This window comes from Anser anser, assembly GCF_964211835.1.
Source record: "Anser anser genome assembly, chromosome: 3".
Classification (NCBI taxonomy): Eukaryota; Metazoa; Chordata; class Aves; order Anseriformes; family Anatidae; genus Anser; species Anser anser.
Window position 1 is genome coordinate 71,016,360 of NC_139722.1, and position 288,358 is coordinate 71,304,717.

A 288,358-nucleotide genomic window follows, 5' to 3' on the forward strand; every position below is an offset into this window, starting at 1 on the left:
AGACCAGGAGAAGAAAGTCCAGTGAAGTATGTCAATACTAAAATAATAAAATCTAAAGAACGTCTATTTTTCCAGCTATTGCCCCTTTCGATGTTTATTAAGTTCTGCCCACTGAACTTAATGGCACTGCATAAATGTATCCGAGATGAGAATTTGGCTAACAGTGGTTAGAAAGTATGGCAGTAGGTCAATATTTAGACTTCCCTGCCAAGGGCAACAGTGTTGAATATTATAAACATTCTGCTGGGCTTCTTTGTCACTGAATGCCAAGTTGTTCTCTTCCCACACATGGGCCATAAACCTCTGGAAGCAGAGGCTGCAATCGGGGGCTTTAAAGCAGCTTATGATGGCTAGCCACTGAATGCCCCATTGACTGGGCATTTAATTTCTTTCCTCCCTCTAAAAAGCTCAGCTTTCTTGCACAGTCTCCTAACATAATGGATGCTATACATATAAAATAATGTTCCCATACATCAGATTTCTGAAGTTATTCATCTGTCTCAGTGCCTAATGGGATTTTTCAAAAGCACTGAGTAATTTAACATTTATTGATTTCAACGGAGGTAAGCAATAGTATGATTACCTGCATCTGTAAGTATACTAACATCTATAATTTAACTAGACTTATAAATGAGATCACCTAATTGGATACTCCAGTTTTGTCATTGCTAGTGGTGTGACTTCCAAAGACGCTGAGTCTTTGCAAACCCAAGTGACTCAGAGCTTTGTAGATGCTCAGCACTTCTGAAAAGGCAGGTTATCAGCACACCTGCCCTAATCAGAAGTGGAAGGCTACCTTTGATCAAGTATGCCTGACACAGCACATTTATTTAAAGTGCTGAAGTATCAGGCACCGTACACTGAGAGTCTGCCTGAACAGGAGACCAAGGGGGCCCTTCCACTTTCATTCAGAGTTGACAAGATGTGCCAGCAGTGCTCTCACAGCACTGCGCTTAGGTAGGCTTGAAGAACAAAAGGCTATTCATATTTCAAGGATCCTTACCCACATACATCAAAAAAAGAGTTTCAAACTAAATTCCCTTTAAAACCTGGTCTTTGCTAAGAACAGCGCAGCCTCCACAGTCCTACTCTGCAGCAACAGAACCAAAAGCTACAAAGCCATTTCTGTGACTACTACTTTGGCATTTATTTATACCAGCTCAGAAACTTGGCTGGCACATCACTCTAAGCCTTCAAAAGGATCTTGCTATTCACATAGCAAGAATCTACTACACTCAAGACCATCCAGATGAAGTAAAAAGTTTCTCTAAACATTACAAATAGCTAGTGTCAAAGGAATGAAATACAACAGGGCAGTGAGAAACAAAAGCACATAAAAGACATTGGCAGGGAGGAAGATCACTTCTTGAAATAATCTCACCTTTGAGGTATGCTTTTAACCTCTGCTCTTCAAGCAGTTCTCAGCCCTAGCCCAAAGTGGAGCTTATTGCAACAAGTTACCTATTTTGTACATCCTAGAAGGAAATTTGTCATTAGTTGTGGAGATCATAAACTATATTTCTTCAGCACTTTATATGGAGATCTATAATAGAGATTAGATAATAAACAACATGAGGAAAAGGTTCTTATTAGTGCTACTGTAAAATGCAGAATAATATAACAGTAATGATGTGATGTGTTTTTTTTTTTTCTGTAAGTAAGTTAAAGAGCCTGGAGTAAATATTATAAATACAACTCTGGTTAGGACACCAAAAGGGGAAATTAAGATGCCAATAAAGCCGAGACTCAAGATCTAGCATTTTGAATTCTCTGCTAGGGAATGCTTTCAAAGGCACAAAAAAATGTCATGATCCGAACAGTCTTATAAGAGCAGCAAAACTTGCACATGTAATTCTTAATTCTGCCTCCCAACACTAGATCCATGTTTCAGACAGCACTGGTTATCCTTGACTTTGGGTCTGTGAAAATGTTGAAACTGAGGTCGGATGGCAGGATTTCTCAAATACTTTCATATTGCGAACTCTCTTAACATAGTCTTAAATTTCTTTGACGTATATCCTTCCTCTCATAGGCGCAGACAACCTTCCTTTTCCATTCACAAGTCATACAATATCTTTTCAATGACTACCTAAATTGCTTATATTAGAGAGCAATAATGGCAATGTGGTTTTGTCTTTCTTTTAATGCAATTTTGAAATTGAAAATGAATAGGACAGTTGAAACCATATGATTAACTAGCTCTCGGAGGATCACATATTTGCCATGTACTTCCCAGACCATCAATAACTACTGAACCACAAAGCGAAAACCTATGACACAGTGGAAAGTCACGATAAAAGTAAGCAAAGAGCAAGTTTTGTTCATTTCAAATGATTCTTAGCAATGATGTCTGCAATCCATTGAACATACAAGAGCTAATACAATAAAAAGTGACTGGAAAATTTTAAAACTAGACAATGAATTCAGTTTAGAAAAGGGGGTGGGGGAAGAGAGAGCGAGGGAAAGAAACTGCTTTCCAGTTTCTGATTAGCCAGATTCCAAAGATTCTTTAGTGAGAAAAAATATTTAAGATGCAACTGTATGAAGATCTTCAGCAACGCTACCATTTGTTTTAGAGGTGGTTACTTTTTTTTTTTTGAGGAAAATCTTACATAATTTCATTTTTTTTTATCTGCTTAAACACATAGAAATACCTATTTCCAATAAGTAAACTAGATCAAAGAATCATATGTAACTTGGAAAAAAATCTCAAAATATCATTTGTTCAGCTGTCGCTGGGAGGTTTGCAATTAACGAGAGGTCAAATTTGTTTTTTCTCTCCTTAAGATCACAACAAATGAATTTAATATATAGGAATACTGAAAAACTTTAAAGATGAGCTTAATAAAGCTTTTGTCTTTGAAGCAGACTTGGGCTCTTCCTAATTCAGAGGAGTTTTATAGAGCTACGTTTCCTGTTTTCTTCCTTTAATAGATTCAGGATTTATTTCCTTGTCTGTTCAGCATTCTTTCTATTTTCCAGTGAGCCCTCTTTGCTTGGTTAGCCACAAGCAGACAGCTATTGATATAGTGCAACTGTAGGTTTCAGCACAACACAGCTCAGACAATAAACACTTACAGCTATCTCTAGCTCAGTCTATAGCTAGAGACAGAATTATACCGCCATTCAGCCCTCAGTTCCCAGAACTCGGCTGTAAACTGAGCCAACGTAATCTCAAAGTTCCCTAAAATATCTGCATTAACACTAAGTTAAATGGACAGCAGCTGAAGGAACCTGAACAAGATGTTTCCTCAGTAAAGCCAGCTTCACTCAGGCCTTCAAAGTTTCATTCAAAGGAGTTGTTTCTTGTTGCCAATAGTTTGCAAAATTTGAAGCCTGCTGGCAAAAACCCGGCCTGTCACCTCAGGAAAACCACCTTCCCAAACAGCACAAGCCTTCAGCAAAATGTCACCATGGACGAATGCCGATTGAGAACATATGCCCTCAGATCCTTTGACACTGTCCTTTCCCAGTGTAACACCTTTGTCAGCAAGGATGCTTGCCACCGGGAGAAGCGGCCAACTCTGCACATGTTCCAATAATACAGCAATACTGGCAGCTGCGGGCTGGCAGTTTTGGGAGTCTCATGGCTCACCAACATGGGAATATAAGTGGAATGGATTGCGTTCTAGGATTTCAAGTTAAATACAGTTTTCTTTTGGCTTAAACTTCTTATCTTCTTTCATACCTGATAAATTAAAAGGGAGGGTGTTCTAAGAGTAAAAAGTGAAAGGAGAAATAAAATAGGCCCTTGTCTCTGTGTGAAACAATGTGCTAGCAAAAACATAGCTATGGCAGCTTAGAATTTACCTTTTAGCCTGTTGTACGATAATTAGAGCTGACTGGGTAATTTATACCTTGGATTCTACCAAACAGGGAGGAAGGCATGATCACAGGGAGGAAAGCATGATCACCAGTTTCACTGCTTTTAGATGACTAATATTTCATTGCTGAATGGACCGAGAACTGTTTTAGTCATGAAAAAAAAAAGATTCTAAATACCAAGTAGTAATATTTAATTTTGAAACTCTACTGTCCCAAGAAATTACAAGCCAAACAGATCTGCACAAACACGCACAGTTCCCCATCTTTAGTACAATGAGCAATTTTTTATTATTTATTTATTTTTGGTAAAGCCTATGCACAAATATAACTTCACAAAATGCAAATTTAGATATGCATAGTGTGTGGTCACAGTACTTTCCATTTCTGTTGGATAAATAGTATCAATCAAGCTAAAGGACACTGTCTTTTACCAGGCTTGACCTAAACAGTAACCCATTTTCAAGCTGTCCTGCAAGGCAGCATGCCACCAATACAAAAAGCTCTTTAGGCTGTGCTATTACACAGGTTGGTTTACTGATGCATAAGACCAAGAAGAACAACTTTTGATACCTAGACGAAAGCAGACTTAACTTTCACAGTCCTTGCACACACTGAAAGGAGGAAGAGAGGGGGAGAGACAGCAGGCAGGTTGACCAGATCTTTGGCAATGGCATATTACCCAAATTTTGTACAAAGTAGTGACCTTGGGCTCAACACACAGGTGTGTTCCATTTATAAGAAAAATAACAAACATATCTGAGTAAATACCAGAGTTCAGCAGCAGCAGTACTGTAGTGAGATCTTGATTGACTCGCACAAGGTAAGTAGGTTTTTGAAACTGAAAACACTTAAGCTATTTATGTTTATGTTGTAATATTCACTTTTGAGAAAGCTTTGTCTGGGTCAATGGAAATGAGGCCATTTGAATAACATCTCAGATTTTAATCACACATTTACTATTCACAAATATGTCAGGTGGCTGAATGGAAAAGTAACCAATGATAATTAAAAATAGATTTTTACTCAGAGGAAAAGGTATAACTCATGTAATTCAATAAATTTAGCACCTGTTTACTACACAATCAAACAAATGAAAGATTCTAGTTCACAGTTTACAAAAATTTAACAACTAATGTTTCTGCTCAAGGGACAGTATCTCAGCAGACATCTGGAGAATCTACTGATTAATTAATAGATTCATTAATTAGACAGCTGTACTGTTAGAAGAGAATTTAATTGTTTGGATTAATAGCCCTACTAATTAGTCCTAATGAAAATCATCATCAACCCTTATAGCTGAGAAAATGTTGACTTCCTACATGCCCATCTGCACGACTATCTTCTTCCTAGAAGATGCTAGATAACTGCTGGCTGAGGGATGAGACCATATGTGCCATGGGAACATCCAGAACAACCCTGAAGCCACTGATATTTCCAGTCTCTAGCAAACATGCCAGTACAGACAGGCACTAAAATCATTTACCTGTTTCTTGACTCTGAAATGTCGCACCAGCACAGAAATCTGTGAAAAACAAATTATAAATAGCAAGCCTGTGAGGGGATACAATAAATCATGAGGCAGCTGATGAATATTACTTAATTTAAAATCATCAAGGTGTGCAAGCTATACACAATAGCAAAGAGAAGCCTTTCAAAACCATGACAGGGCTGCAGCATTCACAAATAACCTTATATAATTGTCTTGTCTCACCAAGAAGATAGTCATATCCCTTTCCACAAAGGAAAGATTGTAATTATGAGGTATTTCATATGAACTATGATCAACTACAATGTGTGACAGCCAGCTTAGAGTGCTGTTTAATAATGAGCTAAAGACCTCATTGGAGAATGTTCCTGTCATCATAGCTGAATCAAACAGTACATCTATACTATGTTAAATACACTAAGAATTCTGATACTAGTTTTCCTTCTATGTGTTTAAGTTACCCCAATGTATAATGGAGATAGTACATCAAGGGATATTGAGAGGATGTGAGGGGGAAATAAACAGATAATTAATGAATTTTATGAAGCACAGATAACTAAAATCCACCTTAAAAGCCCATGGAGAAATGAATAGTTTTGAATTAAATATAGTTTAATTAGCATACAAAAAGTGTACTGGGGGCATAGCAAGGAAAGAGTAATTTTGCACATCACATGTGGTAAAAAGGTTTGTGATCAGTTAAAAATAATTTAAAAAACAGAATACAGATGGAAGGAGAGGAGAAAGGGTAAAAAAGTTCAAATTGCACAGGTAGCCACAACCTGATACTTTCTCAGTTCTGAGTGCTTGTTTCTGACACTTTTCTTCCTGTATTCCTGAATTCTTTAGCTTAAGTCTGTGTATGCTATTTATTTTAGTAACATCAGGTGTATTGCCAAAGTCCAAGATTGAAAGCAACCGCTCCACTTCAGATTATAAAAGTGACTTGCCTAAATGAAAATTCACAGAAGCACCTGGTAGAATTTCAGTGGGAAAGAGACACCAAAGAATGTTTTGGAAATCCCACTACAACGTTTTGTGCCCAACTTCCACTGGCCCAACATATCTAAGAAAAGCCTTCATGAATGTGTCACGTTATTACACAGCAATAGACTACATGGTAACAGGGCAGACAGTTTATAATTTAGATGAAATCATCATTTAAACAAATACAGAAGATACCTGTCATTCTTAAGTTTTGCTGAGTGCGCTTAGTTGAGCTGTAATGTAGTGTTTGGGTATTACTATCAAAACTCCTGCTCAATAATGCCTATTAGCTCTACAGTTGTGTGACTAGAAGTTTCTAATATAATATTGACCAAGCACATTCAACTGGGTAGCCACACGCTGCCAGATGTAAGCCTAGTGGGAAGCATTGTGGGAAACCACCTTCTTACCTTCTGTAAGTATTGCAAAAGTTAACAGAAACATACTAGAAAAATAAACCAAATATTATAACCCATGCCAGGAAAAATAATTCTGTAAGTAGGTTTATTTCAGGTATATAATCCACAAATTTCTATTACAAGGTGTTAGGAAAAGAAATATCTAAATAGATTGCTGTGGCTGCAGTCAATAAATGTATTTCATCACTGCTGCTGCCAAAACAGTCTGTACAGAAATGTGTCTGACAAGCACAAAAAGAACTAAAAGGAATTGAATGACTTATTGTTTGTATTACATTGGTAACTCAAATGTTTGGAGAAGGATGTACCAAGGGGGCTAAAAGTAAATCACTGATACAGCATTTTTAATAATAATAATCTTTACCCACAGCTTCTATCCTGACTTTTCGTATTACTTTTTCCTCTGCATTTAACACCCTTTCCTCCTGATTCCTTTTTAAGAAAGCGTCACATACACTCAATGATTCTGTTCACCTGACACACCAAAAAAAGCACATCCTAACATAACAGCTACCAAGTCATATATTTAAATTGCAAAAATCAGATAATAGCACATTATCTTCTGGGCATGGAAGAGCACAACTGAACAGAAAAGTAATTTGAAGGAGAACATATTGAACCAGGCTAATGGATCTAAAGAAGCAGCACATTGGTGACCCCAGAAGTGCACCTACTGTCCTTTGGTTTTCCCCTTTTCTTTCTATTTTCTTAAGGCTTTAAAAAATAATAATTCAAGCTATGTAATTATTTAGGTTGGCATAGATTAAGTCAATCAAGACACACACCCAGCTGAAGTGTTGGGAGAGAAAACTTGAGCTTTAATTATGTTGAAACACAGCTGTATTCAATCTTTAGTAACTGATCAGCATCAGCAGCTGGTAGACTGTCAGCCAGTAAGTCAAGGTAAAGCTAAATGCCCTTGCTACTATCTAAAATACTTTGTAATAAATTTTTTTAAAACATATATAAAAACACTTACTGCTACAGCTGAAATTATTGGAATAACACTTGCAGCTGAACTAATTATTTATAAAACACTCCCTTCCTTAAATTGCTTGCATCCTTATTCTCAACTCTGCATAAAGTGCAGTAAGATCCAAATTTACCAACACAATAAACCTGCATTCGTTTTAAAAGACAAATTTTTATGATGACAATATACAGAAAAGGAAAGGCAATTTACACAGAAGGAAAGCAGTGGTCACATAAAATAACTTTAATAGACCAAACAATTTTGGAACACAAAACTGAAGGCTGGTATTTCACTATGTGTAAATAGGGAAAACTGAAAAGGTGAGTTTTTAATACCTGTACTTGACTATAAAAATCTTATGACTCCAACATAACTAAATGTAAGCCTCATTTCTTTCATTAGATACCAGTACTAGAAGAACTAGAGTTTTGTTGTTTTGTTTTATTTTTTCCTCTAAAACATGCACATCAACCAAATCATATAGTGTGTCAAAATATGAGTGTCAAAGTAGGCCTGCTTCCTCTGTCAAGAACATGGGAAAGATATGAGCATGTTGCCAACTTCTACAACACTGTCAGAAGTGCTATCAGCACTTTTCTTTCCCCTTGTGAGGCATATGGTTAAGTGACAATCCAATGAGCATCCGTTCTTAAATAATGCGTTCTTTGTAGTTGCGAAAAAAAATATCTTGAAAAGAACAAAAGTAAAAGCAACAGAAAATTTTCAGAAGAACCTGAAAGAACCAGAATTGATCTCATGATTTTAAATCAATTTACTTTTTTCTTCTGATAGATTATACTTGTGTAATACAGCTGTGGTGGTCTGGACAAGCAGAAAAAAAAGGGTTGCTGCACACTTAGTAAGGTCTGCAGATGACAGTGCCCTGAAACTCACCCAGGAAGGAGCCGAAATAATTAACAGTCACTGTCAAGAGGACGCGTACCAGCAAGGTGAACATGTCATTGAAGCCTGTGGTATGTGTCCCTTATGCAGACAAGAAGAGCACCACAGCACCTCACCACACCTAGGACAGAAGACATTCACTGCAGAATCCACCACTTCCCTCATAGTTAAGACTAAGGGTGATGAACTATGAACCAAGCCATGTTGTTGCGTAGATCTTTCAAGAGGCCTCTGCAGCAAGTACCTTCCTGCTGGGCACTGCAGGACCACAGAGCACCGCCATTCCTGAGAATGCTAATGAGCTTCTGGCACAGGTACATGATGGATCCATGGCATATTTTGTCACATGTGAGTACCTAACAATATTTCAGTACTGTTTACAACCATTTAGAGGCGGATCTATTGCACACACTCATGCATGAGATTCTCTCTCAACTCATCAACCGACATCTCACAGTTCCTGTTTCCCAACGGAGACCATGGAGAATAAATTAAAATAGTCCATAAGTCATGTGGATAGCATCCTTCCTCCCTCATTCACATTGTTCTCCTCATAGCATGAATTCTGACCATTCTGGGCAACAAGTCTGGCCTGGCCCCACTAAAGAACAATATACGTTTCAATATTTTCACTTCTCTATATGTACACTGTATCCTGGGCATTTAACAAGTACCTCATGGTTTTCAATAAATAAAGCTTTACGAAGAATCTCACTGCTCTACAATAGACTCTTATCTCAAAAGTCCCATATCTTCCTATGGAACGTTCTTTCAAAGTAAGTCAATAGAAAAATAAATCTCTGACATAAATGAGCACATCCCCATCTCCACAATACAGGTGCTTTGTTTAATGTGCACACCATATATAGCTACGCTTTCGTCATCTGTTCCACCTTCAAATCACAAACAAACAAAAAAAACTCACACACTAACACAAGAAGTAATAATTATGACTCCTTAATGCTTGTATGTTTCATTTTCAGTGGGGAGGGCAGTCTGCAATGGCACTTCCCAGAAGCAGAGAAGCATTTTTCACGGCTCTGCAGTACGCTGTGTTATGGAGTAGCTACACTGCATTCTGCAAGTCAAAACGACAAGCGGTATGCATCAGTGTAATGTCATTAATCCAAAAGGATTTGTATCCAGTTCCACCATGTAATATTCTGGCTCCCTAGGCATTTTCACTATGCACTACTTCAAGATCAACAGGCTGGCTGTTAGGAAAAGAGGGGATGTTCAAGTAATGGTCACAAATATCCAGCATTTACTTCCTGATTCCTTTTTTAGTGGTTTCAGTTATGTGATTCTTGATAAATAGGTAGTAATAAAAAATAAGGGGGAAGAAACACATTGGAGAAAAAAGGTATTGTAATAACATAATTTTGGAGCAACTATTATTTTTAAGTGCAATTATTCTGGATTTATTTCAATTCAGCTGAGGACAGTATTAAACCCATTGGATTCTTCTACTTCTTGCCACATTTGCAAATCAGCTTGCTGCCTGTAAGTACAAATAATGAGATTTATTGTACAAGGGAAAATAGCAACAACTATCTCAAAGGCTCCTGAATCATCAAAAAATGTACTTCTTTCAAGAACTACTAAATGACATAATAAAAGAGAATGGAAAACAGCTTTCAAAATATAATTCCAGCATTTACATTTTCACAGCTTAGAATTTAGCAGAACTTTTATTATCCACTACCAGAATGGGAATATGAAACTTCTGCAATGCTTGCACCAAAACATTATACTGCCCCAACGCTGTGACACTTACCCCATGATAATTTGCTTTACAATAACAGGTTTGGTGAGTGTTGCTATGTTAGGGCATTTTTCTGCCTTCCAGTAAAAGGATTGCTCTCCCATATCACCTCATACTTCCATAGGACAACACAACATTCTGGAAATAATAATCCAAGACAGCCCATGGATCTGTTCCACTCTCTCTGAGCCCTGAAGTGTTTTGCACACTCAAATGCAGTGGTGTTGCACCTCTGTACTGCCCATCACTACACCACATAAAGTCAAAAGGAACTCCTCAAATTGCATGTCCAAAAACTAAAAAACACAACTCAATCATTATTACAGCTTCATGTTTTAGTTTTATTTTGCTCTCAATTCTGCATTTTCTCCCCCTTATTTTATTATTATTATTTTTTACTTTATGCTTTAAATACTATTTTTTTCAGGAATTCTTAAATCCACTTTTTAAACTTTATCTTTCCCTCTTCCTTGTTCCCTGTCAATCCCTTTTCTCCTTGAACTCGGATGATGGCTGTTCTTGATATCTCAGCATGCAACAGTGAAAAAAAATAGCTCTGCAGAGAAACTGATCCATTTCTGTACTACAGAGATTACCATAGTATAAGTTAGTGCAATAATTTATTTTAGAATCAGTAACTCACAAATCCAGAGTGGATGCACAGAGTCAATCCAAGGTTAAGTATACCACAAAAATTTTGGTTCTGGAAATACTTAAAGCCTGGGGTGCTCTATACCCCTCCAAGCTGATTGGTAATAGCTCAAGAGAGCAGGTCCAAAACAGGAAGCAGGTCCAAAAATCAAAGCAATGTGACACTGTGTTAAGTGCTGCCAACAGTGGCTGCAAAAGCATTCTTGCAGCAATCATAGGATTTCTGTGTAAACAGCCAAGGCATGTGCCCTCTCTCAACTGAGCTGCCTCATAAGCATCTGACTGACAGCTTGCTGCTTTTAATGAACTGGAAAATCTGTATGTTTCCTGCCTCTGCAGATTTGGGCAAGTTCAGCTCTACAAGAAATCATGAGCTGCTTTCCTTACCTTTGCCCTCTCCATCATCCCACTCCCTTTAATTACTCAAAGCAGACTGCTAAAAAGACAAAGGCTTGTTCTGCATTTTGAAAGGTTTTCCTGACGCCTAAGACCCATCACTCCATCTTCTCCAGTAGCTTTGTGTCATTCAGACAGAAGACTCAGACGTGTTTGGAAGCCTCAAGGACTCACTGACAAAAGCTTTTATTCCCAAATGAAATGGGCTCTTCTTTTTAATTCTTAATATGTTTGTATTCATTAGCAAGATGACATTTTCCACAGAACTCTGCCTACAGAATGGGGCATATCACATTCATGCCACGACTACCCTACAAATAGCCATGCTGACTCAGGGCTGCTGGAGCCAGTGAATATTTACATAATGAGTAAATAAGGTCTTGCACACTGTGGAATAAAGATAAAATTAGAAGATAGACAAGTCAGTTAACTCCAATTTTTTATTTTTATTTTTTCACATCAGTGGTTATTAGAACTGGGAAAAGTGCTTTGATTAAAAAAATAGTGGGCAATGAAGAAATCTCTAGGAAAGCTATTTCCTTAGCAAGAGACTGCAAGGCAGGATGAGAATGTTGCTGAAATTCCTCCTTGCTGTGAAATTAAATTAATCTCCATTTAGAGCTGCCAAAATGCTGCAACCGACACCACTTAACTGTGTGGCAAGATTCTAGATCCTTCATCCCATTCTACTTTTAAAAGGTTGCTTATAGTTTCTATTCTTTACCCTTCCCTCGCTTCTGCAGTTGTCAGCAGCCCAAAAGACATGCTGGCAGACAGGCGTGCCTGATTTCCTTCTGGCAGCCCCTCTGCTAAGCGCATCTCCACAGCAGCCCAAGTACAGCTTTTGTCACCAGGCAGGCGGCCTCTGACGCCCCTCTTTGGGACAGAGCACTTTGCACAAGTGCTCACAGAGGGCCACTGGGATACTTACCAACCTCCTGCCAAAGGAGCAGAAGTAACTGTCTGTGATGGAGATTTCTAACTTTGTGCTCCGACGCCGGACTAAAAGTGGAAGCTGTCATTCTTACTAGCTGCAATCTCAAAGCTTGTCCAAGTTCTAGCTTCTTGGATCTCAGGCTGTGGGTGAAAAGACCAGCCATTCCCTCCAGAGGCCCGCATGACATCCATCGAAATTGCTGCTGCTTCAGTTCTGCTCTGTACAATATCGATAAAGAAGCACTCTAGCTTAAAATACTTTTTTTTTTTTCTTAAAATTAAAAAAAAAAAAGAACACAGCATTCTCAGACATTTTAACAACTTGTTCTCATTTTGAGAAACTTAGCCACGTTTTACAGGGCAAGGATGGTGTGCTTGAACACCAGTCCCCCCAGCATATCCTATGACATTTACTTTTCTCTATCGGTTCCAAAGAAAACATGTTATACACTACGCAACAGAAAGTGGAAAAACCTATATCTCATCATGAGCCTACACTTGCAACACTGCCAAACTAAACAATCCAGGGTAACTGAACACTACGTCTTTCATCACTACCCAACTTTCATCCCTCACTTGTCCTTATGCCTTAGCATATACAAGGACAAGAACTCGAGGATTTTTCAACAAAGGCCTGTAGCTTTCTGTGCTCTGCTTCATCCCTAGAAATAAGATTAAAGTGATTTGTGTGTAATAAACATACTGACTGGTTTAAAGTATATATATATATTTTTTCCCATTTGAGAAATTTTAGAAGTAATGCACCGTTGGGAAATCATTTTTACTGATGTATTTAAATATAAAAGTCATAAGCAAATTTCATTGCTGAGTGAAAAAACAGTTTGTCCTTATTTTTATACAAGTCTTTTATAATGAATTTAGTACTTGGAAGACATGGGCCTTACCATGTCTATTTTTCCAGAGAGAAGAGAAAACAGACAAATGATATATGTTTTTAAACTCAGTCCATCCCAGTGCAGAGGGAAATCAAGGTGGCTGGTTACAGTTTATCTGCTATTTTATTAGTTAGAGCCTCCAGCTCTTTTTACTCCCTAGCACTCCTTCAGGGGTCGTATTGAGCAGTGTCCCATTGAACAGCATCCCACTCTATAGGCCATTTAAACAACAGGAAAAGTAAGCAACATAGTCTGCTGGGAAACCTTGGTCTTTTCAAAATAGGAGCATTTGGGGCTGTTTTTAAAATGAAACCAATGTTATAGCCTCTTCTCCTGATTATGAAAATGAGATTTTAAACAGCCTCAGGAAGAGCAAGTTACAGTCACCATAAGGATATCAGTCAGAAACATGCCACTATACATGTTGCTATCCTCTTAAGTATACAGACATGCATATTTATCCACAAGTTTCCAATGAAACGCAGTTTCAAGTGCAAGCACTCATTCAAAACAGTATTTCCTACTGTGGGGCATATCGATTTTCAGCAATGGAGTTCAAGAAAAATAAGGGAGAAATGACATTTTTATTTTTCAAATTTTGTTAATAGAACATTTTTTCAAACAAGAACCTGAACTCAATTCTACTGTATATACCCTTATGAATCTGATGCTCAAGTGAAGTATCTGGTTTATTCCCAATGAACTGCTGATCAAGTAGATCATTGCATTACCCCACTAAATCATTTACCACAGACTTCCTTTTTCTTTTTTAAAAAATTGTTAACTTCACAAAAAAAAATAACTCTCCCCCACAAAGAAAGTTCAAAATTAATTATTCAGAAACATAATATGTAAAACATCATAATATAACATGAAATAAAACACTAATTATATTGCAAGCTTCCCTAATAATTGTCAACAAAACCTTAAATTAACTTGGCAAGATCCTGTAGTCTTTGACAAAGGCAAATGCCAGCTAATACATTTTGACAAGTAGTAGACTGGAAGAAGAACATCTTGAAATACTGCGAGAAATATGAGACCACACTGACTGTTGTGTAAATAGCCATTTTTCAGAATGCTTTACATAGTAAAGAGCTGTCATACACAGATTATCTCCTGAAATGCCAACAATTTAACAGATCTATTAGTCTGTTGTATTAAATTTTTGTAATAATTTACTTAATATTGCTGTACAGATCTCAAGGGTCACTGTTCTGGGCTATTTGTACACAGCACAAGAGAATTTTAAATTAGCTTCTGTTTTAAATATATCATTTTAAATATACATCTATGCACATTATATTCATTTTGTGCTGCAGCTTCACATGCCATTCCATTTGCTTTCCATCTTATTATATAAAAGACCCTTTTGATCAAAGTGGTGGCCTTGATTTTTTCCATAAATTATACAGTCCAAAAAGCAGTAAGATGTAGGATTTGCGAAGAGTCCAAGAGACTGCTCAACTAGATATTCTTCACTTGCAATATTTGTCTGTACACAAAGACGATGATTAAAGTAGGAGAGACTTTCTTGTTTTCATCAGTTTAAGTAGGGAATATTCAGCCACTGCTTTTAATATCATTCAGAACAATGCTGTAGGCAACTGCAGTTGTCGTGTTCAACTGCATTCTGCTTTTTGGATTGGATTTAAATTCAACCACAATTTTTTCCAATTTTCTATTAAATTTCCTGGCTCCCCTTCCCCCACCCTCTCTAAACAAACAGAAAACAAAGAACTATGATGAGCTTATTCAGGGCAGCACAGACACACACACACAAGCGTATTTCTGAATAGATTTGCATTATTACAGCCCAGTGGAAACATTTAGCAAAGTGGTTGTATTTTATATCCATTGAAGCAGACATGGCTCGGTATTAAAACTTATGATCCTGAATAAAGTCTTCAGAGACAGCAAATATAGAGAAGAATTCTGGATGAACTGCGGGGAAAAGATACAATTAACAAAATAATGAGGAGCTAAAAAGGGAAGGTAAAATGATGGGAGAGGAAAGTACACAGTATCCATGCCCCCAGAAATTGATCAGCGAGACAAGTATTATAACCCAAGACAGTCAATTTGACTGTTCTTAACATACACTAGGAATCTGAGAAAAATATGTATATTTAATTATATTGTATTCCTAAAGCTTGCTTGGAAGATCTTGGGTCTTTCACGCCAATCACTAGACACTAGTGTGGCTGAACCTCCAAGATACAAACGCTTCCTCTAAGAGAGGAGGCAAGCATCTTTGGGATGGTCAGATCCTGCAGAATACTTTCGTTGTTCAAAAAAAAAAAAATACGCACCACCAAACAACCAAAGCCAGATCAAGTTGCTTACTGTAAGAGGTGACACAGCACAGAAGAATGTAAATGGAAAGGCACAGGAGTACCCAAAGCTCCATCAGTCCCCGCCAGCAGCCCAGGATGGGTGGGCAGCAGAACCTGCTCTGCCCGACACTCATGGGTCCGAGTCTGCTGGCCCTGGGGCAGAGTTAGTCTCCGGACTGCATAATTCACACCTGGTTAATTGAGATCAGACAGGTACCGTTTTGTGCCGTTCAAAATATGAACAAAGTGATGGAAGGGTTTGGGGAAGAGGGGGAAGACTTTCAAGAGCAGAGCAACCACCATACAATGCTTAAGCTTTTTTTTTCTATCCTAACATATGAGCAAATGCAACATTTCCTTGTCCACAAAGCCAAAATTCAGTTCCCGAACACCACCTGAAATTGTTCTTTAATAACTACCATCTTTTACCTGATATTTAAAGACATCACAGCATTATACTGAAACTTTTTTGGTGAAATTAAATGCTTTTTCCATTGCCTCTAAATTTTTTTAATAGTTTCCCCATGAAAAACTCAATGCTACTGCAAATACCACAAGCAATGATTATTTGCTATTTGACTGATGCAATAACTTCATATATGTAGTCCAGTTCAAGTAAGAAACAACTTCACAAACACAACAGTAAGACATTGATATTTTTTTCTCCATACTTGTGGTTGGTTACATGCACACCCTTAATTACACAGATGCACACTGCCCGCAGGCAACCTGAAAAATGATTGATAATCACCTTCACAATTTTTCCAAGGCTGCTTCTTTATAATTAACATTCTAACAGGGAGTAGAATACACATTAGACATAGTAGCATGATATTTGACTACTTTTCAAAAATATGAGGACAGACCTAAAATTATACTACTGACAAGATTATGTAGACCTGTATATTCTGCAAAAACATTTCTCTGAAAAGATAAAAATAAAGAATTGCCAGTCTCTTTATCAAGAGAATATTTCCACAAAAAGAGCTAAACATTCAAAAAGTTGTTTTGATTTTATGCTAATTTATAAATACGAGTCAAAATTAGAAGAGCTCTTGACCAATGGATCAGAATTTGGTGTTTGTATAAACTGTTATTTGTTTTAGAAACCAAGTTTGTAGATAATAGAAAAACCTTGAGTTTCATCCCACTAGTAAAGGATGTACCTACTATTACTAGTAACAAACAAGCAAGGTTCCTCTAGGTTTTTGTTTATTTTTATTTAATAGCAGCAGCTACTGCAGTGGAAGGATTTTCAGAACAATATAAATATACAAACCATCACTTAAAGTACATTACCTAAGGTAAATCACATACTAATGCATGTGTTTTGACATTAACAACCTAAATTTCTGCAAACCCCACACGTGCTAAGCTTTAGATACGTTTTGTTTAATTTTCATCTCAGGGTAAATAACACATCCTCTTCACAATTTGCCGTGGAGTGTTTTGTTCTTTCTACAGGCATATTTTCTCTTGTCATCTGTTTTGCACACTGGAAGGGGATGGGAAAGGATGTAGCATGTGCTACTAATATATGAATGAAACTGAATTCATTTCCAAGTTGTTTTAATTTTCTACTCCAATTAACAGTAATTAGACCAGAGAGCAAAATAAATTCCTATATTCTTCAGCGTACTTTAATTTATTGAACACATAACTAAAGATTCTCCGAAAGGAGTGTATTAAGTAAGGGGAGAAAATAGCCAAGCTATTTTGCTTATTTGTTTTCTGTACTTCTCATTTCTGGAGCTTTTAGATGTAATCCTTCAAACTGTCCTCTCCTCAGTCTCTACCTCTTCCATTCTGAAGGAAGAGGGAATACACTGCTGCATGTCATGCTTTATTTGCCTGCCATTTTTTTTCCAAGGCACACAGACTCTTCGAGTTATTGAAAACATTTAGACTTTGGTTTCTAGATTTTGTTATTTGGTTTACAACCCCTAGTGAAGATTCTAGCACCAGACTGGAAAGGAAGGATCCACAGATGCATATGGTTGAATAAAACCTAACATGGAACCATGGAAATGAAAGCGTGGTAGTGTACCTCCTCATAACGGGCTTTGAAATAAAATTTTAAGTATTTAAGTGCATGCCAAAGTAGGTAAAACTACACCATGTTAAATAAAGTGAGCAAATCATTAAGGCAGGAGCTTGCCACACAATGTGTTCTGTCACTAGTTCTCCTTCTTCCTAATTATACAAATTAAGGATGGCTATAACAGGTGTTACAAGACTGACCATAGTTACAACTCAAATAGCAATATATTTTGTGTTGTTTTTTTTAGTTACCATTCCAGTTTAAAAAAATAGGTTTACCTAATTTAGTTTAGTTAAAACAAATAATTTATAAGCTTAGAATTCTTGGGATGCTCTTCAGTTTCAAGACTGGGAATTGTGTTTGTCCCTTATGTTACAGATGATTCATATGTCCCAGGTAACTCCATCCTTACACATGCAATCAAGTAGTTTAAAATCTTACATTTTTAATATTTTAGTTTCATAATGGGCTTAGGCCTCAATCATCTATATTTGGCTCTAGGACTTCTAGGTATGCCAAGTTAAACACATGCTAAAGGATCTTAGGAAATGGCATCTTTAATGTGGGTATGAAAACAAAGTTTGGGATAATCTGAAAAGTATGTGTAGTATCTTATTTAGAATTACTACTTATTTCAACACCAAAGAGTCTATCTTTAGCCTGTATTTTTATTCCAGCATATGATATTGCTAGATTTTCAAAGTTATAGCTTAAACTATGGTTAATTCAAATCTCACAGAGAAAAAGAAAAATGAAGGGAATTCTACACAAAAAAAAAGATGCTACAGCTAACTAAGCTTAACTTGAACTATACTTCAAGTTAGTTACAGCTTCCAAAATATCCATAACTTAACACTAATTTAAACCTTCTAATATACATAACATAAGTAATGTAAAGAAGAAAAAAGCTGATTGATGATCTGTGGCTAAGAGTCATTATACAGGAAGACAGCCTCCAAAGCAAAACAATTGCAACCTCAGTCTCAGGAGGGCAGGTTCAACAGAAAGGGAGAAAGACAGGAAAAACACAGAATGGACAAATCCATACTAAGACATACTTAATATTATCAAACATGCATTATTAGACTTGCTAGAGCCAGAAGATCTGCTGAAGAATATTTCATTTTGACCGTGCTTAGTCTAGCCAACGTGTTTTGAAATGCTAGGGGAACATTCAACATAGATTTAGCTGGTCAAGTCACAACCTAGAGAAAAAGCCTGTGGTTGACCTTTTCCAGTCAACACTTTGAATGTTAATTTCAATGTTCGGCACATGGAACCATTTTGTTAATAAACACAGGGCTTCCCCGTCACTGTTGGCTGGAGCCAAAACATATCTGCCAATCATTCCCACCAACCCATGTCCACTTTGTTCACAAACTTACTCACAAGCACGTTTTGCTTTCAATGGAAAGCCAATGAATATTCAAGAGAAACAAATATAATCAAAGATTTGTTTTCCCCCTTTCAGAATGTGCGCTCATCAAATCAAATTTCCAAGTTTCTATACACAGTTCTCCCTGTTTGTCGAATATACAGAAGATCTGACAGCCACACAAAGCATGCACATTCCCTCCAAGGAGCAGTAAGGAAGAACTGCTGCTGCCACAGGACTCATCTGTTGATCTTACAAAACCAAAAAAAAAAAAAGTGTTAGGTTATGGAATGGTGCAAGGCAAAGTGAAACTGAACAGTCACATGAGGACCCTTATCATGGATCACCTACAAATAGATGCTTATGCAAGGAATTTGGAAATACTTCAAGGATAAGGTATTATTCAGGGGAAATAATGACATCAAATACAGTTCTACTACAACTTAAAGTAAAAAGACAGAGGAAAAAGCATGTTTATGCTGGCTGTGAAGAATAAACATGCTACTTCAGCATTACAGGTCCCCCCTCCTCAAAGAATTTCCACCAGGAAAATACTTTTAGGACAATATTTAAATAAAAGTGAAGACCCCACACAATCTTATGTAAGCACTTGCATTGTTGAACAAGACTCAATGATTTTTCAGGGACTAGGCAGACTTCTGTATTCTTAGACAGTTTTACTGAATTAAGCCATTAGTATTGAAGAACTGCTAGGAATGGTAAACACAACCATTAGATTAAATACAGAAAACAGTGATGCCTGACGCTTTGTCCCAGTGATGTACTATTTTATCCTGTACATATTTTAAAGACTGTTTCAGTTCTGAAATAATTTCTTTTTTTTTTTTTTTTATAAAAGGCATGATACAAAATACATCCATAAAAGACTTTTCCGGTCCTAAATTATGTTTAAAAGTTTATTTCCTTCCTAATGTTCCACTGGAATGACTTTTTGGCAGAACTAGCTGGAAAGCAGAAACCAGATCTAAATGCAGCTTAACCCATTTGTCTCCCTTCAGAAATTAATACTAATATTTATTTTTAAAATTCAAAGTCTTCCCAAAACTACAAGCTACAGATATTTTTTTTTTTTTTTTTTTTTAAGTTTTCTCTTTGATATTTATTTCCCTGAGAAATTCAAGGGAAATGACTTGAAAAAACTAGCTGACAAGTCCAACCCCCCTCCCCCCTCCCATGCCAGCTGGTTGATTGGATTCTTTATACAACTTCCAATAGCAGTTTCCAGAGGGAAAGATTGCTAGAAGTCTGATTCTGTAGTACACTTTAATGTGCACTATCCAGCACAGTCCTGTACCTTTTTTTTTTTGTCTCAAGAGCTGCAGAAACAGAATTAAATATATAGAGCATATTTACAGGAGAGCTTGATAAATGTATATGTCGTAACTTGAGATGATCACCAGCTATGGTATTGGTTGCAGCTATTGGCCCAAGCCCAAAATATAAAAAAAAAAAATTAAAGTTGTCCAGTTTCCTATCATACTCCACAATAAAAGTGAAGATGCCTAAGGCTTGAGCGAAAAATAAGTGTCAGTACAAGACATGCAACACATTAAGCCAAGAGATGCTCATACAAGGAAAATTGGAAACCCAAACAAAAAAAGAAAACCACCCTTCCTTGCTCTTCAGAAAAGGTATTGCCTTTTCTGTGGGATACGCAAAATGTAATACTCTGTTTTATACCCACTCCCATTTGAGAAAACAACCTTCATGGGATTAACACTTCAAACATCTGACTGTTTCCTTAACTTTAGAAGTATGAGTAAGAAACACTTTCTATTCAAGTAGAACAGCTCACTTGTATAAAACTAACCTTACATCAGTGTTTATAGACCCTTATTCTACAAACCGGTTAATTGCTCAGCATAGCAGGTTCTATTAGAGCACAGCAGCTTTATCAATACCTTGCCCAGCTATATTCCTTACTAGAACTGTGTATTTCACAATAAGACTTGTTTGCAGATTTCTACAAGTTATTGCACTCCTCCTTCTAACTAACTGTACTTTTCACATAACAAAGGAGTAAATAACATACCATTTAAAAACCTCATTTTATATGCAAGTGAAACACACCCAGTATTTTGCAGAGTTTTACCCTTCTCTACAACTCAAAGCAGTGTCATGGAGGTTTGGTGACACTTAGAACTGTTCAACACAGGGACCTCAACTTCTAAGCACATAATTTGGCATTAATTAAAAAATTAGGCCAGAATCCTACCATACAGTTTTTATCATACAAAGTATTTATTTTGAAAAAATGCTTGTAGCTCACAAAAAAAAAAACTCAGGTGTCTTTTCTTTCTTAGAAATGGTATTAGAGAAAAATAGAAGTAGCAATGGTAAGTTCCCACAGAGAGGCTACAGGAACAGGTGGATCAGGTTGTTGTATTGTGTGTAACTATTTAGGGCACTATCACCTTTCTGTCTACTACCTGGGGGAGAAGGTTTGAGTAATTCCTCCAACAAAGATTTAGTTCGGACACTTCTGCTGTATCAAAAATTCAAAAGCAAAGATCTCTTCTGAATTGCACCTTCAATGAACTACATAAAATGGGTTGTCTTCAAAGCTGATGTGAATTCTCTCCAGCTTTACTTACTCTTTGTTATGTGTTCCCACAACACAGCAAGGTACCAGGAGCAACAGGAGCTCAGGGTTGACACGTGCTGATAAGGAATTCCAATTTGCCACCCTCTGTCAAAATCTGTGCTAGTATTTCAAGTCATAAGAGTAATACTAAATCTACAGCTTGAGTAAGGGCAAAAAGAACACCCCTCTGCAAGTAATGGAAAGTTGAGGATAACAGATAAGCCATCTAAATTTGACAGAAATTGTATCATCATATACTTCTGTAAATATTATGTCCATCTGTGGATGTATATGGACTGGCATTTGTAATAATTACTGAAGACTTCTAGAGCATCCATGTAATTTCTACAACAACAACAAAAATCGTACCTTATGACTGTAAATCCCTCCATTACATAGGCCATATAATTAAAGAGTTCAAGCCACTTAATTTGCAATATTCAAATAAAAGGGAAATCACACAGAATACACCATGGCTAGTGGCAGATGGGTCTTCAGACAATACATAATTCTACTTAGAGTCACATACACTGACAAAAATAATTTCTGTATGCATGATTCTCTGCAATTACTTCACACATTTCATGATCATTTCCCTATTTAATTACTTTTCTAGGGGATTACTTTATACTACAGTACTTTGTACTTTGTTTCATTTAAATGAGAGATTTTGAAAAACAGGCCTCTCATTAGATTTCCTGCACCAGAATCTTTTAGTCCTATCAAAGGCTCATTCCTCTTCCCAAAATAGGCAACTTACTTAAGTACAAAGACATTTTCTTTGCAATACTACTTTGTTTTTCTAAAATCATTACCAACTGATAATGACATTAATCTCTATGTTACACTTGACTAAAAGCAGCCAAGCTAGTGAGGAACTCAAAAATGTAAAGTATCCGCTTGTGTTACTGAAATCCACCAAGGGAACACTGAACTTCCACTGGAGAATGTGTATATATGGCATATAAGTTAGGTGCTGCTTTATCATAGCATATTTATTCATGGCAGTGTAATTAATAACCAGCTGTCAACATCCTGAAATGGTTTTGGAACACATTAACCACAGGATGTTTAAGTATTTGTAACTTTTTTTTGTTAATATGCTTCTCTGAACAAGCATATGTATATATATAAATTATAAACACACACAAACAAGCACTAACTATTGTTATGAAAGCCTGAGGAGGATTAAGAAGCTTCCTTGAAATGCAGAAACCCAGAGGATTTCATATGCTATGTGGGAAGCCAGCACTGCTCGTGGGCTTCTCAGGTTTATATTACATTCATTATCTTCAAGCACTGTGAGGTGTTGACAGTTTTAACTGCTTTCATTGGAACTACAGCCCCTGCGAAACTGACTGCAAGCATGAGTCTGTGATTTACTGCCCACCTGACAGAAGGCAGAGTCAGCCCTTCTGAAAGGTGTGCCACGGTGCATCCCCACCAGTGCTTCCGGAGGAACATGAGTGGGAAGTCAGGGTGAGGGGCAGGGGGAAAGGGGCTGGGGAAACAGCTTCCAGCCCTGCTCCCTGGGAGCTTCAGTGTGAACTGCTGTAGTCACCCCTCCTGGAGATCGCATAGCCTCCCAAGCACCAACAATGGTCTTACAAGGCTTACACAAAATTGAAGTTGAGCATAAGACCATGCCTCAACCTGCTGTTCTGGAGGAGTCACTGTGAGAATGTGCTAAGGTTTCCAAGAGCAGCGGGACAGAAGTGAAATTTAGAGAGATTCTGTAGCCCATGACATGAAGAAGCTTAGATAACTGTGTGCTTAGTCAGTCCTAAAACCCAGGAACACCTTCCCCTTATCTCACTGTTAAAAGTCATCCAACATATTCTGAAGTATTCTTGGATCTTCCATTTTCAATGTCAGTAGAGAACATAAGCTTTTGTCTGTAGACCACATGCATTTTTTTTCAAACCAGATACACAGAAAGCATATTTTTTGTCATATTACTTTCATTATACTATTATTGTAAACTTCATTAACAAACCCAACAATTCTGAAGGATGGAAAAAAAGAGAGAAGGTCACACTTAAAGTAATTGCCTGCTGATGCCAGTATGTTAACTATTAGACTGTTATTAATTGATTTGGTACCATACCAAATCATGCAGTGCAACCACAGAATGGTAGATGCATTCCACAGGATTTCATTCATGCATCTTTTTAAACTGCCATCTTTTTTTTCCCCATCCCCTAAAATTGCATTTACAAATACTGAACTAAGGGAAACAATGCAAAGGAAGATATCAATGTTTTAATATAACACGAAAATAGTAGCGTGCTGTTCCATATCAAAAAAAAACAAACTGCTGTCCATCTTTGCTACTGAAGTTCATTGACAAAGAGCAAACTGCAATATCTTACACCAAAATAAATAGACAGACTCTGAGAGACAAAACTGAAATGATGACATGGAATACCTTTAAAGAAATTACAGCAGATGTCTGTAGAATGCATTGTTTTAGTAAAAAAAAAAAAACCGAAGAAATAAAAGTCTGATGTTTGCTCTGTAAAATAACCCTTTGAAATGTCTTCCAGTCCTTTGGAACCTTTCCCTAGCCATTCTTGCTATGAGACTGACCTTAGAAGCAAACTCCTACATAAGTTTACACAAGGTAAGTAGCCTCGAATTCAAAGGAAAAAGTCATAGCTTAAGTTAAGCATTCAAGTAACTGATTAAGTGGCACCCAGAAACAATCCTGCAAAAGCTCATATGTATGCTTAACTTTCCACAACAAACATAGCCCTACTGCTGGGCTGCTCACAGCACGCTTGGGTTGAACATTTACAGAGGTCACCAAAATTTTGCTGTATCAAATCTGAAGCTAGGAGCTAAGAGCAATGTTTTACTGAAGAAGCCACAACGATAAAGTTACCTCAGTAACTTATTTTACCACATAAAAATTCATGAAAAGAGGGTCCTCATAACAATTAGACACTGCTAGAAATAGTACCAATGGGTTACACCCATCAGTCGAGAAAAAAAAAAAAAGAAGAAACACCATGTTGTTTCAGAAGGGTAATGTTTATATTTTAAATAATCAAGATATGGACCAAAACCCACTTTGGTTTATCTTTCAATAGCAGAGGATACACAACATGAGGGCAGATGTGGACAAGAGACAACCGAACTAAGACTACACGAGGCAAAGGTTTTAGCTTGAATTTGGAGAACCAGATGGTCTGCATTCCATAACTGCAAGCAGCAGTGAAAGTCAGAAGGTCAGTAGGAAGATTATATATATATATCTTTTTAAAACATAAATCACTTTTTCCACACCAAATGACTTGTGGAAGAGCATGAAAAAAGCCCAGTGGCTCAGCCCAGCAGCCCATTTATCCCTGCTTTCTGTCCCCAGCAGCAGCAGGGAGAGGAATCTGTGCTGAAGGAGCATGCATGGGAATGGCCACTTGCTGCATTTGGTTTCCCTCCATGTTGTGGAGATAGGCAGTTTTAGAGGTTCATTGTCTTTTTTTTTTTTAGTCCCTTTTACATCCATATGCTAAAAGTTTTGAGCAGCTTTCATGTCACAAGACTTGGTGAATTTGCAATCCACTCTGTGAAGTTGTGATCTTCCATAATGCTTTCCCCCAGCCCTCCAATCAGAGCCTTTCCTCACAGGACTGTTGCTCAGATCATTTTTGCCATCCTTCTTGATACCTGGCATAACTACATTGTACTCTATTTTGTGCTCAGTTCGTACGCAAGATACAGGAACAAAGTTTTATTCAGTAGCTAAACAATACTTTCCATTTCATTTTTGGTTCTTTCCCTGGAAGTTCCCAGTATTTTGTTGGCTTCTTTGGTTGCTGCTGCACAATGAATTTAACTTGAATATCAAGGATCCTAAGTTGTAATAAGTATTTCCAGGTTCAGAAACATTTAGTTCTGGTTTGGATTATTTTTCTCCTCAATGTACTACTTTCATGTCTGTCTACGCTGAAGCCATCTGTTGCCTTTTTGCCCACTCACTCTGCTTTATGAAGACCCTTCTGCAGTTCTCCACCATCACCACACCATTTGACTACCTGAACAAAAGCTCAGCATCATCCACCAGTCAGCCTGAGTGGTCTCTAGCTTCCAGGCTCCCTTTCCATACAGGCATACATGGGAGACATACAAGCAGTCCACCAGTCCTCCAGCACCATGACCATTGAAATGGGACCTTACTCAGTTCAGCCAGTGGCTCAGCAATCTTGCTTTTTGCAGTGAGTCTCTCCAGCACCCTGTGGTGAATGGCATCTGGTCCTGGTGAACTGTTAACACCAAATCTGTTTGGTCTCACATTTTTGAGATATTTACATCAAATTCATCTAGTTTCCTCAGGGGAGAGCAGGGTGATTAGTACATGACTTTGAAAGTAGTCAAAAATTTAGCTAGGTTGAGACTGATCTAGTGTAGTGTTTTCTCCTAACACTAAAAAAGGGAAAAAAGTAAAATTTGTGAATGTCACAGAGCAGGAGAGGTTCAACATCACACCAGAGAGTCTCTTTTTAAAGAACCAAGTGATCTTAAAGATGAATATATGGAAGAGAGACAGCTATAACACTTCACAAAGCCAGACCAGTTTATATCAAAACAGTAGAGGAGGAACATGAGTAGATATGTCAAACTGTAATTAACTGCAAGTGTCAGGAGGACAACACCGCCCATGGGAAAAGCAAATATAATCCTGTGATGGATCAACAAGGTATTTACAACAGAAATATTCAATTTCAGCTGAAATAAATCCAATTTATACATACCAGGCATTTAGTTTAAGGATAGAAATAACACTTAATCCCACTTTAGACTGACTCCCTTTGATCTTTGCTGGACTCCAAGTATAACCAGGTCTTACAGCCTTTTCAAAAAACAAAAAAAAGCAGTACTGAGACCTCTACTTTTTTTTTTTAAAAAAAAGCTTTGCAGAAAAAATTCTCACTTTATACAATAAACCACCCCTACATTTTTTCCTTCATTCTTTTATGCCATAAAGACTAATATTGTCACTGTAGAAACGACAGTTTTATCTGAATTTAAAAGTTATATTAACACTGCAGATAATTACTAATATTAATGATAATTAAGGTATAAGAAAATATGACCTTGCAGATAATTATATTAACCTTGCAGATAATTGTAAGTTAGTGTTTGCAAAGAGCCGTGAAGAGACAAGCTCTATATATAGCATTACATGCACACATACATGCTGCCCACCTACTGTTCTTAGCAACTGCCATATATTTTTTTCCTGAAATTTTAAGGGTGGCTGCACAAGGAAGTATTTTTTGTTGGAAAGTAAACAAAAGTGGCACAGGAAAATTGGGTTTCATTCCCACATCTTCAATTGATCTAACGTGCAATTTCAAGCAATTTATTTTACCCTACTATTCATAAAAGTTTCACCACCTGTCAAATGATATTTCCACTGTAAAGCACATAAAATCTACTGAAGACCACCTCTATACAAATGAGCACTTATTTTTCAGTTCATGTTGTAGGTTCTGTAATTTGTTGACCTAGACACCTACAGATTAAATGAAGAAAAAGTTACCATATGCAATAATAGAAAGTATTCCCACAGTCTTGAGGGGATCACTACTGAAATAACGGTTAATTCTAGTAGGATTTAGTTTTTGCTTTATTGTGCCCACTTTAAGAAAAGCACTGTTAGAAATTTATTTATTCCTAAATCACCTGTAACTTTCTTAGAAAAAAAAAATCTCAAGTCAGCCAAAGAAAATATTAATTTAGGCTTGTAAATATTTTTCTTCAGAAACAACTGCACTGGCTGGAAAAGCCAAGAAACTATGAACTGGCTCTTTCTCAACTCCAATGAAAGCCAAGCTGCTGGAACATTAAATGCTAGCTTGAAACCATTGATACCGATCAACAATGTTGTTTTTAAAAAACAAACAAAAAAACACACCATCACCATTTGTCAAAAACAAAAGCCAAGAGCAGAACTCAAAATAGCTTGTAATTATGTTTTCCAGAACTGCTATCTTCCTGTCTCTGGGGAGATATTACTGAAGCTTTGCTTACTTTAAAACATAAACATAAAGGCAGTTTTGTTGATCATACTATTTTATTTATACGTAGGTTACTTTATCACTGAAAAAATATTATGGATAATAACCCCAAACTTTACATTTGTTAAGTGAGTAAAACAGCTTTGCCTGTGAGAAGCAAGACAGTAATGTTTGCCAGGTTAAAAAAAAAAAAAGTATACAGGAGCAGGAGGCTCCCGGCCAGCTCATCAAGCCATCCTCACTTCCTGAATGGGAAAATTCTCATGTTGGTTCTGGGCGCTCCAAGCAAGATGGAAATTGTGTCACTTGGCATAACAGCAGCATCAGGTCACCAAATGCAGACTATCCCATGACAAACCATCGGGTTTTATGCATTAAGAAATGTCCAAAAAGAAGAACATCCAAAAAAAGAAGGAGTTGAACTTGATGATCCTTATGGGTCCCTTCCAACTCGGGATATTCTATGATTCTAAGATTTCCAGAGGAAAGCTTCAGGGCTGCTGAAACAGACAGGAATAGCTAGGAGAAAGGTCCCCATTTCTCTTCATCAAGAATTGGCATAGCTTTGAAGGCAGGCTATTAACCTGGAAAAGTGTAGTTCTGGTTCTGATATTTGTCAGTCCTACCTTTCAATTCCCCCAAACCTCCCATAGTTCATCTTGCCTCTTCAGATCACAAGGCCAAACAACAGTCATTTTAACGTGTTTGTAAAGCAATATAGCACCAGGCACTAGCTTGGTACAAAGATAATTCTCAGTAACACTAGCACAACACCCAGCACTAAACCAGACATTTTCAGCCTACCACTTCAGGTAAAAACCTGTAGGCTGAACTGAAGCCTGGATGATATTCCAGAACTGAATATTAACTTCAGCAATTTCCCATTAACTGTCAAGTCAGTTCCAGCTTCTCTTTCCTTCCATCCTCAAAAAAAAAAAAAACTGAAATCTCCTGCTCCTGGGAAAGCAGTAATTGGAACGCCAATATACATGACGTGCAAAACAATCTTGTGCAGAGGATGGTGCAAGCATTGTGTACTAATTAATTCTGAAATCCTGGGACCGCACTAGCTTAAAAATAAAAAATAAAAAATGCATATAACATATAAACCCACATTACACAATCAAGTGCATATTAAACATCACATTCAATTGCACTTCTGTATTTCCCTGACTCCAGCTCTAGTACTTCAATTGTTGTTATTTAATTGTTTAAACACACAAAAATACAGTGCCTTTTAATTCTCTAATAAAACTGGAACATTTAAGAGTTTGGAAAACAAAAGATAAAAACGCAATGTCCACTTCAGTAAACACTCCTAGTGTCTGTTTTTAAGGCTCAAAAAACAATCAATCGTCACTCCCGAAGTCCTTGTTTCTCACATGAATTGCAATGCTGAGTTCAACCAAGACTGATATTTAGAAAATTTTATTTTTTTAGTATAGAATTTAACTGCACCCATTTATCTCTGTTACAGCCCTCCTGCCACCTGTGACATATCATATTTCTCGACTTCATCAACAGAAGATGACTTGTTTCGTATGTTCCCTCTTTACACTTCTGTAAATGCATTCCAATCACTGACATTTTACCAGTGGGAAAAGAATCTTCTGATTTCAAGACACCGAAGGAGACTAATGACAGAGCCCTCAGCAGGACACTGCATCTCCTTGACACCAATCAGAGATTACATTTCCTGCCTTCCACTGTGGCAGGAAAGCACCGGCTGAGTAGTGCTGAGGAGACCCAAGTAGCTTAGAAAAAAAAAGAGCCAATCACAACCGCCTACTGGACACAGCGGTCACAAAGAGCTAGATTAGTATGCGGAGCAGGAAGAAGACGCAAGTTATTTATTAACTCAGTCATCTGCGTGCGTTATTAAGCAACTGGAGAGGAGGCTAAAGAGACAGAATGCTATGAAAAAGTGTTGGAAAGCAAGAAAAAAAAAAACAAACAAGAACACCTGCCCTCTGCTATTACAAAAACTATAACAATTGGTACAGCTATTCAAGTATCAGTGCTCCTAGACAAATGATATCTGCTCTGCTCTCATCTCCACCCAGATTTCCTAGAGGACTAGGAAGATCCAACAGTCAGCTTCTTTCCTAAGCATGCCACCCTACACAAGAAGGGCAAAGGCTGGGTGCCTGAGATCCTCAGCCTGAACAGGAAAACATCATCATCTTGTCTAGACGAATGGAAATCTTGAGAAAAAGGCACCACTTTGGTTGGGCTGCACTCCTTCATTGGTGTCAACGGCAAAAAAAATCATCAAGTTATAATTGGCACATGTAAATGGGAACATCTATTACTGAAACAATCTAAAGGAGGAAGAGCAACATGCAGAGATGCTCTGCACATCACTACAGAAATAAGCCAGTTTGAAGGTATGAAGAAAACCAAAATTAGCAGCGCTTCTTGAAATTTTGTTTGCTATAACTGGAGTAACTTGAGACTTCCATGCTAATCATCACTTGATATCCCATACAGAAGTTAAGGTCTGACTTAATTTCAGAGTTGTATGAACATACCAAAAAGAGTCCTACACAAGCTTTGTGTGATTGTTTGTGCTAATTGCTGTAGAGACCTGGTTTGGTGTGTACCAATGAAGAAAGACAATAGGACAAAAGATGCTATCATCTGTTACAGATTGGAAAAAGATGTAGACACAATCAGTTGCAACAGATCATGATCAAATGAGGTTTAGGTTGTCAGAGAGATAAAAGGTCATGTAACATCAAGACCCAAGTTTATTTTTTAATAAAAAGGTATGCAAACCTTAAGGGTTGAAATGAATACATGGAACATGTAGATGTGCTTTAGATGGCCAAAATTTTCTAAAATAATTCACTCCTATTTGACAAGATTTAACTACCACTGTTCAAACACAGAGCAAGGATAAAAGTGTTTGTGAGGCAGGCCACAACTTTATTTAATTCCCATAAATATGAGAAAAATCCCCCCAAATGCAACAACGTAACCATAATTAATCACATACTAGGTTGGGTACAGGATGACTATACTGTACTACACTTGTCTCAACATTTTTCTTATTCCTTTTTACTCAGCATCGTCTCCTTCTCAGTTTCCAAGAGAGAATAAACTCTTAATGACTCTCCCGGATGGTCTTCATATTCCTTCCTTCAATCTCCCAAATTCATTAGCTGGCAAATCCTGCATCAGCACCAGCTAATTTTCTATTTCAAAGTACAAAACTAAGACTTACGAGATTCTTTTCTGGAAAGTGGAAATCTCATTGCCATGGAGGGTAAAAAAGACAACAGAATTTAAATAAGTCTGTATATCGAAATGGAACAAGTACTGAAGATTGTCCACTTAAAAATATATATATATATTTTTTTTTACCCTAAGGAATGGTGCTGTTTCTTGTGAAAAAATAACATTCTGTTCTCAGAATTCTGCAGTATCAGATCCCTTATACTTAATCAAAAACACTGTTTCACTAAAATATTTTCAGAAAAAAAATCAACCAGCTCTGGTGTCCAATTAAGTATAACAACAGCTGTTTTAAAAATTTGGAAAAGTCAAGCCACACACTCCTGAGGTTTTAGGATTATGTCAGAGGCAGAAAATTATGTCTAAAGAACAAACAGGGAATCATAATCACAAAATGTAGAATCTGAAGAGCCCATTTATATATCAGGACAAATAAGACTTCCTAGCTCACAGCTCACAATATACATATTTCCAACACAAGAAAAAACACCCCCACAAAGACTTCGTTGGTCCTTGTGAGGCACGATATTCTGGTACCTTTCTCCTACACCTCATTTACATTTGGGTCAAAAGAATGTTAAAGTTGTGACCCGTTTTTTTCCCCCCACTCAGTTAATGCATTGCATCTCTGCTCACTCATGAGATGTCCTTGGCAACTAATGATTTACCTCACCTGTTCCAGGAACAAGCTGATTGTAATAAATTACTCTGGCTTTCAACACCACTTCTCCACCCATATGGCCCCTAGTATACACTTATCATTTATCTACAAGGTTTTCTGAAACAAGTAGTGCTGGTGAACCAAGTGCTCCCACAGTAAAATAACATTTCCGTTTATTTATGAAAGATGAGATTTTGAGTGAATAATAAATGTTCATGGTAAGCTTCAATACAGAATATGTCCTACGACTGATCAGTCACAAGTGTCTGTGGTTACAAATGAGTGTCTAAAATGGCATATTATTACTTTTAGGCCAATCACTGAAATAAAGCATCTATGACAATATTACATCACAGATAAATTACAGCACTACTTTGCAGGAACCAATACAGCAAACATTAATGACTTACTATTATCACAAGACAATTTTCATCTCACACTTGAAATTACGCAAGTACGTGCTAGCTGCTGCCATTTCACAGTCTTTATTGTTCAATATCACTGTTTTAATAAAAAAAAATTGCAAGTAAACAAAAGTGTAACTCTGCCACAATCCCTTACCTCTCTTCCATCAATTGGGCTGGATGGGATCCACTCGAGGGTACTGAGAGAACTGGCGGAGGAGCTGGCCAAGCTGCTTTCCATCATTTATCAGCAGTCCTGGCTATAAGGGGAGGTCCCAGTCAACCGGCGGCTAGCAAATGTGACGCCCATCTACAAGAAGGGTCGGAGGGTAGACCTGGGGAACTATAGGCCTGTTAGTTTGACCTCAGTGCCAGGGAAGCTCATGGAGCAGATTATCTTGAGTGTCATCACGTGGCACTTGCAGGGCAACCAGGCGATCAGGCCCAGTCAGCATGGGTTTATGAAAGGCAGGTCCTGCTTGACTAACCTGATCTCCTTCTATGACAAAGTGACACGCTTAGTGGATGAGGGAAAGGCTGTGGATGTGGTCTACCTTGACTTCAGTAAGGCTTTTGATACTGTTTCCCACAACATTCTCCTCAAGAAACTGGCTGCTCGTGGCTTGGACTGGTATACGCTTCGTTGGGTTAAAAACTGGCTGGATAGCCGGGCCCAAAAAGTTGTGGTGAATGGAGTCAAATCCAGTTGGAGGCCGGTCACTAGTGGAGTCCCCCAGGGCTCAGTACGGGGTGGGCCAGTCCTCTTTAATATCTTTATCGATGATCTGGATGAGGGGATCGAGTGCACCCTCAGTAAGTTTGCAGATGACACCAAGTTAGGTGCGTGTGTCAATCTGCTCGAGGGTAGGAAGGCTCTGCAGGAGGATCTGGATAGGCTGGACCGATGGGCTGAGGTCAACTGCATGAAGTTCAACAAGGCCAAGTGTGCCGGGTCCTGCACCTGGGGTGCAACAACCCCAAGCAGAGCTACAGGCTGGGAGATGAGTGGTTGGAAAGTTGCCTGGCAGAGAAGGGCCTTGGAGTACTGGTTGATAGTCGGCTGAATATGAGCCAGCAGTGTGCCCAGGTGGCCAAGAAGGCCAACAGCATCCTGGCTTGTATAAGAAGCAGTGTGGCCAGCAGGTCTAGGGAAGTGATTGTCCCCCTGTACTCGGCTCTGGTGAGGCCGCACCTCGAGTACTGTGTTCAGTTTTGGGCCCCTCGCTATAAGAAGGACATGGAGGTGCTCGAGCGAGTCCAGAGAAGGGCAACGAAGCTGGTGAGGGGTCTGGAGAACAAGTCTTACAAGGAGTGGCTGAGGGAGCTGGGATTGTTCAGCCTGGAAAAGAGGAGGCTCAGGGGTGACCTTATCGCACTCTATAGGTACCTTAAAGGAGGCTGTAGCGAGGTAGGGGTTGGTCTATTCTCCCATGTGCCTGGTGACAGGATGAGGGGGAATGGGCTAAAGTTGCACCAGGGGAGGTTTAGGTTGGATGTTAGGAAGAACTTCTTTACCGAAAGGGTTGTTAGGCATTGGAATGGGCTGCCCAGGGAAGTGGTGGAGTCACCATCCCTGGAAGTCTTTAAGAGACGTTTAGATATTGAACTTAGCGATATGGTTTAGTGGAGGGCTTGTTAGTGTTAGGTCAGAGGTTGGACTCGGTGATCTTGGAGGTCTCCTCCAACCTAGACGATTCTGTGATTCCAAAGCTTTGCCAAATAAAACTCAATATTTCGGTTGTTGTTCTAATGTGTCTGCATGCTTATTGAAAGTTTGTACATTGCACAAACAGAGCATTTACAATGCAGTAAGAAGAAAACCTGCAAGGGACTGGTGTGAGCCATCTTTTACTCAGACTTCTGCAGATTGCTACATAAATGAATATAAGAACTGATATGTTTTACACCATTTACCCAGTTACTCTAGGACAATGGAATGAAAATTCTGATTCAATAAGAAACAGAAGGTATGGCTGTGACTATGTAGAAAATAGTTAAAGAATTAACCCAAAAGTAATTTTCCTGAAGTCCCTGTAAATCTGCCTTGTGACAATACTATTTATAGAGTATCCTGCCTTAGACAGTATTGAAAGCATAAATTTAAATTTGTTTTACTGAATATTGCTCATCCTTCTACTACTGCTTTGGAAGATATAGAAGACAAAACACACCAGATTCAACTCCACAGTGGCTCCACAAGAGTTCTGTATGTTACATCAGGGATGAATTGTGTCCCCTCCCCCCCTCAGTTTTGTGAGCAAACAAAAACCCCAACCCTATATATTTTTAGATACATACACACACAGTCAAAGACACATGACAGAACACACGTACTTCTCTCCCTCCAGAAGAGCACCAACCTCGTGAAAAGCACCAATCCCTTGGACAGCCTGAGGTCAGCATCTACTCATGTGGTGATGGCAGTCCTCTCCTACCTGCCTGGCAAGGGTCCTTACAGCCACAGGGCACAGAGCATCACAGGGTACCACATCAGTCCAAAACCCTCAGGTGTGCTACTCACAGATATCAGAGAAAATGAATTCCTCCACCAGCAGCAAAATGAGTGTCCCCAAATATCTGAAACAGCAATGAATGTAGCAGCTTCCATTGCTGCTGCTCCTCAGTGCCCTGCCCATCATTCAACAATAGCTAACACATGTTCAAAACAAAAAAAAAAACAACTTTAAATGATACATTCCATATAAGTTACAACTTTTGTTGATAAGCTATGCTAACCTATCCCAAACAGCTGCACTCCCACCTCATATGCAGCCACTGTAACTTAATTGAAACTCACGTTTTGTTTTTGTCAAGAGAGCATCTGTGCAAATAAAGTTAATGCAATCTTAAGACTCTAGCAGACTTAAAGACCACCTTTAGATAGAGATCTAACCCAACAGCACATTCAATAAATTCCATGTCATGCTTTCTTACTTCTGCTATTAATAAGTAGTCAGCCCATCCCTGTCTATGTTAATTCAGCCCAGGTACTTCAAATACTCATTCTAAACTCAAACGCTTATCTAGAAGTCCAACTCTGCAGAGCAATGAAGCTTTAGCTAATTATGCTAATTAATTAAACTAATTAGGCAGCTCCAGCTAATGCATGTAGATGCGGCTGTTTTTAGAATATTTCATCTTAAGAGGCTAGCATAGTTCAGCATGACTGAAAGCACACAGTCACTTTTACAGCAAGGGTTAACAGCCAGCTGTAGTGAGTTGTTTTGCACAGGAAACTGTTGCTGTCTTATACTCCCACAGAGAGAAAAAAAACACTCGGGGTCTCAATAGTACTTAAATCAAAAACACTCAACTCAGCTTCGGGACAGTGGAAAAGTAACTTGCATATCTACCTGCCTTGCTGCCCAGGAACTTCTCAATAGGATTTTACAGTCAACACTCAAGTCCAGCCTGTCACAGGCTTGCTGCTATCATCTAAAGACATTTAATCTGACAAGTCTGATTTTGCCTTCACACAATCAGATGTCACGACTGTTACATGGCCAAGGGTCTTTCCTGCCCTACAGACCACAGATTCCTTATTGGAGTTTCACAAGCTGAATAATCAATAATGGAGTTAATGTGATATAATACACTTCTGGCTTAAACATTCAATCCCTTTTGGAGTAGAATATTACATCTACTTCAGTGTTAAAAATGTATTAACATGTCTTTGATTTTCCTAACATGATTACTAGTTGCTATGGATTACTACCATCCCTTGATGGACCAGAGGCCTCAAACAGTATCTGTTGTAAGGCTGAGCTCCAAGTAATATACTCATTTGAAGTCTGACCATTTTGCACTTTGGTAAGCCATTCAGAAGTGTAGAATATACCTCTTCCTCATCCTGCTGCATAAAAGCATTCATTAGGATGACATCCAAAAAATGTTAAAAGAAAATCAGTATTTGGTTGGATGAGCATAAGACCAGAGAAAATTAAAGAGTCAGAAAGAACATCCAAACTGAAATTGACCTATACTAACGTCCAGTAGTAATAGAAGGATGAAAGGCCAACATCTTTTAAAAGAAAACTTTGAGACCATATCCTTCAGTAGGAAAAAAGATACCAAGAAAAAAAATCAGCATGATAAATGACAGTTATGGTTAAATACAACTAAGAGCAGTAGCATTCTGGTGGTCTATTTCATTTTTGCTTGCAGTTTATCTTATTTCCTTGTCACTAAGGAAATACTTCTTTTCCCTACATGGAACTGTAGCGACATTTGACAAAGTAATTAAGAGAAGGATGCTCATGATCAGCTGCTTTCACCCTGTTACCAAACACAGTCAATACACAGTTCATGACTTCAGCAGATGTTCATGTTTTACAGACTTTGTGGGAACTTAAGGTCTTACTTTTTCTGTCCTTCCTGTATGACACAGAAAACTGAGTCTAAACAGAGAAACCACTCAATTATGAGCAGCAAGCATTAACCCATCCAGTGCTATCCACTACGCAAATCAGAGAATAAACTCTGCCCAACAACCTTATTTCAGCAAATTCACAGTTAGTTTGAAACTGGCAGGTCTGAACTCTTGGCAAATGGAAGAAAAGCTAGTCTGAACAGAGAAGCTAGTCTGAGCAGAGAACTCTGTCGGGGCTGTTCACTATTCACCCATCACCCACTACTCTTTCCAGTTTATACTTGGCTGAAGTAATCCTCCTTACAACACACGGATCTACAGCACACAAGGACAGAGGGTCACATCTTAAGGAGGCAGAGGAAAACTGACTCCGAAGAAGCACTCCTGAATTCCCCCCAGCCCTCATCTCCATCTCTCACCTCTGCTCCACCTCCTCACTTGGGCCACTTCTCTGCATGACCATGGACTTTCACATGACACAGGACTAAATAAAGTCAAAACCAATCCTCCTCACACAGAGAGGAGATTTTGCATCTGTGCTTTTGCAAGAGAGGGAGGTAGCACAGAGTTTAAAATTAAAAAAAAAAAAAAAGATTCCTCTCCCCCCTCCCCCCAAAAAAAAAAAACCACCCCCACACAAACAGTTTAAACTGCTTGTAAAATGAGGGCCTCCTTCTGCTTCAGACTCTTTACTTTCATTGCTGATTTGGCTAAAGGCATCTTCAATTATGCAAGCAAGTGATCTGACTGAGCAGTTGTGAGGGTGCACAGGGCACATGGACAAACTCCTCCTGGCCCTGATGATCAGTCCCCAGACTTCAAAAGCTGGCATGCTGGCTACACAGCAGAAACCCGCCTGGGTGTCACAGATAGCCCAGAGATCAGCAGAAACTGGGGCCAAATATTAGCGAGGGATTCAAGTTTCCCAGGGAGGAGCAAGAAGACAGGCATGGACACACAAGGCCGGCTCTATGGACTAGAGAGATTCAGCTGGAAGCCTGGGCTCAGTTTCATCAGAAACCAGAAGTTTGCTCAACCTGGAAGAGTCTGGATTAAACATTTTATAGTCTCAACAGAAAACACCCAACAGTCTCCAGTCCCGCATACACCACGGACAAGAAAAATCTCTTTTCAGTCAACGACTTGAGCTTTGTATCCCCTGCCTTGCATTTACAAATGCTCAAGCCATTTTCCACGATAGAGTGCTGCTATTCTAACTTGCCCACACTCTCCACCTCACACTATCACAATGACCAGAAATAAGGTACTCTGCTGAAAGAACATCACCTTGCCAACCCTACAGCAGCCAGCGGGGACACAGTCTCTGCTGCAGATTAAGAGTTTTAATGAGAAAAAATTCCAAAGGGCAGCAACTTAGTATGTTTTGCAAACTGTAAGATGAATACAACTATTAATGCACAACAGCAGTTAAAACTTCAGTCACCATATCCCAGAGTAATGAAACACAAGCTAAAATAGAGTACTTTCAATTTATTCTGGTGACACTGCAGGTCAAAAATAAGAGGGCCACTCTTTCCAGGAAAACTTGTAGAAGGAAACCACTCATCCAACATCGGGGAAACTTCCCTAGTTTCAAGTTTTTCAGTCAATATTTCCAACAAACAGGTATATAATCAGTAACTATGCCAGTATGTTTTGCATCGTGACTTGATTGCTAATGTACCTAGGCACTATCTTATCTCAGTTAAAATCCAGGTTTAATAAGAAGGGGAAATGCTATTTATGCTAATGCTTTTGAATGTTCTAGAGAAACATGTTTTTGTTAAAATAGTTTTAACTCTTATAATTCCCAAATGCAAAACCTAATCAGTAAATAACATGTCTTAAAGTTGGTAACCTGCTTCCTTGAGTTGTTGCATCAAGGTACTGGAAAAGAGGAAATATTTGCAAAAGGAAGAAAATGGACGGAAAGGAGAAATGTGAAAAAAATCCACCATATTCTTACCTTATTCCAGAAGTATTTAAAAATAAATTTGCAGGTAAAATGCCTTCCTTCCCTACATATGATTTTTAAATGCTTATGGTTTCAGTATATTAGCTACCTTTTTAATAATTCATATATATCTAAATATGTATTTGTGGTACGGGTAGAGGTGAGGAAGAAAATGACATTTACATTACTTGCTAGATGGAAATGAGTCTGGCAGCTAATCTTAAAATTCATGGACTGTAATAGAAACTATAACGGGAAATATACACACACACGGCTTTGGCAGCTTTAAGCCAGCTACTTTATTTTAGTTATAATTAATTTTCAACACCAAAAGATACAAAGGGCTACATACATATTCTTTAACGTACAAGATTCTAATTAATATAACCTCTGTTTTAAATTTACTGTTATCATCTATTAAAGAATAAATAATTGTACAGCTTTCTAATGTGTAGCTCAAGCTTTAAATCACTGACCATAACTAATAAGCAGTGTAATAGCATGAGTGTCTTAACTAAAACTATAGACTGCAATTTTGTTGATTGTAAATCATCATCATTTTTAATGCAAAAGCAACAGCAAATCTCTGTAATTACTGGGTGCATTTTGAATCACTTTTATGATTACTGCTCTATACCCATTAAAAATCCAAAACACTGAACTGCACAGGGTATAAAATTAGAATTATGATACACAACAAACTATAATTGAAATCCATAAATTTCTGTACTAATGTTCAAGAATTATTTTGTTCCAAGAATTGCAGCCCTGCAGAATTGACTTTAAAAACATTTACTTTATCTAACATAGCAGTAGTGGCAGCAATAGCAGTAGTTACTTTGGGGTACTTAAAAAAAAAAAAGTAAAATATTGAGGATTATATTTGACATTCCTGCTTGTTTATGTAACATGTGGCTATTGATGCAAGAAATGCAAGCATTACTTGGCTCCAATTCTCTCTTGCCTGTGCATTTAAACTCTCAGAGGCTTATTGAGAGCTTGCTCACTTTCAGCAGCACATCCATCCCCACAGTTACATAACAAAAGTTGTGTTTCTACCCACACCTGACCAAGCACTTCTTTTATGCTCAAAAAAAGATTTATTTCTGTTAGGCTTAAGGTGTGATAGTCAATTCCTCGCTTCTGCTTTTTGCAACACCACAGTATGGAGATGTTCACAACACATGGCCATCATGCAGTCTAATTAATAGAGTAAACAGCAATTTTTCATAGAGAATGGTATCTGTAGTTTCATTAGTGGTCCCCTGTTAATAACAGAGGAGACTTGCAACCTCCCTGCTGTCATGACTCTCCCATGTAGGGAACAGGTTAGGTAGGTTTAAAAAGTGAAGAAAGTTCTAGGGATTAGAAGTATGAATGCTGAATCCCTGGCAAAACAGCAGGAAGACACAACTGGGAGGAAAGAGAAAGTAACTTTTCACTGCACAAAGGCTGTGGTATGACCTGTAAATCTGCTCCCGTGTCAGTCATTCAATTGCTCATGCTCATACTCATACAGAAGGCCACCCCGAGGCCTCTGTCACTGACATTGTGTGTCAACTACAGCAAACTAATCAACCATGTTTTTTTACCCTCCTCAAATTAGCTATAATAAAGAAAAACGAAAACAAACACAGCCTGTGGAATATCTACCTGCTTCTTGCCAGACCTATAAGAAGTCCATGGAACTTTGAGGTCTTCGTGCAAGAAAAACTGAAGAGCATAGACAACTTCTTAAAAAGCAAAAAAAAAGCCAGTCCACCAGGTTACCCAGAGAGAAAGAAATCTTTGCAAGAATATGGTACAATTCCAAACTGTAATTAAAAAAATGCATTAGCCCTACCCCTAGTGACCCTGAGCTGGGTCAGTGTGTCTGCAGGGAGACACAGAACAGACATTTATTTTTACATGACATGCCCAGCAGGGAAAGCGTTTCCTACAGCTTACACTTTTGTAGACTTAACACAAAAGAGATATGTCTGAGGCTTGAGAAATTTAATCGTGATTCACCTGTGAGTTGCATCTGCACATTACTGTTTTTTTCAGCTGCGTTCTGAACTGTAGGATAGGTTCCACATAGTGTTCAATACACATCAGGCCAGATCCTTGGCTGTGGTCAAAATGTGCTCAGCACTCCCCAGGAGGGGATTTATGCAAGTGTCTCAAGGCTTTCTTTTGCAGGCCTCACTTCTGCACGCACACATCACTGTAGTGCCTATGAAGTCTGCAGCCCCCCGGGGCAGCACATTTACCCTCAGCTCCCATATCCAGTAGTCAACTAGCAGCAGAAACACAGAGCAGACCCAAGTGTCTGTGCCCTGCAGACATCAGACATGTAGGGACAGACAGGAGATGGGCTGCTGCGCATAAAGAAAGTGCGTTCTCCTCTCAAAATTGGTGCCGTAACAGTGATCAAGAGCAGGTACTTGTTTGATAAGGGAAGATGACTTGTCAAGAATAAGTTACACCAAATCAACCTAATCTCCTTACATACCAGACAGCAGAACTCCCAGCATAATGGAAATTAGCAGATGGCTTAAATCTTGACTTCGGGAAGTCTTTCGATACAGTTTCACTGGACATTTGTACTCACAAACTAGGGAAACATGATCAAACACAATTAACAAATAAAAAATATTTGCAAAATTATGCCTCCAAACCACATAAGACAAAAATTTGAAGAGTTCTAATGAGAAGCTTTACAGGAGCTGTCCTCAGTAGAGCAATAATTATTACTTTTAGTACCAATTTGGACGGTGAAAAGGAGAGTATTTTGGTATCAGTGGGATACATTCAACCAGTTGGAGCATTAATGCACAGGAGGCCAGGCTTAGAATTCACAGTGGTCTTAAACTGGAGAGAGCTTGGTTATACAAGTATGTTCTTCATCAGGGACAACAGCAAGAAAGTACAACCGAGAGTGGATCATTTTGTACATAAATAATGGGAAATAATTGGATAGCCCTGCTACCTAAAGGCCTAAGGCCTGCTGTAGATCCAAGGCACGAGCTAGCAATATCATAGCATTACAAAAAGGTTAACAGCCACACAGTGACAAACAAACCCAGTTATAAACTGCAAAGACAAAGTAACTAACGCTCTGCCCAACACCAGCAAGACCCCAGCTGGGACACCTCATCCAGACCACTTCAGACCCATGAGTGAAAGGTACAGAAGGGGCCAACTCCAAAAAATAAGAACAGGCCTAGAAGAGGGAGATTGATAATTAATGGTTTGTTAATAAATGAAGTAATGATTAATGGTTTATTAGAGACAGTTGGTTAGGACTTGCAGTACTCTCAATTAGCTAAACCTTGCCCCCAGCAGAAGAGAAAAAGGTATTCTCAATGTCCCAAGAAGACATAGCAAGAAGTAAACTAGAATTGTGGCATGGAAGATTTAGGTCAGATACTAAGGAAAAAAATAATCTTAATGCTAAAGACAACTTAACACTGGAAAAGGATTAATAACTAAGATTAAGATCATCAGTAACACAGCCTCTGTAAAGTTAGACAACAGCTTATCAATCAGTATTTTCAAAAGCCAGCTAATGCTTGAGAAAAAACCCGCATCACTATTTCACCTCTATTCAGAGGCTTAAAACCACTTGGACCAGTATTTTGACAACAAATTACTAAGGGTTGCTACTTCCAATTAGGCAAAGAGAAGGACATTTAACTCACAGCGTGGATCTGGTGTGATATGAGCAAAAAAAAGTTTTTTTTTTTTTTTTTTTTTCCTTCTTCATAATTTCAGCAACCTAAGTTTAGTCAAACCATAGAAATGTTGAAGGGGAACACATAGAAAACTGCTGCAATAATTTCACTGCTTTTTCTGCTCTTTAGAGATATACACTTGGTTCAGTTCCATGCAGCACTACCACTTTGTACAGTAGAAGAAAAAAGCTTGCAAAAAACTGCAGGAGTCTTTTTCTAAACATATTCTTCAGCTGCAAGCTGTCTAAACAGCATCCAGAGCTGTGATTTAAACATGAACCTCTAAAAAAAAAATATAGTGCTTTTCTCTTCCAACCTCTTGAATTTAAAAGACACTGACACTATTTGGAAACCAAAAGTCTAAGTATTCTTTATGCACAGTTTTGGGAATACAAAAAAAAAAACCACACACCCTTAGAGTGTTATTTCTAATATCTTTTTAGTCCCTACCCCCACTCCCACCCCCCCTTCAATTTCCAGGCAGACAAAGCTGTCTACATGGGCACAAGTAATGGGCTTACATGGTCTAGGGGCTCACGTGTTTGTCAGGAAAGGGAGCAGGAACCAGAGATTCCAAAGGAAAAGTAAAAGAGCATGTTGGCAGACAGCCAGTAACTCCTCTGATCACATTACTTTAAATGAAAAAAAAAAAGGAAAGGAAATTAATTACAACGCCTGCCAAATTTCCACCTTCAGGATTGACAGAACATGTAAATAAAGCAGTCTCCAAACAAATTCCACTATTTCACCCAAATCAGACATTTATCTCTGCCTTTGGGTACATAGCTCCATAATAACATGATAGAAATTCTGTCTGAAGACCTTTTTCTCAACCTGGCTGCTCTGACGTTTTCTTTACTCCAGCTTATATCTTCTTTCCAAGTTTAGCTTCTCCATGGCAGTTTAAGCCCAGTAAGACAACAATAATCAACATACAGGATTACTCTTCTTAAATGGGCTAAAAGTCCTTTTGAGAGGACTATCCAGCATCAGTAAATCATCACAGCACAATTATCAACTACTTCTATTTCCTACACTCTAAACATTTTCATATACCAAAAAGCTTCTTTTTTACTAATTATATTTTCTATGTCTTTACTTCTGGCCAAAGAAACGGAATGTCATCCAGGATTTCAGCACAGTGTTTGACAGGCTATGGCTTATTTCATACATTTCCAGACTGGAAGAATGGGGAAGGAAGAGAAAGAAAAAAAAAATGTAGAATGAGGTATGTATCAATTTAACGTTATATGGATAGTAAAAATACATTTGAAGAGCTACTTAGCTCAAGGTAAGGCAAAGACCAGAAACCATACTGATTATATTTTTGTATTTAGTACTTTGAAATCCAAACTACAGATCCTGTGCAAAAACCTTGCTCATTTCCCAACAGAAATCAACCCCAAAAGCTCCACTGGCTTTCACAGGACAGGGTCAGAACCCACATACCCAACTGAACCCACTGTACATGTACTTTTGAAAAATCCTACTGTAGAAAATGCAAAGCATGTGCAAGACAAACCCAGTGCTGCCGACTGTTTACAAAACATTACAAAAGATCTAAAACTAAAACCCAAACATCCTCTGACAAGCTCTGTTTTACTGAAGCATGCTTATTTGCATTTAATGGCTGCCATACTCTCTCATAGCAGTTATTAATCAAACATCCTGAAGCATCAATGATTAAGCACATGGCCGTCAGACAAAAGGGGACATTAGAAGCTCTTTAGATGAAGAAATCTCTCCCTGACAGTTATAACTTACTTATTAACACTTAATAGCATTGTTTCTTGTTTCTTTAACACTGGCTAAAGTGAGTAGTATTGCAGTGAAGCACTGACATCAAAACTAAAGTTCATTTGTCACTTAGAGCTTAAAAATTAACGTATATAAAACAAACAATACATTAAGGAATCCCTCACACAAACCACAAGCCCCTAAAGCCATGTAATATACACGCCATAAATATTGCTCTGTCTGCTTATTATTCGTCGTCTCTGTGTTGTAATGGTTAGCAACAGATAATCACTATTCAAGTACTTTATCTGAAATAGTCTACAGAAAGTTTGTTTTGTAAGTGCAGGTCTTTGCAAGCCAAACCAATACTAAGATAAAGAAGGATTGGTGAAGATCAATGTCCTTTACAGTCAAGATTTTTCTTTTATTGGCAGGAGCCAGGGAAGGAAAATAATATTAAAGGAAAAAAAAAAAAAAAGCTTTTACAACTAAAGAGCCAACTTAAGTTCTGGGAGTGACTTGTATAAAGAAGTGAACATTAGTGAAAACACCTGAATCACTCTGGAAGTTATTCTTAAAACACCACCTCTAGAAGTGTAGAACAAAATTTAAGTTTCCTTCAAATTAAAATTTGAAAAAACATAATATCACCACTTCAATTAAAAATAGCACATCTTGAAAGTTTAAAGTTAGAAACTTACAAACTGAAAACCAGCAAGAACATAAGTGTATACTCAAATTGTACTCCACAGAATATCAAGGAAAATGACAAAAAAGAAGATTATGATGTTAGGGCATGATAGGATGCTCTAGCTTCATAAAGGATGAAATTGTTTCTGTCCATTTGTACAGTAAATTAGAGAAAGAAATCTTTCTGTAGTAAACGCAACAAGAGAGGCAAGGGAAAAAAGAGAAAAATAAGCTCTTGAATTCCTTCACCACCTTTGCCTTGAATTTAGTTGATATTCATTGCAAGCATGAAGCTATTATTAAAAGGCTAGTGCTCATTTCCTTATCCACGTAGGAAGCAGTGTGCTCAGCACAAAGGAATTTCTGTCTTATTTTCCACATCTCGATCAATACTATTAACTATCACATCAGTTTCACCTACTTGAAGGTCTATAAAGACACATTCTATAAAAACAATTCATTCTCCTGGACAAATTTAGGCTGCTAGCAAAAACATCATACCCATAGACAGGAAGGATGTACCACAATCACTTATTTCCTGTTAGACACCATAGAAATTGATTTAATGAAGCTAGTGGTTGCATAGGCAGCTCTTTTTAATATATTTATGTTTAGAATATAAGTTCTCTTTTAAGTAAGTTTCCAGCTCTACGATGAAATAGCCCCTTGGGGCAACACCTGAAGCTTTTATGGCTTCCTGTGTAGGTGAAGCAATACCCCCTACTGAAGGCTCATAAGAAAACCACCCAGTTTTGTAAGAGACTTATTTTAAAAAAAAATGCACAGCACCCACACTATCACATACTTGCTACAGTATCAACGCAAGCCTGCTTCATCAGGAGAGTCAGGCTTCCTCTAGTTATAATAAACTCTCTCTGCTTTCATTGATAGAAGCTTTTCCAAACACATAAAACTTACTTACAGTAACTGGTACTACAGATGATGTAAACTCCTTTAGAAAAACATCCCCAAGTGATTAAGCCCTGCCCAGGGCACTACTCATACTTAAAGGCTTAAATGAGCTCGGGCCACCAGCCTGGCAGTGCCCAGCAGCAGGCCAAGCTCAGCTGATGTTCGTTAGCAGTTAAGGCAGTTCCCTTCCTTCCCCCATCCAGTACTCATGTGCTTTTCTGTCAAAAAGAATAAAATCATTTTCCCAGGAAATGACTGCATCAGGACTCAGAGAAATTATTCAGGATGAGAGTGGTGAGGCCAGGCTGGATGGGGCTTTGGGCAACCTGGTCTAGTGGGAGGTGTCCCTGCCCATGGCAGGGGGGTTGGAACGAGATGGTCTTTAAGGTCCCTTCCAACACAAGCCTTCTGTGATTCTAGTACTGAAAGGGTAAACAGTATTTTTCCAACATCACTTCAAACGCTGAGCTGTTAGACCACAAATATGGGGAACAAAGTCTGCTTTTTAGGAGAATTTTGCCTTAACCTTTGTTAGGGTTACTAATGTTACTTCTTAAAGAGGCGCAACATGATTAAATGCATGTGCATTGTTCTTCATGTTTGTTTTTGGTTTAGTTTGGACTTTATTGGCAGACTCACACACATTTTGTTCCTTCTAGTCACTGGCTGCATGAAGTATGTCCTTGCTGTATGCAATTTTTAGACGCGGAAAGAGAACAACTAGTGGTATCTTGTCAAACTTTCTCTTGCTCCTTCTATTCCAAAACTATAAAGCATTATTTTTACCACTGTGTAAATATCAAGTGTATGTGAAAGTCTTTCCTCTGAAGTATTCTTTTGGCAGTCTTGTTTAGAGGTTATCATAGCAAAAGCCTAGTAACTTCTTTCACATGAAAATAACAAAGCAGGTGAAAGTGACTTTTTTTCCAACTCGCTTGGTATAATTTCAGTCACATTTCCTTAGCTTCTGCTTTTCCCCTTTATTTGAATGTTAACACCTTTATAGGATAAAATTGAATGGACCGTCTTGCTTAGTAATTTCCATAGTTCTCTTTGTTAACCCATTAATTTAGTCAGAATGGCATTTTAAAATGAGAATTGCTTGTGAAGTTTGGTCTAAAATAAGAGTGAATGTAGTCTCAGAGGCAGAAATAGACACTCATTCTTATCTTAGGTTGAATTTTTTAGCCCAAGAACCAGCACATGAAGATGTAACAGGTCTTCTCAAGGACAAATTAGATTCTTGATGACTATTCTGGTACTTCCCACACCCTAGCTATGGAAAAGCCCTCACTAAACTAACAGCTGAATATTTAGAAGGAGACCTTCACTACGAGGTATACAGAAGATCAGAGGTGCGTTTGTATATAATTCTCTATGTAATACAACACAATCATTTTTTAGTAGAACAGGTTTAAACAAAATTGCAAGAAAAGCATTTTGGCAACCACTACACAATCGGACAGAATTAAGAAATGCTACAGTTTGGAGAGATTACTGTGATGACATGATAATCACCCAAAAACTATGCAAATAATTGTTTTCAACATTTTTGCAGTGAACTCATAACATTTGGTGAGACTACAGCTTTTTTTTTAAGCGATACATTCCAACTTTCTTCATAAAGACCAATTTGGTCTCATACCTATTTTCTAAAGCTGTAACACCTACTCCTTTTCCCAGATCTCTGGGAACTCTCCCAAGTGAGAGGAAGCCTTTCTTCTCAGCAGAGCATGGAGGAGGCAAGGGAAGGATCCAAATTACAGCCCAGCACTCTGGGGCAGCAGGAGAGGGAGGTGGAATAAAACTCATGCAGAGCTTGGGATGGGATGGATAACTAATACAGGGCTCAGAATGGGATGGAACAGGGACAAATTAAACGAGAAGACAGAGCATTGTCTCAAGCTGTACAAAAAGGCATTGCTGCCTCAATTCTCTCTCTCCACCCAAACAGATCGTTGGTAACATTCCTCAGCTTTGTTGAGTGAATCTAGACTGGGGTGAAAATGGTTAGGGAGACTTAGGAAAAAGATGTACATTCCTGGGTGGGAAAAACATTGATCTTAAGGAAGAAGATAGTGTCCCTTTAGGCAGATTTACGGGAGACGATTTAGGAGAAGTTGAGCAGTGGGCAGCTCTGGAATGAGCAGAGAGCTCTGGGGAAACTGAGCTGGGAGGTGTGGAGCCCAAAGGACAGGAGCTTCCTAGTGCAGAAGAGTCACTCCTGGCAAACATCTCTACCCCAATAACATGGGCATTGATGCAGAATTGGCACCCACTCCTAACTTTATTTAATTATTTGTTTGTTTGTTTGCTTTCTCTATGGACTATTGACTTATTGAGAGCATGGTAAGATGGCCACTTAGCTAACCCTGGAATAAAAACTGCTTAAGCTTTTCTTCATCCTGGATGGAAAGAAAAGGCTTTTATTTTTGTCTTTTTAACTTCTTCCTGAATGACACAAAATTTACTGCATGGTTTTTGAGGCACAGATATCAGAACTGGGCCTAATTTCCCCATCATGTTCCCACAGATGTCATATGCAGAGTGACACCACCGCATTCCTACTTCAGAGTGTGGATGCCCAAGACCAACGCAATTCTTGGAGAAGAAAGAACTTGTGGAAGAACTTTGTACCAAGTTGTAAGTCTTATTTGATACACACTATTTCTTTCTGATTTATAGTTGCTGACAGGACAACCGTAAACAACTGTTTACTTGATTGCAGCCAATATAGATGAGTGTAGATTTCAGAGAATATTTACCAAACATTTATTCTAGTGTGAACCTGTCAGATCTACATTCAGAAGTCTGCCTTGCTGCTGTTCAAGCTGCTAATGGTGATATTTAAAGCCCTGAAAAGTTCTGGTTTCTTTTTGCATGCTACTGCTATATTTATCGTTCTCATCTCACATCGTACTGTTCTCACCCATCACAACAATTACAGTTGGTAAGGGTGTGCTTGTTAGCTAATTTAAATTTGAACACTTCAAGCCAAACCCAGCATCAAATGAAATCCCTGGCAAAACCTTCACTGACTTCACTGGGAATGAGACCAACTGGAGGAGCAAGACTCCGGCGAGAGGCATGTATCACTGCAATTCACATACTGCTGAGCTCGTGAGAACAGGGACGAGGCATTATTTGAAGGCAGCTGCAGTTGTGTTTCATTTGACAAACCTCTTCTCTTTTGTTTTGCAAAATATTAAGAGACTCTGCAAGTAGCAAAGCTAGCAGCCTCGATGACTCAGTGCAGAGAGTTTTGGGCCAGCCTGGCTGCAGACTGGCAGTGTCGGGGAAGGTTCAGGCAATTCTCTGCTTCCTGATGCACAGTCTTTCCTAAAATAACGCGGTGGTGCTAAACATAGCTCTGCCATGTACGTTTAATAAATGACAATTCCTGCAGCATGTACAAGCCACTGCGTTTGTCAAGATAAGTACATCAATATGAGATGTCATGTTAGCCTAGACAAAGAGATTCAACCAGATAGCTTTGTCAAACACAAAGCAAAGGGGCTCATTCAAACTGACAAAGGAAGAAATGTAAAAGTTATACCTACCGATGCAGTCTGAACACACTCAGTCCTCCCCTGCTTTGGAGGAATCTCAAGCCAGAAAGTGACCTCCTGTACCTGATGTACTAAATTCCCTCCTAATCAGGAACAATACTCTTGTCACCTCAAACCCCTCTACCACATTTTTCAGAAGTTCAATGATACCTGTCAGTATGTATCAGATCATACGTACACGTACTTTTGCGGATAAGGACTTTTCATAAATGACATATGCACACAGGGTATGTCTAACAGGCAAAAATAACAGGCATAACTAATTGCCATATATCCAAGCTACTGTTTATTACTTGATCACTTTTCTTACTTACACATAGGGAAGTTTAAATTTAATTTTAAGGCAATGGCAAATGACCCTGCACACACACACGCACACAATTCAGAATTTTCCTGAGAAAATTCAGTTCAGCTTCTCACCACTGAGCCCTGACTGAATCATGTCCTTTGGGGGAAGAAAAAGCCTTCTGGAAACTACAATTGGCCAGGCATTTCTCTTTTGCCAGGGAGCTGTAAGTTTAGTTTCTCCTTCAAATGTAAAGCCATTTGAAGGCTGGCTGAAGCATCCCCTTCACACGCAGTTGATGCTGAGTGCAGGGGAAGGCAGCTCAGCCCAGCTTCCACCGAGCTCAGGACCACATGCTCCCCTTCTCCCCTCCAGCACCCACCATGACCAGACCTGAGAAGATACAGGGGGTAAGTGAAAACAACCCTAGAAAAAGAGAGAAAATACTGCAAAGTGGATACTAACCTCTCTCAGGACTCCACCTTTAATACATCCTAATGGGATTTTCCTTCCCCTCAAAACTGAGACATAATGAAACCCAGGAAAATTCACATTCAACACTTCCAGAGTAGAGCGAATACACATTAAAATATTCAGGAATTATTCAAATGTTAATACAGCAAAGCGCTCTATTATTCATACTCTGCAATATCTTGCCTTAATGCTCTTTTGGGAGAAGACCTTTTCCAGTTTTTTTTTTTTTCTGAGTTTAATAAATTGGGACTTTGAAACAACTGTCCAATATATGAGGTGCTATATTTTCTTTAAAAGAAAACAAAGGTACGAAGTCGAAGGCAAATTCATTGCTTCCTAATATAAAATACCTTTTCACTTCCTGAACATTGCCTGTAGCTTTGCTAATTTATTGCCATGAAAATATTGTTACTACTTAATGCACTAGTACTTTTGTCAATAGGCAGCTTTCCCCAAGGCATATTTGAGAATGCTCTGCTAATCAGGGTTGATGCAGTTATTCCAAAGCAGCCAGGTCTTTAGAAAAAGGTTCATGTTTAATTCCAGTACGGGTGAGTGTTGCCATTTCTTCAAAGCACAATATTTTTAATTCACTGAATTCGTTTCTGTAGCTATCTGAAGCACTAACTAAATTATCCAGCCCCAGACTCAGTTTGAATCAGTATGTTTCAAAGAGTATTGCTGGCAACTTTACCTCTTAACATATAACTTATGCGAGATATTCCTCATTTTGTGATGGCAAGGATTAAATAAAGATTTAATCAGAAACAGAAATCTGTGCTATACCATCAGCATGGAACATAAAAAAAAAAAAAGGGTGTTTAAGCAGATACTCACTTGGATCTAACTTCTTACTTTTCTACATCTGCTTAAGCTCTTGAGGTTATGACCTCAAGGGCAGCTGAATTTTCAGTGTTTGTTTTCCAAGCATGCTGATAATCATAAACAGCACAGTGAGTGACAATGAGGTCACATACACATACACGTCATACTACAGTTTTATTCTCTCTAGTAAATATGGAAATCTACATCAGTACAACTTTATTGAGGCTACGCAAATCATCTTAATTGGTGCAGGAGCTTTTAATGCATGTATATTTTCAGTCATTTTTAATGTATTTGCAGTTCTCTGCAGATGAAAAATTGAATAAAGTTCCTCAAGAACAGGTCAGGCCATTTATTTCAATTAGAAATAGTAATGAAATTCCAGTAAACTATTAAATGTCACTTAATCTGTATTCAAGATAAATAGAATACTTAATTTCTCTTGACATGTTCCATGACGAGGTACCATACTCGTCTTTGTATTGACTAAAGTGGTGCTCCTCTGCTTTCCATACCACAGTGACATTTAGTGACATTATTCCTGCTCGAACCGAGCATGGACATAATCTGGTTTGCAGCTAGCCCACCAAGGTAAGAAGTGTGTCTGCATGGGGGTGAAGGCTCCACTGCCTTTGTTCTGGCTGGCTCAGGTCAGTGCTGAGCTCCCCTTTGTTCATCTTAATGGGAAACTTGGCGTTTTGCTCATTTTGTTTTCCTTCTGCCATCGCAACCCCTACATTTCTACACATCAAAATAGCAATACTATTCCTACCTCAGGCATAACAGATTCCCTAACTAAAGGCAGAATTACAACAATCAATAAATATTTAAAAGTAGCTAGATGTTCTGGGATGACTCAGAGAAGTACCACAAGTTCTTCTTTGAAGCGCACTGCAGCCCATCACCTCCACAAGAAGTTCCTCAGATTCAAGAGACTTGTAAGGAGATCTGACACAGCAGGCTTGAAACTGAAACAGAAGGCTTGGAGTATTAAGGAACATTACCGACATGGAGAAAAAAACTGGACTCAGTAGAGATCTTCTCAGTTACAGTTATATTCCTTGGTTTACATTTGAAAAATATAAAAGATTCAATTTGAGGAAGTGAGGTCTTAGGTTCTAATTCTCCTGGAAATAATCAAGATGGCTTGCGATAATTCTCCATGTCTGAAGTCGCCCACACACATGGCTTGAATTCAAAGTCTGCACGTCTTTAAGAGATTTATATTAAGCTGCACTAAGTAGTTGTTACTCATTTCTTCTGAGTGCGATCAAGCTAAGTTAAACTAAAATTTACCTTGCCAATACATTTCTATCCCTCACACTCTGTGGTTTCCCCCTTCATCTGAGAAAACAATAACACTGAAAGGAGACAGCAAAAAGATGGTTTAACATCTCATCATCCACACCTAGTACTCATTTTTGGTCTTTTGACAAGCCTGCAGCTCAGGAAGCTAGCAAAAGGATATAAACAAGGCAGAGGATCAGCACTTCCAGTTCCCAGGGACATTTTCAAATAAAACTCCAAAATTGTCTGAGAACTACATAATTGAACATATTAAATATTCCTCAGGAAACAAGAAAAATATATACATACAAATACACACAGGCATGCTCCTCTTTGTAATGCTCCATTCATAGACATTGAAAGTCTGCATGAAAAGATGGCATGGTCCATGTAAGCCATGGAGGGAAGGAGAAGGCTGGTTAGGAGCTCAGCAGCAGAGATGCAAACAGATGTTCAATAGTTCAGTGTCTAGTGCCCTGCTCCACACCAGCCACATGACCATCTGTAGACAGGTGTGTCTTTTGATAAATATATACAAAAAACTTGGAATACACCTGAAGCTGATTCTTTAATCTTATGCGCAGAAGAGAATACATCCAGTTTCTTTTGACATGCAGAGGTCTGTACACTGCATATTCTATATAAAAACATAATACAGGTTGCTGAAATTACAGCCACAGTTTTCTAAAGGATCTTTTTTTTTTTTTTTTTTTTTTTTAGAGAAACAATTACAATACAGCTCTTTCCCAAATGAAAGAATACAGTATTTCATTTCTCGTGGTCTACACAACATCCAACGAATAAGGCACGGTGACGTGATCTTTTGGTATTCCCTTTAAGCCGTTTTTGAGATGGATTGCTACAGTGGGTGGCATTCACAAGAACACATGTTAAGCAACACACATTCAAATCTTGCCAGTTTTATGGTTTCTTACAACACGCTTCAATGTGAAGTGATTCACATGAAGGAGATGGAGAAAACTTTTCTATTACTGTAAAAAAATGATGTTATATGCATTTATCGTCCAAAATAAACATGTTGACACCACAAGCTGAAATAAAACGAGGAAATTAAGCTTAGTTCCTCTTTCTACCTCAAAATGTTGCATTTACATTTCAACCCATTAAAGCTGAGTGACACTTTCTGTGTAAGATGAGCTTGTCCTGACAGCTAACCCACATTACTATCAGACCCATCAAATTAAAACAAGGTGAGCTCAAAAAGAAATCAATGCCAAAGATTTTAATTTCCTTGATGTCACATGCTGGCATCTTAGGAATGTTATAATTCCTATAGAGAAGGTAGAAAAGAGAGAAGGTAATGAAGCGAGAAGGCAGAAAATTCCTTGGTAAGAAGGAATTGATGACTGTGAATACACACAATGCTGAAAGAGAGAAGTGAAACAGTTGTGAAGGTGGGAGATGCACTGCAGCAGCACTGATAAGCAAGAACTTTTATGGAATTTTGTTTTTATATAAGACATGTGATAGTAATTTCAGAACGACATCAGTCCAATGGCATATCGCTTTCAAGGAAAAAAAAATCTCTCTGAAATGACACAGTAGGTTTTGGAAGATGCTGTACTTAGACTTGATGTATATGTTCAGGGATGTCTTTGGCCACCACCCTATCGGATTTGGTACATTGTCTCTGATAGGTCTCTGATTGCCTCTTCTTGAAACATCTGTCATCGGTCCGACATTACAGGAAGAAGTGAACAAATAAATATCTCAAAGCAGTCAACTGTGTTGTACTTGGGAAGTGACTAGTGGTCCTCTATTAAAAACAGGAGTCCTGAAACTTATTATCCTCTTAGCCTTATCATGAGCACCTCCACATTGTTAACCAAGTTGAATTTCACCCATTATTCCCACATCCAGGTCCCCTGCTGATGATGGTAATTCTCAGTTTTAATTCATCACAACCATAACTAATTCTAGAGACCCAGACCTGCAGACTTCCCCATCACCTTGCTTACATATCTTCTGGAAGTTTTTCCAAGGCAGAAAGTGCCCACAATTTCAAGGTCAACTGACAACTGCTCAGGTTTCCTGAAAAACCATTATCGAAAATACGGGCAACCTGGGTCATCAAACAACTTTCTGAAGCACTTCATTCTCAACTCTGAAGCAAACATGCATTTTAATACCTTATTTTCTTTCACAAATCATTTTCCCCTCCATGGCACTGCCCATTTAATTCTATAGCTGTATTCAACCTGCATATCTTATTTGCAGCAGGAAATCTACAGAAAACTTCAGACAAAACAATTTCTACCTTCCGGACCACATTAACCTTATGCTTTAATCTTTCCAGAAGATAAGAATTAGGTGAATGTCGGGGTTTTATCAAACTGGAATACACTTTTCCGAGACCTGCACTTTTCCGGCCTTTCAGCAGAACGTGTGTCCTGAACACAGACCGACTCATGCCCGGGGCAGCTGACGCATGGTTTTGACATTCACTGCTCACTTCCATCCCCTAGTAAATAAACGCGGGCAACAGGAGCTGTTCCTCCAGCCACAAGGCTGCTTCCTTCGGGAGCCACTTCGCCAGCAGGACCTGACACTAGCCTGCTACCTGTAAGGGCAGGCGAGGGCAGCTATCACCCCCCAACACAATGGAAAAGTTGCAGAAGGCAAAATAAATAAATAAAGCAGAAAAAAAAAAAAAAAAAAAACACCCAAAGCATCTCGTAGGTGGTCCTGTCAATCCTTGCCTTCACACCCAAACTGGACCGGAGCCAAGGGCCCGGCCAAAACCCCGAAGAGCGGTCTTACCTTGTTGGAGTAGGGGGGCTTGCTGAGGTTGATGCCGTCGCGGACGAGCTTGTCGCGGATCATGATCTTCAGCTTGAGCCGGGGGTAAGCAACCAGCCCCCCCCGGCCGGGGCGGTGCCGGGGGGCCGCCAGCCCCGGCCCCGACGGGGGGCGGCCGGTGTCGGGGGGCGCAGGCGGCGGCTCCAGGGTGAAATAGAGCCCCGCCGCCGTCTCGGCCGCCTCCTTGAGCCGCCGCACGGCTTCGTGGATCCGGCGGCGGTGCTGGGGCACGGCCACGCCGATGGCATCCAGGTCCGGGTCCCCGATCTGCTTGCACACCTCCAGGTCGTCGTAGCCGTTGTCGACGAAGGACTCGGCGTACTGGGGGAGCTGCAGGGTCTTCAGCCACTCGTACACGATGTTGGTGCACATGCTGGCTCCGCGGGGACGGCGACCGCAACTTTCAGCACCGGAGCCAGCCTCCCCCCGGCCGGAGGAAACAGGGACACGGCCAGGAGCCGCGCCGCGAGTCGCGGGGCTCGGGAGCAAGGTCAAGAAATGAACACCCACCGGGGAAAAAAGAAAAAAAAAAAAAAAGAAGAAAAAAGCAAGCCACAAATCCCTAGAGCAGATCAGCGGGGCATCGACAGCGCTGCCGAGCGAAGCCCTCCCGCTTCTTCCTCCTCCTCTGCTGCTGCCACCAAGCGCCGCCGCCCGCTGCCACCGGAGAGGGGAGGCTCGGGCGAGAGCGAAGCCAAGTGCGAGGGTGCATCCCCTAAAATCCCCAGCCGCTGCCGCACAACATCCACCCACTTTCTCTGGAAGTAATTCGCCGGCGCTGTCCTTTTTTTTTTTTTTTTCCCTCTCCCCCCCCCCTTCCTTCCAGCGTTGGTTTCTGTTCCAGCTCCCGTCTCACCTTCCCGTGCTCTGTCGCATGATGAATCCGCTCCCTGCGTGGGGCCGGTCACGCCGGGCGAGCAGGATCCCGTTCCCTCGCCCAGCACAGCTCCCTTCTTTTCTTTTTTTATTACTTCATTTTTATTTTTACGTCCTTTCCCCTGTCACTGCCGGCAGCGGGTGCACACGGCTCCTTTCGGATTAGGATTAAAAAAAAAAAAAAAAAAAAAAAAAAGGGATAAGGAAGGATCCCGCTCACTTTCCCAAGTTACTTTCCCCGCTGCCCTTCATCCCTGCCCCGGGATGCCGGCATCAGGCGCCCGGCCGGCAGCGAGCCCCCCTCCTGTTCCCCCAGCCCCGGGCGGGCAGGCAGCCGGACACAACTTTTATCCCCTTTATCCCCCTTACCCTCTCACCCCCCTTATCCCCGTTATCCCCTGTTGTCCTCTGACCCCCCCCGGCCGCTGCCCCGTGCTGCTGGCGGTGCCGAGCGGGCGGCCGGGCTCCGCGCATCCCCCGGCGGCAGGGCCGGCCCCGGGGCTGCCGAGCCGCCCCCCGCAGGTCGCTGCCGCCTGCCCCGCTGCCTTGGCGGAGCCTCCCCGGCCCCCCCCGTCAGCGGGACCCCTCTGCGGAGCCCCCTCCCTGCCGGCTCCTCCTTCCCCCTACCCCTGGGGGCTTCGGGTGGCTCCTCCGGCTCCTCCCGGCGCGGCTTCTCCCCGCTCCTGCTCCTCCTCCTGTGCCGCCAGCCCCTGCCCCGCCGCCCTCACAACTTTACCCGCTGCCGGTGGTCGCGGGCTGACAGGCAGCCGCCGCCGGCCGCCCCCTCTGCACGGCACGGCACGGCTCGGCACGGCTCGGCACGGCTCGGGGCTAGGGCCAGGGGATGAGGCAGGGGCTGGGGATGGAGCTGGGGCAGCGGCAGGGGGTCTGCCCGCTCTCCGCACGCTCTCCCGCCGCCCCGTCCCCCTTGCGGGCTCGGCGCCGGCAGGACGGGCAGCGGCGGCTGGGCACCGCGTCCCGAGCGGGGCTGCTGGCGGGGACGAACCTCGCACCCCTCAGCCCCGTCCCCGCTACCCCCAGCCGGGGGCTGCCCGCTGCCGGCGGAGGCGCCTGAGGGCGGCCGCCGCTCTCCGGCCGCACCGCCGGGCTCGCGGCGCCCTCGCCAGGCCGCCGAGGGAAGCGCCACCGCCGGCTGCGGCCCCGCCGGGGCCAGGCGTCGCCCCGCCGCCCCGGGGGGACCCAAAGGGGCCGGGGGAGTCGCCTCGTCTCGGAGGGACCCGCGGCCGTGGCGCTACGGGGGGAGCGGGGCGGCGCCTGGAGCCCGCGGTCTCCTCACAGGAGGCTGTGGGCAGGGGGCATGGAGCTGGGGGCAGCCCGAATTAGGCTGCGGGGAGCTGCTGAGGGCACCCCTCGTGCCTCTTCCCTTTCATAACTCAGTTATTTTTAGTGGTAACAGGATTCCTGGGGGACCTCTGTAGCGGGTGGGCCCAGGTTTCTCCTGTGGACTTCGTAGCAATTCACCTCAGGATTGTTTAACACAGCAACTTTCTCAGCAAAAGCACTGTATTGCAGGGCGTATTTTAGAAGTTACATACTTACAAATGGTTATAATGCAGCCTCTGGGTACCGCTCACACATTCATACGCTAAAAGGGGAAAAAGAACAGCACTTTTTTCCTTTTAAAATCTCCTTCCACTCATCTTCTCATCCAGTATCTTTTTTTCTTTCCAGGCCACACAATATTTCAAACCCTCTCCTCAGCCCAGACACAGAGATTGCAGCAGAAATTATCTTCTTTTCACAGGCCTGGTGAACCACTGACAAGGCCGGAGAAATTAGCAAGGAGGTTCTGCGATTGGGAGCTGGAATTGATGGTGTCAGAGACAGATGGGGAAAACTGGCTGGTGCAGCCCCCATTCATCGGGCTTACTGACAGCACATACAGAATTATATCGGTTTCATCTGTGGATTTCAGAAGGGCCTGGGAGGGCTTTTAAGGTATTGCAAACATTGTGGTTCAGCTGTGGCTTGGTAAACCATGTGCCTCTCATCTGTAAAAGGGCAGGGTCCTGAGCTTCTCTCTGAACCTGTGCGTTGTTGCCTTGGGGCTGTGTTCAGCCTCAGGTTATAGAGCTATGAAACTGTCTCTGGTTTGGCATTGACCTTGATTTCACAAAAGGAGTTCACCTGGTAGCAGATACAGCAGAGTTTTAGGTGACATTGAAATAAAAAATAATAATAATAATAATAATAATAATAAAAAGTTATGTCCTTTAAAAAGACCATAAAAAAAACGATCGGAGGTCCATGGAGGAAAAGACCCATCCTCCTCACCTCAGCCCCTGGGAACACACCAGAGCAAGTCTTCATGAAGACTTGTGTAGAGGTTTGGTGGCTACTGAAAAGGGCATTCCTTGGGGTTGATTGTGGGGCTAGTACTGTACAGTATCTTTGCTCATGCCCTCAGTGGCAAGGTGGGCTGCATCCTCTGTGAGTTCCCAGATGACACCAGACTGGGAGGGGTAGGCAATAGCCTGGGATCCTAATTTGAGACTGAAGGAGGAAGGTCTCCAAGTGGAGGAGCAGGATATGGAGGCGTGTTTTGAGTGATAACAGCAGACTCAGTATGAAAACCTGTTACATGCAAAATGATTATTAAAAATTATTAAATGCAAAATTTGCTAATTCCTCAGATATCAAATTATAGTTTTGATCTAGCTGAAGCCTAAGAGCAGGCTTTCTGATTGTAAGGCTCCACTTGTCATTTGTATTGCATATGTAGAGCTACTAAATAAGATAGCAAGACATTAAACAATATTTCTTGCTGTATTTGCAGATTAATTTCAGTGGTGGAATAGAGATACTGTATTTCAGCTTACATTTAGCTTTTAGCTTATCTCTGCAGAGTACACTATTTATGCTCACATTATATACAGATACTAATTAAGTTGTTAATATATCACAAGATGGGAGAAGCTTTCCCTGAATACACAGGGTTTCCTGACATAAATTGGAAATAGGCTGTGCCTAAACAAAGAGCCAAAGCACAAGCAATTTGTAAGTGAAAGGCGCACAGGCTGACTAATAGTATGGGTGAGCTAAAACATGTACAGGTAAATCTGCCTTCAAGTTCCAGGATAAACAGCAGAAAGGAACTAGCACCACACATCCTGGCTTTCTTCATTAGGTATTGTACCCAGCTCTTCAGCATGCAAATACTCTTTCTCTTTTCTAGGCCCTGAAATGGTCTGTGGTCTCTGACCTTCCAATGGACCATGTGAGAAGGGATGAGCCTCCCAGGGAAAATCTGAAACACGTTGTTCTAGTAGAGATACACAGCAAGTATCTTCCTAACTGTATGTTATGTATAAATGTAATCACAGGTATATATGTAATCATGCAGGTGACAGACAAGTGAGAACAGGGCACTCCTCCTTGCTTCTCATACTTTGCCATTCAAATAAAGACCACTGCTTTCTGGGCAAAGTTAATCAAGCCACACTGCGACTGGAATTCATTAGAATTGTGTGGGCTGATGAAAGTTGACACAATGCATTTAACTTCTGTAGTGCTCCATGCGAATGGGTCATCTCCAACATTTCCAAAGTCAATCTCAACTTCGTTTTTCAATTTCAGCAGATAATAAAGAGAACACATATTACAAGTTGCACTGATCATACAGGATTGTAATGTTGCAGTCACTATCTACATAAACACATTATGGAGGGCAAGTCTGGAAATGTTTGCTACCAAGTTAGTAGAATTTTCCTTGTGAGCAGTTTGGTAGTGAAGGGTAAGGACCAAATTTTTTCTTTTCAGGTTAAGTTTGTAGCAGCTTTCAGCAAAATGGATAGAAGTTATTTCTAACTTGTATTCAGAAGAATCAAGTCCAGATGAGATCCGTGGCAGAAAAATACCATTCTTCCCTAGGATTTTTTTTTTCCAGCATCTTTTCAGGCACACTATGAGGAAAAAAAATGAGAGTCCTGGCAGGTTTCACCATGTCAGACTGTATTATTCATGTAACATGACATAAATGTGATACTTATTGCCAAAAAGGATACATCATAGCAATGGCAGGTTTGTTTAGCAAATGTAAAGGATATTTTAACCAGATCAGTTTAGGTATCCTTCAAACAGAGGGCACCCTGCATTCATTCAGGGCACCAATAAATGAAAAATATTTCATCCTTGAACTTCTGAAGTGTATGCTATTAAAATATATGCTTAGCTAATGGATTACATTGTCAGATAATGGTAGATTTTGCGAAGCTGTGGACACCCATTTTCTATACTGTGAGATGTTGTATAAAGTCATTTTGTGTGGAGTGAGATAAATCAGATTGTAGCTGAATGCTAACTTGCACCTAGATAAAAATATACTCAGGAATCTTTAAAGGTTGTTTTTGTTTGTTTATTTGTTGGTTTGTTTCCTACCTTTACCATTACTGACTCATTTTTGACACATTAAGGAAGCATTGCAGGCCTTTGCTCTGGATAGCTGAGTACTTACTGTTTTGAACCACACTGATATATCTGATGTTTGAAACAAAGCTAGACACAAACACAAATATTCTGAAGGATAATCACCTTGTGGATGAATTGGAGGAAGAGTCTGAAAATAATAAAATTCAATTAAGGTATTTGTGAAGCTCAGCTAGAAAAGGAAATTCAAATTCACATACAGCATGAGGGTATAGCACATGATTATATTGCTATAAATAACGTACTGAGTGCAAGCTAATACTTCTGTACTTTTCTAAAACACAGAAGCAAATTCTCAAATACTTTTCTAAGGTTTCCACCAGGGCAGAAGGTGAATAATTCACTAAAATGAATGTAACTGCTCATACACAAAGGTAAATATTTGCAGAATTAGGCTATTAGTTAAGGTAAACAGAGCTCTTTATACTTCCTTGTAAAATGTTGCAAATATGTGACCATACCTGGAGTACATTGGCAAAAAGTCCTGAGGAATTTAATGGTGATGAGACAAAGCTTGAAAATACTCTCTTATCTAAAGGTGAGTGTGAAGTGAAGAATATATAGATACAAAACTCAGCATCTAAAGGAAGATTAGCTCATGTAAACTCTGCAAATAAATAAACTTATGTATAAAGGTTAGAAATTCAGAAATTAGTACACATTATGTCAGCCCTCATGAACTGTACTAATGAATAGTACTGGCTGTTAAGTATTCTGGTGGTTGAATTTTCCTCATTAAAAAAAAAAAAAAAAAAAGAGGACCACTACTTTAAGTACCCTTTCACAGAAGAATGGAAAATTTAGATTGGAAACGACACCTGAAGGTCATCCAGTCCCACACCCTGCTGAGAGCAAAGTGAGCTTCAGAGCCAGATCAGGTTGCAGGTGGGTTTGCCCAGCTGACTTCTGAAAATCTGCAAGGATGGAAATTCCCCATCGTCTCTGGGCAACCTGTTCCAGCTTACTTCCTCTTTTACCAGGAAGAACATTTGCCTCCTGTTTAGTGAAAGCAACTGTGCCCTTTGTCTCATTTCCTTTTGCTGGGCACTTTTAAGAAAGGTTTGGCTTTATCTTCTGTATAGATTTCCCGTTAGGTTGTCAAAAGCTGCAGATTGGTTTCCTTTGCTTTCTCATCTCTAGGCTAAACAAGCCTTTACCCTCTCCTCATATTTTGTCAGTAGACAAAAATTTGAAAAGATAATATTTTTGAGGAATGAAGATGTATTTAAGCAAAAGCTCTATCACAGAAAAGAGAAACAGAAAAAGAAGACTGACGAAAACATGGCAATACGGAATTTCATATGAAATCTAAATGTAAAAAGAGTATTGTTTACAAAATGAAATGTATCAATGGTTTATAAAAACAAAGCAATGCTTTAATTTTAAAGGAAACTTTAAATATACAAAAACAACCTTCAGTCCCAAATATACTCATGATATTCATATTTATAATAATATAATGAGTCTATCTAAAGGGGAAAATAAAAGGACCTAGCTGATGAAGCATCTCTTTTTTTTTTTTTTTGTAGTCATGAAATTAAATTTTTTTTGGATTTGAAATCACATTTGAAACAGAGTAGCTACTTTATTTACTGTGGTACTCTTGCTTCCTTTCCCATAAAAATTTACAGGCACTAATTTAAGATCAGGACTATGATAACTAGATCACTTTCTGAATGTAACAGAGAAGCAAATTTAATAGAAATGGGAATAAATATCTACATCAAGGCTGTTGTTTTCCTCAGACCAAGTTCTGTAACCAGAATTCAGTCTAAACATTTAGCTTCTTTTTCCTCAGTAGCAGAATGAGAAGGTGTAAGAGCTAAACTTCTCCCACAGAGCAGCCCATTCTCTGTTAACCAGTAGACTCCTAACTTTTTATTTTATTTTATTTTATTTTATTTTATTTTATTTTATTTTATTTTATTTTATTTTATTTTATTTTATTTTATTTTATTTTTTGTATTCCACTTCCAGTGAAGAGCTAAAACCAGTCTGCACAAGTACTAGCTTCTTGGCCTTCCATGGCAAAACCTCTAAAACAAAAGAATACAAAAACACTTTGTCCTTAGAAATATATTGTGACTGCTGTTTCACTCACTGCTGGTGGACACCTGTTTTCACAATGCAATAGTTTCCTACAAGAATTCAGAACGGGCTTGTCTTTACAAACTTTAAACAGTGACCAGTATTGGCTCTGAGCCAGAAGGCAATGCTGATGTGGTGTGCACACAGGAATTTTACATTTACCCAAAATGTTTTATTTCACGCAGAACGGTATTTAAATGACCTACTTATAGCAGGCAAATGTAAAAAGAAATCCTATATTATTATTAATAGTAGTGTTCCTGGTACTACTTATGTTGTGGCAGTCCCTGGAAATACCAGCTGAACATCAGCACAGTGGGTAGAAACTTAATTAATATAAACACCCACATAACTTACAGTCTAGCACTTCCACATGACACTGCCTTGGAATCATAACGAACAAAAAGCCGAGAGCTTTGGTTTCTTGGGCGTTTACTGTGAGCTTCTGTCACCTTTTTTTCTACAAATGTCCACATACTCCTCTTCATCAAGAAGAGCTCCTTTATCACATGCTTGCACAAACCATGAAACAACAGTCTTTATGCAGCTTTGAAGTTTGTTATTGCTGTTGTTGTTGTTGTTTTTTCCAACGAGAAATTGAATTTAGAGCATACAGCTACTGCCTAATAAAATTGAACTCACTTACAGTCAGCATAGTCATATGTCTTACACAAAGACATTGTAAAAACCTGCAAACATCAGGCAGGCACCACATTTCCAGGACACAAAAGCATTTTGTGGAGAAAAAAATGATTTAGTAAAATGGGGGAAAATGGATCCATCATTTCTAACTAGCCTGTGCAGCTTGTCCTAAAAATTGTGGCACTAATTACCAGCTGTAATTACTGTGGGGCAGGAAGTGTCTGTCGGGGACAAGGGAAATGATCGACCCTTCAGAAATTATCCTCTTGGTTCCAGAAGATTCCTCCAATGTCCTAAGACCACAATGCAATATTTTGACCCCAGGGGACATTAGGGAAAACACCCTGCTTTTTGTTCAGCTGAGGTTTCCCTGTCATCTGGGAGCAGAGTCACCCATTCGTTTTACAGAGCAATCAGAAAAGCTGCCAACTGACAGTCAGCTCTTAGTTTCTCTCATGTTTGCTTTTACTCTGCCTCTCTTCAGAGGCATGCAGGTGAAATCCCAGATTTATAATGTATTTAGAGGGAGATAGATAAAAAATGATGAGACTTTTAAAATTTCTCAAAGCCACAGCTCTCTAAGTACATAAACATTAGAAGTGTGTTCTTAAACTCTCTTCTCTTATATGCACAGCCAATAATAGACTGGTTATTTTCATTACCCGCTGGCATATGCTCAGTTCCTTTGACCATGTGCTCTTTCTCTGACTGCTCCATTCATCCATCCTTCCTCCATGTCTATTATCCCTACCAATTTCCTGCAGCTCTGTCTGCCTCATGGACTGTGTTTTCCATCATCTCCCATTTCCACAATTCCTCCTCTTTCCTTCATGACTTCTGTGCTGAATGGCTTTTTTGTTAACACTCTCCACTTTCTGTTATTTTCTCCTTTTCTCACCACGTCCAGATCTGATTCCTGCCCCCCTCCAACAGAAATAGCCCAGTTGGAAAATTCCCTTGCAATGTTTGCCTTGTTCTTATACTGACTTTTTGCTTAGGCTCTTGCTACCTAGACAGTATATCGAACTCAAGGGACTTCTCATCTGATTCAGTTTGGCCATTGCTATGTGTGATCTTACTGAAGGGTGAAAGAACAGTCCCAGCTTTCCCTTTTTTTCTCTTGAGCTCAGCTGCTATAGACAGCATAAACACACAGAGCTTTCTGAACAGCACTTGAGATGCAGGACATAAAAGCTGGAGCCTTGTGAGGTAGAAATCATCAAGAGTAAAGCAGAGCGTACTTATTCTGTTTCTTGAGGCTCATCCAAAGTAAAGCGCTTCTTTGTAGGGAGAAGGCAAGATTGTTATCCAGGTGGCTATCAGGTAAAAACCCCTGGAGCCAAGCAGTGCTGCAGGGTAACAGTCATGATTTTTCCTCTTACAGGCCTATTCCCAGCACATCAGCAGGACCAGTAGGCACCAGAACACATGAGGAAAAGGAGGAGGAGGGGGAGAAGGAGAAGGAAGGAAAAGAGGAGGAGGAAGAATAAGGAGAAGGAAGTGGAGGAGAAAGAGGAAGTGGAAGAACTGGCTGTGTGAAAGGGTATAGCATGGCCCAAGTAATTAGACACTCTGAGGTGGCTAAGGATTTAGATCCTGGCTTTGAACTGTGGGGTCTTGATAGTGCTGATTCTGAAGAGTCTCCATCAGGAGATTAGAAAGCTCTTGCTGTGGCAGTTCAAAACTAAGATGGTAAAAATTGTTTGGATTTATGCAAAAGCTCCTCTCCAAATAATCAATGTTTGAAAGAATCAAATATTTCCCTGAATTCCCCTCAGACGCTCCCATTCTGGATGAGTAATGAGAAATTAATCATCCTGTCAGAATAAACGCCGTGAGACCTTTTAGTCATGCTCGCCCCTTCCTCTGTAATAGATTTTTGTCAGTCATCCAACTAGGTCTCCCAGAAGGCAGTGCCGCATCCCAGCTCACGCCTTTTATGTGGCCTCTTTTGCAGCTGGGGCCTGTTTCTGGCCCTGTGGTGTGTCGGGAGTCGATCAGGCATCACAGGAGCCCGGCCCATCACGCCCACCTTACCTCTGCCGACTGTCGCCCCGCAGCACCTCGCTGTCGCTTCCTTATTTCAGGTGGGTCCCGGTCTTCCTGCAGCTGGTACCCTGCATCTCTCTGACACAGGCGGTCGGGGAGGGTGCGTCTGTGGGTTTTTAACTGCTTGGTTGTAAAAACACAAGCCTAGCAGAATATTACAAGATCAGGGAATTAAAAAACAAACGGTTTTTTGAATTCATTTACACCATGCATATTTCTGATAAAGTGGATCTAACAGTCTAATTAAAAATAAATAGAAGAGAGAGGAAGAAGCAATATGTGCTTACCATCTGAGCAATTTTTCCTTGTTAATAAAGAATCATGCCAGCTGAAAGAACCCTGAGATTTTCCAAAGATACACAATCAGGATGAAGGGTTTTATCTCCAGAGAACACATCCAGTGTTATATCTCTGATGTATTATATTTTAGTGCCTTTTTCTACAAATGGTATCTCAACAGATTTTTTTTTTTAATCTATGCATTTTTGAGTTGTCATTTCTCTATATCATGCATGCAGTACCCGCACACTTATAAACGCTTTCACTTGAGTGAATTCTCATCCATCTTTCATTATCAGCTTATTTTGAAGTGAATTTGGGAAGACTCCTGAGGGGTTGTAGAGACATATGCAGATCTACCAGTTAACCTCTGCACCTCTGGTGGGAGAAGATGGAAGAAAGAAGACTTATAAAGCAAACAACTTTCAAAGATCAAAAATACCACGTGTGTAGATTTCTGCTGTTTGTTAACCTTGGAAGTGTCGGTAGAGAGACAGAAGAAATGTTTTCTTCCCTTCCAGTCTTCTATAAGCTTTCATATCACACCCACTTCAGTGGAACAGGCAAAGCAGGAGTGGGCTGTTATCTATTTGAAAGGGGCTGGCTATCTGAGATGATCCAAGCTGTGACACAAACTCCAGTGCTGAGACCTATTTCAGAAATGGCCTCACTGACAACTCCTTGGCATTTGTCAACATCCTCACTCTTATCATTATGTCAAGTCAGAAGATGCATTTTTGAGTATGGCTCTGCCTTTTAAGCATCAGAAAAAGGCTATCTCAGCTGGGTGAACCACGGACATTTCTGAGCTCCCAGGTGTCTAAGTCGAGGTGCATTCTTCAACTGTGTCATAACCTCTTACTAAAGTAAGTTTTCAGGGTCTATGTAGTTACCTCTGCATTGACTCATAACATAAGAGTAAGGGTCACACAGACTGTCAGACCCGTGTTGCTCACATCAGTGAAGACCTCGATTTGAATGGCTGAGAGACCCGGATATTGAAGCGTGCCACAAAGTACACCCATCTTTCCATCTAACTGCGGCCTTTGGGTTTCAGTCTTGCTAATGATTTGAGACAGGTTAAATCGTGTCAGCATGAAGTTCAAGACTCTAATTTGAAAGGAAGATCCAGGGCTTGATCTAAATCTAACATCAATAAAATAATGAAGTATTAACTTAATTTGGATTAGTCAAATATTAGGGCAATTCCTGTTTCATTCAGGACCAATTAAATACTCATATGGAAGAGTAATATATCTTTATCTCTGACCAGTCTTATCCTCATAAAATCAGCATTGGTTCAGACTGGTCAGATAAAGTGCAGAATTATTCTTCAGGGATGTGCTGTAATGATTTATTCCCTCTCTTCAGAGAATATAAAAAGCTACCTCTTTCTAGTGATTTCAGTCAGTAAATTGATGAGGCAATCTGTAGTTTACCTTTCCATTGGCAGGTATATAAGCTACAACCCCAGATGCTCCCTGTCTCTCTATAATAAAATCCCACCTTTCTTATGGCAGCAAAAATCAAACCAAAAAAGCCTGCATCAATTCCAACACGTGCAAAATGTTCCAACTCCAGTGCAGGGCTTGTGGGGTTACAAGCTTTTACCAAAACTCCATCTCACCCAAATGGGTTCTTTTATTTTGAGAAGAAGGCGCTGTCTTCTATGGATGCTTTTAATCAGAGCTTTAAATTCCTAAGTTCTCTGTTTGATAGATGTTTTCTACCCTGCACACTGCTATGCTGAACTATGCACTGCATGTCTACTGTAAGAGTAGATCCCAGGAAATGACACTTCGTTGAAGTTAAGTTAGATTGATGCCAAAGATCAATTTTTGTGAACTGGGTAAGGAACACAAAATGGGGGCACTATTAACGATATGAAAGAAAGCTATACATCTCTGTGGTCTGCCTAGAAATTCAACCTTAACAGACATGAATGTAATTTTTAATGAATAATGAAATTAATTAATATTTTTGATTAAAATTTAAGCGTGCTTTGTACAACACAGGTGCATAAAGCTTGGCTATGTTAGAAGCCCTCACTGAGCCTCTAGAACTGACCAAATTCAAACTCCAGCTTAGTCCTAATTGCAGAGTAAAGCATCGAACACTGTAGATGCCAAGCTGAAGAAGTTAGGGGGTTCAGAGCTCTGAAGAGTAATGACGGAATGCCACGTGGTCTTCACTTTGCCCCTGCCCAAAGTACAAATAGAAAACAGTGTCTGTTTCACTGGAAACCAAAGATGTTTAAGGCTGCTCTTTTAATATTGGCTGGTCTGACCTACACTCTAACATTCTCAGCAGCTCCCCTGAGATGTAACACTGCTAAAACCTTGCAGCAGTTATGAGTGAAACACCTGTTTTTCTAAAGTGTTAATTCTGACTGTTGCTTAAAAACACATTTATCTGTTCAAATACCACAACTGCTTCTAAGATATATAGATAGATTGAATTTTGGTATCCTATTGCTATATTCATTAGAAAGACTTAGATATTATTAGATTAACAACTGTTTCTACACAGCATTGATTCCCATTTAAATGCCAGAATAAGCACCCCGAGATCCAAAAAATCTGCAGGAGTGATGCTCTGTGGCCGCTTGATCCTGCTCATTGCAGTGGCAGGCTGTGTGGAGCCCGAGGCTTTTCCCTATTTGGCTCCGACCCCTCAACTGAGGTGCTCAGTATCAGCACAGGGCTTCAGTTGCCTTCCCCCCTTTGGCTCTGACCCCTCAGAGCCTTTCCTGAGAAAGAAATAAGCATTACTGCTCCCCTGCCTTCCCACTAATGCAAACAGCCCAGGAGCCCTCTGAGTAGCAAGGACTTGTCACGCCATCATTCATCAATAGTGAAATGGAAATCTTGATTGCCATTAAAGAACCTTTTTTATATTCTTGCGAGGCTGTAACAAGCATTTCAACTGTTCATTTGCGTTAACATTGCAAGATAGGGTGTAACCTGGAGACTAACTAATTAAATGCTCTTTGATTTTGAGTGAAGTGTTTGCTACAGTTTAGACAACAGAGTCTAATTAGCGCTGGATGTTTAATGGAACTAAAGACCCATGAAAAGCAAAAGGTGCTGAAATAAAAAGTCAGTGAGAGAGATGTGAAGATAAATGAGAGCAAAATAAGGAAAGTAAAATAACCCTTTGCTATATTAGAAATACCATTCCCTCAAACAAACCTATATTATGAGAAATTGATAAAATCTCACCAACTCAAATGTCCATCTGCTGAAGATAATATAATGGAAAGCTATCCAAAACACATTATGCCAGCAAGCAACATATTAAGGTATTTCTCACTATCTCAGGACATTTCATTTCTTCCAGGCAACAAATTCACCCCAGTACTTTTACAAAGGAATAAAAACTCAGTATGTATTGCTTTGTGCTTTATGATTCACAGCATCTCAGCAGGAAATCGAATGTTTGCCTTAGCAGCACCTTTTTCTGTCAGTAAATGCAGCCAATTTATGGTTTTCCTTGGCTGAGAAAAATGTGTATGCAACTTTCTACCCATATGCAGTTAAGTCCGTAAAGTTCAAAAAAAAAAAAAATTCTCAACAGATGAGTCTACAGTGTAGCTTTAAAACAATAAACTTTTATTCAATGCATGTGTCCTCTCTAAGAGGGGATTAAGCTGAAAGGCCTGGGAATAGCAAAATCGAGATTGCATCCCCAGCTCTGCCACTAATTCCTTGGTACTATCTTCAGCTGAAGACCTGGGAGCAAGATGTGCCAAATCAGCACTAAAAGCCATGGCCAATTTAATTTTTCAGCACCTCAGGTTCCTAGGCACCACAGATATAGCACTCATAACATTTTTTTTTTTTCAGTGGGGAGTTAGTTTTTAGTTTTAATTTTTGTTTTGTTTTGCTTTGGTGTGTTCTTCTGAAAAAAAAATCAACAATGAAGTCAGGAAGCTGGTAATACATCACATATTTACATAATCACTACTGGTCCCTAAATAAGAGTGATTAAAAAAAAAAAAAGCACGCAGGGTAATTGCAGTACAAACACAGATGCCTTGATCCCGCAGCAGCAGCATGCCAATAAGTGTGGAATCCCCCAACTGCTTTCTAAGAAATAACATTTGTGCAATGATGTGCAGCATCCCTATCTGGTGGCGTGTCATTCCCCATGGTTTACCTTCTCCTCAAGGCAGAGAAAAAAAAAAAAAAAAAAAAAGGACAAGACATCAACCAGGGCTGCACTTCTGTACACGGGGAGGCATGCCCTTTGGACAAGGCCCCAGAGAATTACAGCCAGGGTGGCCGGGCAGGACGGGCTCACAGCCGCATGAATGAGTTGCTCCAGTTGCTGAGGGACTTGCAGGGGAGTTTCAGAGCTTGACCTCACACAAGCTTGTATGAGCCAACCCCAGTGTGTCATGGCCCAGGCCCCAACCCCAATGGACTATGACCAGAACATAGCAGAAGTCTCCATGCCAACATAGGGTCAGTATGTTCTGCTGCACTGTGGCTGTGTTTTTCTTCATGGGCTGCAGGTAGGCTGCCTTTTTGAGTTTGGATTGGCATCTCACGCTGTTAGTGTGAAAGCCAACACTGAGCAGTTGCTGAGCTGCCTTCTTAGATTGCTGCTTGAAGTAAAGTCCGAGTACGACAGCTGCAAACTAGAGTCTTAAAGTCACCAAACCCCTGTGTCCTTTGGCCAGTGGTACAAAGAATGACTAGCTGCTTCACAGCCCACCACAGGCAACTTTTACAGGACGACTTCCAACTATGTCATATGGAGATTTGTGCTTGGCTTATGAGGGAAAGAGGCCACAGAAGTTGCCGAGATATTTTTGGAAGATTGTGTCAGTCTTAGAAAGCCAGTCTTGTTTACATCTGCACTTTGTCTACAGACCCACTTTTTTTTTGCCAAAAGGAGCCATTAGTTCAGCCCACTTCATAGCCAGGGCATGAACTAACAGTTTACAGTTTGGACATCTGCAGGGAAATGAAACAATTATTAGATCACATATGGGACATTGGTGCTACAGAGAAGCTTGGCATGCATAGGGCGTGCTTACATTTATGTTACAGTTTGGACTGGGATTTCACAGTCTGAAGCATGCCTCACAATTTTTTCAGCTTACAGTTTTGATAAACTTGGTAGAGTTCAGTTCTCTTCAGTTCAGTTTAGTAGAGTTCAGTTCTCTATTCTCGGCGAAGTCTTGGCAAAGTCAGGAAGGGGACCAGTAAAACCGCTGTATTGGACTTCCAGAGGGCTGACTTTGATCTGTTCAGGACACTGGTTGGCAGAGTCCCTTGGGAGGTGGTTCTGAAGGGCAGAGGAGTCCAGGAAGGCTGGGCACTCCTCAAGAAGGAAATCTTAGTGGCTCAGGAGCGGTCTGTCCCCACGTGCCCAAAGATGAGCCAGCGCAGAAGAAGACTGGCCTGGCTGAACAGAGAGTTTTGGCTCGAGCTTAGGAGAAAAAAGAGGGTTTATAATCTTTGGAAAAGAGGGCGGGCCACTCAGAAGGACTATAAGGATGTTGCGAGGCTGTGCAGGGACATAATTAGAAAGGCCAAAGCTCATCTGGAGCTCAATCTGGCTACAGCCGTTAAAGATAAAAAACGTTTTTACAAATACATCATCACAAAAAGGAGGACTAAGGGGAATCTCCATCCTTTACTGGAAGCGAGGGGAAACTTAGTTACAAAAGATGAGGAAAAGGCTGAGGTGCTTAATGCCGCCTTTGCCTCAGTCTTTAGCGACAAAACCGGTTGTTCTCTGGATACCCAGTGCCCTGAGCTGGTGGAAGGGGATGGGGAGCAGGATGTGGCCCTCACTATCCACGAGGAAATGGTTGGTGACCTGCTACAGCACTTGGATGTACGCAAGTTGATGGGGCTGGATGGGATCTACCCGAGGGTACTGAGAGAGCTGGTGGAGGAGCTGGCCAAGCCACTTTCCATCATTTATCGGTAGTCCTGGCTATCAGGGGAGGTCCCAGTCAACCGGTGGCTAGCAAACATCTAGCCCATCTACAAGAAGGGCCGGAGGGCAGACCCGGGGAACTATAGGCCTGTTAGTTTGACCTCAGTGCCAGGAAAGCTCATGGAGCAGATTATCTTGAGTGTCATCACGCAGCACTTGCAGGGCAAGCAGGCGATCAGGCCCAGTCAGCATGGGTTTATGAAAGGCAGGTCCTGCTTGACTAACCTGTTCTCCTTCTATGACAAAGTGACACGCTTAATGGATGAGGGAAAGGCTGTGGATGTGGTCTACCTTGACTTCAGTAAGGCTTTTGATACTGTTTCCCACAACATTCTCCTCAAGAAACTGGCTGCTCGTGGCTTGGACTGGTATACGCTTCGTTGGGTTAAAAACTGGCTGGATAGCCGGGCCCAAAAAGTTGTGGTGAATGGAGTCAAATCCAGTTGGAGGCCGGTCACTAGTGGAGTCCCCCAGGGCTCAGTACGGGGTGGGCCAGTCCTCTTTAATATCTTTATCGATGATCTGGATGAGGGGATCGAGTGCACCCTCAGTAAGTTTGCAGATGACACCAAGTTAGGTGCATGTGTCGATCTGCTCGAGGGTAGGAAGGCTCTGCAGGAGGATCTGGATAGGCTGGACCGGTGGGCTGAGGTCAACTGCATGAAGTTCAACAAGGCCAAGTGCCGGGTCCTGCACCTGGGGCGCAACAACCCCAAGCAGCGCTACAGGCTGGGAGATGAGTGGTTGGAAAGTTGCCTGGCAGAGAAGGACCTGGAAGTATTGGTTGATAGTTGGCTGAATATGAGCCAGCAGTGTGCTCAGGTGGCCAAGAAGGCCAACAGCATCCTGGCTTGCATAAGAAGCAGTGTGGCCAGCAGGTCTAGGGAAGTGATTGTCCCCCTGTACTCGGCTCTGGTGAGGCCGCACCTCGAGTACTGTGTTCAGTTTTGGGCCCCTCGCTATAAGGACGTGGAGGTGCTCGAGAGAGTCCAGAGAAGGGCAACGAAGCTGGTGAGGGGACTGGAGAACAAGTCTTATGAGGAGCGGCTGAGGGAGCTGGGATTGTTCAGCCTGGAAAAGAGAAGGCTCAGGGGTGACCTTATCACGCTCTACAGGTACCTTAAAGGAGGCTGTAGAGAGGTGGGGGTTGGTCTATTCTCCCACGTGCCTGGTGACAGGACGAGGGGGAATGGGCTAAAGTTGCACCAGGGGAGGTTTAGGTTGGATGTTAGGAAGAACTTCTTTTCTGAAAGGGTTGTTAGGCATTGGAATGGGCTGCCCAGGGAGGTGGTTGAGTCACCATCCCTGGAAGTCTTTAAGAGACGTTTAGATGTCGAACTTAGTGATATGGTTTAGTGGAGGACTTGTTAGTGTTATCTCAGAGGTTGGACTCGGTGATCTTGGAGGTCTCTTCCAACCTAGATGATTCTGTGATTCTGTAATGTGGCAGAAAATACTTGGTGGACATCACAACACACCCTTAGAGCGAAGGAACTGGTTTCCTCCTGGTCAAAGCTAAACCAAAATACATGCTCCAGGAACACACATAATGTGTTTCATCTGCTTACTGGGGTCCAGCCCAGGGGGCCAGAACAGTCCTAGTCCAAAGTAACCCTCCCGACTTGGTTATGGTCAGAAGAACAGCTCTTTACCATAAAGTGTTTCTGTCTACAGACATCTTTCTACCAGGCAATACTGTTCTCTAATGCAGCTGTAGCCACAGTGGTCTGTCTCTAGGACAATATTTTCATCTCTACTTGGCAGGCTTGGAGCTACTGCCATCTCAGAGGAAAGAGAACTGATTCAGCAGCTAGAGCAGCAGGGTTTTATACAGATCAGCACAGCACACAAGGTGGCACCATATGTTCCTGCCCTTCAGCATCTTACAAATATCAATTAATTCCAGCAGGCACCAACACAGAAGCAGGTAGTAATTAGAGATTTGGAGAAAGGGATGGCATTAGCAGTCTAAATATTGGGGGAAATTCATGCTACGCTTAGATGTACGTGAAGGAGGACAAACTGAAGGTCATTTGCATATTTCCATAAAAAAAGCTGTGATAGCAGTCAGCCCCCCCCCTTCCCTCCAACACGCTAAGCTAGAGCTTGCTTGGTCAGAGCTAAATCCCGGGAGATTTGGAAAAGAAGCTCATATTCAGTGCAATGAAGAACAGGAACTCAATGAAGACTCTCACGTGAGGGGATAAAATGAATGAAACATTGAGCTACAAGGAAGATACCTTCCCTCAGGAGTATTGTGAATGTCACAGAGCAGCTTCTTGGTGCTACTGAAATATAGCTAACACATTAACAAACAATAATTTCTCCAAAAGTGCAAATTTATATAATTTTAATTATTTGGGGTATTATATCACTCATTGTAATTACACTAAATTTTAACTTGGATTTACTGCCTTGTATTTAATGTATTCATTCACCGTAGCTGTGAAATTTAAGTGATCAAAGGGAAGAAAGATAAGATTTTAGGCCTGTCTTAGTGTTCTTATGTTATCTAAATAATGACAAAAAGCAAAGCTGTATCTTATTTTCTTTCTTTCAGGGAAAATTTGTTATATTTTCAAGTAAAGTTTCCTGATTTTCTTAAAGGCTTTGAAGTACAGTGACTTGATGACAGGACTCTGCTGCCAGCAGAGAGTGGAAGATGCAGCTACAGCCACTGTCTAAGTGAGTCTTAACCAGTGGGTGGAGACACTGTAAGGCCAAAGCACAGCTTTACAAAGTTGGGTAACCAAGCTCTTTCAAAGATCCCAGGCCAGAGAATTAGAGTAGCATCAACAATGACATCCTTTCAAATTTGTGCATTTGATTTTTAAAGCAAAACAAAACAAAAAAACAACCTCCACACATGTAAATGCAAGTCCGTAATTTGAAAGGCAAGAGGAAGAAGGATCTGAGTGCCTAAAGTCATAGAGGACTGATTTTGGTAACAGTAACCACATCTTATCAAAATTATTGTCTCTGAAGAACTTCCACCCTGTCACTTGCAATCTGTCAGACCACTTCTATTGAAACATACATTGGCAAACATAATTACTTACACAGAAAAAAATAGAGCAAGAAATAATTACTGAATTTCCAGGTCTATTTGCACAGAACTTAGTGGTTTTCTTTTTCTCCAGTGCCAGTGCCAATGAAGTCTCTAGAGACAGACAATACAAGTATTTCATTTGGAGCAGAGGAAAGTCATGCCACTGGTGGTATGTCCTTCTCCATCAGCTATCCTTTGTTTCCTGAGGTGGGTTAATATAGTCCTTTGTTTTTCTGTTTTCCTGTAGAATCTTTGTTGATGCTAGAGGGGAAATGTTGAAGAGCAAGTCCAAGCTGAGAAGATGAGAAATACTGAAAACTTAACTCCAAGGCTGGTTTTCATGAAAGATTAAATAGAAACAACTGGAACAACGAGACTACTGCTAGGTCTGCAACTCATCTGCTATTCACATGGATTAGTGCTGAGAATGAAGAAATTAAATGGATGAACCTCAGAAATGCAGACAGGACCCTGGAATGCTGCTCATATAATTAGTTCAAATGAAATTTGAGTTAATATCTGGTGCTGTGCGTTGTTTCTGAAGTCACAGCTGTTGCTTTATGAGGAGGGAAGGGAGACTTCGGTGTTGTTATTTGTGCTTAACTTGCTGCATTAATATCAGATTTCTGAAATTGAATCCCAGCCCCAAAGCATGGCCTTTTCACTGTCAATCAATTCGTATTGTTTTGAAGACTGGGAATGGTACAAGGTCACCAAATCTCAGAAGGCTTAGAAAAAAAGCCATTTAAGAACTTAAGCGAGAGAAAACACTGAGGTTTAGGAGGCAAACTTTTGCACCAAGAATGACATTCCCAAAAAGCACACCACCTCCTAATCCTAAAAAATTGAAAGGCACATGAGACTTGGCTTCAGGATAGTTTAGTGGTTAGACAAAAATGGAGGCAAACTATCAAAACAGACAGTCACCATAACCAAAATGGATTACAGTTTCTGTTTTTTGTTGTTGGTGGTGGTGGTGGTGGTGGTTGTTATTTGGTGTTTTTCTTTTTTGGCCTTTCTCAATCCAGTGGCTCCCTGAAGACTTCTTTACACCTCAAAACATCTAATTGAAAGGCAGGTCAGGCCTTAATGTGGCTCACTGTTGCCAACAGCAGTTTTGCTATTCACTCTAGAAATCCAGGACTGACTTTCTTCCTTCTAAGACCTTTCCTTTGATACAAAGAAAAAAATAATCCCTGCACTAAGATTTGTTGGTCTTTTGAAAGAGAAGATAATGTTCAGCATTTTACTGACCCTAGCCCTACAGTCCAGAAGAAAAATGAATAGTCACAGAATGTCCAGAGACCATTTCCCCTTCAGGAGACCATTTTATTCATGATCTAGTCAAGAAAAAGGTCTGAAACCTTCAGGTAAGATTAAGTAAATTAGGCTTATAGGTAGCTCTGTGCCCCGCACAAGATGAGTCTAGAAGAGAGTAATGGATGCAAACCAATACAAATGCTTACAGTCACACATTTTGGCATTCTGTGTTTTGTCTTCGGTGAAGACACTGGAGGCTCATGAACTGTGAGAAGGCTCTTAAGCAATGAATGCCAAAGAATTCATTTATGTGGATATTCTGCTCCCAGGAGGGTGAAATTCAATAGCAGAAAGTAAACGTTTTATACTCTTTTCTTCCTGAAAAGACTCATCATTTGTGATAGAAACTTATAAGTGTTTAATCCTAATTAAGACATGACTATCATATTTGGTCAACATGTGAAACGGAAAGAAATGGCGTTAGTGGATTACTTGTCCATCAAAATTCTTAAGGTACTCTTCAGCCTTCATAAGAGTCTCATGGGAGTGTTTGCTAGAAAGGAGAGAGATGCCCCTCTGACCTGACTGACAGCTGGAAAGGCGGCAGCAATTTTCCTGTTGAATTCAGACTGCTGCATGATAAACACTGTTTTAAAGTGAAAGCTTGAAATACGAATGTGGATCCTTTGCATCAAATTTGTGCTGACTAAAGAAAATGTGCTAGGCAACACAGGTTATCAAAACCATGCTGCCCCAGTCCTGCTGGTGTTTGCAATTCTATATGTAACAACAAATCAAAGGGAAAGTTTGATTCATCTCATTTCATGAACAAATTGTAATTTGTATTTTTGTGGTCCAGCAGACTACAGAATTGGGATTTGTAATTGGATCCAAACAAACAGAGCTGGCCTTTTTCCAGCAGTGGAGCTGGGGGAGTGCCCAAAGCTCACATCCCTTCCTCATGGGTCAGTTCAGGAGGATGAGGCTCTCTACGAAATGGTGCTGAGATGACCACAACACTGGCCATTTTTAGTGCTAAAAACACAAGCCACTCCTTTGACCTCCTGTCTGGAGGAAGAGGTAAATGCGTTTTTTCCACTCAGTAGTTCTGGAAGGTGCATAGGTATCACAGTGTTAATCATCTGTATAAGGACCGCAATCAATAAATTGTGAGACAAAGGCATGGAAAGCTCTGCTGAGGCTGCACTCAAGGTGCTTTTATAACATAAATAACAAAAGCAATTTTACGGCTTGGTGCCTGAAAGGACAGGGCTATATGGAGCACTGATTAAAGTGGACAAAAAGCAGATTTTCCCCCAGGGGCCAGCTTAGACCCATCCCTAGGGCAATGCAAAGCCATGGGGTGGAGGAAGGGACTGAGCGTTTCACACCTGGCAGATGGCTCTCTGCTGAGAGATTCATCAGAATCTGAAGAAGTTGTGTTGGCAGAAACTATACAAGTGACAAGGTAGGAGGAAAGGGAGGGAGCACAGCCCTAGCAAGCCTAGCAAGGATACAGATCCAAAGATGGGGAATAACCTCAGAAAGTGTGGCTAGCAGTGTCCTATCTGGACCTTCTGAAGTCTTTCTAGAATGAGGGCAGTAGAGACAAGGAAGTGGTTGCAGGGTGTGAGGCAGTGCAGAGGCAGATGGTGAGAAGAGCACCTGGGGCACTGGGGCAGGTTGGGGACAGGCACTGGTAGAAAACCAGCTGGTTGGGGACAGGAAAGGAGAAAATGTCTGCTTTACAACCAGAATTGCTCCAACAATGTACTCAAATCAAACCTATTTTGTCTCAAGTGGTCTAAATTTTCACTATCCAAAGTAAAAACTCAGTCTGCTCTCACCTATTTGCTGTGTTTCAGGTTAGCATGAAATTGTATAAATCTTTTACACAGAAAACAAAGGATTAGCATAATTTGACATCTGAAGTTAACTTTTCTTCATAGTTGTCTATATTTCCATTCTAGATTTGAAAGAAAAAATTGACTCTTTGTTTTAAGCCAGGTTGTTTTCCCTGAAAGGATTTCCTTCAGAATAAGCCTTGCTGACCCCTCTGCCCCAGATCTCCGTGGCCTGAAGTGGATTAACTTTCCACCTGACATGCCAGCATTTACTAAATTTCCTAGATTTTTTTAAGAGCAGAGAAAAAGGACTAGGACACCTCCAGCCTCTGATCATGGATAACAGATGCTGGGGGGAGTTTGATGGAGAATGGACATCAGGCATAACTTTGCTATCAACACGGGTTCTTGTTTCCTTGGACTTTAATTTGGTACAAATTTTGTTACACATTAGTTACCAACAGTTTAGACATTCACAAATGATAGTACACTTCTAGCAGCCCATTGAGCAATTCTCAGTAACACAACAAGTACACAAGCTTGGGCATGGTAGCCAGGACATGGCAACACACCCTGGTAAGAACTGTTTGATGGAGGGCTGCAAACTCACCTGTTATTCCGGCATAAAAGATGTGTGTGATGAGAACGGTAGTCTGCGAGGTGGATCGGATCCAGAAAGTCTGTCTCTGTCTTTCAGAAATTTGAAGTAGCTTGTCAGACAGAAAATATTATGAGACATAATGATCATAACACAGCTTTGAAGAACAACTCTAAGAAAAAAAAATCTCCTCAGACAACTAACACATTCAATTCTTGGGTTGTTGCTCATAAATATGAAGTGCAAAGCAGCTGTATGACAGCCCACACGCTGCCATGGGCTGAGGAACTAGGGAAAACTATTTTTCAGTGTTGGCCCTATCAAGGATGTATGCTCTAGCACAGAGTATAGCGTTTATACCACCATGCCACAGAGGTTTGGCTCCAAAACACCAGGAGAACTCCAATGAAAACATAAAAAGTCTGTACAGTCATTTTCTTGGGGTCACAAACAATTGCTTTGCTTGACATGAAGACTTAATGTAGAGCTTCAAATCCAGAGAAAGGAAAGAATTGGAGGCTACACAAGGTTATTGCTGTAATCTGCCTCTGAAAAAAAGTTCCTGATTCTGCTTTTGCTTTTCAGTAATGTATTTTGATTGAGTTATTGCATTTTATTTTATTTCTTTGCTTATGACAACAGTTTTTATAGCACAACAAGGAGGAAAACAAACCCCAGGTACCATGGGCTGTGCTGTCCTTGGTTGGTGGAGGAGGAGCAGGGCTGAGTCGATGGTTCTCACAGACACCAGAATGATGTATACATCTCCAAATGTTACATAGGCCACACTGGGATTGACTAGCGTGCTGTTCTTGTACTCATTTTGTTTTAGAATTTGAAAAATTTTTCTAAATATTCACCATCACATCTGCACTTGAAGAGAAACATCTAAAACTCTAAAAACACCTAAAAAGATCTTTTTCTAGTACACCAAATGAAGAATTGCAACTTACAAGTTACTTCACTGCTGGTGGTAATGAATCCACACCCTTTATGTCTTTTACCGGCTGAGAAGCTCCGCCAATAAGCACAAAACTATGGAAATGCGGTTGGGGTTGCAAAGGGACATTCTGAAATAAATCTACAAGCAGCACTGGGTCTGTTCTAGAGATACCACGTTAGCAAACAGGAGTGGCAGCCTAAGTAAAACGCCTGGGCAGAATGAGGCAGTGATGAAACATGGCATGAAATCCGCTGGGCTCCAGCCATCATGGGGACAAAACATAGTTAGTTAACACCCGCAGTAGCTGGGGGGGCAGAAATATGTCCATGAGCATTGCTTGTACAGAAAGTCCACAGAACTACTGTCTCAACAAAATCACTTGAGAATAAGCTTTATCATAAGCCACTGATGCTACACACTAACATATCAAGGCATTGAAAGCCATTACGTTTTTTCCTGAGAACAACTGCAGGAGATGTAGCTGATGGGTAGATAACCTCGCTATAAGGGGTGAGGGGGGATTCATGTGCCTCATTTGTCAGGAGCACTTAAGTAATTATTTGTAAATGTTCATTCTTGAAGATAGAAATTGTTTGCTTGTGAGCAATAATAAATTACACATTTTAAATATTTGATCGTCTGCTGTTGGAAAAAAGGTCATTACAAAAGCAGTTTCCACTAGCTAAGATTCATAATAGAAATTCAAGCCCTTTGTTGAAAAGTCCTTGGATTTAAGGATCTCATCTTTTTCTGTAGTGAAAAAATAAGTAAGAACATTGCCTATTTAGGTGAATCTATATGCTTGATAAAAACTTTATAGGTTTTTCAACTGGCTATTACATTTAGAATGAACCCATTTAGTCATTGTTATTCTTCCCTTATTCTTAGCTGAAATGCTGGATTTTGCTAATGCACATGGCTGTTTAATGGGGTCACCACAATATTGAAAGAATAATTGTCAGAAACAGGGTAAATTGTTTTCTCTGCGCTTTATTGTTACCATTACTGTTCTGAGATGTATATCAAACAAAGTTACCTAAATTGCCTCTGAGAACCTCATTGCAATGTGATGGATTCCTACAATTTAGCTGGCAGAACAGATTGCCTCGTGGTCCTAACACACTGCCGCGCTTCCTCCCCCCGCCACTCCATTCTATAGACATTGTGTTTTAATAAAAAGTTATAGTTATGCTGCCTCACCTTCATCACAGACTAGAAATGCAGACTTGAAACACGCTTGAAGCGATTTCTATTTTTTTTTCAATAATTTTCCAGAGCAAGAATAATAATTATGCAGGTTTAAATAATAGTTTCTACAAAATAGTTGATAGTAACCTTTCTGAAGAGGGTATCTGTGTGCTTTCTGAATGAAAATGCAAGTACATAAGAGTTAATTAAGTCCTGCAGTAAAAACTTAAAGACTGTTTCTTCTGAAATGCAGTCATGTAAAAACGATTTCTGATTTCTGACTGAATAGCTCCGTATAATATCCAGTCACATCCGCTTACTTGTTTGATATGACTTTTATTGCCTTTTCCCCTTGAGATACAGTACATACCAATGCTATTTTAAAAGTCTCCTTTCATTGCAGAACCACATCTCGTGGCCAGACAGGGGACAAAGACTTCAGCAAGCCTTTTCAGACCTGCACGGCCCTCCTCTCCCCACAGTCAGGCATACGTGCTGTACAGATAGGTTTTCTCTAAATTTGTTTTGTTGTTGTACGACTTCTAATTTATTGTAGGTATCCAGAGAGGTAAACTGACAGGCAGCTGAATGGTAGGGTGATATTTCTCTCCTGACAACACTAGATGGACCCAGGCACAGGAAACAATGTGGTATCATGAGATATTTCTGCGAATATGATGCCTTCAACTGAGCAGCTTCAAGACTGTTTTGGCTTTAAATCTGAATTTACCAGATATAACAGGGATTTGACATTGACCCTTCACCTGAGAGTAATACATTTTTTATCTTTTAATAACACAGAGTAGTGCTGCATTGTGATTTCAGGAAGCTCTTTGAGTAAACAAATCATATTCATTGCCTAGAGACTAACATGACTTCCCAGAGTCTATACAGATGAGAGATAAGGCTTGGAAAAGTTTTGAGGTAGCTAACAGCAGAATTTAAGGGTACATTTCTGCACTGGTTAGAACTAATGTTTAGAGTTATCTTTATTTATATATTTTTTTAAGGTACATTTGTTTATGGAAATGCTAGAAGTGATTTCTTAACACTATTTGATCCGAATGAAGGTTTTAAACTGGGTCTGTAGCCCAGTTTCTCAGGAGGTTATATGTGCTCTTAGAGACTGCCTGCCTATACTGAGCAAATTGGTTTTGTATTTAAACTCCAGTTTGCGATTTCACTTAAATCTCATGTCATACTGAAAATAATCCCTTCCAATTTCTGATACCTGTTCTGGCCATCAACTGTGGCAGACACATTGTGGTGGGGACAGCTGTGGGCCTGGGCCAGGCTGCCCTGTGGGCAGAAATGAGTGAGCCTGGGGAAGGTCAACATTACGGTGAAATAAAGTGGTGCCTTTAAACAGAAAATGAAGACTACATTGATAAAATTGAGGAATTTTGTTTAAAATGCATTGTTGCAACGGCTTTCCAGGGGAAATTTGCATTGCTGTGGGTAACTATCACAGCATGTCAGGCTCTGCACCTACTTTACAGCCCTCGCAGCAGAGAACTTTGCTCAAGATCCAGTTTTGGATGGCAGCTGCCCCGTATGGGGAACTTCAGCTGGTACATGGTGGTACGAATGAAACGTGCCCAGCACAGCAGGATGACAAAAATGTAATTAGCTGTGGGCTAGGCTTGGAAATTAGCTGGCTGGGTGGGAAGCAGCAAGATTTGCCTGAGGTTGGAGGAATAACCAAGTGAAATACTTTGGAACCTAGTGGGGTCCATAAACACACTGGCCAAGCGGGAAAGGTTTCCAACTATGTGGTTGGAAAACAACAGCAGAAGGACATACGCACCACTGGAAAGCTGAGGACCGAATATCACCCTCATTGCCTACATGCAAATCTTGAAGATACTAATGAGAGTTTTGAAACTGTGTTCAAACTGGAAGGGAATATTTTTGTGTAACACAGCAGAGAGTAATTGCCTACAGACTGAAATGAACAGAACGTGCATTGTACCATTTATTTTATCAATTGAATTCCATGATTTGTTCCTCATCTTACAGTCTCTTAATAGCATTAAGTGATGATTGTGTGCTACTGTGGGTAATCAGAATGAAAATTAGCCTTTTTCAGTCAAATTAATTGTCTCTATTTATTCTGCTTCCAATTCAGTTTTTAGCTATTATTTATAGTCTATTTAAGAAAGATTGCATCTCTTCTGCAAAACCACTGTCTTCAGCAAAACCACTGTCAGAAATAAGAGCAGTTTTACAAAAAACTGAAATAACGCAGCATTTCTCATTTCAGTTGGATGTGCCTTCCATACTTAGTTTTTTGGCTTGAAAAGAAAGCCATTATATTCAGATAATAGTTTTCCCAGCCAAAAGCATGCACTCATATGGAAAAGATTGACTGTTAAACTCTAACAAAATCTGTAATCTACGCACAATGACATTTTATAATAGAAGCCTGCTCTAAGGCATTTTGTTTTTATTTTTAAAAACTCCTGAGGAACCACAGAGTTGGAGTTATCTGAACACAGATCAGGATGTCTCTTTGTGCTATTGACAAAAGCTGATTTGTTCGGTGCTAGAAAAGGTTGGGAGGGGTGTGTCAGAGTTGTGGTGATTATGGCAAAGGTCACTAGCTCTGAAATCTTAATGTGGTAGAAGAGCTGGGTAACCTCAATTTGTGCCATCCTTATTATTGATCATCCATAATAATTGCTAAATGACCCAGGGCTCACTTCATTACAGTCAGACCTAGGTAAAAATAAAAATAAAAGCATGCTGCTGCCTTGGCTATGCATCTTGAAACAAAGCTTCACCCTGGCTCCAACAGTCGGCCCCTCAGATGGGTAGTAAGCACAGGCCTGTATAAATCATCCTCAGATAAACATGAATTTCCCAGAAAACATGAGTGAGTGATGAGCAGAATGACATGGTGTGCAGTGTTCCTGAGGGCTGGGTTAAGCCAGGTTTTGAACGTCCCCTACACTGGTGCTGCTGTTCCTGTCCCTGGGGGATTTCCGCAAAGCTCAGGAGGGGTGAGAAGCTGTGAGCAGATCTGCATCCTTGTATTATGCTCTGTTGCTTAGAGGACGAGCTTAAATTGAAAACTAATATCGTGAGCTGGAACAGTCAGAGAAACCAAGCTGCTTCTCATGGGTCTCCAGTGATGCCTTATGTTTGCAAAACAGCACTTCAGGCCTTGGCAAGCAAAGCTGGGTTTTGATGTGCCATCAAATCAGCAGCCCCTCAAACACAGACCTCGTCCCATTGCGCTTGTTTGGCGCAGCCACCTCCATCCCCACGGCCTCCAGCTGCCCACCCAGCACTAGTGACCCTCAGCCCAGTGTCCTGCTCCCCTTCCCTCACCTGCACAAACCCAGCAGGGCCCTGCCAGCCCACGCCCTGCTCCAGGGGCCACCACCACCGCCCAGCCCGGCTCCCCCCAGCTCTCCCCTCACCGCCATGTCAGTGCCCAGCCCTGCCTGAAGCCTGGCCCCGCACAAAGCGCCCCCATCCTGCACTGCAGCCCCTTGCCTCTCCTCCTCCTGGATTAACCACCGTGCTCTTCACCAACCTGATGGGAAGAGGGAGGCCATTCGTGAACACAGCATTTTGGAGTCTTCCTCTTCAAGGCAGGCCTGCCATGCCACTGCTCCTGTGGCCCAGCTGCAGATACTTGTCTGGCACCAAGAGGGAGGAAAGTGCTCCATGGTGAGCTACTGCCCTGCCCTCCTGGGGCACAGGCCTTGGTGACGCTTTACTTCTAGCTCATTTCAGTCATCCTGAATGCCCTATGATGTGACAGCACAGCTTTTAATTAGAACCACGGGGCAAGAGCAGGAGCTTATTTCACTCCAGAGTAGGAGAGGTGGTAAGGATGAGAAGGGGTGGCTCTTTACTTGTTAATTTGCCAGTTTTGCTCCCACAGACATCCAGCTGGTGCCCCACAGCTTGTTACCTACAAGCCTCGTTCGCTGCTGACAGCGACCTGGAAGCAGCAGCTCAGGACTCAGGCATGCCCACACAGCCCGGCCTCCTCAGCCAAAATTTCAAATTTCTCACTTCACCAGGCTCTGGGAATAAAAGACAAATCTGTTCCTGTGTCACCTGCATTTCTGACAGAGAGCAAGAGGCCTGGGGCAAGGCAGCCCTGCAGAACAGCGACCGTGAGGCCAAAGGCTACTCAAAGAGCTCTGTAACGAATTGTTTCTTCACGCAAAATGGTGGCTGCACTGCAACACCCCACGGACAGATGCGGTCACATCTTGGTGTACGGTAGGAAGCTACACGCATGTTGTTATGTTAAGTACCATTGCCAGTTCATTTGGCCCAGAGCAGCGTTTATTTTTCTCTTTTCTCTCCATAATAAGAAGATCTATAAAAAACAAAGGTTGATTAATTTTCACCTTCCCTGTTAAAGAAACCCTGGGCTATGTCTTGTCACGCTTGCTTCACAGCCACCTCACAAAAACACTTGGGGTAAAAACCCCAGTGTCAGTATGAGAGCAGCTTGCAGGACTGCGTGAAGGGGGTCCCTGCTTCCACTACTCTGCCAAATGTGAAGGGCACCTGTATCCCTTGGGGAAGGGCAGAGGCCCCAGTCTGGATGTCAGGGAGGAGGCAGCAATACCAGACCCTCACTCTCCATTTCCTCACACAACACAGCTGTGAGGATCACTTTGGAAGCCTGCTGCGTTGTGCTCGCTGCCTCCCCCTGTGTTGCGTTCCCTCTGCATCCCCCTTCACAGCAGCAGCAAGCACGAGCAGTTTGTCTCCATGTTTATTGCCTGCACAGCACCCTGTGCCCCGCCAGAGCTATCTTTGCTCATTTAGTGGGATGCCAGATCTCATGTGGTTAGAGATCTATGCCAAACACCATCAATTCTGGTTAATTTTTTTCAAGCAGGGCTGCTTCATTTTTTCCATGCTGCTGTTTATGTTAGGGAGCAGCTCCCTGCAAATACCAGAAGAGCCACACTTTATCTCCTTTTACATGCATTCCTACAAGCCCTCCTTTGCCACAATAGCTGCCAAAATGTCACAGGAATTCAACTGGCCCTATGCCAACTAGCTCAGCCAAACCTTTTCTCCCTGTTCTACCTCCTTGCCCATCTGACCTACATCAGTCATTCTTCTGCCAGGCTGAAGCCTATGGGGCCAGGCTCAGATCAATGTTTCTTTCCACATTTTTGTAGCTCTTGTAACAACAAGAACAGAGCAGATCACGACCAGGGATCTCAGAGATATCAGAGAGATAGCAATTCACACAGCTCATGATCTGGCCCAACCTTGTAGCTTAAGAAATTCCTTTCAGCAGGTACTGGAGAACTTTTAAATCATTGCTTGTCATCAGTTACATGTAGGACTATGGCAAACAGCCATTACTCGCATCAGCTTTGCCTTCTCTCCAGGTCAGGTCACAAGGAGCAGGGTCTTCAGACTTGAAATTGGCTTTCCAAAATGTGGTACATGGCCAAGCCCTGTCATTGCTTACATTTTGGAAGCCTACATGGATTCTTTGCTTGCTGTTCTGTTTCAAAGCTGATATGCACACACATACTCCATCTGAAGACAATAACTGTAATGAAGCGAAGCCTCACAAGGGGCCTGGCCCACTGCACTGTGCACTCCTTGATCCCAGAAAACCAAGAAGCACCATAACTGGTAGGTGACCTCCTGACATTCAGAGAACAGAATCTCAGCAAGTACCTTTTATAAGAAATTTGCAGGTGCCCCAGAGCATGAGGAGGTACCACCTCAAAATTGTTCTCTCTTCACTCCCACAGAGAAGGCTGCATTATTCTTCACAGGAGTCTTCTGCACCACAGAAATCACAGTTGTATACATTTCCTCATTATATCTGCTTAATTAGGCAGAGGCATTGGTAAACTTATCAAAACAGTATGCATAGTCTCACACTTTGATTGCAAACCCTTTCAAATCAGAAAGCCTCTCAAGCCCTGCCTACACTGCGGATGAAGCAAGATACAGAAATGCTGTTATCTGCTCTGAAACAGAACATAATTCTTTCCACTTTCCTTTTGACTGTGGATTTTCTACATTCCTCCGTTGCCCCTTCTGAGCGGTTTTGGGGTCAAACAGCTGCAAGCGAGCATTGGAGAAGTGCTCAGATCTCAGCCAGCCAGAGGGTGCAGCTCCCTCCTTCCCTCCCTCCCAGCCTGCACACTAGCCCCAGCCCAGTCTCCTTTGGCAGAGAAATACAGTGCTAAGGGAGCATTAATTACATACTGTGAAAATCAGCCAAACAACCTGGAATTATGCTCTGGTGCACTGATGTCGATTGCTACATCTGTACTCATCCCTCAGCACTGGGCCTCAGTTGCCTACTGCCAAGTTGTTAGAGGACTTCCCAAACCTCCCATATAACTCCCAGGCAGGGTTGGCCAGGAGCCGTTCCTAATAAAGAATCCGGATATGAGCACCTTTTGGAGGGTGGCACAGTTTAATACTAACACGCACACCCTCATGTGTCAGCAGGGCTCAGATGTATTTCATTTAGAGTAAGTTTGCAATGGAACTGCCATAACACACGATATGCAGAAGGACCACGTTTTATGTGGCTCTCATCAAATCCTGGCTTTTGCTACATTAAAGTGCTTCACTTTGCAGCCCTAGCTGGGCAATACCCTCCCTCCTTTTGTCAGTCCTTTGATGCCATATGCAGCCATGCAGTCCCACAGGGAGGAGGGAACTATTTTTGCCACAGTAATGAAGATGATGACCAGAGCCACTGAGTGGCTGGAGTCATTGTGACAGCTCAGAACACCCTCCATTTAACTGGACTGAAGTTAAAACAGTTTTTGATTCCAACGCATCATCCTATTTATAACTCCATGTTTAAGGTTCAGAATACTCAGCTTTCAGATATTAGAGTGGAATTAAAAAAGGGAGGCAGGAAGGTCTGGAACCGGCAGATTTTTGATACAGATGAAATTATATCCTCACTGCATTAACTGCATACTAAAACAACCAGCACTGAAGTATTTAACTACTTGAGGTGGCATGAGATTAAAAAAAATTTCACCAAGGTGCTGCAGTTTCACACATCTCAGAATTACTGCCCCAGCCTCTCTTCAGATTCAGCATTTATGCATCATTCAGAACATTTTTTATTTTTAACCCCCACAACAACAAAAGACAGGAAGTTTAATGGATTGAAAGCTATCCTTGCAAGATGTCCTTATTATAAAGGACATCTCAAAACTTTAAGCAAAATGAAGACGACTCTTTTGGCAAGAAGGGACTTACTGCACACTCCAAACAGCAGTAAAAGGATTGTTAGGGGAAGGAAAAAAAAGGGGGGGGAGGGGGAGAAGTAAATTAGACTCACTTCAGGAGAGATTTGAATAGTTTATTTTGCCCAATCAGAGCCCTTCAGCATAATGACACATTCATATACACATATATGAACATTTTTTTCTGAAACATTAATGTATAATACATTTTAAATTTAAAATACCAGCTGCACAGGTATTTTTATTTACAAAAATATTCCATACTTAATTTTTTTTTTTTACTTTGTTATGATGACATAGTTCAGTTCAAGTACATGTAAGTAAAATAACTCTATGCAATCTAACATAGTTGTTTGTAACAGTACAGTTTGCAGTTCATATGAAACTATATTTGTAGACAGATGGATTTGCAACCCTACCTAAAATGCATATTCCAGTAATCACCCTCAGAAGAGCTAGTGGGGCTCAGCAAGACTTAACTGAAAATAAGTTGCAATGAACAAAAAGAAAAAACACACATGTACACACTAAGTTATACATAAACAAGAACTGCTACACATCAAGCATGCTTACCCACAAGTGGGCAATGTTAGAAAAATTTACTGATTTCCCCCCCGGCCCATGGAGCTGGTACAATGAAACAGTAGCATAACTAGAAAGCAGCATGTTTTCCTAGTTCTAACCACTACAGATAGCAGAGCTCAGGTCTAAAATAACATATTACTGCTTATTTACAGTTCTTTTTTAAAAGGGAATATTTAAAACATGTTCCCACCCCACTCTCTTTGCATCACTGAATGGTAGTAGTAATCCACATACAACTCCTTACATGTTTTCAACTGAAACAGCTTAACTTCTAGTTATTATTTGCCTGTAATATGTAACTTAGGTACTAATAAAAACAAATGCAAGTGTCAAAGAAACCTACGGCTGTATGACAAACATTTTGAGGTGCTTACCACGAAAAAATAAAAGGAATGCCAATTGACAGCTTTCATTTGATTGTTCTATGTTTCCGTCTTGTTTCTTCTTTACCAACACCCACGTCTTTAAGCCTGAACTTTATAAAGAATAAAAGAACTCAGAAACGCAGTACGCTCATCTGGCTTGGAACAGTAATAAAATAGATGATAGACAGCACATTTTTATAACATACATGAGAGAGAGAAACTGGCCCAGCTTAAGTTAGCTTTTCAATGAAAACTGAAATTACACCAGTATACCTGATTCTCCTAAACTACGCATTTGTTGATTCACTTCCTCCCCTCAAACATCATTTGTTTTTGTCTACAAAGTGAAGATTTTGTGGTAGTAGCACAGCTATCAACATCTACCCAGAAAGAATCACGTTATACATGAAATTGGCCAGAATGAAGGAAGAAGTTCCACTGACAAGTTACCTTGCAACTTGTAGAGGGAGGCAAGTCCTTGCACTCCTTCCCCACCACATGCAGAACTTCAGCCACCATCAGTATCCACCAGTTATATGAAACCATGATGAGAAAAGGGAGGAGGGTACTTCTTCAGTCACAGGCTATAGGTTTTTCAACACACATTTGGTATACAAAAGAATTGATTTACATGTAAAGAGCTGATGTATAATGAAGACTTGTACATTAGTCAAAGAAAATCTGTATTGGACAAACCTCATTTCAATTTTTGGGAATTTTAAGAGTCCAAGGAATATAGCTGAAAATTCTTTCATGTGAATACTTAAAAAAATCATAGAAAGCAAGTCAGCCATTGACTGCAGCTATTGAGAAAACTTCTACGTTACATTAGTTTTTTGAATGCACTATCTTCCCTCTTCATACTTAGGGAATTTTTTTAAAGAATGTTCAAAATGGGAGGTAAAAGTATAATTATTTTCTGCAAAGCAAAATGGGCTGTTTGTTTTCATTGCTTAGTAATTGTATCATCTCGATATGAGATATGAATGTATTCATAAGCTTAAAACAACTTCTTCTATGGATAATATACATACTTTAAGTACTTTGACTTAAAAATTGAACATAAGTCTTTAAAATTAAAGGTAGAAGTGTACATATAAAAATTATTTAAAATTAAAAGTATATTCTTAAGCAGTATGTATAAATATAACAGTTTGTTGTATTATCTAGTAACAAATCTGAAAGTGTTGCAGAAATTTATAAACTGAATGCTGACACAGGATAAGTGCCTTTCATTAGACTCTACATTGTATATACTTGTATATACATATTTTGCTAAGAAAACACACATTCTGAATTATAGTCACATAATTAGCAAATGTGCCCCAAAGTAACCTGCTCTAAACTCTTCACTGAATGTGTGTGCTTATATACAAATAATGAACCTAAACTGCACAAATGTCCAAACAAAATTAAGGAATAAAGTATCATGACTGAATTAAAGTGCAGGAAAAATTCAAGTTTAAAAGTTCAGGTAGGATCAGTGCTATTAATTAAGGAAAAAAAAAAAGAAAAGAAGAAAAAAACAAAAAGGAAAAAAGGAAGTGAACTTGCTTCCAAAAGTCCTCCTTTGGATGTAGCTTTCTAACATCTCCTGCCGTGTAAGTACCACCTCAGGCAAAAATCTTTGTATAAAGACAGACAAAAAACACAGCTATATATTACTATATTTTATAACTTTTTTTTTTGCCAAAGAACAAATCACTGGAGATGCCTGTGGTGTAACACTTTCAGACTTATTTGGAATACACGCATATTTACACATATCAACATTCAGAAGTTACAATTTGGCAGGACTAAGGTGAAGAAAAGCTTCTTCAGTTTACAGTTCCTAATGAGACACACTACATATAAACAGATAGGTAGCAGCAGTTTCTTACACTTCCATCAAAAAAATAAAAAAAGTAATGCTCAATTGTATAATTTTCCAGACACTCTAAAAAAGTTTCACACAACTAAAATGCTAGCAAAAAAAAAAACAAAAACACAGGGGTGTTTTCCCCCAAGGATTTCAACGTAGTTTGCTGTACAAAAGGTGCACCACAAATAGCAGAAGATACATGTATATGATCAACTTCCTTCCACAGAGAAGGAATAAGGAACATCTTACACTGAGATTGTACATAGCCCCTGTTATTGACCAAGAACCATTTTTCATATTCATCTTCTGAGCAACTATTTCATTAGTTTTCAAATCTAGAAACATGCTCTGAACATGTGCAACAAAAGATTCAACTATGATACATTCTATAATACCAAATAAACCACTGCTCTCCTTGTACTGGCACATTGTCTCTCGTTGCCTCATTTTTTGCTTGCTGGTGGTCATCAAATGTTTCCCAATGGGAAAAAGTTTAATATGCTTTTCTTTCAAGCCAAGGTCATCTTCCATTGAACTGATACCACAATTTGCTGAAGAGTATTTTTGCCATCCTCTCTCCCAGAGACTAACCAGACTAATTTTCCAGGATGATTCTGTTGTTCTGAAACACAGTTCATCTTCAACAAGTTAAATAATAATCAGTCATCTCCATTTATGAACGTGAGAAAAGTATGGGCACGAATGTCAGGTAGGGTGTTATATTTTTGTAAATGGTATGACCAGAGTTTATCTAGTTCTCTTCTACCTGGACTTTAAACAAAATGGTATTGATTTAAATATGCATTAGTTGGACACTAAGAAAAAAAATAGATTAACAGGCAGAGACAAAATGTGTGGCAAGCTGAGTTAACGTTGCCTCAATAGATATGGTACAGAGACATCAAGAAAACAGTGCCACATGTTCAAATTGTGATGTTCATATAGCTGACACGGTATGGTATGCCTTCATACTGGCAACAAAAAATTACTTGTCTTTAAATGTAACTATAGATAAAATCAGAAAACTTATCGATTTGTGCTACAAATCTCAAGCACATTTACTGGGATGAGTGACTAATTAAAAAAAAGAATTAAGAACCATCATTAACTTTACTATTTGGCATCTTTTTATATGTATTTTAAGGTTCACATATCTATGTACCTGCAACATCACTTCACAATACAGATATAACCCAGGTTTTGCTTCAGAACATTTGGAAAGCGTGTGAAAAACACACACAGAATGCAGTGCTTGGACAAGCAGACCCAAATAATTAATTTCTGACAATATTGAAAGACATCACCTATCAGCTTCTAAGTATTCCCTTTTACAAAACAAAACCAGACAGTAACTATTCCTGCCTTTTTGAGGAAAACAAAGGCCAAATTCATTTTTGAAATGCAAACATTTATTTTAAAAGACCCCTGGTCATCCCCACTATTACAGCTTTAGCGCAGCAGCCATTAACAAGTAAGCTCAGCTAAATTATTTACCTTACCCAACTTGAATATCATTTCACTGAGTTTTAGTGGACATTTAACATTGCCCACAATATTGAAAACACTGCTTTACAGATTAAATCTGAACTTTAGGCAAGCTGCCTTTAACACTTTGTGGGGCTGAGATAGGTACTTGTAAAATAGCTCTACTAGCAGGGTTTAGAAATTTGCTAAATATCCTGACAATTATTAAATATCAGATGCTTGCCATTATTCATGCATCAGCACCTCCATGGAGTGTAAAACTGTTTGAAAACCTGAGTACGAGATTATCCGATTTCAGAGTAAATGACTAGAGGGGCATCTAGAACGTAAGTTTTAAGCGAAACTATCTCAGCTATTTTAATTAGTGGCTGTAAAGATACATTCTGTTAAACTTTTATAAAAATTCACAGCATGAATGGAACCCACAGCCAGTTCTAAACGTTATACAAACTGAACCAATAATTGTTTTTGGCAAAAAGTAATATTTAACTAAACAGAAGTTGAAGTATTCTTACCACAATGAAGATGTTACCACATTTCACATTGCACATCCATAACACAAATGAAAACTCCCAGCATGACACATTCCAGTCATATTATTCACTTGACTTCTTTTAATGCAAAAATTGTGTATTCTCTTGTTTTGCACTTCACAGAATATGATGTGAATACAAGAATACTAGATCGGGGTCCAAGGAAAGACTATGCACAGGTCAACTATGTATACAATTTTCAACATGAAATTTTCCAAGCTTAGAGATTTTCTGATGAAAGAAATGACAGCAAGCTTCCACTCTTCTTCAACAATAATGGTAAATATAGAGAGTCCTAGAGAGGGTAAGTGTAAGTCAGCTACTGTCCAGCAAGACAAACAACTTTATTCCAGCTCTCGGACCCCTGATTTATTGCCTCTCCTCACAGGAGGGTATAACACTGGCAGCAAGTACAACAGCACAAAAACTTTTGGCATATGAAATATTAACACAGGATTGACCCTGCATTGCCCCTGCCCATCACACTACTTCCTTTATCCCTTTTCCACATATTCCAGTTACCTGCTCTGTTCTCCAACTCTCAGCTAACCAACAGCTAAGAAACACTCAAGGTTTCTTTCTTTTTACGTTTCTCTTAAATATAAAGCTCCTCAGTTAAAGCCACGACTGAGGTAAAACAGTGTGTGATTTGTGCTAGGAAACAACAGTATCCAATGCTGAATACTTCTTTAAATTTCAATGTTCCTGCCAAAATTAATGAAAAACAAGATTTTCATCAGGACAAAATTAAACAGGTGTAATTGATGAGCATCATCAGAATTGGTACCACTTCTTGTCTTTGTACTTCAACATCATCTAAAAAACAAAGAAACAATTTTTAATTAATGTTTCTATAATGTACTACAGAGTGCTATAACACAAACAACGCATCATAGCTGAACAGTGAGGGTTTGGCATGATGAATTTTCTAATGGTGACATAATTGCTGATTTTCTGGTCTCTGATAGAAGATGACAATTTCGGAGAATGGGAAGGTTGCACAGAAGATTGGGGGATGAAAGGAGATCTGCAGGACACTCAAGAGAACAGCTATCCTTCGTACTGACTGAGGAAAAAATGAACTTGGAGTCACAGACTGTTGGATCTTTCTTAAGAATCACAGGAATCTCACACAGAGCATTAATTATCTAATTCAGTGACAAATTCTTTAAGTAATGGGAAATGAGCAGGCCTTTTGGAAATCTACATACCACTCAGACAGATGGCACACTCCAGACCGATGTGCCAAAAAACAAAAGGTGCTTACCTTAATATTTAACTATTAGGAGTAATGATTGCAAGATAGAAATGAAGTATGTTATAAATGACATTGCATTCCCTTTAGACCTCTCTAATATGCCTTTAAAGTGGAAGTCAGTTTCTTGCAAAGATTACATGTATTCAATAGACAATCAATTTGATGCTCTTAGTTTAACATGTAATGAACTCACCTCATGAGCATGTTTAGAGAAAGAATCGGCACTGTAAAGCATAGCTGCAGTTTTTTCTTCCAGTTCTCCTAGTTTCTGTCCTCGTTCATCTAGTGCCAGCCGGGCTCGTGCTAGTTCACCAACTACACCAGATGCTGCTCCTTTGACACCTTCAATACCCCCAGGCCCTGGAATATGCTGGGCAAGACTTCTTGATGCCTTTCCAGACGCTGATTCTCCAACTGGAGGCATTTGCAAAGCAGCAAAAAAAGAACAGTAGGGTTTTTTTTATCATTATGACATAAATATCAATATAACTGCTTTATAAAGAGGTGTTTTTTTTTTTTACATGGACAGCAAACACTTAATCATAAGCATGCCTATGAGCAATACTCACTACTCTGTTACTATTTAATCAAATTGAGATTTTGAAAACATATTTCAGAGTTTCCAGGCATTTTATAAAATTTTAACCTCGTCACAGTTCAAGCATGAAATTAAAACTCACAACAGTGTTGACATCACCATCATTAACAGAATTATGCAGTTTTTAACAATACAGCTTGCTTCACAAGGAGGGCGTTGGAAATTCAGTAAAGCAGGAGAACTTCAGTAATAGGAGCTGCGGTCAATACTGGAAGTGCTTTGCTGTTATAACCTACCAGCGTAAGTTTCCTACAGTGGAAATTTAGTTTTAGATTCAGACACCTAAAGACTAGTTATCAGTGATCCCATTAGTGTAAGCAAACACGTTTAAAAGAAAAGTAACATACATCTTGGAAAGACAGAGCACAGCTGTATGAACAAATCAGTTCATCCTAAAATAAACACCCACAAGTGGTGAGCTGAACAGCTCTGCTCCGGTGACCATACTGACTAGATCTCCTTTGCTCATACTGGGACATAAGCCACCTAGTTCAGTTTAGAAACTTAGACACTGATATCTCTCTCAAACTGACTTGTATACTCTACAAATATCGAAAGAAAGGACAAGAAAAGGCCTTTTTGGGTATTAAAGTCAAACCAAACAATCTTTTTATTTTTGTCTTTTAAAAATGAAATTATGGTTAACATTTTTCCCCCCACCTCTAACAAAGAATATTATTATTGTTAAATTAAAAAAATGCTGCAGTATTTCAGGATTTTCTGATCTGATTTTATGGTTCTAGGAAGAATGATTTTCATTTCAACCAATACTACATACATTTTGATTCTTGAGGAACATACAGAAAACCATTTCACTTATTGCAGACAGATTCTGCAGTGATCCTCATGTTAAGTATTACTATTCTGAAGATGTTTTCAGATGTCTTAGTTGTCATTGAACTCACTATCAGGCTACAATTCATTTGGATTTTTTCCCTATTCAGCATTTTTATTCTGATAATTTGAGCCAAAAAGGCATTTTCTATTGAAAACCACAAAGCCAGAGATAGTTATAAAAACCACTTGAGATCTCCTTAAAAATAGGTCAGAGGAGTCAGTGCAAAATTGTGGAAACTTCAAATGATGTAAAATGATACCTTCTAAAGTTATAAGTATGCTTTTCTGTTGCCATGAACTGGTAGTTTTCCCATGTTCCAGGCATGCTAATTAAATGTGTAATTTCTATGTGCGAGTTTCTCTAATAGAATACTTGACCAACCTTTCAAATTATTATGTGTACATAACTACAAATGACATTTTTAAATTGGAAAACACCTCTCAATATTTTTTATTTATAAATACACACGCATGTTCAAAATATATAGGCAAAGAAGTAAGCATTAATTTTTACTGGATAGATCAAAAGAACTTATAATAGAAAAGTTTGTCAGGGAGCCCTGTCTGATTTAACAGCAACATTTCACACTGAAAAGCAAACAGTTCTACTTACCAATAAACTTGCATAAAATGATGTTTCAACTAGCAAATCTATGACTAAGTAGATTTTATTTCCTTTAAATATATTAAAATGCTGCATACAACCACAATAAAGGACTAATAAATATGTAATCAAGAAGTAATGACAAAATGCAATAGAATTTTGGCCAAATGTGAACTTAATTCAGTCCTCTATTCATAGGACAATAAAGTACAATACAGTGGTGTCCTCTCTCTCATTTCTGAGGCACAAGCCGAATGAAGAAAAAAATCTAGTAGGTGAATTGAAGTAGAATAGTTTCAGTTTTCTTACTGTTCAAATGTAGTGCTCTCCAGAACCAGTCTCTTTCAGTTTACCAGCATTAAGAGAATTATGGACAGTGCTACAGACTTAAGATGAATAAATATGAGATCAGTTGTCCCTTTTACTGTCTTATCATCCAATCTTGAATAAATAAGGTAAAGCAGTCTGTGAGAAAACAGTAACATTTTCTGATCTTGTTGGTAAGGTGTGCAACATGTAAAGCTATGAAAATTTATTTCTTGTCGTTCCCTTTCTCAGTTTCCTCTTTGCAAATGTAGTGTCCTATTAACACAGTCAAAACATTTCTCAAGGATCACTGGCTTCCTTGGGTGGAAGTAACAGAAAAATAAAGAATATTAAAAACTTACACAGTTCTTCTCTGTCAAGTGACTGTGCCCCACCTCCGAACAGGCCTTTAAAGAAACCCCTATTTGGTGCTTCTGGTGTTTCTACAGGAGTGAAGAGCTCACCCAACATTTCCTTTTCAATAAAGAGATACAACAAGGCATACATCATTTCACACACAAATTAATGAAATATTCTGTCACTTCAGACATTTATTTCATCGATCTGAATTTCAAAACAAATATGTTTTAATAGACATCTGCCTTTGCAGTAGGTAGTCACTGCTACTTAGGAAATAAAAAATAAAAACATACTAGGAAATCTGTCCAGACCATCTGTTCAGATAGTTGCAAGCTTATAGCTCAAGAATATTTGCAAAGAAATGTATTTGAGTAAAGCTGTATTTTCTTCTCAACTTGGGCAATACTTCTGATCTTGTTCTGTTGAAACTGTATCTACAAATGCTCATATCCACAGGTTGCACAACAGAACTTGCATAATGTATTTCTGCTATATCTGTATTCTAAACAACTTTGAAGCTGAAGCATTGTAGTGAATCTGTTGAAATTGTTAATACCGCTGCAACATAATAATTTCCTTCAAGTATCTTAAGTTAGCAATCTCCACTTAAGTCTGCACGCACCTCCACCAGCATCATTTGACCAAGAGTTGTGCATATGTTAAACATGGACGAAACTGTTTCATGCAAGAGTATGGATGAAACAGTGCAATGTAAGAGTGGGGGAAATTCATCCTGAATTTGACTCTACAATGAGAAAAATCAGAGCATGATAGCTGAAGCATAGCTTTATGAGAAATTTAATTACTGTAAGCACTGTGAATTTAAAATAGAGACTCGGAGGATAGCCATGTTAGAAGACAGTAAATTTGGTTTTATTAATTACCTGGAGATTTTCACATGTTTCTTGACTGTAGGTGAGCCTCTGTATTTCAGTCGGTGAGACAAGATAGAGTGCTTGTCCATTATTGGTGAAGCAGAATGTCCTGGCTATTCGCATATTGGTGAGTGGCAGGTAATACACATCCAACAGTGGCCTTAAACTTGGCAAACTTAAAGAATAAAAAAAAGCAAATGTAGCAGGATTATCTATTATTGATCAAATGGCTCATTTTTAAAGCACATTATTTTCCTCCTCACTATCTGAATAAGTACAGCATATACAGGATATCATTTAATGCAGTGAAGAACAATTTCAAAACAGAACTATGCAATCTTCCAGTTAGCACCTCAAAAAGAGAAACAGACATCTGCAACAGCTGCATTTGAAAGCATCATTTAAATGATACTCTGAGTATATAAGTCAAAGGTACACTTAAAGTACTATTCAGTAATTACTAATGAAATATTTTAATACCTGCTTATTTTTTTTCTTTCATATACAATTAAATACCCTGCCTCTTCTTTCAGATGAAGATTTTCCTGAATAAAACCACAGGTCTGAAAGAATTGTTCACTTAACGCAGGAAAATATGCAGGGGGAGTGCTTTCAAAGAATAACAGAATTCAGTAATCTCAAACAATAATTTTGTGAATTTATGCCTGCCTTTTTTTCCCTGACTGTATATTTAAAAGGAAATCCTCTTAAATCAAAGTTTTGCTTAGCTTATATTTTCTGTTTCTGCATATGGAACTGCAGTACTTACTGTATCAGGCTACTGAAGAACAGATGCAATGCACTCATGCTGTAATAATGCTCAAGCTACCAAACATTCCTCTCCCTCAAAGAAACACTAAATGCACGGATGCCTTATGTCTTTATAAATATAACCCAAAATGAACCCCTACCTCAAAAATATTACTTGTGAAATTTCTGTACAAACAGAATTTACACAAAATGTTAACTAAAAATCCATCAACCACATATTAAGCAGCTTCTGCTGCAGATAATATCTGCGTAAGATTACTAGTTCTAAAGACTTAAGAAAGCAGGACAAAGTGAAGCTGAAACTAATGATAAAGAAAAAATATAGTGATAGCAACAAGTGTCGTTCCCCTCCCCTCCCCCCCCCCGCCTTTAGCATGATACTGAAATTTCTAAGTGTTAACCTTGCATTTTACAGACTATGTGTTGTCCAATAGCAGGAAACTGACAAACAAAAGGAAGGAGAGTAGATACCTGTAGAACTTTCCTCCATAGTCATATTAAGAATTAAAAAGAAATATTTTCTTTTAAGCACATCATCCAGCAATGACACATCTACCCTGCTTGTATGTAAAATAGGAATATTCCTAGATTGAGTTAGTAAGAGGGAACTGCTTTGCCTCAGACTGCTGGAAGCATCAAATAATCCTTACAGCTTTGAGAGAAATCATGACAATATTAGGTCACATAGGACAAGCATGACGTTAATGACAGCATTTTCAGAGTATTAAACAAACCTGTAGCAGAATGGTCTTATCTAAATTTATATCTGTAGATAGGCATTGGGCATCTTGGGCATGACGATACTCTGACAACTTTACGCAAATGGCAGCAATTTCATGCTTATGAAGTTTCCTCTTTGATAGGTCCGACTCCCTTGGCAAACAAGTGTAGCTGCCACCAGAAATAACTATTCCTGAAATAAATTCATGTTGTTCTAAATAAACTCATGACAAAAAGTCATGTCAGGGCAAGGTTGTCATAGGAGCTGATCCCTGGGAGTTCAACTTATCTACACATCATAACAATTCAGTATCTATAATTTAGCACCTACTTCTCAATGCAAAGTTCATTCGAAAATAAAGTTGATCATGAAAAAAACAGGATTTGTTTGAATATATGGAATGTGAACATTACCAAATTCAGCTTCAATTACGGAAAAAACAGTACTTGCCCTGCAGACAAGCAAGGTGAACAGCATTTTCTAGGGATGTTTAGAATGTATACTGGGGTATAGATCAACGGAGTTACCAACAGACTTAAAAATCAAGACAAACTTTTTAAATTATGATATGAAACAGCTTTAGTTTTATTCCTAGCAGCTCCCTGAAGAAGTGAACATCTTTTTATAGAATTTCCCAAGCTTAGTGCTTGATATTAGCAACTTCTAAAATGATCTTTTAGGAATTTTACTGGCAGAATTTTGAGTGCCATATTCCACATTCATCTTACCATCAGCCACGAATAAAATGTAGGTGCAAGGATATAGGTATATACAGTCTTTTTCCCCCCTACCCCTACTCAGAATAAAACAGCATTTGCAAATATTCAAGAGAAAAGACAGGTAAAGGTTACAAATGTGAAATAAGTACCTTCAAACATTACTTTTACATGTTTAAATTAATAACTTAAACCTCTTAATTTAGATTATTTTTCTATACTACAACTGTCATCAATTTCACCTTTATAGCCTGAGTTTAAGGCCTTTGAGACATGAGCAAGCTACACAACAAAATAGTAAGCTCAAGACATGACTGAGAAGCAAACAGAACTGTAACAACTGCACCAAAAATATGCAGAGCTATGATTAGCTAAAGGTCTAACTTAGAGCAGTTTCCCCCATCCAGGAGTAAGCTCACATTTGAGACAATCTTCATGAGTTCAAGGACTTACAATTATTTGTTGAATTGGTGTAACTTGAGTTAGTGATAAATAATAGGAATATATAATCAAAGGTATCCTGGCCCAGATGTTAGAGGTTCATCAACGCTGAAGTGAATGTACATTTATTTTATTGATATTCTTCTGAAAAAATAAACTATTGAGTTTTATCTAACTTAAGACTCATTTTTTATTTATATATATGTATGTATATCTTTCTATCAAGCAAGTCTTACCTAAAAGTCATAATATGTCCATTGGCACAGAAACATGCAAGGCAGATACTGTTACTCAATGACACTATATCTCCACGAAGAACAAAAGAAGTCTCTGTTATGTTTTGCTTATAAATACAGTTCTGGGATGGCAGTGAGATAACTTTTGCTTGCTTTTCAGAACATATCACTGCATATTGGTTTTCACTGATTTCCTGAGAGGAAGAGGGGGACACTGAAACAGGTCGTCGCTTTTTCAATTTATCTTTTTCATCTTTATCTTCAGGAACATTGTGTTCTCTCCAGGGTTCATGTGCTGGTGAGACTAAAGATCCTGTGGTATCCAGAAAAGCCATTCTCAAAATTGCCCCTTTTAGCCTCAGGATGGTTCCTAAGAAATAGAAGTTGAGAAGATTTCTAAAACAGTTCTAAGTTGAATTTTAAATACAAAATATTCCTTTATGAAGTTAGCAGAATGAAAGCTAAACAAGAACTTAGACTTGCCTAAACAAAACAGAAGTAAAACCTTTGGGCATTAATCTGAAAACCAATGAAGCACATGCAAGTTCACATACCTATTCAATAAAATGTTAAACCAGTTTTCAAAATTTAAGTGTCTGAATATACTCCATTAACATCAATGGTAATGTATTTATTTATTAAAAGAATGGAGCTGGAATGCATATTTGTAACAAACTTTACAAACATGCATCGTGTTCTGCAATGAAGTTGTAGTAGGAAAGCTAAATCTATGCCTAACAGTACATTATTCAGTGTTTATCTTTATTTAGGCAACATTCTGAAAACCATTATTAAGACATCATTACAACAAAATCAGTTGCTGTGTATCAGTAAAACAAGATCTCAGTAAATCACAAGAATACTTCATAATTAGTATTTAAACCATTAAAATAGACAGCCCTTAATTTTTATTTATTTTTTCCATGATTCAGTAGAACTGAGTTTCCTACCATAGCACCAAAAAAAAAACAAAAACAAAATACACATTCTCTACTATCTCTGTTTAACTGTTGCCATCCACTACATTAAAATGAGAAAGTCTACTTTTCTCAACAGATATACTTTGATTTTTTTCTTTTATTATTATGACATTATATATTCAACTTTGGAACATTAAAATTCTGGTAATAAAAGTAATCAATCTATATTGTTAACCTTATTATCTAGATCAATGAAGTATATATTTCCAATTACTCCATAACTGAGAAAAATAGTTTCTTAATATAATAAAATAAAAGCATGAGAAACAACAGCAATATTTATCCAAGTATCTTTAGGCTGTACTCTGCTTTCTACTCACCACTAGGAGAAACAATTACTGGCTGAAGAAGTCTTTGCTCTCCTCCTGGGGGTAGGTTCAGTACAATGACAAGCACTGTACCCAGGGTGGTCCCAACCCACAAGCACGGGGAAGGTGATGTATCGGCTTTTCTTGTGAAAGTCTCACAAAAATGAAGAGCTGAAATTGCCTCGCGTGACTCTTTATCAATGCTAGTTACACTAGAACTCCTGGATCGACTGAAAGAGTTGTCTTTGACATCTGAAAACAGATAGGTATTAATTAGAAAGAGCAAAATGCAGGAATTAAGAAAATTGAGATAATCTTTTAGTTTTGTTCTTTAGTATATGTATCATACTACTGCTTTTTATTACTACTTTATTCTTCCTTAATTATATTTCTACTGTGATTCTTCCTTAATCATATTTCTTTTTGATTCTATTTTGAACAAAGCACCCAATCTTTCTTTGCAGAGGTAGTGATTAAGTAATTGCCATGAATGACTTATCACAGAATGGTTTGGGTTGGGAGGGACTTTAAAGACCATCTTCTTCCAATCCCCCTGTCAGGGGCAGGGACACCTCCTTCTAGACCAGGTTGCTCAAAGCTCCGTCCAGCCTGGCCTTGAACATCTCTAGGGTTGGAACATCCACACCTTCTCTGGGCAACTTGCTCCCGTGTCTCACTACTTCTTTCTTACTAGTATCAAATCTAAACCTGCTCTTTTTTAGTTTGAAACTGTTACCCCTTGACCTGTCACTACACTCCCTGATAAAGCATATTGGACACTTCTGCCTTCTTGAGACAAAAAGTTATCATTAAACAACAGGAGTCCTTAAAAAAAATAAAAAAGTAAAATTAAAAAAAACCTGTCAATTAGCTCATTGATCAGATAAAAAATGGTTTCCATGACAAACAGCTTAATGATTTTTTTTTTTTTTTTTTTTTTAAGATTCAACTATTTTAGTTTAAGAAGGACAGGCACAACCAGACATCATGATTACACAACCTGTAATGACTTACAATATTGTCCCACTTCAGGAAACTGCATGAAGGAGTTTTCATAGGCCATTTGCACACACCTGAACTTTTAGTAAGAGAAACATCAAACGCTACCAAATGCCATTTGGCACTGCTATGAAAAGCTGAAGATCTCCTTTTTGAATAAAGTACAATATGGCAGTAACAGTTTTCATCAGGTTGTCTTAGTCTTTTTGCTTGGCAAATACGGTTCTTGTAACAGACGGTGAATTCTCATATTAACAAAAAAATTCAAAACAAACCATGCTGCTCTATTCTAGCTGTGTACTGTCTGTACCTGTGGTGATACTTAATACATCAGCATGTCTGAAGTTATCTGTGCACTCCAAATTAATGCTTTACTTTCTCAATGCATCGTTCCACAATTTTAGCATGAGACAACACTTATCAGTAAAGTCTGGTGCACTTTATTTATATCATGACTTCCTAAAACTAAGTTATTATTTTAGGTCTTCAGGTGGAGCACGGAACATTTCTTAAGCAGGATTATGAGCTAAAAAGCAACGTTTAACTGCATACTCACTAGAAGCATCAATATGCTAATTTCATTAAATAATTGCAACTTTTCTACAAAGAACATCCAACATGCATTTGAAAAATCTTACAAACTAGATTTCAGCTGACAAAATACAGGCATCTAGACAATATAAACAGTGAAACTCTCAGGAGACATTTGTCTCATTCCAACAAGGATAGAAAAATTATTGTCCTGCCTTGTTTTTATTTTATTTAATTCAAATGTAAAACATCAATCATAAAAAGAAACTAGGTCAACCACTCATATGCTGACATCTCAAGTTTTCACATTTAAAAACATTGCCTAGGAAAAACATCAAATCCAGTGTAAAATGATGAAAGTCGTTTTATATTTTTTTTAATGACCATAACCTCTTACAATGCTTGTGCCTTCAAGCTTAAATATTTATTGGCTTTTTGTTTTTTTGTTCCAACTCTAACAGATTAATCACTCTGAATATAATCATACATTCGAATTTTGCTGACATTAAAATACATATTTGCAAAAAAAAAGCATAAATATTCTGTAAACCAAATTAAGGCCAAAAAAAGCTGGAATATCTTGGTACATTCAGAATTTAAAAACGCAAACCAACTGTAAACCATCTGCATGAATAAAAGATAACTCAAATCCTGGCATCTCACTAGAACGTGGGACTACATGTGGTTTCATTAATTATACCCCTTTGACTAAAGATTTGAGAACATACTTTCTATACTCCTTATTTCAGGAAAGATCCTTCTCCTCTTCCTGAGAAAGATACAATTACTGCAACAGGCATAAAATGTACTTTTCTTCAGTTGCAGCTGGTTGAACATTTGAAAAGCATGTGTACAAATTCCAGAAGTATTGGAATGGACAGGGAAACACAAAGATTAACTAGCCAAACAATACAGACATTGTAGAGAGTGGACAACTCATTCAAAGAGAACTGGGAGTGAAAGATTTAACTGCATTAGTGCATATTCTTTATCCTGAAGTCAGGCAAGAATCTAATTTCTTAGTAGATTAGTTTTGAATGAAGAGGAAGTTACAATAGTGTGACTACAAAACCATTTCATCAGAAGGAAGGAAAGATGAGCCTCTTCTAAGCAACCAAACCACAGAGTAGGACCGAGTGGTAATGGTACCTTAATCATCTGGGTTACAACGTTGAAAAGCGATGGTATAATGCAGACTACAGTATGCTTAAGATGATTTCTATTTTAGGAATTGGAAGATAAATATAGAAGCACATTTTGTTTTGGCTACTTAGAGAGAAAGGGGAGTAAGTCAAAGATTTAGAGACAGAAAAGTATTTTGAAAGAGCACAACCATGAAAGAGTAAATGTGATCAAGGTTCAAGAAGCCATGGAAGAAAATGAAAGAAAATATGGATAATAAACTTGTGAGAAAGACATTTCAGAGGTGTCTCCTAGATCCAGTACATACGGTCACATAAGTGACAAAAAAATACAAGCAAGCTGAGAGTCACTGAAGAACCCTATGCAAAAACTATTCCACTAGAAGAAAAGATGGTAAGTCGAATAAAAACAGACATCTCATTGCCTAAGAAAGTTATTTACAGACCTGAAATTTTAAGACTTTTATACAGAACAAAATGAGGTGTATAGGTGCAGATAGCTACACATAGGGTAAAGTCAAGCAAAACCAAAGACCATTACAACTAAGTAGTAAAGAAATACACCAGAAGGGAGTTGACCAAAAAAGCTCCGTTATTTCATTAGAACAGCAAATATTAAATCACGTAGAAAATGCTGACAATTTTAGCATTAGAAAATACTGAGTTTTAGCATTCTTTTTTCTCCCTGCTTCAATTAAAAAAAAAAATCTATGTACTTACTGCTATTGAAGAATTTCAAGTAAAAACAACAGTAGGAATAGAATGAATTTGATAATATTTAAGTGTAAATGTGTTCCAGTTTGCAAAGTCTGATAAAGTAGTAAGGAAGAACAAACACACAATGAAAAGACAAACCAAATTTTTGTGTTCCTTACTGCCAACAATGCCATGGTTAAATCATTCTAGTTCTACACAGAAGAGCCTTAGAAAGATGAGGAAAAACTCATCCAGAGGCAATTAACAGAAGCCATCCTAGACTTAGACAACGCAACTTTAAAAACAAAAACAAACCTAAACCTATCTGCAAAAATGAAGATTAGCAATGTGACGACAGCTTTCAACAGCATAAAAAATGGCCTAGCAAAGAGAAACAGAACCATAGCTATCCATGTTCCTTGTGGAAAGGACAAGAAGAAAAACTAAGTTAATATGGAAGCAGGGAGTATCGTTTGAATATTGTTTGAATAACAGGAAATTTGTTTAACTGGCTATAAAACAAACTTTTTCTGGTATTTTTCTAGAAACTTATTTATTGGAGGCTCATGAATGAGAGGTTAAACTGCCAGACACCTGGATCCTTGCCATAGCAATGGATTAAAGGATTTCTGAGGGTTTCTTCCAGCTTCACATTTATCTGAGCAGAGCAAGCTGTAATGTAAATCAGGGTGGTCTAACTCTTGAGTTTCAGGATATTCCAGTGCCATCAATTCTTCCCTTGCTGATAGCAAGGGTTGTCAAATACACAGTTCTGCAGCTGACAGTCTGATCCTGATCTGTTTTCTGTTGGGGTTATACAAGGGATTCTGCTGCAAGAGGGGAAAAGAGCTGTAGCAGACAGAAGGCAGCTTTCCTATACAGGCTACATCTACTGCTGTAGGTCTACAGCTGTCCCCGATCATCTTTTTCTCTAAAAGGCTGGGGAGCTGGATCTGATCTACAAGCTGGCAGTCAACTTTTGATGAAAAAGCTCTTAAAAAAAAACCAAACTATTCATTTGTATGTTGTTTTAGTTATGCAAAACCTTCAGCATTACAAACTTCACAACTTAATTGCTTATTATGTAAAAAGGTATTGTACTTTTTCAAGAAAATTGAAATTCTCAGAGTGGCCATCTACCCAGCAAACAGCTGTATGTTATTTTCATTTATGGAGAGTGGTCACAAGACAATTACCATTTGTAAAAATGCATCCAACTATTTGTTGAGCAGACCTCAACATATCCTGTTGTTCCCAAGATACTGTATTTTTCAATTTAAAATATATCAGATGGTTTTAAACAGGCAAGCAATTTTCCTTACAATAAATTACCTGCTTATTCAACACTTGTTCTATCATAGCACTATTGTGGAAGTAGGAGTGACAGATGCCTAAAAATTATGACAAAAACGTGATAAGCCATGTACAAAATTTGCAGGCTTACCTTACGATGACAGCAATGACATTTTGTGCCTGAGATCCCCCAAAGAGAGTGGAATTAAAATTTTAGTTCTATACTTCAGATAATGCAACTCAGTCATGATAGTTTACATAAGTAAGGACTCTTTAATGTATGCACACTCTGCAAAACAGTTTCAATAAAAATAAAATCAACTATGTAAACTTACCTAAATCAGGCTTTAACTCAGTTGGCAAACTTAGCTTCCTGGACATCTTTGCTGAAAAGTGAAGTATATCTTTTTTTTAAAAAGAATAAACATGATTCTGCTGGCCTTTATTTGCCTCTTTCCAAACATTTAATAAATTATTGTTCATTACATTAACTGCAGTACTTAACAGGATTTCTATTAAAGCAGAGCCCGACTTTCACAAGTGAAGGGTGCAAAGTAGAACATGGAAGATACCGCGGTCTTCAAACGCAGCATTTTATTACTCTTGCCCAACTTCATTTCCCCTTAGATTTCTGAATGAACTTGATGGATTGGATGAATTTTGCTTTGGCTCAAACTCAAATTTTATCTCTTTGGGTAAGAGAAGATAATGTAAACTCAGTTACTGCAAGAATATACACTGAAATTTTCAAAAATTTAACAACCCCTCCACTCTTCTTCTGCCCTACTTCCTGATCACACCTGAGATACTTTAAAAAAGAAAACAGATGAAATTTTAATTACTCTAAAATGTAAGGGGTAAGAGTACATGTGTAAAATAAGCTAGTAATCTGAGATGTAATCAGCAATCTTAGAAGAAATACATTACAAAGAATAATTATATATGATCAGCAGCATACAAATGCAACATTCAAAAAAGTCAAATTTCAACAGTACTGGTCATGTGAAAAATAGAGCTTAAAATCATCACTGACTTAGAGAATTCTATTTGTAGGAACAGAAATCTTATGGCCTATTTAAAATACAGTATTATGCTAACAAACATTGATAAAGTAATAGTCACTAGTAGACTTGTAGCCATACATCCTTCATCCTTCTTTTAACAATTAGTAGAAAGAATAATTTTGATGTAGTTCAACTTCTAGACCAGGGCTAGAATTTGAATTTCTCAGCCACATGCCTGAATTTTGATATATCATTTAGTTCTTCATTGTCTTTTAAGGGTAACACTTCTCCACCTAAAGTAGATGTTGGATACCCATCATTAGGCAGATTGAATCTTGCAGCTTCTCTCTGTTAAACTCTCTGGAGTTCGCTTATTCTAATTATCCTTTTTTTAACAGAAATCATTGTTTGCTACATGTCCTGAAGAAGAGTGCATGATTTAAAGTTACTTCCACTCCTTCAAAAGGAGAAGTACTTCACTGTATCATCAATTATGCTCATCAATATTACAAATGCTAGTTATCTGAATGGATGAACAGTTTTATTCCTGTCATACATCATAAAAAATTGAGAGTAAGACTCCAGAAATAATCTTCTCATTTCCTTCACATGTCATTGTTACAAAGTATGTCCTGTTCAAATTAAATTGAACTCAGACCACAATGCTAGTTATTTTAACTTACTTTAGTGCAGGCTGAAATGGAAAAGGGTACTGCACCTAAATGTTTTCTATCCTCACAGCCTTGCATTGGCATCTGCCTGGCTTAATGATGAGGCCAGAGTTCATCTTCAAGAAGTTTCTGCCAGAGGTTGTTTTCAGTAAGACTGACTCTTGTTTCAGATCACTGCTCAGCTATACATATGGAAAACTGTGGTACACTGCGCTAGTGACCATGAGCCCTTTTTTCTGCTGTCAGTCTGAACTTGCATCAGCTTGGTGCAAGAACACGGAATCTCATCCGGAATTGGGAATTATAAGACAGGTGTTCCTCATCATAAGACTTGTCTTCTGTTTTGGACATGTAAATCATAAAAAGCTGAGATACTGAACAAAAGCTGAAGCATGCACACAGAAAAATTGAGCTGGTTTTGGCTTTTCACAGCTTTTACCATGTGTGAATATCAGTAATGATTAGTTTATTTAATCATATTGAAAACTAGAGTGGTCACTTTTGGCTTCTCAAATCGAAGTGTTTAACAACTCCGGAAAAATGGCAAAAACCAAGATATTAGGCAACAGGTCATACAAAATACAGGTTCGTATGTCAGATTCTATGAGTCAATCCCCACTTTTGGCTTTTTTGTTCACTAGTAAAAGGCCAGCCGCATGATCTAGGTTGACAGGGTAAAGCAAATCTGCCCAATGTCTTTTTCAGTACATACTAAAAAATGCCTCTCATTAATAGGACAACAGGATACAAGAGATAAGACTGTCATTACTAGAAATCATGAATTAATGTTATGAAGAAAACTTACAGTTCAAAATATACTTCAATGTGTCAAAAGCCTCAATAATTCCAATGTAAATAAACTAGAGCTTATTTAAATAGCGGTACTGCCATCTTGTGTTTAGAGAGATAGGTGCCTGAAGATGCAGTAAGAAAATAGGAATATTTCACCAGCTAAATCGTTTTTTAACAGTATTTGGTATAATAAACTGCCTGCATTCATATATGGCTTATAGTTTACAATAGTTTTAAGAAAATTCGGTTTTGCCATGACCCAGATGAAAAATAGCAATACTGCCAGACAGCTAGAGAACTACCACATAAAAGATAATGATCAGGGAAAAGGAAAGAAAACAGGATTGAGATCTCAGTGTCAGGCTTTTGACTTTATTTGTACAACAGGACAAAGGCGATGTCAACTGCCCCTTCTGAGTGTGACTGACCTCGAGTAGCAGCTGTGATGCCACTGCTGAATACCTCTCTTGGTGATTGCTGCCCCATTTACAGCCAAGGCTGCCTTTCTACAACCAGTGCAAGACAAGGAGACAGGCTAGGGAGTAATTCTGCTGCTCTTGCCTCTGCTTAGACCTACACTTTATACTTCTCTAAATTAGAAAACCTGAAGTTGTACATAGGCCACATACACACATTCTCTTGCTTATTTATATAACTAAATACATATCTCGTGAAAATATGAGATCAGAGAACTGTCCAAGAACAACATCCATGATTCTTGGAGATTTCTCATATGTCAGTCTTGAAGGGAACAGGTGGTAAATATGAAAGGTTACCTTGGCATACTGTGCTATTTTTCAGTATAGCAGGCTTGACCAATTCAATGAAGAAAACCTGAAGGATACCTGAGACACGTCTGAACTGTCAACAAGAAGATGTGGCTTAAAGTAATAGTTATATCTTATTTGCAGCATGTTACCCTGAGCTACGTTACAAAATGTTACATTGTATAGCACAGTAGTTTGAAAGCTGTAAACTGTTTTCTCATATATTCCTTATTCAAGGAAACAGTCAAAACCCTCTGCTAAAAAAAAATCCTCTAAACCTAAAATAAAGTGAGACAAGTATCTTGGTGTTTTGACAGACACGAGAATAGTTTACATGAAGCATAATTCATTTAACATTTAATGAGAAATATCTAACCAGCTTAGAGTTTTCTTTTAGTTCTTGCTAGTATTTTAGACATACTGAAGTCCCCACATGATTCAACGTTTGACAACTACATAGAAGAAAAAATTTAAATTACCAAATTTCATGATGCTTAAAGAATCAAATACTGTACTGGTGACAGTTAAAGAAAGAAATAGATTATCAATGCTGAGATGTCTAGATTTGATATAAGAATAATGAAGCCATTTTACAAGAGAATGCCTGAATCAGACAAAATATTAAACACTGGAAAAAAAACCCACTCTTACTCTGGCATTAGGGCATCTGAGAAGTTAACCTTTGATTCTGTGAAAACAGTATTAAAAGTCAATGACTTCAGCATTGTTTGGCAATTTTAGTTGTACACTTCATAATGTGAAAAGCCTTACGTTAATGGTAACAGCTAGGAGTACAGAAATTTTGAATTACAACTACTCTGGTTAGATCTGCCTAATGATATTATTTGCAATTGTTCTTAAATTTGCAGATTGAAGAAAAGAAAAACGATTTCACTGAAGAATGCAGTCTCCTGAAATAATTATAGAGGTATTAGAGTCTACAATATTTTGCATATAACTTTACTAAAGCTTCTTACAGAAATGGATGTTGTAATACCTCACGTTCTGACCAGATTCATATTGATATATTAAGTCACATACAAGTCATTGTATCAAATACTTAACTGACACAAACATGTAAAACAGCTAAAGATATTGCTTCAGCTGGAATCAGATCACAATGCCTTTCTACAAAAATTACATAGTCTTAGACATGAAATACTTCCTATCATTTTTTTTCCTTTATGTCTAACACACTTTTCAATAGTAATTCACAGAACATTATTTACGTTTTCAAATATTTGTCATTCCTAAGAGAAATGTTTGCATCACATAACGGCCAGAGTATTTTCTGTAAATTCCTAGTTGGTTAAACCAAGTATCTCTGTGTATCTAAGGTAATTGCAGCTATTCTGAAGTTCACCCCAATGCAAACAAAGGGGAAACGTGACCCTAGAGCCACATATTAACAATAGACCTTCGGATAGGTACATTCACAATTTCTTTTTTTTTTTTTTCCCCCTAAATACTCAGAAAGACAAAGCTGAAGTGTTGCTTCATGAAACATTTGCATTTTAACTTACTTATACTACTGTTGCAATCTTTGATGACCTTTGATCCTTTAATGAAGTAAGAACCCTTGCCTGATACTGTCACTAATGATACAAATCAATAGAAATTAAGATGTTTCTACATAAAAGTTTTAATAAAATGACTAAATTGACAATGGTTTCATATTTCTAAATGGATGCATTTTCTGTTACCACCTTACAGACCTATCACTGAAATGAAATTACTTCTCCCTTTGTCAGCAGTTTTCTCTTACTGTTCACATCGGACAAAAAACACAGGGGTGATATTAACAGTGACTGAAATAAACTATGTAAACTATTCTTTTTTTTGTAACCCATTTTGACAGGTTGTATTTCACACATGGATAAAGACCTGAAAGAACTTGAACTGACTGCATGATACGCCAGTGCAAAAAGCTACAACCATGCTACATACAAACTCATTCCTGTGAACACAGTTGATGGTAAATTGTGTTCTTTCATACCACAGTGTGAAGATAATGACAAAGTAGCACTCACATTTTACAAAACTCATTTTCCATTCACATTTAGCTGACAATTCCATTTGTCAGCTATTCAAAACAATGAAAATGCATTCAAACAATGAAAATGCAAAAACATGCAACTAGTGGCATAGCATTTTGCCTTATTTTACATATACCAAAGAGCATACAATGTAAGTTCAGAAAGTCATGCAGGGGAAAGATGCTGTATATAAGGTATAGAAAACATAGTAGTGGAGGAAAAAAAACCCAAGAACATTCCTTGCACAGCATCCAACTACTCGAAACTAACAGAATGCAGATGAAATAATTACATTTCTTCAGACTTCCATTACACTGTGCAAGGTACACAAATCAAAGTATGGGCTGACTGGGAAACAGTTATGAATTACACATCCAATGCATTCATTATGGCCTCAGCTTTGCATTTAACTTACACCCTGAAGAAGGCATTGCTTGTAAACGTTATGCTATTTTAGCTGTGAAAAACATTCACACTTTCATTTGAAAGGCTTCAAGCTGAAACAGATGTCAACAGTTCTATAGAATTATCATTAGCATGTTTTATTAATACCGTAATATTACTCTTTTTAAAAAAGGGAAAAATAAAGTAATGCTCAAACACATTATAAGACCTCATATCTTGTGCAAAAAAATAAGTTTAGAAGAGACTGCTTTGGGACAAAAGGAAAATACCTCATCAACAGGCATTGACATAACATGCACAAGATTAAGTGTTGTTTTTCTCATGAGAAAAACTGAACATAAGCTTCCAGTTAGCCGGAATCCTCTAGGAGGACATATCAATGAATATTCATGTAAACCATACTCAAGTTTTTCCAATTACATAATTTAATTGACATAATGATCTATTATTGAGAGACAGTTACTTTTTTGAATTGTGCTTAGGCTTCCACTGTCTCTGAGCTCATCTTCCCTAACCTGTTATCGCTGCAGTTGTGATAGTACTGAGCAAAGGGGACATTTCTTGCTCTTCCTCATGTTATGCTTCAGATTCCAAAAGGAACCTTCACCATAGTCATATTTTCATATTAACAGTTCTTCTCGATTACTGAATTGTGGATTTGTGGTTTAGGATTAAAAGTTAAGTTGTCAAACAGCAAATCAAACAGAATAGTGAAAAAGAAACATCCATCACCTGACCTTATGGTTCAACATAACCTATGAAGTAGTACTTCAGCAAGCAACTTCACTACACAAAATAGTTTCAGTTTTTTGACCTCACAAGAGAGATAAAATTAAGCCTTCTTGCAATGATATACTAATGTAACAACAGAAAACATAATGAAACATTAACAGAGATTCTGAAATGAAAGTAGCCATATCCCATGCAAGAAGAGCCCTTTCCCAAAATCAAATCACCCAGCCCCTGGACTTCATTTAATGACTCAAGTGTTACAAGCAGAGTTAATTTTCATTCCAATCACAAAAGGGTTCAATCTATAACCCACATACAACATATTCCAAGGCAGTTTGTTGCCAAATTTTTAAGCTAAGTCTGGATGGATTTGGAAGGATATTGTGTCACTGTTAGACGCAGAAAAAGTAAATACATTCTGGACCAGTAATGGGGTGTATATAATATATATATATATATTTATGATCAAATATTTGGTCATATATATATATATATATGACTAAAAGTCCTTTTCCATGTGATTAAATCAAAACATGATACTACCTCCACCTTGACCACTGTAATATGGAAATCTGACCACGTGGTTATGAATGTAATGCACAAAAAAATTTAATCAGCCACATGTTCTCAAAGGGAGCATACCTTTGCAAAAATAGTGGAATAATGTTGTGAATTGCATAGACTGAACTCTTAGTACAGATTAGAATTCCACCCATCCAGAAAACAGAGAAGTGCATTTGCAAGAGTCTAATTTAAGCCACCAGTATCCTTGATTTTTTTTAAATTGTGCCCAGTGTATTTAGTACAGAAGCAGCCCACAGAATTACCAATTAGAATAAAGAATGAAAAACAACTAAGTATGCATTTTTTAAAATTTTATTTATTTTTTGCTGCTGAGTTAGTGTTGCATAGAGTAAGGCACTGGATTAGGAAGAGAACATTTTCTTTCTAGTTCCTACCTATGTCATTGGCTACCATCCTGGAAAACATTCTGCTTTTGGTCTTCACTGTAAATAATATATTAATAAAAAAAGGTCAATCTATGTATCAAAGAATGAACCGGAAAAAAGACTTTAGAAAAGAAAAATACTGTACCCTTTTCTATAAAATTATTCATTTTTTGATCATCATCAGAATTTGGTGAACCAGAACCTATGAGTGAAGACAGAATGAAATTGATATACATTTAATTTTGACACAAAACCAATGTATTAATAAAATTTTCAGTTTAAGGTAGATAAAAAGATTTATTAAAATATAAAATACTGATAGTGGTATTCTCTGGTAGCTGGTAGCTGTACTAGATACTATGGATTGCAAATTATTTTGTTGGGACAGGAATTCTGCCATATTGACGTTAACGACAAAAATTATAATTCAGGTTTTATGTTGCACAGTGCCGCAAGTTTATTTGTTAGAAATATTTCTCTCACTGAATAAAGTGTTTAACACTGAATAACTGTATTGCTGTCCTAATCATGCTTCCAGACAAAAAATTAACCCAAATTACAATTCACAGAACACAGTAGTAACAATAAACTAAGAAGTTTTGAAAATCTGTTTTTTTCCGATGCAATATATCATTGTTTGGCCCCAGTTCCTCAATTATTCCACCAACAGCTCAAAGCCAATGTTGTCACCTAGGATTTTTCAGAATTCTTAATACTGAAAAAACAGTAGTGGTGTCTATAGGCCACTACTTGAAGCCTCCTATTGACGTAAGATTAAAACACAGTTCAACTGAAAATAGAAAATTTCACTGGATTTTATTTTGCGCAAGTGTAAAAATAAGAATGGAATGCAAACATTTTGACCTTTGTGAATACAAAATTATGAAGGTTTACAATGCTATACATTTATTTTATGGTCAGATGAATGCCCTCAGTCTATCACCTCCTAATTTCTGGGGGAAAAAAAAAAAGCAGGAGACAGAGTTACCATCTGTCTCCTTCCCCCCCCCCCCAGGTTTTCTATAGTTCTCTTATTAAAACTGTAGGATACACTCCTAACTTGCAGGTGGCCCCTTTCACAGTCCTCTAAACTGTATAATCACCCACTGGAGCAAATCAAATGGAAGTTAGCTTCCACATCTCTTCACTTGGGGACTGAAATGTGGAAGAGGTGGAAAATCTAGATCACTTGAGCAAATACAGACTTCAACCCAAACTGACTGGTTTGTTTTACAGGTCATATCGTTAACAGTCAAAGCCAGTAACATACTAAATTGTCAATCCACCCCTCCAAAATTAAAGGTAGTTAAACTTTTTGTGCTAGTGTATTTCCTTCTTCACTAGCCAGACTATTTTGGAAAAACTCCATTTAAATTTGGCCTCCGTCCTGCACCTCAAGTTCACCAATACTGTGCAACACTTTCTCCAAAATGTCCTCTCTTATCTCTCTGGAAACAGCATGTTATTTTCACATGACTAAAAGAGGACTACTTTCCAGTGTTGTGATCTTGCCCACAAAAGGTGTAAAACTTAGAAACCAAACCTAAAAAACTGCAGTTCTTCTCATATCCATAAGGGCTGGCCTTCCCCGGAACATACAAACATCACAAAAAGATTTCTTATCAGTGAGGTGACTGCCCATTTGCCTCCCTCCCTAGTTACAAGTACCCTTCTCAAAAGAAAACTGGAGAAGCCTGCCATGAACCTTCTCATTCACAAAAAACTGGGAGGAGAGGACAGAACAGAGGGAAGCAGGACAGCGTCTAAACTTACCACTTCAAGAATCTACTTTACAGGGCTTGCAGCTGTGGCTTCTCAGCTCCCTCTTTTCTCTATTCAGTATTTTTGGTATTTAGAATTATTTCTCTTTAGTACTGCATGTGTACCTAAGATATCATATACTCTTTTCACAGAATATTCAGCTCTCCAAAATTCTAGGTGTTATTCTGTTCATTTTATTGTAAGATAACTTCTAAAGTCTTCTCAGACAGTCAATTTATAAATTAAAAGTTACATCTATCACTCTATGGTTAAGATTTTCCCTCTAATTTTGTTTCCTTTCAGGACATTTAAATCTGTCTATTCTAAGTTGTCCCCTTATTTGATTCTCTTAAAATAATATATATATATGTATCCGAACTACGTTATATTTTAATCTACTCCAGCTAACACAACCCAGACATGAGGGAGGGAGGGTAGGCAGATTGTTAAATTTAAGATTTTTCCATATAAACCTTGATTCTTACCCTAGTACTTCCATTGCACTGTTAGTGGAAATGGTGATTTGAGTTTTATACCACTTCAACATCAACATTATGAAAAAAGCCTCTAATTCAACTTAGTGTTTTAAGCTTTAGCTATACAAGTTGGAAGTCATTTGGGCTGACATTTGAGTGATGCTGGAGCAAGAGAGAAAAAAGATTGCAGAGTTACAACTCATTATTTGTTCCCTGTAAACATTTTTGCAAAAATAGTAAGTTTTTCAATGGAGATGGGGCAGATGATAACAAGAGGTTTAATCTACTGCGTTTCAGTTCTAAACAGCTTCCTTCATGGCTCACTTCCTTCATTCCTCACATGGCTCACAGGCTACAGTAGAAAAGGAATCTATCCTTAGACCCATATATTGATTACCAGTTTGCATGACATTGTAAGTATACTAGCTACATTATATTAGCTATTTGTGTAAACCTGCAACTTTGACCTTTACTCTAATTTGGAGTAGAGCTTTCAATGAAATAGATGAAGTGACATTACTTCTTCAAAAGTTTTGTCAAGAGTAATGCTGAAGATGTGACTTCTTTTTTTTTTTACCTGTTACGTGAAATATTCATTTCTAATACTATATACTGACACATACTATTTAATATTTACATATCTACAGCCTCAGTGAGCCAACATTGAAAATTTTTAAGTTGTATAACATATTGCTGAAGCTTTCCTTTAGAATATTCAAATACAGTAATAGCAACTGAATATCTATCCCCCCCCCCCTTTTTTTTAGGCAAGGAAATCGTACTTCATAAGGATGACAGTTTCTGAAGACCTCTGATTCCAAAGGAAAATGATAATTTGTGGAAGCAGAAGTAAACTAGCTCCTTTTGCAAACTTTTTTTTTTAAACCACTTCTGAGAACTGAAACACCAGATACCTGAACTATTACAGGAATTCATACACCTCTTATCAGTGTTTCAGAATTCCATTGTGCAGTTTAGTAGGCTCCCTGAAACACAAATATTGCAGATTGTATCTCTCTTCACTCATCTTTATGACTTTTTTTATTGCATCTGTTAAACTTTGCTTTAAAAATACAGTGGAGCAACACAGCAAAATTTTTCAGAACTTCTCACAAGTTACACAGGTTTTATATAATTACTTAACAAGTATGTGTTGACTTAAAGCATGCCATCTTCTGTGGAAATAAGAAGCTGAAAGTTAGAGAAAGTGATGATTACCTGAAGTAGGTGATTTGCAGCGATCTTCTGGCACCATTGTACCTTCATTAATATCACAAAGACCTGCTGGAACACAAAAACAATGTATAGTGAACATGGCTGCTATTTCATCCTTTCTTCCATTACAGTTAGGAATTTTATATTAAATACAAACCAGCTGTTTGTGGTAGAATTTGTTACGTATTGCACTTTTTAAAATTTGGACATTAGCTGCAGTGATTGCAAAGCTATTTACTTCATCCTACTCATTAGATTTCAGTGCAAAGTACTATCTTTTAAGCACGACACTTATCTGAACACTTAATTACATGATATAGATATATATTAAGTACACATTTATATTTTGAAAAAAATCCTAAAAAATGTAATTGTTAAAGAAAGTCACACGAAAGAGGATCTCTAAGACTACAACCACATTCAGAGTATATGTGAAACCACTGAGTTCTTTCACTATTTGCTTTCCATCTGTTAAAGTGATGAGCTTTGTATTTACTTTTGTACTGTGAAGTTCAATATGGAGTTTTGCTGGAAGATTATGTCATTTACTGAATTTAAGGTATTAGGGTGCTTAAAAAAGCATTCTTCCTTTTATGAAGGGATTTCACTAAATTATATTGTCAACTCTGACCATTTGAATAACTAATATGTTAGCATCTAAAGCTCATTCCTTACATTCTAATGAAGGAAATAAAGCATAGGAGTTCATTATCAGATGCTAAAGATGGAAGCTACTGCATTAACGTCCTAAAGATTATTCCACAGCATTAACTAGGAATATACAAGGAATTTTGCCCTTTTCCTTTTTGATAATAAATTGCTAGCAACACTGCCCAGTTTTAAACACACTTGAGACTATAAATGTTTTGTACTACACAGGGTTGTGTAATAAGTTTTCTTAAAAATCCACAAGCTGCTCTCCCAAAAAAGCAAAGTAAGTTTTAGACAGTAGCATGGGTGGACAATATATATTTAATTTATGTATATTTAAAGAATGATGTCTGATACATTTACGGATAAATTTCAGCATGTTATCTCTCCAAGATGGCCTGAACAGACCACATGTTATAAATTCATAAATCAATAGCTCTGCTAATCACAAGTAAGAGTGATCAAAATCAGCTTACAATTAATGACCTTTCTCATTAAGATCTCTGAAAATTCAGAGCTCCCTTTTCACATATTAAAAGGATGTAGTTACCATTCTGAGAATATGGCCTTGGTAAGAGCAGATGTCCCTCAAAAATATAAAGACAGATCCTGATCAGGTTTCTTTAAGAAAGAAACATGAATTTTTGGTGCTGGGAACAGACAACCAAATAAACACTGCACTTGGTTACTATATGGGGAAGCTTTTAGATCAGAATGGGGGGGGACTGAAGTCTCCTTTTTGGGAAGAAAAGGATCTTTTAAGCCTAAGATGTGCTTATTAACAGCTGTACTAGCTAACACCCAGAAGGATTCTCTGACCCTACTCTTCCAGCTGGTGGAAAGCACATGCCTCACAGAATGCTTTCACTGGGCAGCCTATATCATCAATAGAGGAACAAAAAATATGTCAGGAGCAGCCAAGCATAGTTTATCAAACCAATTAACATCTATAAAGAAGTTTTAGGTGTCCTGAATCTTTGAGGTGGACTCTTCTGGTACTAACAGTTGAAAAGCCAGCTTCATGCACAAATACCATTTTAACATTTTAATTTTCTTTCATCACTGACTGTTTATTCTTGCCACTTCCCACTTTCTTTTTTGGTAATCCAGCAAAAACTTTGCCAGAGTTGCTGAGTGGGATTTGAAAATGAACACAGTCCTCAAGTATGAGGGGAAACAGTTCTTGCAAGCATGACAAAGAAATACCCAGGAGGTTTGCTGGCCTTCAGTCTGAATTGCAACACTTCACTTTAAAACACACTACCCAAGGCCTTCGGGTGTCTGCCATCTATAAACCTGTCAGCTTAGGCACAGTGCTGTGCTCACACTGTCACTCAGATGCTACATACCTGTTGTACATGAAGCTCTATTACAACACGCAGAAATATGAGCTCATTACTCCAGATCAAAGCACAGTTTCAATTCTGACATGTAACAACAACAGACAACACAGTATCATATTATGTAGACTGGTTCATCACTGGAAGCAGCACTCTTTGACCAAATATGAAGCAAATCCTCACAGCAGCAATACTGGGAGGACATACCCATCCTGTGCTTTTAGAAATAGTCATGTTTCTAAATCATGCTCCTTAGGGAGCCAAACTATATAAATCCAAAGATGCAGTTCAGGAATTTAACATCCTCTCTCCTCACAAATATTTTAATTCTTTATCTTCAGAGGATGAATTGAATTTCTCACACTAGTTTCCTCTGAAAAGTGAAATCCGACTGGAATAGCCTTTAGACAAGAATAAAGTCATATACCTACACACTTGCTTCCTCTGTAATAAGTATTTAAGTTAAATTTGATTAATATACATCTTAATGAATAACACATATCAATTGATCCAACAGAAGACCTCAAAATAGTCTCCTGTCATGAAGCTATAAGCCAATTTTATGTATTAGGTAAGATTTATCCCACTAAAGAGTAAGTGTGCATTATGACCATCATTATGGCACATAAACCTTGGAAGTCTAAGCATAGCCAACATTGTTATTATTTGACAGATAGGAGGAAGGGACAGGTACATAAAAATTAATTTTACGTATTAGTTGTTACAATGAACAGAGTAATGAAGATGAGCTGAGCCTATGAACTATGAATGTCTGTCTGCCTTATAACCCAAGGTACCCTGATATAACTCGTGCGCGCAGTAAATTCATGAAAATTTCTCTGGTTTCAGGCTTACAACATACGTGCAACTTGCTGTGAATTTCTAAACCAATTGATCCAAAGCCTTCTATTTCAGAACTGCAACCTGACTAAAACACAAATATATGGAAAAGTGACCTTCTTAACAAGCTCTTAGCTTCTTTCTGAAGTCTAGTAGCAGGAAATTTGAAATAAACTCCAAAATGAATCAAAGCCATATAACGTTACTAAAGATAGAAAAAACATTATGCTGTATCAAAAGCTCCCTTGAACTACAACCAAATTTAACTGATATATTATGCTTCATAAGATGTTGGATGATTTTGTGCATAAGCTTCAGGCAGATTTATCACAGAAGAAACAACAACTTTACTGAAAACCTGCCTAATTAAAAAATACAATTAAAATAATAAACATGACAATTAGAATTCAAAATAATTGACCTGAGACAGTGAAAAAAACCACTATAATCAAACTGTATGATTTCAGTTCTGTATTTGGCTTAGCCACAATTGATGTTGGTCTGGTTTAGTTTAAGCCTAGGTTTAAAAATTCAAAATAAGTTCAGGTCCAGATTCAGTTCAAGGAGAAAGAGGATGGGTAAATGACTAGAACAACCAACCCCTGTATTTTCTTCTGGTTTGATTCAACTCCAGTTCTGAAATCCTTGTTGGTTACATTAAAAAAAAAAGACTTTTTGATGTGTAATCAAAGACAAGATGTGTAGTCACATGCAAGCAAAAACTGCTTCTATTTCGTCTGAATAATCCTGAACTACCTCTGGTAAAACATATAAAAATGTTATAGAAATATATAAAACTTAAATATATTTCTAGTATATTGTACTGGAGTTGAAAAATCACAAACCCTTGCAACTCCCACCAATAATAAGCTTTGAAAGAGTTCAGGTTGGTGTCTTCTTTGAACTCAAAATTATGGAACTAAGCAAGCAACAACTGCTGTTTATAGATCTTTTGTGTAGTCATAAAATTTTGAAGTGTTTGGTATTTGGTACCAGTACTGGCTGTCTTCTTACTGGCTCTATTCTCCTGTCATATTTAGGAATATGTATATCAAGCAAAGATCTCAAAACAGTGTTAACAGCCACCATGAATAGATTTTTCATCACCCTGTAAAAATTTTTCTCACATACATTGTGCTTTTCAGCATACAGCCAAAGCTATTTTTTTTTCTTCCACAATCACGAGTTAAAAATGAAGGTTGACTTTGTTTTTATCCATGACAAGCACCTGTAGACGTTGTCTAGCAGGCCGTCACAAAACACATACTGCATGCTTCACAAACTATCAACTGTCACCTAAAACGTGAGTAAAATACCTGGTAAGATTCACTTAAATTCCAAAACATTCCCAACCATAGATACAGACTAGTTTGTACCTGTAGAACTAGTCTGAAATGTCGGTTCACAGTCAAACTAGCGTAGAGTACCTTGACTCTAAATAGATGTTGCTTTAAGATGCGACCCTGAAATTCTTTTCCGAGTAAAAAGATGACAAACATATATTCTTGCATCACAAGTGAAGGAAAAATCTTGCATTTCTACTCGTGTTTTAGAAAATACATAACTCTTAGTCTATGATTTTTTTTTAAGAAAGTCTTTTTGAATTTTCAACTGATTAACTCAGAACATGCAATTTAATAAGTTATAAATGTCTATTTAATATACCATCTGCTTACAATTTACACTGGAACATACAAAATAGCAGTGTTCTTAGTGAGGAAGGACCAACGCTTCTTGCTTTGGTCAAAATCTGTGGAAATGGCTGAATAACAGAATATTTTTTTCCACTCCCCTCTATCATGAAATCATTGAATCTTTGGTTTTGCTGATCTTGAATACTATGGACAGTAGCAATATGCTGCTTTGTCACATTGTCTGAACCTGAACTTCACGCAACTAGTTAAGAATTTGTCTGAATGCCTACATAGGTTAGTATGATTACTTTCTAATGCTGTTGTTGTCTCAAAGAATGAGAAATACACTCAAGTTTCTCTAAAACATCCACATTAAGCACGCAAACACTTTTACTAGGAAGATTTACAAACTCAGTACTAGTAATCTCTGAAGGTTATTAGAACTGTACAGCAGTTGAAAAAATCTTATGCATAAAAATCTTCAGATGTATTAAAACAGAAATGCTTTAAAGACAGAAATAAAAGAATTCAATGAATGCAGTCTTGAAATACAAACAAGTACATGTAAGTTCCTTGCATTTTTGAAGGCACTAAACACCGATATTAACATTCAAGAACTGGAGAATGCAAAACCCCAAAGACTAGTTCATATAGCTCCAATCCTATTAATACAGCAAATAATTATGCTTTAGCTTAACAGAGTTATGTAAACATATACAGCAATAATTATTTCTAAGCTACCAAAGTCTGGATAACAGAAAGAACTAGAAATAACTAGAAATCATTAGAAATGTTAAATAACTCTAAAGAAATTAATTTCAGTCTTTACAGAAAGTGAGCTTGTAGCTCTAGCTAATCAAGATTTGGAAAGGATGGTGAAGGAAGGCAGGATCAACTACCTGGTTAAGAAACCAACTCTTACAAAACCTATTCTAACCTATTAAACATTCCAGGTAAACTCAGCTTTTCAACTGCTGGCTTCAGAAGGTAGTTCTGGAACTTCCGCCCATCTTTTGTTTCCCTTCACAATGTCAAAGGAGCAGCAGATCCCAGCTTTCAGTTCTGTATCATCTCAAGGTGGAAACATTCCTTTCATGCCTAACTCTTCCTCGGCAGCAGATGATGGAAGACCATAAAGGAAGTAATATTTGGCTATTGAGCCTATCACCTCTGAAATGCATTTTTTTTTTTTCCTCTTTGGGAAAAATCACAGAGAAACTAACAAAACTAGACCACAGTCTCAAGTATGCCTTCACCCACCCCAGTCACTGTTCCTTGGGTTTTGTTTTATTCTACACTCCTGTTATAAGGTGGTCAGATCACACACCTCTGCCCAAGGGCTGGAGAAAACTGGCATACTAGGGAAATGAAAAACGTTATGCTTTTAAAATCTGCTTTATATTTTCTGAATTCTTGGATGCTGTGACTGCTGGAATAAGTCCTGAGAGTAACTCATGGTTTTGATGGGCTACCGTCAGCCCCCTAGAGGGCTGTGCAATGCACCAACACCTCAACTTTTAAACCCTACAAGCAACATCTTTGTAGTAGGAAGCTTTCACTTGTAATCCACAAATCACAGTTACAATGTTAATAAGTAAATAAGAATTGTCATCATCTTACACGAGTTCTGAAGCTTTTTGAGCCAGGATGGGGACCAAGCAAGGGAAGGTTCTAGCCTCAGAGGACCACTGGATTTAGTGAGCTAGATCTTTAATCTATAGACATCAGTAACTTATGAGACAGGTTCTTGCTTTCCTCCTCTCTCCTGCCAGTACATAGACTATCATGTTTGCTTTTTTCCTTCCAGTTTCTTTCAATGATGCCATGAACAAGAAATGATAGATGTATGATGGATTAAAATCAGTTTCTAAAACTAAAACAATTACTTAAAATGGAATAACAAAAAATATTTGTGGTGAGTAAACAGCAAGTAAAAAAAGCAGGTTCAGATGTTCAAAAATATTTTATTGCCATGAGATGACTTACTTATATAAGAGGTGCGAAGCTTTTTCACAGACTCTGAATATAAGTTAGAAAGGCCGCACATGCAAGAAGCCACAGTCAGCATACCTTTATGCAGCAATGAGAAAAGGAAAGACGGAGACACTAACAGTACATTTGAGATAGAAAAGCCAGCTGAACAACTTGTATAACCAGATTTAGAAAACGCTCTTGCCATGCAGATCATTAGTATTAAAATGTAAGATGAAAAATTATATGATTTCATGTAACAGTTATATTCATGAGCAAGAAAGACTCAATCCATGAACATCTTAGCCACAGTGTTAACTCAGAGTTATGCTGAACATTAAAATAATAAAAGGCAAGTAATTTTTAACACTAAAAATGCAGTTAATACATAAATGCATGAGGCAGAAGTTAAGCCCTTTACTACCAAGAGCAATTAACACAGTGAAGCAGCAAAGTTATTTCTTTCTCAAAAATATATATATATTTTTAAATTTATACTTAAAGTATAGCTTATCTGACACAGCCTAAGAACTGCTTATGTTCTGCTTTATGCTAATGCTTTTTAAAGCAGCTTCCTCAGTTGAAGTAAGCTGACTGGTGGTAACTACATCTTTCTCAAACCAATGATTTACTAAAATTTCCTGGAGCATCCATTTTCACTTGGATAGCATGTTACTTGAACGTTATTCTGGATCACTTAAAATAAACCAACCAACCCTAGAGCATGAAGAAGTTTTTTGAACATCAATAATTTCCCATCAAATGATAATCAATTGGGGGCAGCAGTGACTTTGTTGATAGCCCTGTCTTTAGCTGCTTTCCAAATTAGCTTAAAAGTATCCACTAAATAACAAGGAGGAGTAAATCTTAAAATTCTAACTTTTAATTTTGGCAATAAAAAGTTTGGAATTTTGACTGGAAGGTCATTTTCCTCCTCAGCTGCAAAGAAGCACCCTTCTTAGGTATACTTTTAAAACAAAGTTCATTTTTCAATAAAGCTTCTATTTTACTCATTTGGATTGGGAAGTTTAATTGGTTCATTTATATCAAAGGCTTCCTCTGAAACTAATATAAGAGCATGTACAATATTATAACATGCTTTAGATTATCATGGACCTTTTTAAACAAAGGTTAAAATAGGATGCAAAGTGATCTTCACAGATACAGTGACTATCTGCTAATATTAATAGGTTTATACATGCATGTGATGTGGATACTAGGCTTAGCAGAAGATACTAAGACTTCAAGCCATGCTATTAAGTTAAATGCATAAATTTACTGACTCTTTGTAACTTGTATCTATACACACAGAACATGCGTTTCCATCTGTTTTTTAAAAAATAACATTACACTAAAAACATGAGCAATGATATCAAGCATTACTGAGTATTGTTTTATTGAGTATTGTTTTTGAAGGAAAAAGTAACAAACCTGCAATAGTGACGATCAAGAAGAAAGGATGAAACCATAACGGCAAAAGCATACTTGTATTCAAAGAATAGACACTGTTAGCCCAGATAAACTCAGACGTAGCTGGTTAAAATAAGTGCTGGATAACTCACCCCCAGATGGCTGCCGAGTTTTTCGGGGAGATCGCGGCTCCCTACGATAAGGATCATTGGAGCCATACAGTTCAATAGTGCCAAGATTCAAGAGCACTGTCTTCTGCAGGTAATCAACCATGGCAATACCATTACAGTTTCCAAAAACTACTCTGGAAAAAGATAAGTGGAAGGGAAGATAATGGTAATCAAATATAGGTATAATTTTATTTTGGTATTTTTTGCTATTCAGAATTTTAAGACTTCCTAATTTTTTCTTATATTATTATTACTATTTTTTAAAAAATGCCCTAAATTAAGAATATGTATTAATTATAATTTTAGAATGCAGCATTGTTTGTGCTCTTTTGTATAAAGATGTGACAATGAGTAGAGTAGATCACTGTCATTGTATGTGCCAACCTATCTGACAGAGGCTTAACTGACATTTAGCTCTACAGTGCAAACACAAGGAAGAATGATACTGTTTTGTTTCTGATGTTAGCATCATCAGGAACTGCCATAACCCACAAAATTTAAGCACAGGAAACTGATTGCATCTAGTGTTGCTGTGCAAGTCATGTGAACACATTGACTTAATTTTTAATAACTGCCACATTAACAAAATAATGAAAAACAAAATTGCATAGAATATACTTACAGGCCGTATGCTGAATTGACTGCTAAGCTAGTTATCTGCTGAGGAGGTTCTCCACTCACCCACACTAGTTGGATAACTAGCTCAATTTGGTAACCTGGAGACTGCTTAAGAGGAGAATTTTTAACTCTGCAAAGTAAACAAAATATATCTTTTTGAGACTCTAAAATCTCATTTTTTTTCCTTATAGGCTCAGAATTCACTGAATTCTGTATTACACTGGACTTTTGAAAGTTTGGAAAGCTGCAAAGAAAATCAACAAAAAACAGAAAACTACATTAGAACTGGTCATTCAGTCTTTTAAAAGCCCTGTTGATTCATTATTGTGTTGAAAATGAATTGAGTAATGATCACATACACTTCATTTCTCTCTTCTTCAGAAAAAGAACAGCATTAGCATGCTGTATTGACTTGACCAGTGCCTAAAAGGAAGGTGGTACTAACTCTTTTCTGAGTTTCTAAAAGAACTCTGGTTTAGAGGATGGGAGAGTGTGGGAGAGTGAGGCATGTGGATAGAAGAAGCGTATGGAAAAGGAAAACAGAAGCACAAGGTATTAGACAAACACAAACAAGAAATTGACAATACAGAAAAAAATTCAAAGCCAGGTAAAATGACTGTGATGGTAGACACAGGAAAAGCTTGAGGGGTGGGGAGGCGTTGGGGAATTGACGCTCTTGGAAACATTGTCTGCATGCTGATGAACAAACTTAGCAATTTAAACATTTTTATTTAAAATGTTTGTTCTAAAGCATGAACATCTATAACTATACTAACACCTGTGCCAAAGTTTCCCAAAACAACCAGCAGAGTCACAAAATTATTTTCTGATTATTATTATTAATATCAACTGGAATTAGGACATTTAAAGAAATTAAGATTGGAATAAATTTATTGAAACGGAATTTAACTTTCAGATATTTGCAGAATGTTGCTGTAACAAATGAGTTTCACTGACAGTAACATTTCTGTAAGAATTTCCAAGTAGATATATTATCAGCATATAAATATTCTTGTTTCACACTCAAAAGCATAACAGAATACACTTACTTTAAACATGGGACATTATCGCGAAGTCCATCAGATGAACTACTACTAGTTGAAGGATGAGACTGGGGAACAATGGATTGAGGATTGGAACCTGTGCCAGGAGTTGGTAAAGGTGGCACCTGCTCACCATCTGGAGATTCAATATCATTTATTTCATACAACAGACGTACTTCCAGCATCTGCAACAAAGTTAAAAACAACAACAACAATCTGTAAATCCTGTCTTTCAAAAAAAATACATGAATTAAATGAAGTGCAACTGAAATTACTAGTACTAAAAGTGACATCCAGGACTTTTTCATCTTTTTAAAGGTAACAGTTGCTTATTAAATATCACAACATAAACACACGGTCTTCAGAAACAGAGTAATACTAGCTACTTGAGATTGAACATTTGATTACAAAAACCTGAAAATCTAACTTATTTCTCACCATTTACAAGTTTCCTGCTCAATAATGACAATAAAAGGAAATACTGAATACAAGACCCATTTAATTGTCATTCTGTGCATGTAATACTCTCAGTTATGATGAAAGTTTATTTTATGGAGTGTGGGAATGCTGAAACTAAAAAGAGCCAAAGGAAGGCGAACAGCTTGACTGACATACCCATTCAGTAGCACTATACATACAGAACTTAATTCAATGTTTAATGTTGTATCGATCTAGACTATACATTTTAAAGAACAGAAGCTCATCGTGATTTCAGATTTTCTTCTGTTGGGTCTGCAACAATATTAGTATTAATTGTAGCATAGTTTAAAGAAAGTTTTCCAATATCTTATTCTCATCTGCAAAGCAGAACTTAATTCAGACAAATAACTATACAGTAAACTTTAAAGCATTCCTAGTAAAGAATCAGCTTGCTACTTGCTTATTTCTAAAAATCCATTAGAAAATACTATTCCTTTAGAAGGGAATGTACTTGTACATGACTAAACACTAGAAGAAAAAAACAAACATGCCTCATCTCCTTTAATAAGACTTGTCTGAAGTGGAAAGAATAAGAACTGTATCACCACTAAAGCTTTATTCAGAACATTGATAACTCACCAGCTTCAAGTTCGCTTTCTGATCATACATCCAGATAAGCAAAGTTGCATGTGTCTAATTTAACAAAAAAGATTTCTCAATCTCTTGTACTAGCCTTCTCAAGTCTTCTACAACTTGTCATTGTATCGAATCAATAACAGCAAACTCCTTAACAGACCTTTGGGCATGTATGGCACAGTTCTTCCCTTCTAGTTCTGCATACGGCAGAATTTTTACCAAGAAAAATGGTAATTATTAGTAATCAAGCAAAAAAAAAAAGGTATCAACTAAAAGATTTGAAAATTCTTTGACTCCATATCTCATTCACTTCCGTTTAAAATATATCTCTGATTCAACCAAGTTTTGATCCACACTTTGGTTTGATAGAGCAAAGAACTATTATCGGTAGCAAAATCTGAAAAAGGCAATGAAAAACAAAATCTTGCTGTGTAATTTTTATTTCTGCTGAATTTCATAATTTATTACTTTTCTTCCATGAAAAAGCCCTCCCAGTTTTGAGGTGATCTTTTTTGTCCATTTTACTAACAAAATTAAAAACTGAATTGCTGCAAAAATCTTATTATAGCCATATCCTATAAAGTTATATGAATTACCGGAATGACTTCTGTTGTCACTTCCTGCTTGCTGAACCTGTAAATAATGACATGTGCAGAAACTCCAGCTATGCACAGCATTCTACTTTCTGGACACCATGAGATGATCTGAATAGCATACGGATCTTCATCTACTATATCCGTGTTTGGCCTATCATCCTTATTCCGCGATTTTTCAAATACTTTAGCTGTTTTGAGCTTATAGAGTACTTGCAGCGTTACTAGGAACAAACCAAGAGAAATAAAAATTAGTACCCATTTAAGCAAATATTTTTCTCGATATTTTTTCTAATTTAGAAACGCTTCTTGATAGAGACAGTCAATGTGTTCAGTAAAACACAGCAGAGCAGAAAAAATCAGTAACTGTGTTGATACCGCCCATGCAGTGCACCACTTGCCCAATGCAGGATCAGTTAGTATCAAAAACTTTTCCCATCTATAGATATATATGTTAAGCTTAAGTTACAAACTGCTGTCAGAGTTTCTCATGTTTAACAACACTTCGGGTTCTCTTTATATGGGTAAGAACTAGTTATATTTACCACACCACAACTTAAGCCTATGGCACACAAAGTGAAGTTCCTTCCCTTTCTCCTTACAGTATTTCAAATCCATGTCCTCTTACCTGTGTTCTCAAACTTAACAGCCTCAATTCCTTCAATTTTTCAAAAACACTGCCCTCTGATCTATCTGTATTTTTCTTGATAGTTGATACACCAGAACTGTTCTAGTGAAGTCTTACCACAGTTTAAAACTGTGAAAGAGTAACTTCATCTTGGTTTTACAGATATTGCCATTTATTCATTGTAATGTTTTTTTTTTTGTGCTGACACTGCACTCCCACAGAACTCCATTTTTTTTTCTAGACTAAGTTCTGAGTGTATAGCCTTGAACCTATATTCAAATAAATGGTCTCATGCTGTTCAACAATTAGTAATATTAACCTCAATTATAATTCTAATTCTTTCTTCCAATATTCTTGCAACTGTCCTAGTGTTGCTTTCAAACTTCATAGGAAGTCTCTGGTCAGTCATCCAAACCCTTGACGTCAGTACTAATCATATCCCTATGAAAACCTAACCTATCCTTTCTGCTCTTCTGTATTTCAGTAGCTTCACCCGACTCACATTGCCCTATTACATCTATAGGGCTGTGGTCTTGGAGAAATTTGGAAAAGGTTTAAAATTAAGACACAGGATATCTGTAGTTTCCACTTTAACAGGCTTATTAATCTGTTATTAAAATGAAACTAAATGGCTTTAACAGGAGCGACTTTTTACAGATCTATGCTGAATAATATTTTTAACCACAGAGAATCAATCGGTTTTTCTTTCTTCCAGGTTCCACCCCCACTCGAAACAAATTAAAGATCTATAATACTCCCAATACTCCTCCTCCCAGTTTTTAAACATATATATTGCATCTGTTCCAACCCACACACTCCTTAGCATTTTGGAGCCTCACCAGTCTTCCACAAGTTTTCAAAGACAACCGATAATGATTCCAAGATTATTTCAGACAGCTATAAAGCCCTAAGAGTAAGTTTAGTCAGAACTAGATGATTTAAAACATCTAACTCAATGTAGTCCATTCTAATTTGAATTCTTACTGCATTTCTCACTGTTAGCTGCGTAGACCATTGGAGGCAATTGACCCTTTAAAAATGTAAAATGGTTTGTTCAGTGCTACAAAGAATTTTACTACTCTCCTGCCTTTATTCACAAATGTGTAGATCATTTTACTAACACAAATTACTACTGGTTCCAATTCTCATTTTTAGATACTCTGAGTTCCAGGGTGCTGATATTATATAAAAACAACTCTAATTTTAGACTGAAATAATTTACTGAAATTCAATTACTAAAGTAAGTACTGAGTACTAAAAAGGGATGCATTTGCCTGGCATTCATCTGTATGGTCAATAAGCTACTTCTGAAATTTAAAAAACAATCAAAAAACTTATTTTCCAGCTAAACCTTGAACTACTAGGACAGATTGCTGTACCTGGGTTGGGGCAATCCCAGACATGAGTACAGACTGGGAGAAGAACTTACTGTGGGCAGCCACGTGGAAAAAGACTTGGGGGGTTCTGGTGGACAAAGAGCTTGACATGAGCATGAACAACCTGATCTAGCGGATGGCATCCCTGCCCAGGTCAGGGGCTTGAAACTAGATGATCTTTAAAGTCCTCCCGACCCAAGCCATATGATTCTATGATTTTCACTGAGGTGGTTAAAAAAAAAGTGAAAGCTTAACTAAAAAAAAATCATGTTAGTTTTATTTAATTTTAAATCAAAATTTCATATGGAGTTGATGACTGTACATAAAGCAGGAAATATAAGAATGACTAGTTTGTAATTGCATTCCTTTAGAGAAATCATTAAGTTTACAAAACTCCTGCTGAATAGAAGAAAGTTCTCTACTGAAAACACTTACTTGCTGAGGCATCCCAAAACTTGATTGACCCATCAGCATGCCTATGAAATATTAAAAATTAATAAGATCATAAAAAGGTTAGTTGGAGCATTAGACCTCTTTGCTACTAACTGATTAAAGATATGACTGACATCATTTTTATTAGTATTTGTAATGACATTTTGTTTTTTAACAACTTATGGTAAACCATTTACAAACGCATGCCCCACTTATTTAGACAAAAAGGATTAAAAAACATTTGGAGGTTAACTCACTGAAATTCCACTGTACTAATTTACCATTTTAAACTGTTTTGAGTTACCTACATTTCTCATAAGCAGTTTGGCATATCTTACCATGCGTTGTTTCTTAAAATGACAATCATTATTTAGAGTGACACTCGTAAAGTAAACGCCTAAATTAACTTCCAGAGTATTCAGTGTATTTCAGTATATTCCGTATTTCAGCATAAATGAGTTTTCTAGTCTGTTTTTATCCTTAAATCATAGTCAGAGGACTAGACTTTTCAGGACCATCTCTCAAAGTCTCTGTAGTATTTAGTATGAAGTGACAGTAATCCTCATCAGGGCTAATGAGCTGTTCTAAAAAAAATATTTTACTGGTACTCTCACTTTCAGTGATGCACTGCATGGTTATAAATTAAATTTCATTTATACTGCTTACAGTAGAGTTGGAAGGACCTGTTTAAAAAAAGATCAAAATGAACAGATTTAAGTATTTGGTTATTTATTTTTAAAAGAAAAACTTGGCTTCCCTTTGAGAACTGAAAATCAATAACAATTTAATGGACTTCCTATGCTTTAAAACACAGTTCAAGTATTTTCCAAAAGTTAAGAATAAAGGAAAAATTCCAGGATGTATAGATAGACAATCATAACAACACATAATAATAATCCCTGTAAAACACTTGCTTTCATACTATTCCTACCTTCTCTTCCACATTTTACTTTCTTGTCAAGATTATGCAAATATCTTGTCTAGTGAACATAATTTCTTAAATGATTAAACCACTCATGGAACATTTTTTTTTTCTATAAACGATCAAAATATTCTCAGTTCTACTCAACCAGCTAAGCAAGTTATTACTACACTGTGGTGTCACTTACCCCGTAATTATTATCTCTGGATAGCTCTGAGTAATCAAACCCCAGTTGCCTCCACTGATAGGCCATTCCTAGAAGATTAATCAATACAATACAGGATCAAATTTGGCAATATAGTAAATGAATTTGAATGCAGGAACAAATACACCAAGGAAGAAAATAAGATACAGCGCAGAGTTAAGCCACTGAAATTATTACAGGTAACGCAGATTCCAGTATTTCGCAAGTTCGAAAAGTTACTAGATTATGTCTACAGCAAAGAAAAGTCAACAAGGTCTATGGATGACACCCATGCTCCAAGAAGACCCTTAGCTTCCAGTGATGTGGCAATCAATTGAATCACATCAGGAAAGCGTAACTACAGGCATGACACATGCTATGTCCTCTCTAGACATCTGCTACTAGCCAAAGACAGAATAATCAGTCAGGTGGAGCTTTAGTCATAGCATGGCCATGCTTACACTGTTTAGAGCAGTTGATTTTCAGTATTTTCAAATAACACTTATGTACTACATGTTTTACCTTCTTACTGTAACCTTGACGTTTCTGTCGAGCACCAACTGAATAGAGTGCAGGTATGAGGTCCACAGGACAATCAGCAAAATATTCACAACAGGTAACTGGAGACTCATGTATTGTCAAAGGATAAGGATTCTCAAATATAGGGTACCTTTAAGGGATGAAAGTGGAAGACTTAATCTAGGCAAAAAATTTATTTTAAATCCAGAACAAGTGAAACACTGAAGACTGTTTGGGTTCTTTTTGTACAAAGGAAAATAAATGCATACAAAATTAGGTTATGAATGAATATATTATGAAACTTCACTTCTCATCGAGTACACTATCCAGATTCTGTAGATCTCTAGACAGAACCTGAAGTTTGTACTGTTCCTAGAATATTTTTACAACACTGCTGTTCTTTACAGTCTCATTTTCAAAATGTTAATGAGCCTTAATGTGGAAAAAAAGTCAATAATATTCAGGTATATGTATCTGTGCTCAAAGGACATTTCTCTTCAGTTAAATTAATACTATGCTTTTTTTGTGTGTGAATTGAAAACAGCTTTTCAACCCATTTAAAGGAAAAATTAGCAAAAACAGATGAAAACTTTATGCATACAAATAATTTTACATAAAGCTATCCGTGAAGCTAAAAATCTTCTAAAAACTGAATGAAAGAGGCTTAATTTTAACAAGATGTTCAACCCATATGACAGCATAGGGCAAAAGGAAAAATCCTGTAGCATCTATGCATGCATCTGTGCATTTTATTGCTTTTTCCAGGTGCAAAAGAATTAATACGCTGCAAGTGAAACAAAGACCATATAGGTCTTCTAAACAACATAGCTACTGAAGATTATTATTACTTTAACATGAAACGGAACAAGAATTATCTTTAGATTTCAGCCACTGCCAACTACTTCACTTAAGAAAAAAAGACTTGTAAAACGCATTTTATTTCAAGCCCATTAAACTTGTTTTATGAATCTATGAAGCTTAATGCCATGGGTTTAATCAGAAACAAATTTTGGCTTCAGCATATGGCAATGTAAAAAATGGCCACATAGAAAATCTAAATGAAACTGCTCAGTAGTTTCCATTCCCATTAAAGTTGTGAACTAAACCAATTTCAAATATTAGGATTAAACATGACCTTCTTCCAAATTTCACAGATCCTTTATTGTCTAAGGTATCACCACAGACTTTGAGGATACTTATTTACAAGCTTTTGTTCTGCCATAGATGGATGTTCTTCACATGGTTCATTACTTTTAATCAGGAACATCAAAGATCTTATCTGTCAAGTTCCCTTGCTACTAATCCATTAATAGTTGGTGATTGTTGCCTATAATGATTTTGAAACCTCTGACTGCAAGACCCACCACAGCGTACAGATTGTTCCATGGGCAAAGTAATACAAGTTTCAAGATGCATGGGGCAAGTTTTAGTTGTGAAAACTGTAATGAGATACTACTTTTAAGCAACCTCTTACCACACTAAGGAACGAGGGAATATGTTACCATTCTAATTTTGTGTATATACACAAATTTGTGTGTGTGTACATGGTAGTTATTACATCTGTACTGAGTTACTTCTAACCAATACTTAAAACTTTTCAATTCGGCAATAATATTAACAAATATTTGTTTTTATATGATGACAACCACACGCATTGTCAGCCAAAACTACCCAACCTCTCAGAACACCTGTTACACCTGCTCCCTTCCCTAAAATTTTGTGCAGTATTTCGCCAACTGAGCTCTAGTTGACTCTAAAATAAACTGATAATTAAAAAGCACAAGTGATCTGTTAGTAATTTCTGTCAGTCAACTTTGGAAAAAGTTGCATATACTGTACCCATCTACTACATGTTAACTTGAGAAAAGCTGCTTTCAAAAGGTATTATAGTCTACCAAATAAAACTTATACCAAATATTCAAAATGTTATGTTTTAGGCAGGGAGGCAGTATGGTGGATTAAGCAGCTAAAGATCAGAACAACATGCTGACTACTGCAAGCAACCATTAAAAAGACTATACAAGACTCTTACCCATTTTGTGCAAGGTCAATCAGCACTAAGTCCTTTTCTAAAAGAACGACTACAGCATACGGTTCCTGAAAGTCTAAAAGCAAAAAAAAAGTTAAGTTATAGGTAAACATCATACTCTGGATGCACAGCACTCAATCAGTCCTTGCACTTGATTAGTCAAGAGTAGAAAAGCAATTTAGATGTCACACAGTTTCTGAAGGTATTTATGCACTCACTCCTCTGAATACTTTAAGTTTGGAAAAGCCACACTCCTTTAGCTAAATGTCCTCAATTCTTTTTCAATTTGCTAGAACCATTTGAACAGCTCACATAACATGAAAAGGAACATGCAGATGAACTTGTATAAGCATGATTCTGAAAGTACCAATTACTGAACAATAACATTCCCCCAATCCCAAATTTTCCTCTTATTTATATAAAATAAATAAAACGGAAGTTTTCAAAGTTTAGCTTGCTGTCTTTCAGAATGACAAATTCTCAAATTCTGAGCTAAACAGTTCTATACGCTCTGATGGAAGTTGACAGCTAAAAACACCGGAATCAGAAAAAATAGCACTAATGTGGGACAACTACCTACTATATGATAAAGAAATCCCCTTCTGCAACAGAGAGATTACAAGTTAGTGAAGAATTTTGTGTGACTATTGGAATTAATAAGAAAGTCACTAAAGTTAAGAGTACTACACAAATGCTAATCAAGATTTAGCATTGACTGGAAAGGTCTCATGTGCACTAATAAATATTGATGAACACATCTGCTGCAATAACAGCTTAAAATTGTGATGCTACTTTTTGTCTGCACATGCTTTTGGGGTTAAAAAAAGGAAAACATGCAACCAGCAATCAGCATTCTTCTAGAAACAAAATAAGATTTTATTATGAACTCTTCTATTACGATGCTTTGGGAAAAAAACAGACCCCAGACAATAGGAATAACAGATGTTGCTGCTGCTGCAGTCTGATCCCCAGAGATAAAACAAAGACAATAGTAAGAAATATTCTGATGGGATAAAACTCCAGAGAAACGAGGTCAAAATACAGAGAAAAATCTTTACAAAGCCTACCATTAGGATATGGCGTTTCGCAGAGGGTTAGAAAATCAACGATAGAGTAATCCATTTCTAGCACAGCAGTACTTTTCCCATGCATAACTGTTAAACAGGGTCTTCTTCCTACAGTGTCATATGACAAGCCTCCTGAGAGAATGATGAAAGGTTCTCTGGAATAAAGCAGATGTATATAGGATCAAACCAAGGTAATAAGTAAAAAGACTGGTCAGTTTTTGTAACCTAGCAGAAAGGTTCAACAAGATATCATTAAGCAGACATATGTAAAGAATAACGCAAAGCAACTCAGCATGCAATAGGTAGTTTGGGTACGTTTCAAAATTTAGAAACAGACTGTTTCCCAAGATGAAGGTTTTTTTTTTTTTATTATTTTGTTGAATTTCAGAATTCTCTTCTATTGAACAGCAGATTCAGATTTGCCAACAGCTACATACATCCACAATATAAAATATTCCAGCAGGATTAGGAAGTAATAGTCCCAAGAATTTTGCTTTTTGTATAGAATCACCCTAAAGCTTGAAAGATTAAACATTTTGCAAAAAACGCAAAGTAATTTTGCAATCACAATAACTTGGCTGTCTTAGAAAAGCAACCAGGTGCTTGGCAAACTTCAAAGACCTTAAGAAACAAGTACATAAATAAATGCCAATATTTCTCAACACATATTTGCTCTAGATGTTTTTATCTATTTTCCCCTACCACCATGCATTAAATTGAAGGATTTTTTTTCTGTCATAGACTACACTCATGCTGTGTAATTAAATGACTGAGTAGAGCAAAACAAAGAGTCTTCTTGTCATGATAGAAGAGATTATGGACTTTGGAAAAAATTTAAGTCTCTACAGAAGTGTATTACAAAACTTATCCACATTTCCTCTAATATGCGCATAATATACAATTTACTGAAAGTAAGATGAAGTAAATATATTTTACTACATATTTTCTTCATTTCCTGATTATTAAAAGGCCACCACTCGTTTTAATACTGTTTATGTTTAAAATAGGGTCTTATACCTTTTAAAGAGCAGACTGACTGTTTATACAGCTGCTCAAGAAATCTCACCCACTACTTAGTGCTTCCTCAAATTTGAGGTTATATTTCTGAAGGAATAACAGGCACTAAGGGGATGCAATTCCTCATATTTACTTGTACACCCACTTTAGGATGGCAAGACACACCCTTTGCTTGTGTCTGTCTTCAACTGAAGTAGTTAACATGTCAGGATCTGGAGGAAATTTGTAGGAAAAAAGCTATTCTGAGAAAATGAGGCTGAAGAGACTTCTATGTTGTCTTTTCCCATATCACCATCTTTCCGACATCTAACTGGATTTCACTTGTGCTTCAAAGAAGCATGACGGATTAGGTACATCTTCTTGAGAAGTGCATGGAGAGTTTTGTTTATGCACATGCTGGCCCTCATAAGCTTGGCTAAAATAGACACTGTTTGCAGTACTGAAGGCAAAGCAGACTGGGACAGCTTCCAGTTTCTTGTTATTTTGCCATCTGCCTGATCCTTCAGAAAGCCCTTTAACTGAAGAGTTAACATGATCAAAGAGTTCTGAGGCTGAGAAACAGATCTCAAAGGAATGGACATAAGTTATACCATGAGCCCGCTGAGTTCATTCAGTACTCTGACTCCACCATAACAACAACTGAAAGCAGTAAGCAAAGTAGTAAGGACACTGCAAGCACTTTCCTTGAAACTTCTCCAAGTTCTCGCTTTGTTACACTTCTTCATATAGGAACTTCCTATAATCTTTTACAGTTGGGTCCATGAAGTGATTTCAGGAAAAGAATAAAATTTAATTTGATCTGATATTCTTCAGGATGTTAGTGAAGAGACATCACTTGTGTGATACACTTCCAGTTCCTCATTTTGCTGGAATGATTTACTGAAGTCTTGGCAAAAATGATAGGTTTTTTTTTTTTTTCTTAAGTAATGTTGCCAGAACAATTTACAGTTAACTATTAAGACTTCTGGATTCACCTAGATCATCTGGTAAAAACCAAAGGGATACATTTCAGTTTCCAAGTTTCTAACTTAGCAGTGAATATCACATACTGGTTTCTGCTAGTTTTATTTCTCAAGGTAATCAGGTTGCTTTTGGCAGGCTTACCAGAGTCTGTATCATTATGAAGCAAAGAATGGAAGAGCTGAGAATAGATTACACAGATCTGTCACATGGATATTTCACATATGAGTTAAAAATTAAAGTTAACTTTAGTCTAACAGAAAGACTAACAGGTTTGGATAGAAACTTTTCATATTTTCATGAAGTCAAGATTTAACTAGAAAATGTACATTTGCGTTTATGGTAAACACTGTTGTTCTTCAATTGTGATACATATTAGAAGGTTAGCGCACACTGATGTTTAATAAAAACGATTTAAAAAAAATAAAAATTGTAATTTACATAATAGGTGAGATGGATTTGGCTTCAATAGGTACATATTACCTACCTAAATCTATGGGAAAAATTTAACAAGATAGAAAATGTTCAACAAGTAGTGATGCTCAGCTCTTAGAGAACAGCTATATAGCATTTCTAGCTGCTGTGAACATTGATTCCTCATTGAAACAGTTCTTCAGCAGGAACGAAATCAATCTCTTCGCATTAATTTGCACATCACTTAAATTTGTAAAATTACTTGGGGGAACACTGGAAAATATCACTACATGGGCGGAAACATTTCATTGAAAAAAGTTTCAAAACCCACAGGATTAGATTTTGCTGTGTATCAATACACAATACAATCAAGATCAGTGGCTCACATTCCTGTAGGAATGTTTCTGCTCAGTTTTAGAGGTCAATTGTTAAACTTCAGTTTCAGCAATCAGAATCAGCAATTTGGGTGTGAGAAAACAGATATAGAAGTCACACCACTGGTACCAGCTGACTTCAGAACATGGGTGAACAATTTTCTTTCAAATCTACTATTACACATACTTCTGTAATTTGTGATGAAATTATTCTCTAATAATAAAGGTAGAAAAGGCTTCAAGAGTTATTTTAGTGCAAGAATGAAAGTCTTAAAGTAGTGGTCAATATAAATCATAAATTCACTTTGGGAGGTGTGTTTTTCAACCGACAAGCTCACAACACAAAATAATACTACTAAAACTAAATTCAGTAACTTTTACTTATCTGGATACCTTCTCATTATTCATGTAATCTGTGGATCCCAATAACATACATTTATCTTGCTCAGAGGTGCTGCTGTACTGTCAGTCACGACAGCTGCATTAGCTACCAATAGAATACCCTCTTTAATTATTAACAGGGAAACTTACAAGCTGTAATTTCCATTAAACAGAACTCAAGTAGCAGAAAATAAACTTGAGGAATTTTATATAATGCTGAAGTCAAACAGAGTGAATACCATCAGGGACTGAACCTGGGGGGTGGGAAATTAGCATTAGGAAATTCATGAGATTCTCTGGATACACTTTAGACAGGAAAATACATGTAAAGCCACCTCAGCATACTCAGATGGTAGCCCACCTTTGGAACAACCACTTCAAAGACAGAATGATCTGGATGAACTTAAATGGCTGGAGAACAATGATGTTATGCTCTGTGATTGGAATGTTTTTACCAGTTTGACTAAGGAACACATCAGGAACTTGCCTTTTTGACCTCCTAGACCAGATACAGGATTGTCAATAGTAACTTTTCTACAGATGTAATATGCTCCCATGAATAAAGCTATAGACACACTACTGTTGAAGGGTAAATGTAACTTTGGGGAAAAAAAAAAGGCAAAAAATGCAAAGACCCCCATAAACTTAAAGGACAAATATGTACTCTGTAAGCTCCCCATATCGTGCTCACTTCCTCCTGTTTTCCCCATTCCAACTTCATGATGCAGAGTAGGTAGTGGGGGGAAAAAAAAGAGAAGGTATTAATAAATGCTGCAACAACAGAAAGAATAGTGTCTCTAGCTTCTGTTACAGAACGCAGTCAGTTATGCTCCTTCCTTCTGTGTGGTTGTGGACATCTTTTCTCAGAAATAAAGTGTTTATTAGAATTAGAATTATGTTTTCACAATAAAGAAGTTAGGTAAAATAATTTATTACGCATTAACCTCTTTTTAACTTCTTCTAGTTTTTTGTTGTTGTTTTCTGAAGAACACCTAGAGCAGACAACTACAGAAGCAAAATTATTTCCTTTACTGGCTAGAAAAACAGATACATGTCCTGGACAAACCCAAAAGTGATTACTCTTCTTTACTACAAAAATTAAGCCATGAGCAATGTATGACAGTCAAAATTGTATCATGCTCCCACACCTAGTAAATTTACATCGGTAAAGAGAAAAACTATAAAAAACTTAGGCACTGAAAGTTAGTTAGTCATGCTTTAAAATTCTTGTTATAAGATTGCAAATAGAAATCCAACTGCACACGTGAACAGTTATTTCTAGTGCAATGCTTCCTTACCACAGGGCAAACTGTTTAGTATTTATTTTGATTAAAGTTCTGGAAGGGAAGAATATCACAACATAGACGTGTTATTATAGATTTAGATGTACACTGAGAACAGAGAAGAATATTAAAGAGAAATTAAAGAGAAATTCATCCAAACTGAATGTTTTGATGCACACTGGATAATAAGAGGTAACAGAAAAAAGCCTGCACTAGGAAACAGTCTCCCCAAAGAGCTACGTATTCTCAGAAATTGTAGTAGAACAAGCTCCTTTCTAAAAACTGTATGAAAGGTCAACCAGTTTTCGTATTGTAATATTGAAGCTTGTTCTATAAACTATTTTTTCAGAATTCATAGTAGAAGGCTTTTGACTGCAGAAATTGTAACCTAAAGTAGCTTCAACTTCAAGTTATCTGTACCTTTATTTAGATCTCAGTTTGACATTTCAGTTGCGAAAATATGCAGACAGATGTAGACTGCTGTAAAAAAATGAATTTTCAACTGCCTGTGGATGTTCAAACATCTGGGCACTAGCCCTAGGTTTCTACTTCACTTTTAGCAAACAAAATTTCACACAGCCACCGATATTATCTGCATAAATACTGATATATAGTAGAAATCAGTATTACATCATTAATAATATTCCATAGATTTGAATGCCTGGAAAGCAAACAAGATAATACATAATCACCTAGAAGTCAAAAAAAATTTTCAAATAGCTAAGCAGGTTTCCATGAATATTTTAACTTTATATTGCACCTTATACTCAACCATTTCAAAGCACTTTAGAACCATAAAGAAAAGAAATCCCATAAAGTTCATGAAATCCTTCAATCCTAATTGCAGTCTTGCTAACAAAACATGCTATTCAAGATACTGTAATTCCATCTCAGCCTCTTCTTGCAATTACTGCTTTGTTACTTTTTCAATGTGCATAATTAGGCACAATTCAATGCATAAATTACTGTACTCTACCAGAACAGCTTCCGTCAGTAACATTTTAGGGGAGTGCAGGGGGAGGAACATGTATTCAGAATTTAGAATATCTGCATCAGACCACTATTTTTCAAAGTTAAATTTTTCAGACCTCTACATTTCAGTGTCTTCTGTGCTGTCAGGCTTTTTTTTTTTTATTTAATAAGATATGTTCTCAGAAAATTGAGTAAAAATACACAAGGGTTGTTTTTGGTAGCATGGAATAAGCACGTAGATAGTGCATAAGTGATACCTTACCTAAGTTAAGGTTTGTGTATATAGCAATTTTTTCACATTTCTGTTTTTGCAGTTTATTCAGCAAATCTGATTTTTGAAAAACAATTTCAGCTTTTTTTACTGTAGCTCAGTGATACCAAAATATGTATCCGAACAACAGGAAATAAAGGACATTCTCAGAGAGCTGCATTTACTTTATGTATGCTATAACTTCACATGCAAAACAAGTCTTACCCAGCTCTAGTTGTTTTATATTCCACTTTAAGGATAGGTTTGCAGGGTTCTGGCTTCTTTCCATCCTTCAGCTGCTTTCCTAAAGTGAATTTTTTTTCTTATATTAATCTTACAACTCCATAACATGATGGCAAATTAAGAAATTCACTATGCAACTTACAAAGTAGAACATTTATGCAAACATATATTCAACACCTCTGACGATTACAAAGTATGCCTTGAAATACCATGAAAAGAATGTTAAAACTATCAGTACATCAATCCTGAGTATTTACAGTCATGTTGGTGGTGCCTTTTTTTGTGTGTGTTTGTTTCCAGTGTTGTGGAATTTTTATTTTCAAAAATATAATCTTCCCCTAAAAGTTATTTTAAGTAGCACTGGAGGATTTAAAACTTATCTCTACCATTTTGCAAACAAAATTTCTCAGCTTACAAGTAAAGTGAAGTTTATTCTAAGCGTTATCCTTAAGAGCTTGAATATGAAGGGCCACTCTTCCTCTACTTTGAAGTATTAGCAACTAAAGCTTCTATAGACACAATTTCTCCTGGCGTCAGTAGAGGTTAGAAGTACGATGTAAATATGCACCTGTCCTATCTGTACATTGATAACATTTGATAAAGCTATAAGGTTCTGCAGAAAATTTAGTTTGCAGCCCAATACAAAAATAAAAATGGTTATTAAGATGACAAAACATAAAACTGAAGTTAGTCTTGCCTTTGTTTTTTTAATCTTTGTCTGCTACAGGATCACAAGAAATTTATAGCTTCCTTTTTCCACTTTGGCCAACATCCATGATAATAAGCAGGGACTTGCTATAGTCTCAGATACGTAAACCAGAATGTTTAACTACAGCATCTTAAAACTTACAACTTACAGCATCTTACAACTAACCTCACAGATTATCCTCACCATTGCATTCACACTTGTCTGAGGTAAATAAGTTGCTAACACATAACTTAGATGTGTACAGATAATAATCTGTATACCGATATATATTTTTTTGAAATATGCAGCAGCATATTTCACAGAACAACATGTTAATTTCCCAGGCTTAAATTAATGCAGAATTATCTGAGAAGTGGGAACATCTTACCAGATGCTAATCTTATTCTTTTACAAATCTTTCCAAGAATTTATATGGTAATCTACACATTTATACATGAAACAGATGCTTGCTTATATGTATTTTAAACAACATATGGGACTGTAATGTCAAGCAAAAAGCAAGCTCTGCAAAACATGCATTAGTTAATCTTAAGATCAATGTCATTGTGTAAAAAACAGCCTAAAATTTAGAAATTTAGATACCATTGCATTGAGTTGGACTCTTATTTCATAAAAACTAGACTTTTTTAGACATTAAATCTATCAGAATTTGATATGACAAAATCTACTTGCACTGCAATAGATTTTTAATACTTAGTTTTATAAAACATATTTCCATTAAAAATAAGTTTCCTCTGGGTTTTAAGAGCTGTGGGCACACAGTGGGCATCTATTTTCAATCTTACCATGTGGAGTGATTGTCTGGAATGGCTTGGTAGGAGATTTTACATTCCATATGGTCAAGGTACCATCTGAGTGACTACAAATAAATTGTTTTCCTTCATGATGCCAAGCCACAGAGTGGATAGCCTATGCAAGAAAACAAACAAACAAAACAGAACAGTACAAGACTAATATCTTAGTATCATTTTATTGTTACCCCTTCCTTGATGACATTAGACAACAAAAGGAAATTACAGAAAGCACTACCTAAATCTTGTTGCTCTTAGTATGTCCTAAATTACCCATGTTAAGTTCTAAAGTACTTCTTTCAGACATAATTTATTCATCAAAAACATTGCCTTCATTTTACTGACATGTTTGGGGGGGGGGGGGGGACAGGGACACCTCCTTGGAATGTTGAATAAAAAACCATTTTCAACAGTTGGTACTATGCAGAAAATAACTACAAATCCTTATTTGAACTTTGCTAACCAAAGCTTAACATTGGGCAAAATACCTTGTCGATACTGAAGATCTACTTGAGATTATTAAGTCAAAAATTTACATGTCATTTTGAGATGCCAAGTGGATATGCACGAGAGGCAAACAAGGGCTGAGAACACCAGTGAAATGAGAATTGAAGTGATCAATAAGATTTTTTGGAAGAAATTAAACATTTCAGCTTTAGATGAGGAAAACAAAATATTAGCATTCTGATGTTGCAATAGCAGTGTTGAGTAGGAAACTACTAGTAAATCTTTTCACAAATAAAAGACATGTCTTCACATTCATAAAATTAGGAAGTGAGTAATCAGCCAAGCCACATGAAAACCTACTGCAGAAAAAAAAAATAAATGAAATCTAGTTGCTGCCTTTAGGTGAAAAAATAAGTGAACAATAAAGGAAAGAGTTCAGATAAAGCAAACAGATTAACTAGTAGGAATAGATGATCGTTGCCATTTCTGCTTCCAGTCTCTTGGTACGTGAAGACATTACGAAACCATTTGGTGATACTCAAGAAAATTTTAGTTATAGCATGAAAATACCAATAAACAATGAAAAGCCCTTTATTTATCTACTGCCCAGAAGGTGAGGAAGGAAGTATTACCTGCTATAAATATTGAGTTTTGGTCCTGCTGAGAAAGTAGATTTGCTTAATAATTATGGTGGAGACATTACTCTAGGCAAACTGAAAACAGAAACTGAATGTGTGAATGCTAATAGGCTGTCCAATACTATCTTTAGAAGGCATACTCTCGGTAGAGATTGTTTGTAAACAGGGCTCAGACTCACTCAATTTCCTATGTACCTATGGATTTCCTCTGCAAGGAACCCTCCCAACAGTGGACACTTAGGTAGTAAATACTTGGCGAAGAGCAAATCACAGAAGACAGATGTACGACAGCTTCATCTGAAGTGATTATACACAGATCTGATCTTCACATTTAATAAAGTTATACAGAAGAACAAGACAGCTTCCAGCAACACGAAGGCAGAATCCAGAGACAATGTGACAGACAGGAAAATGACTGCATTACATGAGTGTGGAGTCTTCAGTACAGACAGTTTCAATTGAAAATAGCAGATGTGGATATCTGCAAACCACTAATTAAATTTGACAAAGAAATGCTAAACTTTAAGTTAATCTTGCTCCCTCTTTCATGTGGAATCACTATAGATTTTGTTAGAAGACAGATTTAGTGTACCAACATCTCATCTATGCATTTGCAGCTTGGAAACCTAGACAACTCATATGAAGTTACCTAGAGACCAAGTAAAATAGTCTTGCTTAATCTGTCTGTGAGGTAAGATTTAATTATCAAATAAAAGCAGGAATTATAAAAGCAGTTTTGCATATAAAATTTTTTTCTAGATTATGTTATTTACCAACATAGTACCAAAGGTAGGGATCAGCAAGTTTGAAAGTATAGACTTTGCTAAAGCAAAAGCTGTATTTGAAGAAGTTCTCTTTACTTGAAAGCTATCTACACTATTAGTGATGCAACGTAATAAATGTTCCAAATACTGCCCCATATGGAGTCAACCATCTCATAGCATAAATTAAGCCATTTATATGTCTATGCAGAATAGGTCTTAAGATCCAATAAGAAAGCAAGTTGCACAGAAGGAAAGATAATTCTGAGTGATAAGGATAATTCTGAGTAATAGACAGACACTTTCTTTTTATTGAAAAAAGGTCAAGAGGGAGGACACAAAACAACCCAGTACTGTTGAAGTGCATTAATGCGTATGAACACAGAGATCTGATAAACTGAGCACAAAGGAGAAAGACAATTGCTATCACTTAATTTCTGCAAGGAACCTGATGAGATGGAAAGAACACTGAAAGAGAACAATGATGCCATGGTTTTATGACTTCATTGACTAATTTTATAGACCATCTGGTTAAATTTAATGACACAGTTAAATGTTATTTAATGCGTAACAGATATTTTATGTATTTTTCAAATAATTCAACTAAATTCTCTGGGCAGAGTATGAAAAACTTTGGTACTGAGCACTATCCTTTGCTATTACACAACTCAACCTTTTAAGTCTGAAAATCAAAAGACTTGTACGTAGTTGAACTCTCAAGGTATTAAATGGGCTGTCTAGGGCAAACCAGTTATAATGAAAAAACTACAGTAACTTTAGGTGGCACTAGCTAGTTAGTATCAACACCTTCAATTGCCAAAAAAAATTTTTTCCATGGTTACTATTAGTGCTAAAATTAGAAAGAAAGTATAACATCCAAGACAGAAAGTTCAGGCAGAATACACTGAGGCTGCAAAGATATACATAGCTTCTTAGACAAGAAAAAGCCCTTAAGAGTAATATATTTTTCCACTCATATTTTAAAACAAGACCTACCAATCCAGAATAAAACTACTTAAATTTTAATCATAATTCTTATCCTTGATTATTAAACATCATCTGGTATCCTTTTGGTACCAGAGCAACATGACTAAATCATCTGGTGCTGGTTCTGCTGCATCTCATATTTTTGTAGAATATCTCACTGGCCACTTGGATCCTGATCAGACAGTAACCTCTCATGAGAAGATCATGCACTAGTACCACAGAGGACTGTTGCTATATTTAAGGCAGAAGCTGTCCGCATCCTTAAGAAGAGTTGCCTGAACATGCAGCCTCCTCAGTGGCAGGGTAACACAGGAAGCAGAGAAGTCCTTGACTTAGTGCTTTGCAACAACATCAATGTGTTATCAGCATTATTCTCATCCTAAATCCAAAACGCAGCACCATACCAGGTACAAGGAGGAAAATTAACTATCTCAGCTGAAACCAGGAGAGCAGCCGAAGTTCTGACCTCAGACAAACACTCTGAACCCTCCCATTCACAAACACGCACCAAATACACAAAAACTGTACATGAGATTACAGATAGAATGCTCTATTAAGAAAGTAAATAAAGATTTATTTAGATGAAGTGAACTATTATAGCTAAAGGTTTCTTTATTTTAATAAGAAACCACCTCTTTCACTTTGATTCTAAGTTAAGGTAGCTGTTCCGGGCTATGTGAAAGTTTGTTTCAAAACTTTCTAGAAGATAACTAACTGCCTCAGAGGAAATAAATCCATACATTTTTGAATAACAAAACCATCAGGATTGAATTTGCTGTCTTACATGTAAAAACTTAACCAGAAATGTAGAAACTGACCATCCTAGTGTATTACGTGGAGATAGACAGTGCACATAGAAAGCCTTACTTTCACCAGCTGTTCCAGATGCATGATCCCATGTGAAAAAACGACTGCTGTACTGCCTGCTAAGAAGCTAATATGTTCCATATTCAGAAGGAAACATTTTTGCAATGTCTGCAACAGTTACCTGAGAGAAACGGTAGGACCTTAAAGTGAAAGAGTCTGAGAAAAATAATTAAAAGCATTTATCTTTCCATACAAGACTTACAGAAGTAAACCACTGATAATGAGATTGATGCATTTTAATATTTTATGAAACTCCATTTTTTTCTGCTACTACAGCTTGTCAATATCCCTAGAATCACCATTATTTCTTGGCTCTTTAGAGAGGTACAAAAAATGAGAAATTCTAAGACAACTTCTACTTACAATCTTAGAACTAAATTAATCAATAAAAACTCATGTTTTGATATGTTTTGATCTTATTTTTTCACCTACTGAGGGCATTTAACTGTTTCAGTTCAGAAAATCCTTCCAAAAAGGAAGGATTTCAATTCCAATAGATCTATTTTAGCCCTAGAGCTGATTACATGCATACTATTTTAGAACAGTTTGAGACTGCTCTTCATCTTATCTTCCCACAAGACAAGATACATGCAGAAACTGATACTTTGATCTGAATACAATACTATTAATCTTTTGCAATTTTCCCTATTGATAAAGACTTGTTTTAAACCATATTTCTAATATCAAGCTTATACTACTGCAAATACAATTGCTACCACTCAGAACAAATCTAAATAATCTACGCTTTTAATTTTTATTATTTTAATATGCACATGCTTGTATACCTTTCAAATATTAGAAATCTTTACTGGCTAAACTCCTCTGCACAATTTCCCAGAAGAACGAACCAAAATTGGGGAGAATTACATTCATAATTTGGTTTTGACCATGATTCTTAACACTTCTGTGCCATTAACATAACTTGAAATATACTGTGCATGACTAGGAAGATCCAAGTCTATTTAGATTTCCGTCTTATGATAGCCCTCCATCTCCCGTATGGAAGCATACAATGTTTTTTGGTAAACCTGAATGGATGACGCCACTCATTCCTTTTCTACTGGTTTACCAAAATATCCAAAACAAGCACCGTAATATCAGCATTCCTGTGTTAACTCTCTCCTGTGGCATTTTTTTTTCCCTTTTATTAGGCTATTGACAAGAAAAAAATAAAAACGTAGTTACTGAAACTTAAGCGAATATGTATCTCACTAAGTTCATTTTGATGCAATGGAACATGCAAGGCATAATGACTGCCTGATCGTGCTTTGGTTTCTGGCAAGTCATATTTCAGGGTTGTGGGTTTTTTTGTTTGTTTTAAATTAATTTATTTCAACTCCCCCAGGCTACTTTGACATGCCTTTAATGCTGTAAAATAATCCCTTACCCTCAGCCACGTACAAGAAGATTGAGCCTAAAAATAGTAAACTGTAATACATTCTTTGAGTTAATGCTATCAAAGCTGACTTTAAAGCAGAACAAAAAAACCACTACTTGAAGAATGGACTTTATTGAAAACTAAAATTGAAATGCATTTTCTAAAAATCTAGTTTATTTATTTAAGAAACAAACTAATATTAGAGACATTGTTTTACTTATTTCATGGCTGCAAATAAAGAAAGGGAAGCATCTGCAGTATAAACCGTATTCCATAGAAAAAAAGCATAACTTAAAAAGTATCACCAATATTTGAACATAAAAGGTTTAAAAATTATGCAAAGAAAAAAAAAGATGTAACTCTTATTTTCTCACTAAGCCTGTCGAAGACAAAAAAAGTTTGTTCTCCAAATTCTGTGAATAATACTAGATTTAGAAGAATTCATAAATGTAAACATACAACACATTGCTGTTATAATAAAAAGTATATACTTCTGAAAGTTCAGAACCTCTTTTGTGATACAGAAAAATAAAGAACAAATTCTAAATTCCCTGTCAGAAACTAGCATGCTGTAGAGGGAAGAACACTCCAGTAAACAGTACTAATACTAGTCATTATCTACAGCTGCCTCCCCCAACCATGGTTCAGCAGCAATATGGTTAAAAAGGTTTTATGCAGTGGTGGTGGTGTTGCCCGACCCCCCCCCTTTAAGCATTCCTGTCCTTGGGATGAGAGCTCTTAATTTTGTACTGCAATTATCAGAGTATGGTGCTGGGTGGGCACGCATGTTCAGACAAAGAAAACGGGGACAGTGTTCCACTGACTCAGCTTTCAGATAACAGATGAATCTGCCACACAACAACATTGGAATTTGCTTCAAGAGAGCCTCCTTGGTGGTCAGGAAGTTCTGAATGAAAACAAGCAGAAGTTTAAAAAGTTGTAATAGGATTCAGCTTTCTTCTTCAAGGAAGCTGCACAGCTATCTTGCCATAAACCTCTGATCATATAGAAAGGTTGATCTCCTTGTCCATGAGTAGAGGAAGACAGTAAAGTATAACATTTGGACCACTGGACACTTAGGAAGTTTTGACTCAGTTGCATCAAATGACGCCGGTAAAAAGCAACGAAGGTAGAAGAAACTTATCCAATAGCAAGGTTTACAAACAGTTTCTATAGTAATAAATGTCTCTGGCCATCCTGTCTGTGACACCTGCTGAAGCCTAGTCACCCATTAACAGCCAACATAACTCAAAATGTAGCAGCGTTGTGAAGCACACACATTTCTCTTGTAAAGAGTCTGCAGAGCTAGAGATTCAGCTCCAGGCTCCTGAGGCAATGCCTGGTGCTGCAGCACCAGGCTCTGCTGGTGTCAATCCTGTAACTCCCAGCAGCAAAGATCATGTCCCATGTAGAGCACTGCAATTTTTAAACAGGTGTAGACTCAGTCATCACCTTTGCAATGACTGGTGGTGGACTTTAATCAGACTGATGGGACTACTATCAGTATCAGAGTAATTATCTATTTTCAATAGGGTTAGAGCCAGAGAATGTCTTCCAGTGCTAATAAGCATGCTTGATTCACCAAACAGTATTCCTACCACCAATTTCTTAGGCTTCTGTATTATGAAGAAAGATGTCGTCTTAGTGTTCCAGTAAAAGTCACCGACCTTTCTACAATAACCTCACTCAGCATTAAGCAAATGGGATGGCTTTTCTCTTACCTGTTAAGGATGCTGCTCATAAAAACTAGATTTTTTTATTTTTTTTTTTAAATCAGGCAATTGGGCAAAATTTACTTTCCCCTAGCTGAAACTGGGCTAGCTGACAAACAGCAGGATCAGTATATTCATATAGGCCACTAGTTAGTCAGCACGGCTCAAAGCAGAATTAGGAAGTTAACATTATGGAGCTTAATATTTTTTTCACTGACAAATTCAGGGAGATTCTCAATTTTTGCAGCTGAACACAAAACTGAGGCACTGAAGAACAAAAATGAAGGATACACGAGAAGACACCTCACCTAGCCCGTGCTAAAAAACAGATCATATACATATGAACAAAAATCTAGTCATTGTTCACTTTCTGCAGCGTTACCTTTACTGCATCTGATACATCAGATCTCAAGGCCATATGGCCAGAGATAATTACAGTACTCTCTGCAATGGCACCTTTCAAGAAATATAACTTTTACATAATGTGTAACGAGATTAATCATTTTTATTTTTATGCCATTCAATACAGAATCCAGAAAAATACGATACTGTGCTAACTGTATCGAATCCAAAATCAAAAAACGGCCATTGTTCTATTTTTTCCCCTTAGAAATTTAGATTTAAATAACATGACAATAGATTTTTTTTAAAGGAACCTTATCATATGGTGATTCTCACTAATGAGAACAGTGAAACTTGTCAAGCTCACTCCATATATCTTCTTTATTTTTTAGGTCTCCTCCTTATCCATCCCCAACTTATGGCAACCATAAATGTTTTCTTTAGCAAAGCATCTTACCTCAGGTATTTCATTACCTCTTCTGCAGTCAAAAAAAAAAACAAAGGGAATAGCTGGATGTATTCACCTACACATCCTAAAGAAAATCAAAGATGAAATGACTGAACTATACACTGCTGTTTGTGACCTGTCAAAATCAGGTTGGTTCAGGAAAATTCATAGATGACAAGCATGAGGCCAACCTTTAAACAAGTGGGCCACAAAATCCAAAGAAAAACAAAATAAACAGCACAGTGACTATTCTGGGTAAGTTTCCAGAACCATTATTAAAACTTTAATGAAGAACTAACCAACATAAGAATTAGTTTAACATACCAGGTATGAGCAGTCAGCATGCTTTTTGTAATAGGAAATCACATCCAACAAACCTCTGAAAATGTAAGTAAGCATGTGGCTAACTGAAACACCAATTAAGCCGTCTACATAGATTTTTTTTCAAAGTCTTCAACAACATTTCTCAAAGGAAACCAAACAAACAGATCAGATATCCTTGAACAGATAAATAATTGGTTAAGGTATCAGGAAGTAAAGCAAGCTAAAGGAAAGACAGACTGGCAGTAATTAATCAGTTCACAGATGAAGGTAATTGGCAGAGAACCTCAGGGATCTGGGCTGCTTGGTTTATTCATAAATAACCTGGAAAATCAGAACGAGAATATTGAACTGAAAGTCCACTGACAATACTAAAGATTATTCAAGATAGAAATGAGCCCTTCCAGTGAAGAACTGCTGAAAGATTTTTTTTTTCTTCTTCTAAAGTCAGCCAGCACATGCAACTGTGAAGTGATGCAGACAAAGAAAAAAGATTCTAGTATTGTCCTGGTCTCAGCTAAGATAAGGTTAATTTTCTTCATTAGTGGCTGGTATAGGATGTTGTGGCTGGTATATAGGTTTTGGATTTAGGAGAAGAATAATGCTGATAACAATGATGTTTTAGTTATTGCTTTTACTTGTTGCAGAGCAGTGCTTACACAGAGACAAGAATTTTTCTGCTTCTCATGCTGCTCTGCCAGTGAGGAAGCTGAGGGTACACAAGAAACTGCGAGGGGACAGAACCAGGACACCTGATCCAGACCGTCCAAAGTGACATTCCACACCATGTGGCATCATGCTGAACAATAAAACTGGAGGGGCTGGCTGGGGGGCTGTCCCTGCTCGGTCGCAGGGACAGGCTGGAGATTGGTTGGTGTGTGATCAGTAATTGCATTGTGCATCACTTGCTTTGTATATTCTTTATTATTATTATTTTCCCTTCCTTTTCCATCCTATTAAACAGTCTTTATCTCAACCCTTAAGTTTTTACCTTTTTCTGATTCTCTCCTGTATCCCCCACTGCAGGGGAGTGAGTGAATGGCTGTGTGGTGCTTAGCTGCCTGTTGTGTTAAACCACAACAATTATACATTAAAACAAGGGGCACTGAGCTGACAATTGACACTAAAAAGTGATACAATACTTTTATAGCAGGTTGTTCCAAGGAAGTATTGTTTGATCCTTGCAAAGGCTAATCTAGTATTAAGATTGAGAGAAAGAAAATGAAACCAAACGTAAAATGATTCCCCAGTATAAATGTTACGTGCTTACATCCTGAATAAGCTATTTTGAAGGTACAATAAAACAGTTTAAAAAATAAAATCTGGGATGAGCAAGAACAGCAAGAAGCATAGAAAGAGCTTGAATATGAACAAAAGTAAGACTAGAAAGAGATGATGGAGATACGAAGTAGTTTACAAAATGAAGCAACACAGAGAGAGAATGAGTTAGATGCATGTAATGCAATTGGAAGGTAAGAATTTGTTCTTCATATAGCATACTTTGTGTTCAAAAACAACTGTACAAGCTTCAAAGAAATCTCATCCAGCTCTGATGATCTAAGGCTTATGCTGCTTCAGAGATCCATCCTTCAGAGAAACTCTCCATAGGCAGAGCTGACACATGCAAGTATAAGTACTAGGCCAGAACAACCACAAAAAACAAAACAAAACAAAAAAACAGAAAAACCTGTCTTGTGAAGACTTCAGCACAGAGCTAAGAAACAAACTCCCTTTGTGATATACAAAGCATACCTAGCTTAGCTAGCACTGAACAATGATAAAGACATTTTAGGATCTTTTAAATGTAACCAAGACTAGCTTTATGTTATTTAAAATAAAATGCATATACTCGCATAATGTGTTGCATGATTGTTTTAATCTGTCTTTCCAGCAGCCTAAATTCTCTTAAAAAATCAAGTTGTAAGAAATAAATTCCATTAAATGCTCCCCCCAACCTTTTTTAAAAACAAAACAACAACAAAAACTCTTTGGTTTTAACCTTGATCTTATCCCACAATGAAAAGGTACACTTATAGAACCATCTTACCGAGACTATTAATTGGTTTCTTTTTTTCACACTTTCCAGAATGTGAGAGATTCCAAGTTACAGAAATTGCTAAGCTATCTTATTTCAACTAAAGACTCAAGCTCTTAACACACTTCTCAACAGAACACTACTCAACAGAAAAACAGAGCTGAAACCTTAACCACAGAAATTGGCGAAGAAACCTAATCCATGACACCATTCATTGCAAAAAACTTCAACACAGCAAACACTTCTTCCGTCTAAAGTTTGTTATTCAAACACTGTATTTCTTTTACAGAAAGCGTCAAGTATTTGCAATTTCAAAGAGGCCTATTTGTCTCTATCCACTAGTGACAAGAGCAGATGAACTGAATAAAATAATCAAAATGGTATCTCTAGAACTGTGAATGATGTCCTCATAATATACAATGAAAATGAAAAATTGTTATTACCTCATCATGTGAGTATCTGTAATCTGCCTTCTTTGACTTCAGATCCCACAATACCACTGTTCCAGACTCAAAACCAATCAGGAGCTGCAATAATAAGCATAAATATTGTCTTTATAAGCAAATATAACACCATTTAAATGGCCTGCAGTTCTTGTCCCAAAGAACTGCAGCCTAATACTAGATGAAGCAATCGCAAGTGATTGAGAAGACAGAAGTTAGTGACAAGCTGAGAAGACCTCAGAATTGAAGACTTACTTTATACTGTGTTTCATTCTCTTCCAGCTAATACAATACTAATACATGCTGAAATTCATGCAAAGTTAGAAAGAATTTGTCTTCATCTTCAGAAGAGTCTTTGGAAATCCCTTTGACTTCCAGAAAGCCCAACATTAAACACTTTCCTAAATGTATTCCTTCCTGAGTAAAAATTATGGTTGTGGGGGAGCACTTTTTGTTCACTAATATGTGTTTTCCTCACTAGAATTTGTTCTGCTCAGATTTGTTAGAAAAAAAATGCACTGTCATTTCTGAAGTTCTGGGTATTGTTTCATTGTCTCTAAGAAAAAAAATGTAATAAGCTTTCCCCGATGTTAATCAAAATTGAGTTAATTGGCTAAAAGAACACAAAGAAAATTAGCTGTTCAAATGAAAGGTAGAGAGAAATTAAATGTAATGCTTTTTGAAATCATATTTTTCAAGAAGCAAAACTAAAACTATTTCTGCACGGAATGAAGATCCAAATTGCTCATAATAATTGCATTATCACATCGCTGAGTATCTAAGTGTTTTGTTTTCCTATCTTAAGTGATACTTCTCTTAACGAAAACAAAGCAAGGCCAACAGAAAACAGTAGTAACAGCCTTTGTACTTATTATATGATCAAAGAAGGTTCTTCTTATTAGCTTATTTTATAGTAGTTGGATCTACTCTGAGAGCCTTCCCTTCAGCAACACTGCTAAAGTGGTTCTAAGCATTATGTAGCAGGCCGTCAATTCTACTTCTTTTTCCCAGCACGGACATACAGAAAAGGAATACTTGGCTACAGATATTTATTCACTGCTGAAACAACCTATTTCATGTAAGCAGAGGCACCCCAAGTATGATCTTCATACTACAGGTTAGAAAACATTGCCTTCCCATACATGCCACTGCAGTCAGGGAGAGAGATCTACATGAGTCTATTGCTGTACCTAGAGGTTTTGCCTGAACAGTCTTTTCAAGGTCTGGAGTTCTTTCCAATATGTAAAAGAGGATCTCCATCCAGCATACAGACAATATATTCTATTTCATTGCTACACAGCACAAAAATGACCTAAAACACTAAGCGTGTTTGATCCAGTAAAAGTGAATGTTAGATTTTTTTTCCTCATTACAGTGTCATGTATACTATTATTTTAAACTACCCTGCTTACCATAAACCATTTTATAGGTTTTTTTATTATTATTATTTATTTTAAACTTTGAATTTAGCCTTCTCTTCATTGGGATTTTTCTAACAGCCTGAAAGTTTTAAGAAACAAGTACACAACAGGTTCTTGCAACTGCACAGGTCTTTGGTTTGTTTTGCTTGCTTTTATGGATGTATTTTTCATTTATTTTTTGTTAGAAAGAAGAGGACCATGAGGTCATTCTACAAGACTAAGGAACACCCAAACTGATAAAAACAATAAACCTTTCACTTTAGTTGACAATAATTAAATATAAAGTATGGGTAGAATACACCAGACTAAAGAGATTGCTTGTCTTTTCTCAAGTTACCATAGCTTCATTACATTCATAATCTAGTGTTCATGATTCTGGAGTGCGATTCAGACCTAATCCTACAGAAAAATTCAGTAGTTAAATGCTTACCTCAGTGACTTGCAACTGAATGGAAAAGCTCTACTTGTTAAATTCTTTTTGGATTGAATCCTCAGACATCTATGTTACAAGCTCACAACTAGCATGCTGTTAAAATATTCAAATCACTGCTGAGACAATACTATCATTGCCCAATCTTTTCAGTTTTATCCACCACTAACACATCAAACAGAAAACAAACAAAAATAGTATTTTTCCTGCACATGTAGAACAGTAGAAAGCAACATTATTTTCTTTCTCCTTGAAAGTTATTTACTCTTGGGAATTCAAAACTCTGTGATATTTCTGAGCCATTACACTGACAGAAATAAACATCTAGAACTTAATTCATCAATATATTCATTTACTTATACCTGAATATACTTTATATATACACTCTAGAGAGGAATCAATGAAAATCTGTTTAAAGAGACATCAAGCTTTCTCAAATGGTATTTGGCTAGACGTACCAGCTCTTCTGGTATACCTAGCCAAATTATAACATTTTTGAAAGTGGTCTACGCGCTTTTGGAAGAGATGCATATGTACTATAGTTTTAAAATCCCTCTTCTTTTACTTTTTTTTCTGTTGAGAAAATTAAGGAAAACCCTTCCTGCTTACTCTTCAACTGTGGACCAAAGCACCTGAACAAAAATTGCAGCAGACCAGTTAGATTTGCTAAGTAACGATGAGGCAACGCAAGCTAGGCAGGCTGAAGATCCTTCAAAGGGTTAGAGAGTCACATAATCTCATCCAAAGATTAGACAAGAGGTCGGGCAACTGAAGCAAAGGCTCAGTCTTGCAACCAGGACTGAAGTGCAGAATGAATTACGGCAAAGCCACAACATACATGTTGTCATTCTGTACACTCTTGATCATGTATAAGTGTTTCTATAGCATGTAACAATATAGAATAAAGCATTTAGGAAACAGATAAGAAATAGATACGACAAAAACATGTTCTAGCACAAATGGAAACATTTCTTTACACAGATTCCTGAGGGTTTCCAAGGATCCATTGTTTTCTAGCACAACTATCTTGTTCCAGTGTAAAGGAAGAAATCAAGTGGAGTAGGCATTAGCCACACAGCCAAAAAAGCACTGAATTAAACTGCCTAGCAGAAGGTCACTTCTCTATAAAACTGTACATTCTAGTATTACAGTCATTGCTGTCAGAGAAAAATGTTTTTAACTACTTGCCTTTTCTTTTAATTCATGAAATCTTCACTATGGACTTAAGTTATTCATTCTGTATCAGTTTCTACATGTGCCTTGTAAGAGGTCTCCCAAAACAAACAGTAATACTTGCAGATTTATTCTAGAACTAACAAAGTTCTAAGAAAGAACTTATGACCACTGATTTCACTGTTCAGGTTCTTCTTGCTGGCTGCTGTGTCACAGGACATTACAATGAATGTCCTGTGAGGGCCTCAAGAATGTGTACCATAAAAAATTTTAGTTAAGACGACCACATTGGTAATATCTCACAAGGAGAATACAAGTCTGATATGTAGCTTTTTCTTGCATGTTTTACTAAAGATGACTTTTCTGAAGCATTTAGTTGTACTACAAGCCAGTTAAGTTTTAACCACTAAATACTGCTAAGTGATAGTTCGTCAGTTAGATCTTTAACCTCATAAAAATTGCTGTCTTGGATTGGCCACAGATAAGGTACACAGTAATCTATATAAATACACTTCAGTGACCACAAAGCATTTTACAGTTGTAAAAGTAGCAACAGCCCCATGGTATTATAAAGCTTATTAATTTCCATCCCAAGTTTGTTTTTTTAATAAACTTTTTTTAACCACAAATAACGTTCCTCGCTTGTATCTTCAAGGATTTCTGCAATTCAGTGTTTTCAGCTGTATTTTCAAATGTTTGTGATTACGAGGTACGTTCAAGTACCCTATCAGTGTTTCCTATATTCATGTCTGTACTTTACTTCGTATTTTCAGAGCCTAAAGCCTTGATTTAGTCTTCCTTCATGCTTCCAACATTGTCCTCATCTACTTAATCCCTCCTTAAAAGCAGTGGGATTTACTTTTTTTTTTTTAAAGTCTCACTTGAAAAATAGTTCAGGGAAAAGCCTTCAACATATCCTACCTTGCCTTCATCCATTGGATTGTCACTGATGTGGACAATAGGTCCTGGGTGAGATTTGGATGACCTAAACAAGGAATAATTCCAATTAAGAGAAAAATTAGCCCTGCCCAAAATTGCATCTCATAAGATGATTACAAGTAATAGAAAAATTATATTTATGTACTCTCATAGTGAAACATTGAGACACCAATTAATCTTAAAACATCTCCTAAAGTTGATCAAGAAAAACAAAATATTATTTAAAAAAATCAGTAGCATTTCCTACAACACCTATTTCACATACCACTTTTCTTCAGAAGATTTCAGTAGACTACATACAGTAGACTTTTATCTTGTATTCCTGCATACACACAGTTTATCTGAATGCTAACTAACTCAGAGAACAATAGCTGCTACAGATAAGACAAAGCCCATGTTATTATTTCCATAAAGCTTTGCCTCCCTTAATTGCACAAACTGGAAAGCTATATTTTGCTATCTTCCTTCTTCCACATGCTCATTTGTAGACAAGAAGATATGATACACTCTCTAAACCATTAATTCTTCAGTGATGAAAAAAGAATTAAAGTAACTATTTTTTAAACATTATATAATTTAGATACTGCCCAAGATGGGTACTATTAAAATGGGTTTTATTAAAAACAACTCTGTTTTTATGTTGACTTCTTGCTATTAAAGAATTATTATCTTGATATTAAAGAAGATCGACAAATGAAGAGATGTGGTTTTTTTTTTTCCAAAAGCCTTTGGCAAGTGATGGACTTCATGTATGTTTTGAAGATATAACATTCTAGAAACAACAGCAGCACAGAAACAGCAGCATACAAGTATGTTTTCACCCACATACCACTGTATTTGCAGTCACAAATCTATTATTAAAAAAGGAAGGAGGAATGGAAATAGCTGTAAAAAATATATTTTGTTCTTGGAATAGGCTTATTTAAATTTACATTTTCAACCAGTATGCATCGGCCCTGTCACAATGCATATCTTTACACTCTGGAAGATATTCTACAAGGACTACTGAATCCAATTATCCCTGAAAACAGGCTGATGTTAAACAGAGTTCTGGGCATCACAGCCTTAAGTCAAGTCAGAAATAGTTTTAACAAGCTGAAAAAAAAAGTCCACCAAGTTAACGTTAACACTTCACTTTCATGAAAATAAGTTATTTACATGCCTGTGTACTTTGCCCGTATTATTTGGTGCAATGAGACTAATATGGAGGTTGTTCTAGATAAGAATGTCAATTCTGCAACTTATAACATCTTGGACACTTGGACATCTGTTCCCCCCCCTCAATAGAGGATACCAGACTGAACTCACAGTTCAATGGCTTTATTCCACATGATGACATAGCCTGAGAGAGTAAATGATTCCACATTGACAATGTGAATGTTTCCTCTTTCGGTGCCCACATATAGCCATTTACTTTGGAAAGGTAGATGACAAAATGTTATCCTGAAAAAGAATACCACCAGAAAAAGGGATTAAAGAGAAGTCTCTCATAAATCCAGTATTTCAATGTCTACGTTGCCAAAAAGTAGAAGAAATGCAGCAGGCAAACAGGAAAAAGTACAAGTTACAGGTAGATAAAAATAGCAAAACCAGTACATGATCAGAGATCCACAGACAACGTAAAATTTAGAATAAACATGGAATATAAACCAAAGTATTCTAAGACTATTAAGTCATTCAGATAAAAATCACACAGCCGCCACTGAAAATCATCACACAATGTTTTTTCCTTAAGTTAGCTGCCATTTTAAGCTTAAAACACAATACTCCTATGTTATAATCTATAAATCTCCCTTTGAAAACAATCTAATTTCAAGTTTTGAAGAACAAAAGATTTTTAGAAGCAACTTGTTGCAGTTTAAACTGGCTTCAAGTGAATAAGCAAAGGGAGAAAGACTAATCTATTAAACATAAATTTACATGTAACCCAATGTATCCCCCAAACAACAAGCCTATTAACAACCACAAGACCTATAAAATAATAAAATTCATTTTAAAAGTAGTTTAAAGTTGGTGTTACTATTTTACTTAAACAACATTTTAATTTCCAATCTTGCATTTTTCACCTCTGTTGCTAGTAATGGCTGGCAGAAATCCTCCGACTGTATCTCCAATGCAAGAATTAGTATTTTAAAATTTGCTTATTTCTGACCTCTTGAGTTCTGCTTATTGTTTAATTTGTTGACAAAAGTAATAATGTATGCATAGGAACTGGAGCTTCTGAAGTATTTGAGTTTTCTATATAACAGAAATACTAAGTTAAAGCCTAGAAAATTTCTATAAAATGTTTTTGAATTTACAGTTTCATCTGATAAGGTCCAATATGGTAGAAACCTGACAAACTCCTTGGACTATCAAACTAGGATTTTCAGAAAGGTTTCAGTGATAAGCTAAAATAATTATTAATTGGAAATTTGTTTTGTCAGTGCTAATCCTTAGCTTTACACATTTTTTCTTATTTTCTCCCAGTTGGGTTCCCTTCTTGCCAAATCCATGCATCATGTCACAAGCCTGTTAATAATTATTTACGCAAAGAACAGCTTTAGATCCTTTGCATTAGATGTTCTATGTATGCATTTAACAAGCACAAAAGCAAAGTCTAGTGGCAACAATGCAAAAAATTACTGATTGTTGAAAAGACATTAATTTGTATTACAGTTTTCAAAAGTTAAGGTGTCTGTTGTAACACTACCTGGATCCAAAGTGCACCACTTTTTATATTACTTATTTATTTCCAGCAAGGGAATGCTGATTGCTCAAGCAAATCTTTAATTTATCCATTTTCTGACTTTCTTGGTTTCTTTTGCTCTTCTACTTTAAGTGCAAAGGCTGCACTTTTTTTTCCATTGATGTTATATAGAAAAAAAGGACTATAGACAAGATTTAAAGTGCTCCAACTCAGTGAACTTGTAGAGGTTATAACATTTTTACTATACAGAGTAATCTGCAAACACTGCAGGTGAAGCGCTTGCATTTCACCAACTTCCTTAGAAGAAAGACAAGACAGATTTTATTGGAAGTTAGAAACATACATCTGCACATACACCATTGAGGCAGGTCCCCAAATACCACTACCCAGTAAGAGAGCTCTCCCAGCGTAAGTAGGCCAGGGGGTATGTGAAGAGAGGCAGCGTGAGGCAAGAGGTGAAGCAAACTCTCAGCACTCTGCAAGGCTATAGATTTCTTTCTGGCACTCCATGTGCCAGAAAAAAGCTGGCAGCCGCATCACCTGGATCTAAAACTATGGCCTAGCAGCCAGAAAGAATATTCAAGAGCAGGGTCACGGGTATATTTGTATCGATCTGTGAGTTAATATTGTCACCTACAGTTGCCCAACACTCATTCTAAAAATCAAAACAAGACAACCAAAAACTAAAATCTATTTCATGGTATTTAAAGGTGGACAGAAATATAACTTTGGGCTGCAACTTCAATTGCTATAGTGAAAGGGCAACACTTGAAGGTAAAAAAAAAAAAAGCGTTCAACTCCTCAATACTCTTGATGCCTTTCATGGAATACTTTTGCACTCTTCAGCCACACTCAATGTCTTCTCTGTGCAGCAGAGATTACTTTTGTCACCAGTTAGCAAGCAGTGAAATGCTTCCACACCAAGAGTAAGTTACATTTGATCTAGTATCTTTACTAAATCTCAAAGTCAGGAGGCAAATGACTTCAGAATTGTAAGTATAGGTAAGTTTAAAGCAGTGTTCCCAACCCAACCTTCAAAGTGTGCTTTTAGCAGTCTTCCACAATCAAAGTCTTGCATGACGTTTATGTAACCAAAAAATATTCTTTTGGAGCTTTCATGGTTCACAGAAATGATGACTATCTAAGTCCAAATGGAATTCATTGTGGTGAAGCTGCCATGATGAAAGAATCACTGCTATTACTTGCTATTTCTCCATTTTCTTTCTGGGATAAAAGTATACCTTCCAATTTTCAGAAATTCTATTATATTTTCATCTACTTGATTCATTTCAGATAACTGCATTTATTTTTGCATTCAATTTACAGAATAACATTTCTAACATTATGGTCCATGTACTGAGTTTCTCTTCTCTTCAGTGATTAAGGCTTCACCTAAGACACTAAGCAGATTTTAAACAATGGCTGGAAAATTTATAGCCCCTGTAGAAAATAAATTCAGTGAAGCTATGACCATCTTAACAACCAGAGAAATCACACTGACATGTCAGCATATAACTATATTCAGTCACCTAGCTTATTCCATTTTAAATTGGACTTGGGACTACAAGAGATTTAGACTTGCTTTGGGAGATGAAAACAAGTTTCAAGGTCTTCTTGGTAGTCAGGCAGCTCCCTTCAGGCCAAGAACAGCACATTTTTTTTCTTAAAAAAATGCAGACTTTCCTCCAGAAACCCTTCTTTCTGTCATGATACGATTAGAGTATGATATTAGATACTCTGTCCCTAACACACATACGATCCACAGAAGTAGAAACTGCCATATTATACCCTGCCCATTTCCAGAACTCAGGCATTATTCCCGTTCTCTCCTTACCCACAAAGGGATACATACACTAATGTAGAAAAGAACCAGTGGTTGGGCAGAGATTAAAAGCACTACAGATGCACTGAACCAAAGTAAAATTTCTTTGCAAGCCTTTCTTGAACACAAATTCCAACTGGCTAATAACAGTCAAGAGCAGTACACATTCTTTCCTGTATCAAACCATTCTGACCAAAAAATACCATGAGAAAGGCATCCATAAAAAAAATAGACCAGTTTTGGGCATCCAAAGGGACAGCTTAAAAATGGGACTGCATGAGCAAGTGATGACTGAAAGCACCCTTTTGCAAGCAGTTCGTTCATGGCACAACAAATTTATCATGCTACCCCTTAAGGAATATCTGCTACCTCATCTAACACATTCTGTGAAGCTGACGGAACTTTTGCCATAATGCAAGTATTGTGCACAGCACTTTATTCCAAATATTTTGAATCCCTTTACAGAAGAAAACAATGCTTTAAAGGGTTTTTTCCAATGTGAGATTTACAATGATTTTAATATATGCTAACATCACTGCCTAGATGAGGTACTGTTATGCAAGCCCAAAACAGTCAGCATAGTGCCAAATTCTAACATACCCGTACTTTTCCATAAGCATTAATTCTTCTTCCTCACTACATACACATTCACAAAGCTACTGCACATGCTCTCAACCTCCCTCCGCAACAAGCTAACAGCACCCAAGAAGAAGCTTTCCTGTGAAATGTATTTATCAGAGCTTAACCAGTAGTTCTCAAGAAAACAGTTATATACAGAATACAGTGTTACACTAACAGTAGAAAATATTGATAAAAGAAAAACCCCAACCCTCACAAAATGTTTTTTTATTTTTACTGCACTTAGAATGTAATTTGTGTTGTTGCTTATGGGAGAGCATTAGCAGTGACAGGAATCTTTACGCAGCCATTTGGAAACCCACTGAAAAGATTTTCTCGTAACTGCAGACCATGTCTTTTCTAACAATGTCAAAATTAGTTAAAATTTTGATTGTGGTTGTGTCACAACATATATAAATAATTATAGCAAATTACAGTATTCCCTAGAGGAATTTAATTATGGAAATCTCAAAGAATAGAGTTTATTAAATTAATATGCCAACAGCCTAATTCTTCGACTTAAGGGAACTAGTAAGTAAAAAAAAGACACTTGAGTGTATTATTATGACAACAAACATCCTTCTAAATTAATCGTTACCTTTCCTTAGTCTGCTGCATTATGAAGTATTATGTTCTTCAGAATTTTCCACTACTTTAACAAAGCACAGTGACAAATACTTTGATGAATGTCAAATGCTAATAACAGGTTTTATTTTTAAGACACAAACTATTTCTAGAACCTCACACTATCATTGTAAGTCTTCAGTTTGTGCAATTACATTAGCTGCTCAAATCAGTGTATATGCAAAATATTTTTTTCTAAGAAAAGCAGCAAGCTATCAAAGTTGCCTTCTGCATACATCTCTCTCCAAGCTTTCATACATGGGATAGTCAGCACAAAATTCCTAAACTGAAATGTTTAAGTTGTATACTAGACTAGACTCATGTCTGTGGTCCCTGTGACAAGTATTTAATGGGCACAAAATGAAGAGCCATTGTCACAGTGACATTCAGATGGAACCAAGCAGTAGCTGTGATTTTTCCCATACTTCTGCAAAGGGGTTATTTCCGGATTTGTTAAATGCAATAGGTTTTACATACTTACTTGTATGAAAAAGGCCTGAAGGGGCAGGAAGCACAGGCAGAGGAAGAATTGTTCTTCAATGCCCCCAAAATTTTCCCTAAAAAGGCCGTGTTGGTAAAGGTAGTACATCATAGAAACTGGCCCAAACATCCCATAAGAGTACTCTCAATGATTCTTCTCCAAATATGATCACTTGAACACCTGGCTCTGCTGTCAGCTGAGAACCTACACTCAGTATCTGACTTCTTCTGTACACTAGTGATGTCAAAATATGGTAATGGGGAAGCAAGATCCGAGAACAATAATAAAATGGGAGAATGCCATGACTGATGTGACCAACATTAAGGCCTTTTATACATCATTCCAGATAGAGGCTCACTTTTAGAGTTCCTATGTTACTCAAGGAATAACCACCACGTTTGGCATCAGAAGACAGTCAGGTAGCTTGCTATAACACAAGCAGTTCAGGCTAAACATTTATTCTTGGAAGTTACATATGAGGATTTATAAAACAGCCACATTGGAGATGTAAATTTCCCATTGGAGAAAGAAGAGCTATGCTCATCACTGATGAGGAAAAGTCTGCCAGGCAGGCAGGGCAGAAAGACTAGAGCTTGAATTCCACCCAGGAACGTGGCAGTTGGTCATTATGTGGCACACAGCACTGTAAAAAATCATTGGTGTACAGGGAAAAACGGTAATTGGACAGTGGAGACAGGTTTTAAAAACTGTCTCATAGAAACCTGAAGTCTCAGAGTAATAGGACTCACTATTTCAGTTCGGCCTCAATGCCAAAGGCAGCAGGAGAAAACACACAATTGTAGCTCCATCAACAGCACCTACACATGGGATAGAAAGTGCACTGCATGGCCTCCAGAAAACATTTTTCAAAGGAATCTGATCTTGCACGAATAAGACATTCAGACCTGCAGCAAACCCAGACAGCTGAAGAGCTCCTTTTCCCTTACTAATGTCTTGAAACAAGCTGGAGCTGCTAAGTATGTCCTCCAGTGGATCACCATTAAGTAACATTTTTTGAGCCCAACAGGAAAAAACGGTCTTATATGAAATCATAAAAACAGATGATCATTTCATTTTGATCTTGAAAAATAAGCCAGTTTTAGAAAAAGGGTGAAAAACTTAGCTATGTGTCATATGTCAGATCTGTACTCAGTATATTATTAACTCAGAAAGAGTCCAAATATTCAACTTCTCAGAAGCATTGTATGGATGTGTATCTTTCCATCAGTTATACTATAATCCTACCCCAAAGCATATAGGGCAAGGTGGGGGGAAAAAACAGCCCCCCAAATAAATGGTGGAAGTGCAACTGATATTAACACAGAGAAAAGGGGGAAAAAAATCTATCATCATCTCTTCTCAAAGGCAAAAAAAAAAATAATCCTGTATGTCCTCCTGCTATCCACAAAGTGGCAGAATTGGTCAGTTTATAAATTCAGTGAGGTGGAAGGAGAGAGAAATCCTTTCAACTAATGCATGGCCTGAGTACAAATTTACAGTTTCTAACAAGGTGAGGTATGTGTCATAATAAAAGTCCAAAATCCTATCTCTTAGTAAAGAGTAAATACAAGTGGGATTTTTCACACACACTGCAGAGTTTGTATTTAAAATACAAACGTGAAGTGGCTGTTTACAGCAGGGTACAAAGGCAGCAATACTTAAAACACTTTGCTAACTCCAAATTGTGCAGTTTCATGCCGAGAAAGACTACTTAAATCCTACAGCACAGAAGTTGACATATTAAAAATTAAACTGCTATCAATGCATTCAATGATCAATATGCAAAGCACTGGTACACTAAACATTTGGTTCTATTTTTATGCTATGATTTTGGTTCTTGTCTTTACGCTAAGCCACAAAGCAAGTAGAACATTTGTTTCTGCATTAAGGCATGGAATCACAGGCAGCTCAGGAAAGATGCAAGTCAGATTATAAAACAAATTTTTCATGTTCTACATTAAGCTGGCATATTTTCAAGTTTATACAGGTACGTAGATGACAAAAACTATTGCCATTCACTGAAAAAAATCTTAGCAATGCACCAAAATCTAGGATACTAGTAAGTTCACACTCTGAATCGTGTATTTCACGAGGAGATCCTAACGCAAGCAACCCACCACCCCCCCTCCACGTAAGCACCATTATGCATTTTCTTCTGGCCCCTACACACTGCCCCTCTTCCTCCTTCCCACAGTCAAGGAACAGTGGCCAAGCTCACCATTATATTGGTTTAATATCTTCTAACTTTTGTTTAGTAACTAGAATATGGAGCAGCTGTAAAACCCACACAAATGTGACAAGAACAAAAGGCTAGAAAACTTGCAAAACTAGCTTGTTTTGTACTGTATTTCTGACATCTGCCATTTTTTTAATTTGTTATACATTAACAAGTTCATCAGTCACCAGGTCAAAAAAGACTTGTTTCAAATTACTCACCACCACTGATACAATAGGCAGCTATGATTTTATTAAATGGCCAAATTCTTACTTACAGATACTCAACTCATTTACAGATTCAACAGAAAGCAGAGTCTTTAAAGACTCCTGGCCACTACTTTTAAAGATACATTTTGTTCAAAACTAAAAAGCTGCAAGTTACCCAATGAGGACATTTTCCACTGCTAAGAATCAAGTCTGTAATGGGTAACACTCACGTAAAACTCTTAATCTCCATTCTTAAAATTCATGAGCAGAAAAGCAAGGATCCAGAACACTTCCCAGTCACATAGTAGAGTCTGCATTCTGAATTGGTTTACAGGTAATTTAATACCTAAGGTGGTGGTGTGTTTTTTTTTTTTGGTATCAAAACTACTTAACACAAGAATTTATAAACAAGATGTGTCCGTTTTTGTTTCCTTGTTTGACTTCTGCTCAAAACAGGCCTGAAATAATGCTAGTCAAACTACATCACCAACAGGTGAGAAATACAAGTTCTGGAAATAACATCGTAAAGCTCTGAGCTCATTCATGTATACAGCTAAAACCAGGGAATTAACCAAAGCTGGTAAAAGGCTATACCAGGGGAATAAAGAATTCAACAATGCACTGCACCCCTACCTTTTTTCTCCCCCTCCTCCTTTTTTAAAAGGTTTAAGAATAGGTTTCAAATTGTATCTTTTAATCTGGGTAGCATGAACTGTTTCAGTTATTTTATGCTACAAACAACTTTATAATTCACATCAAATCCCTACATATCAAAATCCGATTTGAAAACAGAATCTGGAGAAAACCTGCCCCTTGACATACTGAGCTCAACTCTTAAGTAGGATACAAATACTGCTTTTCTGCAATGTCAACACACTTCCAGGTACTTCCAATCAGGCACATAATTTTAAGCCTTTGCATCTAGAGTTCTAAAACAAATACTGATATAACCAGAGGAATTGATTCAGTCATTTAGTAAGATTTGACTTGATTTCTCCTCCAAGGACATTTTTCCGTTCATTTATTTTCTTTTACCCAAACCAATTTCCAAGATACTGAAAAACCCTACAAAGTGCAAGCTGGCAAAGTGAAGCATCATTGGAAAACATTACTATAAGGCTCAGTTTTAATATTTAATATTTTAATAATTAATGGTTGAGAAGTTAATTATCCTTATGAGAAAATCTTAACCCCAAATCATAAATTATTTAAAAACGTTTTATTAATTAGGTACCTAACATCTTCGCACTTGCTAATTTGAGTGTTCAGTTTTTTTCATGAACGCTCCTCTTAATTAACTTTGTAGCTAATACACAACATAAAACTGACCCAAACAAAGTCACCTACTTCAAATTCACATAACATATCAAACCTATTAGGAGTTGTAATAACACTAACAGCTCTAAGTTACTAAAACCAACTAAATAGAATTATTCAGCAATGAATTTGCAATTTTCTAAAGTTCAGAATCAAAGTAATTCCCTTGTAATGAGATTGCACTTTATAAAATAAAGCTTTATCTTATGAATTAGCCAAAAGAAAGCTATTTGAAAACATACGTAACAGTCATCCAGCATGACTGTTAATAAATGGCGTGTGACAATGCCATTAGTGGCGCTGGGACCTTAAGTGTTCTGGCTACTTCTGTAAGTTATAATGATGGATACTTTAAGATTAAAATTACTACAAGAATAACCCTTGTCTCAGAAACTTTACCTTCACCTCTCTTGATAATTATGATGCTCTCACTACATATTTTTTTCTGATGCTCTCACTACATATTTCAGCAAGGCACAGCTTTTTTTTTTGGAAAATCAGTAGCCTGCCCAAAAATTAATAATTAGTACTACTACTGAAGAGATGTAAGTTACCTAGACTTTTCCCTGACCCCATTCTGGTAACACGAAGTTCAACTAACTATGACAGGTTTTGCTTGTGAGAATACCACATTTAGAACAAAACGACAGTTTAAAACTTCCACTGTTGAAACTAAACTATCTGTACACCTAAGACTCTAAACCAGCTTCCAATAGATTTACACACAATCGGAATCACCTCCTCCGACACGCATTTTAAAGCATTAGTTACAAGCTGATATCCAATGCTTTGTTTCAGACGGCAAAGCCAAATTTTATACTTACACTTAACTAGGTGCTACAGGTAGGAGAAAAGTCATTTAAGAACAAGGAGAAAGAGGACAGAGAAAATTTGGGTTGGATATTCCACTTTATCTCATAGCCAGACAACACTCCTTAAACTAGAGACAAATTTCATTCCTCCCTATTTGACTTTTATACTGCATAAAGGAACTGACACCTCCTTGGGGTGGAGAATTTTGCTCTGTAAACAGAGCTTTCCATTTTGTGCATAATATTTATGCATTGTGATCACAAAAACAACCTCAAAAGGGACTTGGGAATCACTTAATCCTCTATCCCAGAAAAACAATAATCTGCTTCTATGTCATTCCTGACAAATCTGTTTATCATCTGCTCTTTAAAACTACAAGGTTACTCCATAATCCACCCAACAGTCTACTGTAGCACTTCGTATGACATTACATCAAAAGGTTTCATACAAGTATTTAAATCTTCCTCTTTTGTTCTACCTATTACTTAAAGCCTGCCCTATTCAACAAAGCTTCCTGCCCTATTCAACAGAAGTACAGGTCACAGACTATTGTGTTCTTGCTAGGCTCCTCTCAGCTCTCCAAGAAGTCCAGTTCAGAAACACGTGGCTCAAAAGTACGCATAACATTCCAATTGAGACTGTACCTAATCTGGCAAGAGAAAAACTACTTCCTAAAAAGCTTGAAGAAAAAAAGATAGAAATATATCTCAGTAAGCCTTCAAAAATGGAGCTAGTTTTCCTGTTGCCTTGTTAGTACATACAAATACTTTTGTTCCAAAAATTCCTTTGGAGACAAACTAAAAGTCTTCTTTCCCTCCACTTTTTAATGACAGGAATATTGTTGTTCAGCAAAGCAATACTCAAAATAATAGAGAAGTCATCTCAGTTTAGCAGACATATGGTGTGTCTACTCATAAGCAATTTAGACCCTAACCACCTGCAAGTTAATTGCAAAGTAAATCCAGTTTCAATTTTTAACAATTTATTAGTTGTACTGCTTTAATAAATCCAATCTCCCATTTACACAGTGTGATGGTAATGTGCAAAGCAAAAATAATCCAATTCCTACCGTTCTCGGTTAAACTTGAGTGAATGAAGTATAGCAGGTCTCTTCTGACGTAAGTTCCACAAGTGTAAGGTATCATCAGCCAAGGCACTCACAAGAGCTCCCTATTAGAAATAAGTTGAGTAAAACTTTATTTCTAGAAACCTAGTATTAACAACATCATGGAGGAAATATGTAATATTTTCTATCAGTATTAAAAAAATATTTACAAGCATGCATGTCAGCATCATAGAGCAGGTAAGTTTCAAACAGTAGTAACAATGTAACTGATTTGATCATGACATTGAGCTCGCTCACATTGGGTTCAGTGCTATACTGAGGGGTAACGGGAAGAAACAGCTTTTTCTGGTGTGAGCACATCAGTTTCCTCATGCATACAATTTGCAGAGAAATTAAGCAATGAACTCAGTGGCTAATACCTATGCACCAACAAAGTTAGTGATACTTAATTTCAGCACTCCTCTGAGCTAGAAATCCCGCCATAGCTAGTTTGAGAACAGCGTCACTGTCGGGTCTCAGCTGCAATATCTCTAGAAAAAACATCCGAAATTACTGAGGGATCCGATTAGGGATCTTTGCTCAGCTCACATCTGAAATAGTAGCTATCAAAATAAAATTAACAACCCACTGAAACTGTTGGCACTATTAAAAGCATACTTTACTACTGTAAGGGATAACATGCAACATTCAATTACATGAATAAATATTCCCAGCAAAACAGTTCTTGCCTATAGCAGGAGCACTCTAGAGACAAAGCCAGTTTCAGCAGTTAGTCTAGCAATTTATGTGATTAAATAAAGGTACCTTAATTGTTATCACTGTTTAACAAAAATGATTCTAAGTGTGAATAGTATTTGTATTTTGATGTTTGCTTAATGAGAAGTTGAAGAAAACATACGTTGTATCTTCTCAAAATTATGGAATATAAAAATCATTTTACTAACCTCGTTAATCAGAAACTGAAGCTGGATTACTGCAGCTCCACTGTCATGCTGGCAGTAACATTCCACTCCTGGGCGACCGAAGCTGAAATTGGTACTGTTAAGGAATAATTGTTGTATGCAAATGTAGGAAAAAGAAAAACGTTATCAACATCACTAATATCGTGCTCAAGCAGGCTAATACCCTGCTTCTAGCAAGTGCACTCAAAATACTTAACCACATAGACCTTAATGATCACCAAAAAAAATTCACAAACAGAGTAACAACAGTTGAAAGGCCCATTTTATTTATCCCCATGAAGTAAGAAAATTATGTATAACTGCTAAACTTACCATATTTATTTAAAGGATCCCTTGTCAACAAGAACACACTGGAGGATGATGAAGCAGTTATTTTAGTAGTGTTAAATATCAGGACTAGTATAAAATAAAGTTTATTTAAATAAACATCACAATCAAATGATCTATTTTTTTTTTTAAGTGCTAAAGGAGGAGCTTTCTCTCATTTTTAGATGCTACTTACAGATGAAAGAAGAGCTGAATAATGCAAGGCATATTAAAAGAAAGTGTGCTATGACAGAGATAAAAAGATCAGTAGCCAAAATATGGAGGAGTCAATGGTAAATTATGTATAAATGTAAATTTCCAGGATCTCTGTATCAAGATTTCCTGGATGCATACCAACTATGAGATAACAAAAGTGTGCTCATTTTTACTCCTACACATAAATCAGTCCTCTACTTTTATAATGAATATCAAATTGAAGAGGTAACAACATAGATTCTTCCTTATCTCAAAACTAGGCTAATTTATTAGTTGCAAAGACTGTATTTCCAGTTTGGTTATCCTCTTTCTTCTGTCATGAAATTAAGGAAATTCTCCAACCTCTAGGAGAGGGAACAGAAATAACACAAGTCCAAATGAATTATGTGAAACAGTCAGTATACCATCATTACAGTACAAACAGGGTTCACAGAGAATAATTTGCCAAAGAGCTGAACACCTCCTGTTTTAAACAGGCATCTTGGAAAGAATGGAAACCATTTCGAAGACACATGCAAATCAGGGAAAATAACGTACAATTTGTTCTCTCAGTACACAGTAAAAGCTAATAAAACATTACAATTCTCACCCATTCTTCAAGCTTTCTGTTTACTGAAAAATTGTTGATCACAACAAAAGTGTATATATATACCCTTTAAAAAAGTATGTACTGCATATATCATTATATATATAATTGTATTGGGTTTACATGGCAAGATAAGGGCCATGTCAGATAAGGGCCAGCTCCAAAAGAGGACCCACTGCTGCCAGAGCCAAGCCAGTAAGTGATGCTGGTTGTGCCTCTGCGAAAACAGATTTGAGAAAGGGAATAAAACCTGCTGCACAACAGCATCTGGGAGAGAGGAGTGAGAACCAGCCCTGCAGACCCCAAGGCCAGAACAGAAGGAGGGCAGGAGGTGCTCCAGGCAGGCAGCAGCAGTTCCCCTGCGGCCTGTGGAGAGGCCCCTGGAGGAGCAGGCTGTCCCCCTGCAGCCCATGGGTCCCACACGGAGCAGATCTCCACGCTGCAGCCCGTGGAGGAGCCCCCGGTGGAGCAGGTGGATGTGGCCTGGAGGAGGCTGCGGCCCATGGAGAGCCCCCGCAGGAGCAGGCCCCGGGCCGGAGCTGCAGCCCGTGGAGAGGAGCCCACGCAGGAGCAGGGGGTCTGGGGGGAGCTGCTGCCCGTGGGGGACCCGTGCTGGAGCAGTTTGCTCCTGGGGGATGGACCCCGTGGTACGGAGCCGTGTGGGAGCAGTTCCTGAAGAGCTGCTGCCTGTGGGCAGCCCCCGCAGGCTCAGTTCGGGCAGGACGGCATCCCGTGGGAGGGACCCCACGGGGAGCAGGGGCAGGGAGGGACTGTGAGGGAGCAGCGGAGATGAAGCCTCAGGGACTGACCGCAGCCCCCATTCCTTGTTCCTCTGTGCCTCTCAAGGGAGGAGGCAGAAGAGGATGGAAGGTGTTTTTAGTTTGCTTTTAGTTTCTCAGTGTTCTAGTCCACTAGTGATAGGCACTACATTATATAAATCTCCCTATGCTGAGTCTGTTTTGCCCATGATGATAATTGTTGAGTGATCTCCCTATCCTTATCTCAACCTTTGAGCCCTTTCCACCGTATTTTTTCTGCTTTTTCCTTTGAGGAGCAGGATTGAGAGAGTGGCTGTGGTGCAGCTCAGCTGTGTAGCAGGGTAAAACCACCACAGTAATGTATAATTCAACACCCACACCCCACAAATATTTATATATATATATATATATATATATAAACTAAAATATACATTCACACCAGTGAAAGTGGAAAGGCTGAAGTAACTACTAAGTTTCATGCAAATTAAAACTCAAACACACATCTCCCACTCAGCTTCTAAACAACAAGATACAATGCAAGCAGAACTACAGTAGAAACAAGTCTGCTTCAACACACCTCTCAGTGTTTTACCTTTTCTACTTAAACCACTTTCTTCTCTTAGCTTAATGAATCTGTATAACATCCAGCCAAGTGATAAGAGATATACTAAACAGATGTTGAATAATCCAAACTTAATTCCAGCTTTCTTCCCTGAACAGAATTAGTAATTTAATTTTGTTCTGGAGTGGAAGGGCTTAAAGAGCCAGCTTGCTTCACCTGTTTTTTCCCCTTGTATTTTACATTCTTATCAGTATGTTTCCTGTACAAAGAAATCATCAGCCAGTTCTATACTCCACTACCATTTCATAGCTCTTAAAAAATGTAAATAAAAAGCTTAAAATCCATGTTCCCCACCCCCCCAATACCTTCCTTCACAAACTCAGAATACTTTTAATATAGCAGCAGTACTTTTACAGATTGCCAGGCAAGAAGAAAAATCCCCACAATAACAGAAATTTCAGAGTCGATTAGTTGATTTACTTCTGCCTTGCTCATGCTTCTGCATTCACTTGAATTGACAATTTCTTGTAGAAATAGTCAAAGCCATTTCTGAAAGTGAAATTCAGATGTTTACAGGAACTGAATTTTATGACTTGTCAATTATTTATTTGCACTGACACAGTTTTCTAACAAAAAAAAAGATTTCCCAACACCTCCATTGAACATCAGCTTCCAAATTAAATATGTAACACTTGTTCCAAATAAATTGTGGGTGGTGAAGGAATTGAGACTTTATAGCTACCTTGCCTCAAAACAAGAGTATGACCCAGAGTACAAGAGTATGATCCAGAGAAACCCACAGATTCTTCAAGTTACTCCAACCTTCACAAGCTCTATCCTTCAAATGTTCGCCTCAAGCAATTTCTGCTGCAAGTATTTTCTAGAAGCACTATTATAATATTGAAATTTGTATTCACTAGTTAAGAATACTTGAACTTTTGACCAACAATCCTTTAGCATTTTGCAGGACATCTCAACCAGTTCCCTCTCCAGAAATCAGTACATTTGCAGCATGTAAGTAAGTTTATGCAAATTTTAATCGTACAGAGGAAGTTTCTGCTTTTTGACAAGTTAGTGGAAGCCTCATGAACAGATCTGAAAACAGAGTTTGATCTCTTTTACCCTGCTTATGTTTATCAAAAAATAAAAGTGCAAACAGTGCTTGTAGCCCGTCCATTTAGTTCCTCTAACCAAGGATTATGTAGCCTTCACTTTTTCACCTGGGAGCTAAATTTATTCTTCTCATCTCAAATTATTATCATTCTCCTAATCAGCATTAATCTTCTTTTCTAAAGCAATGCAAAGCCTCCCAGTTTTGTGGGGTATTCTGAGTTGAAAAAGCACGTCACTTAAATACTGACTGTGGAAGGAGAACAGAATAGTTTAGCTAGAAGGGACCTTCAGGGATCATCTTGTCCAACTGCCTGACCACTTCAGGGCTAACCAAAAGTTAAAGCATAGTAAGGAGGGTGTTATCCAAATGCCTGTAAAAACACATGGCTGTTAAAATACCCTTTCCATGTTAAGCATTTCCCAACCAACCACACAAAACACACAGTATTCCAGGGAGTGCAGTTTGTCCAGTTCCTCTATAGCTGCTGCATATGAATGCTTAAGGCAAGAGAGCTCACTGTACTAAGCAGTGAGCGTCTACCACGTAGTAGTCCTTGAAACAGACAATGATTATAATGGATAATGACAAGACGGGCAAAGCATTTTCATGCTGCAGACAGGAAAAATTCTCTGCCAAAGAACTAGGGTTGCTCAGGAGGAAATAGTCTGCTCAGAGCAGTTTTTTTTTTTTTTTTTTAAATCAAATACCAATCCTTCCTCCTTCATTTCCACACATTTCTTCCTACTGTTCCTGTTTTGTCCCTAATTCCAAATAGGAGCAAGTAAGTTCGATTAAGAGCTTCTCAGCCGTAGCTGTGATTATTGGTTCTGTGCTCCTGAATGCCATTAGGAAGTTAACCCTGACAAACACTAGCATTTCTGTCTCCCAATGCATGTTTTATGAAAAAGCAAGCAAAAGACAAAAGCCATAGCTAAGAGAAGGAAGAGATAAGGTACTCATGTCCTAACATCAGTGTTCATTTTCCTGACTGCTGGAGGCACAGATCATACCTTAGAGAAGCACATTATCACACAAATATAACATTGTATAAGGACACCAACTTGACTTTGATTTGTAGCAAGAGTTCCAAAAGGTGTTTTTGCCTAACATGTTTCAGACCTAAACTTGCACGTTTTTATCTATATCTATATATATCTTTAATCCAGGCAAAACTAAAGCATCATTTTTCTAGTATGTGTGTTAATGCTGGAAAATATTCTGCTTGAAAAAAATATTTAGAATTTATCTGCATAGGAACAACTCAGTGCACATCTGCTTTTTGCAGTTATGTTCTGAGAATGAAAATTAATTCCTGAATACATATGAAAGCCTCAGAAGAGCAGTCCATTTACTTACTACTTTTTGGTTTTAATTCAACTTACTCTAAACCAGACTAGGGAATATCAGGGTGTTTCTTCACTTATGATAGACCCATCTGACCCTAGAGACAGTTGCAAAACCTGTACCTATATCACTTCAATCCTTAGCATAAGTCAGTTACAAATACAAAACTACATTTATAATATAAATTACCTTTCAAACTATCCCCACCTTCATGTTCATACATTGCAATAAAGTTTTGATAGTTCAGCACAAGATATAGACCATATTCCTGTATCAGATTTGCCACTGTTATGATAGTCTGGGATTTTCAAGGCAAATACAGAACTAACAGCTTTTAAAATTCATTACCAGATACCTCTTAAAGTTGTAGCTGTAACACAATATTTAAACATCAGGCAACTCTAATGGAAAAATAGATCTCCTAGTAGAGGAAGATACATACTACTGCTCTGAATTATGTACAAAACACTAAGGTTGCTTACAATATTCTTATATACACCAGTCTGTAGCATATAGCTCTACAGCACCACAGATTATACCTGCATGTTTACTATATAAACCCTCACAGAAACAACCTCCAAGAACAGTTTATCAGTATACACGGCCAGTCAGCAAGAGTTATGCCAGAAGTTGGGAAGTACCACAGTCAATACTGTCTACAAAACTAGCTTTGACCTTTCATGTCCATTTAATACCAATGAACAGGATAAAATTAAGTCACAGAACATTTTAGGGAGAGTTTTAGATTACATGTCAAGCCTAATATGGTAGCATATCACCATTTAAAAAAAAAATTATAGAATTTCTTTCTAAAACCTTAGGCCTGCATAGCATCTTGCTGTGTTCACACCCCTCACCTGAGCAGGTCTTTATTCTTTAGCACATCTCACTATTTATGCCTGCAAAAGTATAAAATAACATTCAGTAACATTTCACATCCACTTTCCTATATGGAAGTGACAACATCAGGAAAAAAAACAAACGAGGGCTTTTGTTATTTACATAAACAGTGCTACAGCTTAAAATGCAATTGAATGAGGAAAACAAACAGCCACATCTCTAAATGAAACAGCTCGCTCTTACATACCTAGAATCATTAAAACTATTTTATCCAGATTTACAGCACTTCTTGCACATATAGACTTAATTTTCTTCTCTGTTTTAAAAATCAGGTCCCTTAAGTTCTCCAACTCTGAGTTTTCCGACCCCTAACTTAAGTAGTGGCCCAGCAAGAGTTACACTCACCTTGCTCAAAGAGTGTGCTTAGGGAAGGTGCAGATGATGAAACATTATGAATAAATTAAACTATAATAAAAATGCACCTATGAAAGGCAGAGATCTTTTATAAATTTAAGTTCAGGTACGGCTCCAAAAGAAAGCTGTAAGACTTCTCAGATTTTTTCATTTAGCAAAATTGTAGTCTTCGTCCAATTTGCAGACTTACTGTGAAGACTGATGAGATTTCTCCTTTCCTGCGACCATCTACATGCCTCTGGATGAATTTGGTGCCATTAAGACCCCGCTTGAGTTTTATCTAATCCTTCCATTATCGAGAGGTACTAACAAAGTAACTCCAATCTTGATCTTTTTTGCCGTAGTAGTTAGGTTTTTTTCTTTGCAGTTCCCCCCAAAGCCTATCACGCTAACAGTAACTACAACCAACTGTGGAATAAAGAAAAATGCCACGAAATAAAACCATCTCCACCGAAAATAAGAGGTATTTTTATTTTAAAAATGCAGAGAATATACAACCAAGAGAAAACTTCATACCACATCAAAGGTACAACAAGGGATAACTGCTAATCTGAAGAAGCAAGCTTTTGTTAATCGGCAGGTCCCATTTTCTTCAGCCTTAAAGCATAAAGCTTACATTGCTGCCTTCCAAAAACCAATAAAGGGTTGCCTCATACACATGACTTACAAAAGTACAGAAATACGCAACATTACTAACACTCTTTCAACACTGAAGAGAAGCTGAACTCACATCTACAGACACTTTTTCCTCTCTCCTCTCCTCCAAGCGCAGCCAAGCACCAGCTCTCCCCAAGTTCTCCCCTGGCGACAGTGATGGCCCCTCAGCCTCTGCACCCTCCCGCGCATTTCCCCAGTACAAGCCAGAAGTTTCAAGGACAGGAGCTGCAGCCACAAGCAGGCCTGAGAAAAGGCAACAGGGCGAAGAGAAGCCAGGACAAGTGTCCGCACAATGCAGGCCCCACTAACTCCCACTATTTCTTCCGGAAAAGAGCAGCCACACCTCACAGCCACCACCCTCTACGGAAGTTGAATAGTTTACTGCTTTGTTACAAGGACCATGGTGCTGTCCTCTACATTTCCACACTAAGTACAATTAGCTTTAAAACTGAGATTAAAGGTTGCCAGGTGGGAATATTATCAAATTACCAGCAATAGCTGACTATGGGAATTCCAGCTGGACTGTTGCAATGCATTCTCCTTCTGCCAGCTAAGAAGTGGAGAAGGCAGGAAAACTGACCTCAAGGAAACAGGATAAGGAAAAGGAAGATGCCAGATACAGACAGAAGACACTGGCCGTAATGCCTGTGCATCAGATATAGCACTTGCTGAATTAGCTGATACAGTTTGACCTAGTTACTTGGACAGAAAAAACGTCAACATTATACATTGTATTTGGAAACCAACTCAGGCGTCCCTAGACAGTAAAGAAATAACTTCCAGGCAACGAAAAAAAATCTACATTTAGCTTCTTTCTATTAGTCATAAAGATGAAAGTAAAAGCAAGGCACCTCATGGTAGAAAAGACTAGGATCTCAGTGCTGGGAAAACCTTTTGCTAACCTTCCAAAGGTCTTCCCTTCCTTGAGAGAAGAGAGGGAAAAAAAAAAAAAAACAAAAAAAAAACAGAACTAACACTCAAAAAAAACCACAAACACCCAGGAAGGTAAGTTCCTTCCACTTATGGTCTCCAAAGAGACCATTTACACACCAAAATAAAACCATTATGTTTTTCTCATTTCCAAGGAACCTTAGCATTGTACAAAGTTTAGGTATTTTTGAGAGCAACTGTACTGAGTGCTGAGTGTTTTTCTTTTGTTGTTTGTTTTTTAAATACGGACACTGAAGGCTAAGAAGCCACATTCAGATGGGTTATGTTTGTCCAACAAAGTATTTGAGATGCACTGAGTTCAGTGTCCCAGAGGGTGGAAACCAACCAACTAAAAAAAAAAACACCACAAAAAAAACAATTTCCATTGTCCAATTACTACTGGGGAAAAAGGGTGACAGCAACCTGGGCAATCTGCTCCAGGTGGCCCTGTTTGAGCAGAGGGAGCTAGACCAGATGACCTCCAGAGGCCCCCTCAACCCCAGCCATTCTGATTCTGTGAACACGTGTGGTATTCGAACAGCTCATTTTAGATCTTAATCTTGTTATTTCAAATGCCATATTGGCTGAACTACTGCTGTTTGCTCCTGCAGCTGCAGAAATTCCACTGAACCGGTGACTAGGCAAGCCCCTGGAACAAGGCTTTCTCAACTTCCAAATCCGTCACCAATAACATCGGCTCCTGCGTAAATGCAAATCATCTTCCCCAAGCATTCACCTTGTTCATAAAACAGCCTCAGCTCCTCTAAACATCAGGAACCAAATGATTCAATGGCATCTTTAGAAAAAAAAAGTCTTAGATGGACAGGGTGAAAATAGGCAGGCAGTTGTAGCAATCTCAAAGCATAAAAAAAAAACTTTTTTTTTCCTTAGCTTGAGTTATGTCAAAATTGTATGTCAATTATTGAACTAGACTGCACAGAAACTGATCCATGGTGGATATTGAGCAGTTATATCAGATTTGTTTTCTAGCAAATAATAGCTAAGAGTCAAAATACTTAAACTTCAAAGCTACTTACAAAAACAGGCAAAAATACAGCATTTCCTAAACAGCTTTGAAAAGTACCAGTAAATTTTCTGTAACAGCTGTATTTGGTAGAATTTTCTCATGCCTGCCAGTAAGAGGCAATCTTTCTTGAGAATAAGATGTAAACTAGGTAGTACAAACAGGACAAAAGCCCAACCTAAAAAAAAAAAAGGAATTGTCATTAAAAACAATTTTACATACATGTAATTCAGAGATAACAATGCATGTCATTAATTCAAGGGGCAAAATCATCAATTTAGATTAAACAGAATTTTCAAAAACCCAACCAGGTTACTGGATTTCCTTGATTTTACTCATTTTATTTTCTGACAGAATCTCATCCAGGTCCTACTACTTGAGCCTAAAAGCTATATTTCAGCACTAACAACGCAAAAAAAAAAAAAAGGAGATTTATCTGGCATTTATTCACGTGGGATGGGAGGGAGGGAGAATGGCAGAACACAAGGGGAGAGAGAAGGAAATTGCTACAAATATATTTGCATAATGGTTCCTTTGACTACACAAGATGTACTGAAACGGGTTGTAACTGCTAACTCACTGAAGTTTTTTTTGGAAAGGCTATATACGGAAGAATAAAACTAGCAAATCATTACATACTTCGAAAAACCTTTATCAAAATTCAGAAGCAAGTCTTTTTATTCTGTTACACGCTTCCAAGTCCTGCTCATCTGTCATCCATTTAAAACTGTTTAATTTTAATTACAAATATCCTATCTCATCCATCCTTTTGGTAGCATATGCTATATCACAACATTAATAATTAACCAGGCTTTTTCTTCTTATGTTCACAGCTTCTTGGCCACGACTGAAGGCATGGCCATTTTATGCTTAGCTCTCTTCCCTGTGTCCAAATATTCCATACAGACATTGCCAAAAACAGCATTAACAAATGTAATGTGCTGAACTAGATGTTAAGTGAATTTTTATATACCTATTTAGTTTAACTTACAAAAGCATAAAGAACCACATATATTACCTTATAACAATAACTTAATGTTATCACAGAATATAGCCAACTCCTGCCCAATCAATTATTGTCAATTAATGCCAATTTCTGACAGTAAAGCAACTGTTAGGTCCAGAAACATGTCTCATCCCCTATTTTGGGGAAGACAGAATTATCTAAAATACTTCCCCTAGCGCTTGCCTGCCAAACAAATCTTATTCAGTTATTTTTCAGTCACAAAACACAAGATATTCATGGCAGAAGACACTAACCGTTAGAATTTCATCTCAACCTCATTCAAATCTAAGCCCATCCTTCAGTTCCCTCCCTCCAAACTGAGCAGCAGCTAGTCCAGCCTGCTGAGTCCCAGTTTCACTTCTACCTCATTAACCCTTTAAATATTTTTTCCCAGAATAAGAACAGATAATATTACAATTCCAACATTAGCATAATTTCTAATTTTGCACATCACATTTGCATTTCAGTGCTATCAAAGCAGTGGTGCCAGTTTTATGGAAGGCTAGCTCAGTATTACCACCACAAACGCAAAACTAAGATACAACGCAAGCAATTCAGTAGATGGCACTCTTTCACAAAAATCAAGAAAGGAAACTGTCCTCACAATAAACAAATGATTACCTTGAAGCTGCAAAGCTTATTTTTAATATGTAAAAACTGTAAATACTCATTGGAGTGTTTAATATTTTGTACTTTTCATAGGAAAATGTGTTTGGTTTTTTTCATGCAAAAATATTGAGGCATTATCACCTTTTTGTCAAAATGCAATTCTATATTGCTATTTTGTCCAGACGTGTGCTATTAGAGGTCCATTTCATATCACAAAAATAGCTGTATACCACTGTTACATGAAGTAATGTTTTTGTGGCTTTTGTTTACTAGAAGCCAGTCTGAGAAAGACTACAAGGTTGAAGTTGTTCCTAGAAGCTGCTTATGCAACCTTAATTCAGTATCTCCTGAAATGCAGAAGATCCAATGGTCTTCTATTAAAAAAAAAAAAAAGATTATGCAGTATTTCACTATCACTAGTAAACATTTTGCATGATTTAACTTAAGCTTTATTAATAGTGTCGAAAAGATAGACGGCCATTAGATCAATTTAAAACAACACAATTCTTTAATATTACTAAAACATGAGTATAGTACTAAATAGAAGGCTTCCCATTTCATCTCAGCTCTTCTTTTAAAAGTTTTTGTGGATGGCACCTTACATCCTGCTCCCTCTCACTGTACTTGTAGACTTCAGATAGTTCCTTTGGCCACAAGAAATGCATCACCCTATGCTAAACAGAATTCCCGTGAGAGCATGAACACAGCACTACTGCTTGGTATGGCTGTGCATGTCAAACATACCTTTTATTAAGATTAGGAAGGACAGAACTCATGGAAGTCTTGTAGCACTGCAAGTATCCACTGCCTAATTTAAGACTACAAAATGATGGAAAAAAGAACATGAACAGAACAGCCCAGTCCAAAGTAGTTTTCCAAAGCATGTTTCCTGAGGTTTTTCCAGGTGGCATTTGACTGCATGGAGGAATGCTACTACCTTGCACACCTCACTTCTTTAAATGAGGGTGGGTTTTTTTGTTTGGTTGGTTGTGAGGGTTGTTGTTTGTTTTTTTTTTTTATAGTTTAGAGAATCTGTTCATCTTTTAACCCTGTGCACTTCCAGTTCCCATCATATTCCATGTAATATCTGGTATTTAAAGCAGTGCTCATCTGCCCTGCTATCACAAGAATGTTTTACTTCTTTGTAATCTGCTAGTAATTTTTAAGGCTGAAGAATTATTTTGTTCAAGTTCGACAGAAAGGAAGAAGTCTTGCAGATCACGTTTTCCTGTAAGCTTTATGAAAATAGGAAGCTGAGAAGAGAGGAGAAACCCAGATTAGATGTACAGCCTACCAAAAGGGCCAGCATTACCTCAATATCCTAAAATAGAGGCTCTGCATAAAATGCTGCAGTCATGGAAAACTGTTACACACACTGTTAACAACAGTTACCACACACAGGGTAATTCTATTACAATAGAGAACCATATGATACCAAGTTTCACAGATCAAGTGTCTCAGCTTTTTTCCCCCAGATAAAGGTAAAGGAATACCCACATCCTTTAACTCTCTTCCTATAACTGAAGCTGTTCCAGTCCCAGGAAAGGGGAAACAGCACTCTTCATACGACAGCTTGAAGGAAAACATACATGACAACCTGCATCTCTGGCTAAAAACCACAGAAGTATACCTGTTTATGCTGCCCAGCTCTTCCAAGGTTCCTCCACAATCCTGCAGCTTAAATGAAGTTTCTAGCACAAATTCTACAAGAATGACATTGTCTTCAAAAAAGCCTGCACTGAAATTTAATAGTTTGAAATCTGATTTATGAGGATATGAGGAGCAAGGAAAGGGTCAACACTGGGGGGGGAAGCTGAGCATTTGTCTTGCTGCATAGTCTTAGAAAAGCTGCAGAAGCAAAGACTAGAGCTTTTCCTTTCTACGCAGAGTGCTGCTGTGTCCTTCACTACCAGTCTGCTCTCCAAATGCCAGAAGAGATCATTTCCACCCCTTCTCCCCTCACCTGTCCCCACTTTTTTTAAACGGTAAAGAGAAAGAAGGAAAGATAAATACCAAGGCTGTACAAAGATCTACTTGAAGAGAAATCCAGCTGGATTCTTCAAGAAATTGTTACCTTTAATTGTATTTTTACCTTTTTAACTTGTTAGAGTAAAAAACTAAGGAAGTTTGGATTGGCTTTTGAGCATTTTAGTTCCAACTGGAATCTTTTCAGCAACTCATTTGTTCCTGAGAACCACTCCAAGAGATGGAAACAACCACTGTTCTACCTATTACAAAAGTCAGTGATTCTAAAAAAGAATAGTTGCTATTATCATTACTAGTCCCAGTACTACTTCCCACCCCAGCCCCCCCCCCCAAAATTTAAACACTTGCTGTTTCTAGTAGACTATCAAACCAGTTCAGAGCTTTACTGAGGTTTTAATTTCAAAGCCTGAAGTTACAGATGCCAGAGGGTTTCTCACCTTTTGTAGGTAAATTTCCAGCTGTAGAAAACAGTGCTGCAGAAATGCCAAAACAGGAAAATATCCAGGGGCTCAGACAAGAGCAGAGGTCTCTGGAACAGGGCTCCCCACCCAAACTCAAAAAGGTTTCTAAGCAACAAATTCATCCCTTTAAACTGAATCCAGCCTAGGAAGTTAAGACCTGCTTCATGTCAGGAGAACCCGCATTGATACAGTGTAATTCACTGCTTTAAATGTTCCAATTAAAACTTTAAAAAACAAAACAAACAAAAAACACCGAATATTACATGGATTCTTATTACTCAGCAATAGTAAGAAAGTGAAATTACTTGTTAGGCTTCATTTCTGTAACGCCTTCCATCAAAAAATATTCCAGGAAACCACTGATGCAACTCTTAGCCAAATACTGAAATCACTAGAAGTTGCAACACGTAGTAGTTTTACATATGCTTTGCATGGTAAGGAATAAAAGCCATGGGACGCTCAGATATAAGATGATGCAATAAGCATTTAAGTTGGTATCTGTCATACTGGGATGATGTTCTTAAACATATGCTAGAAGGAAAAAAAATAGAAACAAGGAGGGAAACTTTTTTTCCCCAAGAATTAGGTAGAAAAGTTCAAAGAGAATAAATACCATCTTTACAAGATACCATTCAGAGTTTATTACTGCCTTCAAATGTGGGCATACTAGAATGGCAACCCTTTAGGCAGGAACAAGCAACCCTGTTGTACATGCACAGTTCTTAGCAGATCTGTGGGAACTGAAAAAAATGAAGAAAAGGATTAGCCTCCCTGCTAGTAAAGAATTCCACTTGAGCTAAACTCAAGTCAAACATGTATAAAGAAAAAAAGCTGTCTTCCCCTACAAAAAGAAACTTTATTGGGCAAACTGCCTGCAGACTCATTTTATTTCTTTCAAGTGCTACAAGTCTGGAAGTGTTTTGCCTGCAATCCCAACTAGTTTTGCATCCAAGGGCTACAAACAAAACCTGTTTGATACACTAGCACAACAAGTCTGATTACTACTCGGTTTTCCCATGAATGGCCAAGGTCCCAGCTCCAGCCTCCAGGACAGGCTGATTAATCAAGAATCACCAACAAATCCCCCCACACGTTCCAAGTCCGTGGGACTCTAAACCTGGGAGAGCAGGTCGTCTTCAAAGACACTCTGCCATCAACAGGGCTGCACAGCACAGACAAAGAAATGTCTCAATAGAATCAAGTGCCATCTCTTCCCACAGGCCACATACATAAGCAAATTTGATCCTCCCTGAATCAGAAAAGAAAGAAGAAAGTTTGATTATTAGGCCCAGACTACTTGAGATAGTTGCCAAGAGCACATCTGGGCTGGGTGCTGGAAAAGGCCACTCACCAACAAGTGCTATGATTAACTGACAAAAGCAGCACTGTACCAATGAACACTCAAAAACTGAAACAGTATTTTTGAAGTGACTCCATGAGAAAAAAAAAATCACCTACAGACACAGAAAACTGCAAACATTCATGATAAAGACAGACCAACTATTCTTTTTTGAAAGATAAACAGACTACTTCTATTAAGCAAAATTTCCCGACATACAAAACAGCAACACTCTTCTCAAGGGGAACAATTTCCTCAAATACAAGTGAGAAAGGAACACTATTTAAGACCCCCACATTGGGCTGACCCCCCACACTGCAGTCACACAGGGACAAAAATGACACAGAGAATGGCAGTTTTATAAAATGGCTACTAATAAAGACAACCACAGAAGTAACAAGGAGTAACAAATAGTCCAGCACTGAGCTATTAAGATACTTGAGGTTGCTTGGTGCTTCAAAAGTTATTAGTAGGAATTGAAAATATTTATAGAGATTCAGCATCCCTCACACAGACTGCATTTATACTGGTCATCTTAAGGTGTTTTAAAAAGACAAAGAAGTATCCCCAACTGAGTAATTTCATTAGGAGTAAACCTCCCCCCAAATTAAGTACATTTGTAACATTTACAATAACATGCTTTTTAATATAATAGATGAGAGATTTCAGAATACAGTTGTGTTGGTTTTTTTTAGAAAGTATTTTAGAAAGTATTTGTGTTTTTTTCTTTGTAGAACAAACCAAGTTTAGAACAGAAAACACATCTATCATCATTGATGTCAAATTTGAGTACAACTACTGTCATAAGATGCTATCATGTTTTAAGAGTGGCACAAAGTAGCTTTCCCCCCTCAAATCTTACAACACCACTAGCTTCTGACCTTGCTTAGCACTCTGTTCTAATTGCAATAAACTCAGCTACAGCCAAAAAAAAAAAAAGAGCAGGAACATTATCAGATCACAGTATGATTATCACATTCAAGTTTCCATACCAGCTTCTTTGACATCAAAACTCACCAGTACGCCACACCAACACCCTTGGCATTTTACATTACGCCAAACCACAGAAATTGTTTCATCAGCTCTTTAGACATCAGACAAATTTTGCTTAAGCGGCAAGGATTATCCCCTTGCCACTAGACAGTACAGGCTTAGAGAATTTTAATCTGCACGCTGTAAAAACAATCGCCATGCAAAATACTTGAAATGAAAGTTTGAAAGAGTTGAAATGAAGACGTGTGTGCAGCCACACAGCTAAGGATGTCTTTCCTCTGACAGGAGCCAGCCAAAGACCACAGAAACCACTGCACCGACTCAAACCAGAGGCCCACACAGTCTGGCACTGTCCCCTACACCATCACTATGTGCTATGTAAGAACAGCACACAAACATGGCCACTTTTTGCAGCCTATTCTTTTTCTACTTCCAAACCACCCACAGGACTGCTGAATCAGGTATGTTAGAGGGCAATCCCCACCTAGTCCTTGTAGCATGTGCTTATAGACCCAGTGGCTCCAAGTTTGTTCATTCCCCTCCTGGCTGCACTGGCACAACCTGCCTCCACCACCTCCTACAGCAGCAAATTCCACTACTCGTCATATTCAGATTGAAAAATGCTTTCTACCATCTCTTTTACATCAGTCTAGAACTATGTTAGTGAATGCTCCCTAGTTGTTGTACTGTGGAATTTGCTGAATGACAGCTCAGCATGCATTTTAACCACTCTCCTCTTGACTTTACAATCCTTGATCACATTTACCCCTTCTCCTCTTCTCTAAACTGAAGAAACCAAGCTTTTTTTTTTTTTTTTTTTAAATCTTCTTGTAAGGCAGCCTTTCTATTCTCAACCATTTTAGTCTCCCTCCTCTAAATCCATGCCACCTTTCCTAAAATGCAGAAACCAGAGAAACACGGGACTCAAAATGTGGGCACACCACTGTTTTATACAACAGCCAAGTGATGCTTCTTTTTGTTCACTATGCTCTTCCACATGTGTCTTGGGCAAATTTGGTAACAACAAACCAAAAAGCCAAGCTTCAGTAGCTGGTTCAGAAAAAATACACAGGCCACTCACTGATTTGGAGGTTTGTACTTCAACTTCTGCAACCAGTACGTGTCAAAGATCTAGTTTAAGCCAATCCTATTTTACTTTAGCGTATAATACACCTTACACTTATATAACACTTAGTGTATTACATATTTCTAAGCATATTTAATATATAATATTATATTCAAGTAAATATTCAGTTGAATTCAAAGAGGTGAATTGCTATGAAATTATACCCAAGACTTAAGAATTAAACATTTACGTAGCACTCTTGGAATTGAAGTAGAATCTCCCAAGTTTCTGCAGCCTCACTAGGAACTGACCTTTTTCCTCACATCAGTCTTGAAAATAGAGGAAGACTACGTTTGTAAAGGAAAACACAACTTTAACCTGAAAGCTTGAAGGTAGGCAACAAGCACTTGATTTTTTTTCTTGTTTTAGAAGCTATCCTTATTAGAAAGGGTTTCAGTAAAGTAACAGCTAAGTCTGTAAGTATTCTACCCAGGTCAGAGTCAACTAGACACAGAGAAGCTAAGGTCATTTTTGAGCACTTCAGGGATAAAAGCCTGCCCATAACCTCAACAAAGTTGTAAGGATTTCTACAACTTCTGTCAAATGAAATGAAATGCACCGGGTACTTCTCTTGCAGCCGGCTCCTGTTTGCCTGGAGGAACTGGAGAGTTGGACTCAGTGATCCTCGTGGGTCCCTTCCAACTCCGGATATTCTATGATTTTATGAAGTGGTGACACTGACCACCTGTAGTGCTTACTATGCCAAGACAGATGCCCTGACCCTCAGGTGCAATAGTACTAACAGCTTAATTTTTAGCTATTTTAGAACAGAGCAAACCTGTTAAGAATATAATTTTTAGTGACTACCAAATACTTGTGTTTAAACTACACAATACCACCACTGGCCCTTTTGGAATTCTAATCACTGGTATTATAATGGATCTAGCTTTAAATCAAAAGTCCACTCTAAATACAGCAGGGGACCAAACAGGTATCAATGCATTCAAATATTTAACATTAACCCTCAAATTGTAGTCTATGTACTTGCAGAGCAGTAAAGGTTAGTTTCTACTTTCTTAGCGCTGCAGAGCTGTGTTTGCAAACTGCAGTGACAGAAGCCTTTATGGCTGTTAGCACTAGTACTACATTGTATGTGTTGCAAGCAACTTCCCTGCATTAAATACATGTCTTCACTAAGTTTCAGTCACTTTTTCTGTAGAAAACTATACGAGGTAAAGAGGCTGCACAAATGCCCTCAAAAACCTGGGCAGGAAATGACAGAATTCACTGTTAGTTATGCACAACAAGACCATCATGAAATACTGGAACTGCTTCTGTTTATTTGCTAAAATGCAGAACTGCAGTTCTTCAGTATTTTCTAAGTGAACTTCACTGTTACTACCTTCTGGTGTGCTGCTCCTCCCACTGGGAATTGCCAGCAGAAAAAACGTACGATCAGAAGTTGGACAGCTTGCTGAGGAAAAGCCACCACCTCTCCACAATTTATCTCCACCCCCGCCCCAAGAACAGCATTTATTTGATCTAGAAGTTACTGACAGAATGTTCATACAGAAAACAAAACAAAACACACAGTTCTTTTAAACTGCCAAAGTTCTGAAGTTAAGTAGTTTTTGTCCTTTGCAACTGAAGTAAGAAAATAAGGTTATAAAAGTTAACTCCTGCTGCCTCTTCCTCACAGCATCCTCCTCAGCACGGATAAATTTCATTCTTCTATTCTGTCACTGTGCACCACTTTTTTTTTTTCTTTTTAAACAGTCCCTCTCACTACTCAAGCAATTGGGACTATATTCATAGTACTTTGATACTTTCACAGGCAGTGCCTGAAAGTAAATGGGTACAACAGTCAAGTACCCTATGTCAACAGCCACATACACCGTAGAGAACTGAAAAAAAAGTTTTGAACCTATATGCTTTTTGTTTGCTTTGTTGTTGTATTTATTTATTAACAGTTACAAGTATAAAACAAGTTTTAAAAACCAGAGTATTCTATGGGAATGGCTGCTATTTGAACACTATTTCCTTTGGCCAACAGCCTTTATGAAAACACAGAGACGCTATCTTAAAGAGGAAGGCTATTCAATCTCCTTTCTCCAAGCTCAGTAAACTCACCAGGATTTCTTCCAAAAATGTTGTGCTTGCCACCTAATTATTTTAACAAATGAAGGGATATTCACCTTGCCAGCAAGAGATCTCATTATGTTTAGTCACCTAAATGGGAATTTATTGGGCAGGGGTGTAGAGGGAAGAGTTGTATTTTGCTTTTTTGGGGGCTTTGCTTTTTATCTGACATCTAAAGGTGGCTGTGAAACTAATTTCACTGTGCCAGTTTACTGCACAAGTTTCATACTTGTACAAAAGGGAATGCTGTGCAAATTACTGTTATGCAGCTCACTCTGCATATTAATAAGCATCACTAAAGCTTTAATACCAACACTACAAAGTTCAGTCAAGAATGTTTTTCAACTGTGAAGAAGAACATCTGTTCTGTTTAACAAGGTACTAACACTGGATAGAGCATATGCTAAATAAAATACAAGCATGTTAATCCTATCAATTTAACATTAAGTGATCACAAAAATTCAGCATTCTATTCTTTTTCCCTAATGAGCAAGTAGAAAAATGCAAGTTGCTTTTGTCCATCTGCTGCTGAGCTGGTGTTACTAGGCCACAAAGAGGCAGAACCTTCAGCAGAAGAGGCAATGAAAAGCATTAGATACCAGGTGGATTACCTCTTTAGTTGGCTGTTCCCTAGGTGTTAAACATTTCATTTTAGCATGAACCAAAGATATAGTGTTAATAGAACACATACAGAGTACGTGCCTGGAAGCAGCTTCAAGAGGCTACACAATGCACCTCTCTGCTTGAAACAGCACCAATCACATGAACTAAAGCAGTAGCTCACCAAGCAGAGCTACAGAGGCCTTGCTTTGGACCTGCATCCTTTCCTTAGTTACTTGCTTTCCAAAGCTAAGGCAGCTCCTGTGGACGCTTTTCAGGAGAATACAGGAGCAGAATGAGACAATTACGTCTTGGGAGAAACCTCATGAAAGGGTGAGTCTGGTCTACAGTCTTCTTGGTGGAGAACCTGAGAGTCTCTCCCCCTCCCCTCTCCAACCATGCTGCTCTCGTGAGCACTGCGGTTTGAGCGAGACCTGCTAAGAATTATTCTGGACATGGAAGTAGTGGCCACTGCAATTTTCCTCATCTAATTATGAAAGGAAAATAAGATTTGAGTTGCCCAGACAGAAAACAGATTGTCACTACCTCGTTACGACATTTATTAAGCAAAAATCCAATGACATTCAGTAAAATTAACAAATAAAGAAGAGTAGCCTTAGTTATTCCTATCAAGGATGAACTTCTCTGTAGAACAGTGATCAGGTAGACAACTTTACAAACTGCAGTGCTTCATACTGCACAGCACTTGGTCAAGTATTTCAAGATCAGAGTCACTTACTACAAAAAAAAGTTTCATAGGCTTTAATTAGCTCAGTCAATATAACCTTACATTTCTCAAAACATTTCATCTTGCACTCTGTTTTCTGCACTAGCAGGAAACACACATTTCAAGTTTCATCTACCTTCACTATTCTTGACGTTTAAGATAAGGATTTTTCATTCACTCTGAATTTTAAGTACAGAAACACCAATGCAGAGTGGAATTACAGTGGACAGATGACTGGGGAAGCTGTATCCTGAATGCAAGTGAAAAAAATCACCTAATACAATTTAAGCTATATCAATTGCTGAGTTAAGATTGATTTTATCTCAATATAAGCACTATCGATATCTAGCATACTTTTTTTTTTTTTAAAAAAAAAGGAATCTTATGGATTTAAAATAGACTAGGTCTGTGCAGGAAGTGATTAAATTAGAACTATGCAGACCAGGGCTTTCATCAGGTTGTACAGATCTCAGACATAAAAGCAGGCATCTCTTACCAAGGAGAGATTTTAACTGCAAGACAAAATGGTTCTCGTTTGTGGCAGAGTCTCAAACAGAACATCAGTGTGTCAGATCAGACTAAATGATAGCCACGGAAGAAGTACTTTCATGAAACCACTGTAAAAATCAACATGAATCTGGATTCAGTATGAATCTCCAGAGGTTGACAGAATTGCTACATATTTTAGAAATCAACTAATAACGAATTTACCACTCCACCCCAATTTTCATTAGTGAATATTTCAGTTGTAGCTATTTCCAAGACTCATTTTACACTGTGCCTAAATTCAGTGATGCAAGTATCACTGCCAGTACTTTAAATTACGTTGTTAGACCTTTACGTGTATTTGCACTGGAAGTCAACACCAGTAGTAACTTAGTGTTCCCTTTGATAAACACAAGCTGTATTATTATTATCAAGTGCCTACAACAGAAGTGTTGACACAAAAGGTCACTTAAGTACCACCTGCTGAATACTAAGAGGCTATGCCAAGGCATAGCCCTGATTAGCGCTCAAGCATCAATTACAATACTACAACTCAAACTTAAGTTCAGTAAAATAAGATAACTTCAAAAGCCGATGGAAGCGTACTGGAAGCGGGTAAGCAATGCGCTCTCATACACGGTCTTGGTTCACAAGTACCATAAACTTTTTTCTCAGGTCAGCACACAAATAAACACTCTGTGTGTCAAAGAACTAGATCTCTGGAGAATTAGAGTCTTGTTTACTTAACCAGATGTACTTTGCAGGTCTAAGAATCAGCATTTTTCAAATGAATTAGCATGATCAGTTCAATGGTGCACTCCAGGGCGGGTCACATCAAGAACAGCAAAAAGAAAAGACAAGACCCAGGGGATTAAAGACTTACTGCAATGTTTACTCTCTCAGAACTGCTAAGGGCTTTTTTTTTTTCTTCCAAACGCAAAACCATTACCAGACATCTAACATTAAGGACAACGTTCCTAAAATTCAAGTTCTCCAGTATTGTTTAACTTCAAACAGGCATGTAACAATTTACAGGTTTGATTCTGTTTTTTTCACTGAAGTGCTACAAAGACAACCCTACAAAAACAAATGTTCTACAGGAACCCTGATAAAAAAATGTATTTTTTTTTTTTTTTTTACTGTTCCAAAAGCAGCAAACAACACAGGAAAAAATATCAAGAAACAGATGTTCTAGAAGAGCAAGAAGATATATATAAAGTAGTAACTGAGGGCACTTCTGGTCACTTCAATTGGCTGGACGGTCACAATCAAAGAGCAATGAGTGGTGCTCCTCAGGGGTCAGTATTGGAACCAGCACTGTTTAACATCTTTGTTGGTGACATGGACAGTGAAACTGAGCGCACCCTCAGCAAGTTTGCTGATGACACCAGGCTGTGAGGTGTGGTCAACACGCTGGAGGGAAGGGATGCCATCTAGACAGAGCTGGACAGGCTTGATAGGCGGGCCTGTGTGAACTTCATGAGGTTCAACAAGGTCAAGTGCAAGGTCCTGCACCCGGGTTAGGGCAATCCTGAGCACAAATACAGGCCGGGCAGAGAATGGATTGAGAGCATCCCTAAGGAGAAGGATCTGAGATCGCTGGTTGATGAGAAGCTCAAAGCAAGCAGGCAGTGTGCGCTTGCAGCCCAGAAAGCCAACCATATCCTGGGCTGCACCAAAAGCAGCATAGCAGCAGGGCAAGGGAGGTGGCTGCCTCCCTCTGCTCTTGTGAGACCCCACCTGGAGTCCTGTATTCAGCTCTGGGGCCCCCAGCACAAGAAGGACTTGAAAGTATTAGAACAAGTCCACAGCAGGGTCACAAAGACGATCAAGAGGCTGGAGCACCTCTCCCATGACAGGCTGAGGGAGCTGGGGTTGTTCAGCCTGGAGAAGAGAAGGCTCTGGGAAGAAATTATAGCAGCCTTCTGGTGCCTAAAGGGGGCCCACAAGAAAGCAGGAGAGAGACTCCTTATCAGGGAGCACAGTGATAAACCAAGGAATAACAGCTTTAAACTAAAAGAGGGGAGATTTAGATTAGATATAAAGAAGAAATTCTTCACTCAGAGGGTAGTGAGGCACTGAAACAGGTTACCCAAAGAAGCTGTGGTTGCCCCATCCTTGGAAGTGTTCAAGGCCAGGCTGGATAGGGCTTTGGGCAACCTGGTCTGGTGGGAGGCATCCCTGCCCACAGCAGTGGGGTTGGAATTGGATGGTCTAGCTAAAGATCATCCAACCCAAACCATTCTGTGGTTCTATGATAACGGCACTCCGTTAGAACGTTTGTGTGAAGAATGCCTTGTGAAATCTTTTTAAAAATACAGATGTGCTGGACACTTAAAAGAAATCTAATGCAGTTACAAATTTTTTGTCAAACAGGAAGTTTTGTTAGAAAGAGCTTACGATCTTAATTTGTGCTTTCAAGCTTTATCACATCTCAAATCATAAGCCACTTCTGTTTTTCCAGCCATGACTACCAAAACTGCTCATTTCTTCTCCTGCAGCAATAATGCTATTTCAGTTCCAAAAGCCCTTCCACAGCGACTGAGAAAGAACAAATCCAGTAAAATGTCGAATTAAGACTTGGGCACTGTACCAGAAACCTGAAAGCCTAAGCTAGGTCCCAGCTGTCTAATTCCCTGTTACATTTTACTCTAAAATTCTGGTTCAGTGCTGTGAGGACAAAAACCATCAGATCACAAAACCTGCATCACCTCAGCATTTCACAGACAGCTAGAAGGTCCGAGGAAACAGACCCTGCTGGTGCTATGGTAAAGCCTGCAGCCTTGAAAACTTCACTTGTTTTCCAGAAGATACTCCCTTCCCCAAGCTCACTATGACCCAGCAAGTTTCAGGTTGCAAGACTACATCCATTAGATTTCCACTTTGTCAGTAACATAGCTACAACAGGGATGAAAAGTTTTCATTCTAAAATTCATTTTCATAAACTATAGTATGAGATTTAATACAATTATACTTCAGGTATTTATGAACAACAGTGATCACTACGAGCTCTTGTGTAGAATTACAACACAAAAGACAATACTTCAAACAGATGATGCATTCAGTTTTCTTACTTTGATCAAGTATCACAGTCTCCTAGCATGAGTAATTATGAATTTTAAAAGTACACCATCCTATACATTATGAAGAATTCAGTCACAGCTTTCTCTCTGTAGGACTAACTCTCTATAATTCTTTGCATTTCTAAGAGTTACACATAATACCGTATCATCATTTTGACCATATCTCATTCCAGTGTATCCAAAGGTTGGTTGATTTTCTTCATTTAGGGGATGGGGACTTTTTCCCCCCCCATCTGTATGAGAGCTAATGATATTCATGTGAACTAAGTGCTGAAAGATATGATAAGAAATGTGGTAGCGTTTAAAGAAACGAAAATGTGATAAGATGAATGTATGCTACAACCAAAGTACTTTAAAAAAACTCCTCCTCTACATGAATTGGGTGATGAGGTATCCAAAAAACATTTTCTCATTAATAGGTAATCACAGAGTTGCTCTGGCATGACACTACTGCAATATTTTTTAGAAGCTTTGCTGATGTACTCTTCTTCAAACAAACATTTGTTCAAAGTCCAGAAGAATGTGGGCATGGATTGAAACCATTCTCTTCCAACATCCACATGCCAAAAGCCTGACATTCCAAAAAACGTTAGTTTAGTTTGAGTTTAGTAGAATCACAGAATCATTTAGGTTGGACACGACCTCTCCAATTCATCTGATCCAGTCTCTCACTTGAAGCACTGCCAACTTCACAGTTAGATGCCTGGTCTGAAAAACTGAAGTCTTCACTCTGAATACTGCAAAAAGAACTCCAGTCATCTCCCTACTGCCCTTTTGAAGGGAGAAAGAGCAGGTATTCAGCTACTTCAAAACAAACAAAACAACCCAAGTTGATATTTCAGTAAGAGGGGAAAAAAAAAACAGACTTCCTTCTGTAGTTTGAACAATACAAAGGAAAGGAAAGTATTGTTAATGGATATAATGTCACAAGTTTAACACAGAAATTAGTTAGAACTTTAGAGACTTCACTGATTTGCTTGGATTTTATGGGTATACATCCACTGTAAAACTATTCAGATGCTGTAACAAACATTTCATCAGAAACTGCAAGAAACCACACATCCAGGCTTTGAGCTATTTTGATCAAAGAATTACAGTTGCAAAATCTTCTCACAAAGCCCAGAGAATGGAAGTCACAGAAAATAAGTTTTATATGCCTCAGATATATGAAAACTTCAGCCATTTGCTTACGTAAGAGGCTTCTTTTACTGCTGAAAAGAATGGGGGGAAATGAACAGATGCTGACATTCAGAATGATTGGGATCTTCAGTTATTTAATGACGGAATGACAAACAACCTAATTTTTCTCCTTCCTGTGAACAGAGTTTGCAACAGGAAAAAACACTCTTTAAGTAAAGAACCTATTCTGCTTAGAGATAAAGACTCATGGCCAATTTGGTCTGTGTGGAAGGCATAACATTCACTCTACTGGTATCCCCTTCATTTTCAAGAACTTCCGGTGGAAAAGGTGTTCTTCTTCGGATTCTCTCCATCATGAGAAGCTGAGCTGCAAGCTGGAAACACATGTTTTTCAAAGGAATGAAGCACCAACAGAAATACCGTATTCATGTTGGCAGACAATCAAAATGTGACTTACTTGATCTACTGTCCTAGTTTTGCTACTGAGAAATTAAAGCACAGAAAACTGAACTACCTTGTTTAAGACTGAGCAGTTAAACAGCAGGCAGCAAGTTTCCTTCAAATTATCTGCTTTTGCTTCAAAGCTTATCCTACCTCCTATCACAGTCAGCTGAGCTTCTCCGTTTGTTTTCAAGGCCAGAGCCTTGTACAACTAATAATATAAAGTTTTCAGGAAACATCATTCCAAATACAGGAAGATCCTGAAAAAGTGTTTTCCATGTTTATCAAATCTCTTCACTACACAAATGCTGTTGCAGTCAGGTCACATTTGACTCCTAGAGGGACTTTCAAGTAGAAGAGTGAGAGTAAATGAGAGCACAGAAGCAGGCCCATTACCCGTGACACTGGAAGCCATCAGGATGTCACGGAACAGAGTCCACCCCATTGCACCATGCAGGTAAGTTAGACCTTAAGTACATACACCCAGCTCATTAGAAAGTTTTTGGTATGTGCTGGGAAAGCAAAACACAGATGGTTGTCATGCAGGAAACTTCCTTAAAATTCTGGACTACATGTCCTGTTGAAACACTTCAGGTACGCTCAGGAAAGAAACAAAACATAGATGAACATTCTACAGCTTTATATCCAACACATCTGGGACAGGAGACCAGAAGGTGATAGCAACACTTGTAACAACAGCTAAATGGCATTGCATATGGAGAAGCTGATGAAACTGGCCTGCAGTGACAGGTGAGGTCCCCAGAAGCTTACGCTGCTGTTGAAATTTAGTATGTATAAATAGTGAGAAAATTGTTCCTTGTGGGGAACACATTCACGAGTATCCAAAACTACAGCAAAGTAAGCCTGAGGTAGAAATTCCACACCTGAAGGCCAGGCCACCAGCCAAGACTCAAAACACCTCAACCAGCTAGAATGAGCATCCTTCGATCAACACAATGAATGCAGAGGAACAGCTGGATCACAGCAAGCAGGTAATTGTGAGGGTGGACAAGATAAGCAAATTCAAGTTTTTAATGTTGCTCCAAAGTGCACTTCTGCTCTTGTTCCTATCGCATCACTCAGTTTCTCCTGAAATACAGAACACAAAATTAAACTGTTCAATTATTTTCGACAGGTCCTAATGTCAGGGAGGATGTTCATGCCACCTGGCTGTTCTACGTCAAGTGCAGGAGGTCCAGGATCTGACACCTCTCCAGGTTTGTATAGAATAAGCTATACACATTTTGTAACTTCTCCCGATACACAGGAAGGGAACCAAGATTTTCTCCATAGCTAAAAACAGAAAAAAAAAAAAGGAAGAAGAGTCCTATTAACAGCTCAAAACGTTCCTTTTTATTAAGCAGTATCAGTCAGTCTCAGAAACACTTGCTACCTAAATCCCAGTCAGAAATATTTATAAGTAATGCTGGAAATGAAATCAATTTTGTTGTTGTTGATTTATTTGTTGTTTTCAAATGGGTGGGGGGAGGATACAAGCTATATGCAGCTCAAATTAAGCTAGTGAATACTCCTAAACTACCACTTTGGTGACTTCCGTAAAAAAATAAAAAAGTCTCTTTCTACTACTATATGGACTTCTCTCCCTCTTAAAACTGCAAGGTCTAGAACCAGCTGCTGGTCATGGGAATGAAATGGTGAATTTCTGTCTCTAGCATGCTAACTCACCAACTCCACAGTGCTCTTCTGATTTTAACTGGTCAAGCTTATGACAGGGACAAACAATATTAATGAAGTAGTAATTCTATTTCCAATCTGATTAGTGAAACATGCAAACTATACTTTAGTATTTCCATTTTCACAATTACATTGTGGACTCAGAGAGCTTAATACCATGTTGATGTTATTTTGTCTTTATTTACCTCTAATTGATAAATATACCAAATCAGTGAACTCCCATTTTATTTCTGTCCACAAATCCTGGTTCTTCAGAAAAAGCTTTAGTTCTACTCTGACATGTCACTGTACCAATAGTAGAGACAGCATTAAAATGCATTTTTTCTTTCACTGGCGCTTACAGAGTCCTCAAAATTAAGAATGAAATGGGAGCACGACTAAGAAAATTTCTGTTCACATTAACCTTTTCTAGACAATACTTTAGTTAAAATAACTGAATTGAAATCTGCTCAAATACAGAAAACACGTTCTATAAAGGGACTAGCTCATAAATTGCTGTAAGTAAATCAGGGCTGTAGTATTCACTAGTATGTACAGAAATTAAATCTAAACCAAGTTAGTACATTTCTTAAGAGCTTTTTAACTTTAATACCCTTTCAGAAAAAAAAAAAACCACAACACCCCGTTGCTTCGCAATTACTCAGATCGCCTAGTTGCAATAGAAAGGAACTGAAAGCCTGACAAGCTGCATCCATACCTGAAGATGCAAGAAAAACACTAATACCCAACTTGCATCCGCCAGTAGACAATGAAGGAAGCATTATCCTTCCTTTACTTCTATACCCTCACAACAGAAGAAGAAAATCAGGATTGACTTTCCTTACAGTTTTAGGGTTTAGTTCTCAATGAACACCTCTTTATTCGCTCTCAGTCTTCCTAGTTCACACCTCATTTCAATTAAGACACACTTCTACAGCTCTAAAGAGAGAGTGGCTCCCACTTCCTTAGATTACATGCAATGAATCCTTGCATGTAATTTATCATTAGTAAAAGCCTCAGCAGGTAAGACATCCTACAGGTTACCTATAACTTTGTGGTTCAGTTTTTGTCCATGAACAGTAAGGTGAAATAAACAGCTCTTGCAAGTTCCGCTCCTTCCCAGAGAGCCGTCTTCCTAGGTTTCACACAGCAGAAAGTGAGAGGCTGGTTTTACGTTTTGAGTGTATCTGAATCTATCCCCTCTGCCTGCACCTCTCCCTCCCCAAAAGCAAGTAATCACAGGAGATACAACTTCTGCAGTGCTGTTGGGTTACTGGGCTAACCCATCAGGCTAAACGGAGGGCTTTAAAACAGTTCTTCCACGACTCAGTCAGTACTGAGACGGATACTGACCTTCGCTAAGTTAGCGGAACACAAATGTTCCGGCCTCAGCATGAAACTTCTTCCCTTAGGAAACATTTTCTGTTCATGTTACTGCTTCCTCTCACAGCAACCGTTGCTTCCCTCACAATCCTGCTAGGCTCCTCCTGATTATTTAGAAAGCAATTCACACTCAGAAATCACAGGTGTAGTCACGACTAAGTGACAAGAAATATGTTTTTAATCAAGTCATCATAAGGCAACCTACATCATCATATTGCCGTAAACTGCAGGCAAGTAAGCTCTAAGTAAGTGCATGTTGTTCTCTCCCTCCAACCCCAATCCTTACTTTTAGGTCTCATTTTGTTCTCTCATCTATTGTACCAATATGAGAGTAATTAAAACCAACAGAGCCTCGCATACCCTTCACTTTTCATTTAAATCAAATGCATCACCTTTTTAAAAACTAAAATTTATTAAGTATAGTTTTGAATATTTTACTGAGAGCACTTCACAGTCATTACTGTTGACCACTGAGAGTCGAGAGATCTTGGGAGTTCATAACATTATAGACATCATACAAGTTACTTCAGTTCAGCCTCTTCTTTAATACTGAAGTTCTAACTTTTCAACTTGTAAAAGACAACCCTTTTAAGACAGTTAACCTTAGACAGAACACTGATGTTAAGGAAGGAAACAAAATGTCCACTTGCAGAGTAACGTAATTAACAAAGGAAAGAGAATGATGAGATTTACCTGCAGTTTAAAGAGAATTAACTCAATTTTTCTAGCAAGATGGCTAAGCCTTCTCCAAAAACGTCAGAATTTAGACAATTCCAGGACAATACAGAAATCAACTCATTCTACTCCGTTGAAAAGTAAGGTTTAGGCAATGTTAGTGTGGATTAAAGGATCTACAGGGCACGTTCTTTTAAAATAAAAGTTTAAACACGTATGTTATTATGTGCCTTGGGTGGTACAGTATGGATGTGGTACCATATGGCTACAAACATACAGACAGTTCACTTTTTTTTTTGAACAAGAAGTAGTAACATTACTGTTGGTTTATTCCATGAATTTAATCTGCTCATCTCTGTCAGTTACAAACTATTAGTGGAATACTGTTCCCACATCCTTTAACATCCCCACCTGAAACTACTTTTTGGCAATACAGAAGTAGTAAGAAGATCTACACTACTACAACATTTCTCTCAAGAGCAAGACAAAAAATAAATACAAGCAGCATGGAGTTTTATAATTCCAAAGGTTATAGCAGAAAATGAAACAGACCCTCAGACAGGTCTCTTTTTATAGCAGCTGACTGTGCTTCTAAATTGTCAGCGCATTGGTAATCCTCTACAAAACGTATATATTAACTGCAGATAAGGGGGACTAAGCAGCCATACCTCATAGCATTAACACAACCTGAACTGACACACAACAAGCAGAACAGCCAGGCCACCCGCCACCAGAAAACAGAGCTTTTCCCCCCTTCTGCATACCTGGTTCCCACCACACATCTGAATGGCTCCAGCAGCTGAATCAAAACATCATTTGTGTGAGGTACGCTAATTTCCTTTTCAGAACATAAAAGGATACAGCCTTAATGCTCCAGTCTGAGTCCCGATGGCCAGTATTTTCTGAACAGGATCAAATGCCAGGGCTGAAGGTTGATAGGGGAAACCATGGCGCACAGTCTAACAAGTCAGAGCATCGTAGTAATGACGGGACAAGCAGCAGACCAAAAATAAACAGAATCAATATCATATGTTAGGGAATAGGATTCAGCATTAATCACAATTAAGAGAGGAACCAACAGATTGAGAATAACAGCTGTCCTATATGCACCAATTATGAAAGATTTTTTTAAAGTTGGTCCAGTCATTCACCCTTGATCACCAAATGACAGTCATACTTACTGAAACTTAATGTGAATCTTGCATTATTTCTGTACAAAGACTATATCAACATAGCATTTTATTTTTCCATCCATGTCATTCTCCGACTACTCCTATTTTAACCCTAAGAATGGCACTAAACCATTAAAATCTGTGATGTTCCTAGGAAGTTTGGCAACAAAGCCAGACTTGTTGTCCGAACTGTTACAAATTGCTACACCTGCTTGTCAGAGCTACCTCAATTTCACTCCGACAGGCCCCACATGACAGTGCAAACTCACTCATCACCTTTACAAAAAAACAATAAAAAAAAGCAACCCAACCTCCACAGAACATCACTCTCAACCTCTGCTTCCCTTCAAAACAAACTAAAAAACACTCCTGAAAATAGGCAAACAAAAGACATGCCACAAGAACAAAACAAAGCCCCCTTAACCAAGGGATTCTTTCTTAATATAAGGCAGTTGGCACATTTTGGTTTCTGATTAGCCAACACTGATTTGGTAATCGACCAAGCAACAACCCCATTACGCTTCTCAGGCTGCAATTAATCGGAATCAAGAAGAACAAAAGCATTATCTATTCTGACTTCTACTATAGATGTATGCAATGTAAGCCATACAAACACTGGCTTTTCAACTGCAAAACCTCTAGTTTAACGCAGGGTTATTTTAGGACCTCATAAACGCATAGCAAACTTCTAACAGACTCCTTTTACTTCAGTCAAGTTGCAGGCATAGCTCACAACTCTCAGCGTTTCACAGTGAGTAAAATCTAAGTAGTAATAGCCCTGCTCTTTCCCGTGTCCTTCACGAGCAACTTGTAAAAGTGGCAGGAACGCCTGCAATACTAGACAAAACAAGGAGGCGAATCCACAAACAAGCTCAGCCATACCAAGCTAGGCCACGGGTGCATTGTAAAGATAAAAATGGGTATTGATATTCAAATCAGTTTTTATTCCTCTAGGTACAGCTGGCGGATTAATTCGCTGCATCATTTTCCAAAAGCGTGCGGGCACTAACTGCAGTTATCGTATCACACGCAAGCAAATGACAAAAAAAAAAAAAAGGGGGAACTTTTCCTCCGTCTCTGGAGAACCTTTGCAACAGCAGCCCCGGCGACTTGGCAACACACTGCAGCCGAAGCACCACAAACGTCTACAGCCCCCTCCAGGCGCAACGGGAGCGGCGAGCCGCGTTCCCCGGCACGCAGAGCCCCGGACCCCCGTCCTCGGGGCCCGCCAGCGGAGCCTGCCGCTGAAAGGCCGCGACAACGCCGGGCATCCCTCCCTCCTCCTTCCATCCCTACCTCCCTCCCTCCTCCATCCCGCTCTCCCCCGAAAGCCCGGGCGCACCCCGCCGGCATCGAGCCCTGCCAGTCTCCGGGCAAGCTGCTTGCGGACACGGCCACCGCTTCTCCCCTCCGTCCCCCCGACCGCCCCCGGGGCGCACCCCGAGGCCGCCGCGTTCACCTTGCAGAGCTGGAAGTGCTCGGACTGGAGCGTCTCCTGGATTTCGCTCTCCCGGTTGCCCGCCTGCTGCTGCTGCGCGGCGGACGACGCCGAGGCGGCGGACGAGACCGCCGTCAGGCCGTCCAGCACCTTCCTGATGTTAAATTTCCTCATGGCTCGCGGCGGCGCCGAGGCAGAGCCGAGCGGGGAGCGCCGCCGCCCGCCCCGCCGGCGGCAGACGAGCCCCCGCGGGAGGGCGACGCGCTAGTCCGGCAGCGCAGCGGCGCTCCTCATCGGGGCCCGGCGGCTGGAGCCAAGCAAACGGCGCCCGGTCAGCCCGCTCTGCCGCTGCCCGGCCCGGCCCCGCCCGCCGGGGGCTCACGGCTCGCCCCGGGCCCGCCCCGGCCCGTCCCACCCCGTCTCTCCCGGCCGCCGAGCCGCCCGCAGCCCCCGCGCCCGGCCGCGCAGCCGCCTCACATGGTGCCACCCGGCTCCCCGCCCGCCGCCGCCGCAGTCCCTGCTCCCCCCCCCCCCACCCGCCGCCTCGCAGCGCTCTCCCCTCCCTCCCTCCCTCCCTCCCTTCAGCCCCGGCACCCTCCGCCCCCTCGGAGCTGCGTGTGCCGCCAGCCAGTCACCGCCGGGGCTTCTCCCGGCTGCTGCCGCCGCCCGCCCCCGCAGCCACCAGCCTCCCCCCACCCCTCCTCCTCCTCCTCCTCCTCCTCCTCCTCCTCCTCCTCCTCGGGCCGCCTCGCGGTCGCTCCCCCTTGCCTGACAACGCGGAAGCGCAGCGCCCCGGGGGGGCGGCGGCGGCAGCAGAAGGAGGAGGAGGAGGAGGAGCGGTGCCAGGGCTCGCAGTAGCCGCGCATGCGCTTCCAAAGGGCCGGCACCCGGATGTGGCGGTGCCCGCTCCGCCCGCAGCGCCGCGACGAGGGGAGCGGGCAGCGGGGTCCGTGTGGGGATGGGGACGGGGCCGTCACGGCAGCGGGGACGGGAGCCCCGCGCCGCCTGTGGGCAGGGAGCAGGGGGCGGCGGTGTGCGGCTCCGCCGAGGAGCGCCGGCTGCCGGTGCGGCGGGGCTGTTAACGGCCGCGCTTCCTCACAGCCTCCCCCGACCGCCGCCGGCAGCGGCACGCAGCGTCAGGGGGCTTCAGGCTGCCGGCCTGTGCCCTGCTTTTGTTTCCCCGTCATTAGTAGAGCGTATTCCTGGATTGTGCCCTTAGTGGCTCAGGTGGTGGTTGGTATTCCCCCCTCAATCAGGCAACTACTATTCGTGACTCAGATCACTGAAGTAAAACAAACTGGACGATCAGTTACCACTTTTGGAGGAAACCTTGTATAGATGTGGCTCAGGACATGGGCCTGCATCCCCCAGCTGCAGCGGGAATGCCTGAGCAGGAGAAGGCTCAGCCTGCAGTAAAATGGCATTTACAAGTGGTGCTTTCAGCCCCAAAGCCAGGCGTGCACAATTAGCGCACTCAACGTGACAGTGCACAGACAAATAAGCACAATCAGAGTGCTGAAAAATAGTTATGATGCACCCATAATAATAACCTCAAAAGTAAAAGTTCCACAGGTTTCTTGGACCTCTAACCCCATGTCAGTTTAAAGCCATGTTCCCAGCAGGTGTATGATGTATAAAGATTCAGAAGAAACCAGGACAGCTTACATACTCCATTTATGAAGTGACTGCCTAGTGAACTTAGAGAGCTGTCCACCTGTGTAACCAGGACCGTTGGACGCTTCCTCAAATCATCTTGGTGAACATGTGAAAGAATGCTTCCAGAGACGACAAAAGTCCTAAAGTAAATAAAAGTAGACCTAAATAAGCCTCATTAAATATCTGATAATAATATTTCATTTTAAGAGAGAAGAGTGTGCATTGTCTTTAATTATCCATTATATATTTTATCTAACAGCCTGTACGTTACAGAAATAATGTCTGTTTTTTTCCAACTACTCACACATGCTTATTGTGGTACGCTAAACTGGGAAGAAAACTTCTGGAACTCAACTGTGCTTGACTGAATGGTAAACACTGATTGTGTTTACCACATGCGTTGTGTTGATAATGCATACCAGTATAACGTTAAGAATGTAAATAATAGTCCATCAGAATCCTGTTATCAGCATAGGTCAGGCCAGGCCCTGCAAGCATTCCTAGCTACAAGATTCATATCACATCTACTCTCATTATTTATATTAATTATTTATAGAAATTGTTAAGGAAAACAACCTCAAAACTTGCTGAAGAATTAAAGGCCTTTATAAGCCCTCCTTTTGCATACTGCAGTCACTTTTTTTTCCCTCCAATGCACTTGGCCCTTGACTCCATTCTTTACCTGTGTTATATATACTTAGAGATTGCATTTCATTTTCTGTTTAGATTAACACTGAAAGCAAGGAGGACCTCATTCATTATTGTAACGCTGTACCAATACTTGCAAACATTTATACAAGATATATATTGCAGTATATACAAGGTTGAGACAACAGCATTTCGCTTCTCTCACGCTTTGTAGTTAATGCCATTCAACAAGTCAATGCTTTCTGGTACAACTCCTGTAAAAAGTGAATGACAATCTTCTGTCATACTGGGACATCAGTGGGAACAGTAGTAGGACTTTCATTTTATGGTTTTATAGCAAGCATCCCCATTATCTCTCATGATTTAGCTGCTGTGTTTCAGAGCTTCTTTGAGGTCTTCTGCTGTTACCCAACAGCCACATCCTGTTTGCAAAACAGACTGATTCTGCCAAATTTCCTTAGTTCATGTTGCCTGCTCAGACCTTCCAGACACTGATATCTGAAATCTCTTGCCAATGTTTTACACCCCCGTCCAAAGCCTAAGTGACTTACACAGCTGAGGATGAAGCAATGAGACCCAACTAGATTGCAACCACTTTGTGTTCTGCTGTGACAGGATCCACCTGTGACAGAGCCACTGTTAAATGTTCGTGAGTCAGCCCCCAGCAGCGCATCTTCATGGGCTACGCAAATCCCTGCTACCAAACAAATCCGCTTGGCTTTAGTCTTCTTTGCCTGCCTTTTCTTACTGATCCTCTTATCTACCGCTTCTTGAAAAGGAGAGAAAAACTCACTTGCTCATTTCTTGATCCATATCCTACAGATACCACATTGGCAACCACTATTCCTTGTAGGTATTTAAGCATGGTGCACGTAGTGTTGGTATACGTACCAGTGCAGTCCCACAGACCACAGTTGTCATAGGTCAGACTTCAGTTGGTGGGTCTTTTGCCTCAAGATAATCACCATAACTTTATGGATAACTGGAGCGCAGCCATCGCTGTGCTTATGGTCTTTAATTTTTTTTCAGGGGCAGGCGGTGGTAAACCACCACAGCATTAGCATGAAGAGGGGATAGAATGATTGCAGTCCTGCACAAGCCAGAGCGAGTAAAATCTCACCCAGTTATAATGCATGCTAAGACTTGGTAGAATAATCCCAGAGCAGTGGGTAGGTAGTAAAGGGACAAGTCCTCTCAAGGTGTTTTTCATTAGTTCGTATGTACACCCAAAAATGTTACTGGTTGTATCCAGAGAAGTTCACGTACTTCATGTGAATTGGACACCATAATTATTGCATAGATAAGGAAAAGACCACCAGAAGGGGCCTCGAGATCTCTGCTTGGCATGTAACCTCACTAAAACTTTTGACAGTCAATCAACCCAGGCTTTGAAGACTAATGAAGAGACTTCGCTTTCCTGAGAACTTCTTAGTGGTGCTTAGTCACTCACACTGCAGAGTCAGAATTGACTGAGACCTATCCAAACATTTCCTTGCCATAAATAGAAAGAAGCTGGGATACATTTTTGAACTAATCTTATTCAGGTTGTTTTACTTAACTGCATTGGACAGGACAGTGTAACCACAGCTCCAAGTGAGTTTTGGAACCTTTCCTGGCTGCTGGGAAACTGCTCAGGTTCTTTAGACTGTGAGCTGTTGCCAGACAAACATCTGTGATTTTTTTTTTTTCCCCATTAATCTGTATTGGTGAAAAGTCCAAGGAGGACTTCCAGCTTCAGGTGAACTTTTTGATATTTCTGCAGCTTACTTGGAATACGCTGTAAGCAAGAAGGAAATGGAGAGCACGTGTTAATTAGTGGGTCAGTCCCTAGAAAAAGCTATGATAGGACTTGTCATAAACTCAGCTGGAAATAAACTGTCTAGTGTTTGTAAATTCATCCATTTCAGAAACAGCCCCATTGACCATGCCTGTAATGATATGATGAGTTCCTCCTGCATCTGGAAGCCAGCGTGGTCTTTGGCAGGCTCACAGATTATGGGCTTCTTTTATTAAAGACCTATGGAACAGCATGACTAACACCTCGTGTATGGATGCCACTAGGCAGAAAGAGGGCACATCCTGTTTCTGAAGGGACTGCACCAAAATTCCTGCATTTTGAGCTCCGGCCAGTATAGTGAGATGTGTATACGTTGGTTGTTGAAGTGTGAATTAGAAGGCTTCTCAGCATTTGTCTACACAACCAGCAGAGGCGCGTCCATGTAGCTGCTTTGAGTTGAGCTGGAGCATGGCAAAAGAAGCAGATACAGCTGTCTTAGAAAGCATTTAAGGATACTGTTAGCAGTTGACCAGCATAGATCTGACTGTTGGCTGATACCAGTGATATGCGACACAAGGCCAATATGCACTAGCAAGGAAGAGTACATAAGGCAGAAGGAAGGTATTAAAGCAGCACTATGCAATGGAAATTTGAGTCTTGTAAAGAGGTCGTGCACCGTCCTCCTTAGTGTCTCACATCCGCCTTTGTCCCACCACTGTCACCTTGGACCAGACAAAGACAGCGTCAGTTATTGAAATATACACAGAAATTTACCGTTTCTAGTGAAAGCACATTTATTGCTTATTTTCTATTGACCTATTTATGTATTATTCTCCTCTTCACTGAAGATACACAGTCCTTTCAAAAAATGTTATAAACATCCATCTATCACTCTTTACATAGAAAATTAATTATGCCAAAGAAATATTTAATGAGGATGTTAACACCACATTTTTTGTTTTCAAATTTACTTCCATTACTTTCAGCCACGTCTTCAGTACCTAAGGTTAGGTCGTCTTAGCAGCACAGTCTGACTGATTTGGCTTCAGCCAATACTTTCCTTTTATCACTGTCTTCTGAAGGAGTAATTTATTTTTCCACTCATCCAAATCTTCTATGTCCAGTGCAGGCACTTAATTAATTTTGTTCTTATGTTGTACTAAAATGCACAGTTCTTTTTTGTTCATGCAGTCTGTCATTTTCCTCTGCTTTCTATATCACATTTTACTTGAGCCTGGGCCAGTTCAGTGTTAAGAACAGAGGCATTTCACCTACTCTGCTCTCATTCTTTTAGTTACAGCAGCTTCCTCAGTTTTTTTGAACCCTTTAAATTAATCTCTCCTGCAATTAAAACAGGTAGTTTTGGTGGTAAAGTATTTCTTTTTTTTTTTTCATGATTTTTAGTGTAAGGAGCATAAACAGTCCTACGAGCAGGTTTCAGGACTCAGGATTCCTCCCTTCTCATTTTCTTTTCACAACTAAGCACCACCGTGGCTAGGCAGCCCCAGAATGAGCTGTTTCAAGCACAGTGTTGTGCTTTGGCTCCTAAAATCCACATCTGCCGTACTTCTGTTCAATTCTTTGTTGTATTCTTTTAGTCCTAATTTTATTTTTATGGATACTTTCTTGTGTAGGAATTCATCACAGTATTTATCTCCCACTTGAAATGGAGTGTTTTGGGGTTCTTGATCTCTGCATATTTATAATAAAATAATTACTTAGATATTTCTAGTGGACTGTGATTGTTTACAGGAGGAACATGTAATATATACAGTCAATATTTAAGTTTGCTTAGCATGTTGTATTTTTTTCCTTAGATGCCAAAGTGAAATTGCAAATGATACTGAGGAATTTCCAATTTTAACCTGACTTAGGCCATCACTTCAACATGTAATTAATCATATGTTCCCTTCAGTGCCATCTGTGCACCTTCTTTACATGATGTATAAGCTTAAGCTACATCAGAAGACATGGTTACTCAACCACGTACAAAACTTGCATTATTATTTGCATTAGGTCATATTTCTTCTGTAATTGGATCTATTTTGAGAAGTACTTGAAACATATTAGTGCAGAATTATATAAGCACAGAATAACTGAGGTTGAAAGGGACTTCTGGAGGTCATCTGGTCCAGCTGTCCACTCAGTCGTAAGCTAGATCCAACTTCAAAGTTAGATCATGTTTCTCGTGGTCGTGTCCACTTTTAGCATATATCCAAAGATGGAGATTCTTTTCTTTTGCATTATTACAAAATGAAAATACAATTTCACATCCCATGCTCTGCATTTTGCTGTTTTCGTATTTTTACACTGGCAGTAGGCCTGAGCCAGGATTAAAGCCTCAGGCGTACAATGCTAATACACCCAGAACAGGTTTTGAACAAGGCAAGGCTTTTATCTATATAGAAAAAAAGTATGGTTTAATACTTTACTGAATAATGAAAATTGTTTTGTATGTATTTATCATACACTTTATGGTCTTCAGTCAACTATAATACAAGTGCTTCTTATTACAATGCCACTTTGAGACCTGCATAACAGAGTGAAGCAAAATATGAAATACAATCTGTCTCCATTAAAAGGCAGCAAAATATTGCAAGTGAAATCAACACAAGCTTTATAAAATAGTTAAATTAAGATGAAGTATGAGTGTCTGCCAAGAGAAGAAGGGTTTTCTTGGACTAAATGAATTAAAGCTAAAATATTATGAACAAAACTAATTTATCCATTCTTAAACAGAATTATGGTGCTGCAATTTAAAAAAAAATGTCTTTCAAATTTAATGATCTGTTTATATACAGCATTTTGTACCAAGTGTAGCATTTCAGATAGGATCTTTCATCAATGAGTCATTTTAAGTGACTACCCACTACAATGAAAAAAAAAGTTCACATTTTATTATTGTCATTGTAATTACGGCCCGTTAGCTGGGAGGGGATTCCTATTGTACAGTAGTTTAGCAATCTAGACAAGTACTCATTTGGACTACAGAAACATTAGTCTTTGATTAAAAATGGCTAGTATTTCACTAGTATGTTTTCTTCTTTAAATTAAAAGTAATGAATTACATAAACTGCAAGGCTAAAAAAGCAAGCAGGCAGACTATTCCTTTAATGACATTGAAGCTAGAAGACCCAAAATGTGTGTATGCTTCATTTCATTATGGGTTTTTAATTTCTTGTATTTTCATCATGTTACCATTTTGTGGGAATATAAACACTTCTTTTAACACCATTGATATTCAGAAATAATAATGCCAGATATGTATTTAAATTTTTTGATTAGCTCAGTTGTGCAAGAAGGGTTCAGATGTCAAGACAATTGAAAGATTTCCCATAAAAACAAAAAAAAAGAAAAAAGAAAAAAAAGTATTCTATATGCTTTTAACTTCACTGCAAGCACGGTAGACAGAACCTCTTTATGTGTCTTCTCCTATCCCTCCCAATCGGTGAAACAGGAGGTGAAATGTAATGACAGCTGAGACTTTCTGAAGAAAACGCTAGTACCCTCAAATTAAAATGAACATCATAACTTGAGATTAACAGAGCAAATAATTGTTTAAGAGAAACTAAAACAGTAACAAGACAAATGGGTAGGAGAAACCTAGAGTATGTAGGACAGGTTGAAATGTATTAGTCATTGAGTCTGACAATTCTCATTTCTCCTATTTTTTACATTTTTTTTTAAATTCTGTCCCAACATGCTAGTCAGTAAGCTTCTTTGGAGGAGGCTTTAGGTCCCATTGGTAACCTAAGACTTTTTGAAAACCTAGCTGAAGGAATTGAAATTTGTCTTGTAGTAACTGATTGAATTAGAGCCTAGAGCTAATTATATGCTTTAAATATATCACTTTATCAAGTGTCGTCATGCATTGCATTGTCCTGACTAGAATTTACAACTATTTCTGGGATTAAGATAAGTATTTTGATGTACTGTCACAATTTTGAGCTTTACTTCAGGCAAGGTGTGGAAGGGCTCATTACTATCTGATCCTTCAAATCTCCTTGTGAGCAACCATCCCTTCTTCTATAGCATCACAGTACAGGCTGGATGCAGTGCCAATTAGGAATAGACAGCATTTATTAATTTTATGGATCATTTATGGTGTATTACCATGTAGATGCTCAGGACAAAAGGCCACTTTCTGAGACCAGTAGGAGAAAGATTATTACTGGCGTGGAGGCCTACCTCTTTAGGTATGACTGACAGGTTAATGGTAAAACAAATTATCTTCACTTCATCAACTGGAAATTGACACACCATGCTGTTTTAGATATGCTAGTGCCATGTGTGATTTTAACTGCTTCATACAGCTGTGCCTAAACTATGACCTGCACTGGAAGCTGTTTAATTTGGATTAAATGATACAGCTCTTTTCCCTCACCCGTAAAGAAAATACCTTTACTACAGCAACACTGAGGTGTGCACAGATGTATTGCGGCAGAGCTTGGGCACTGTTTGCTGGCACTGCCACAGGGCGCAAGCCTGCCCATCAGCCACGTCCTGGTCTCCGTGACCTGGGAGGCAGCTGGGCACCCACAGCTCTGGGTCCCCATCACGCTGATGGGATCTGTTTTCCCCTTCCCTCGCTCTGTTGTTTTCCCAAGAGAAGAAACTGTACTGCTCCTCACTGAAGCTGAGTAGCCCTTACCCATACTGTGAAATTTTGGGTGTCAGGACTGCTCTTGATTCTTTCAGGGCAAGGCCTGGTAGCCTGTCCAATGCCCCTTTCCCATCAGGAACAAGGCACTGGGGGCACTGGGGCAGCCCCAGCCCTGACACTGGGCACCTCCTTGGGAACGGGGACAGGCCAAAGCCAGGCTGGGATGTGGGCCTGGAGTGGGCCAGCTGTGCGGAGCTGTAGCCCGGCCCTGCTGTGGCCTCGCTGGGGCTGGGGCTGGTGACCCTGGGCTGACGTGGGGTCCTGGGCCTAGGGGTGAGCAGGGACAGGCAGTGCTGGCGGTGCCCTCAGGGCCCTGACATTTTCTTGCCAGCATCTAAAATAGCAATTCATATCTGAAGGGCAGTCTTAATTTATGTCACATGGAAATTCTTTGATATGACTATTTTTATCGAAAAGTTCAGCAATAGCAAAATTTTTAAAAGAAAAATGTATCTCATAAATAATCCTTATATCAAATTTAAGTGAGTTATTCTCATACTGCACGTACATGCATTCATATTGCTAGAAGGATTCCTTGGGAAAAAAAATGTATAAAGTTGCTCCATTCTCAAATTTAAAATTAGAAAATCTAGTCATGTTTATTACCAGTTACGTAACGTGTGTGATATTTTTTAAAACTATTTATTTTGTTTTACTTAATGTGAAAATAAGCTTTAAGATTTATATCATACAACATCAGTTACGTCTGGTTACAGAAGTAAATTTAAAGTTCTTTGGGTCTCAGTCATCTAACTCCCAACCAAGGGAGTCCATTGTTTTTCTGGAATCTGATTTAAGAAGAAATGAAACCTGTGTTTCTTTCATCTGTGTCAATCAGACTGTCTCACCGGTTACATGTTTTCATTTGACTGCATGTTTTTTGCCAATAAAACAGAGTACTCTCACTTATTCTATTGACTTAAAAAATGGCAATGAAAGAAAACAAAACTTGTAATGAGTTATCACAAATAAGTGCAATTTTCTTTTATTTACTATTTATTATGCATTGTATGTCTAACATGGATTGGGAGAAGTATCTGTGTGCATCTTAAGATGAAAGAAATGCTGCATGTCAGGCAGCAATTATGAAAGGTCTCCAAAATCCATTTTGCTTTTCTTGTTTCATTGTCTAGCTGATACCTGTGCTCCCTGATATTTTCAGAATAGTGTGTAGTCCCTTTCATTAACTTTTGGTATAGAATCATAGAATCATAGAATAACCCAAGTTGGAAGGGACCCACAAGGATCATCGAGTCCAACTCCTGGCTCCACACAGGTCTATCCAAAAATTCAGACCATGTGACTAAATGCACAGTCCAAACTCTTCTTAAACTCCAACACGCTTGGTGCTGTGACTACGTCCCTGGGGAGCCTGTTCCAGTGCGCAACAGCCCTCTCAGTGAAGAACCTCTTCCTATCCAGCCTCCCCTGCTGCAGCTTGACTCCATTCCCTCAGGTCCTATCACTGGTTACCAGAGAGAAGAGATCGGTGCCCGCCCCTCCACTCCGCCTCACGAGGAAGCTGTAGACCATGATGAGATATCCCCTCAGCCTTCTCTTTTCTAGGCTGAACAGGGCAAGTGACCTCAGCCGCTCCTCATATGTCTTCCCCTCTAGGCCCTTCACCATTTATTCCATCAGGAAATACTGATGGCTAGGCTAGGCTAGACACTGGATCACTTATATTTTCACCGCTTCCATGGTCCTCAATTCTTGAGCAGGTATTTAGGAATTCTCCATATACTGGATGCTATATCCCTGTCTACAGACTTGTTCGTGGTTACTCCAGTCAGGTCTGAAGGCACTCATAGACACAATGTGTTTCAGAAATCCCTTACAGCCACTACATACAAGAAGCCACCACATACTTAAAAGAGTCTCAAGGTTGCTCTATCTTTCTTTAAGTCCTTCGACATACCTTTGTCTACCTCACTGACTGCACTAAACACAGTTTTTTTGAACCAGGAGTTTAGGCCATTGAAGAGTATTTTCAAGGAATTAGCCTCATTTAAGCATAAATTCAGTAAGATAGATCTCTAATAGTTGGATACATAACACCTATGACTTCGGAGCTTTTAAGTGCGGACATCTCTCAAATGGAGTCTTACCAGAAAAAAAAAAAAAAAAAAAGGTTTATACTGTAACAAAACCTCAGCTTCATATGGGCATTAATAAACACTGCTCCCCAAAACCCTGTACATGAAACTGTTCACATAATGCTGAAGAATAGTATTTCTTTCTCACACCTTTTGAAAGCATGATCTAAGTAAATGATTAATAAAATAAATTTATCTTGTTTCCCTGTTTTGTTCTGCAGAGGTTCTTATATCACTATCACCGCTATAGCTGTTGAGTGAACTTCTCATCTGTTGTATGCTGACTCTTTTCTTTCAGTCTCTAAGGAGAATTATTTGAGTTGTGTAATGTTTTCCTTTTGTAGTCTTCTTTGAGCTGGAGAGTTGATTGCACATACATGCTATTGTGTTCTTATGTGAAAGAAAGTACGATCAAAGAAATGTGCCTTATACTTCAAGCAGAAAATGATGTTTGCGACAATCTGTATTCCATCAAAACTGTAAATAAAATTTGGTGGAAAAATAGAATTTTGTTTAAACAATAAGGAAAAAGCTTTCATAAAGGTGAAAGCAGAGAGAAATATTTCTTCTAAGAACATAAATAGAATAAATAGGTACTTTAAAAATGGAAAATATTTTTTAAACAGACTTTCCTCACAGAGCTCTTGCAAACCCAAAACCTGTAAGATAGTTCAGCCAGTGAAACAAATGCACAGTAGAAGTAACACATTCTAAAATGTAATAGGAGTAAAGTGGGTAAATTTATTTTCATGCTGGACAATAACAAAATTAAACAAATTAATGAAAGAGCAGAAATGAGAAAAGGCAAGATTCTCCTTTACTTTTCATATGTTTTGAAAAAGAGCATAATTTACCACTGCCTAATATTTAATTTTTGGAGTAATTATGTGCATTGTGTAGTGTTAGTAAAATAAACGGTGTTAAGATATCACATTCTCCCCAGTCAGAACAAGCTGAACATCTCTTTTTCATATTACAAAGTGCACAGTTGAGGAAAAAATACTGTGACCTGGAAAGTCAGTGACTAACTTCCAACTCCAGTGAATTAACAGAGAAACACATCCCAAGACTGAAGATCCTTTGGCAGAGATCTCTGCCTTCAGCTCCTGTCTGATTGAATAAGGAACTGTGAATTGAGTGCCTCAGCTGACCTCAACTGTTACAGCATTACATGAGTGAGAACTATGCAAAGGACCATGTAACCTTCCATCCCCATGCATTTCTCTCTTAGATTATTTTTTTTTCTAAATATTTGTGCCCCCCACTGATCCTTTTATTGCTATAGTGTAAAAGATATATGTGATACTTGGAAATCCTGGTGAAAGTATTAAAAACTCAAAGCTTTATGAAAACTTTTGAACCAGAAAAGATTTTAGTGAGAAAATTTACTGTGTAGATTTTAATAAAATCTGATTTCCAGTAACAGGGGTAACAAAAGATACAAAAATGTTTGCCTGCTGTACCACCAGATGTCAGGTAGTCATCAGGAGCATCAGTATTAGAAGTTATCCACTCTCAGCTAGTCTCCATTTTCTCTCTTCTCCATCTGTCCATTCTTTTTGTCTCTCCATGGGGTTTGTTGTCCTCCAAACTTTGTTCTGGTAGATCCTGTAGGAACTTTGAACTTAATATTCCTTGTGACCTACCTTATACCATCGTTATTATAGCTGCTGTCTCTTGGTGCTGATTTTTAAGCCTGTCACTCTTCATTAAAGACATGGACTATTTCTTAATTATGTTTTGGGTATCTCATTTTTTGCCTTCAGCTAACACACAGAGAATTAGACTCCTTGCTCTTCCTCCCAGGACATTACGCTATTCATACATCTGGCACAGCTCACACCAGCACTAAAAGTAGTAAATATGATTTTTCCTAATTCCCTCTCTATGGCAAGTCCAACTCCAGTTTTACTTCATCTTTCTCAAAGTCACTGTGGAGACTACAGGTTTACCTGTAGGTAGCTCAGCTCCAGCATACCGTTCTCACTCCAACTCCTCAGAAGGAGAAGCAGAGAAAATAGTGATGAAAAGCTTGTGAATTGAGATAGGACAGGAAGATCACTCAGAAATTACCTTCATGGGCAAAACAGACTCAGAGTAAAGGAGATTAACATAATTTATTGCCTATTGATAACAGACAAGACAGTGATAACTAAAAGCAAACTAAAAACACCTTCCCCCATACACCCTCTTCTACCTCCTCCCCCTGAGCAGCACAGGGGAACAGGGAATGGGGGCTGCGCTCAGTCCCTAACGCTGCTTCGACTCCGCTGCTCCTTCACGGTCCCTCTCTGCCCTGGCTCCCCGTGGGGTCCCTCCCACGGGATGCCGTCCTGCCCGAACTGAGCCTGCGGGGGCTGCCCACAGGCAGCAGCTCTTCAAGAACTGCTCCCACACGGCTCCGTACCACGGGGTCCATCCCCCAGGAGCAAACTGCTCCAGCACGGGTCCCCCACGGGCGGCAGCTCCCCCCAGACCCCCTGCTCCTGCGGGGGCTCCTCTCCACGGGCTGCAGCTCCGGCCCGGGGCCTGCTCCTGCGGGGGCTCTCCATGGGCCGCAGCCTCCTCCAGGCCACATCCACCTGCTCCACCGGGGGCTCCTCCACGGGCTGCAGCGTGGAGATCTGCTCCGTGTGGGACCCGTGGGCTGCAGGGGGACAGCCTGCTCCACCGGGGGCCTCTCCTCAGGCCGCAGGGGAACTGCTGCTGTGTGCCTGGAGCACCTCCTGCCCTCCTGCTGCACTGACCTGGGGGTCTGCAGGGCTGGTTCTCACTCCTCTCTCTCCCAGCTGCTGTTGTGCAGCAGGTTTTTTTCCTTCTTAACTATGTTCTCACAGAGGCTCAACCAGAGTTACTCAATGACATGGCCCTGGCCAGCAGCGGGTCCGTTTTGGAGCCGCCTGAAACTGGCCCTTATCTGACACAGGCCAGCTGCTGGGCTCTTCTCAGAGAGGCTACCCTGCAGCCTGCCTGCTGCCAGGCCTTTGCCATGTAAATCCAATACAGGCAGAGAGATTTCACTTCCCGGGTATGTGCTACTTTCTCAGGTCCTCAACCCATAATAACTAATGCAATGTCTGTCAGTTTTCTTTGAAAACATCCTTTCACACATATTTTTTTTTTTTCATGAAACACAGCAACATTATCATCTCTGCCCAAATTTCTATATCTTTTATCATTATACCACTTTCATTGGGCATAAACTTCTTTCCCTTCCCACCACGTAATAAACAATGCAGAAAAAAAGAAATATTAAAGTAATAGCTCTGAATTGATATACCTTATACACAGAAGTTTTTAAAAATCCCAGGAGATGATTCTGAAAGAAGAGATCAGTGTTTCTTTTCTGAAATATATTGTACATGTAAAAATTATTTTCAGAGTCTGAGGTTGCTCTAAGACTATTTACTTTCATGACATTATCAGGGATATTGAGAACAGCCTCAAGTTGGAGATGTTCTTACTTTACCTTTAACAGATAAAATAAAACAAAGTTAATAAAAGCCCAATTAAAAAAACAAACAAATAAACAAACAAAAAAACCCAAAAAAAACCCTCCTCACTATTATAAATATTTTAGTGAAACGAAACTACAGACAAAGGAAAATTTGATTTATCTTATTTACTCTTTAATGAAGTCGATCTGAACAGATATTATGTAAAAAAAAGTAAAAAATAAAAATCATTGACTAGAACTGGGCAAGAGACAAAAATATAAAGTAAAAAGAGGCTGAAATAAGCAATAAATTAAAAACAGTAATAATACAAACTACTACAAGATATACTTAATATATGTATTGATATATTCTATAGTTATTAATGATTTGGAAAAGACAGCTAATCACCTCTAGCTGAGGTAACTTGTGAGAAGACTTTGCAAAGCTAAGAAAAACATGTGACCAGCAAAATACAATATTGGTAAACTAATGTATAAAGTGGAAAAATTTCAAATATAAATCTGAATATTTATTTTCAGATTTAAAATTAATATCATATTGCCTATATAAAGCTGAAGCACAATCTGTGCTTGGCAATAACAAACAAGTCAATTGTTACTGTGCATAATTAATAGAATAAACTTCTAGAAGGATATTAACGGCATATTGAATTGATTTTCTCATTAAAAATATTGTAAAATGAAAGTAGATAAGGAGAGTAAATAGGTAAGGAGAGAAAATAGATAAGGAGAGTCTCACCTGTTCAGGAGAACTGTAAAAAGAAAACAGGTCTTAAAGAGGAATTAAAGAGTTATCCCTTATGTTCGAATAATAGTGAAAAAGAAGAATTTAAGGGGATAAGTCTACTTTCTACTTGGTCATATAAGGAAAAAAAACTACAAATATTTAACTAAATTTTGGCACATTAAAAATTGACAATAGGGACTATCTCTCATAGTACACAAAATGGGCTGTTGGAACTCAATGCAAAAATATTAGTGAGCCAAGAGCTTTGAAAGATTTTAAAAGAAGATATTTGGATGATTAATGAGAACATTCTCTGATAATTAGCTGACAACTTTAAAAAATATTGCATGTAGCTCTTCATGGCCAAATTAATCAGAATTTAGCTGGGGTAAGGAAGGAATCTGCTCTATTAAGAGGTCAGTTGCATTTCTTCATTTTGGAGGTTTTTCTAACTTTCTGTAGCTATCACGTATTTTCCACTATAATAGACAGGAGTAGATGGACCACTGATTTCCATTGATAAATTACTGTTCTCCCAACTAAGGCAGCAGTTATTTCTTTTGTGATAGCTTTATATTTATGACTGAGTTTCTATCATAGAATATTTATGACTATTTCATAATCTTTATTGTTAGCAGAGACTTAACCTCTGTGTAGGAACCTTTCTGTTCCTGAAATTCTTCTCTGAATTGTGAAATTTCCCTTCTTATCTGAGGGGAAGCATTTACCAACCTCTGAAGAATGATAGTGAGAAGAGTCACCACTTCATACGTAATATAAATAAGAAAAATTCCCTGTATAGTTTGTATGTATTTGAGGAACCATGTTAAACTTTATACATATTTGGCAAACACAGTATCTGACATTTAAAAAATGTATTAATATTTGGATGAAAATCCTGGAAGACACTTGAAATTCAAATGGCATATACACCTGGATACCTACAGGAAGTTTTTGCTGGGTACAAAGAATCTTCTGTGAAACATTTCCAGTGTTTCAGGATTGAATGGAGCTATAGAGGATGTGCACTTCTAACTCCAAGAGCCTTTTAAAAGAATGCTTCGCATACATAAAGTTTTTTTTTTTTAAAGTATCCTCTACCATATTATAGATTTAACGTGACTAATCAAATATATAAATTTAATACAGTGTGTCTGCTTTTCAGCTATGTTGAGCTTTCAGAGTGAATGCTGGACTTCTTTCTCATTTACTAGTTTTAATTTTATCACAGTGCTCTTTTAGCCTGAAACACTACAATGAAATTCACCCCTGAATTATTTATTTTTTCAAAGCATGAAAATTATCTTTATTTCTTTATATATTTATTTTTAAAATGTACTTCATGAGTATCAGGTTCGGTGAATTTTTTTAATGTGAAGATTAAAAACCAAAACAAGAAGGAAAAAAGTGAATCAAATACTAATCTGAAAAATCAGGGCATCATGCCCTGGAGGATATGAGATTCAGGCCTTCAAGGGCAACACATCCCAATGGTATGATCACTCAAGTGAGAAATTCCTGCCACTGGATATGACTGAATTCAACACTGAAATTAAGCAGGAGTAACTCCATAATTGCTCAAATACTAGAGTCATAGGAACTCTATAAATTCCCTAATTAGAGAAAGAGAAAGCTTAGCTGATGTGCATGTGTTGACTTAAGCCTGCAGCTGCCTCTGAACAATTCACCGGGAGTTGTGCTGGGGAGCCCTCTGGCTGCCCTGCAAGCAGCATTGTCCTAGGCTGCCCAGGACTTTGGTCATCCTCAACACCAACATCTTAAAAGCAACTCTTCTCTTACCCTGTAACTAAAACTTGGTGTGGGGGTAAAAGATAATATGCTGTCAAACAACAGGGCAGAAACAACTACCTGCTCCTCTAAATGCCTTTGTACCACCAAACTTCACTCCTGGACTGAGCTGTCCCTTGCTGTCAGAATTGGCAAAGGAATGAAAAATTAAGAATTTTTGTTTAATGACAAAGCACTGGAGGTTTTAAACTGACTATGACTGGAAGCGGGAATTCCCTTGAGTTTTTTGAATAACTCACCAAGCAAGAAAAAAGTCAAAACAGAGTACAGTCAGTTCTTCTGGAAAGAATGAATCAATTCTCTAGCAGTCTGGAAACCCCTATTAGAGTGAAAATCCTGAAATACATCTGTATAGGCCAGAAATACATTATGGTCAATGGCGAGAAGACGTAAAAAATCCAGACAAATACTTCTGGTTCTTGCTGCGAGGAGATCTTCCGTCAAGTTAGTCTGTACAGTCTAACTAAGATAAAATAAAATGAAGTCTCTATATGTGGCTATACTTAGCCACCTGACACCACCTCAGATAGCTCTCTTAAAAGGACAGGTGCCAGGCAGGACAATAATTTGTGGATCTGCTGGTATCCAAAGATAGCTGGGAAGAAGATATAGCCACTGCATGCTTGAGCATGGTCAGCAGCTTGTCCTTATAAAAGAAGGCATTAGCAATCCTCAGCAGTAATGTCTCCTTGATTATTAGTGTGTCTCTGCTAACTTTAGTCAGCCATGAAGAACATACTTAATGATAATATGATGACGAGAGGGTGCAAAATGATGTAGGACTGAAATTTTTAATAGAAATCTTTTGTATGACAAAGTATGTATTAACGTTAAGTTGGTCTGGGTCTTTAATTTTTGCCCAGTGGAAGAATCTCAGGAATCCTATGGGTAGGACCAATTTGTAGCCAAATTTCTCATAACATGAAAAAAAAATGACTTTGCCTTTAGAGCTTCCTCAGTTTGGTCTTGCCTTCGGTAAGGAAGTGAATTAATTTTGAGGCTGAACAGTGTACGAAATTTGTGTACATGTGTTTTAGTTTTCTAGATATACCAAGAAACCAGTGTAGTTGTTTCATTCTTTGCACTGTAAATTGTACTTCACAGTGCATACAGTTGAGAATAATATCAAAAATACCTTTGCTTAAGGAAACTCCATTTCCTTGCATTAAATATTAGGAGAAGGCACTTAAACAGACAACCTGAACTTTACAAAAGTGGTGCCTCATGATATTCGTGTGATAAATGACGTTTTTAAAATATGTCACTTGTGAGGCTGGTGTTCAGGTTTGTTGATTCTGTTCTGAAAATCAGAATTCCATGTTTATTGACTGTCTGTGTTTTTGTTTTCTAAAATTTGCCAAGTTTATAGATAAAAATATTTTTCTAGTTGACAGCAAAATATAGTGCTTTTGAGACATGGAAACCAAGACTTGAATTTTACTGGCTCATGTATCATGATAATAGGCTATCATTTTGTCACCCTCTGAATTCTAGAAATAGTTGTTTTGCCTTTGGTTACACTGATGTAATCGTATGGTACACAAGGAAGATTAATAAGTGGTTTGATTATTGGCAATATGGAATCTGGTTTACTTTCCCATTGTCTTGTTGGATCTCTGCCAAAACTCAGAAATAAAATATATATTGTGCAAACAGTGATGAAATATAGCTGACTATGAGCAGAGAGCACAGTTGAAGTGATGCCCCATGTTGTGTAGCAGAGTAGTGAAGAACTACACACTAAATGCAAAACCAAAATCTGAACCACAAAAATAAACATTAGTATTAGGCCGTTGCAAAAACTGAAAGCTTGAATGTAATTTACCTTTAAATTTACCTCTAAACCAGCAAAAGCTGATCCTTCCCAGTAATTATTTTTGACACTGCTGCATAGAAAATATTGTTTTTAAGGCATGAAATGCGAGAGCAGAGGTTATCTCAGTAAATGTAGGCATGATCATACCATTGTAGGCCATTACCAAGCCTAATAAGAATCCTAAAGCCATCAACCAGCATTATATGCCCATGGTACACAGATTACAGACACCAAGAACTCTCTTACTATATAACCACTAAATTCTTTGCCTTTTGCAGATTTTTAGATGCCATAATATTTTTTTTTAATACATATGTCTGTAATGAAAATAGTCTAAATGCCAATGGATATAGTGTTGTATTAGTGCTTTATCCTAAAACAAAAGCTCTAAGATGTGTTATTAGCTCCATTTATCCAAACTACAAATACCTTCATTTTAGAGTACCAACACTAACAATTTTATTAGTAGACTTCAACTCTTACCTAATGAGGTTTGCTACCATAGCAGTTAGGCAGCAGAAGCCAACAGATTAAAGGTGTTCAGCTGGCCAATTTGATGTTGTCCAACTCTTAATTTTACTTAGCAAGTGCTGCACTGTTCTTGTGGGAGATGTCGAGGCAGGAAAAGTGGGGAGAGTAGGCACAGGGGACATCTTACATGCACTGGACAGGCTGAACCACTTCTTGACTTTTGCCTGCTGTGAAAATACATTTCAAGTTCTCAAATATTACACTTCTGAGGGAATGGTGACTTTTGTTTGCAGTTGCCAGAAAAAAAGTGCCCTTTGTTTGCAGGCTGTCAATAGAATGACCTTTCCCTCTTGCCAATTTATGCTCAAGAAATACACGTGATTGTTTTCCCTTTGCTGAATGTTTCAAGAATCTTCCAAATTTGTTTGATCAATGGTTCAGAAGCTTTCAAACTGACATGAGAAAATACACATTTTTGCAGACTCATTTTCTGTTGGACCTGAAGCAGCTGAAGCTAGAGATCAGCTAGAATTAATCTCTGCTTAATGAAGGATACTTGCTGAATTTCTATAAATGCTTGCCTATGACACATATTCGGAGTTACATAAGAAGACTGCCATTTATGCAATCTGCTTTGGCAATATTTATATTTGTATTCAAATCTTCTCCCTTGTGAAAATGAATAAATCAAGACCCTGTAATTGCCTATCAGACAATTACCTGCATTTTGGAATGCATGTGGCTACCTCAAAGGTTAGACTACAAAAGCTGCTTTCAGAGTTGGTCTAGCCAGCAATGCTTTCTTCCTGCTAGCAGATGTGGGCTTTGTCTTTAATGAAACAACGCAGATGCAACATAGTTTATATATCTGCAGTGGAAATTTAAAAAGTAAATTCAGATGCATTCTCGTCTGCACGACAATGTGGCAGGTATAGATGAACTCAAATGTTTTTTGCCTGTACTCTAAGTTCTCCGGAAATCATGTAGCCATGTTAGCACCGCATTGTACCCGAGCTACAGTTTTCTGCTAAAAAAGAAGCATATATTACCCTGAGCACATGCTCCATGCTAACATTGTGGTTCTGCTTCTGATCTGCATCTGATCCACAGTCAGCCTTCTGGGAGCAGAGTGTAGGCCTCCTACTGATCTCATTTCCTTCTCTGGAGGTAAATGAGATGCACAAATGGCATCAGGTCCTCTTTTTAACTGTTCCATACTGACATTACATTTCATTTCAGCAGTATCCGTTAGTTGCTGTTGCATTGGGTAATGTCCAGGACTGTCTACAGTGGAAGCTCATGCATTCTCTTGCATAGAGGCAACCATTTATGCCCTGGTATGCCTTCCCTGATTGTTCTTTATGTCTTACATGTCTTTAAAATACAAGTTTTAGAAATGGCTGCCTGCACTACCACAAATGTTCTTTGAGGAGGCAGGAAATATGGGGACATATTTTTAGGAGATTTTGAGAAGACTGCTTGTCTATGTGGGGCAACACCTCTCTACTAAGCTGCCTGATTCTTGATGGGTCTTGGCAAGTAGCATGCTGGTTAGACTCCCATGCAGTTGCACAGGGCAGATTACTGCCTCGTGTGCCAAGTGTGGAGCCATGGTTGCATTACATGCACTGTACATGAATTAATCTGTTCTTCCCTGCCGATCTCAAATCTAAAAATCTCAACCGTTATGTAAATCTTACAAAAGCTAGGGCATGTGGAACTCATAAATCTCATTGACTCAGAGGGTATGTGTTATGCATTGAAGTCAGGGCAGTGACAAGCAATGATAAAGTCCCTCAGCCTAAGCGTCAAAGAATGAAGGTGAAGAGAATTTCAACCATACGGTAACACACATGAGGATCATATGCAGAAACAGCTACAACAGAGTAATTTGGCATGTTGTGGTAAATTTGGATGGTGTATCCAAGCCATGTGACCAGCAGTCGAATTCCTCTTGCTTTATATGTGATATCTCATATAGGTACACTGGGCTACCTGTGCTTCTCAGCTGTCTTTTGGTGAGTGCCACCCTGCCTTTATACCCACTGGCAGCTCCATCCAGACCTCTTCTAAAAGGATCTTAGAATATTATCAGCTTAGCTACCCATTTACAGAGAAGTCATGCAAGGGTTATTTAGAACCAAATATGTGTTTAGCGTACACTAAGGTAACCTGTGCTTTCAGACAGTGACAGCTTTGATGCAGTAGTATCCTAAACTCAGTTGTTCTAAACCATGCCAATAGTCTTTGTCTGTTGCTTGTGGCCAATGTATGCTCAAACAAATGGTATCTTTAGCTGCAGAAAGTGTTAGCTGAAATTGCTTCCTTACTCTTCCTTACTGCAAACACTTCATCATGTTGCTCCTCTGGTCTGTCTCTGTGTGAAGTGGGAAAAGCAGCGTTCACCCTAGAGCGGAAAGCAGCACAGCATACAGCCTGGCAGACAGGCAGTTTCCTTTCCTGGAAGGTGCAGGGACCACCCTTCAGGTGTTTGTTGCAGCCTCACAGGTGAGACCGCTGCCTGAACTGTGAATATTTCTCTTTCACTGTATTTCAGTGCAAAGTACCCATGATTTAAGGCAAGGCTTTGAGGGCACAGCCCTCAAACAAACATGGCCTGTTGCATTAGGAGGCAATTTAAGAGATTGCTCAACTGCTAGTTACTGGTTCCTTGGTGAGAACTGGTGAAAAACAATGAAAGTATTTCTAGTTGCTGAAGCTGACTGTGCCTTGAACAAACTGGGTTAGTCGAGCAGTTGCAAAGAAAGGAACAGTGAGCAGAGAGGCTGTACACACCACAATCCTAAACACCTCCCAGTTCCAGTTTTTGAGATTACATTTTTATCCCTCTCTTTCAGCATCTGCATGGCAAGACATGCATTCCTGGGGCAAGTGTTGGTACATATGCTTATTAATGGCATTTGCCCGTAGTCTCACTCAGAGCTACATAGCACAGAGTGCTGTCATGTTGGTACTAAGTGTCAGGCCTCAATGCCAAATGAGGCTTTGTGTGCCAAACTAGGAGGGTATGGAACATGCCACAGGTATCAGGTCTGATCTGAAAAATGCTCTAAGCCTGTCTTTCTACTGACTTAAAATCATTTGGCATCTTCAGGGCTGTGACTTAAGCTAATGCTCTGAGCAGCTTGCAAACTGGGAGATTGAAGCCACATTTAGGCTGCTAGCAGATGCCAGCAGATGGAGAAAAAGGATATGTCCGTAGTGCACAAAGGAGCACGGTCCACACGGTAGTCATATCAGCACAGTGCCATCCCAAGCTCATTAGGCTTGCTGAGCTGTAAAGCTTATTAGTTCGTTCACATTGGCTTCCTATCACAGCCAGACTGCTTCCTGAGGCTAAACTAGCATGCTGGCACATGTGCTACACCATATTGTCATCCCAGCTCATTTGACAGAAGTTCGGACAGCTATGCACTCCTCTCCTCGTGTACTACAGCTCTTACCTGGGAGGGTAAGTATTGACTGAGCTGTGGCTTTTGACATTAATACTTGCATGGTGCCTATAACCATCTATAAGCCTGGCCTTACTCTCTTTAAAAAACAAGTCCTATATATATGTAAGATTCCAGAGTTGATAGATAACTGATACTAGCCTGGTAAATGCAGGAATTGTCACTTTCATCAGTGCAAGACAGATTTTTGTCGGTCACTGTTATAGCTTCCTTTTCAAGACTTGAGTCATTCCTCGAGGTCAGATTAATGCTCTCAACAGAGCAAGGTGCAAGTGCATACATCTAGACAGTGTGATCTTCCATGGAAACCTCTCTTAATGGAAAGGACCCGCCTTACTGTCAGCCTCTAGACAAGGGATGCTTTTAGCACATTTCTGGAACTTTCCGTTCCTTTTCTTTATGTTTATTTTTAACCTTGTTTGAGGTCAATCTCAATTATGCTTCGTTTGTTAGATATCACTGTCTAGAAATCCATATCCCACCAGTAATGACTTCAGCAGTCAACTGCTGGACAACTTTCCTATTAGGGACTACATGGAATACCTGCCTGTTCAGCAAGAGTAGATTCTCTTTCTACCATTTTAAGTAGGCTACAAGTGTGTTATTTTTCAAAGACAGATAGTGAAGTAAATAAAATGCATAGAGTCAAAAAGACACATACTGAACCACTAGTTGCTTTCCCACATTTCTCAAAGGCTCTCCTTCCAGTTCTCCTTGCCACCCTTCAAGCCGCCTTACCCCAGACAGAAAGCTTGCACTCCTACTGCCCGTTTCCCCCATTCGCCTCCCACCAGCTCCAGCAGTAGCCCTGTGCGGCTCAGGAGATGCCATTTTGCCACCCCCAAACCTAGCATTATGATTTCAAAATTTTACTACTGGCTGCAAGTGAAAATCAAGAGATTTGGAGCACAAATATGGTCAGGTACATATTATCTTTACATTTGGATTATAACCACAAATACGACCATGTGAATCTTTTAATTTATTTTGTTACTTTTTTTATTTTTTTTTCTGTTCTCATTAGTTCATATTTTTTATCTTTCCTCCTTTAATGTGAAAGAAAAAAACATCACTTCAGAACTTTTAGAAAACTTTGTAAAAAAGTCTTCTGTACTGTTAATTTCACATCTGCAAAACCACATACCAAGAACCTTTTCCACCCACTTTTGGTCAATAAATATCGTTACTGCAAACAAGCATGAATTGTAGGAGCTGAACAAATCAAGATGCGCTTTTGACAGGTTCATTTGGCAGTGTAGGAGGATATTCTACAATTCTAAAAATATGTTCTATTTTCACAGACATTTTGAGATGTCTCTGTAAGTTCTCTTACAGGAGATGGCCCAGGGCCCATATGGTACAAGTCAATCTGACAGATGTTATATAATAATCTTCCTTGATTAAACTAGTACAAGACATTCTCTTCTCACAACCAAATAACAAGCAAGAAAAAAAAAATCACATCAATTTTGAAACAGAACACCACCGACTAGATAGGAATGATAGAGCTAGAGACCTTGTTATAAAGAATGCCCTGGTCTCATTTGAGAAACCCTCGTCCCTCTCTGTCACAGTCAGAATCCATTGCCAGCAGCTGAGGTAAGGTGACAAACAGGACTTAGTAGTTCTAGAGCTTATATCTGTGTTATTAATTTGAAAGCCACATTAGGGAACAGCAATATACACCAAAAAAATGTAAAAAGGAAAGCATTAGGAAGAGAGGGACATACTGTAGCACTGATAATAACTTAATGGCTTAAGAAAGAGAAACTAAAATAAACTCAGTTACAGAGAAAGCCGGTGTGACATTTTGTGCAAATATAAAGTCTATTCAAAGAGTTTGTATTGGACATTGCAGGAATAAGAGTCAAGTTTCTTTTAGAGTAGGAATGTGCTATTACTTTTTTGGACATATCCATGTATATAAAGGGCACATGAAGAGCTGAAGTAACTTTAGGTATGCAGCATCGTCTAGGAGCTGTTTACAAACACCACAAAATAAGAAAAGTCTTTAAGCTTTTTTTCAGGTTGCTTGAAATTGCATGAGAGTCTCCAAAGTTGTTGACGAGAGGGAAAAGAATGTAGTGAGACCAAGCCTATATTGCAAAAGACAACTTAGCTCTGCAACATCTGTACTGATCACCTAAATTTAACATGCAAGAAAAAAAAATAATCCAAACCTATAACTGTCTTTAATGACTTTGGCAGAAAAACCTTCAAGCTTTGGCACATAGACATTTGATTGTCTTACACCAAATATGTTCATGGAGGCTGCAGTTTCCCTTCTGATTTTCCCTCCTTTTTTGAGTTGTTACAAAGGCTTTAAGCATTTAATTGCATTTTATGTGTGTAGAGCCTCACCATACTACATATGATTTGGATCTAATTTTGCAAGCCTACTTTATTTGATTTGCTACTTGCATTTCTAGTCATGTGGGGATGATTATAATTAATTACTCATATGAATAAATCTCTAAAGAATTGGATCTTTAATCTAGATCAGTGAGACTGAAATCAAGGTGCACTTTACATCAGAACGCTTTTGTGGATCTAGATATTCATTACTTTTTAGGATTTCTTTCTCTCCTTCCCCCACTCAAAACTGTTGAGTTGTCAATAAATCACTCCTTTAATAAGCATAAAACCTCACACTATTATCCTATCTTGTTTAATTGCTGAAAGGTGTGTGTTTAGATTCACATGGCAATGTCAGAGACTCAATATACAAAAATAAAACACTGTGCTGCATCTTGTACAGGGCTGTGAATCTTCACTCTCAGTTTCACCCCATTTTCTTTGATGTAAAGGCATTTAAATGTGTAGGAACACTCGCATTCATGTTATTGGTCCTGACGTGCTTGTCTAAGTCTCAGCTAAAGCAACAATCTTCTGGTTGTCTTGTGTATGAAATTAAACTTCATCTTATTGTACCAAAACTCCGGGGAACTAATTACAAGTCTATTTTTATAGTAAAACAAGCATATTAAAAGTTTACAAATTGGGTGTGTGTTTACTTTCGCTAGCTCACATACTGTGCTCTGGAGTATTGTTCCCATATGTAAACAACATTGAAAATATAAATTGCCTAAGCGGCTTCCCTGTTGTCAGAAACAGCTGTTCAATGTGGTAGTTACTTCATTTTATTTATTTATTTTTACAGTATTAAACACCCTGAATACTATCTTTTAAGTGAGTAGCAAGGTGGAATACTCTAATCATTATTTTCCTCACTGAAAACATTTAGTCTTGAAGGTAAGTATCCATTTATAAAATGAATATGCTACCATTGGTTTAGCAAAATATAAAATCATGGGCCTCAAGGGGCTACACTCATGTGCTTAATGCTAAGCATGTGTTTTAGCATCTTAACAGATTTCTAACATAACAGCTTTCCCTGTCTAGAAGCAGCTCCTTATGAATGGATGAAGATAAATTTGATTTTGTACTCACTGACTATGTTTTGAACCTTGAGGAACATTTTTGTCATTCTTTGAGTTTTTGTTTTTGCTGTTGTTTAATACAAGGGCAAGGTATGTTTTCATTTATTAAAATAAGATGAAAGTTATTTGGTAATTCCAGGTGACTTGTTTTAGAAGAAAGACCAGATTCTATGAGACTCATGATAAAACTATGAATTTATAGAAGGAGGGAAAGAAGTCACTGCTACATTGCAGTTAAGAGGTCAAAGAGATCAGTTGTGTGCATGCTTACATCTGTACATGTGACCAAGGTACACAGAACACACCAGATACACAAATGCTAAGACGTACAGCTTCCCTGATATCTCTGTAGCTCTCTAGCAACACTCTAAGCCAGTAATTACATTAACCTCTAGTGTTCGAGGCTATAAAGACCATATACAGAAAACAACACCAGCAGTATGTTAAGATGAAAGAATTCTTACATGGTATTATTCATCTAAAAATTAACCTTGGCATTCTACAGAGTAATTCTGTGGTAAGAATGACTGTGTACAGAAATTTTGGCAGAAGTCTCAGCAGCTATGCTAGTAGTTTCTATCTAGGTGGGAGTTTCAGAGCTAAAAATGCTAAAAATGAAACACCTCACAAAGAGATGATTGAGTGGATGTTAATGGGTGCATGTGTGGTTATAGAGTAGTCCAGCATATATTGTAGGTACTAAGACATCTGTACATTGTTCTGAGCAATCTATCCTTGGAATAAGTAATATTATTATTATTAAAACAGCAGAAGGTTTAATCAGCACAAATGAGCAAAGCCTTACCCCTGATAGGGAGGGTGTGGTATATATATTTAAACAGGCACGCCTTAAAAACAGTCCCAGTTGTACCTGGAATGAACAAACAGGCTTGACACACCATGTTTGTCAAACTTTAAAACACTGTGTCAATAATAGCATGGATGCTGTACTTGATTTTCTCAGGAAAACTAATACCAGACATCAACATGAATTCCCTTAGTTATTGCCTACAGAAACATTCCATAGTCTTATAAAGATCAGATCAATTCTAGCAAGAAAAATACTTAATCAAAGTGCCTATATTTTCAAAAAGTTACAGTGAGAGGATGATCCAAGAAGTGACCAATGTCTGAATGTAATCCAGACTAAGTAAAGTTCCTGCCTGCTCTGGTATCTTTTCTGCTACAGGGTTAAGGCTAGTTTGGAAAACCCCATCATCCGCACACCTGTGACAGCTGTGTAGGTGCTGGGAGTGGCTTGGCTTGGCCAAGGGGGTTCCAGAAAAGGCCTCTGGCTTCCAGCCTGAAAAAGCCATCTGCTTCACCATGCTCCATGGATAGTGTTAGGAAGGGCTGGTAGCATGCTTCCTCCATGTCAGAGCTAAACACAGAAGGAGTCTGCCTCTCCAGGGAAGTAGATCTCTGAAAAAATACACAGAACATGCTGTCTGCCCTTTTTCACTGCTGTTGTTGCCAATTCTTTCCAATTTGCACAACATATATTTCAGGTTTTAAAGCCTTTGGTTTAGAGCATGGCCTCCTTTTCTGAGGAAGGGTCGTATATGTTCTGAAAGGCCCTAGAGTATTGGGACTTTCTTTATTTGGACTCTGTTTTGGACCCTAGTGTATGTCTGTGTATATAAATAAACTGAACAATGATAGATATATGCAAATAAAATCATACAGATGTAAATGTGTCAGTATATGTTATTTGTAACATTATTAACACTACGAACCAGATAAACCAGCAAATCTAACCATTGATATAATATTTAAAAGTTGTTATTATAAATAGAGTAAAATGTACGTCAGGAAAGACATATATGTTAATACACAGAAAACTGTAGAAGAACTGATGGAGCTCTACAGTGATCAGAATACATCATCTAAGAGATATGACTAGGAGAAAAACCTCGATGGATGTATCACTGCATCCAGAAATCCACAGGCCTCTTTAAAAATGCATTTTAATGCCATCTTGGGGGAGGAAGATGTAATATTACACAATAAAATAAACGCATATTTATATTGTTCATTGGTATTATTCCTAAAATTCGAGAGTATGTTCAAGAATTATCTTCCCCATAGCAGAGGTGACTCCACTGAAAATAAAGAAGTAACTTCAAGCGTCTCCTCATATAAATGGCAAAAATTGTTATCAGGCACTTCTGGAAACTGCGAAGAATAGCCTCAAGCACACATCACTTCACTGTTTTGCTCTTAAGCAACTTTATTTCATGCCATTTCTAAGCCCGTTGTCTATGTTGCTTCACATTCTTAAGTTGTGGAGATGTTTTCAATTCTTATAAAAATGTTACTGCTTACTGCTGTTGACACCATGTACAGTGCTGCCAGTGTAGATTGGTTGTACTCTGGATGCTGCTGAGTGGCAGTTGTGATTGAAGGGCCCTCCAAAGACTGTGCATATGCCTAAACAGACTCACAGACTCACCTTTTTCAGATTGGAAAACCTCACTCTATATAAACCATTTTCAGCAGCAGATCACTGAAAAGAAGCAGTGTACTCAGAATGATTTCTCAAGAAGAATTTTTTCCTCTCTAAATCATAACTACTTGTGACCTGTTACTTTAAGGTTGGATATCTTTAAGTATTAATCTGCTGTAAAATTTCAGACTGAAGATTTCAGGAAGCAAAAAGCAAATAAACACTTGAGGCGCAGTGGAAGCAAATGTTTACAGCACTGCGCTATCTGAACATACTGCAAGCAACAGGGAATGACAAAGCATCTCCTTTTGAAAGAGCACATGCTGCTACCCCCAAAGGAAGGAATGCACAGTTTAGCTGCAGTGATGTGCCTAGAGCATCTGAGGTAGAGGGAAGTTTGAAACAGACCTGCTGATGCTCCCTGCTTATAGCACAGCCATACACTTTTGTACTACCAGAGGCTCAATGGCTAGCATGCAATGAGATGTTTACAGAGGGCTGAACTGATTATTTGTGGTCTTAGGTCATCAAAGTACATAATTTTCTTAATTTTCTGACTAAAACATCTGAAAGGCAGGAGCCACTTTAAATACAAAGGTGGGACCAGAGAGTTGAAAATCAGGGAAAAATTGATAGCAAAGGAAAACCACCCATGTATCATGTATCCCAGAATAGATACTCTTTAGTACTGAAAAGAATGGAAACCTTCTGATATTGCAAAGGTTATCAAATTTTTAACTTGCATTTCTTTAACATTTGACAATTATTATTTTTTTTTTTTTTTAAAGAGAGCATTTCCTGCAGCATATGAAATACAATTAGAAGACCAAACTGTATTTACCTTGCAGTGACAAGAAACTGTTTCACGTGGATATCCCAGGATGCAGAACTGTGACAAGGTGGTAGTTTTATGAACTTCTGCAGCTGCTTCATAAAACAAAACAAAACAAAACAAAAAAAAAAGAGAGGAAAAAAAAAGAGAGAGCTGCTTTTCTCTCTCTCTCTCTCTCATTTTTTTTTTTTTGGGGGGGGGGGGGGTGTTGGCAAAGGGATAAATCCAAGGATTACATTTCAAATGCAGAGATTGATGTGGAAAACTTGGATAATAAAATGTTAAATGCTAAACAGATCTCATTCTTCTTTCATTTAAGGCTTCTTTAAGGAAAATTTATTCTGGGGCTCTGCTAGCAATATTTAGTTTGGTATGCTGAGAAATTGTTTAAAGTAAAATCTGTGGAGGTTTACTGTGACTAACTCATGAAAGTTTTTGAAACAAAATTATTGCCCATTTTTAAATAAAGGTCTGCCTTAATTTAGAATTCTTTATTCTTAAATACCTCAGATTTTCATAAGCCATGCCTGAGACTGTTCCTTGCAGGTTTTTTTCTCCTGATGTCTGGGAACATTGTCTCGGAGTACCTCACTGTGGCACCGACTAGGACATCAATGACATGCTATTTTCTTCATGAGTTTCTGAGACAGAGCTTGGTCCTCATTTAGTGTCAGAATGCACACCTTCTCCTGTGAGACCTGCATTGTGTTCAGTTCACGAAACTGGTTAGAATTTGATTTCTTGAAACAAAACCAGAAATGTAAACAGTCTGAGCAGAGGAAAGCAAATTAGTTCAAGTTTATCACCACTGAGGATGGGGATTCATCTCTGGCTGAGACTACAGGAGAAGTAAGACTTTCGGGAGAGAGACCTCTGGGCCAGTCTCAGATGAAGAAATTTCTCCAGTAACACACTGCTGTTTGGATGTATCTGTCTGAGACTGGTTTATCCATGCAGTTCCATGCCCAAGCCTGCCCAAGCTAACGAGCACATCAACATACTGGAACAAGCCAGCAGAGGCCTGCCAGGATGGATGATTAGGTAACTGGAGCACATGTACAAGGAGAAGCTGAGAGAACCAGGCTTGTTCAGCCTGAAGATGAGAAGGCTTGGGGGAAACCTTTCTTCTGTCCAAAACTAGAAGCTGACACTTCTGAGAGGTGCACAGTGGAAGGAAGAGAAACAATGGAGCCAAGCTGGAACAAGGGAAGTTCTGCCTCAATAAAAAGAAAAGAATTGAGTGAACAATTGGCTGACAGGTCAAGCTCCAAGGGTTATAACATATGGGTTTGAATCAGGCTGGTGGCCAGTCACCAGTGGGATTTTCCAGTGCTCCGTTTTAAGGCCAGTTCCCTCTAATGTTTTCATAAATTACTTGGATGCAGGACTTGAAGGTACACTAAGTAAGTTTGACACTAAATAGGGAGTAGCCATTGACTCCCTTGAGGGTAGAGAGGCCTTTCTGATAGGTCTTGACAAATTAAAGGGCTGGGCAATCACCAAAAAGAGGAAATTTAACAGGAGCAACTGCCACATTCTACACCTGGGACAGGACAGCACTGGATATACATACAGATGTGGGGAAGTGAGGCTGGAGAGCAGCCACCTGGAAAGGGATCTGGGAGTTTTGGCTGATGGCAAGTTGATTGTAAGTCAGCAGTGTACCCTGGCAGCCAAAAAGACCAAACGTGTCTTGAGGTCCATGAAGCACAGCATGGCCAGATCAAGGGAAGTGACTGTCCTGCTCTGCCCTGTGGTGGTGCAGCCTCACCTGAAGCAGTGTGCAGTTTTGGGCAGCACAATATAAGAAGGACATAAAACTATTAGAGTGTTCAAAGGAGGGCTACCACGATGGCGAAGGGTCTAGAGGGCAAGACATATGAGGAGCGGCTGAAGGCTCTTGGCTTGTTCAGCCCAGAGCAGAGCAGGCTGAGGGGAGGCCTCATGGCGGCCTGCAGCTCCCTCACGAGGGGAGCGGAGGGGCAGGCGCTGAGCTCTGCTCTCTGGGGACAGCGACAGGACCCGAGGGAACGGCATGGAGCTGGGACAGGGGAGGGTCAGGCTGGGGGTTAGGGAAAGGTTCTGCACCCAGAGGGTGGTCGGGCACTGGGACAGGCTCCCCAGGGCAGTGGCCATGGCACCGAGCCTGACGGAGTTCAAGAAGCTTTAGGACAATGCTGTAAGGTATATGGTTTGATTTTTGGGTGGTCCTGTGTGGAGCCAGGAGTTGGACTCGATGATCCTTGTGGGTCCCTTCCAACTTGGGATATTCTATTCTATGACTCTAATTCCTTGATACAGCAATATGCACGTGGCTATCCTGCTTCTGGTCCTGATCTGCTTTGGGTACATTCCTCAGTTTTTGGGCACAAATTTCTTCTTACTGAAAAGTACTTTTGACGGAATGGTTGCCTTCCAAAGACACCAGTTAGCAGGAGTATGCATGTGGGGGTTTGTTACTTTCTAAATGATCAGTGTTATGTTATTGGAGCAGAGAAACAGCATGACCAGAAACTTTATGCAGACGTGTCTGTAGTGCCTGTGTAGATGAAAAAGATCACATAAGAATTGAATGCTGCAGGACAGAAGAGGAGGAAAAGATGGAAAAAAAACTTGATGAATCAGCATTAAGCCCAAGGGGAGAGGACAAACAGATAGAGCATGTCTCCAGCTCTTAAAAGAGGGGAATTGACTGAAAGTGGGTGTTCTTTTTGTCTCAAATAAGTCTCAAATAGACTTTGAGGTCACAAGATGATATGTTTTTGGCTGATGTATTACTCATAATTGTCCAAAGAGTACCCAAAAAGAGAGCTTGCCCAGATCTATGTGACTGTGAAGTTACAGATCTGCCACAGTGAGGCCCTCATCTGGTCACTCTGAATGTGATTAATGTTATTTAGATGTCTGAAAAAAAACCTATAAGTAAGTTATTTACTCTCCCTTTAGATTCAGTGAAAGGAAACAAGCTCTTGTAGTGCATGTCTATTTGGGATATCAGCTGTAGAATGAGACAAATCATGCCCTGGAAATGCTATTTTATCTCCATTGATTATAAATTGAGTTGAAGAAAGTTGTAGATAGAAGGGAAACCACTTTGTAAGAACATTTTTAAGTCTGGAAATGAAAACAGTAATGGGCATAGTGCCAAACACTGGTTTACTGCAATTTGTGTTACAGAGCAAACCCTCCAATGACCCAGGGCTCCAGTGAAGTAGCAAAACCACAGGTTTATGTTTGGAGTGAAACCACTGGTTTGTACTCCCACAAAGCAAGCAGAGGGAAAGGGCTTCCTTTTACCCTGGTCCTTGTTCACAATACCTTTTCATAATATGTTAGTTTGTCTAAAGTTTTACAGAGGTTTCTACTGGAAAACCTCTCTCCATTCTGTAGGCTGGATTCATTTAGAGCAAGCCAAGCCCTGGAACTACGAAAATTCTACTTTAAAAATAAAGGTGTTCTGCCTAGTTACTTATGTTCTTATGAGGAAGAAGCACATTCCTTGACTTCAAAAACAAAAATATCTGAAAATACATTTGCAGAAGACTTATTACTTCTGCTCAAAAACTTCTGCATGCAATTTCCCTTCAAAACACATTTTCAACCCTCGTTTGTCTACTTTATTATGTTCCAAGTTCAGGTACTTTTTTTTTTTTTTTTAAACTGTGATTCAAATGTGTCATTATCATTAAAATATTCTCTTACAAGGATAGACTTTTATTTTTTTTCTTTCCCCAAACTAGTTCTATCATGCTCTAAAAGATGATGGTTTTCTGAGAATGAAATATTCTATATTGTGATCAAGGGTGTTCAAGAGGATCATAGGAATGTGTCTCGCTGAAAGGAAAAAAAGAACAATGAAAATGGCCTCTTTCCCATCTTTTCCCACAGGAAAATATCACAACAGTTTCCAGTAGTGGGAAAGGTGCATTTATCATTTATGCCTCTTAATGTTCCCTCATTATACTTTTTCCTATTCTTTTTCCTCAGCTCTAGCGCTTATTGTGCCATTCCCCTATTTTTCTGCTGTCATGCTCTCTTAATTCATCTACAGCAAAATTTTCTTTTAAACAGTCCATGGGATTTAAAACCTGTTGTAAAATCAGGCTCATGTGCATTTTAAGTCTTATTTACATCACTCCAATTACAAAATGAAAAATGAAAGTTCTCATTTTATCTGCAGTTCAAACTCTGTCTGCTAGTAAGGATTACTCAAGTTGCTATGGATGCCTTCCGGACTGTGCTTTCACAACTCTCCTGTTTTTTCAGGTACATGTGATTCAGTAGGGGTTGGATCAGAATACCAGAACTCTAACAAATGGCAGTTTATGTCTAAATTATGTACACTTTAGAGTAATCCAGAAACTACTCTCCAATCTGTTAGTAGTACAGCAAGTAAACATAAAAATTCCTTTTAAACCAAGTCTTAAATAGGATTTCTCTGCCTTTATCAAACAAAGATACCATTCCAATCCAGGAAAAAAAAAAGAAGTTGAAAATAGAATTTCAAAGCTATTTAGGTACTTAGATGAAGGGGGTTTACAAAACTGTCTGAGTGATTATGCAAACTTGCAGATTTCCCTGGTGCCTGTCTTTACCCAGAGGATTCTAAATAGTTTAGCTAATCTGAGTCTATAGAACCAACTTGCCTATTAGGCAATAGCAATATTCAGGTGACTGTGTGATTAAAATTTCATTACTGCTTACTTTATTTCTCATTAAGTTTATATTTTCATTCAACATTAATGTGACCTACCTCCTCTAGGCAAACTATGAGCAAATGTTTTTATGAGGAACGTACTCTGGATTGCTTCATATACAAACATCAAATGACAATAATAACAAGAGGTGGTAGTAATAAATGGCAGCGTATGAAAGACACATGAATTGACTGCCTTAGCAAATGATGTTAATTTCTTTTCTCATTAGACAGCAGATATTTTCTAAAAAGATCTCAGGAGAAACCAAACAGTATCTTTATCCCATTTTAAAATTGCCCATGTGTTTATCCAGCACATTTAAATTAATATTCTTAACTTAATAACTCTTCTCAGTTACTACTATCCTTATTTAATCTTTGGACCAACTGCTCTGCTATCTCACCTGTTATATGACTACTGAACATCTGTTCCAAGCTGGTAGTCTAAAATACAGATTTAGAAATTTAGAAATAAGACCTGCATGCTATTCTATTAAAAAAAAAAAAAAAAGAAAAGAAAAGAAAAGAAAAAGAAAGATTGCTGTCAGAGTTGGACAGCTCAGAACTACAAATGTGAAGCATAAATAAAATTCAAACACCCCCATCTCCTCTTCATTTCAAAATCTCACACATACACATTATCTTGACCTTACTAACTTTATGAAATAATGACTGTTGAGCTGGGTTTATAGTGTGTGGGGTTCTATAGTGTGAAATTAATGAGCTGGATGGGATCCCTTATATTTGGGAGGCAGAAGGAAGTTCTGTGGGGAGGTGTGAAATCTACTCATGTCAGTGGAAATGTGTTGTGTGGGCACTGAGGTGCCTTTAAGAGGAGTTCCGTAATCTGACATTTTCTTGCTTTCAAGAGTTTTCTCTGCATGGATGTCATACTTACTCAGCCTTAATTGATTCCAAACAAAGTTCTTCTCTATGGGAATATTCACAGTGAGCAGGAAAAACTCAAAGTAATGTTGGTAAAACTAGACATAGGTTTTGACGCCACAGGAAGCAAAATTCAGCAAGCTCACCACATACCAACCTAAACATAGTCTGAATTTAGAGCATAAATATTCCATTACTCACCATTTGGGCACGATACAGTCTCTGAGTGCTACCTGGCAGTGTAGCATGACGGGGAGACTAGAACTGTTCAAAATATCATCATCTGAAAACATACAAGTCTCATCTACTAGGATTTTGTTGTTACCATTTTTTTTTTTTTTTGAGTCTGTTTTCTTACAATCTGGAACATCAACCCTTCTACCCTTCTTCAGTGAAAAGTTCTCAGCACTTCAGAATAAGTGTGGGTCCACGAATAATATGGGTGTAAGACAGCAACACTACTGTGTGGGTCTGTTGATAAATATATTTGTGCTCTCTGGATGGAAATTCATCTGGAAATTTTTAATATTGCTTCTTTTTTTTTTTTTTTTTTAATTGCTGGACTTTGATGCAGACTTTATTTCAGGTGATTTATAAATGTGATGTAAAGAAAATACTGGCATAAACACTCCTAATTCAAGGAAGTTTAGCACCACTGTATCAGTACAATTCCTCCATCAACCTTTCCCAACATTCATCTTCCCTTTAACTCTTTCAAATATCTATTTGAAAATGAAACACTACTGGATAGGCATCAAATTATTTTTGTTGTTGTTAATGGTTTTCACAAGTACTGAAGTAGAAAATTTGTGTTTTTATGCATTATAATTCAATGCCTGCAGTGAAGTGTAGGCAGGTACTACAACTTTGGGGATGTTTTGTGCAGATGCCCACAACATGGGCTCTCCTTGACAAAGAATTTAGTAACTCTTAACCCTGAATTACAACCATACTTTGAGCCGTACATCTGCCTTCTTTTTCAAGTGAGCACATAACGTTAGGCAATCTCACTGTATTATACTGGACTGTTATTTGATTATACCGCCAACTAAAGCCTTGGTTGAGGTAGCATAATGATTTCCCTTTTTACGCAGTTATTCTCAAACTTGGGGAAAAAAAAAAAAAAAGTGCACAGATTTTGGCTTGAGTATCCCTTTGCTTGGTCCCTACCCAAAAAGAATTTTTAAAATGTTTGATCAGAGATTCATTTCAGAATGTGAGCGTGGGAAAATAGACAGACATTTCTCATTATAAAAAACACCCCGGTGTTATTTTGAACATCTGTACAACTGTAAAGTAGAGATGTTAAAAGCTGAAATTGAGTGAAAAATTGTTTTGATTTGCTTGAGTTATAGGCTTTTGAAAGCAGGACTCTGCACTTGGTCAAAGCAATGTTTTTTTTCACTATGTTCATAACATACCATGCTGTGATGCTTTTATGGCTAATATGCTAAACAGCCAGGGGCTGAGGGAGCATTTCTGTGCATTTTCAGCTGGAGATGACAAAAAAAAATCAAATCTGCAAAAATGGAAAATGGCTTTCAACAAAAATAATTTGTCCTTCACTGAAAATGTTCATTGAAATAACAATAATAATAATAATAAAAAAATCCAAGGGCAATCATTTTGAATTTTGGGTTAAAAAAAAAAAAAGGAAAACAAAGATTTTTTTTTTAATTTTAAATTTATTTTTTTAAATAATATTTTTTAAAAAATATTATTTATTTGCAAATATCTGAACAATGATTAAGAGAAATAAAATCACCCCCAAAATGGAAAATAGAACAGGACTTCTGCACTGCTTCTAAATATTCCAGGAACCCAAGAAGCAGTACTGTTACCTGCAATTAATTCTTTCTATTTACCAAAGGTGCACACAGATAAGTCTTCCAGTAATGCTGGCTATCATGTAGGAACATGGGCTTGGTGATACTGAAGCATATCAGAGGTGTATCTCACACAAAATTCTGTCAGCTGAAGTACAGAAACCACCAGAGTAAGCTATTTTGAGTCATCCCAGGAAAATTATTCCAGACTCAGAGAACTACAGCTTATGTATAAAGCCATGCCATTTAAGATTATATGTAGATTGTATTGCTTTTACTTCTACTGAACTTATTGAGGTGTTTGACTTGCAACAAAGCACATAACTAAAATTTCAGTTTAACAGGTAGCTTGGTATAAGTAAATTAACTTAATTCAAAAGAAGCTAGAGTTGATAAGGAAAATAGAGCATAAGATATGAAAATTTTGGTCAGAATATATAAACTCGGTAACAGAAATGTTTTGATATCTGGGATTTTAATGAGTCATCAGCAAAGTCAAGTTGTGCTAATAATATGAAAACATAATTTGTGATTAGTGCTCACTTCAGTTTGCTGTGATTTGAAGTCATTAATTTCTATAGCCAGTAAGATTAAGGCATTTTTAGCAGCATGCAAAATGGTTAAGATGTGTATAGGACATAAGTATGTAAAGCAGAACGAAGTGTAAGCGTATTTATAAGAAAGTCATTGTTGGAGGGGTTAGCTCTCTGTAGCAAGATGTGTACACATTTTTAGCATGAACACATTTTTGAGCATGGAAGAATATAGGAAAATGCCAACATATTGCTATGCAGGGTTTGATGGGAGATATCTGTTCATATTAGCAGTTAAAGAAAATTAAACTTACCAACACTTATCTGAAGTAAACCTGACAACTTGTAATGATTTGAAAGCGATATTTCAAGACTAATTAACAGAAAATAAAAAATATTGACTCACATCAATTTCAGTCTAACATGCTCAATGAGACGCTTTAAATATTGTTTTATCAGAAAAATATTTTTGCTAAGTTTCTGGCCTCTGTAGAACTATGGAGAGTATCTACTTTTGCTGTGCTTTATTAAAAAAAAATTGCAAGTGGATTTGCAGGGATTTGAATATTTGAATATAGGATGATGTTAATATATTTTCTATACCATTTTCAATATCATTTTGAATATATTTTAACGTGTCTTTCATTTTAAATGCATAATGATTTTCATTGATTAATAGCATATTGTTGAAAACATGCTGAAGCAAAAGGAGTCTTATAACGGAACTTTGATAAGTTTCTGTGTTTTTCTTTTTTTTAGGTGCAACCATTTTCTGTGAAAAAAAAAAAAGATTGGTTGATTTGTTCTCTTTTCTTATAACATTTTTTTCTATAATAATGTATTCACTTCTTTCCACCTTACAATTTCTCTTCTTTGCAGACACAAGCACATTATATAGTGGCACTGCTATTTATTTCTTATTTATTTTTAAGTACAAATGACTGTCTAATAATAAAGGAATTATTTTGCCTCTCTGAGTCATTGTGTCTCTTACTTCAGTAAAGGAATGTTTATGTGACAGATGGTGGGATTACTTCCTTCATTTAAATCAAAATAAAGTATTAATAATTTGCTTGAATGACCTTTGCTTCTTCCCCCTATATTTTTAGATAGTTACTTAATGTTCAGCACTGTCTCTCTCATAAACGAACACCTTCCAAAACTCTCATCCACAACTGCAGGAAGAAAACTAAGCAATTGGTTTCTATCCACAGGGACTTTAATTGCTTAGCGACTCAGTGCATGAAGGTTTTATTCCTTTACTTAAAACACAGCACTTCTGGAAGTAGAAGAATAACTGGGAAGGGGATCAGAAAATTTCAAAATGATACAAGAGAACTTTGGTATAGAAAATTACAACAGGAAAAAAAAGGTAAAAAAAAAAAAAAGTATCAAACTCATAATTTTTTTTTGCTTATAGGTGTTTCCATTAGGTAAATATTCTCTATAAGGATAAAACAAGGTGTGATGGCTTCACATATGTACTAGGTCATCTCAGGACAATCTCTAAAGTATTATATTCTTATCTCAATATCGTAGACCACTTATTCCAATTTCTTAGTTCACAATTACACCAAACGAAAGCTTCAACTTTATATGGACATGTTTGAAAACAGCTGATTTATGTCTATTGTAATCAGCTTAGTCTTAAGACTTACATATCATTCTGTGCTATACATCCTTAAGAAAATCAAATGGCTATAGATTAAGATGTTGCAATGAATGAAGACGTAGTATACAGGCATAGTTTTTCAGGCTTCATATTTCAGGTGGTGGTTTATATGTCAATAAGAAGCCTTTATGGGGGAATATTGTTCTTTTAATTACTTTCTGTTGTATGTCAACTCCTGGAAGATTAATCCTGCGTACAAAGCATGCCCATTAATCTTTAGTATGATTCTGTCATCACTTAAAGAGATACGGTTGTAGGGTTGCTAACACCATTGGATTTACAGAGGTGAACCAAAACCTGGTCCCACATGAAAACTGGATGTGAGCATTCACTGGAATTTCAAAACTCCTCTGATCTAATTTAAAAATGCACAGCTGCTTTATGAATTTTTAATTTGATCCTTTTTATTTCAGGTTTCATTATTGTTCTGACATTAGACAAAATTCTATACAAACAAGAACAGATTACTGCAATATACTCAGTTTATCTTTAATTGGTTCATTCTGGAAGTGGGAGACTCTCCAAATAAGACTGCATCATTACAGATGTGATGAAGTTCACATTTATGACACTGTCATATGGAAAATAAAACTAAATATTTCCCCAAACCTAAAAAAACATACCAAGCAAGCAAACAAATGAACAAACAAAAACCAACCAACCAACCAACCAACTGAAAACAGAAAAATAAACAAACAAACAAAAAATAAACAAACCAACAACAAACCTTTATAGGTCCTGACAAATTACTAGGTCTCAATCTTTCATTGCAAATATGCCTTTCTGTGCAAAATGCAATTGATTTTCATGGGAACCTTCCCATTTATGCTTGCATCTCAGCAAGATTCTCACTCTGAAAAAGGGTAGGTTTGTTATTGCTGGGTAGCTATAAGTATGAAGGTAATTTAGGGAAAATGTTTAATTTATTGTTAATTATCTGTGCAAGTAAGTGTGAAGTGAAATATAGTTACAGATATTATGTGGTGGCAGTTCGAGAAGTGCAAGCAGTCCATGACTTTTGCTTGCAGAAATATGTGATACAACTTGGTAATTAGCGCTACCATCTACTTGTCTCTGTTAGAAAATGGGCCAACTTTTATTCGCCAACGAGAAAAGATTCTTAGATGCTACTCTTGGGAGCACACAGAGACAAAAATTCCTAATAATGCATATCACAGTATCAAACTAAATCAGGTAATCTCTAAATCAAAGTGGGAATTATGGGAAATTATTATTTTACTGTTAACAAACAATGATTAAAGATTTCATGTTGACAAGTTAACTCCAAATTCTCTCATTTCCCTCTGACAAATGCTGTACGGGAGAGGCAGTAAGATAAAGCATGCTATCATCTGTGTTGGGTTTACGTGGCAAGGTTCTGGTAAGTGGGAGGCTGCAGGGGTGGCCTATGTGAGGAGAGTCCAGAAGCTGCCCCACGTTAGATAAGGGCCAGTTTCAGCTGGCTCCAAAGGGACCCACTGCTGGCCAGAGCCAAGCCAGTAAGAGATGTTGTTTGCGCCTCTGTGAGAGCAGATTTGAGAGAGGGGAAAAAAAACTGCTGTGCAACAGCATCTGGGAGAGCGAGGAGTGAGAACCAGCCCTGCAGCCCCCAAGGCCAGAACAGAAGGAGGTGCTCCAGGCACACAGCAGCAGTTCCCCAGCCGCCTGTGGAGAGGCCCCTGGAGGAGCAGGCTGTCCCCCTGCAGCCCATGGGTCCCACACGGAGCAGATCTCCACGCTGCAGCCCGTGGAGGAGCCCCCGGTGGAGCAGGTGGATGTGGCCTGGAGGAGGCTGCGGCCCATGGAGAGCCCCCGCAGGAGCAGGCCCCGGGCCGGAGCTGCAGCCCGTGGAGAGGAGCCCACGCAGGAGCAGGGGGTCTGGGGGGAGCTGCCGCCCGTGGGGGACCCGTGCTGGAGCAGTTTGCTCCTGGGGGATGGACCCCGTGGTACGGAGCCGTGTGGGAGCAGTTCCTGAAGAGCTGCTGCCTGTGGGCAGCCCCCGCAGGCTCAGTTCGGGCAGGACGGCATCCCGTGGGAGGGACCCCACGGGGAGCAGGGGCAGGGAGGGACCGTGAGGGAGCGGCGGAGACAAAGCATCAGGGAGTGACCGCAGCCCCTGTTCCTCTGCACTGCTCGGGGGGAGCAGATACAAGTCAGCACAGAAGAACATTTTTCTAAAATTACAAGCACTTAATGATAGATATTTTAATGAAGACGTCTCATCAACCATAGCATGTTTTAATTGACAATGTGCTTAATGGACTCTGAGTCCATATAACATAGATAGAGCACTAAATTGAGAAAGGGTCGCTGATGATTTTACAACCTTGCAATCTCTAGCTGAAGTTTTGGCTGTAGAAAAGAGATGACCTTTGTTTCTTGGAAAAAGAGGGTTCTCAAAAAGCAGGTTATATAATTTTCCTCTGAAAAGAGTAATAAGGATGCTGATTAAAAAATATATAAATAAATTAAGTCTGATCTCCTGGAAATGACTACAAAGAACTTCAAAATGATCCTTTCTGCTAAGAACATGTTCTGTTCGCAAGCTCCAGGTTCAGTGATCATGATAGAAATTTGGCTAAATAGAAGTAAATTCTTCCTATAAAATCTTTGGTTTGATTGGTAAGCTAAAAAGGAAAGGAATTAAGTTGGGAATCACAAGAAATTATCGTATGTTTAATATGACACTAATAATCATGGATAAATTTATTACTTGCATCTAGGAATGTTGTTCTTTCATAAAATAAAAATCTCACCTACATTTGTACATATAAGATGTGCTACCACCAAAAGATTGTTTCTTGGATGGTACATCCAGCCAGGCTTACTTATGTGATTATTTATAGAACACTTTTGACCAGAGGCAATAATTTCTCATTGATGAAAATGTGTCTTTGCAGTAGTTTTCCTGTTTATTGTTTTGGGAGATATAGATTGAAAGAAAGGAAAAGAGAAACATGGAAATAAGTAGAAATATAGAAAAATATGAAGGAAAAGCAAAGCAAGAAAGAAGTATAGATGTCTAGGAAGATCTGCAAATATAGCTCAATGGAGGGTGAAATAACTGTAAGGAGGTCCATTTAGAAAAAGAAAATCTGGGAATAGTAAATAGAAAAAATCACGAGAGAAATGAGGCTCAGGAGAAAATTCCTATTAAATAAGGCTTCTGACCTTTGAAAATGATGCATTGGCAGAGCTGAATGGTGCAGATAATTTTATTTCCTGATCTGCATTATTTCCATAACACATTTTCCTTCCTCCTATATAAATCAAAAGACCTGCTCTGTTGGTTTTACGAATGCTCTACTCGAAGTGCCATGAAACACCACATTAATTATGTTTTGACTAACCTAGCCCAACAACTGGCAACTCTTCTCTACATTTTTTTTTCTAGCAATCCACTTGTTTGGGGATTGGGGCATGCTAATTACTTTTTCAAGATATAATAAAATTAAATATATGGCTCAAGACATTCAGATTTTGAAAAAGCAGGCTGGGATAAACTGTTAAATTCTGAAGACTAGGAAGTTGTGCCAATTTGCACAAGCCAAGGATTTGGACATAGAAAGGAATAGATTATTTTAACGCATTTTGTGTGTGTTGTTTTATGTGGTTTTAGAGGTGGTGGTTTTGTTTGTTTGTTTTTTAATATGTTCTATGAGAACAGCATAGCTTCTCCAAAATTTTGAAATTAATTTCCAAAGATTTACATAAATTCTCTGAGGGCAAATCATTTTAATTTGATGAAAGAGCCCTACCCAGCTGCGCCACAGATTTTAAGTAAATGCAGATTTTCCAGGGGAGAAAGAAACTACATCCGTAACAAAGTTGTAGAATTAACTCCATAAAAGAAGTGCCATTTCTGAGCACTCTGATAAGGCACCTGTCCTTACCACTTCAGAGTAAAGTCTTGGAAGTCATTATAAGTTTAGCCATGTTTGATCAAAAGCAAAAGAGACTTGCCTACCAAGTGGGAAAATCATTGAATCTGGAGAGCTTGATAAACAAATCCCACTATAGGTAATTATGTAGATTTAATTCACATCACAGTATTAAACAGGTATAGCAAGCAGTGCTGTGGAAAAAATAAGGTTGAACAGAGCAAAACTATATCAAAACCTAACCTAACCTCCAATAGGTGAGTCTGATTGTTTCATAATTCATGATTAATACAGGCCTTGATCTAGCAAACTATAAAGTACATTCTTATGTATGCAAGTAGTCCTATTAGATTACACAATTATATAGTTAAAGTTAAGGATGTACTTACAGAATTTGTTGTATCAGTGTAGTCAGTAATTCCTTGTGTTGCTTCTAAGTTGATGGTGTGGAATAGAAACTTGAACAGTGGGGAAAAAAATGAAACCCTGATTTAATTGATTTGTAAGTTTTCTTCCTTCAGAATAAGCAAACTTGATTCTTCTCCCATCATCTGCTGTCATTTGCATCCTTCTCCATATTCCCAATATGAGGAACCACTTGGCTGAATGGCCAGACAGTCTTTCTCAGCTTTCTGTACAGTTAAAGAAGAGAAAAGATCATTTCCAGGGCAGTTTGGAGCAGGAGTTGTCTCTGGGTCATTTGTCTTCTGGAAATGGACTTTCCAACCTCTTGCTTAATGAGGTTTAGGAGATTACCAGCTGACAGAGATGTAGCATAGGTATGCTCTCAACACAGCTTGAAACCCCAATGAAAATTTTAAAATATTCAAAAATAAAAAATAAAAATAATTAAAAGATCAGCACCTAGCAACAAGAGAACTGAACTCTCATTTATTTCCTGAGTTACAGAGTTTTGTGGAGTTTTCTGTAATGCAAACTGCAGGTGAACATAACACCCCTCCAGGACCTTTCCATTCAGTGTGTTTGAGTAGCCACATGGTTTTTATTTTTAAATCCAGTTGCAGATTTGCTAGACTAAATTTGCTTGTAAACATTTTTTTTTATTATTATTTATTTTTAATGTATGCTTGTATTGCCAAGTATAGCAGTATGGATTTGCATACATATGTGTAATGTCTGCAGAGAGCCACACTGCATTTTTGTGTTTTGCAGTGCTTGACGTTAAGGATACATCATATTCCCAAAAGGGGACAGGATGTGTTTCCTGGATAAGTTACACTTTAGCTATTTGCAGCAATTTTCTGCTTTGGTGATGATGAGGGAGGGTTTGAAGGCTGCCTTTTGCCTGTTAAGAAGTTCAGCCAGAATGTGTTTTAGCAGTCCTCTCCACCTTTCTGCTTGCCCTCACATTGACACAAACTTCTACTTTCTCCCTTCTTTATTTCATCACTATGAAGATAAAGTGAAAGATGGAGATGGAGTGCAAGATCTGAGACTTTCCTGACCCTCTATGACAAACAAGCAGAGCTTGAGTGTTTTTCCTTCATTTCTGGCCATGAAGAGGGAGGTTGGACATGACATGCTTGGGCCCCTGTGATGTTAATCTAAATAAAGAACTCACACCTTACTCTGACATGGTAGGAATACACTTTTTGGCTCGTTATCTCAGTTAACACAAGGACTGCTTCAAAGACTAAGCAACTATTTAAACATAGAAGATTATCTCCTTACTGGTTTGTGCTGCTATCACATGCAATTTAAAAATGCCTCTTAATTATCAACTGGTTGGATGCTTCATTTTTTTTTAGTTTATGCACTTGTATTGCCATCAGGATCCCAGCTCCTTTAGCTGTTATATTCTTATGGCCGATGAGGTGTTATCTTCCTCTTGGGCTCTAGTTTACCACCTCAGTACTTTTTCTGTTCTCAATCCAGGTCAGAAAGTACAGATTGGAAAGCCTGAGTACAGAATATGTAGAAGAATTGCATTTTCCTGGATCTCCATCAAGAAAATCTTGATACCTGGAACAGAGAACCAGACCAGGGAGGTGCACACTTCTGGGTTAATATAGTTACCCACAGATAGACATAGCCTACAACTTTCCCTTCTTACTCAGTTCTTCAAGTGACCTTGGAATTTAAAGCTTAAGAAAATTAAGAGAAGTGAAATGGTAGTAGGTGGATGTCATTGACACAGGCTCTCCCACAAGCTCACCTGTCACTTCTTTCCTTGTATCGAGTAGGCCTTTCTTTTCATTGTTTCTAGAGTCACAGAGAGCCCAGTCTGCTTGCTCACACTAATAACATGTACAGGGCTATTTGAACAAACCCCTAGATCCATAAAATCATTATCCTAAATAGGAGAAAACTGAAAAAAAAAATGTTCTGGGAAAGCAAGCAATATTTGAATCGGTCAGAAACACATAGGAAACATCTTTAAAAGTCTTGCCTGATTCAACTCTTGTTCAGCTGACCTCTGAACTAGCTACTGAATTGAATCATTTTCAAATTATGTCAGAATATACCTTCTACATAAAACACATGTATCTTCAAATATTTTATTTTTCAGATTGATAGAGAGCCTCCAATAGACAGAGACAGAATTTTTAAATAACAAATAGCTTGGCTCTCCAAGCGCAAACTTGTCTACGGTGGTGGGTTTACATGGCAAGATTTTGGTAGAGGGGGCTGCAGGGGTGGCCTCTGTGAGAAGAGTCCAATAGCTGCCCCATGTTAGGTAAGGGCCAGTTTCAGCTGGCTCCAAAGGGACCCACTGCTGGCCAGAGCCAAGCCAGCTAAGTGATGCTGGTTGTACCTATGTGAAAGCAGATTTAAGAAAAGGAAAAAAAGAACTGCTGCACAACAGCAGCTGGGAGAGAGGAGTGAGAAGCAGCCCTGCAGACCCCCAGTTCACTGCAGCAGGAGGGCAGGAGGTGCTCCAGGCAGGCAGCAGCAGTTCCCCTGCGGCCTGAGGAGAGGCCCCTGGTGGAGCAGGCTGTCCCTCTGCAGCCCATAGGTCCCACATGGAGCAGATCTCCATGCTGCAGCCCGTGGAGGAGCCCCCGCTGGAGCAGGTGGATGTGGCCTGGAGGAGGCTGCGGCCCATGGAGAGCCCCCGCAGGAGCAGGCCCCGGGCCGGAGCTGCAGCCCGTGGAGAGGAGCCCACGCAGGAGCAGGGGGTCTGGGGGGAGCTGCCGCCCGTGGGGGACCCGTGCTGGAGCAGTTTGCTCCTGGGGGATGGACCCCGTGGTACGGAGCCGTGTGGGAGCAGTTCTTGAAGAGCTGCTGCCTGTGGGCAGCCCCCGCAGGCTCAGTTCGGGCAGGACGGCATCCCGTGGGAGGGACCCCACGGGGAGCAGGGGCACAGACTGACTGTGGAGGAGCGGCGGAGACAAAGCTTTAGGGACTGACCACAGCTCCCATTCTCCATTCCCCTGCACAGCTTGGGGGGAAGAGGTAGAAGAGGGTGGGTGGAGGGAAGGTGTTTTAGTTTTTGCTTCTTACTTCTCTTGCTTGTTAGTAATAGGCAATAAATTTTATTAATCTCCCTATGCTGAGTCTGCTTTGCCTGTGACGATAATTGTTTAGTGATCTCCCTGTCCTTGTCTCCACCCTTGATGCCTTTTCATTGCATTTTCTCTCCCTTTCCCTTTGAGGAGGGGGAGTGAGAGAGCAGTTGTGGTGGACCTTGGCTGCCAACCACACCTACTGTATGCAAGCACTTAGTATTTAGTCATTCATGCAGTTTGCCATTTGTTTGCTGGTAATATGTAAAGGATGTTTTCGCAACCAATAAATAAGAAATTATTGAACTGGTTTGCAAATATCATAAATGCCAAAACAAATCGTGGCATAACTGCTCTGTGACTCAGCAAATACCATTCGACCAAATCTACTTACTATCTGTATAAGAGCCATCTCCAAATTTGTGTGAATGACTGATTTGGCTTGTATGGCCACTCTGGTTTACCTGCACTTACCATGCAAAGATTATTGGAGAGCAATTTTTCCAAAATGATATATGACGTATTGCTCATACCGTGAGTTTCCCATGGTCTGAGCCTATTTGAAATGTGCCAAAGGTCATTACCATATAGGTGCTTTTTAAGCAGTGTAATGAAGCCATATGAATAGTTGTGACCTTTTTTTTTTTTTCTTTTTTTTTTTTTTTTTTTCGTCTTTTCTTATTGAAAGCTTACATCTCTTACAGGAGAACAGGACATCCATAATTTGGAATTGTTTTCAGGAAGTCTACTGCCTGATCACAGTGCTACTGAACATCATAGCAGACTGCCAGAAAATCAGTGTTTCTGCCATTCTGCAAGGTTATTAAGATGTCAGTACTTCCAAGGATAAGGTGAAAAATATGAACTCAAGGAATGATGAAGTCACTTTACCTTCAGTGGCTTGAGGCTCAATTCATGTTGGCTTCTGGTGACTGCTTCCATCTTCCTATAATCCCTCAACACTGCCAATTAACTGTTGGCCTTATAAAGGCAAGACCAGATATAACCATATATCTTAATGCAAACGTCCACCTGGCAAATGGGCTGGAAGGAAGATGCAAAGCAAGAGTAACAAAATGCATTTGAAGGAAAGTACCACTGTATTGCACTCAGCCTAACAGAAGTTTTAAACTGGGAACTTCCCACTGGTTCCTGTGTGCTTTGGGCTCCTGCCAGCTTGGAAGGGTGGAAAGCTCTTAGCAGCTTCTGAAAACACGGCTGATCCCAGAGGGCACAGATCTGAGTATTGCATCTGATCTTTGGCTCTGGAAAAGCTTGCTGGGTTTGTATTTGTAAAGGAGAAAGAAGAGATATTTTTCTGTGAACCTGTTTTAAGAAGAAACAGGGTTTATCTTGGAAGACATTCGTGGATTGGGGTTATCAAAATAATAGTGGTGTTGGCCTCTCTGCTTGGTTTGTGAAGGCAAAAACATAAAAAATCTACATCAGAAAAATATGTTTTTCAAGAATATTTGATTCTTCTGTTCTGATTAAAATTCTCAAATTCACTGTTTTCTCTTCCTCCAGAGAATGGTAAATTTTCAAACTTGACATTATTACTAGTGTCACTTGTGGAACATTAACTCAGTCTTCACAGTTAATGTCAGCCTCAGCCCAGTCCATCTTTGATCCTGCCACTTATAAACTTACCTTTTGTTTAGCTCTCCCTTCCTCTGCACTTGGGTCGGGTCACATTTTATTTTCTCCAAAGTACCTAGTCAGGAAAGCAGAGGCTGCTGCTCCCAGCTCCTTGTATTCCATGGCTCCTGTATTCCCATGACTCAGGCCTGAGTCTCTCATGATACAAAAAAAAAAAGAGCAAGTGCAGGCATTTCCCTTAGCCCCAGAGTCCTGAACTGGATTATTCTCAATGTGACAGATGGAGGTTGTTAAACTGGAATCTTCAAAGAAGTTTCCATTGAACATGCATGTTTTGAAAGGCCTTTGACTTTGAGCAGAGTTTCCCCAAGGGATGGCTCCTTTGCTCCTGAGTTGGCTCCCCTGTAAAAGAAACACAGGGGTGTCCAAGTTTCTTAACTAGACGGTTGATAGTACAGAAGGATATTTTCCTTCAGTTCCAAGGTCAGAAATAGTTGATCTTCCCTGCCTCCTCTCCCCTCAACATTCATTCAAAAGCAGACACCCGTGTTGTAATATTATAGTTTAATGGGAAAAAAAATTGGAACATCCATAAAACTTAAAGGCACAGCCCTGTTCTGGAAAGCATTGGCTGAGATTACTGGTTCCTTTACTTGGTATATACATATTTCATGCCAGCAGCTTATTATGTAAACACATGCTTATCTCTAAAGCCTGGAAACATTTTTTTAAAAAAGAAAGCGTATTTGCAGCAGTATATATTTCAAGCCTAGTGTGCTTAATTCAGTGAAAAAAAAAAAAAAAAGAAAGAAGAGGCAAAATGGTCATATTAAGTTACTTTCATGCTTTTTGTTTTTCCAGTTTCTGCTAGCTATCATAGTTAAAATTTAATTTTTGATGATTTTTTGTATGGACCAAAACAGTATTACAAAGCAGTGTTTCAGGGTTCCCCAGCACCCCCATTGCTCGAACAGACCCAGGGCTTCACCTGTGCTGCTGGTGAGTGCAGGCTGCTGAATGGCTGCCTCCAACACTGACTGCAGCTTGTCTACCCGCACTGTGTCCGGAGGGGGAGAGACTGTGGGACTCATTCTCACACATGCAATGCCAGCATCCTTTAACACTGCTATAGAACACTAAATTAAATGCTGGTAAATAACTAATAAAAAGGAAAGAGCAGTAGTATTTAGATCATAACAACGATTTTACTTGGCAGAGGAGACACAAGAAGTCCTTAGGAAGAGATGAAAGCATTCTTGCTTCAGAATTGGTAGTTTGATACATATCAGCACAGTTTTATAACTTCACGTTTGGTGTGATGAGGGTCTGGGGGTGCAGGGGGGGTGCAGGCCCTGCGTGGAAATGCGGCTATGTCTGAGGAGGTGGCAGTGTTGTGTAACTGCACTGACAGAGTGCGTCACAACGTGTGACATGTGGCAGCAGAACAGCCTTAAATAGCTCTCACCGTCTTTTCTCCTCCGGAGGTTTTGAGGAAAATTTGATTTTCTGAGTAACGTTTCATCCTTCCCCAGATCACCTGATAATATGGCTCAGACTCCACCAGAGAGCATCTCCCTGTGTGGTCAGAGAGTTTTAGGGTAGAGAGGTGGAGTCTTGGTCTCTGAAGTCCAGATTGTACGAGCATACTCCTGGGACTACAGGATGAAAACACGTTCACTAATCCTAAAGTTAAAATTGGTATTGACCTCCTCAGTAACACAAGCTAGGGGCTGAATTAACTTCTGCTTGCACTAAAGCCATTATTAGAAAAAGGTCTGAAAATTACTAAAAATTTTCCAGTTTTAGAAGATCCATTACAATATATAAAATTTTGTTTTAACATTTAATTATCTTCCGTACTAAAATTTGGACTTTGATCATGATGGTTCAGGAACTTATCTGGATTCATCACCCGCTCAGGATTTTATTCATTTGTCCGTTAGACTACAGAGACCTTATTACCGCCTTTCTGTTCTTCACTCACATACTTACAGACTGTGACCAAGTCACTGTTTATCTTAGCAAGCCAAATATATTGTGTTCCTTCATTCTTCCTCTCTGGGAGTTCTTTCCACATGATCCTCATTACTCTGATCTCTCTACAATTTATCTGTGCAGTGTTTGATTTGTTACACCAAATTTGGACAAAGTAGCTGGCAGTGGCCATGCAAATGATGAATGTGGTGGAAACAGAACATCAACAGAACTCCTCAATAGCCTCCTTTTATTATCCCCAGAACTATATTGGCTATATGTGTATGCTGAGATCTCATGTCCAGTTACTCATCAGTGTCCTTAGTCCTTTTCAGAGTCACTGCTTCATGGGGCCTCTTTCTTGTAAGCATGTCTTTCATTTTTTGTCTCCAGCTGGATAACTTTGCACGTGACAATATTAAAATGCACACTGTTGCCCATGCCTGAGAGCCTCATGTTCCACTGACCAAGGCCCTGGTCTGCACTGACAGTGCTGGGTTTTAGGGTTAAAGCACAAAGGTAGAAGCCATCCTGGAGGAGTATGCTGGTTTGCAAGCTGAGGCTACGTGGGCAACAGCGTCCTGTGGGATACTTCTCCTGAAGCTGTGGGTGGCAGCTGAGAAAGGCAACTGCTGCATGGATGACAAACATCATGAACAAAAATGTTTCAGGGGGCAGCAAGTTAGGAAATGGTGACTGTGAGCTCAGAGAAGAGACCGAAGCAGCTACAGAGGAGAGAGGAGCTTGAGCTTCCTCCCCCCCCCTCCTTTTCTCTTATCTCCCTTCTCTTCTAACCCAACATAAACAACTTTTTCTCCAGGCGCTCCTTGCAGACAGCATCAAAGCTGTGCATCCAGAAGGAAAGGGACTGCTGGAAACAGCCTGTAGCTAAAGCATCCTGGATGAATAAGCGTATTTTCTCTGTGTTGCTCTGGCCATGCAGTTACTTAGGGATGATATTTGTCTATTTCTGTTTCTTTCCTTTCCTTTAAGACTGGCTTCAACACAACTGTCTTTTGTAGCAAACATGAGATATACGAAATACAACAAAGGAAAAAGAAGGCAGCATCCTCCTACTTGCTTGCAACCCTTCCCACCACTGCCCCCCAGCTTCATTTGCCATGCAGCAGCAGTCTTTTGTACAACTTTTCTCAATACACTGCTCAGTGAATAAGCATTAATTAAAAGAATAATAGGAAGATGGAGATCAATGTTGATTTATGGACAGAAGACAGAGAGCTAAGGCTGAATGGATAAGTAGCTCTGAAATTAAATCTAGATCTAGAAAGTGGCTGGAAATAAAAGAATGAAATATGTGTCAGAGCCTTGCAGAAGAAAAGTAAGCCAAATTCTGTTTGGACCTAGGATTTGCAAAAGTCTGGTGAAAAGGGCAGGACTGGGTAGCTTGCAGGATACTGGTGGCAATGGTGAGGGGATGGGGGTACAGCAGGAGCAGCTGATTTGTTTTCTGGGCCACATTTTTTTTACTTTCAGTTAAGACATTTTCCCTTCTCAATGTGCTACCATGCAGTCTGCAAAATGCTCCCAATGATCTCCAAAACCTGTTCCTTGGAAGAGCTTTCTCTCACTTGCCCCTGCAGGTCCTTCCTTTCAAACAGTAACAGAACTCATTTCCAGGACTTCCTTCTCATCACAACATCATAATCTTTAGCTGATTCCTTCCAAATTCTCCACCCATTTCTTTCTTTCTCTAATCCCTAATAGAAAATTAGTTTTGGAATATGACACATTTCCACTGTGGTATATGAAAGTCATACAGAGGGCAGTGCTGCCTCTTCACAGGCTCTCCTGCTTCCAAATGTTTCACCACTCCTTATGATATTTTTTAACAGAATTTGCTATTTTTTAAGCCAGAAAGGAATACACTTCAGGAATGAATTTACACTGGCCTTGTGCCATCTAATCTTGAGAAGTGAGACACTGAATTTAACATTTCTGAGACAAACTGTAGCATGCTATAGGCAGTATGTAGATTCACTTCTGAAGGGGGAGAGAAGGTGTTTGAGTGGGCATGGTTAATGGAAGCAGTATTTGGAAAAAAAAAAAAAAAAAAAGACCTGGGCCACTTGAAACAGAAACACTGCCTCTTAGAAAGCAGTGGCAAAGATTTGATTTTTTTTGCCTTTCAGAAAAGGGTTTTTCAAATGACGAACTGTGCCAAATTCTATTTCTCAGTCACAAGGCCCATGATTTGCACCATGATTTGGTGCTCAGTGCATGAACATCTGTGAAGCAATGACTGAGCAGGCTAAGCCGTAAGTTTCTGTAGCTCTCTTAATGCTATATAACACAATTTCTTCAAGGGAAATAAGACCTTTCACTGTGAGAGATCCCCCAGCCACTTCAACTGCAGGTCCCTGGAGGCCCCATTAAATTGCTGTTAGGATGAACTTTGGGCTGTGTTCTTCCCTCCCTCAGCTCTTGCATGTTTTGTGGCTCCTCAGCTGGCTCCCTCATTACTGTGGAGGGAAATGCAGTCAACAGATTGAAGATCAAACCGAGTCAAAAGCAAGATGTGAAATATCAGCCCAGTCAGAATCAAACAAATGGCATTTGATTTTCTCTGCAGAGGAAGCAGTCTAGCAACAAACATGCAGCTGTGCTGACTGTTTGGCACACACTGGGAGGTGTTTGATCACTTTGTTCGCCTACTTGTCTGTCTGCTGTTAAATTTATGATCAGAGCAGGGACAGGGGAGAGTGGGCAGGAGGTCCATGTCACCCTGAGCTGCTCCAGAGAAAGAGCAAGAGATGTGCAGAGAGTTTCCCTGCTGCTGACTGTAATTGGGTTCGAAGCTGGAGACACCACCCTCCTTCCCCTTCCTTATATTTCCAGTTAATATCACATTATTCTCCTGTGTGGCATTCTTTTGCTGGAGAGTAAAATAGATGTTCTGGCCTGAAATTAGACAAACAAGAGAGGTGCAGCCTGCCCCACAGTTTCAGACATGGCAGAACTGGCTCTGAACAAATCTTCAAGGGCTATGCAGTTATGGTAAGTAAGTAAGCCCTGTCCACAGGTTTTTGGTCCATGCAACAACAGTGTTACAGTTGTACAGAAACCCTTTATCTATGCTGTCAGGACCTTTCTATAGCCAAAGATGACCCCACTACAGAGCTGCAATGGCAGGACTAGATGATCTCCAGAGGAGCCTTCCAGCTCCTGCCATTCTGTACGATTGCATCCTGAAAGAGAAGCCAGATTTGGTGGAATTTACTGTTCTTAATGCCTGGGAGCAGATATCTAACTTTGATAACAGACACTACCAACATTTTTAGAGGATCAAGTGAAAAAAAAATAACTATAGAAATCAACAGCTCAGGAGTTTTAACAGGTTTTCCCATTTGGTAATATAAGCATTTAATTTTTTCTGCTTGGCAGCTTTGTACAAACAGGTGGAGAGGAAAGCTCTGGGCTGTGTTTCTTGACACAGCCAAATGTCAATATTAAGAATTGTGTCATGCAAACCAAAACCTCAGAACTGCATGGCTCCAGTTTTGAGGAAGTTTGCACAGAGATCCAGATTTTACAGTTGGCTTTATCTTTATGAAGATCTGTCAAAGGCCTAGGGGCTGAACATTACTGAACTTCAGCATAGTAAGGAGCTGCACAATGCAGACTGAACTCATCTGGAAATTTATGGGTGAGAAAAGAAAACCATTGTTGCTTCGAAATACAAAAAGAGCCTTTCCTTGCACTGAAAGCTGTTGTTGTCCTAGTAGTCAATTGTTCTTACAAAAAAGTAAATATTAAAATGGCTGGCAGAGCAGAAGAAAGTTGTTCAGGTGTGCCCAGGACAACATACAATGAACAAAAGGGAAGATGCCATTCCAACTTCTACCAGTGAAGGTTCATTGAATACTACTGATGAATTTTGCAGCCTTTGGATAAGGTCATGAGCAGTCCAAGTGAAAAACAATCACAGCAATAACAAAATTATTCACTTCTGAACAGCCTCATGAGCCACTCTGAAAGCAAAAGAAAGGATGTGAGCTACATTAGAGGCAAATCAGAAGCTGAAACAGAAATCTAGTAGCCAGAATCTACTAAAGTATCCTCTGCAACATTCCCATTCATCTGCCAGAACCCTTTACACAGGTGAATGTGAATAAACCTTTGTGGAGCTCTCGATGCCTTAAGGCCAAGCCCATTAACAGTAGGTTTTACATACGCAAAAAAAAAAAAAAAAAAAAATAGTTTCTCCCTGTAGTGAGCTATGTTTCTGCACTAAAGACTCATTCAAACACAAGATTAGTTTCTTCCAGTTCATAGGTTTTGAAATGAATAGAGGTAAAGTAACACATGCACATGCTAGGACACATATCTCCCAAACCGAATGGTAAGGATGCACTTACACAGTTAGGTTAATAAAAGCTTTTCATAAATTCTCTCAGGCTAGGTGTTGTAGACTTTACAGCCAGTAAATAAACTCATCCCCTCTCCTGACACTAAATATATATTACTCTATAAGGAGAAGAATACTGAGATACAGGAAATAAACAATAGGGAGAAAGTCTGGATTTGTAATTAGAGCACACAGTGCAGGTCCATTTCACCTGATACCATAAGCCCCTATGGTAACCCTAGACAAACTGTTAAAACAAAATCTTGAGGGGTATAAAGGTGCCTCTACCCTACTGATTTTATATTTTTCAGATGGGGTTAGTAAGAATTAAGTATCTAAATAGGCACTTCTGATCTGTTATCTCAGAGTCTTCACTAATAAATAAGCGCAGCAATGTTACCTTGTCCTCACAACACAGTTAGAAAGTAACTGCATTAAAGTTTTTGAGGCTCTAAGGTGGATGTAATGGACACTGCACAGATATCACACACTGAAAATGCATATTGCAGCCACTTCCTACCTGCACCCTGAGGGGACTTTTCACAGAAGCAGCATGGCAATTAAGTCAAATCAATCAATTCCGAAGTCTGCCTAGGCTAAATTAAAACATTTCCTCCTGGTGTCCAAGGAGATAGGCACAGAAATTGTTATCCTTTAATTCTGCATGTTGAAAATCTCAGCACTGTAAAGCAGGTATCTTGGCAACATCTGGGCCCTGATACCTGATGTCATTTTTGGTGTTTTGGGGAAAAAAAAAAAATCCTCCCCCATCTTGCCAGCTGTGAAAGTCTGTGTAGCTATAGTCTGGTAGTCAAAAGTGGGTCACCACTGGCTTACAGTTTGCCAGTCTGTTTATTTGCAAGTTATTTCAGCAGCTTAAAAAACTTCTGAATAAGGACATCCTTTGGCCAGCATGGCTGTGTCCGTTCCTGCTCATTAATGACCATTTAAAATATTGCATTGCCCTGCCTGCAGGCCATCCTGCTTCTGTCATGAGAGAGCCAGAAAGTGAGCCCTCTTTTGGCCTTTTCTTGGGGGACTTTCCAGTGTTTCATCATTCAGGATCCCGTATCATTGTGCCATTCATGCATATAGATTTTTAAAAAATCAGGCCTAAGAAATATTTGTAACCCAAATGAAATGTTTTAGAAGAGCATTCCTTTAGCTTTTAATTATTCTTACTACATTGTGTACAATTAATGTCAAAGAAGAAAACACACACACACACGAACAACAACAACGACAACAAAACAACCACCAAGAAAACTAGTGCTTACAAATTGTGATATATGACAAGTCCTCACATGTGTCAACTACTGGAATGCTTATTTCTGTAATGTGCAAATACAGAAAGTTAAAGAAACAGGGAGATTTTCCTGTTAAGCAATTTCTAATAGCAATTTCATTTTAGCTAGCATAATTGACCTATCTTTTTTTTTATCTATCTCATTCATTCACTTGGTTATTTCTTATAAATTGAGTTGCTGAAAAGAAAATCCTTGGTGTAGTTAGTGGAGATATATAGTACATTTAAAAGTGACGACAGTGGTGTATGAAATAAAAGAAGCCTTTGTTCCTAGCTTGGATACTTCTACGTATCCTCACTCAATACCTTCTGTTACTTTATATTTACAAATAAACCATCAGACTGATTCTTGCTATGAGGAATAGATCCATTTTCACTGTAACTAACCTACTTCCTTGTTCTATAATAAAAATGGATCAGTATAAATATGCTAATGGCCTTTCCCGAGGCAGGCATTTCGAGAAAAGCTAACTGAGTCTGATGTACAATTTCAGTTCAGAGCATCCTATTTCAAAGCGTGCACAGATTTCTATTTTTGTAGAGCAAAGAAAAAACTAATGAGCTTTTAGACATAAAACATCATGCAGCTGCTCTATGCCAGAAATGCTGACAAACTTGTTTGTAAGTCTGCAAGAGCCACATGACACAGTATGATTCACGTTCATTTTGACCTTTGTCTTGTTTGTGATTGAAAACAATCAAAATTACCAGAGTCAACAGAGTGCAAACTATGTAGAGTAATTGGGTTTGGTTATCTCTGCCTTTAACTGTATTTCTGTGTTTCATCATTCTGGCTTTCATGTACACAGAAGCTACTGAACCATTCATGCATGCTCATGTGGAGATGTAGATTCAGTGTGTTTGACAGCTCAGGAAAGTCACAAAGCAATGTTGTCAAACAACTGTGCAGAAGATGCAAGAAGCATTAGCTAAACTGTCAATTAACAGCAACATTAATGTAAATTATCAAATCAAATTTGTTAAGCTACCCCAGTGTAAACATGCATTTATCTTAACAGAACAGCGTTTGGATACTTAATGATTAAATTATCTTCCGAGACAGCATGCTAAAAGTATAGATCATATTAATATTTCCCTTATTAGCACAGTGCCTTTAAGCATGTTTCAGGAACTATTTGCTGAGGATACCTTATTTTTGAGTAACACCTCAGTCACATACAAATTCCTTGCTCGCAATTTCCTCCATTCCGGTGCCCAACACAAACACATGGTGAGGCCTTTCAGTGGCAGTGGAAGGTGATGACAGTACCTACATGGGTTACAAACACTGATGTTTTGGCCAACCTGGGATAAGAAAGTCTGGCTGTACATTAATATGCTTGATTATAAAAAGTTGCTGGCATTTAGGTGGCCCTAGTCATTCTTGGTGTAGCCCTTCCTTCTGTATTTGGAAGATATCCAGAAGATCCAGGGACCTATTTCTTGACTAGGGATTCACAAACTACCATGGTATGACATATCAATGAGAGTACTCATATTCCTTCAAGTGGGAGTTTATCGTGTCTCCATGACCAGTAGTTTCAGGATTCAGATAGAGTCTAGGTATTGCTTCTCAAAATAAGAGCTCAAAAACCTTTTCTTAATTTCAACTATTATGTAATATAAAAAAATGCAAGTAACAGCATGTCTGAAGTCTTGCATTTCCCTGAACAGGGACACTGTGTTTTCCTGAGGTGAGTTCAGTGCCAGAGTTTGCTGTGATGAGTAAGCAGGCAGTCTAGAGTCAGATATTGTAACTCTAGATACCTTCTTACAGTGTCAGGAATCTCAAAAGCAAAATGTGGTGCTATTACAATCATCTAGACAATAAATAAAACTGGCCACAGTAATTTATTTCAGTGTGAAAGGGTTTTATTACCTCTTTTTGATAGCAGGTTATCAGATTATATAGTGTAATTGAAGATAGGGCCTCTAGCCCAGGAAGTCCCTAAGCTCATCTTATCTTAATGGCATAACCCTTCATATAACAACATTATACATCACTAGGTTACATGCATACATTAGTCAAGCAAGGTCAGAAACTTCATGTTATGAAAACCTGAAATAAAATATGTGTGAAGATGGTTATTGACACAAGAAAGTTGTGGAGAACTACTGAAAGTATTTTTAAGAGAAGTAGCCTTATAGATTTCTTTGGTTTTCAATTATTTGCCTTTGTTTTGTTCTATGCAAATACGTTCTATACACTTATTCTTGTTTGAGCACTTCAGGGAGTAAATTTGCAGTCAATGTTGTCGTCTGTCTCTCGTTTCTATTAATTAATAATATACTGAGTGGATTCAGAGATGTAACTTACCTGTATTCTAGTAATACTGTCTCTAAATGTAGGTTTTTACATTTGACTTAGAACTTTTTTTTTTTTTCCATAGCAAACCTGTCTTTTGACTGCCATTTCTTTATACTCTTCTCTTTCAAGAATGTCTCCATTTGTGCTGATATCTTTCATGTTATCCCTTAGACCAGACATAGCAGTCTCTTTGTTTCCTAGAGAACTCCACAGAGTTGATTCATGTAGCCATTTCTTTTTATTACTATACATCTCTGGCTTTTGCATCATGGTTCTCCCTGTAGCATTCCATTCATTTACAGAAAAAAAGCTAAATCTTTATTTTTACAAGAGCATCTAAGCCATCATTGCCTTGGGTAATTTTCCCCTTCTTTGCAGGGACTAGCAACAACTATTCATGTCATGAGCACAGTTTTATCTTCCACTTACTGAGTTTATCCAGGTTACTATCACTGTCTTCTTGCTATTACTTCTACTACTTTTTTGGTAATTAATGTTCAGTTTATTTCCTAATCTCTGTTCCAAAGTCACTTGCCGTTTCTGTTCTTTGCTTTTTCCTAATGAGAGGAGATGGGGGAAAATGAGAAAATGTATAACAAAACTAGTTTTTTTTTTTTTTCTTTCCCTCTAAAATCTCCAAAGCCAGAATTATAGTCATTAATACAATAATTTACAGGAAGGATTGTTTTCCTTTGAGAAACTGAATACTTATACTTTTAGACCTTCATGGTTGAGGATACAAGCCAGTGATGACCTGATAGGATTAAAGAAAGTTTCTAACAGTATGTTTTACACAGTTTTCCTCTACAGAATTTTTCTAATCTTTCCCTGAAGCAGCTGGCATTTTTTACAGAAGAAGACAAACTGGAGTCCAGTGTGGAGGAGGGCTTCCTTGGGCATATAAGATAGAAATGTACCATAGGAAATCCCAGCACAAAAGTCAATCATGTCACTTCCTTAAGGCTTTAGCATGAAACACATTACTTCCTAATTCAAGCTTCCAAAATCCTGTTCATCAGTTTTATAAATAGTGATCTACCGGTAGGGAATACAAGCTTCTACTCAGAATATTATAACCCTTATATGCCTTAATCATGGATAAGCACTTATTGTCCCTGGCAAATGTAATAGGCCCCAAAGGACATCCTTTGCCTCTCAGAAAGCTTAGGCTAAGGGAGCAGACTAATAAAAGAGTAAATGAATTGTTTTATTGATCAACATATGCTCTGAATATGCTCTTGTTAAAAGCTTACATGCATGAGAGAAAAGGAAAGTTATAAGGAAGATGGTGAAGAAAAATAATGAGGCAGCTGTGACTAGTATCAGGACTTTCTTTTAACATGTGAAGGATGCCTAGGAGAAACACAAAGACGCTGTGCTTGAAGGTTAACAAGAGAAGCAGAAGCTGGCATGGTAGCTGGTCAGAGATCAGGATTTTTATAACAAATGAGAACAAGTGCTGGGATGGATATACACAGTCTTACAGAAGGAGATCAAGCAGCTTGCTCAATGATACAGAGAATGCAAGCCTAGGGATGGTGTGCAGGGAGATCTCAATGTCCAATGTGGCCATACTGAAAAAACCCTCAAACATTTACATGTTAATGCAAGAACTAGTAATTGTACATCATGACCTATTGTGTTAACATGGATTTTTGTTACCTGCTTTGTCTTATTCTGTCTTCTTTAGTGTAAATTTTATTCAGTGTAGTGCAGGCTAAAGACAAAGGATTGATTATCTTTTCTTTGAGGAGCACACTTCCTAGGAAGACGTGTTCCAGAAATAATTATGCACAGATTTAATTGTTTTGGTGCCATATAGCTGATGTTAGACAGATCTTCATGTCAGTGTTGTCACACTAATTATATTAACATCTTACATTTTTTCATGGTTAGAGTCTTATATAAAATAACTGTCTTCTTATGAATAGACATTAATCAGTATCTCTGCCTAAACTAAAAATGTGTCATGACAACATGTATCTTAGCTGCACACCGCTAATCCTACCAGAACATACATGAGAACATACATAGTAATACATATTTAAAATATATTTAGTGTTAATAACATCCAAGTCAAAGTACATGAATAGATTCATATTAGGGACTCCCACTACATACAGTACATCTGTACTATCATATAAGCTGCAGTTTCCTTATCAGGTCTTAAAAGTTACCAGGTCATATTCCCTCTTGAGTCATTCATAAAAAAAGGCTACCTCAAATATTTGAGGCTTTGCAAGTGCAAGGGTCAAAGAATGACAGATTCTGGCAACTGTACTGAGACAGGAAAAAGACCAGGAAAGATTTTGAAAAACAAACAAACAAATAAATAAAAACAAACAAACGAAAAAAAACCACACCAAACAACACAAATTTCTCTCTTAAACAATCCCATTTTCATACAGGTGAAATAACTCCAATAATATAAATATTCTGATTTTTGCTGTTATATTCTTTAAAATTAGATAAAGCGGCATTCAATACCTCATACACTCACATTAAAAAATACTTTTTTTTTTTCTTGTAAATCTTTGAAGTTACAACCACTCAAGAGATAACTAATAAATCAAAATACTTCATATAGAGTGTTCCACATAAAATAATACTATATATTTTATATATAGTATTTCCTCTTAGACCTTAATTGAAATCATCATAAACATCAAGTGAAAAAAAAAAAAAAAGACTCCTTGGGCAGCATTTGTTGGCATGACATGATTTTTGTTTATAGAAATGAGTGAAAAAAAAACATAAAATAGTACTAATTTTCAGGAGCAGTGATTTGCTAAGTATATCACCATCTGAGTCTAGTCAGTTTCTCACTTCACAAAACAGGTTTTGTTCTTTAATATATTTTTGAAATGGAGCAATGGAAAAGGCTTATTTTCCTAGTCAAAGAAAAAAAAAATCCTTTTCATATTTTATTAAATAAAACTTGGCAAGGAATACTGAGGTCTAGAATTCCACAGAGACAAATTTAGAGGAGGAAAATAATTTTCGGCTTTGATTATGCATTATTATAAACTTAACAGGGGCTCTGAAATGTGATACTTAAGGAAACACAGCTCTGAAACCACAGACTGTTCTTCTGTTTGTAGACTTGCAAAATGGCAAGATGCTTCAAGGAACTAGAAGAGCACTGCTAAAGGTAGAAATTTAAATTTTTTTGGCAGTAGTTTAAGAGTGGAAGGATAAAGTACACTGCTGGTCCTGCAAGCTCTCATGTCCATAGGTAACTGTAAAACTGGGATCAGTTCTAGAGATTTTCATGCAGCTATTCAGTGGAAGAAAGTTAAATGTATCTATAAATGTTGGCAGCACAGGAGTGGAAGAGATCACAGCACTCCCCAGGAAAAAAAAATCGTGAATGTAAGAAAATCGAAATTTGCCATTTTTAACGGTGTTTCCCATTAGATTTATTTTTGACATTTTATCAGAGCATACCAGGGAAATGCAGGCCTAAGAAACTCTGGTATAGTCACTTTGTTTTAAAATGCTTATATGATTGGTAGGACATTTGGTTAGATGTATATTTTGACAAATTTAGGACTCACTTTTTGGAGGATTATTTTTCAGCTCTCATTTAAAATAACATATTTATTTAGCCTGAATCTTTCATCCTGATAACACTTCCAGCTGCTTACAAAAAGGCTATGTGCTTTTATCGTTGCCTCTCTTTTACATCTGTTTATCCCAGACTAGTAAGCAGTTTAATCTTTCCTTTCAAAAAGCACAGTGCACTCAAAGCTTTTACTATAAACTACTAATAAAATAAAGTGAACATACCAATGAAACACAATGAATAATGGTAATGCGATAAACTATTAGGTAGCCTTTTACTAGCTTGCATTATATAGATAATATTGATTATATAAGATACAAGAACATTAGCTAATCTCTATATATGTACAGATACACAAAATAATCTTCTGAAATACTGAGCCATGTGATGGAGAATTAATGGTGCCTTCCAAAAGGGGGCTGTCAGACTGAAGTAATTGTGTTCTGACAAGTCTTGTTTTCTATATTGTCTTCATAAAAAAATAAAAAAATATATCATCTGTTTTCATTTCTCAGGGTAAGCATACATGAAAATCCATATTTGCTACATCTGTTCAATAATTTTGTTCTGAAATCTATAAAAGCCAAAATACTAACCACTTTTGTCTGTCCCATGTTGCTTCTCTGGTAGCATTCATATAGTTCTCAGGAAATACGAAGTCCTCAGATGTTACATGAACTGTCCACAAAAGCTTGAGCAATTCTTCAGAAAGATTCTTAGAGAGACCATTTTCACAGCACTGAATTTCCTGGAAATAAAAGTCATAAGTCTCATGTTGTGTAAGGTATAGGGTAGTCTTGCTGACTTCAGTGGGTACAGTGAGCCTTGTGCCAGGTAATAAACTAATCAGCTCTAACCCTGTTTAGCTGGTAAAGAAAGACTGGAAGGAACGGAGGAGAAATACATTTTTTAAAATGTGCGTGTGGAGGGGAAGAAGGAGATCGTAACAAGGTGGATGTGTTGTATCAAACCTTAATGGTATCAGTTCAGTTTTGTTCCGTGTAAGCCTAGGAAAATCAGCATTTCCTCAGCTCCACATCTTTAGTATGGTAACACTCCTCCCGCCCAGCCAACATCTTTTCTATTTTAACTGGAGGCCCTTCAGTACAGAGGCTCTCGTGGGTGTATGAGCAGTGTCCAGGTCAATGGGGGCTGGTGTTCGCACAGGGTCTGGTCTAATAACTTGATAATGTATTACTTGCCATTCAAATTGATCTTTGCCAAACCCTCTCTGAAATGGGCAGTAAATTGGAGATGATAGCTTAAAAAAACTGCAGCTGAGAATTACAGTTGACAAAACAAAGATGATCAGCCAGGTCTCTTCTCTGTCCCTGAAGGATGTCATGGGTAACTCAATTAAGCATAACTGAATTACACCAAAGCAAAGGAATGGTAAATCTGGCCTGATGTATGCAAAAATGAATGGTTGCAGAGCAGCAGGGACCCAGGCCATGTCTGAACTAAAGATTTCTGGTGAGGTGGCTGTACAGTTGATTGAGAAGGGATGCTGAGTGTGATGAAAGTCAAATTAAATCAGTATATTTATAGGAAGAACATTAAATATTAGTGAAATTACAAGAGGAGGACAACGCAGATGAGCTGAATGAGGCAGAGTTGGTTATACTGTTTTATCTGACTTAAAGGGGTGGTTGAGGGGAAATGACGACACTGGATTGGTAGGACGTATATAAGATGGCTTCTTCACACTATCAGAAAATGAAAAAACCCAACACATTCATGCTAAATAGCATGCGAATACTAGTAGTAAATTGAGTTTATATCAGCATGTTATAGAGCTCATTTCTATTATACCATCTTATAGTTTATGGTGTTTTTTGTTGTTGTTCATTTGTTTTTAAAAGAAAATGCTTCTTGCATAGATGTACATATGCTTTCTCCTTCCAAAATGGCAAACTTTTGCTCGGCTTTGAGTTTACTCATTGTCATTAAAAAAAACTTCATTTTTAAAATATATTTCTGAAGCTATCAGTGCTTCATGGAGCATTAGAAAGCAGTCAGTTCAAAGGCATTGTATAGCTTGTATCTCTCTGTCTAGCCCACCTCTGCTCAGAGGGCAGTCCATCAGCAGGCCTCAGCAGCAGTACCCTGGGTGAGCTGTGCCCATGTCGCAACACCTACATGGAATCTCAGACCAATGCACTTCACCCAAATGCAGCCTCTCTGTCAGATCTGTTGCTTCTCTGTCAGATATGTTGCATGAAAGCCTGAGGAATGGAGCAGGGGTCTGCTGGGGAACCTCAGCCATGGCTTGTCTGTGTGCTCAAGAGACAATGATCCTGAGAGTCTCCTGTCTTGGCAGTTCCCTCACCCTGAAAGGAGCTGGGCCTGTTCAAGGCACCATCTAAGTGAGGGACCAATGCTCCTCCAACCAGTCTTACAGGCTTCATTAGGCCATGAAAGAAAGGCTGCTTTTCATTTATGAAACAGGTTTTTTTTGAAAGACAACCATCTCCCACCTAAAGTTTCTTCATTTGCTCTTCTCTTTCTGACTAGAAACACTCCTCAATGCAGAGCTGCTGCCTCAAGGGCACCTATGCAGCCCCCAGCTTCCCCCCATCCCAAACACATACCACGCTCGTGGTGTGTAATGGTGCACATGCCAAACACCATGAAGGATTGCTTTGTCAATGGCTTTTCTATGACTTTCTAAGCTATAGCAGAGCCTTCATGTCTGTGTTTGCTAGATATTTTAATATAATATGAGGAATTTGTTCTGTCAGCTATTTTAACGCAAATTATAGTTGCTGTCAAAGGTGCCAATTAGACTGACAAGCCTACAAGCGCAGGTCTCACTCTACAGAAATTATGTAGTAATATATCATTTCTGCGATTGTATTGAGGCGGCTGTCAGAAACTAATTCAGCACGTGGGCCTCTTCCTACAAGGCAGAGTACATGCTTTATATAGGAATTTAAAACCCAAATGTAAGATAAGTAGTGGAAAATGTCTGCTGAGGAGGGTGAACAGAGAGATAACAATGACTCAATACTAGTCAGCCTGAAAAAAGTAACCCCAGCCTGTCTGCTGCTTGAATTTTAACAAGCGTAAGCTTTTTGTCAACATTAAGACAAGAGACAGTTTTGAAGGAGGGCAACATTTGGAGGCCTCTTCTACATGAGAGGAAAACACAAGGAGCCTGATATTATTGGCAAAGCCATGGAAGGGGTCAACGGCAGACAGGAGGTGACAGTCTAGGCAGGTATTTCGCAGCACAGAAAGGGAGAGAAAGGTTTTGTAGTGGATCATAGCTGAAGTGACAAGTAGTGCTGTGATAATTTTTCTTTAGATGAATAGTTCTTTCTACCAGTGAATGCAACCTCTCTGCCCTCCTCAAGACAGTACTGACAAGCCAGAAAAAAAGGATCGTTGCAGCAGTCTTCTGGTTGTAGCAGGCAAATAAGAAATTTGTCTGCAAGAGTGGAGAAGAGAGGTAGCCAATTTATGGATGGTTATGCAGGGAATAAGGGGAAAGCTGTAGCTCTGACGCAGCTTTTGAATCAAGGAGAGAACCACTGTAAAGAACAGACTGACAAGGAAGATGGGGTGGTTTCTGCAGTGAAAAAAATAGGCTAGGGGAAAGATGAGGACCTCTGCTTTGTGGCTGAGGTGGCAGGACATCTATGAAGAGAGTCAGAGATCCAGGCCAACATTAAGGCATGATGAAATACAGAGTAATTTAAGTTAACCAAGGTAAGCAGAAGAAATTACACAAACTAGCTATGTGCCCAGTTTCAAGACTGCAAGTGAGTTGAAGTGATATAAACAAGAATATTGCCGCAGTTCATCTGTTCCATGCCTGATTTGTCAACTGCAGTCATTACTCTCCATGGCACCATCACAACCTCCCCAGCAAATGACTGCAGCGTTACAGACTGAGGTGTATATGAAGAACAAGCAGCAGGAAAAAATTAATCTGTCATTAACAATCTTCTCTCCTGGAGTGTCTATGCTTTGAGAGAGAGAAAAAAAATCTATTCCATGGATAAACTTAATAACTGAAGTTGTCTTTACAAAAGCCATATATTTTATATTTTTCAGGAAGGTTTATTTTTTAATTTCTTTACAAAAGTTAATTAAGCTTTTATCTTTATTGTCTCTCACCAACTTTTGTCAGCTCAGCAAACATAAGCTCAAGTGCAAAGCAAGTTGTGTCCATTGCAGTAATAAGGACCATCAGTCAAAGTATAGCCACCTCTAATCCATGTATCACAGGATAGCTCAGCTCCCGTTCCCATCATTGGGCTGGTTTTACAAATGAGAATGTTAGTAATAACTTTTTAGGCAGCAAAAATATGCCAATGGAGAAGAGTCATTATGCAAGACATACATACAAGTCGTACCAACCTCTTTCCTTACCATAAGCAGATTGGATGCTGTCTACATGATCCATGCAAATACAAACAAAAGAAGCAGTGCAAACCTTATGTGGACACTTCTGCCATGAATGACTGCAATTGCCACAGTAAATCCACCATCTGAACAGGCAGAAAATTTAAAGACAATGAAGGATATAAGCTATTTTTAAGGAAAAATTTCTTAAGTCTGAAAAGCAGCTTCTGTTTTTCTGAAGGAAGTTTACATTTGTGAATATTTTAGACATTCCAGTTTTGTTCCAACTATTATGTTATCAAAGAAGAAAGGAATCAAAATATCTAACAGTTGGCAAATCAATTCTTCTGAAAGACCTACAAAGGTGTTTTTGTTCTGTGTATTTTCTAGTTAGTGAAGCAGACCACTTTCAAACTTAGGTATACAGTTTTGCAGATTAAGACGTGTGCAGCCCTCTTAATGTAACCCAATGATTTCTATGTCCTTGAAACAAATTTTGTGGCAGCTGCTTGTGATCTAGCAAGTATGCCAGCAAAAGTGACCCATATGTCAACCTTTCGCTTCACAGCCCTCTGCTGATTGTGAAAGTAGCTTGAAAAAATTCAAAAGGTTCTGTTTCCCTCACTTTAAGTACTACCACATGTGGGTGTTCAAGTTCTTCAGCTATAAAAAAATAAAATAATAATAAAAAAAAAATGAGGACAAATATTTGCAGGATTTTTTATAATTCTTTCTTCTGAGGAGGCTAGATGTTTCACATCAGTAGTCTTACCTAAGATACAGTGGGTATTTTTTGAAGTGTATCCCATATCTTTACTGACAATGTTTTAGGATCCCTTGTGACCATCAGAGAACATAGAACATTGTGCATTTTGTAGGCTACCCTTGTATTTCAGTGGTCAACTCCAATTGAAACTGGTTCTGAGTGCCTAGCATCTTTCGGTGGTTGTACTGGCATCTTTAATTCTAGTCTCAGGTATGAACAACTGAAGAGATACACAGGACCTAAGGTTGGAAGGAGAAAAAAAGTAGATTTTATTTCACAGGACTATGGTTTCAAGAGTAGTTTACTTAGGTGTTTTTTTTGTTTTGTTTTGTTTTTTTTTACATAATTCTTTAAAAGAAGAAAAACTGTTTAAACTTCTATGCGCTTTGACAGTAAGCTGTTTTGTGGTTATAACCACAATGTATATAACATTCCTGGTGTCACACTGAAGTTGGTCTGTCAGCACAAAACAATGCCAAAAGATAACAGAGATCAGATAAGAGGTACTTTTCTGTTGAGTAAGACAGTTTTGCAGCACTGGTTTTCTTGAGTAATTAATTACTGTGATATCTTCCATTATGAAGGTCTGAAGTTCTGAAAATGTTGGAAATCTTATTCAGCCTATTTGAATGAAATTATTCAAGGCCATATTCTGAATCATATATAAAAATAAACAAAATAAAATAAAATAAAAAAAGTAAAACTGGTAGGATCCTCTCCATTTCTGTGTTTCTTCACTGGTCTGCTTTTTTATTTTTATTTTTTTTTTTATTTTTTGCAGATGGCATTGCAGACAATACATAATCTCTTTGCAGAATGTAACTTCAGGGCACAGCGTCTTGTCAGCAATGTTTTATTGGCTCACCTGGTTAGAGCTGGTGATGTGCTGGCTTTCACACTCACACAGTTTAGACTAGCACTGCACACAGGGCACCTCAAGATAGAAACAGGAGCATCAACCCAGGTGAGGAGGGACCACTGAAATTACATATCAAAGATGGTACCATGTGATGTACAAAACCAATCCTGTATAATAACATTTAATAAGTTCTCGTGATAAGACAGCATCAGTGAAGTGTCTTGTAAATGAGTAACAATGACAAAGTGAAGTGTAAGTATAATTTTGGCATTTTTTTGAAAGATATTGCCAGGAAAGGATGTGTTTTGTTGCCTCACTGTATGCATGGCACTTTCAGCGTCTGTATATTATTTCTTCTGGTATAAGAAGATGTGATTCTCACAAGTAAATAGAGGATTACTTTCTGCCAGCATGCTGACAAATACATCTTCTCCTCCATGAAACTTTCATTATTCTGTGAAGCTGTGTTTTTACTAAGAATAACACTGGCCATGGTGAGACTAACTGTAAAATTGCTGCCATGATGTATGCAAACAGAAAAGCTACTCTGTCTCTTTTGAGTCTTTTCTACAGCAGCTATTTATTTATTTATTTATTTATTTTCCCCAGAGAATTTCTCCTTCATTTTTTCCTGGAGCTCTTTTTCCTGGGGCATTTACTTCCTCTGGCCATACAACAGTAATCATTCTGCATGGATACATCTGTGACCCTCTAAGAAAGGTGAATGCAAAATGGACAACCATAAATTCTATTAAAGGATCAGTGGCAAGGAATGAAATGAAAGCAACAAAATTGGCCAGAAGGCACTGACATTAGAAGAGAATCTTAATAATCCTCCTTCCCCTTTTCTCACTGAAGAAGGTTTAAAGACTTGGAGATTGTCCTTTGGGGTACATATATTGTGCAGGAAGGAAAGACTTACCAACATTAAGAGCAGTATTCCTAGTTTTGCAAAGATGTAACCGTAGCTCTTGTAAAATATACTTGAGATAATCACAGAAAAAGTGAACTGCTAACAGAATAGTAATGAACACAGTGCAGGATGCAGAGATCTGCTGGGTAAGTACCTGGAGCTGAGGCATGCCCTGAGTTCCCCTCTGGTCTGATACCTTATAGGCAGTCAAGCTCGACCTCAAAGACAAGAGTAGGGACAGAAAACTGCAAGGTTGCTTCAGGGCAAATGCTGGAAAAAGAAAACAAAAGGAGCGGGCAGAAACAGCATCTCCTAACAGCAAGGTAGAGGTGTTTAGCCTCTGGGATGTGTACAGCAGAAGCTGTCTGAACAGTGTCCTGATTTCTCCTCTTCCTTGCAAGTACCGTGCACACATCACGGCACTGGCATTGCTATCACCACAACGTTTTGCCTGTGGCTAGGTGCACTGGGTTTACATGGAAAGGTTTTGGTAGCAGGATATCGCAGGGGTGGCCTCTGTTAAAAGAGTCCAGGAACTGCCCCATGTCAGATGAGGAGCAGTTTCTGCCAGCTCCAAAAGGGACCTGCAGCTGGCCAGAGCCGAGTCAGTGAGCAATGCTGGTTGGGCCTCTGGGAGAACGCAGTTAAGAAAAAAAACACTGCTGTGCAACAGCATCTGTGAGAGCATGGAATGAGGAACAGCCCTTCAGACCCCAAGGCCAGAACAGAAGGAGGGCAGGAGGTGCTCCAGGCACACAGCAGCAGTTCCCCTGCGGCCTGAGGAGAGGCCCCTGGAGGAGCAGGCTGTCCCCCTGCAGCCCATGGGTCCCACACGGAGCAGATCTCCACGCTGCAGCCCGTGGAGGAGCCCCCGGTGGAGCAGGTGGAGGTGGCCTGGAGGAGGCTGCGGCCCATGGAGAGCCCCCGCAGGAGCAGGCCCCGGGCCGGAGCTGCAGCCCGTGGAGAGGAGCCCACGCAGGAGCAGGGGGTCTGGGGGGAGCTGCCGCCCGTGGGGGACCCGTGCTGGAGCAGTTTGCTCCTGGGGGATGGACCCCGTGGTACGGAGCTGTGTGGGAGCAGTTCCTGAAGAGCTGCTGCCTGTGGGCAGCCCCCGCAGGCTCAGTTCGGGCAGGACGGCATCCCGTGGGAGGGACCCCACGGGGAGCAGGGGCAGGGAGGGACCGTGAGGGAGCAGCAGAGACAAAGTGCTAGGGACCAATTACAGTCCCCATTCCCTGTTCCCCTGCGCCACTCGGGGTGAGAATGTAGAAGAGGGTGGTCGGGGGGAAGGTGGTCTATTTTTCTTTTAGTTTCTCACTGCTCACTGTTAGTGATAGGCAATAAATTACATTAATTTCCCTGAGTCTGTTTTTCCCATGACAATAATTGTTGTGTGATCTCCCTGACCTAATCTCCATCCCTAAGCCTTTTCCATCATATTTTCGCCCTCTTTCCCTTTGAGGGGAAGGGGGGTGAGAGAGTGGTTTTGTTTGAGTTCAGCTGCCCAGATGGGTATAACCTCCACACACGTTCCTGGTGTCCCTCCAGGAGGGCAGTAACAGGGTCCCTGTGCAACACGGCAAGGTTCCCACAGAGCATCACTCATCTTCACATCTTCTAAATACCTTCCTTTATTCTTAAAGATTATTTCATATGACCCGAGCACAAGATTAGGAGTACAAGTTAACTTTAGGTTTATAGGGTTTGGTATGGAGCAGTAGACTACCTACTTTATTTGCGTTATGCTGTAACTATATCCTCTATGTAATACATGAGAATGGAAGAACAAAATCTATTTTGATTCTGTCTGAAATTCACGCTGTAGATATTGTAGTTAACATGCTGCTTTTATATTAAATCTTTTCCTTTTTTTTCTTTTTTTCGTTTTTTTTTTTTTTTTCCAATTTTGCATTAATGCTATCTTCTAGAGTTTACAAATCACTATTACAGCTGGACCAAAGATACAATGCTACAGGTGTGAACAGACACCTTTTTAAATTACACTTAAAAAAATATACCTTGTACAATAGACTTCTCACAGCCCAGATACCTCTATTTTTCTGGCTAAATCCAGCTAATACACACACCTTGCTGGCCAGAATTTCATAGGTATAAAAGATATAGATACTATGCCTTCATTTGCAAGCACCAACTAAGATAAAAAATAAAAATAAAAAAAAAATCCACATTTGTTCCCTGAACCAGTTTAAGATTTTTTGGGAGTTCCCATGGACATCCAAGCCTTACCCACAATTTTACATATGAAAACAAGTGACACTTTCATATTTGTATTTGTTGTTATTTACTATGCTTGCATATATAGCTCTTTGTGGATGAAAACTGATTTAAAATTTCATGGTATTATTGGGACTACCTGGGATTTTGTTTTTAAGTTCATCCCTTAAAGCCAACAAATAGCCATCTCCTTTGCAAACTCTGTATTATTAGTGTCCAATGTGCTTGCAACTCCTTGAAACCACAGGATTATTTTTTTCCCAGATGTTAAATGTGTATTCATTTCATTCATGTAATTCCACTTAATACATGGAATAAAGCAAAATATTGCCAAATCACCTTCACATAAATTGCAGATGAAAAATAACCCCAGGGCCTGGAAAGTGCCTCCCTAGTTGCCTTTTAGGAGGTGAGCAACTAAGTGGGGTTGTGAACCCTTTGGGGTCATAGTTTACTGTGCTCATCTGCCTGAAAAAGGAGTACTGATGGTTTGGTATGTGATACTATAGGAGATGATACATATCTGGAAAGTGTCAGAATAGGAGAAAAGCTGAGGAGACTGCAACTAGGATCATGGTCGGAAAGGAGCTGGCAGGGGGAACCTGCTGACACCCTCACGTGGAGGTGGCAGCAGCAACTCCATGTAGGCAGAGGAGGCTGTTGGCTGGCTTGCTAGCCAGGCTGCCCCCGGCTAACAGGACAGCCTTCAAAGCCAGTGCTGGCATTTTCACCAGTCGCTTCTGGGTATATAACTGGTTGGAAAATTTCTGACAGAATAATGTTTCCACTAAAGAGACAATTCTATTAAAATTGACACATTTCACAAAAAGAAGACAGCATTGATTCGTTTGGACTCTTCACATTCTAAAAATTGAACCTTCTCAATCCAATTCAATGCTATGAAAACAATTAATCTCAATTTTACCACTTTGATTTACCGTGCATTTAAATATTACATGAGCTATCACATACACATAATATGTATAGGTAGTATTCTGACACTAAAGGGACTTAGTGATTTCACTTTATGAAAAAGGCTTCACAGTATCAAAAGGAAACATTTTGATAGTAGATTCACACTACAGTTTCCACAGTGTCTATTTATAGGAAGTGTGAAAGATGAGGCTTTCCAAAAACAAAATGGGAAACTAGGTTTGACTATGCAATGCACTGATCAGGTTTCTGAACACCTCTGCATGGGAAGCGGTGACTTAAGCTATGGAGTTCTGCAGGGCCGATGCTTGGAGCAGACTTTTGATTTCCACAGTCCTGACCATCACCCATGGTTAAGCCAAGGAGCCAGCATTGCTATTGCTTTCTTTCCTCTCCTCTTGAATCTGCTGTCAATAGACTCTGCTCTGCTACATAGCCAGTAAGATGCAGGACTGACCGCAGCTGCTCATCAGCCAGATCTCCCAGCCTTCTGCCTCTGCTGAATTTTAAACTGGGATGCAGCCTTTTAGTTAGTGACTGACCAAACACAGCTGTTAGAAATGTAATGTTGCAGTCAGGCTGCAGGATTCAGCAATGTGGGTGTAATTGGACAATAATGATTGAGGTGTGGAACATTTCCTGGGGAACTGATAACCAGCTGGGAGGAGTTAATGTCCCGCACAGCGCTGTGGCTCATTAACCTCTAGCAGATATTAAATCCCCAGAGGACATTCCTTGTAGAGGTTGTTGCTGCTATTTGAAAGGGGATGAGGCTGTGTTTTGTTTTCTTTATACCTACCAGTTTGTTGTCACCTGTGTTATTTGCTTGATGGTGATTTCTTTTGCTTTGCCAGGAGAACTATAAGATTTGTAAATCTCCTCCGTTAGCCATAGTAAAGGTCTTGAAGTCCCCAGTTGGTAACTAGTTGTTCCTGCACAGCTGTGCCTAGCTGGGCTAACTCCTGGCCCACAGGCCAATCCCGGTGTCCCTTACTGTGATACAGTCCCACACTGACAGTGGAGGTATCTACTTTTCCATAGGTGAAGCAATGCAAGTATGAGAAAGCGAAAGGTAGACGATGATGTATGAGGCCTTTTAATTTATTCAGGGAAATTTCAAGGAATCCTGTAATTCATAAGCTAACATTGATTACTTGATAAAGAGAGCTGTCCCACAAACTAGTTCTGAAAAGAAAAAGATGTAAAAGTATAATAATAAAAGTTATCTATGGGTGTACCTTTGTCAGAGAAGCTCCATAACATTATCAACTAAATCATATCCCCAGTCTTTTACAGTTTTCCAACAGTACTGGAAGCTAGCCTTCCAATTTTTATTTGATCCAATAAAAGAGATTGCATACAGTTTTATGTCGTATTTTGGTACATTTTGAAGTTATTTTCTACTCAGAAGGGAAAATACTCATCGGAAACATCCTAATGAAAACCCAAAGCTTTTCTTTCCAACCTCTCTCCTAAAAACACCAGGGACAGCTCTGGAAGTCAGCATCAGTTAAAACTGCCATTGCTGGCTGTCCACTGGAAATTATCTGAAAGTAATTTCTTATGGAATTACATGATACAATTACATCAAAGGTGTATTTGGTCCTGACTACAGGAAGGAAGGACAGAATCATGGTGGATATTGTGGTATTTACATCTGAACATATGGCTTACCAGTGGACTTGGAATTGTTCTCTTTGTATCTGCACTGGGAACATGAGGGAAACTCATTAATAGTGGAAGGAATTAAAAAGGCAGAGGCTAAGGACAGCTATCCAGTGAGGTGCAGCTGTTATACGTATAACCAGAGCACTTGCCATGAAGTCATTTAAAAAACACACTGCTTTATAGCTGGTTCTTGAGAGAAATTCTCATTTGAATTACTAGTGTTGCTGAGAAACTTTGCAGTGACGTGCTTTTATATTAAAGGACAGATAAATTTGGGCTCCTGTTGTAGAAAAATTCCACTCAATAACAGGGCTGTCTCTGAAAGAGAGGAGGCTTGAAAAGTTTTTTTATTCAGCTCCCTTGTACTGGTAACCTTGACAAGAACAGACTAATGTGGCTGGGTCAGCCTAACTTGATAAGAGCAGCTTGTCTGTGGCAAGGCTGTGTGGATGCTTGGCACCTGGGCTGTGTTGGGCTGAAGGGGTGTGTGTACTTGGGAGGGCAACCAGCCAATGTGACTGAGCCTAACAGATATCACGAGGGAAGCTGTAGTTGCATGAGGAATGTTTTATGGCCAGAGTTTTGACCCTCAACAAGCCAAGCAGTTATTAAGACTGGGACTATGGGCCACTCTGCTGATGCAACGGGTTTTGTTCACTTTTATGTACAGGGCTATTTTATATTTTCCAATTAAAGTTGTTTGCCATTTGATCTTCCAAAAGACTCTCCTGTGATCTTGAAAAGTTGAAAAATACCTGGAAAGCAAATGGGAAGGTCACAGCTTGAGTCCCTAAACCATAAGAATAGACACATTTTTGGACAGGGAAGATTTAAAGTAAGACCACTTGGAAAACTAACTCTGGTAGTCACCGTTGACGTCTGGTACAAGGTTACAAAATAAAAAGGGGAATAGATTGAAACATATGACCTCAGTGAAATAGCTGTTCTTGTGGCATGGTGTCCATGTGGAATAGTATAAGATAAATATACTTAAAGAAGAAGAAAATAGACTGACCACTACTCTCAGGATGTGATAAAATACCAAAGAATATCATTCCTCTCTCTTAAACTCTGTAAGTGTATTACAAGTAGAATGAGGACTGAACTTGAAGAACAGAATAATACTTTAAAGAACAAATAATAGAAAATTGGTTTCTTTCTTTTTTTTTTTAATATATGTATTGTCTCAAATCACTTTTATTGTTCTTCATCTAAAGTGCAAGAGAGCCTCAATGTGTGTGTGATGCCAAAATACTCTTCAGATGAGAATTAATATTCTACCCTTGTAACAGAAAAGTCATTCAAAAACTGTCATAAATGATATACCTAATACCATAAAACAGTTCTGAGACTGGGTGAAGTGAGGGCTTGAGGCTTCTTTTTTTATATTTCTTGAGTTCTTATGGGGCTTTCTCTGCCACAGTATCTTAAAATTTGTGACCTTAAGAATTCATTCTCCTAATACTTTGATGTTACTATGTCCAATTTGATAGATAAGAAATAGGGCCCCAAAGAGTTCAAGGAACAAGTTCATGAGATGTAACAGTTTGGAGTCCTAGAGTTTTGGTGGTCTTCCTCAATCTTTCTGCTTAGCTCTTTGAGAACTACCAGGTTACAGCCTATATAGTACACCCATTCTGCCTCTTGAATGTGCTCTTCCATTATATAGATGTGAAATCACTGGGTAACAAGAACACATCTAATCTCTCAGGGTCTCAGTGTGGTAATTTGAATCTGGTCCCCTCTCTAAGACCCGTTAATACTTTTTATTCATTTATTGTCATCGAATACATGCTTAGCTGAGGTTAGTTTATACTAGCAGGGCTCTCTCAAGAATGGTTATTTTAAATTAAAAAAGGAGTTATGCCTTCTGAGCCTTTCAGGGCCCCAGCTCTGTGAAGTGATTTGGTACTTCAGATCACTAGGCTAAGTAGGCTAACATCTGGAGTCCTATATCAAGTGAAGCCGTGTGTTACTCAGTAGAAGGGTAAAATTTAAGAATGCATACTTGTGTCTGAAGCATTTCCCATTTACAAACTCAATGCTCAAGCTATTGGAAAGATCCCAGTAAAACGACAGCTTCCCCAGGGAGGAGAGGAGGTTCAAGGCTGTTGCCATTCAAGCATCTGATTCAAAACTGTGCTTTCAGTCTGTGAACTGGAGTCATGGCAACCCAGAAGGTGAGTCCTTTTGTATGTCTAGCCTTATATGACTGGCCCAGCTGGGCAGCAAACTGAATAAAAGGCTGCAGCCCAGATGGATAATTGACTATTTGAGGACAGAGCTGGGTCATTCACAATGAGAAAGAAATACTTTGTTTACAGTTAGCCATGTTCAAGTTAGATATCTGTTATTGTCACATAAGTATCTCCTTAGCTGATGGGAAGAGATAAGACTAAACAAAATATTCTTAAGAAGTGCCTTTATGGTTTATGAAAAGTACCTAGATGAATGACCAGAAAAAGTCCCTTAACTTTTTGATGGTTAGAGCTGGAAAATACAAATTCTCTCCCCTCATCCCCTGCCTTTTTTTTTTTTTTTGGTATGATTAATATTACCAAGAGTAGACGCTAAAGCAATACTGTGAAACACCTGGTTTTCATCAACATGAAATCTACCATTCACACATCAGTCATATGTATGCTTATTTAGGCTAATAGCCAAATGACGTGGCCATAAAGTCAGAGATATCTCCCTAGCAGGAAAACAGTCTTAGTTAGAAATGGTGATAGGTTAGGTAAAAGCACCTGGATTAGTTGAAATATCACTTATTTATTTATTATTAGATGACACACAAATCCCTTTTTTTTTTTTTTGTGACAAAAGTCAGAAACCTGCTTTAGGGATCATTTAGAGCATATTAAAAAAAATCCTCTTTTGTATCCTCCTGAAATATGTACAGTCTAGTTCCATGAGACAGCACCAGACAAAAGTGGAGAGGGGGGGCTTTGTTGTGTTTTCACACATGGTTTGCATATAATATGAGGATAACTGTCAATGACAGCATTTAGCTAGTTGAAAGAATGAGTTTTTCCAGTGTATTCTTGCAAAATTCTGTTTTCCAGCAAATTCTTTAGAAACCATTTTCTCAGAGTAGAGCAAATGGATTGCCAGAAATCATGAAAACAAAATGACTGTCACCACTGATTAATGAAAATAATATGCATGCTTGTAGGCGCACACTCACTAATCACATTTCCCATATACAAGCCCTAATCTTGTATTTACATTCAAAAATACCTATTTTGCATAAAAGGGAACAACAAAAGAAGCTAAAAGTAAATACTCTGTGGGAGAACACATCTCTGCAGCAGCCTGTGTCTGAACTGAAGATGTGACAGTAGCAGTCTCCAGCTGATACCATATTCCTAGTGACTGAATGGGGTTATACAAAGAAAAGAAGAGCATGATATTTCCTACACATCATCATGCTCTTAAATTCTCCAGACCAGGAGGTAAAAGTGATGGTTAGCAAACTGATGAAAGTTAAGCATTAGCAAGTAACTCTTTCTTTGATCTTTTAGCAACATTAAACCCTCCAACTCTCTAAAATAGACACAGTGAAGACAGGACTGATGTGATTCAGTGCACTGTGTATTTTTAGACACTTCAAATTGTACTCAAGACAAATCCCAGCCACATGCTTCTAGACCCCCACCTTTCTTCTTTTCTAACAGTCTCAACAACTTCCAAAGGCTGTGCATGTCCCATCTGTAGCTAGGAAAACAACAAAGACAGCTATGCATACAGCACAGTGGCCATCCTCTCCTCTTCTCCCTTTTTAAGCCCTGGGCCCAGCTGGCACTAGACACCTCATTGTGCAGGTGGTGGCCTTCCCACTCTTGCAGTCCTTTCTTTTCCTTGGCAAAGACTGACAGCTTTCTGGTGAGCATCTAAATTAATTTATCTTAGGGAGTGATGTCACCTCTTCAGTCCTATCATAAAGTCCTGGTGAATGGTAATAAAAAGGAAAGGAACCAAAACTTGAGGAACTTATTTTGTGTGTGTGTTTTGTTTGATTTGGGTTTTGTTTTTTCCTTCATTCCCCAATTTCTGCTATAAGCCCACGGCACACAGCCTTAGGTAAATGAATAAGGTTTAATGAGAACACAACCTGCAACCAGACATATATTTGTATGGCACATAACAAATAACCTCTTTTGCCTTTTCATTATTTGGATGAAACTCAAAGCATATGGAAAGGACAAGTAGTAATTGCTGAGCAGCCAGCACTTCCATAGCTGGTTGGACTGCTCTCACATTCAGAATCTTCTGACTTCCTTTCTGACAGTGCACCTGAACCAGAATCTCAGATCCAAGCTTCCTCTTGAACTTTGCAAAGTAAAAATGAACTACTAGTAAAAACGGTACAGTGGCAGACCACACTGAGCAAATGCATTATGGAAAGTTTCACAGATTCACAGATTTCTCTAGGTTGGAAGAGACCTCAAGATCATCGAGTCCAACCTCCGACCTAACACTAAGTACTCCACTAAACCATATCCCTAAGCTCTACATCTAAACGTCTTTTAAAGACCTCCAGGGATGGTGACTCCACCACCTCCCTGGGCAGCCCGTTCCAATGCTTAATAACCCTTTCGGTAAAGAAGTACTTCCTAACATCCAACCTAAACCTCCCCTGTCGCAACTTTAGCCCATTCCCCCTCGTCCTGTCACTAGGCACGTGGGAGAATAGACCAACCCCCACCTCTCTACAGCCTCCTTTCAGGTAACTGTAGAGAGCGATAAGGTCGCCCCTGAGCCTCCTCTTCTCCAGGCTGAACAAGCCCAGCTCCCTCAGCCGCTCCTCGTAAGACTTGTTCTCCAGACCCCTCACCAGCTTGGTCGCCCTTCTCTGGACTCGCTCAAGCACGTCCATGTCCTTCTTGTAGCGAGGGGCCCAAAACTGAACACAGTACTTGAGGTGCGGCCTCACCAGAGCCGAGTACAGGGGGACGATCACTTCCCTCGACCTGCTGGCCACACTGCTTCTTATACAAGCCAGGATGCCGTTGGCCTTCTTGGCCACCTGAGCACACTGCTGGCTCATATTTGTTGCACTATCAATGCAACAGTGTTGCACTATCAGTGTTGCAGTATCAGTGTTGCACTATCTGGAATGGCTAAGAACAGAGCTTTACATTGTTGTAACTGCATCCAAGGAAGGCATGCAAAATAGCTGTAGGCAAGGGGCCTGTTTTTCCAGTCATTTTGAAGTATTTTTATCTCAACTACATCTATGTAACAAGCTCTGTGAGTTAGAAAGGAATGCAAACCTGGAAAGGAAAGCCCTCCTGTGAAGGACTCCCAACACTTTCCTTCCTGTGTGTTCTGGTTTCTGCCCCCACTGTACAAGCCAGCAAAAACACAGCTGGGAGATTTGCTGGCTTTGGCACTGTTGAGGGACTTCATCGTAACTTCACATGTAGAATGGGAATCTTCTTTTCTCTGCCTTTGCAACATGATGAAGAGAGCCAAGAAATGGCTAGCTGGCAAGCAGGTTTTTCTCCACTCTTTTAATAAATCTATATGCACATTTAGTGTTTCTAAGTGTGTAGAATTCCATTTAGTGTTGGAATTTTAGGAATATTCTTTCTGTTGGTACTTTCTGGTACAGTACAAATTACCAATTGTATACAATCATATATTTGACCTAAAACCAAATCTTAAAGTGCATGATCCCTAGAAAGCATGATTTATTTATCCTCTGCTAGCAAGGGCAGTAAAGCCAAAGTTTTCATGGGGAAAGTTTCTGGTTGGGCATAGACTAACAGGGGTGTTTTGTGGCAGGGTCAGTTGTGTTCTGGCAACACAACTAAGAAATATACTCTCACTTCCCTCTCAGTGACTTCTCTTACCCAGCATCCTGATAGTCCGAATTCAAACTACCAAGGGAAAACCTACATTTCCTATTGCTGAGAACCTGTCACTAACTTATAGCCACTCACTTCAAGTAGAAAACACTGGTTTGCATTTTTGTAAATAACTCCCTTAGGTATGAGGGGTCAGTGGAACAGTATCTCTCTCTTACATTGCCAGCCACTCATCCATATGAAATATCAGTTTAGTGAGAAATTATGTGTCTACTTTAAAATTTGCATTTGCAGAAGGCCTTCTGATTCATCTATTTTAAGTAAAAAAAAATGTATTTTGTACAATGTGATTTTTCTTTTGACAAATTTTATAATTTTCTTTTCTTTTTGAAAAGAGACTTTTTCTCCATTTCCTTAAGCTCTTCTAACTTATAAGAGAAATGTTCATGGATTTACATTTTGAGTGGCAATCTTTCTTTGCAATGTTTATGACCCTGACAAAAAGAGAAAAATATTAAAGATTTAAAGTTATTGCTAGAGTTTTTCATAGGTGAGTTTCTCAAAGAAATCTAATATCAAGCAAAGATTCTTTATTTCTAACAAAACTTGATTTTGGATCTGGACTCCTTATGAAAATAATACCATAATACCAAAGAAATAGTAGGGATATTGGAAAACACAGGTCATAAACAGAGGAAATAATTCAATTTTGAATAGGAAGGAGCCGGAACAACCAGAATCATAGAGGAAAATGAGGATAGAAAACCTTGGACAGTGAAATGACACCTAATATATCATTTTCTCATTTCAATAGACAGCAATTAAGAAGACAACATTGAAATGGTTCGGTCATGGCAAGAATACAGACTCATTTTCCTTTTGCAAAGAATCAGCTATCACCAGTTCTTCAAAAAACTCACCAACTCAAGCACCAGCCAACATTCTGTGGGTTGTACATATTTAACTTCACAACTGTTTCTAAAACAAATACTAAAGTCCCATTTTCCACTTTTATAGTGCACATCTACCTTCTGGTAAGAACTCTAATTTTCCCAGAACTTAAGGATGATGTATTTAAGTGGGAATTCAGGACACTGTATTTGTACATACCATGATGTAGAGAAGGTGGGAAGAGTGTGGGGAATTGGTGATGGAGGATAATTAATGGTCTGGACTATGTGTTGCCAATAGTCCATTTGAGGAAGAGTCAACATCAGGAGTAATGTTTACCTAGGCTAAGAATTAAGAATTGGGAACGTCTGGTGGTTTTTTTTATTATTTTATTTTTTATTTTATTATTTTTTTATTTCTTTATTTTTTTATTAACAAGCATATCTATACGGCAAAACGAAAAGAACAATGTAAAAACTGGATTTGGTTACTATAAGTAAGAGCCTCCTCCTCCTCTACAGGAAGTGTGTTTTTCATTCTCCCTCTTTCTTTTTTTTTGGTAAAGATATATCATTTTTTTTTTTTTTTTTAGCTTTAGAGTACATAATCCTGTAATGCTTTACTGCTTTTTTAATTAGTCTGTTATCACTATCTTTCAAGCAGCATTTCTGAGCAATCCTGCATGTCTTTTAATCCATTCTGTTCAGGGTAAACTCTGTGACTTGTTTTCTATACAGGTATTTTCCAAACAAAAAAAACTGTCATCATCCTTTGTGTCTTAAATTGTCTGCTCTGCAGTAGAAAGAAGGCATGACAATTCTAACCGTCTCAGGTATTTGTAGCCAGTGCAATATTGCAAAATGTCAAAAGCATTTGAGCAAAAATTTTAGAGCATACAGAGAATGTAAGCTACTTTAAAACACTGAGCTTGCAGTGATTGGTACATCCAGCAACAATACTCTACCATGGCCTTTCAAAAGCATTGAATGCCTAGTGAAAAATACCATACAACTTGGAAGCCAATTTTTAAGTATTTTGTGTGGCTTCTCTTTGTGAAGGAAGGAAAAAGACAAGCTGTTACCTTAAAAGCATTCTGTAAGAGGCACTCCGCAGCTACAGTTTTACCGTGAGTTCTCTCTGTAAATTAAACAGCAAATTTCCACAATTACCTAAACAGGTAAATGCTGAATTTTAAACCTTCAGTAGGTCTTTTCAAAACTACTTATGTTTCTCTTCTTTCAGGGAGCTTTGGTTTCTCTAATAGCCACAAGAGTGCGTAAAGAAAAGCAGAGTATAAAGGTAAATTCATTAGTTTTTACTCCAACAACAAAAAAGGACTAGAACTGCAGCTTTTGGAGAAAGAAATGAGATACAGGACGAAGGGCAGGCTTAAGGCAGGGCTTTTTCCAGGATACAGTTTTAACCTTTCCATTTGAGACTGAGCATGTTAGCAAGGTTAGTTTGGGTTCAGTTACGTCTGTCTTAAATACCCAGAATTTCAAAAACTGTTTGCAAAGGCTGCAGGAATTCTGAAAAAGGAAATAACTAGTATAGATATTGTCTATACCACCATGCTTGGAGGAGCCCAGGATATTAACTCTCTGGAATTATGTTAACTCTCCAGAATGGTTGCCATACACATAGAACTGCATTCAAGTCTGCATGTAACTCACTGTGCTTTACTTGGGGGAGTCTTCTGCTCCACTGCCCACACACAGTCCCACAGACTCTGTATACACACAAACTTTAGGGCATGTCCTACGGCTGTGGTGGCTACCTCAATGCTGAGCATCTTCTGAAAGGAGACCAGAGCCAGAAGTAGGTATGGCTATAAGGCCCTACCTACCATGCTCACATGTGGGCTATCCTCACTAGTAAGGATGGTTGCTCCTTACTGTTTGCTGGTCCCTTCTCACATCTTACTCCAGTGCAAAAGAATCAGCCCAGGTCCTTTACAGTCACAGAAGAGGAAGCTCAATTCTCACAATAGTCATGGAGTTACGCTGGGTTACCCACTGGCTATCTACTTGCCTGGTTAGCACCTACGCTAACTCTGGTTAGAGTGGGCTGTATTTTATTTACACACTTCTTTTGCTTGTGTATATTTTTTTAACCTTTAGTCCTTGGTTATTTATTTTTTTTTTTTTTTACTATCTTATGGATGTCAATTCCTGCTCTACAGCTAGCATCCATATCAGCCATGCAGTCAACCTTCCTTTCACCATGTGAGCCGCATACACAACTGTCTGTTAGTCTGGGGGCTGACATCTAACCTCCTTCTCTTATTTTATAGGAAGATTCCAGTAAGACTTTACAGTAAGACTTTAACAGTTCAAGCTGGTGTGAAGTGCTGTGGTCCAACTTGCTCCAGGTTACCATGGTCTTCTTCCATTTCTGAAGCCAGCATGACACAGGATGCTAGTGGTGTACAAAAACACCACCAAACCCAATGCCTTGCACTGAGAACTGTTTAAAAACAGTGATGGTAATTTTTCAGAAACATATTTTAGTCTGTATCTTTGTATATAACTGGAACTTCATGAAAGAAACCAGAGGTTTTGGATGCTTCCAATTCTGCATTTTGTGTCTCACCACATTAAGGAAGGTTGTTTTTCTGTGTTGTAGATACTCAACACTTCTTGAGAAGTTAGGTACCTAGAAAACCTCTAAATATATTTTGAAAGCTTGAAACTTGTTTACATTAAGATCTCAGTCCTGTACTTGTTTGACAGAGCTCCCTTTCATTTATATTATCATCTGATACAAATTCTGTTGTTCCTCTCCTACTTTTGCTTTCTGTATCTATAACTTTAAGCTCTTCAGCACAGGACCTGTGCTCGCATGTTGTCTGTAGCACGCTGTAAAGAAGCTACAGGAGCAGAGGTCTTGTTTGTCATTGTGTCCAGGTCCCACCTTCCCTGTATCACTCCCAACATCAGAACTCTGCAGCATGGTCCAGCACTGAAGATACAGCTATGACTGCACAGGAGAAACAAAGATTTTGGCAGGAGAACAATCAGCTGGAGCAAATATAAACTGTGAGGAGAATTATGCTTCCACCAAATTCGTTTCCTCAGCTTGCTGTACACAGATAATGTGACTAGCCAGCTTGCTTTTCCATGGCACTGCTCCTTTCTGTCCTGCCCTCTCTGTGAACGTGTCCCTGCCATATCTTCACTAGACACTAGCACTGAGTATCTGCAGCATTACAGCAACACAGCACCAAAAAAACCACCCTAGTTACAGGGATGAAGTTTTCACTGTAAGAAGTGCCAAATAGAAGACTGCATCACGTGCTTGTTTTACAGGGTTACACAAATAGACTTTCTGACAGATAGCTCTGTGGAATCAGCAACTCCTGTTGTATTCCTTTCATAGGCACTTTATTGCTGCTGATGCCTAGGCTTGCTCATTTGGCATCCTGTGCTGCCTTTACATCAAGACACGAAGCAGGCTTCCTCTTTACTGCACTGGCTACATGTATGCAGAGGCAGAAGGACTGGGAATGCAGCGCATCCCCTACCACCAACCAGCTTACCGGCACCCTGCACTACTGCCAGGATAGCCTATGGCTGGTGACTGCATGGAGAAAGCCTAGTTTCTGAAGGGTCATCTCTGCAGGGCAGAGGGCTGGCAGCCTAGAAATAGCAGAAATAACTGCATCAGGAGAATTTTAGAAGTCACAGGAAACATTTGAAGCTGGAGCATGCCAAAAATAGGATGGAATAGTACACAGCAAAGGTGACTTAGAGGAAGCCCATGCCTCTTCCCAGACTCATCCCTAATTCAGACCTCATTATGTCTCTGGTTTTCCCCTCAACATCATCACAATCCCTCCTCTTATTTGTTTTCTGAAGATAGGGTGTGACGTATGAACATGAGACAGCAGAAAACTTCTCCCCTTACTAATATTGTGAGACAAACACTGATAAGCCTTTGCTGGGTACTTGCCATCCTTAAGCCCTCCTGCAAGTGCCAGCAGGACATTGAGGAAGACAGAGGACACAAGGCCACCCCTGCCTGTTAGCACCAGGGTAGCAGAGAGTGCAGCAGTTCCTCCTTTTGCACAAGCAACCTTGTTGTAAGCAAGCAGCTTGAGACAGCATGGAGCTGGCCAACTCCTTGCCAGGGGATGTGCTTGGCTGCACTGCCCCAGAGGCATGGTCTAGCCATTTTCCCTGCCTGCACTACTGGGAAGGGCTCTGCTCACCTCCTGGGTCAACAGGGCCCCTTGCAGAGCTGCACACATCAGCACATGTTGGGGTGCCCATGCCACCATCCTCCTTCTCTGGCCATCTCAATGCTGCCAGCATCACTGTGGCAGCCCTTAAACCTCCTTGCTTGAGGCTGTAGGGACAGGAGGTCACATGTTCTTCCTTACTGAGCATCACACACATCTCCAGGTGGTGGTAGGAAGGAAGATGGGGTATCTGTTTGAGCAGGATGTCTTTTTTTTTTTTTTTTTTTTAAGAGAGCACTTAAAGACTTAAGCCAAGCCAAAGCCAAGTGAAATTTTCCCACCAAAACCAGAGCAAGAAGCAAAGTCAATAGGAAATGAGTTAATCTTGTGAAAACCACAAGTCATTATGGGATTGGAAAGGATTATTGCAGTTTAGATAACCTTAAGAAGCATTATCTGTCTTGTTTATACTTGTGTCAGATGCAAGGTAGAGAGTTAGACTGGGAGTCATGGCTGGCAGTCCAGCATCAGAAAAAAAATAAAAATCACCTTCTGTGAAGGACCGGGTGAAACACCAGCACACAGGATGAAAGGCATCTCTTCTCCAAGTTTTATTCAGATGCTCTTGTTATCTGGGAAGCATATCCTTCTAAGAGATCAAAGACTATGTTTTCGAGCATTGAAGCTGAACTGAAAGTGAGTCAGAGCTGGGATGTTACTGGACTGAAAGAGACAATTCAACAATAACAATAGAATTTTTGCTGAGAAGAGGCTGCAATTTATCTCATGGAATATGCTTCTTTCAAGGATGAGAAAATCCTTATTAGGAAATCCAGTCTTTTCAAAAGATGCTGTTTTTGACCTGCCACTGGTTGTATGCTGCATTGACTGATTTATATTGATATCTGTTATGTAACCCGCATGGTGGAAGAGTAACCACTCTGTTCCAGCTCACATTATCCAAATGTTCAAGTATATAGACGTATATCAGTGCTGAATCTACTTTAATTTTCTCTGAGCAGATACGCCCAGAAAGTTTGCTAGAGAACAGACAGTCAATTCTAAATATGAAACGTTTCCCCTTTTGTTTGAAATAGAAAATAATCTGAAAGCCTTTCTCTGGTAATAAACCCATCTTTGTAGCATACATTTTTTTTTTGAAAAAAATATTTGGAGTACTCACAAAGAAAGAGACCTCATCAAGGTATCAAAAATAATATGCACTCTGAAGCACAGAATATAACAGCATTCTCTTTGATGAATAGGAATTGCTCCATTTTTAAGCAGAAAGTGTCTAATGATGAGATGCGGGCTGGCAAAGCAGAATTGCGGGTTATTTGCATCCCAGCCTCAAGCTGCCAACAGGTTTTACCCACACACTGCATCTTCATATACACTCAGGACTGATAATTAGATCAAATTTATCTCCTTGACCAGAATTTTATCTTTGTTCTTCCTCATTTGTTGCCTTAATTAGTAATGGATCTTGGTTTTATTCTTGGACTGTCCTATTTAGTAGTAGTAGGAATTGTGTAGTTTTGATTTGTTAAATATATATATATATATATCTTATGAAGTGTCATAGTAAGAACTGTGTTCCTCTGCTCTTTCATGCATCCTGTTCTCTCTGACCTTGGGAAAGTTTCATTTCAAATGAATCAATCACAATCTCACAAGAAACACACCACGCCTAAACCAGAAACAGAAAACATATTTTGTTAGAAAGCCACTAAATGAAATAATGTGGCTGTTTACAAGAGACTTCACTTGCGTGAGAGAAATTTGGGACTCCATGAAAATGGAGGAGGTCAAAGGTGTGTGACAGCCTGCAGATTATTAATTTCAGCATTATCTTTGCTTTTAAAACCTGCTGTTCCCTTCAAGGGAGTGCTAGTCTCTCTTAAGTGAGAAGTAGCAATACATGATCACAGGAGTTCTTGGGATAGGGGAGAAGAGCTATAGAAAACAATTAGCCTAATTAAAAAAAAATCTTTTGCTAATTAAATGCCTAATTTTCACTTATTAAAACTGGCTGGAAAATCAAAACAAAAGCAAACAAAATCTGACTTTGTTGGATGGCAGGGTTTTAATGAAATTTGAAAAAAGTTTTCAAATCAGAAGACTTACAGTTTCCATTAAGATCTTCATTTGAATGCAAAGCTATTAAAAATAAATGCGAAATTTTCTATACCAATAACAACAGCCCCCGAGGTATTTCCCTTTTCACAGCATGAGCTCAAATTCATGGCATAGTACAATTAAGCTAGATGGAAAAAAAACGCGTAGGATGTGACTCAATCAGGCATCTCATATTTATTATTCTTTAACTTTTGATATTTCTTGTTCCCAAATATGACTTCTTGTAATGCTGTAGAAGTCCTGATTCATTTTGTTTGGCTTTAGATACACCATACCTTATTTATGCATGTAATCAGCTCATACTCTGTATATGGACTGTGCCTCCTTGAAAGAGGGAACTCACCAGCAATACACTGGAGGTATGATTCATCCTTTAAAAGGAAATTTTTTCTTCCAACTACTGGGAGCCTGGTTTCCCTAACCTAGGCTGCTATTGAGAGAACGCAGCTCTGCAATATATCTTTTTCCCAGCCTATCAGAAAGAACTGATATTGCAAGACAGACTATCCTCACCTGTGCTTGGTTCAGTTCTGCGGCCTGAAGGTACCTGGAGAGTGCAGATGTTGTTGGTAATGCAGATGATCTCCCTTACTGCACTATGTTTTAATTACATAAGCAGCTCACCAATCCTAAGATGAACACCAATGACATTTTCAAGGAAATGTGGTATTTATAAGGGGGAGACATTATTGTTCTTCTGAAAATGTGAGTTTTGCTGAACCAGAGGAACAAAAAAGCAATACACGAATGAAAAGCCTGAATCTAAACTTACATAATTTTGAGTTAAGTTGGCAAGTGTTTATACACACATCCAAGACCCGTTAAATGTATTATACCCATTTGTTAACTCCAGTCATAAAAAGAGAGATGTGATTATATTCCACTTCATAAGCAAAGATCAGACAATGTTTATGCAGCCTTAGATCAAGCTGAAGTATGACCTTGCAGACCATGCAAGCAAATTAAAGTCATTTCTGAACTACTGCTAAACTGGAATTCAACTTACTTTGATTCACTAGGAACTCTTGATCATCTCCCTTCTTTTGCTACCAACAGACACTGCATAAACTTCATGGCTTCCTTGTCATTTTAGGTAGATCATGTCTTGGTGAAGGAATAAAGGTAGTTGCCTTTTTTGTTGTTGTTGGTTTAACTCAGACAACATTCCATAACTTGTCAGTAATCAAGTACAGGACTTGTTCTTCCTCCTTAAAAATACAACTCGCTCTGTGTCAATGTATGACTGTTTTTGTCAGTGTTAATTTGAGCTTCAAAACATATGCAAAGAGGACCACCATAAGAAGTTTAAAACCAGTTACAGCACGAGCTCTTACCAGTTTCTAGAGCCCACTACCTTTGTCAACTTTTGGAAATAAAGGTAAGCAAAATATAGGCCAATTATTTTTTCACTTTTAAAAACAAAGCCATATTTCTGTTTTGCACTGAATGAAAAAAGAAGGTTTCTAAACTCTTTTGAAAGCCTAATATTGTTGAGGGGAATACTTCATTTTATGAAACTTAATATTTATGAAAATGTTTTATAATGCAGCCCCAGTATCAGTCTTTTGGTCTGAATGTGGAGCTGTATCCAATGTGCTTTACGCAGATACAAATAGAAGGAGATAAAAGAGACGTCATTTTAATGCCAGGGCTATAGACATTCCAGTGACACTGATCAACTCACAAACAGCAGAGAAAAATGACATGCCT

At 38.6% G+C, this 288,358-nt stretch overlaps 4 protein-coding genes across 23 annotated transcripts in view; all 4 read right to left on the reverse strand.

Annotated features, from left to right (window-relative positions):
* SASH1 (SAM and SH3 domain containing 1) overlaps window positions 1-12,529 on the reverse strand; it is a gene marked incomplete at its 5' end in the record, with an annotated part of 511,807 nt that extends 499,278 nt beyond the window's left edge. For 3 of the 4 annotated variants that reach the window (XM_083830238.1, XM_083830240.1, XM_083830231.1), the window contains 2 exons: window positions 5,309-5,347; window positions 12,337-12,529. In XM_083830238.1, coding sequence (XP_083686364.1) covers window positions 5,309-5,347; window positions 12,337-12,529 — 232 coding nt within the window. The remainder of the gene's footprint in view (window positions 1-5,308; window positions 5,348-12,336) is intronic. The other variant, XM_083830239.1, reaches the window with a different exon arrangement.
* Window positions 10,832-56,518, reverse strand: SAMD5 (sterile alpha motif domain containing 5). Of its 4 annotated transcripts, none has more exons than XM_083830246.1 (4): window positions 56,062-56,517; window positions 55,415-55,588; window positions 54,520-55,036; window positions 10,832-51,419 (listed from the first exon to the last, which is right to left on the reverse strand). In XM_083830246.1, the coding sequence occupies exons 2-4, from the start codon at window positions 55,432-55,434 to the stop codon at window positions 51,279-51,281; spliced, it is 678 nt and encodes a 225-aa protein (XP_083686372.1). In that variant the 5' UTR covers window positions 55,435-55,588; window positions 56,062-56,517; the 3' UTR covers window positions 10,832-51,278. The 4 variants fall into 4 exon arrangements, with proteins under 4 accessions (XP_083686372.1, XP_083686373.1, XP_083686374.1 ...); XM_083830247.1 differs by lacking the exon at window positions 10,832-51,419 and adding an exon at window positions 52,485-54,341 and having other exon boundaries at window positions 56,062-56,518; XM_083830248.1 differs by lacking the exon at window positions 10,832-51,419 and adding an exon at window positions 52,485-53,423.
* Window positions 56,519-87,093: 30,575 nt separating this feature from the next.
* STXBP5 (syntaxin binding protein 5) lies at window positions 87,094-201,438 on the reverse strand. Of its 12 annotated transcripts, none has more exons than XM_083831913.1 (30): window positions 201,281-201,438; window positions 200,534-200,819; window positions 198,764-198,861; window positions 169,326-169,407; window positions 168,385-168,485; window positions 157,836-157,970; window positions 156,510-156,573; window positions 152,565-152,648; window positions 142,180-142,303; window positions 140,668-140,746; window positions 134,792-134,946; window positions 133,728-133,800; window positions 131,699-131,846; window positions 131,180-131,247; window positions 130,074-130,114; window positions 127,638-127,858; window positions 125,992-126,170; window positions 124,947-125,072; window positions 124,307-124,458; window positions 122,760-122,843; window positions 116,312-116,377; window positions 113,002-113,058; window positions 112,866-112,913; window positions 105,835-105,885; window positions 100,851-101,090; window positions 99,551-99,920; window positions 96,675-96,840; window positions 95,793-95,904; window positions 93,279-93,499; window positions 87,094-92,643 (listed from the first exon to the last, which is right to left on the reverse strand). In XM_083831913.1, the coding sequence occupies exons 2-30, from the start codon at window positions 200,684-200,686 to the stop codon at window positions 92,602-92,604; spliced, it is 3,540 nt and encodes a 1,179-aa protein (XP_083688039.1). In that variant the 5' UTR covers window positions 200,687-200,819; window positions 201,281-201,438; the 3' UTR covers window positions 87,094-92,601. The 12 variants fall into 12 exon arrangements, with proteins under 12 accessions (XP_083688039.1, XP_083688043.1, XP_083688046.1 ...); XM_083831917.1 differs by lacking the exon at window positions 201,281-201,438 and adding an exon at window positions 200,990-201,011; XM_083831920.1 differs by lacking the exons at window positions 122,760-122,843; window positions 201,281-201,438 and having other exon boundaries at window positions 116,312-116,374; window positions 200,534-200,939.
* A 39,628-nt stretch (window positions 201,439-241,066) lies between these two features.
* LOC310897286 (uncharacterized protein) overlaps window positions 241,067-288,358 on the reverse strand; it is a 76,714-nt gene continuing 29,422 nt past the window's right edge. Inside the window, exons 2-4 of one of the 3 annotated variants that reach the window (XM_083830717.1) lie at window positions 262,498-262,649; window positions 248,434-248,784; window positions 241,067-243,948 (exon numbers count right to left, since the gene is read on the reverse strand). In XM_083830717.1, coding sequence (XP_083686843.1) covers window positions 248,673-248,784; window positions 262,498-262,649 — 264 coding nt within the window. In that variant the 3' untranslated portion in view covers window positions 241,067-243,948; window positions 248,434-248,672. Of the gene's footprint in view, window positions 243,949-248,433; window positions 248,785-262,497; window positions 262,650-268,956; window positions 269,060-272,559; window positions 274,381-281,410; window positions 281,467-288,358 lie in introns of those variants that run through there. The other 2 variants (XR_014582186.1, XR_014582187.1) reach the window with 2 other exon arrangements.

Bases quoted from the DNA above. Each gene is read 5' to 3' on its own strand.
- SAMD5 (XM_083830246.1), bottom strand. From the start codon at position 55,434: ATGCGACAGAGCACGGGAAG. The intron at 55,037-55,414 runs GTGAGACGGGAG...CTTGCTCCCGAG, and splicing joins ATGCGACAGAGCACGGGAAG to CCCCGCGACTCGCGGCGCGG. The intron at 51,420-54,519 runs GTAAGACCGCTC...CTTCTGTTTCAG, and splicing joins AGCCCCCCTACTCCAACAAG to TTTCAAGCCTGCTGTGTCAG.
- STXBP5 (XM_083831913.1), bottom strand. From the start codon at position 200,686: ATGAGGAAATTTAACATCAGGAAGGTGCTGGACGGCCTGACGGCGGTC. The intron at 152,649-156,509 runs GTAGGATATGTT...TTATTATTGCAG, and splicing joins ATCCAATGGATGAAGGCAAG to CTCCTGATTGGTTTTGAGTC. The intron at 113,059-116,311 runs GTAATCATCACT...CTTCACTCATAG, and splicing joins CTGCAAATCACCTACTTCAG to GTTCTGGTTCACCAAATTCT.